The sequence below is a fragment of the Phascolarctos cinereus genome, unplaced genomic scaffold (assembly GCF_003287225.1).
Source record: "Phascolarctos cinereus isolate Bilbo 61053 unplaced genomic scaffold, phaCin_HiC Scaffold_4;HRSCAF=312, whole genome shotgun sequence".
Classification (NCBI taxonomy): domain Eukaryota; kingdom Metazoa; phylum Chordata; class Mammalia; order Diprotodontia; family Phascolarctidae; genus Phascolarctos; species Phascolarctos cinereus.
This window is the reverse complement of record NW_027555847.1, coordinates 9,758,844-10,047,201: the sequence shown is the minus strand read 5'-3', so window position 1 is coordinate 10,047,201 and position 288,358 is coordinate 9,758,844. Positions and strand designations below refer to the sequence as shown.

At 43.8% G+C, this 288,358-nt stretch overlaps 3 protein-coding genes and 3 long non-coding RNA genes across 11 annotated transcripts in view; 3 read left to right on the top strand and 3 right to left on the bottom strand.

The window, feature by feature from the left end:
* Positions 1 to 10,272, bottom strand: part of LOC110192982 (uncharacterized) — a 10,965-nt gene extending 693 nt beyond the window's left edge. Inside the window, exons 1-2 of the long non-coding RNA XR_002320333.2 lie at positions 10,151 to 10,272; positions 754 to 947 (exon numbers count right to left, since the gene is read on the bottom strand). This is a non-coding gene — a long non-coding RNA (uncharacterized LOC110192982). The remainder of the gene's footprint in view (positions 1 to 753; positions 948 to 10,150) is intronic.
* A 44,506-nt stretch (positions 10,273 to 54,778) lies between these two features.
* STARD3NL (STARD3 N-terminal like) lies at positions 54,779 to 110,009 on the top strand. 2 transcript variants are annotated; one of them, XM_020964416.2, is made up of 9 exons: positions 54,779 to 54,958; positions 80,086 to 80,371; positions 90,441 to 90,518; positions 93,411 to 93,488; positions 96,529 to 96,582; positions 96,677 to 96,794; positions 104,054 to 104,155; positions 108,424 to 108,499; positions 109,510 to 110,009. In XM_020964416.2, the coding sequence occupies exons 2-8, from the start codon at positions 80,147 to 80,149 to the stop codon at positions 108,474 to 108,476; spliced, it is 708 nt and encodes a 235-aa protein (XP_020820075.1). In that variant the 5' UTR covers positions 54,779 to 54,958; positions 80,086 to 80,146; the 3' UTR covers positions 108,477 to 108,499; positions 109,510 to 110,009. The 2 variants fall into 2 exon arrangements, with proteins under 2 accessions (XP_020820075.1, XP_020820076.1); XM_020964417.2 differs by lacking the exon at positions 54,779 to 54,958 and adding an exon at positions 61,449 to 61,859.
* Positions 110,010 to 116,323: 6,314 nt separating this feature from the next.
* On the bottom strand, positions 116,324 to 182,797 carry TARP (TCR gamma alternate reading frame protein). 2 transcript variants are annotated; one of them, XM_020964343.2, is made up of 6 exons: positions 182,607 to 182,775; positions 182,208 to 182,515; positions 130,908 to 130,953; positions 124,400 to 124,723; positions 119,704 to 119,760; positions 116,324 to 116,752 (listed from the first exon to the last, which is right to left on the bottom strand). In XM_020964343.2, exons 1-6 carry the CDS (start codon positions 182,650 to 182,652, stop codon positions 116,613 to 116,615), a joined length of 921 nt encoding a protein of 306 aa, XP_020820002.1. In that variant the 5' UTR covers positions 182,653 to 182,775; the 3' UTR covers positions 116,324 to 116,612. The 2 variants fall into 2 exon arrangements, with proteins under 2 accessions (XP_020820002.1, XP_078008175.1); XM_078152049.1 differs by lacking the exon at positions 116,324 to 116,752 and adding an exon at positions 117,438 to 119,341 and having other exon boundaries at positions 182,607 to 182,797.
* LOC110192908 (uncharacterized) lies at positions 156,443 to 180,659 on the top strand. Of its 2 annotated transcripts, none has more exons than XR_013485784.1 (4): positions 156,443 to 156,604; positions 167,160 to 173,151; positions 173,608 to 173,671; positions 180,214 to 180,659. It is a non-coding gene; the product is annotated as an uncharacterized LOC110192908 (long non-coding RNA). The 2 variants fall into 2 exon arrangements; XR_013485783.1 differs by having other exon boundaries at positions 166,111 to 173,151.
* Positions 182,798 to 200,726: 17,929 nt separating the features above from the next.
* Positions 200,727 to 288,358, bottom strand: part of AMPH (amphiphysin) — a 224,531-nt gene continuing 136,899 nt past the window's right edge. For 2 of the 3 annotated variants that reach the window (XM_020964329.2, XM_020964330.2), the window contains exons 6-23: positions 281,145 to 281,239; positions 275,684 to 275,779; positions 267,152 to 267,259; positions 266,395 to 266,480; positions 265,630 to 265,705; positions 264,807 to 264,889; positions 259,981 to 260,119; positions 255,931 to 256,059; positions 246,178 to 246,294; positions 242,204 to 242,227; positions 239,911 to 239,934; positions 236,810 to 236,842; positions 234,193 to 234,249; positions 233,010 to 233,120; positions 212,689 to 212,901; positions 209,870 to 210,130; positions 208,444 to 208,545; positions 200,727 to 202,129 (exon numbers count right to left, since the gene is read on the bottom strand). In XM_020964329.2, the coding sequence (XP_020819988.1) occupies positions 202,022 to 202,129; positions 208,444 to 208,545; positions 209,870 to 210,130; positions 212,689 to 212,901; positions 233,010 to 233,120; positions 234,193 to 234,249; positions 236,810 to 236,842; positions 239,911 to 239,934; positions 242,204 to 242,227; positions 246,178 to 246,294; positions 255,931 to 256,059; positions 259,981 to 260,119; positions 264,807 to 264,889; positions 265,630 to 265,705; positions 266,395 to 266,480; positions 267,152 to 267,259; positions 275,684 to 275,779; positions 281,145 to 281,239 (1,862 nt within the window). In that variant the 3' untranslated portion in view covers positions 200,727 to 202,021. The remainder of the gene's footprint in view (positions 202,130 to 208,443; positions 208,546 to 209,869; positions 210,131 to 212,688; positions 212,902 to 233,009; positions 233,121 to 234,192; positions 234,250 to 236,809; positions 236,843 to 239,910; positions 239,935 to 242,203; positions 242,228 to 246,177; positions 246,295 to 255,930; positions 256,060 to 259,980; positions 260,120 to 264,806; positions 264,890 to 265,629; positions 265,706 to 266,394; positions 266,481 to 267,151; positions 267,260 to 275,683; positions 275,780 to 281,144; positions 281,240 to 288,358) is intronic. The other variant, XM_078152048.1, reaches the window with a different exon arrangement.
* Positions 223,144 to 226,170, top strand: LOC144456736 (uncharacterized). Its single transcript, XR_013485782.1, has 2 exons — positions 223,144 to 223,389; positions 225,943 to 226,170. It is a non-coding gene; the product is annotated as an uncharacterized LOC144456736 (long non-coding RNA).

The following is a 288,358-nucleotide window of genomic DNA, read 5'->3' as shown; positions in this document are numbered from 1 at the left end:
GATGTTCTAAATTGATCTTGCCTTTGCCACTGCCTTTGATAAATTTCTTTTTTTCTTTCTTTCCTTAAGTGTGCAATCAGGATAATATATTACCTTGAATTTTATTCCATACATGTATAGTATGTGTGTGTTTGTATGTGTATGTGTGAATATTCATATTTCCTCCCCCCTAGAATGTAAGCTTCCTGAGGGTATAAACTATTCCACTTTTTCTTTAAAGGCAATTGGGGTTAAGTGACTTGCCCAGGGTCACACTGCTAGTGTCAAGTGTTTGGTCTGAGGCTGGATTTAGACTCGGGTCCTCCTGACTTCAGGGCCGGTGCTCTAGCCACTTCACCACCTAGCTGCCCCTGAACTATTCCACTTTTGTATTTGTATTCCTAGGAACTACAACAATGCCTGGCACACAGTAGGGACTTAATGACCTAATAAATGTTTGTTGGAATGAATTGAATTATAGTGCTGCCCTGCTTCCCAGAATGTGGTGGGGATTAACTAAAGATTAATATAGGGATAACAATTCATTTCCTTAGCTCCCTGGGCCTGCTCCCATGGGAATTTCACAGTCCAGCTCACTCAGGCAGCGTAGATGTCCACAAAAAGACCCCCCCCCCACTTATGCAAGACCTAAGCTAGACTAGGAGGATAGAGCTGGCCAGTTGCCCACTGCAGCCAGGCTTCTGCTGCAGGACCCACACATCTCCCATCCCCCTGGACAGCTGGATGGTGTGTCATCTTTCCCAGAAATCTCACCTCAAGACAGTTGGTTTCTTTCCTGGAATCCTCTTCAAACACTCATAAGCCTATTGGTGTCAGGGGGTGAGCCCTTGACAGGGAGCAAACGTATTTACGATGGGGATGATTGTGTATCTTGGATGGCGATTTGGCTGTGGGCTCTCCGGTCATCAAAATGTGAAGCAGAGAAGGAGGTGAGGGCTGCTCTGTATCTGTGGAAATGAAGAATGTTTCCTGAATAGGCACATCCAAAGGTTCTTCTTATGCCCCCTTCCCCAGGGGAAAAAGTAATTTCCTACCAACAACCTCTCACCCTTGGGTTCAGTTCATCAGTCATAAACCATCCCCAATCAGCTGGCTCCTTTCTGCCTCTTTGGGTCATCTTGAAAAGCCAAGGACATCAGAAGGAAATATGGCTTTATAATAGTTTTTATTTTACATTTCAGGAATATAAGATTACTGCGGTGCCTGGCAGCACTACTCTGGTTAGGGTTTCCGACACATAAACCCCTGAAGACTGGGGTTTAATGTTTTGCTGTTTTAATTCACAACAGGCTGAAACTTGGCATGCAAACACTGAAGACATTGCTTGGAGCTGGTGAGTAGCCTACAGGAAAGTGTTATTGTACAGGGGTGAACAGTAAACCCACCCTAGAAAAGGAAACAGCTTTAATTGGATTCCCCCGTAATGGACCATCCTGGCAAATATTCTGACTCCTTTGACTCAGTTATACTTCGATACTTCCACATTAAGGAATTTTCAGATGGAAGAGAAATAGGGATAAAATGAGGGTTTGCAGGTGGGAAAGTATAGAGGCAATATTTGAATTCCTTTTAAGAAACTCCTAGTTGTGTGACCTGAGTGAATCATTTAACCTTTCCAGGCCTTAGTTTCCTTATCTGCAAAATGAAAACGTTGGATTAGTTACCCTCTGGGGTCCCTTCCAGCTCTAAATCTGTGGTTCTATGATTCTTTAATTAACTAAATTAATTATTTAATTTAATTCTATAATTCTTTATGGGGAAAATGCCCAGTAGTGAGGGCATCTGGCTATGGAAAGAAGGATATTGCAATGGCGATATCCCACCCAGGGTCTTATGGAGGTAGGGTGGGGATTTCTACTTAAAATTTTTTTTCAGTGGCAGAAAATAGAGAATTGCTCCAATAATTGGTATGGGTGAGTGCAGGGAAGACAGAAATATGTCCTTTAAGTCATTAAAAGCCTAGAAACTGGAAGTGATCTCTTAAGTCCATGTAGTATTTATTTATTAAGCACATAGTATGTGCCTGGCCCTGTGCTAAGTGTTGGGGATTTAAAGAAAAGCAAAATTATGTTTCTTGCCCTCAAGGATCTTACATTCTAATAGGAGAAAGAACCATGTTTATACCTTTCTGTGTATTCCCAGCACTTACAGCAATGCTTGGCACATAGTAAACACTTAATAAATACTAATTGACTTCATTTGACCACCATTGCCTTACTCCTATGCCTTGTCTATCCCATCTGAGAACCCTGGGCCTTGACATTTGGACCTTTAGGACTTAAAGGCCTGGGCATGTGCCTGGCAGCTGAATGCCCTTGATGTGTTATCTCCTCCACTTAGAATGTAAGCTCTTTGAGGACAGCACTGTCTTTTTTTTTTTTTATCTCTGTATCCTTAGTGCTTAGCACAGTGCATAACACCAAATAGCTAATGAATTTTTTCCTGCATTCATTCAACAGAATTTCCACAGAGAACCTGTTCAACATACTAGAGACCTTTCTAGGTCATCATATGTTTCATGAATATCGTGGAAACATTTGGACTATTCACCTAATATTCCTCATTTTCAACACATGACAAATGCATTTCCTTGTTGATGTCCTTCATCCACTTCTTGCATGAAAGTCATAATTGGAAATATAGTGCAGCCTGTTTGCATCTACCATTTATGAATTCCTTGCTCTCTGAGTCATCTGATTTTTGATTCATTGGAGATTGCAGTGTTCCAAGAACTGTAGATACAAGGCATCCTTGGCAGAATATATGTATTAAAAAGATAGGGAGTTTTTTTGTTGCTTTTGTTTTGTATCAGAAACAACAGAATTGGAATTGAAAATGTTGAAAGTGGAATGCCATTTCCTACACTCCCCCATCTTCTTAGTGAATTCTGGGTCAAGCCCATTGTCCATCTTTTACTGCCTCTCCAGGCACTTCCCAGGCATATGTCCTGGTGGCCAGTAGGTCAGTGGAATGGTTATTTAACCACAAAACTGGAGGGTGTTTTTATCTATTTAGTTTAGACTGTGAGGCTGATCTTTATGCAAACTCATTGACCTCCCTGAAAAGGCCTTATATTGTCCTCAGAATTGATGCAATCAATTGATGCAATTGATACAATAGAATCCTCAAACTGGAAGAATTCACCCTGTACGAGGAAGCCACTTCTCATTGGGACCTTGTTCAAGACATTCTCCATGACAGTAATAAATAACTATAGTGAACACATGTCTCCTTAGTTTATGCTTTGCTTTGAAGTTAATTGACAAGCAACATGGTATGTGGATAAAGGTGGGGGTGGGGGAGAGAAAAGAGGAGCAAGTATTTATATAGCATCTACTGTGTGCCAGGCACTGTTTTGAGTGCTTTTTACAAATATGAACTCATTTGATTCTCATAACAACCCTGAGAGGTGGTAGGTGCTATTATTACCCCCATTTTACAGTTGAGAAAATTGAGGAAGACAGAGATTAAGTAACTTGGCTAGGGTCACACAGCTAGAAAGTATCTAAGGCTGGATTTGAACTCAGATCTTCCTGACTCCAGGCCCAGAGCCGCAACACCTAGCTGTCTCAAAAAGCTACTTACTTCATCAAGAGGTGTACTTGAAACCAGGAATACTTGGGTTTAAGTCCCAACTCTGACACATACTAGATGTGTGATTCTGGATAAGTCATTTAACTTCTTAGTACTGTAGGGACTCTCTAAAACTTCAAGTTGCAGAGAAGGTGCCTCCAGTGGTAGATAGAGAGAGATTCTTCACCAGTCTTTCCCTGTACTGATTAAATCCAAGATCTAGTTCCTGTTCTTCTCCCATGTTGTTAATAACCAGAAAGTCCTTGAATAGAGCTAGGATTTACTCTGTATTTATCAATAAATCCTATTCGAAAACTGTCTTTAAAATCTCTCTTCTTCTGTATTGAGACAAATAACTTTTTGTAATAAATAAACAGTAAACATGGTAGGATATTATCTTTTCTGTGTCTTTTAGTCCACTGTATAACTGTAAAGATGTGACCTGCTTCAGAAAATTATTTGCAGAAGCCGACCCTTTCCTTTCTCATATTTTCACCAATGATGCCCTCAATACACATAGAGATCATTTTCAAAGATTTATAAAGATGAACTAATGTGAAAATATGTGTAATAGGAATATATATGCATAGCCTATATCAGATTGCGCGATGTCTTGGGGAGGGAGCTCAGGAGTGAGGGGGAGAAAAATTCAGAACTCAAAAGCTTGTGGAAGTGATTGTTGATAATTCAAAATAAATTAATTAAAAAAAGATTTATAAAGATGAGAAAGTCAGTCTATGGATTGGTAGTTATTGATATTCTTAAATGTCTTTTTGGCATTCATTTTTGCATTTGGTTATAATATTCTCTATGTTTTTTCTTCATTCTTTTGATATCTTCTTCCTTGAGATGTCTTAGAAGAAATTCCTTGGTGTTTTTCAGTACTGAGGGAAAAAAAAACCAATTTCCTCAACATGTTCTTGTCTTGCCTACTGCTCTTCTTGATGCTGTCTTCTTACTTGCAATTTTAACTTTCTCATGTGACACACTAGGTATTAACCAGATGTTAATACACAGATCTGGTGGTTCTACTTTTGCTGACCATGAAAAAATGTCATCACAAAAGCACAGATATGTGTTCCACTTTCTGCTAATTTATTGTCCTCTGAATTTTTATCCTGAATATTCTCAGGATCACACAATTAAGTTGGTATCATGCCAAGAATTTTGCATGCTTGTTTGTTTTCCACTTGTTTTATTGTTGCTATTTTGAGACAACACTGTTTGTAATATTGTGCCACTCTCCTCTGTAGTACTATACAAATGAATTTGTACTCTAAAGCTACATACCCTTTGGCTATTCTATCGCTCCTCTTGGAAAGACATCAAGTGTTGGCTGAGAAGGTTTCGAGGCTCATTGCCTTCTTGATTGTGACAATCGCTTTTTATTAGTTATACTTGGACTAGAAATGATGAAAGTCAAGGTTGGTATCTTTGCCTTTTTCATACTTTAGCATCTAAACCTCCTTTGAAGAGGTCAGCGTGAAGCTATTGGAATTGTTCCCATTGTCTCTCTCTCCTCTGTCCTGTGTTCTCATTTGAAGTTTATTTTGACTCTTACTTGAGTCAAACCAGTGGTTTGGCTTGCACAGAAATATCTTTTTCTGATATAGTTCTCATGTCAGAAACCAATCAGTTTCTAGCTAAGATTTAGTCAATTTCACTTTTGGTGATGTTGTTCAGTGTTTACCATATCCAGTACCTTCTGACTCTCTTCATGATGAAAATATGCATGCTCTATAGGTGGGAGGCTCCTGAGTAGTCTACAGACATTTACTCTCTTATTTCTGTCTTAAGTCATATTTTACAACATGCTATCTGAAGTGTCCCTGTGCAAGACATTGTGACTGTGTCCCATGAAAGGTTATTTCTTGTTACCTTTGTGTATGCAATGGAAACCAGCTATTCCAATACCTTCTTCACCTCTCCAAGGAACCCATGAGCTAGCCTTGTATTTAGTTGAAACCTCATCATGTCTTTGCTTTAAGTTATCATGAGAATATCTATATAAATGTGGTTCAGTTCTTTCAGTAGAGTATCAAGGACCAAATAACAGACTCTCCAAGTTGGAAGGGAACCCAAAAGTCACCTAGTAATTATAAATTGCCTTTAAGACATAGTCTCCAAGACTTAATTCAAAAACTTCTGTTTTCAGTTGAGGGGATCTCCCATTACCATTCAAGGAAACCCACTCCATTTCTGAACAGTTTTGATTGCTAGACAGTCTTATCTTAAATCAAGTTGAAATCTGCCTTTTGGGGACCTCTGCCTAGTGTTTTACATTTAGCCAAGGACAAGTTGATTCTCATTTTCATGTTACAACCCTTCAAATACTTAAAGACTGACATCATGTCCATTCTATTCATTGCAACAATAATGTATGAAGCCCCTATAATGTGATAGGTACTGGAGATACAGGCATGGCAGGGGACACATATTATACAAAGGCACTGAGATAGGAAATAGAATATTATGTACAGGGGAAAGTAAGTAGACTGGCTGGACTACTCTGTGGAATGAGTGATGGGGATTAATGTGTGGTCAGTTTTGAAAAGATAGTTTGTGTAGGTCCATGAACACCAAACAGAGAAGTTTTTACCTTTTTTCTAGGGAAAATAAGAAGCCACTGAAACTCCTTGAGCAGGTGCATGCCGTTGTCAAACCTGTAATTTAGGAAATCTATCAACTTGTAGAGGATCAATTGGAGAGGGATGAGGCTGAATGCAAAAGGATGAATTGGAAGGCTATTCCAGTAGATGAGGTAAGAAGTGATGAGGACCTGAATTGGGGTTCTGGTGTGAATGGACAGAAGAGGACAGATAAAAGAGATGATGTGGAGGTAGAATGAACATGACTTCATAAATGATTGAATATGATGGGTGAACCAGAGTAAAGGATTAAGAATAGGTCCTAGGAATCATCATATAAATATCACTCTTATTATTGCTAATAAAATACAAATTTCTTCTTCTTCTTCTTGTTCTTCTTATTGGTGTTCTTGTTGTTCTAACACTACTACTACTACTACTACTACTACTACTACTACTACTACTACTACTGCTGCTGCTGCTGCTGCTGCTGCTGCTGCTGCTACTACTACTTACCACCACCACCACCACCACCACAAAGGGAATGTGGCCAAGGAATTGAAATAATTTCAAGAAATAGAAAATCATAACTATTCAGTTCACTGTAATAGGATTTGATCTGTAGCATAAATGTAAAAATCATAATGAATGCATTTATACTGTATGGGGCCAAAGACTCCACAGCTTGCTTGGAAATGTTGTCAATGCATATTTTTAATTGGAAGGATGTGGTTTGAGAATTCCCAGAAGACAAAATAAAGCATCCTTTACTACCCACAACTTAGGAGACATATCACTGCACACCACATCATCATCGTAGTTGAAGAGAGAGATTCTTTCTTAATTGTCATGAACTATACTGTAAGAGTATATTCAACATACAAACTCCCACAACGGAACTGCATTTAAGAGAAATATGGAAAGATGAATTTGGTCTCTGGGCCTTTGACAGTCTGTCTCATTTGGGGAAGGCTATTGCCTCGCTTACTTCAGAGATTTAAATTATACAGGTACATTAGTGAAAAGGCAGTGAGGATGTTCCCTAGAGTCACACATTTGGGGAGGGTCCTCCTGGAGAAAATAGGTTATATAAGATTATATGAAATGTTGCAGAAAATATTTCAAGATGCTGCAAGGAAATTCCTTTCCTAGGAGAAGGCTTTGGGAAAGTACTTCTCCTCAACAAGAAAACCCACACAGTACAGGGAGGCCATAAAGGTGACAGACTTTAGAGGAACATCTGTCAGAATATCTGTAAAGACAAAGGATTATGGAAATATAAGAAATGTAGGAATCTTTCCCATTAAAACACAGCTCATATTCAAATCAGAGAATTCCTAATGAAAAGAAACCTTGTACAGACAAGGAGTGTGAGACAGCCTTAAGACAGAGAACAAATATTTCTGAATATCATAAGTGTTCACACTGGAAGGAAACTCAATGAATGCAATGTATATGGAAAGGTCATTATTCAGAGGAAGACCTTGAATATTCCTAGAAATATGCTCTATAATATGAAAAACATTCAGTATAAAGGGGTTGGCGTATCTCATCAAACATCACAAACCCACTTTGGGCAGAAATCGTAAGTATACAGGGAATGTGGCATAGCCTTCAGTTAGAATTCTGCCCTATTTCCCCTTTAGTGAACTCATCCTGGAGGTGATTCTTACAAATGTTAAAATATGAGAAAGGAAATTTCATTTGTCCAAAATAGCAGAAATGTAAGGAATGTGGGAAGGCCAAATAAAATAAATGAACATAAAAGATAAAAAAGAAATCTTCTGAAAAAATTAATAGTCTGAAGTAATGAGTAATCTCCTCCACCCAAATATAGCAAATGGAAGATATACTATAGTAATAAAGAAAGAGAAGGGAATAAACTTTAAGAATAATTACAAGACACAAATAAATGTAAAAAAAATAGAACTACTGCAAGAACTCCCAGCATAGTTGAGAAACTTAATAAACCAATTAAATCAAGATATAAAGCAGGAAACTGGAGTTCTACAATTTGAAATGACAAAAGAATTGATAGTTTAGAACTAAAAAATACTTTACTAAGTCTCTGTTATTTCAAAAGAGGTTGTCAGAAAAGCAACACATAAAAGCTGAGATTCAACAAAAAATATTAGGCTGAAGTTCAAAGGTAGCAAAATTGGAAGAACAATTGAAAGAGATCTTTACAAACTAAAACAATTGACCTTGTATATGGAATTTAGTAAGATAATCTAAGAATCATTAGCATCCAAGAAAAAATATGATGAAACATAATTCAATATTTCAAGAGATCATGTAAGGAGATTTCCTGGAAGAACTGGAATCGGAAGACAAGTCATACACATCTCTAGCGTTTATTTCTCCTGATAATCCCCACTTTAACTCAGCCCAAAATGTAGTTGTTAATCTCCAGAGATTTGGAATTGAAGAATGAGTCCTACAACCTAGCAGGAAAAGGGTATTTCACATTTTATGGAACACCAGTTTGAATTATATAAGACTACTCATCAATGATTAAAACTGAGAGAAAAGAGTGGAATTAGATATAACAAAAACAAAGGAAAACAGCTTGTTCTGAAGTATAAGAGATAATGAAAAAAATTGAGTATATTTTTGTATATTTTTTATGCAGCAAAGATGGACTGTCAGCAAAAATCAATGATTCTAATTATTCCTCTTAAGAAAGCTAGAGCTGATCAAAGTATTTCAAATGCAAACAATAGACAAAAGAATCTAAAGTCCATACAGTGTGAAAAGGATAAGTAATGACTCATTGTTTATATATTATAACAATTATGCAAAAATACATACTTTTTTTAGATATTCCACTTTGTGCAACTGTCACTGAGGGAACAAAGAGAGAATAGTGATGGACTAGTCCCATGAAGGGTGATCAGACATGCATACTAGAGAAAGGAAAGGATGATGAGTTGATTTAGTATTTCTAGAAAGCTTAGTGTTACAGGTTAAGCCAATTCAAACAATTTGGTTGGATATTGGTATGGAAAAAAAGGGTCATACAACATATTTTTACTTGGGCAAGGCAAGGAAAATGTAACATAAAATTTTAACAGTAAAAGTAGAATCAAGGATTGTAGGCTGAGTATGAAGGGTCAAGGATTAATCTTTGTATAAAGATGGAGAATCAGAGTATTTCTAGCAAAACAAACTTTTTTTTGTATCTAATGCTACTTTTAAAAAGTAATACAAAAGATTTGATGGAGAAAAAAATCAAACTTAATTATAATCTTAAATGTTAATGATCTCTAACATCTGAAATTATAGAGATTTGATACAATTCTATAAGGTAAAGGAGACTTCCTCAAAACAAAATCAAAATACATGAAATTTTCAAAAGAAGAAATACAAAATATAAACTGTCACATATAAATGAAAAAAACTAATGATCAGATCATTTTAAATTGAAGCAGCCCTAAAGTATCTTTTCAAACCTATCAAATTAGCAAAGATGAGAAAATGTGAGAAAATTCTGCATAAAAGGAGTTATGGGAAAGCAAGTTGCTGATTTACTACCTGAAGTCATCATTTCAAACATACCCCTTAACTTAATGATATGGCAAAAGAAATAATAATATTGTAGATACTAATGTATCATAGAAATACATAAATAGTAAAATACGTAACGATATACGTATCAACCCACATCATGTGTTCCTACCAATGAATTAAATAACTACTGTGGAGAGTGGGCACAAACTTAAAGGAACCTGGCATGGAAATACATAAGAGAGGAAAACTCATGCGTGGGATAACTCACAACTCCTGGCAACTCAAGCTCCAGTATTATCGGTCTATTCAGGAAGAGCTGCAGCAGGTGAAACTGCTTCTCTGCTCAGTGCTTGACTCGGGATTTTCACTTCTTTTTAGCTGGGAAAATCTCTTCTCTTCTCAGGCTGCCAATTCTTCACTCACTCGGATACTCTGATGTCCAATTAGAATAGAGCACATAAAACAGGATTCCTGCTCACCTGTTTACCGAAGCAGTTGGAAAGCCCACTCTGCTCTTCCTTTCAAGGCAGGAATGGCAGCAGAGAACCATAATCCCTTATGATCCCGTTTCTCCGCCTTTAGGTGATCCTGAAGAGTAGTAACTGTCACTGCAGCTCTGGACCAATGAAATTAGTTTTTCTCCAGCCAATCAGGACTCACTCAGCTGAAATCGCTCAGCCTTGTCTCATATGACTGCTTCTACCGCAGCTCTAAGGAGTGGCTTTCCAGCCTCCCTGCTATGTCTCCAAGATTCCTCTTCCTCTCCTGTTGCTGCTTCCATGCATACCTCGGATGAAAGGCAAGAATCTCAAGCTTGACTCAAGACAAGATCTTCAGTCACTCAGTTTTTATTTAAAAGGCCACAACACCCCAAATTTTCAACATCAAATATAGTCCTTTTAAAATTATGCCTCAGTCTCTAAATGTTCACATGATTTCTTATTTCCTGAAGTTGTACCCTTTTGATCATAACATATGCACACGCAAACTAGCTCAGACACCCATCATACTTTTAGTTATGAAGTCTCCCAACAGATCCTCCATCATTTTGGTGCCCTTGAAACTCTTTCTTTGTGTTCATATTTCTCTATATTTTAATAAAGATTTCTCCTTGCTTCCTCATAATATTAAATTCTTCCCACTTAATCAAGGTATTATCCCTCCTCAAATCTAGACTAGAAATAATTTTCTCTCTAAAACAATAATCCTATCTAAAAGCTGGTTTTTTAGTATATATTTAATAGTTATTAAAAACAAAGTTTTCTCTGCTTATATTGTGTCAAAATATTCAGCCATAACAATGGCAATATCTTACATCATTTAACAATCAACAGTCTCTTCCTTTACACCAAATACCTTTTCTGCCCTTTTTCTCATTAACTGCTCATGAAAAAGGCTTTAGAGAAAGCACACTTTATCCTAGAAATATAGGGAATCATTGAAGATTTTTGAATGGGGAGTGAGATGGCTCAAACTGTTTTAGAAGTCTATTTAATGGCTCATAGGGTGGTTACAATCCGTGTTGAAAAAGGGAGTGGTCACAGTGATGAGATCACAGATCACTGAGGTACTGAGGAATTCATTTAACACCCAAAATGGGTACAGGCCCAAATGAAGCAGGGCTTAGATTGCCATGTTTATTATTCTGAGGGAGTTAAGTTGGCCATCACATCTATTTTTAGTGGGATATGAATCCATTCAGCTTAAGTAGTAATACTGACTTTTGTTTCCGTGACTCTGTTTTCATTGTCTTGTCTTGCTTGAATATTTTTTGGGCTATGAGCTACTTTCTAGAATGGGATTCACAGTGTCAGTTAAACTCAATGTTGACAAATTATCCCCCTAAATCCCAAAGTTCTCTCTCTGAACAAAGATCCAGACTGGTCCTGCTGAAGATCCACTGAGGACAGTCTCAAACCACAAATTTGAGGGAATTTAGTAAGAAATCAGAGTGAGTGTATGTGTACCTAGGAAGAGAAAAGTGATAATCATAGCATTATGCGAGCAAGTATTTTGAGCTACCATATGCTTTAGAAACTGTTTAGTCAAACCTCCTCATTTTACAAAAAAGGCCTGGAAGCCCTAGAGGTGAAGTGACTTACCTAATATCACACTGGCAGTAAGAAAAAGACCTACAATTTGAAGCCAAGTCCTTTGACTCCAAATCTAGGACTATTTCCACTGTACTGCTCAGGATAAATGTATTGAATCTTCTTTCCCTCCTTTCTCTCATCTTCAGACTACAGGTATTTTCCCTGGTCCCTTCCAAGAAGGTGAGAGAAGTATGAACCTAGATGGTCCTTTGCATTCAAGCCAAGTTGGGGCAGCTTTGTTTTGATGCTTAAAGAGGGTCTGCATGGTAATAACAGCCTCCACTCACACAAGATGGCTGGATGTGGACAAATAAAGTGGGTTGTTTCTGGGGATATTTATCCTTTTGGCAAATGAGCCATTCTGTGGAAACAAAATAGACTTTTGGCTCCATTTGTAATCCTACTAATTGTGGTAGGGATTATGATCTTAGTTTATCCCCTTCTGCTCAAGATTCCAGCAGTTGGGAAAAACTACTAAAGCTCTCACCAGACAGCCCTGCCAGCCCAAGGGTTCAGAAGATAAAGACAATTGACCTTTCCCAGCAGGAGCAGTGCTTGACCTCCCATTGGCTTTATAGACAGACTTTGTCACAGTGACAAGGTCTGTTATCCAAAAAAAGGTAGAAGAAGGTCAGACCTTTGAAATCAAAACCACTCAAGATTATCTTCCTGGAGAACCTGAAATTCAAGTGTCAGACAAAGTTGAAGATTCTTCTCTATTATTTGGTTTTGGCCTGATGGATCATGAGTTTTATAAAGTAGAACTGTGGCCAACATGTAATCATATTTGTAGGTTGCATTCATATTTATATTGCTAGGTGGTAAGCAACAGGTGCATCTTACAGAGTCTTATAACAATTGAGATAGTACAAAAAATCTTGAACCTCAAGCAAGAAGGCCACAATTTGTTCAAGGACAGGTGATTCTCAGCTCTGAGGCATGGAGTCTATGATGCCTTGGTATAGTACAGAGAATAACGAAGAGTCAAATGTCTTTAAAATATAGGATACTGAACTCTTGCCCAGGGATGGAGCCCACCAACAAAAACTGTCAAAACATTTCCTTAGAGTCCTGTGAATCTGATTAAACGTTTTCTTAGTCAGCTCAGCACTTTACAGATTTGCCTTCTTCTGAATCCTTGAGATCTTCAGAAGTTTGTGATCTTGTAAGTGGAATGGGCTGCTTTGAGAGATAGTGGGATCTCTCTCATTGGATATCTTCAAGCAGAAGCTGGAGATTTCCCTTTGGGTTGGAATAGTTGGATAGTAAGGTCCTGATTCTGAAAGTCTTAAAAGGAGCTAGGCCATTGATGGAGTGAGAGCAGCAAATACATGATAAATAGCTCTTAAGATGTATTGGTACTCATATATTGTCAAGTTACTTAGAGGAAGGCCCCCAAAATGTTAGCTAGACATGCTGTAAATTCAGGAGAGCATGTGGACAAGGATCACGCAGAATAAGAAGGCATGGATGGGTCATAGGATTAAAAGTACACACAGATCGGAGATCCAGTGAAGTTAGCTGGAAGCTGATTTAGCTTAGATTGTAGTACAGTAGTGTAAGAGAACAATTCAACTGCATTCATTACAAAGAAGAGTCTGGAACAATCTAAAGAATTGGACAGCTTAGACAATTTTACCTGAAGTCAAATACTATAAAGTCAAATATTGTTAAGTTAGTCTCTAAGCACTCAGTGGAAAAATATCTGGAAAAATTAACAGGCAGGGGACTTCCCGAGTGGTTATCAAAAGGTTTCATACTGTCTTGAGTTCTTTAAACCGGGGAATCCTACAGGATTGATTCACAAGTAACAGTATGTCACTTTCTTAAGAGAGATGCTCAAAAATAAATTGGAAAAAAATCAGTATTCCTAGTTCCACCTTCTTGGGCCAAGCAGAAAAAGTCTAATTGTACATGTCAGCCTGTCAAACACTTGAAAGCAGCTATCACTCTCCTACAAAGTGTTCTCTTTCCATGCTAAACATCCCTAGTTCCTTCAAGGAAACCCTCATGAGGCATGAAATCGTGGCTCTTCTCAATGCTGACTGTCATCCTTTGGAACTTACAGATTATCAGCGTTCTGCCTCTAGTATGGTATTTGCTCACACTGAACACCATAATCTATATGAAGTCCGAGCAGGGCAAAGTAATACTCTCACCCCTGGCCTTGACACTATGCTGTCTTAATAAAGCCTAATATCACACTCAGCTCTCTTAGGGACATAGCATATTGCTTATCATTGAGTTTACAATCCATAAAGTGTCCTGGATCCACTATCCACTTCTTCCCCACGTCATAAATGTAAAGTAGAGTTTTGGAACTCAGGATAAGGTTATCTTTGTTCCTTTTCCAGGACATTTGAAAGCACGAACTCTGGAGTCAAAAGACCAGAGTTCAATTCCTCCTTCTGGTATATGCTACTTGTGTGGCCCTGGGCAAGTCCATGAACTGCCTTGGGTCACCAAATGAAGGGTTTGCATTAATTTAATTATTGATTTTGTTCTTGCCAAAAGTTTGACAGAACTTGAAAAAAGTCAGATGGGTTTGAGGCCTAAGGTTCAGCTACTGTGCCAAAATTGTTAGTGCAGCCCTTGTCATTAGGGACAAAGGCACACACAGCACCCTGAACTCTTTCAATAGGCTTTTGCTCTGAAATATACATGATCCAGTCCCTTATCGGGAGGGACTTTTGACAATTGTCACTATCATGGCTCAGTCTACTAAGGCCTTGGAATGGAAAGCATTGTGAAAGGATTGAGAATTTGTTCATATGTATATGAAGGTTGCCAACCAATCTGTAATCACAGTGGAATTGGACAGAGAGCAGCTTCCTTCTCTTAGGAGGAATATGCCATAGTCTTCAAATGGCATGTTTGATGATGCCCTTTGTAGGTTTCTAGTCATCTGGGTGCACTTCAACACGTTTGTTTGTGAAATGGAAGGTCTAGATTAGCCACAGTATCCCATCCACAGAGCAGCCAACAGGAATCTTATTGATTTCCATTCCTGAGAAAATTCTAGATGGATCTTTAAAGAAATGGTCTGGAAAGGCCTGGCTTTGTCAACAACAGATTATGATAGAATAACTTCAGGATTATTAAACTAGTTGATGAGAGGAATGTTGTGGGTAGAGTCTACCTAAATTTTAATAAAGCTTTGAAAAAATATCTCATACTGGTTTTTTTTTTTTTTTTTTGCTTTTTGGTGAGGCCATCAGGGTTAAGTGACTTACCCAGGGTCACACAACTAGTAAGTGTTAAGTGTCTGAGGCCGGATTTGAACTTAGGTCCTCCTGACTCCAAGGCCAGAGCTCTATTCACTGGGCCACCTAGCAGCCCTAATGTCATACTATTCTTGTGGAGAAAAACTGACCATGTCCCTCTTCTGCTCAATGAACTCCAGTGGCTCTCTGTTCCTTCCAGGATCAAATAGAAAATCTGCTGCTTGGCATTTAAAGCTCCTCCTAACTTGATTCTTTACTATCTTTCCAGTCTCTTTATACTTTCCTCCCCTTAACGCACACTACGATCCAACAATGTGACGGAAGTAGGAGGAGCGTCACAGTGAGCGGGAGAAAATGCCTGATGTGATAGGCAAGGCAACCTGAGGGAGACAGGCAGTGGCATGTATCAGGTGAGTCAGATCGCCATTGCCACCATTGCTACCTCCCTGAAACACAAATGAAGCTGGCTCAGGGCCTTGAGCCAAAGAGCCTTAGGAATAGCAGTCCTTTCCAGAACACTGGCCCCATGTCCAGTCTAGTACCTACAGCCATCATTGGAAGAAGAAATCACAGTAGAGAAGAGCCCCACCCTCCTCACTCTCTAATACCAACTGTTGGCCAATGGCTGCCAATGCACAGGCAACCCCAAGAACCCCAAGACTGGCAACACCCCCAGATTATCAGTCCTTTCCTCCAAGTCCTTGGCACTGTCAAATGGCTCAACATTAGAAACGGATATGATTTTCCAGACATTAAACAGAGGCATTGCCCTCTGCTTTGTTATTGCACCCTAAGGACCGTGAAGTCTTTCCATCTGACTCACGGCTCAAACCTTGCATATGTGTTGTTTCCCCCATTAAAACGTAAGGTCGTTGAAAGCAAGAATTGCCTCTTTTTGTCTATTTTTATCTCCAGTGCTTAGCACAATGTGTTGTGCATATGACATGCTTAATAAATGCCATTTATTCAAGTTTACAGAAGCACCAATCACTCAAATTTCTTAAACTTTTCACCTTGATCACAGGATGTAATAATCTTTGTGTACACACAACAGTGAATCGAAGCGGGGGACCAAAGTATACAATGTAATTCCCTTTGTGATAGAAAAGGCTAATTTAGTCTTTGTTCCCATCAGTTATAGTAATCATAGCTTTGAAGTTACCTGGATGCCTAATTTTGACACTTCCTGCAGACATGCTGCTCTTTCCTCGAGTGGTAATGAGTTCTCCATCAGTGGAGACATACAAGCAGAGACTGGACCATTTGCTGGGTATGTAGAAAAAGAGGATTCTCATTTGGGTGCCAGCTATCCTTGATCACTTCTGAGGTTCCCCTGGCTCAGAAATTCTGTGATTCCATAATACATTATTGGACACTGGGGAAAACTATCAGATTTTTACATATTTGGTTGATTTACTAAGAGCATCTCCTTTGGAGATATGATATTGTTTTGGTGAGATCTTTCTTAGAGGAAAGGAATAGAATACATGACCTTTGAAGATCCTTTGCAAATGATAATTGAATGGCTAAATGTTGTATGAACAAGAGTAAATTGATTTCTCCCTTTGGTTTGAAGGGTTAAGAGCTTCAGAGGACGTGGTTGATCTCAGTAAAAAGCTTATTGTTAACAGCCAGTCACATGGCCTCTGGCAGGCCTAGTGGTAACATTAGCTTCCAGGAGAAAGGATGTTTTGGAAAATGAGAATGTATGAGAATATCTGTTCCAGTCTACCCTGTGTTGGCAGAGCCTCCTATCCTACTGTCTGTTTGCTTTTGGTTTGGTTTATCCTATTTTTCATTGTCAATTTTAGTTCTTTCTTGGACTCTGGGAAAGCAAATTCATTCTAGGATCATGTGAGCTTTTTTTATTACAAGATTGCAAACTGTATTAAATATTATTGATTGATTGTTCTGAAATGTGCCCGCTGACTTTCAGCACAAAATGAAGCACTCAAATCAAATCCAAGAGTGAAAATTTTCCTTAGAGTAGAGGTAGAAGAGTTTCCCTCCAAGAAAATGCCAAACCAAAAACATCTTGAAAATGATGCTGCAGGTTCACTTCAAGACCAAAGATGTTTCTACAGATGAGGCATCTTCAGGGAAAAAATCCTCACACAGTATTCTAGAAAACAAAATGTGGGATCTGTGGGCAAATGTGGTGATATTGATGATCGTGTTTATGACTGGACTTCCAACTTGCCCTTAGAGAGACAGGGTGGAGTTACAGAACCATCATCATTTCCGGGAATGCATCCAAAGCTGTCTCTGAAAGGCCTTCTCATCTCAGACTCAGCCCTTACTGGAATTCTTACCCCCTACAATTCAAGGGCAGGACGAGACACCCACGAAAGGGCCACGTAGATACATATGCTTGCCCAACTGCCTCTGCACAGGTCAGTCAAAAACAGGAAAAGACTCACATCAGGGTAATTTCCTACACAGAAACTCAGAAAACGCAGTGGTGCTTTTCTCAAACCTCAGGCTTACCTAATTCAGGTAAGCTTGGAGTATATAGCCTGCCAGAAGGGACAAAAGTGGACCAGCCTACTATCTACTCATCCAGCAACAGCCTTTCCTACTCCTTAAATATCTGTGGTAATGCCACGCCTAATGGCCACTGGGCACACGTAGCTTAGTTGTGGAGACTTGACCACTACCTGTCTTGGTCAGTACTGAACCTCTCCACTGTTCTTGGATTTGCCACAGCCACTGACCATGGTACTGAACAGAGGGCACTTTTCATCATCGTTTCCTGATGATGAAAATAAGCAGATTATGAGAAAAAGAAGTTAGAGGAACATCCATAAATAATGTATATATCCAACTTGTTCTATTAGTGGAATCGAATTGTCATTTCAGCCATTGTTGAAAGGGCCAAAAAGGGTATATGACAATGAGTATATTCTAATGAACACTAGTAGGGTTTCATACTGGCATACGTTTTGAAGACTTTTCGGTGGCTTCAAATCATCCTGGGATGATACTTTTCATCACTATCTCCTTTTATTTCCTTTCCCTTTTCATCCAATCATTTCCCTAGATGTTTATATATATATACATACATATATATGTATATGTATATATATGTATATGTATATGGAGAGTTAATGTCAAGGAAACATGAGGAATTTTAAGTGGTCATGAGATCAAATAAGATAACACATATAAAGTGCTTTCCAAGCCTTAACTCATTATGTGAATGCTGGCTAGGATGAGGATTAGGGTGAGGATTAAGATGAGAATGATCAGGACGAGGATGATGGTTACAGCTTGAGGTTAGAGAAGGGTTATGCAGTCCTTATTCTATTCTTCATGTTTCCTTTTTTTGTTTTTGCATGAATTGTTTACTTCCAATGGCATAATATTACTTGGGTAGATTTTAATGTGGTAAACTCTAAACTTGACATCAGTATTTGTACTTACCTGTCATTGATTTCTTCTATGACTTTGGGGGGAAAATGGTTTTCATTACAGTGGGCCAAGAGGTGAATTTGTTCTTGTATAATGGGATGATATCAGGGCAGGTAGGTGTCACAGTGGACGGAATGCTGGGCCTGGAGTCAGGAAGATGCATCTTCCTGAATTCAAATCTGGCCTCAGATGCTTACTGGCTATGTGACTCTGGCCAAGTCACTTAAACCTGTTTGCCAGTTTCCTCATCTATAAAATGAGCTGGAGAAGGAAAAGGCAAGCCACTCCAGTCTCTCTGTCAAGAAAACCCGAAATGGGGTCACAAAGAGTTGGACGTGACTGAAACAACTGACACCACCACCAACAAAAAGGATGATATTAGACCCTGTTTCAGTCATTATTACAAGCAACAGGAAGAGGCAAGCTCTTACAGTCAGCTCTTGTTTCCAGGTATACTGTCCCTGAGGCCTGGTTATTTTTTCTCTCTTACCTCAACCTATCAGGCTCCTTGGGACAGTAATCCCTTCCTTATGGATGAGTTAAGAGAAGCATAAATGCACATTTGTTATTCATTTCTTTTAACACTGTCTCTTGCATTGTGTCTCCAAGAGGCAATCCTTCCCAAGAATACATTCTAGCTGTTCACTGAAGTCTCTGTGAATGAGGAGATGTGGGTTTCCAGCTTACTGAATATTTTAAACTAATTTTGAAAGCTTAGGTTTGTGGTGACCCCTAAGAAGGAGAAACCCTGGATCTGTAAAATGGATGCATGAACAGGCCATTGGATTGGACACATTTACTGAGGCTTTACTCTTTGGGTAAGTATTCTGGTAGATGCCAGGGAGATTTAGTTTGTCCCACATCTCCTGTGTGGCACCATCTCCTCTCTTGGTGTCTGTCATGATACACAATCCTGGTTCTCCTCCTTAGGTCATCCATTTCCATCCTTGTAGCTGATTGTTCTTCTTTTCTCTCCCCACCCCCAAGGAGATCATGACCTTCTGGCCCCAGCTGTCTGTTCTTTCCTTACATCCTCTCTCTGCTCAGTCTCTCAGCCATTCTCATGGTTTCACCCATCACCAGACCATCACACATTGGAACCTAGATCTTCAGCTGGAAGCTACCTTAGAAGCCATCTAGAGGCCCCTTAAACTATAGATGTGGGAACTGAGGTCCATAGAGATTAAGTGACTTAACCAAAGTCACATGGGAAGCAAATGACAGCCAGGATTTGAACCCCAGTTCCTATGGCTCTAGAACCTTTGCTCTGTCCACTATACCGTGTCTAATGCCTTAGGTATCTAGGTGATGTAGTGAATAGAATGCTGGGCTTGGAGTTAGGAAGAGTTGAGTTCAAATTCTGACACAGACACTACTGATGTGACCCTGAACAAGTCATTAAACTTCTCTCACTCTCAATTTTCTCATTTGTAAAATAGGGATGATTATCGCGTCCACCACACAGAATTGCTGTAAAAGGGTCAAATAAACTAAAATATGTAAAGTCCTTTGCAAACTTTAAACAGCTAGATAGGGTATAATAAAAGTCTTGGAGACATTTTGGGTTAGTTTTTCAAGATAATAAAGCCTGAAACTGCACTAACACTTTCGGGACATTCTGCATGTTATTATTTTATTGGTGGGGAAACTGAGGCTGAGGGAAGTTTAGTAACTTGCCTAAGAGTATGCATACTGTGGGATGGGGAGGGGATATGAACCCAAGTCTTTTGACTCCAGAGCCTCATTTAATTGCATCATTCTGCCTTCTGCATCACTCTTACTCCTCCCCTAAGTTTTACCTACTAACTAACTGGGTATATTCTATTTGAATGGCTCACTACCTCCTCAAGCTTAATATATGTAAACCTAAAACAAAAACTGGCTCTTCCCTCTTTCTGAGTTTCCTATTTCATATAATTGTGGACTCTCCCCCTCTGCTAATATCCAACTTCATGGCTTAGGATGATGTAGAGATGACCCTGAAGGCTATGTCAGTAGAATGCAGGCTCTGACAGGTTCTGCCAAGATGGAAAGGCTTTGAGTATGGGTGTGGATAAGGTAGACAGTGCCCAGAGATTAGCAGTTGGCCTGCCATTCAAGGACCAGCATAATTAAATTTGGAGAGGCTTATCAGCAGGGGATTTCCCTAGGGTGATAAATTTGTTTGCCACAGCAACTCATGGTGATCACTAACCAAGACTTAGAAGGGTTGTAACCTATACCTAGCAATTAAATCAGGGATCCTTGAGTTATTTAAGCAAAAATACCTGAAATTGGAGAAAACAATTTGAAGTGCCTTCTTCATGGCTCCACCATTTTCCCAGTCACCCAGGCTTGAAATTTCCCAGCTGTCTTTGACTCTTCCATTTCCCTTTTTCCTCTTTTCCAATTGGTCACCAATTCTTTGAGAGTCTTCTTTTGTAGTGTGCCTGTTTTCTGCTTCTTCTAATCCCATTGTCGTCAAACTTATTTGTCGCAATATCCTCCCCATTAGTCTCAGTTTTCAGTCTCTCCCTACTCTAATTTATCTTGCACAAGACTGACATTGAGCTCAGTTCAAGTGCCACCTCCTGCCAGAAGCCTGTCTTGATCCACTCAGTTGCTGATGCCTTCTCCAATCAAATTGCTTTATACTTAATGTGTACATGCTTCATGTTTACTTCTGTACACACTGATTCTCCTCCAATATGCAAGATTCCAATATGCAAGGGCAGAGACAGTTTGGTTTTTGTTTTTTTATCCCTAGTGCCTGTCACAGAACTTACTAGAGGAGGCTCTTAATAAATGCTTGTGGAATAAGCCTACCAGGAACGCTATTGTAACTATGTAACCCTTGCTCAGAAACCTTCAAACTCTGTGCTGCTCACAGGATAGCCTGGCGGTGAAGTTCTCTACAATCTGCTCCCAACTCTGCTTTCTAACCTGTCTTCTCCAAGCTTCCTATCAATTAATTAATCAATAAGTATTTATTAAGTGTTTGCTGTGTTCCAGGCACTGTGCTAAGTGCTGGGAATATGAGAAAAAGACAGTCCCTGATTTCAAGAAACTTATAATCTAAAAGGGGAGACAATACACAAAAGGAAGTTGAAAAAGGTGTGAGGGGGGTATCAAGGGAGTACCTAGAGCAGGGGCATGATGATGGATGGAGAGTTGAAACCAAGTAAAGCATCCGGTGGCAAATGAAAAGATGCCTGGCATTTTGAGCCCTTTCTAAATGGAGGATATAGGAGGAGATTTTGGCTCCACCTTCTGATCCTCCAATCAGAGGGGCAGAAACAACTCGTGTGTGAGTACCAGAACAGAAGCAGTCTCCATGATGGAGAGTGTTTTGGTGATGGGCATATGCTGGAGGCTGGGGAATGATGATGATGATGATGATGATGATGATGATGATGATGTGATGATGGAAACCAGAAAAGGCCTCCTGAAGGAAGTGGATGAGCCTCAAAAGAAGCCAGGAATTGGCAGAGTCAGAAGCTGGGGCACATAACATGGCAAAGGAACAGCCAGTGCAAAGAACATGAATTGTGTTTGAAGGACAGCAATTAGGTGAGTATGGCTGGATGACAGGTCAGTGAGGGGAACAAAATGGAAGATTTTGGAAAAGTAGGAAGGAGCACTCTGATCCAGTCTGGTCTGCCTTCTGTTTCCAGACCACACAGAATCTCAGCCCCAAAAGCAGCCTCAGAGGCCATCCGGTCCAATCCATACCACAGGGACAATACATCACATATTGGAGAAGCTATTGTGTCCCATTCCTTTCCCTCAGTCTTCTCTTTTCCAGACTAAATGTCAACAATTCCTTCATATGACACGAATTTGAGGCCCTTCACCAGCCTTATCACTCCCCTTTGGACACTGCAGCTTAACTGAGAAAAGCATTTGTTAAGAGTGTATGATGTGGAAAGCACTATAATAAGTTCTGCATACATACGTAGAAGGCACAGCAGTCTTGACTCACAAGGTCCTGGGCTCTCTCCACCAGACATTAAGAAAATATGGTAATAAAGGTGGTGATGAGACGTTTGACTTGTCTAGCACTTGCTGCCTCCTGTTTCTTCCTCAGGGACCTTATCTGGAATGCCTTTCCCCTCCTATCCACTTTTCATCTATTCTTCAAGACCCAGGTCATAGCCACTTTCATAAATTCTTTATCACATCAACTGGGAGCAATGTTTCTTCTAAATTCTTATATAAGCCTCTTGTTTATACCACTCCTTGCCCTCAAAGAGCTTACAAACTATTTGGAGAGACAAGGAGTACACTTTAAAAAAGACAGCTGTGCCTTACATATCTCTGTAGCCCACCTCCCATCAGGACCTAACTGAGGAACTTGCACAGAGATTATAACAATCCACAATTATGCAACCCATTCCTGGACTTTTCAGTAACCATGCTATTTGTCTTTTCTTCCTAGTTCTCAGCTGGGCAGAACTTTGAACATATGGGGACATCTTTTCTTCCCTATGTTTTACCTCAACAAGGAAAATCCCTCAACCTCCCCAAATTGGGGTTGGGGGAAGTGCTTATCACTCACTCCTGGGTCACTAAGGAGGCCCGAGAGCCATTCCAAACAGCAAGTGCAGGAATTAAGAATGAGGTTTGAAACTGAAGGGAAGACTTCTCCTGTGTCTGCTTGCTGAAAACATCATCAATTACACAAACCTGAGGCGTGGTTCTGCTAAGCTGCTTCTCCCATCTCTATTCACAGTCCTAACTGACTTCAGAGGGCCTTTGTGGGTAGAAGAGAATGAGAGGAGTTTGAGAAAATGAGTGTTTCTTTTCAAGATGTACTACGAATTTTTAAAATGGTCTTAATGTTAGTACAGTCATATAGCTCTTAACTATGCTCTCCTTACTCCTTTCAGATTGGACATCCACTCCAATTGAAGTTAGCAGACCAAGGAATTCTTAGCCCAAATTTCCTTTTCTCCATAATAGAATAGGAGTAGGGCTGGATTCTCTAATTGGAATTTTAACCTTTCTTTGCATTTTGCTTTGTTTTTGTGACATTGAAGCTGTGACTATCCCTCTGTTCCTTTATACACCGAGAATCTTTGAAATGTTCTAGTTTCTGGTGGCTTATAAGAATTCCAATGGAATTGTGTACAAATAGACTGGGGAGAAAAAGTGCTTAAAAACCATGATTTTTTAATCTCCCTGGGTTGGTTCACTATTGACCTGCCCAATCTAGCATGTGTGATTTGCCAAAATGGCCACCATCCCACTTGGGGTTCTGAAAGAAAACTACAGAAATACATCAAAACACATTTGCTTGATTCCTGTGGTTTTGGGAGGAAAAAAAAGCCCTAAACTCTACATGAACCTAATGGGTGTGAGAGGCTGCAGACACAGAGGAATGAAGCCTTTGATTGGAACCACTGTGAGTCTAAACTGTTGGAATATGAACATTTCTTCCTCTGCATTTAGGAAATTAAAAACAAAGGAATGGGATCATTGCATAATTCATCTTAGTTAACAAAGTATATACATTTATATCATCATAAATTCATGACTAATTAATTCCCCTCTTCCTTAATTTGGGTACAGACCAGCATAATCAAAGGTTCCTTAGGCTAAGAGGTAGAGTTGGCAGATCATTTTTATATCTCCATGTGGCACACTTGAATTTTATCAAAATTCTAGCACATTTCTCCATACGTATAGCCTCCAAAGTGGTGAAAGCAGGCAGAAAAGGGGGCCATAAAACTGTGGCTAGCGTGTAACTATAGTCGACCCCTTCTTGTCTTGGGATGAGTGCAGATCCTCCTGTTCACTTTGGGTCAGCTCCTGTGGCTCAGCTTAATGCTACAACCTAGACACCAGTGCTGGAGACATAAGCCTGTACAGCCAGACAACTGGCAAGTGGGCAAGCAGGTGATTCTTTTGTCCTTTCCACCTGGTAGAGCTGATAGTTCTATTTTATATGTATTTGAACACTGGGTGGGCAATGTTCAGAGAAGGGAAAAATCAAAATTGGAAAATATGTTGTATGGCACTAATTAGATTTCTATTGTCAAGAATAATACCATTATTTTACGATACTTTATCTTGATCCAAACCACTATCGCCCATTAATAAATGAAAATGTGTTTGAATTTCTATAAATCTGAATTTCAAAAAACTGCATTTGACAACAGAGACCAAGGCTCAGGCAGAGGTGGTGAGGTGGCCAGTGGGTAAAAGTGCAGAATTTGGGGTCAGGAATTTGGAACCTTGCTTCAGACATTTACTAGCTTTGTGACTCTGGAAGAATCACTTTTGGCCTCAGTTTCCTAATTTATAAAATGGAGGTAATAATATCACCTACTTCACAGAGCTTTGGGGGGATCAAATGAAATAATATATGTAAAGTGCTTGGCAAACTTTAAAACAATATGTGAATGTTTATTATTATTATTACTATTATAACAACTAGAATCAATAAACAAAGTATTAATCATACCAGTGGCTATCCATTCCTAGAGAAACGTGAAGAGAAACCTTATTTGATTAGTGACTGATTTTTCTTTGGCCAGCTAGATGGCTCAGTGGATAGAATGCCCAGTCTAGCAGCAGAAAGACTTGAGTTCCAGTGCGCCCACAGACACTTACTAGCTCTGGCCAAGTCACTTAACTCTGTTTGCCTTGGTTTCTTCATCTGTAAAATGAACTGAAGGAGGAAATGGCAAACTACTCTAGTATCTTTGCCAAGAAAACTCCAAATGGAAGATGGTGGAGAAAAGGCAGGCATATGCCTGAGTTTTCCCCCAAACCCATACAAATACCTTTAAATAATGACTCTAAACAAATTCTAGAGTGGCAGAACCCACAAAAAGACAGAATGAAACAATTTTCCAGCCCAAGACAACTTAGAAGGTCAGTAGGAAAGGTCTGTTGCATTAGGGTAAGAAAGGATTGCAGTCTAGCACAGGCCGAGCCAGCATAGACTGGGCCCCAGCAACACAGGAGCAGGCCTCTGGATGACTGAGTCAGTGGCAACAGTGGCAGTTTCCATACCTCTCAATCCACAGATAGTAAGGGGATCAGACAACGGATCAGAAGGAGATTCACAGAGGCCCCTTTGCTGGCACCAGGAGTAAGACTCTGTTGCATTGCCTATACTTGGATCTGGGTCACAGTCCTGGGTCTTAGTCCCAGAGCAAGGAAGAGCACTAGTACAGCAGAGCTTGTGGAAGCAGGGGAGCAGAGACCCTCATCATAGTTCCAGGGTTAAAAAGAGTATGGTTATTCACAAACCAGTGCACGATATAGGAGAGTAGTAAACATGCCTCTCCTTAGATCATACTTTGAAAAAGCCAAAAACTTACAGGTCCCCAGAATTATCTCTGAAAACAGTTGTCAAAAAAACCTGAAGCTTGGGCCAGTGCCCCCTCCATTTGGGAAGCAGAGCCCATTTTTAGCACAGAGTTAAAAGTCAAGAAATAGGCTGGAAAATAAGCAATCAACAGAAAAACATTCTAACCATAGAAAGTTACTATGGTGACAAGGAGGATCAAAACACACACTCAGAAGAAGACAACAAAGTCAATATTCCTTGATCCAAAGCCTCAAAGAAAAATATAAATTTTTGGTCTGAGACCATAGAAGAGCTCGAAAAGGATTTTAAAAGTCAAGAGAGAGAGAAGAAAATTTGGGAAGAGAAATGAGAGTGATACAAGAAAATCATTAAAAAAGAGTCAACAGTTTAGTAAAGGAGGCATAAAAGATACTGAAGAAAATTACACCTTAAAAAACAGAATAGACCAAATGGCAAAAGATATACAAAAATCCCAATGAAGAGAAAAATTCCAGAGTTCCCAGGTCAAGGAGAAAAGACTGCAAGCAGCCAAAAAGAAATAATTCAAATATGAAGGAGGCACTGTCAGGATAACACAAGATGTAGCAGCTTCTACATTAAAGGATCAGAAGGCATGGAATATGATATTCCAGAGGGCAAAAGAGCTAGTATTGCAATCAAGAATCACCTACCCAGCAAAACTGGGTATAATCTTTCAGGGGGAAAATGGACCATTCAATGAAATAGAGAACTTTCAAGCATTCCTGAAGAAAAGACCAGAACTGAATAGAAAATTTGCTTTCAAACTGTAGATGCAAAAGCAGTACAAAAAGGTAAACAGGAAAGGGAAATTGCAAGGGATTCAATACGGTTAAACTGTTTCTATTCCTACATGGGAAAATTATATTTATAACTCCTAAAAAAATTCTCATTATTACTGCAGTTAGAAAGAGTGTACGTGGACAGAAAGCAGAAGGGTGAGTTGAATGTGATGGTATGATTACCTAAAAAAAAATAAAATTAAGGGATGTGAAAGAAGGATGCACTGGGAGAAGGGGAAAGGGAGAGGTAGAATGGGATAAATTATCTCACATAAAAGAGACCTGAAAGAGATTTTACAGAGGAGGGGGAAATGGGGGAAGGGGAGAGGGGAGCACATGAATCTTACTCTCATTGGAATTGGTTCAAGGAGAATAATATACATACTCGAGTGTAGAAATCTATCTTACCATACAGGAAAATAGGAAGGGAAAGGGATAAGAAAAGGGGGGAGCTGATAGAAGGGAGGGCAGTTTGGGGGAGGTAAAAGCCAGGAACAAGACACTTTTGAGAATGGACAAGGTAAAAGGAGAGAGAGAGTAGGATAAATAGGAAGAAAATAGGATGGGGGGAAATAAATAGTTGGTAATCGTTACTGTGAAAAGAAGTTTTTATAGTGAGTTTCTCCGATAAAGACTTCATTTCTCAAACATATAAAAAACTGAGTCAAGTTTATAGAAATAAGAGCGGATTCCTCAATTGATAAATGGTCAAAGGATATGAACAGACAGTTTTCAGACAAAGTAATCGAAGCTATCTATAGTCATATAAAAAAATGCTCTAAATCACTATTGATGAGAGAAATGCAAATTAAAACAACTCTGAGCTACTACCTCACAACTGTCAGATTGGCTAATATGACAGAAAAGGAAAATGACAAATGTTGGAGGGGATATGGGAAAATTTTAAAAATCCCTACTATACTATTGGTGAAGTTGTGTACTGATTCAACCATTCTAGAGAGCAATTTGGAACTATGCCCAAAGGGCCATAAAACCATGCATACCCTTTGACCCAGCAATACTACTACTAGGCCTGTATCCCAAAGAGATAAAAAACAAAAAGGAAAAAGACCTATGTGTACAAAAATATTTATAGCAGCTCTTTTAGTGATGACAAAGAATTGGAGATTGAAGGGATGTCCATTAACTGGGGAATGGCTGAATAAATTGTTGTACATGATTGTGATGGGATACTATGGTGCTTTAAGATATGATGAACAGAATGCTCTCAGAAAAACCCGGAAAGACTCACCTGAACTAATGCAAAGTAAAATGAGCAGAACCAGAGAACATGGTACACAGTAACAGAAATATTGTATGATGATCGACTATGTATAACTTAGCTATTCTTAGCAAAACAAAGACAATTCTATAGGAATTCTGATGAAAGTTGCTGTCCATCACCACAGAAAGATATGGTAGATCCTGCATGAAGATCAAAGATACTTTTTCTTTACTTTCTTTATTTTTCTTGTTGGTTTTTTTTTTGGTCTGTTTTCTTTCATAAAATGACTTAGATGGAAATGTGTTTTGCATGACTACACATGCATAACCTATTTCAAATGGCTTGCCTTCTCAATGGTGGGGGTGGGGGAGAGAAGGGAGGGAGAGAATTTAGAACTGAAAATTTTAAAAAAAGAATGATAAAATTGTTTTTACATATAATTGGGGAAAATATTAAATAAGAAAAAAAACCCAGTAGGGTCACAAACAACAATGACTAGAGGCACTAGCCAGTGCTCTTCAGTGATTAGTCGTATCACAACCTCAATATATGTTTGACAATCACAGAGATGTTCATCTGTCCCTTACTATGCTGTGAAACTATCCATAGGGAGCTTGGATCAGTAGCAAAATAGAAAATGTACAGAGTCTGAGTGAAAAAAGAATAAAACTGAGAAAGTCTAACATCTACATTTTAGGGGCATTCTGGGAAGATGGCAGAGTAGGTCAGAAATTTCCAGGCTCTCCAGATTTCTTCCACAGATAGAAAATTGCCATGAAGTGAATGTAGAGCAGCTAAAAATAAAGGAGTAAAGCTGTTGTTCTCCTAAGACAACTTGAGAGGACCCCAGAAAAGACAGGACCTCCAGGGGCTGAGGTTTAGCCTGAGTGAAGTGTAGACACCTCCAGGCTGACTGCACTGAATCAACAAACAGCAGGCCATGGAGCAGCTCTGTCACGAAGCAGACTAGGCCTTAAGAAATTCCACCTCAACTTTCAAATCTGCCCAGGTGGGTTAAAGGTTTAACTGTGTGGGCTTATATATTGGTCATAGCCCAGAGGCGGAAACACACCTTTTGGAGAAAATCCACCTTCAATGGGCCAATGCAGAAAAAAGTGTTCAGGGCTATTCATAATGGTGGCAACATCAAGCTCAATGCTATGACTTAAAGACAGCTTATCTGTGATGGAAATGTTAAGTTACAGTAAGAGCTGATGGTTAGATAGGACTTTTCAGTTTTCAAAGGGCTTTACATATGATATGAAGTGCTATGGTATGATATGGTATGGTATCATCACACCATACCATACCATATCATGCCATATTACACTGTATTATATTACATTATATTATGTTATAGTGTGTTATATCATGTTGTGTTATATTGCATTACATATTATATCATAATGTTATGATATATAATGTTATATTGTTATACCATATATTATATAACATTACATTATATTAGCATGTTAATTATATAAATTAATTATAATATCCTCACAACAACCTTATTAGCTAAGTACTATAGCTATTAACCCATTTTTCAAAGGCGGAAACTGAGGTCAAAGAGGTTAGGTGACTTTGAGAGGTAGGATGGAGTGATTGATCTAGTGCTGGACTCAGAACCCAGGACACTAAGGTTCAAAACCTGAATCAGACAAGATTACTCACTGTGTGACCCTGGGAAAGCACCTGATTTCTGTATCTGTTTCCTCTGTAAAATATTGGGGTTGGCCTCAGTGACCTCTAACATTCAGCTCTAGCTCTCTGAGTCTCTGAGATCCTTGTGTTCCTGGTCACATAATCGGTAAGTATCAGTGACATTATTCAAATCCAGGTTTTTCCTGACTCCAAGAGAGTACTCTGTCCATTTCATTACCACCACTAAGTTCCTAATATTTTTAAAGGTTGTTATTTTTTAATCATTGCTAACAGTCACAGTGCTAAGGATAGGCCATGTAAGCCTGATAAACAGCAATGAACCCCCTGGGAAGGGCCCCAAGAGGTACTTTGTGTTTCAAAGCCATGAAAACAATACCATGTGAAAGGAGCAGGTCAGAGACTCTCCCATCCCCTGGGAGTTTATTGCTCTGCTTTGAGCATCGTGGCTCTTTATCTTTGGAATCAAATGTCAGAGCTACCCTCCCTCGGGACTGTTTATGATTTTCAATGTTTCTCCTTATTGGGGTGGTCAGTTGGACCCATTTGCAAAGAACTCATTCTTGGGTCATTATAGTAACATCACAGTTAAGAAACTGATTCTGGACTTTAGCAATCCTATTTTTCTGTCTGATCCGCAAGTGTTCATGAGCATATGGGTATGAGGGGGAGTAATTTAATGGAAGTGAAGGACATTCATGGATGGAATCAGTGGCCTTGATGCATAGCCTGACTCTAGAGACTCAATCCCTACACTTTGCACAGTATTTTCTTTGCATTTTTTTTTTGAGTAAGAAGAATTCTTGTTAAGGGTCAAGCTCAGACACTAATTAAGCCTTTTGGGTGAGTGACTAAGGTATCTATTTATTCACTCATATTGACATTCAATTTCCAATAAGGTAACCTAGCAAATTGGCCTCATGTCTTTATGGAAGTCACAGTGGAGGGTGGGAGCAAATTCGTTATTCACAAAGCAAGTGGTTCTGGAAGACAGTGACAAGTCTCAGCCATTGGAGTCTACCTATTCAGGGCTCACTCCAGGCTAGGTTCCAGAACCTAAATAAATGTCCTAGGAATCAATGAGATCCTCTCTCACTCTCACACACCTGAACCAGAAAGGAGAATGCAAACTAAGGTTGAGTGCCATCTGGTGGTCATAGGAGAAAAAAGAACAACCTTAAAATGCTTTGTTTTTCTTCTCATTTCTCTCTTTACTCAAATCAATGTGTTTATTGGGTATTTGTGAGCCTAAAGCTCTTGGGATGTAACATCAAATGCTAAAAAGAAGGAAAATGGATACAAATCATAGCCTGGCATTATATCAAACTTGAAAGCCTTAGACTTCCACATTGAAAATCAAAGGGGTGGTCTCAGGCCTTTTCTCCAAATTCCTGCATTGGGGATTAATCACTGCTCACATTGATAAGATCACAGGATCATTGGAGCACTAAAGGAGTCAGCTGCATGCTTGTCATAAAAGTCACACATAACAGTGTCTATCTTAGGGGAGGAAATACATTTCAAAAATAGGTGCTAATGGAGAAAGAGTCCATGTGATTGAAATCAAGAATCCACTGAGATATTCAAGCAGTATGCATGTGTGCTTGTGTGCGTGTGTGTGTGTGTGTGTGTGTGTGTGTGTTGGGGAGAGGAAGGCTTAGTGAGTCAGTCTCCTTTTGCTAAGTAGGGATCACATCTGGTGCATGAGGATCTCAAGGCACCCACAGGACCCTGAAGGAATTAGGATCCTTGCAAAAGTATTGTGTACTATGGTCACTGCTTAGAGAGGGAGTGTGGCCTGGGGACAGAGTGCTAGGATGGGCAGTTAGGAAGATGTGGTTTGAGACCCTGCCTCTGACAGTGCCCGAATGTGAGACCTGGGCAAACCCCTCAGCCCTTCAGAGCCTCAGGCTCTTCTGGGCTGGAGCTCTTTAGTAAAGGACTCCACAGAACCCATTGTTCAAGGTGAAGAACAATGCCCCACTTTGGTCCTAAGGATGGAGCTCATCTGACTTGCTACTGGGCCAACTCCTTAGTGGGCAATTCCCTCCTCTGAAAAGTACTACTCAGAAGACCTGAGGTCAAATCTTCAATTACTAACTGTGTGACATCAAGTAACTTTACCCTCCATCAAATTAGACAGAGAAGAGTCATGATCTTCTAGGTCCCAGAGGGCAGAACCAGGAGTAAGGGATGGAAGTTGCCAAGAGACTAATTTAGGTTGGCTGTCAGGAAACCCTTCCAATTGGGACAATCCCCAACCAGAAAGGATGACCTAAGGAGGGAGCTCACCCCTCGCTGGAGATCCTTAGGTAAAGCCTGGAGAATCACTGGTTGGGTGCAATGTGGTGGGGGTTCCTTTTCAGGTATGGGTTGGACTGGCTCATTGCTGAGGGTCCTTCCAACTCACTGGACTGTTGGGCTTCCTCTCCCTCCTCACTTCTGGTTCCTAGGTTCCACAGACTCCTTTTAAGTCCCAGCTAAAACCTCACCTTCTGCAAGGTCTTTCTCCATCATCCATGATGCTAGCACCTTCCATCTCTTGATTACTTCTGATTTATCTTTTCTATAGCTTGTTTGTACATAATTGTTTGCATATTCTCTCCTGACTGTGAGCTCCTGGAGGGCAGTGTCTATCTTTTACCTTATTTCTATCTCCAGCACTTAGCACAGGGCCTGGGACATAGCAGATTCTTAATAAATGTTTACTGACTGCCTGAAATTCTGTAGAGGAGGAGGACTGGTCATGTAGGGGAAGTGAGGGATTGGACATTTGAACAACCTGCATTTTTCACTGGTATCCACAAAACATAGAAAGATTTAGAGAAAGGCCCCCATTGTTGAGCTTTGGGAGGGCATGGTGGACAAGAGGCACATAAGATGGGTGGTTAGTTTGCTTGCATTGTGGCTAAGTGGTCCTGTAGCTAACACATAGCACCTGACCTCATTTTAATGTTTTTTTTTTTGGGTGGGGGAAGAGCTTCATGTTTAAGGTAACCCTGAGACCTATGCTTCCTTTTGGTGTGAATCCATCTCTCTTTAGAATATAAGAAAAATCAGAAAAAACCTGGAAAGACTTACATGAACTGACGCATAGTGAATTGAACAGAACCAGGACAATGTTGTACACAGTAACAGCAATATTGTTCCATGAGGAACTGTGAATGACTTAGCTATTCTCAGCAATACAATGATCCAAGACAACCCAAAGGACTCACGATGAAGCATGCTATCCACATCCAGAGAAAGAATTGATATTGACTAAATACAGACGAAAGCATGCTGTTTTTCACTTTCTTTTGTTCAGCTTTTCTTTCAAGTCTTCTTGTACAAAAGGACTAATATAGAAATGTTTTACATAATTGTGCATGTATAACCCATATTTCATTGCTTACCATTTAAGGTGGGGGCAGGGATATTATTTGGAACTCAAAACTTTAAATAAAAATATTTAAAACCTTTTTAAAAAGAGAGAACCTAAGAAAATAGTGTACTCCTGAGAAGTTATTCATTTTCAAAGCAGGGTAGAGAAGGAAAGGAGGGTCAGAGAAAGAACAAATACCCTGACAGATCAGGGTAATCTAAATCTGTGAGTACAATGAATTTTAAAGCAGACAGGGATGAACTCTTATAGTACAAAGGAAAGAGTTCTGGATTTGGGAACAAGGTTGGAACCTGAGGCAGCTGGCTGGCACAGGAGATAGATCTTTAGACCCAGAGTCATAAAGACTGGGTTTGAATCTGGTCCCAGACACTTTATAGCTGTGTGACCCTGAGCAAGCTGCTTAGCATCTGTTTGCCTCAGTTTCCTCATTGTAAAATGAGGATAATCATAGCCCCCACCCCACCGGGTAAGGATCGAATGAGAAAATGTGCAAAGTGCTTTGTTCACTTAAAAGAGTGATCTAAACGCTAAATATTACCATACTAGGTTTGCCCCTTATTACACCTGTGACCTAGGCATAGGTAGACCCCACTCTTTCTGGACTTCAGTTTTCTTACCTGATAGAGCTGAGGGCAGGACAGGTAGGCTTCTCAGGCTTTGGCTGGTTTGAAATCTCCGATCTTGATGAATTTATTTTGTAGATAAAGGACTGTAACCAAGAGACTTAACCTTCCCACTCACAGAGCAGGTATGCCTCATAGCACCCCTGTCACAGGTTAGGAGCTACATGACTACTCAACAGCAGATTTGTGGAGAAAGCTCCGCTCTTCAGAGTCTCTCCAGGGTTCTTGCTATCACACCATCACATCTTGTAAGATGAAAAACTCAGGCTAATTCATCATCATGGGCTCTCCAGGCCCGCTCTTCTCAAGAGCCTGCTGTCCAGCTGGACGCTGGGACCTAAGCTATCTCTGGCAGCCTCCTAGCTCAGGATGGAAAGCCACTGGCATGGCCACTAGCCCTGTGTGGGTTGTAGCCAATCCCAATGCTGGTTGTGTTTTGTTATATTTCAATTCTTGGAGGAAGTGATGGGATCCCATATTACGGTATGTTGGAAATAAAAATAGAGAAGGCTGCTTTTAGAGGCTTGGGGATGACATGGGTTACACGCCCCTTCATCAGTTACTTGGGTCTCTCAACCCGAGACTTTATTACAAAGTGCAGCAAAGTGGAACAAAACCACAGGAGAAACCTTAGATGTCTTCCAATCCCCTCGCCAAATGACTTGTGAATGGACGGGGCTTTCCTAGGATAGAGTGTATGTGCCTCAGTGTTCACTTGTGGAAAATTCATTCAGTGACCCAGCCCATCAGTCAGGCAGTTGTCCTCCAACTGAGGCCTACTTAAGAGCTGGCAATGTGATTTCTAGGGCAGCCAGGTGGCTCAGTGGATAGAGTGCTGGGCCTGGAGTCAGGAAGATCTGAGCTCAAATCTGGCCTCAGACACTTACTAGCTGTGTGACCCTGGGCAAGTACTTAACCATGTTTACCTCAGTTTCCTTATCTGCAAAATGATCTAGAGAAGGAACTGGCAAACCACTCCAGCATCCTTGCCAAGAAAAAACAAATGGGGTCAGGAAGAATCAGACAACTGGGAATGACTCAACAACAGTGTGTTTTTAAAAGCATGTCTACACATTTCATCACACTGTGGTGTGGAAACTTCCCTGTTCTCAGTAGATACAAAGCCTATTCTTTGCAGGCCAAACTCTCATCAATGAGAAGGATCCAAGATAATTGGTGAAGGAGGGACTGATTGACTGCCCCTCTTCCTAATCCTCTCATTTCTCACGGTGCCTCCAAGCTGTGGGGCCTAGAAGGTAAGGAGAATAATGGTGGCACTGAAGGAAATGGGCAAGGGAAGTTTGCCTAGTTTGGGGAGGGGGAAGGTGATGAGATCAGTGATAGTCTTCTGGAGTTTGAGGTGATTGGTAGACACTTATTAACTCACTTGCTTGTTCATTCATTCATTTATTCATTCAGTCATTCATTCAGTAAGTCTTTATTGAGGTCCTACTATGTGCCAAGCATTGTACAAAGACAAAACAAAGACCATTCCTGCCTTATATTCATTTGTTCTTGCATTATATTCAATATTCATTCAAGGAGCTTATGTTCACTTGGAGGAAGTCCAAGTGGAGAAATCCTGCAAATTACTGGACTTAAGTAGGAGGTAGATCCCACCATCTCAGTGTTTAAGGAGCTCCAGAAACCTATTTCTCCCTTAGCCATTATTTGAGTCCCTTTTCTAACCCAAGGAAATGCAGGGTGGTGTGACGGAATGAGTCTTCTTCAGCATCATTGGCAATGCCCATTTTTGAATGCCTGTTATTTGTGCAGCATTGAGCTTAGAGTTGAGGACACAAAGATAAAACGGGAGCAGTGCTTGCCCTCAAGGCGCTTACATTCTATCCAGGGAAATAAGGTGCACAAAATAAATATGTAAACAATAAAACAGGGAGGCAGCAGGAAAGGCCTCCTATAGGAGGTGGTGGTTGAGATGAGCTAGGAAGGCAAATAGATATTCTGGGAGGTGGAAGTGAGGAAGGGCCCTTGTGTGATGGCATGAGGTGGAGATGGAATGTCGTATGTGAGGAACAGCAAGAAGGCCAGTTTAGTCAGGCCATGGAGCACATGAAGCAGAATGGGAGGTTTTGAGTTGGAATTCCAGCTCAGCTGCTCCCTATCTGTGGGGCCTTGGACAAATCACTTCATTTCTGTGGGCCTCGTGGGCTAGAGGACCTCTAAGGTCCCTTATAGATCTAAGAGCAGGATCTTATTAAGAGATTCCATTTATGTTGTGGTGGAACATTCGGAGCCCCTTCCCCATCTCCCACTCTCCTTTACCTCACTTCCCACTTAGCTACCAGGCTACAGGGCATGATGCTTCTAAAGAAGGAGGTAAAAGTGCTGTCATGAGGTGATGTCCACAATGCTGGGATGGCTCTTTGGTCTCACATTTGGCTGACTCAGCCTTCAGCTTGCCAGACTCCCAAGCACCTCAAGGCAAGCCACACTCATGTGCTTCTTGGCATTATTAAACATTTACATTGGGCTGGTCAATCAAGCCTTGTTTTTTCCTGAATGTATACTTCCCTGATTGGCTCACATAGTTTTATGCTTGAGGTTTTCAATAAATTACCAAGGCCATTGGAAAGCGATGAGTTGGGTGCCAAGCCAAGCCAATTTGCTGATTATCTAGACAACATAAGCACCAGAGCCAACCTCCTTGGTATCCTGAACACAGTTCTTACTGTGCTGGCTGACAATCTCAGAGTCTAGAGTCTAGCCATTACACAACACTGACTTGCACTCAATTTTCCATATGAATCAGCAAAAATTTACTGTGTCTAATTAGAGAAGTTGCCCAAACCTTCCACTTTTTCAAATCTGTCATATTACTTTGGAGCTAGATGGGAAGCCCCTGAGGGCAGGCACTATTTTCCCCAATGCCCCTCATGGCTTTTCTATACTCAAGAACCTCCAATGACTCGTTGTTGTCCCTAGTATAAAATTTGGACTGTCCATGCATCTGTCTGTTCATCTGTAATTTCAAGCTCCTCACAGTTTGACTCCAGGCTACATTCCCATGCTTATTATATATCATTTCCACTGTATGTTCTACATTTATATCAGACTGGTCCTCTTACTGTTCCCTGTATATAACATTTTATTTCTCATCTTGGGCTTTTTGTGCTGGTTGTCTCCCATTCTACTCCCTCTTCAGTTTGCCTCTTAGACTCCCTGACTCAATGCTTAATATGGAAAATGTATGCAACAATATAGGGCTATTGGCTGGTGGTTCTACCCCAATTGCAGGAAAAGCAATCCTTTGACAGTCAGTTCAAGTACTCCTTTCTACAGGGGTGGCCTGGCCTGATCCTCCAAGTTGCTGGTGTCTCATTCTCTCCTACCTCCATATCCAAATTCCTTTGGATTTATGTTATTTATTTATTTATCTGTGGGCATCTTGTCTCCACTTTCACATTTTCCTCTGCACCCTTGCAATGGAATTGTAGCATGGGTAGAAACAGCCGGCACATGTACATGTGTGTGTGTGTGGGGGGCCAACCCTGGAGCTATGCAGAAATATTCTCTGCCTAGTTTCATCCCAAGCAAAAATATTGTAGAAGCTTGACTCTATGTCTGGCCTTTTGTGACTAAAGGATTTGTAATGTATGGTGGCAAAGTTTTCTTCAAATTTCTTTGAGTTAGGGTTGCTGAGCTGGAACTGAACGGGTATATCAAGGGGGTACTCTGTTCCTTTCTGGTTCTCCTCTAAGGAGACAAGGCTACTTAGAACTGGTCTCAAGAGTTGAGTGACGTAGGAGCTAAGGTTATTACCTTATCTCTCACCTGACAACCATCCAAGTCAGAGCACATGGCTAATTCTGTCTGTTTATTTTTGTCTGATCTTAGGTGAATGAATGTTCTGAGATGGAAATGTCCAGATGACTTTGGGAGTTAGGGACATGCAATCACCCCACATGGATCCCATTAGTTGTTAGAGATAAATGGTAGTAGTAATAGCCCAAAACAGTGGAAGTGACTGTAGATGGAAGCAGAAAGATGGTTACCCATGGATGGCAGCTTCAGGGATGAAAACACACAATGAAAGGAAGGGTTGGCTGTGAGCTCAGCAAGGCACTAATTCTCAGAGCCTAGTAGAGCGTTTTACCTAAGATGATCTTCTTGAGGACTCCATGAAGGAAGAGAAGGATTTCCAGGGCTAAGAGGAAAAGTCACCCCTTTGCTGGAAGTGTTCTTCACACATGTAACTCACTCACTGACACTGTGCCCTAAGTTTGGCCTCACTATCTCCCACTCTCCATAGATGCTCTGTGTATTGGTGCGAAGTTTGGGGGGAATGTTGTGCACCAACTATTCTTACTATACCTCCTTACTTTTTGTAAAAGCTAATTAAACTTAACTGACTAATTGTCAATGGGAAGTACACTGGTAGGGGCTCATGAGTGGCAGAATTAGAAATCCAGACCCTTAGGATTACCCCTTGGACCCTGAAGGCAGAAATAGTAGTATGCACTCCTCTGGCAGCTATGGTGAATATATGTACTCCAAAGGGAGTGTTAACAAAGAATGTAACCGAGTGTGGAGACTTTTTTTTTCTTTATATACCCATCTTCTGGAATTTTGCCTCCAACAGTAGTTGCTTAATAAATACTTATTGAATTAAGTTGAATTACAATTCTTATTATTGTACTTCTTCAATCTAATCCTAGAGAATGTATTTGGAAACATAAAATTAAATTAAATATTACTAGGAATGGCAGAAGATTACATTGTTATCTTATATGGTGAGTTTACTTTATCTTCTTTAAGGGTAAAACTACCAGATATATGGAAGGGCTTTATTCTGTACTCTACATGTGATTCCACTTTGTAGTTGATTCTATTCTGTGATCTTATTCTATATTTGACATAAATCCCCAGCCTTTTTTTTGTCCCTGAGTGAAGAAAGCTCATGAGTGCAAAAGTTCAGTCTTCCTCTCTCACAGTTAGGTGCCAAAGTTTATTCTATCAATCACATTTCATTAAAGAAAATCTCTAAGCTAAGTTTAGAGGTTCAATACTCTCATAAAACATTTGAATCCTAAGGAAGTTGTTATCTCAGCACCGCCTGCAAATTATTTTGTGCCAAGGAAACTTATTATCCCTCATAATTTCATCTTCTGAAAACTCCATGATATTTGTATGCTATCCTTGAGAGCACACAAGCCAACCTGGTCCAATCTTTACTCATCCTTACCCAAATAAAGGTGGTCTGATTTTGTTCCCAGCACCAGTGAATCTACTATCTTGTCCACTATGAATAGCTTGGGATGCAGCTGGTTCTCATGAATCAGTGAAGCATTCCTCTAAGATGTAGAGGGGTGGTTGTGGTCCAACATATGTATGTAGGCTCCCTTTTCTTGGTGTAACCAATCATAATTCCTCACCCCTACGATACTGCTAATCCTATAACCAATTGTATTATTCATTTACCTACCCTGTTCTGTTCTTTGTTCTATGCTTATAAAAATGAGTTATATCTTCAGTTCTTTGTCATTGGCTTTAAACTGAGGCATCCATTGACCTGCTTTATTAATAGTTTTATTCCCTGTTAATAAACTATTATATTGCTCAAAGAAAATGTGTTTCAGTCTATCTTTGTTGAATTTAATTTGTGACACCTTGTTCCGGGGATCAAAACAAAGATTGACATTGATATGATCTTGTCATCAGGTCAAGACTAAGGAAAAGGTGGAAATTATAAAATGATGCTTCAGAATAAAGGAATTGATGGGGTGGTTTTGATTCTTTCTTCCCTGGTCTCATTTTCTTTTGTGAAAAGCAACTAATTCAGCATAACTCAGCAGCATCCAAGAATTTCGTGCCTCAAAGGGACTTCAGAGGCCCTCGTCCAGCCCACATATGAAAATAAATTCCCTCTATGCGTGCCCAACAAGCGGTCACCCAGCCACTATCCCCTCTTGTGAGGGGAGCCTATTACCTCCCAGGACAGGCTGATTCCACCTGTGAATCATGTTTACATGCAGTGTAGAACTCAAAAGGTTAATCAAAAAAATGGATGAAAGAGCCAGGATTCAAAAACGCCTTGATAGGTTCCACCAATTTGATGAATGATATGGGTATTGTTACCTGGTCCATTTAGGTAACATGAGGACAGCATATCAATCCTCTGTGCTGATGGCATTCAGGACCTGTATAACAACAGGAATGCATTAGCTTGGGCAAAGAAGCTGTTGTATTATAGTCACAGGAAGGAGGGATGGGGACAAGGATTGGGTTTGTGATTTAATTGGGAAGGGGGAGTCCTGGGTGAGTCAACTATGTCTACCAAGAGAAATCAGCAACTTTTTTCTGGAACAGATAGCTAAACCATTGGATAACACGATAAGCATCTAAAAAAATCCTGGTTGTCAGGGCACTGTGCCAAATCTATCAGTAGTTATTTCATAGGAATAAACATAAAATCCTCTGTCCAGGTTTCTAAAAATCACAATGAAGATAGTTGCTTAGGTAACAATGACTATAAAAAAGACTTGGGCTTTGAAGAACAGGATGAAACACTTTCCTCTTCTTGGTAGGGAGGTAGAGTCATATGTAGGTTATAACGCAAATTCCTTTTGTGTGGAGTCTGGACTAAATGGTGTTCCCCTCAAATAAAATTTTGTGATTCTCTGGCTAGAGGTGTGGAATATTGCATACAATGTCAGTTGTATTCCTTTTGATGAGAGTTTTTATTTCTTTCTTTACTGTGTTTGTTAAAAGGGAATAAATTATGGGAGGTTACAGTTTATTGGCAAGTAACAGGGTTAAAACAAAAAAATTTAGTAAAAAAATTAAAAAAAAAACTCAAGGCATTGCAAAAACAACAATGTGGGCTAAAAACCCCAACAAACCCAAATATGAATGAATAGAAGGATTCACAGTGTCCCTTGATCCCAACTCATACCAGTGGTTCTCCAACTTTTGGTCTCAGGATCCTTTTACAATCTTAAAATTATTGCCTTGGAGGCAGAGCCAATATGGTAGAGAAAAGGCAGGAACTTGTCTGAGCTCTCCCAAATTCCCCCCCAAACAACTTTAAATCATGTCTCAAAATGAATTTCTGGAGCAGCAGAACCCACGAAAGGATGGGGGTAAAACAATTTTCTAGCCCAAAATAACTTAGAAAGTTATTGCAGGAAATGCTTATCTTACTTGGGTAATAGGAGTAGCACAGCCTAGCACAGGCTGTGTCCAGGCAAGCCAGTAGGAGGCTTCTAGCTCCAGCACAGATCAACAACTCAGGCCCCATGGCCCCTGTACAGCACACCAGTGGCACGGCAGGCCAGCTGGGAGGCCTCCAAGCCCCTATACGGCAAACAAGTGGCCTAGCTTGGCAGCCTGGACCAGTAGACAAGCCACCCACCTCAGAGGCCCCATCACAGCAGGTGAGCATTCAGATCCAGAGACCTGTTGGAGCAGGCCAGCAGCCAGGCCACTGACCCCTGTGCAAGAAGCTTGGTGGAGTGCTCTTTTGCCCCAGGAGCAGAGCTCAACTTTAAAAGTAATGAAATAGGCTGGTAAATGAGCCAACAAACAAACAAGGATAACAAAAACAAACCGTGACCATAGAAAGCTACTATGTCAACAGGGAAAATAAAACCACAAATGCAGAAGAGGACAATAATGTCAAAAACACTTACATGTGAAGCCTCAAAGAGAAATATAAATTGGTCTCAGGCCTAAAAAGAGCTAGAAGGTCTCAAAAAAGGATTTTAAAAATAAAATAAGAGAGGTAGAAGAAAAATTGGGAAAAGAAATGACAGTTACGCAAGATAATCAGGAAAAAAGCCAACAGCTTGGTAAAGGAAGCACAAAAAATGGGAAAAAAAGATGTACAAAAATTCACTGAAGAAAACAGCTCCTTAAAAAGTAGATTGGCCAAATGGAAAAGGACGTACAAAAGTTCAATGAAGAAAATCACTCCTTAAAAATAAGAATTGAGCAAGTGGAAGCTGACTCCCATGAGACATCAAGAATCAATCAAACAAAATCAAAAGAATGAAAAAAAAGAAGAAAAGGTGAAATATCCCATTGGAAAAACAACTGATCTGGAAAACAGATCCAGGAGAGATAATTGAAAAATTATTGGACTACCTGAAAGCCATGATAAAAAGAAAGAGCCTAGACATCATCTTTCAAGAAATTATCAAGGAAAACTGCCCTGATATTCTAGAACTAGAGGGTAAAATAGAAATTGAAAGAATCAACCAATCTCCTCCTGAAAGAGATCCCCAAAGGAAAACTCCTAGAATATTGTAGCCAAATTCACAGAGTTCCCAGGTCAAGGAGAAAATATTGCAAGCAGCCAGAAAGAAACAATTCAAGTATTGTGGAAACCCATTCAGGATACTTCTAACTCTTAAGAACTGTCTCACTATTAAGGTAGTTAGAAAGAGTATACATAGAGAGTATGGATATAAATTGACTTTGATAGGATGATATAAAAATTAAGGGGTAAGAAAGAGGATTGCACCGGGAGAAGAGGGAAGGGAGAGGTAGAATGGGGTAAATAATCCCACATAAAGAGATGTAAAAGACTTACTACAATGGAGAGAAAGAAGAGAGGAGGTTGAGCATTGCTTGAGCCTTATTCCCATTAGATTTGACTCAAAGAGGGAAGGGTATGCATACTCAGTTGGGCATAGAAATCGATCTTATCTTATAGGTAAGTAGGAGGGGTGGGGGCAAGAAAAAGGGTGGGGCTGAGAGAAGGGAAAGCAGATTGAGGAAGGTGGTGGTCAGAAACAAAACACTGGTGAGGTGAGAGTGAAAGGACAGAGACAGAGAGAGAGAGACAGAGACAGAGACAGTAACAGAGACAGAGATAGAGAGAAGTATAAACAGGAGAAATAGCATGCAAAATACACAGTTAGTAATCATAACTGCGAATGTGAATGGGATGAACTCACCCATAAATGGAAGCAGATAATAGAGTGGATTAAAAAACAGAATTATACAATATGTTGTTTGCAAGAAACACAGTTGAAGCAGAGAGATATACACAGAGTAAAGGTAAGGGGCTGGAGCAGAATATATTGTGCTAAGTTAAAAAAAATGAGGATAACAATCATGATCTCAGACAAAGCAAAAGCAAAAATAGACCTAATTAAAAGAGATAAGGAAGGAAACTACATCTTCCCATAGACAAAGTACCATAGACAATGAAATAATATCAATATTAAATATATATACAACAAATGATATAGCATCCAAATTTTTTATTTGGATGAATTACAGGAGGAAATAGAAAGTAAAACTATTCTAGTAGGGAACCTCAGCTTTCTCCTCTCAGAAACTAGATAAATCTAATCACAAAACAAACAACAAAGAAATTAAGGAGGTGAATAGAATTTTAGAAAAGTTAGAGACAATAGACCTCTGGAGAAAATTGAATGGGGATAGGAAGGAATACACCTTTTTTCAATGGCACATGACACCTACACAATAATTGACCATGTCTTAGGACATACTACCCTCACATTTAAATGTAGAAAGGCAGAAATGTTAAATATATCCTTTTCAGATCATGATGCAATAAAAATTGTATTTAATAAAGAGCCATGGAAAGATAGACTAAAAATTAATTGGAAACTAAATAATATAATCCTAAAGAATGAGTGGGTCAAAGAACAAATCATAGGACCAATCAATAATTTCATCAAGAGAATGACAATAATGAGACAACATACCAAAATTCATGGGATGCAATCAAAGCAGCACTTAGGGAAAATTTATGCCTCTAAATGTTTACACCAATAAAATAGAGAAAGAACACATCAATGAATTGGGCATGTAACTAAAAAACCTAGTAAAGAACAAATTAAAATCCCTAACTAAACACTAAATTTGAAATCCTGAAAGCCAAAGGAGAGATTAATATAATTGAAAGAAAACCAGTGAACTGATAAGTAAAACTAAGAGCTGCTTTTATAAAAAAAAAACATTAAAAAGACAATTAAATTGACAAACCATTGGTCAATTTTAAAAAAGAAAGAAGGAAACTAAATTACTAGTATGAAAAATGAAAAGGGTGAATTCATTACTGATGAAAAGGAAATTAAAACAATAATTAGGAGCTATTTTGCCCAAAAGTATGCCAATAAATCTGACAATCTAAGTGAAATGGATAAATATTTTTTAAAAAGTATAAATTGCCCAGATTAACAGAAAAGGAAAGAGAATACTTAAAAAAAAATCTCCAGGGCTAGATGGATTCACAAGAGAATTCTACAAAATATTTCTACAAAATATTTTACAAAACAATTATTTCCAATACTATATAAATTATTTTGGAAAAAGAGGAAAAGAGGTCCTACCAAATTCCTTTTATGACACAAATATGGTGCTGATACCTAAACCAGGAAGAGCTAAAACAGATAAAGAAAATCATGGACCAAAAAACTTAAATAAAATGCTAGCAAGAAGATTAAAGCAACATAACACAAGGATCTTACACTATGACCAGGTGGGTTTTATACCAGGAACATAGGGCTGGCTCAATATTAGGAAAACTATCAGCATGGTTGGCTACATAAATAACAAACTTAACAGGAATCACATGATTATCTTAATAGATGCAGAAAAAGCTTTGGACAAAATATAGCACCCATTTCTATTAAATACACTAGAGAGCAGAGGAATAAATGGAGCTTTCTTTAAAATGATAAGTAATATTTATCTAAATCATTAGGAAACATTATCTATAACGTGGATGAGCTAAAAAAAAAACCTTCCTAATAAGGATCAAGGGTGAAGTAGGGATGCCCATTATCACCACTATTATTAAATACTGTACTAGAAATGTTAGCTATAGGAATAAGAGAAGAAAAAGAAATCGAAGGAATTAAAATAGGCAATGAGGAAACAAAAGTATCACTCTTTACAGATGATATAATGGTAAACTTAGAGAATCAACTAAAAAGTTACTTGAAATAATGAACAACTTTATCAAAGTTTCAGGATACAAAATAAACCCACATAAAGTATCAGCATTTCTGTATATTACCAACAAAGTTCAGCAGCAAGAAATAGAAAGAAAAATTCCTTTAAAAAATAACTGTAGACAACATGAAATATTTGAGAGTCTACCTTCCAAGACAAATCCAGGAACTACATAAACACAATGACAAAACAATTTTTACACAAATAAAAACTCATCTAAACAATTGGAAAAATATACATTGCTCATGGGTAGACCAAGTCAATATAATAAAGATGACAATTCTATCCAAATTAATTTATTTATTCAGTGCCATACCAATCAAACTATCAAAATAATATTTTATAGAGCTAGAAAAAAATTATAACAAAATTCTTCTGGAAGAACAAAAGGGAATTAATGAAAACAAATGTGAAGGAAGGTGGCCTAGCCATATCAGATCTGAAATTGTATTATACAGTGGTAATCATCAAAACTATCTGGTACTAGCTAGAAATAGAGTCATAGATCAGTGGAATAAATTAGGCACACAAGGCTCAGTAGTAAATGACCATGGTAATCTAGTGTTTGATAAACCCCAAGACCCCAGCTTTTGGGACAAGAACTCACTATTTGACAAAAGCTGCTGGGAAAACTGGAAAAAGTGTGTGGCAGAAACTAGGCATAGACCAACACATCGTATACCATATACCAAGATAATATCAAAATGGGTACATGCTATAAACATAAATGGTGATGCCATAAGCAAATTAGAAGAGCAAAGAATAGTGTATTTGTCATACCTATGGAGAAGGGAAGAATTTATGACTGAAGAGATAGAGAACATTATTCGACATAAAAGGGACAATTTTGGTTACATTAAATTAAAAAGGTTTTGCACAAACAAAACCAAATGCAACCAAGATTAGAAGAAAAGCAGAAAGTTGGGGAATAATTTTTATAGCAAGTATCTCTGATAAAGGCCTCATTTCTCAAATGTACAGAGAACTGAGTCAATTTTGTAAGACTATAAGTCATTCCCCAATTGATAAATGATGAAAGGATATGAACAGGCAGTTTTCAGATGAAGAAATCAGGGCTATCTACAGTCATATGAAAAAAAATGTTCTAAATCACTATTGATTAGAGAAATGCAGATTAAAACAACTCTGCGGTATTACCTCACACCTATCAGATTGGCTAATATGACAGAAAAAAATAATAAAGGTTGGAGGGGATGTGGAAAAATTAGGACAATAATACACTGCTGGTAGAGTTGTGAACTTGTCCAACTGTTCTGGAGAGCTATTTGAAGGTATGCCCAAAGAGCTATAAAACTTTGCATACTCTTTATCCAGCAATACCACTACTAGGTCTGTATCCCAAAGAGATTAAAAAAAAAGGAGTGTGTGTGTGTGTGTGTGTGTGGAGGGGGGAAGGACCTATTTGTACAAAAACATTTCTAGCAGCTCTTTTTGTCATGGCAAAGAATTGGAAACTGGAGGGATTCCCATCAATTAGGAAATAGCTGAACAAGTTTTGGTATATGATTGTAATGGAATATTACTGTGCTATAAGGAATGATGAGCAAGCATATTTCAGAAAAACCTGGAAAGACTTATGTGAACTGATGCAAAGTAAAGTGAGCAGAACCAGGAGAACATTGTACATAGTAACAGCAATATTGTAAGGGTGATTCACTATGAATGACTTAGCTCCGCTCAGCAATATAGTGATCCAAGACAATTCCATAAGATTCATCAGGAAAAATGCTATCCACACCCAGAGAAAGAATTGATGAAGGCTGAATGCAGATCAAAGAATACTATTTTTCACTTTCTATATTTTTTCTTTTTTTGTTTTGGGTCTGTGTCTTCTTTCATGTTTTATGCCATGTTAGTCATGGCAATATGTTTTGCATAACTGAACATGTATACCTATATCAAATTATTTACTGTCTCAGGAAGGGGGGCGGTGAGGGAGGGAGAGAGAAAATTTGGAACCAAATTGTCTTTATGTGTAACTGGGGGGAAAAATAAATATTAAAAACAATTATTGCCTCATACAAAATAACTGTGTGACCCTGGGTGAATAACTTAATCTCTTAGTGTCTTAAGCAGCTCTCTAAAATGACAGAAAATGAGTTTTCTTACTGATGAGTTTCCTTATTGATGAAATCACAGATCTGGACTGTTGCCCGCAACCAGATAGTACACCGAATGGAAAGGTGCGAAATAAAACGTGAAGACGTGGACCAGGCGGAGCAGCAAAACTGACTCAGTTTATTCTTCTGAGGGTACAGGATATATAGAGAAAATCCATCCTAACTTCAAATAGTCCTCCCCTTGAGACACTCCCCGAAACATCTACTAAGGATGTGATAACATACATTTCCTCCTTATCAGAGTTCCTAGATAGGGTTGTAAATTCCAAGGCTTTTTCCTGGTGCCTGTATAGAGGAGTGAATATGTAAACCTAAGGTTCAAAGAGTGAGAAGGAATGTCTCAGGAGCCTCCTAGCAGGGAGAGATTTGGAGAGTCCTGCTTCTTAATTATTGAGCCCTTTGGGTTAAAGCCTGGGCAAAGGTCAAACTCTGTCCTGGATCTTAAACCCATATCAGACTCTTAAGAGCGGCCCTCAACACTGGACCAAAATAAATTATACACCAAAGTCTCTCCATTGAAGAGTATCTAATTTAGGAAGACTAATGATTTAACACTGACCTTGAGTATTTGGTTCATCATCCTATAAATCATAATCCCCATGTTTTCATTTAGTAATCAAATAATAACAATAAATTCCATGTCTGCAAAATTCTTTGTACGTGTTATCTCACTTGGAAGAGAGAAAGTCCTTTATAGAGCAGAAACAAAAATAGACAGATGCCTTCAATTCACTACGATTTCTTCTCTGGGCCTTCCTTCATCATGGCTTTGTTCTAGGACACCAGTCTTCTCCATCAAGCTTAGCAAGCTGAGTCACTCACTCGCTGTCTGTTTTCTAGGAGCCCCAGACTCAAGGCTATAACATCACTTTTCAGAAGAGGGAGCTAGTTTTCTTTCACATGCAGCTATTTAGAAGAAATGCAGCTACTGCTGTTTTGAACATTTTTCATTTGTATTGCTTAGGTCACAGAAAAAAAAAAACAAGAAAACTACCAGCACCAATTTGTGCCTTTAGGAATAAGGTGTAGCCTGGCGGAATTTTCACTGCATTTCCTAACACCCAGAGAAAAGCAGTGAGATATAATGAATAGAGAGTGAGTCTCAGACTCAACAAGACTGAAGCTCAAATCCTATCTTAACACATTCTGGCTGTGTGAGCCTCAGTCTCAATAAACATTTATTAAGTGCCTACTATGTGCCAGGCAAGGTGCTAATTAGGTACTAGGGATATAAAAAAGATTCAAAAGACAGGCCCAGCCCTCAAGGAGTTCACAGTCTAATGGTGAAGACAATGAGCAAACACATAGTACAAATACATATTAGATAAATAGGAAATAATTCAACAGGGAAGTCACTAGAATTAAGAGGGATTAGGGAAGGATTCCTGTAGAAGATGACATTCTAGTTGGGACTTAAAGGAAGCTAGTGAAGTCTGGATTTCCCAGTAGGCAAGGATGAAGAGGCAGAATATTACAGAGATAGGGGACAGCCAGTGAAAATTACTGGAGCCAAGAGATGGCATGTCTTATTTATAGAATGGTCAGGAGGCCACCATCACTGGATTGAAGAATACCTCTGTGGGGTATGGTGTAAGAAGACTGGGAAGGCAGAAGGGGGCTAGATTATGAAGGACTTTGAATGCCAAAAAAAGAGCATTTTTTTATTTGATCTTGGAGATGATAAGGAGCCATTGAAGATTATAGAGTAGGAAGATGACATGGGTGGACCTGGGCTTTAGAAAAATCCCTTTGGTGGCTGAATGGAGGATGCATTGGAGTGGAGAGAGACATGAGGCAGACAGACCCACCTGCAGACTTTTGCAATAATCCAGGCACAGGGTGATAAGGGACTGCACCAGGGTGGTGGAAGCATCAGAGGAGAGAAGGGGGATTATTTGAGAGATGGTGCAAGGGTGAAATTGACAGACCTTGGTATTAGATTGCATATGGGAACTGAGGCATAGTGAAGAGTACAGGATGACTCCTAGGTTGTGAGCTTGAGAGACTGGGAGGATGGTGTTGCCATTTATAGTAATAGGGAAGGTAGCAAGTGAGGAGGAGTTAGAAAGAAAGATAATGAGTTCAATTTTGAATGTGTTGAGTTTAACATGTCTACTGGAATGCAGTTCAAGATGTCTGAAAGACAGCTGGAGATTTGAGATTGGAGGGCAATGGAGAGGTTAGGGCAGGATGAATAGACTTGAGAATCATCGACATAGAGATGGTAATTAAATCTACTGGTATTGATGACATCACCAAGTGAAGTAGTAGAGCATGAGAAGAGAAGAAGCCACAGGACAGAAGCCTGTGGGCCACATACAGTTAGAGGGCATGATTTAGATGAGGATCCAGCAAAGGAGACTGAGGAACAGCAGTCAGAGAGGCAGGAGGAGATCCAGGAGAGAGGGGTGTCCCAAAAACTTAGAGAGGAGAGTATCAAGGTGAAGAGAGTGATTGACGGTGTCAGAGGCCACAGAGAAGTCTAAGAGAATGAGGGCTGAGAAAAGCCCATTGGATTTGGCAACTAAGAGATCATCGGTAAGAGATCATTTGGAGAAAGCAGTTCTGGTGGAATGCTAAAGTCAGAAGCCAGATTGTAGGGGTTAAGCAGAGAGTGAGAGAAGAGAAAGTGGAGGCTCCTACTGTAGATAGCCTTTTCAAGGAGTTTAGCCACAAAGGACAGAAGAGATATAGGATAATGGTTATAAGGATCGGAAGGATCAAGTGAGGGTTTTTTGAGGATGGGGGAGACATGATTATGTTTATAGGCAGTAAAGAAAGAGCCAGTAGAGGGGGAGAGATTGAAAATAAGTGGTAAATTGGGGATGACTAAGGGGGGTTATCTGTTGAAGGTGACAGGACAGAATGTGATCACTTGTACAGATAGAGGAATTAGTCTTGGTAAGGAGTACGGCCATCTCTTCATGTGAGACAGGGATAAAGGATGAGAAGGTGTCAGAAGGCGTATGAGTGACATGACATAAGAAACAGGGGACAAGAGGGAACTTATTGGGAATGCCCTTAATTTTTTCAGTACAATATGAGCCAAGGTTCTCAGCTGAGAAGGGAGGGGGTAGGGAGAGCCAGGGGAAGTTTGAGAAGGGATGAAAAGGTTTGGGAGAGCTTCTGTGGAAATTGAGATAGTGAGCTGATAAGGGAGGTGGAGTGAGATTGTCTAGCAGCAGTGAGGACTTAGTTAAGGTAATATAATACTGTAGTGGACCTATTCAGAATGATTGCATGATTTTCTCCACCTATGTTCAGAAGCACACATTTAAGACTGAAGGTGATGAATGGCGATCCAAGGCTGAGGCTTGGCTGGGTGCAACTGGCAATATGATAAGGGAGTCTGCGACTCAATAGTGGCAGTGTAGAGTTGAACTGGTTCACCAAGGGGACAAGATGGGGAAAACAGGTAAGAGTGCTAAGTGCAGCTCAATTTTGGAATGACAAGTTTAAAATGTCTACTGGACATCCAAGTTTAAAATGTCTGAGCAACAATTGGAGATTTGAGATTGTGGATCAGTAGATGGCCTGAGAGAGAACTGGAGGTCACAATGTGGGATGAAGAGTAGAGATCTGTTAGGAAAGGCAAAGGAAGAAGGGAAAAACAAAATAGTTACGTGGTCAGATTAGGGGACCTGGGAATTTGTGAACAAGGAGGTAGTACATTTAGGGGCAATGCTAAGATTGAGGGTATGATCATCTTTGTGTGCGGCTAAGGTAGCATAGAGGAGTAGCTCATGGGGAGTGAATAGGTTGAGGAACTGAGTGGTTAGGATGTTTGAGGGAGAGCCAATATGTATTTTGAAATCTCTTAATGTGAGGGCCGGAATTGGGAAGGAGAGAAAAATTGTGAACCATGAACTTGTCGAGGAAGGAAAGGGAGTGGCCTGGATGTCTGTAGACAACAGATAGCAGGGTTTTGCTTGGGTGGTAGATATGAATTAAATGGACCTGGAAGCAGGAGAGGTTGCTGAGTGATGGAAGCAGGGGGAGAATTTGGAAGTGGCACCGGAAAGCAAGGAGTATTCTAACTCCTTCAGCTACACCAGCGAACTGAGGGGCACGAGTGGAGTTGTAGCCAGAACTGAAAGAAGTTCCCAGGGAGGCTGTGTTATCAAGGGGAAGACAGGTTTTCAATGAGAGCTAATAGAAGGAATGGGAAGGGAAGTATTTGGGAGAAAGGGAAGTTTGTTGCCTATGGAATGGGCATTCCAGAAGGCATGGCTGGCATTTGGTTGGAACTTTGGGATTGGAGAATTGAGAGGAATGGGGCTGAGAAATTGGGGGACAGGGAATGGGGTTGATGGGATGGGATTGGATGATAACCCACAGGGGCTCAGAATCACTGCGGTGTATGGGGTATTCAAACATTCATCACTGAGTAGAAGGTGCAACTCCTCTTGCCAGAGGAAACTAGACAAAGGGATAGACACAAGTGTCCTATGAGATGGAAGGCACACAGTTAACAATCAGATGAGAAGCCTGGTTTCAGTACATCAGTCTTTCAAGAATCAAAGTGGAGGAGGATACAAAGGACAATGGAGAGGTGTGTGGAGGCTGCCAGAATCTGCAACATGTGACAAATGAAAACTTACACCAGAGAGGCAGTGCAAAGGAAAGAATCAGAGAGATGTATGTGAGGACAAAAAGGAAGGCTGGCCAGGCAGCAAGAAGAAAGGACAGCAGATGGGCAGCCCGCATGCTGGGTTGGCATCCACATGATATTTGGTGACTCTCACGTGATTACTAGCACTTTGGGTGCACCCTGCTTTGGTGAGTCGATGAGAGAGTATTCATGGGAGGCCAGCCATTGTGCTCTTCAGAGTTAGAGGGGATGCCTACACTGATGAGCTTCCTCAGAGCACTGGCATATGGTGGATATTTCTCAACCAGGGTAACTCTCAAGGAATTTCAGCTGAGGCATAGTGGCTGCAATCTGTGTCAATGGAGGGGACAGCCACACCAGAATGTGAAGAAAAATAGAAAGAGTTGAATAAAACCATTCCTGTTACATTGTCTAACTTCTGTGGATGTGTGATAGGGAACAAGTCAGTCAGTCAATCAATAAACATTTATAAAGTGCCTTCTATATGCTAGGGTAACTAGGTAAAGCAGTGGATAGAGTGCGAGGTCTGGAGTCAGGAAGACTAATCTTTCTGAGTTCAAATCTGGCTTCAGACACTTACTAGCTGTGTGACCCTGGGCAAGTCACGGAACTGTTTGCCTCCGTTTTCTCATCTGTAAAATGAGCTAAAAAAGGAACTGGCAGACCACTCCAGTATCTCTGCCAAGAAAACCCTAAATTGGTTCATGAAGAGTCAAACACAACTGAAATGACTGAACAATAACAACTATATGCCAGGCACCGTGCTAAGTGCTGGGTATACAAAGAAAGGTAAAAGACAGTCGCTGTTCTTATGTAGCTCAGAGTGGAATGGGGGACATAATGGAGGCACTGAACCTCATGAGTCTTCTGTATTGCAACTTACTGTCACTTGATAACTTCTTTGTGGGCATCCTCTTTCGGTGGAATTGCAGCATCCCATGACAGGTAACCCAGGTGCCACAAGTATTCTCTTATAAAAATCCTTTGGCTGGAAAATGGTGAAAAAGCACAGTCTTAGCAGCAGTTCGGGATTTCCACCCTGATGTATCATACTATTCCATTTTTCTTTTGTTATATGATTGATTTTCTTGAGCTCTCGTTATTGGAAAAACCTCAGACATCCAATAGATACCTGGGTGTCACTTTCTTTGAAAGCAATTTACAATGGCGGCATCTCATCCCTTTATGTTTACACCCAGCCCCACAGGGATCTTGGGGGGAGGGAGGAAAAGCCTCCTACCAACATAAGCAATATGTGCAGCCTCTATAAACACAGCTGGGAAGAGTAAACCAATGACCCCTGCACGGCTCCTAAGCAGCCTGGTACAAGACTGTGGCATAACATCAGGGATACGTGGTTGGATTCAACATGGTTGATCTTGGCTCTACATTGAAGTCCAATGCAATGGCTCGGTGGCCTGGGTCACCAGCTCAGTCTCATGTGCAATGAGTCACAATGGGAGAGAGTTGATTCCTTACTGGTTATCCTGACTCATTCACTGGGGCAGCTATTGGGATCCTCAGCAGAGTTCTCGTCTCGTATTACCCGTAAGACCTCAATGAGCTAAGTAGCTTCCCCAAAGTGCAACCAAATATCCCACGCTGGTAAGGACAGGATGGAGACTGGGCTAGCTTGGCTTGGCCATGTGAGTGGCTGTCCTTAGCTCTGGGCTTTCAATGACCCAAGGTCGACTTCCGCCCTTACCTCCTTGATGCAAAGACCTGGGCAATATTGGCCCAGCCACTCAATATCTCAAACGTGACTTTCTCATCTTTAAAATGGGAATAATCAATATGCCCTCTCTACCTTACCAAGTTATTGTGAAAAGGAAATACAATAGTGTGATATTTGTGAGTCAATCAACAAGCATTTATGTAGTATAAAATATACATGATTACAAGTCAACTAACACTTATTAAGCACCTACTATGTGCCAGGCACTGTGCTAAGCGTGGGTATACAAAGAAAGGCAAAAAACATCCTTGGTGTTTACTTAGTACAGTGCTCAGGAAGTTCTTAATCAATTACTCCAGGGTTACTTTGTATATACTTTTTTATACCCATGTTGTATCCCCCACAGAATGGAACATTACAGGGAAGGATTTTCCTCTAATGGTCGGCTATGGGGTTACACAGATAATGAAGGAGCGTCATGAAGTAGATAGACCCTGGAAACGTCCTAAGTGTCAGGACTCTGCTGGGAAAGACAAGTGTGAAACGGGCTTGGCCTCCAGGATCTTTCTAAGGAGAGGACAACACGGACATCTCAAAGGAAATATAGCATATAGGCAAAATGCTAATGCTGTTATGCTTTAGGTTTGCAAAGTGATTTACTCATGTGATCCTCACAGCAGCCCTCCGAGGTGGGTGCTATGCTTATCTCCATCTGTCGTTGCTGCCAGTCATTTTTCAATAGTGTCCAACTCATCGGGACCCCATTTGGGATTTACTGTTACTTCCAGATTCTCTGTTTACCCTCACTGGGCAGTCTTTCCTCCTTTGAAGTTTACTCAATCAAAATTTTCTACCCAGCTCATTTACAGAGGCTGTATCGTGCTAACGCCCAGTCATCTTCCTCCTTTCTTAAGGAGTCCAGCATCTGGCTCGCTACCTCCGTCTCTCTGACTCTTGTCCCTACATTGACAAAGATGCCTCCTCAAACTCCCAGTTCCTCCAGCTCATTCGTTCCACCTCAGTCACACGCTAGTTCTCACGCCGATCCACAGGGCTTCCTCTTGCCTAACTTTGCTATCTCCTTTTTGACCACAACCTCCTCTCATTCCGCCTCTCCCTGTGCCCACGCAGTTTTCTCCACCCTCAGAGGGGGGTCTCCAGTCTGCACTGTAACCTCATGCCGGGAGTTATCATCCCAAAGCTCCGCTGTCCTCTGCTCCGGGATCCCTGGACCCTCGTGCCCAGTCTCAGCACCGGCTCAGTCCCAGCACGTGCCTCCCCCCCCCCTCCTTTGCCCAGTGAGTACATCACGAGGTGCTCTTAGATGACCTCGCCACGGCAGAACAGTCCTTCTCTTCCTCCCTAAACGATCCCCGTCCCTTCCTCCATAAAAGCCAGCCCAGTCTGCTCCCCTGTCGGGGCCTCGCACAGTTATCCCAATTATCTTTGCCTGACTTTGCTCAGAAAACGGACCCAATCTTCCACCATCCCGCGCATCTTCGAGCCCCTGCATCTCATCTCCCTAGCTGTTTCCTCCAGGCTTTAACACATAAAGAAACTGTTTGAGAGCCGTGTAGGTGACTTGCCCACAGTCACTGCAGGATTTGAACTCGACACGTTATGAAGGGTGAACGTTGGGGCTGACAGCTGGTCCCCGCCATGCTCACTTTACAAATGGGGACACTGAGGCTCAGAGGTCGAGCAGCTTGCGCCAAGATGCGCTGCTCAGTCAAGGCGAATCCCGGGGCCCAGGGAATTCCACCCACGCCCTACGCATCTGCCCAGCCAGCTCCGTATTGCCCCCTGTCGGCTCCCGGGTGGGTTTGGGCAGCTCCGCTCATCCCTCCCACACCACTTGCTTTCGCTTCTTTCATTGGTCACTTGAGATTGACCGATTGTCGAAGCAGCCACTCGCTTGGCTACGGTCCAGGTTCGCTCCGCCCCACGGCGGCATCACCCCTCTCCCCAGGGAGCCCGGCGTCGCGCTGACGTCACCGCGGACGGGTGACGTAATGGCGCACTGACGTCTCCCCCGGCTCGCGGAGAAGCCGGCTCCGGGCGCTGCTTGAGGCTGAGCTCGGGTCCCGGGGCCGCCCGCGCCGGAGGCAGAGGCCGCGTCCTGTCCGCCTGCCCGCCCCGGGCCCCGGCAGAGCGTCCGCAGGCCCTCCGGGAGACGGCCCGATGAGGTAGGGCGGGGGGGCGGGGGCGGGGCGGCGGCTCCATGCCCATTGCGCAGACCGGCACACTGAGTCTGGGGCTGGGGGCGGGGCGGGGCGCGGGGACTGCCACTCGCCGGGCCTCGGTGGCCTCCCCTGTAAAATGGGTTCAGGGTCCCGGCCCGATCCCCGCGGTGCCGCGGTCCGAGTGGAAGCGCCCTTGCCTCAGTTTCCCCACTCTGCTGCAGGTGGACCTTCCGAGCCCCCTGTGCCTCAGTTTCCCTAAGCTGTCCATCGCTTTCGGGGTGTGTGTGTGTGTGGGGGGGAAGAATTCTTTAATCCACCGCCGGGTGTTTGCCTCTTGCAGGCTTGATGCTTCTCTTGCCATCCCCAAGCTTCGGAGTCAGAGGACCTGCTTCACGTCCTGTCTCTTCCTGCCCCTGTGACCTCGGGCCGGTCCTTGCACCGCTCTGGGCCTCAGTTTTCCTCCCAGCTCTCTCTTAGCCTGGTGCGCCTTTGGTGGATGGACAGGGCAAAGACCCTTCCCTGGGTGATTCCAGCCGGTGAGGGCGTGACCCAGGACCTGGAGGCGCCCCTGCCCAGGCCCACCTGCTGCTCGCCTGGCCCTGGGGGGAGGGCGTGGGGGCGGCCCCAATCCATAGGTCAGTCCAAGTGTGGCTACTGTCCTTGTGTCTGTGTCCACCGTGGTGTCGGTCCAGGTGTGGTACGTCCAGTCACCACCAAGTGGGGTCTCCTGGAGACGCAGCCCCGGGTGGCTCTGCTGGAAGACGCCGACCTGCCTGTTGCTTACTGGACAGCTACTTATGTTTTGGAATCTTGGGTCTAAACCTAGACTCTTCTCTTGGTATCTCAGGTGAATTCCATGAGTTCTCCCAGAGGGCAGTGGTCCAGTTTTCCGCAGATCCTTCCTTCCTTTCTCTTTGTCTCTCGGTCTCTCCCTGTTTCTCCCCTTCCTTCCCCTCTTTTCTCTGTCTCTGTCTCTCTCTGTCTCTGTCTCTGTCTCTGTCTCTGTCTCTCTCTCTCTCTCTCTCTGTCTCTCTCTCTCTCTGTCTCTCTCTCTCTCTCTCTGTCTCTCTCTCTCTCTGTCTCTCTCCTCTCTCTCTCTCTCTCTCTCTCTCTCTCTCTCTCTCTCTCTCTCTCTCTCTGTCTCTCTCCCTCTCTCCCATAGACACAATCTCTCACACACTTTCTGAAATGTAACAAAGTCAGGTGGTGAAAATTGTTCATTTGGGCTCTTTATATAAATAAATGCTGGAAGGACAAGGTGTATTGATTGATACAAAGAGCTGAAATAAAAGTTTTTCTCTGACTTTCATCCTTCTATCTACCTATTTTACCTTATGGATAAAAAAAATGCCTTCTGTCAGTCGCCACAGCTTGGTCCTTTGAGATCTTCTTAAATGCTGGTCTTTCTTGTGCTAAAATATAAGGACCCCAGTGTCTGATTTATTCCAGTTACTAGATTTAGAATAAATAGTTTAGACTTTTTCTAGCAAAGATCTTTGTAAAATGCCCGAGCTAATCCCTTCTAAAATTGTCTTCTCCCCTCAACCTCGGGTCCCCACACCCTTGTTTCTTTACTTGGCTAACGCCTCCATGCTGTTCACCTCTTTCCCCCCACCCCTTGGACTCCCCTAACTGTCTGGCGCTTAGCTCCTAGGCAATGCTCACTGACATGGCTTCCCTCAGGCTCCTCTCCTTCTGGATTTCCTTTGGCCATTCTGCACTTTGCTTACAGTCCATCGGTGTCACCAAATCCAGCAGGCGCCATCTTTGAAGGTGAGAAGGTGAGGTAGAGCAGAGATTCCCACATCTCATCCCAGCAGCGAGCATCAGTCACACCCTCTTCATTTCATCTTGGGCTTCTCCTTCCATAAGTTGTTTGTCGGGTGTTCACCCAGCGTGTTGGGAAGCTCACGTTCTCAGTGGAGCCCGTGAGTTGCTTGTCCTTGGTGGGGTGGACGTGGTAAGACGTGGCACCTGCTTATCTCTTTTGGGTAAGGAGGGTGCAGAGGTGAGGCGGTGCTCCTGGGAGGCTCAGCGATGGTGGGGTGACTCGCTGTGTCCTGGACACGGAGGTTTTGAGATGTCTCGTGAACTGTCCAGGCAGCCAGTGGGAGAGCTGGGGTTCGTCTGCACAGCAGTGATGGGGATGACAGAACCCCTAGTTTTGGGGGAGAAAGGGGAGAGAAGGAACACCATCTCTTTTTCCAGCCCGCCTTTATTGCTTCCTCCTGGCACTTGCCTCCTTTGAACCCCTAGCATTGTCCTTCCGCCTCTCTTAGAGCCCTTCTTGTGTTTGCTTTGGCTCCCTCACTGGACCCTAAACCCTTGAGGTGAAGGAGGTGACTATGTCTCTGGCACAGCCCTCAGTCACCCCGCTGGTTCTGTGAGCATTCTACCTCAGGTGCTGATTCTGCCCCCTCCATGCATTTTTCATCCTGTGTGATGCCTGTCCTCCCCGGGGTGGGGTTCATTCACATTCTGGGGCTTTCCTCAGTGGGCCCCAGAATTCCATCCACCTCGAGTTCCTCATTCTGGCCTACTTCCCCTCCTTTGTGCTGTTCTTTAGTACGCTTTGGGGTACGCTTCCTTGTTGGTCATGTGCCCACTTACCAAGTGTCTCTTCCATTGCCCATCGAGTGGCCTTTGGGAGAACTTTGGATCTTTGGAGAACATGGTAGTTTATGACTTGTATCACTGGAAGAATATTGTGGTTAAAAGGCTGGACCTTGGTATTGGATAAGCACTCTGATTCAGTGACTTGCCCAGGGTCACACAGCTTGTCAGTTCTGGAGCTGGCATGCAAACTCAGGCCCTCTGACTTGAGTAGTTCTCAAAGTCACTTCAGGCCAGGTCCTGAATCACCTGAAGGGGTCACTTTATTCACATTTGCCCTCCATGATTTCTTTGGGCTGGAACCAATGACCGTGTTTGACATAATCCTAACGTTGGATTTGAATACATGTGACCACTTCACAGGATTCAGTTTGCACTGGTTGGGACCAGCTGTGGATAGCTCCAGTGATGATGGTCAGGACAGTGAAATTGCCGAGGGAATGGGGGATTTGTTCATTCAGTGATGAATGACAGAAATGTGGTCTTTTCACTAACAATCATCTTCCCAAAGTGACAAGATCTCATCCTGAAGGCCAGGAAGAAATTTACGATTTGAGACAAAGCGATTCTTGTTCTTTCCTCTCAGTGCTCGAGATGCTGACCTAGATTTGGTAACTGTTGTTTCTCAAGATTAGCAACATTCGGGAAGGCGGCAATGGATTCAGAGTGCTGGAGCTTGGAGGGACTTTTGACTTTATCTGGGCAAACCCTCAGTTCAGATGGATGAGGAAAGTGACTTCCCTAAAGCCCAGGAGCAGAGAACACCCTTTGCTTTCTCTTTCAGGCCCTTGCTCTCCTCTTTGAGAGGAGCCCTGTTCAACTTTGACACACATGACTACTTTTCTCTTCTCTTTCCAGTTAACCCTGTGACCAGGGGAGCAGAATGAAGATCTCGGGCCTGAAAGATGATAATTTTGGTGATTTTCCTTTTTTCTCTCCTTTTTGGATTGAATTTTCTGAACATGGGCCAGTTTTTACAGGCATTTTAGAAACAACAACTCAGCTTTATAAATTCTGTTTTTCTACATTTTCTATCTTGTTGATTTCTGGCCTTAACTCCATCTTGTTGTTGTTCAGTTGTTTTCCAGTCGTGTCCAGCTCTTCATGACCCCATTTGGGGTTTTCTTGGCAAAGATACTGGAGTGGTTTACCATTTCCTTCTCTTGCTCATTTTACAGATGAGGAAACTGAGGCAAACAGGGTAAAGTGATTTGCCCAGGGTCACACAGCTATTTGAACTCAGGAAGATGAGTCTTCCTGACTTCAGGCATGGCACTCTGTCTACTGTGCCCCCTAGCTGCCCCTAGCTCTTTTTAACTCTCCCTTATTTTTTCTTTCATTTTGATTCATATCTTTTATTTTTACATCAGTTTCATTTCTAAATGTATGTCTCCTCCCTCCTCTCCTCAATGGGCTATGTCTTGTTAAAAAAAATAAAAATAAAGAGAGGGAGAAAAATGGAGATCAGCTCGTCATGACTTACTGACATCGGCCATGTCTGACAGGATATGAAGTCAGCTCCTCCAGCTCTCCCATGAGAGGAGGGAGATGCATGTTTTCATCTTCGGGGAGGGGGGGAAGAGTAACTGGCTGGGTTATAACTAAATAGCATTGAGTTCTTTCCATTTATGTCTTTGTTATTTTGTGTATCGTTTGTGGATTTTATTTGCATCACCCTGCATCAGGTTCAGAAGAGAAATGGATTCCTTGGGGAGACTGGTTGCTCTTCTGTCTTATTAATAGAACTGCTCACTGTCACAAATTGGATCGCAACAGTTGCCTTGGTATTGTTATTCGCATTTTTAAATTTTTCCCAATATTTTAAACCCAATTATTTACTTGTCTTTGTTTCTTTATAACCTTTTTTTCATGTTATTGTCAAATATTATTACAGTTTAGTCTGAAATAATAAGTTTGATTTGTGCCTTATTAAATTTTTGTGAATTCTCTATTTGAAAAAAATATATTTCTTTCCTTTTTGATTCTGTTTTTCACACATTTCTTACAGCTTGCTAAGTAAGTCCATTTCTTTGTTGTTAATGTGTGTTTTTTCCAATTTCCCATGTTCTGATACTGTGGTATTAAAGTGTCTTATTTCATTTTTGCCGAGTACTTCTTATGTTATTCTTATTATTTTATCAATTAATAATTATTATAATAAATATAGATAATACATGTTATAAAAATTATTAATTTAATTGCTGAATTGTTTGGTGGAGATGTTTCATTTAATGTTTCTTGTAAGCATTATATGATTTCCTTGATAGGATATAATTACTACCACTTTGATTTGCATGGGATATTTTGGACCAGGCTCTTAGTTTTGAGTTATGTTCAGACATAGGCCATGTGTGGGAAAGACAAGGGATCCGTGGGAAAGGGTTAATCTGAAACATCTCTATGCCCTGTAGCAGGTAAAAATAGTGTGACTGGGTAACATCTGTTGTAGGAAGCAAAAGAAGAGGCTAATGAGTCATCAGAAGTCCTGCCTTTGTTCTGGGTTGTAGGAGACTGAAGCTGCTAAGTGACGCAGTGGTCAGTGTGTACCTGGGAGTCAGAAAGACTGGAGCAGAATCCTGCCATGTGACCCTGGGCATGTCTCATTTCCTCTTCACACAGTAGGGATGATGACAGCTTCCTCTCAGGGTTGCTGTAAGGGGCAGATGAGGTAATGTACGGTATATTCTTTTGCAATCCTTGAAGCATTTCGCCACTTCTGGTATCACGGTGCCGGCCCCTCTTGGTAGGGGGGTCAGAGCAGGCTTTCAGTAGAGAACAGTGAGGTTCCTTTCTGCTTGTCCTTAGAAAGTTGGGAGTCTTCATACCAGAGATATGCACTGGCGTAGCAGCGAGCGTGACTTCCTCGGCGAGGGAGCCGGGGCACCGAGCTGCACTTGGCCACGCGTGTAACGGCCTCATTTTGTAATGGGGAAGTGCTGCATGCTAGTTGGCAGCAGGGCCCAGAGAAGAAAACATCACCGGGGTTTCTGTTCCGTGAACTCATTCAGCATTTCCAGCACATGTTGGGGAGACTAGAGTTAGCCACAGGGCAGCTGGGTGGTACAGAGCGCTGGGCCAGAGTCAGGAAAACTCTGGCCTCAGACACATCCTAGCTGTGTGATCCCGGGCAAGTCACTTCACCGTTTGCCTCAGTTTCCTCATCTGTCTAATGAGCTGGAGAAGGAGATGGCAAGCCCATCCAGTGTCTCTGCCAAGAAAATCCCACACGGGGTCACGAAGAATCGGACACAAGTGAAAACCACTGAGCAAGCAATGCCAGCAGAGGGAGCCACGTTTAGCAACGATGACAAAAGGCATCTGGTGGCAGGGGTGGGAGCAGTGCCTGGCCAGGCTGAAATCCAAACCCAGTCCCTTCTCTGATTCCCACTTAGTGCTAGCACCTCCTCCGCTGATTTTCTCCACTTCCTCGTGTGTGTGTCGTGTTTGTCCATAGCTATTTGCATGTCTTAGCACAGTGCGTGGCACGTACTGGACCCTGGTGGACTTGACTCGTAAGCCTGTGTTTAGTCAGCAGGCACTCACTGAGTGCTTCTCGTGTGCCAGACGCTGTGCCAAGGGCTGGGAAACCTGCCCTTGAGTAGCTTCCATTCTGTTGGGGGCAGACAGCCCATAAAAGGAGTTGAGATTGGTGGGGGTGGGGTGGTGACTAGAGTTGAAGATCCTGGGCCTGGAGCTTTGAAGAGAAAGGCCAGGAGAGCTCTGAGGGTAGCCCAGCCAGAGAGGAGTGAAGCTGTGCCTGGCCCGGGCCTCTGGAGTCCTTCAGACGGAGCCAGCCAGCCCGAGCGGGAGGCCGTGGAGGTGGAGGAGCCACCTGGGAGGTCGGTCTCTCTTCTTTCACAGCGACGGCGACATTGCTCGCCCACCTGGAAAGGTTACTTTGTATAGACGCCGGTGTTGCTGCCCATCGTAAAGTGCTTGGGTCTACAAGAACACAGTATTACAAGTACAGATCTCTTGGGGGACGTGGCGGGAGTCAGTGTCATCAAGGCCGAGGGCAGTCTGCGTTCTGGCTCAGGGACAGTCAGGGCCCAAAGGCTCATGGGCCAGGGAGCTTGAGCAGGAGTTTCTTGCTGCCTGTTACCTTTGAGGATGGCCAGTGTGGTGAGCCCAGGAACTTGTAGCAGCTGAGCTTGAGTTCAGGCCTTCAGTCGGCTTATCAACAGGTGTTTATTAAGTGTCTGCTGTGGTGGGCCCTGCGGAGACAAAGAAGTGAAAAGGAGCCTCGCTTTTGAGAGATTGCACTCTCTCTGGGAAGATGTGGAGCCGCTAGGTAAATACAGAATGCACAGCATGAATTCAAGGTAGTTTTTAAGGTGGGCGTGGCAAAGGAGTTTAGTTTCAAAAGAAGCCAGATTCTAGGAAGCAGAAATAGGGATGGAGACCAGCTGGGCACAGGAGTGCGGGGGGGGTGAGTTTGGAGGAATGTCACGTATGAGGAATCCTAAGCAGGCACTCTTGGTTGGAAGGGGAGAAATGTGTGATAATCCTGGGAATGGCAGCAAACCCAAATGGTGAAGTGCTTTGTGTCCTTCTCCCCCCTGCTCCCCCCCCCAAAACAAAGTTGCATTTTATCTTAGAGGCAGAAGGAGCCACTGTGACTTTCCGAGTAGGACCTATGGTTATAGCATGTCCCATGCTCAGTTTTGTGGAGAGAAAGGGGTGACACTTGGGGCAGGGAGATGGATTGAGGAAGGGTTTGCCCCAGTCCAGCTGAGAGGTGCTGAGTGCCTGGACCATAGTGGTGATCTTTGTGAATGGAGATGAGGCGGGGGGGGGGGGGGGGGGAGAAGCATCGTGGTTACGCCTTGGAATGATCAAGGCTTGGCAGCTGATTGGACATGGGAGCAAGTGAGAGGAGGAGCTGAGCTTGTCACCAAGGTCTCAAGTCTTGGGACTGGGCAGGAATCCTTAAAGGAAAGAGGGAAAGGGCTTGGGCTCTGGGGAAGGTGATGGGCCTCCAGAGGAAAAGCAAACTTGAGGTACTTGGCTCCTACTGAGATTGGAAAACTGTCATTACTGTCTAGAGTGGAGAGGGGCTGACATGCCTCAAAGTCAATGTGCTATTGTCACCAATGCTTTTGTTGAAAAAAATCATATTCAGTAAAACATGTCATTATTTTTAACTTGCACAAAGCAGGCCTTTTCTAATCCAGGCCCCTCATTTTATTGCTGAGGAAATTGGAATCCAGGTTGCTTAAGTGCCTTGTCTGAGGTCACACATACATGTAAGTCTTTTGTCACTTCCATTTGGGAGCTCCTCTGGGCCTTAAAGACACCACTCCAGTGCCTCCTCCCACACTCCAATGGCCCCTTCCCCCTGGTCTTTGCCAGTCTCCTCCCCCTCTCCCAGCTGCTAGGGCTCACTCCCACTGTGACTTTGGGTTCTTTTGAATTTGATTCTGCACTTACTTCTATGTGCATGTGTTGTTTTACCCTGACAGAGGGCAGGCCCTCTCTAATTTTTCTGTCTTTGTAGCCCAGCACAGAGTAGGAGTTTAATTCGTGCTTGGTGAGTTGCATTGAATTTTGTGTGCGGTAGTATTCCTGTGCACATAGTACATCCAGATGGGATTTTCCATGCTAGGCTTTTTCCCAGAGACTTAGTGAGAATTTGGCAGAAGAAGAGCTTGTTGCCATGACTGTTATTTCACCAGAGGGTGGAAAGCAGATCAGAGAGGACAGGAAATGTTCTGCGGTGCAGCTGAAGACCTTTGGAGACCTGGCTGGCTCCCTGGATGTTGTTAGTGAAGAAGGCAAAGGGTCTTTTTCTGGCTCAGATGGATATGTTAGAAATGGTTACATAACCGATGGAGTAAGCTTGCACTTAGGACCTTTTGATAGGACAGAGTTTTTGACTTTGGAAATCTTTAACCTGAATTATGTAAGAATGCCTCATAGATTGACTAGCATGTGTGGTGTGGGGGTCTGTGGAAGAAAATGAGTATGTGCTGAAAAATCGCAGAGATGCTCATGGGAGAAATCTGGATGGGAGCTGTGTCTGTTCCCCTGCCTCTTCCTCCTCTCCTGCCCGTTTGTATGGAGCAAAGCATTTTGTTGTTGTGGTTCAGATTTCAGGCGTGTTGGACTCTTCGTGATGCCATGGGGGGGTTTTCTTGGCAGAGATACTAGAGGGGTTTGCCCTTTCCTTCTCCAGATGAGTAAATGGAGGCAAACAGGGTGAAGTGACTTGCCCAGGGACACACTGTAAGTGTCTTAGGCCAGATCTGAACTCAGGTTTTTCTGGCTCCAAGCCTGGTGCTCTATCCCCTGCACTACTTAGCCACCCAGTGAGCCATTTTAGACACAGGGATAAAAGTTGGGCTAGGGAGAAGTTAGCACTGCTCTCTTCATACCTTCACATGCCTTACTTACTTGTCTTTATCCTTGTTCCTGATAAAGCTATTCAAGATGACATGTTTATATCACAGGAGCTGAACTTTAACAGCCATGTGAGAATGATTTCCCTAGCTCTGGTTTACTTTGAGCTGATAGGAATGCCCGATAACCAGGAAGGAGCCAGTAAACAATGGTCAGTTGCAGCTTTTGTCGATGCACTTTGGGAAGACTGTCCACTTTGCTCCGGTAAACTCCACCCTTCAGTGAAGACCAGTGAGCTCTAGTGGCACAATTTATAAGGTGTATACATGCACACACACACACATACATGCAAACACACATGTGTATATATCTGTATATGTGTGTGTATATCTATATCTATATATCTCTATAGGGAGAAAGAGAGAGACAGAGAGAGAGAAAGGACGATGATAATGATAATAAGCTGTTTACCATAATGGATAAGACTCTGACCTTGGAGTCAGGAAGATCTGGGTTCAGATCCTGACTCTAGCACTTAGTGGCTGGATGTCTCTGGGTAAATTCCTTCACCTGCCTTAGTTTCCTCATCTGTACAATTGTAGTGGCCTTCTGTGGTCCCTGCCAGCTCTCTTTTATAATCCTATTGATTTTCTACTGCTGGAATGGAAAAGTAATGTGGCTTGGGCAGAGGGATGGGGGGGGGGACTGTTGTCTCCCAAGGGAAGAAGAAAGTCCATGAAAAATAGAAGGCACCAGTGACGATGCATTCCATTCCCTAGGTCTTGGGACAGTTCCAGTGGAGATTCTTTCTGGGTCTACATCTCCTTCTACTTTGGACAGTCAAGATATCTTAGGAACCTAAAACGTTTTGAGAGAATTTTAGAGATCCTGTCATGTCAAGGACTTTAGAGGTCAGTTGATCACAGAAGCAGAGAATTTCAGAAGAAGGGACTTTCATGGCTGTCAGAGTCCAGCTGATGCCCAAACTGACCCAGCTGTCAACTGTCTCTGAGACCAGCCGTTGCTTGTAGATTGCCAGCAGAGAGGAGCCCAGTACCTTGTAACGTGGCTGTTCCACTTTGGTATAGTCTTAAACTGTTAGGAAATTTTTCCTGAAGAAGCCTCCATCTTTCTCTTGGCAACTTCTCCCCTCTCAGGAGCAAACAGAAGATAGCTACCCCTTCTTCCTTGTAAGAGCCCTTCAGACGCTTAGAGGTAAGGCAGTGAGGATACAAATAAAAGGTTTTTAAGAAGATAGAGCTGAAAAGGGGCAGGCAGGTGGGGAGGTCCCCACCGGAGACACTGTGCTCACGTTGGGCAGTCAGAAGCATAGCCGCTCCAGCGGATCAGATACTCTGGCCGATGCTGCATTTGGCCAGCAAAGTCCTCCATATTCTAGGTCCCTCTTCCCTTTCCAGTCTTCTTATACCTTCTTCCCTACCGCATCTTCTTCAGTCTAGTGACCCTGGTCTTCTGCCTGTTCCATAAACAAACAAGACTTTTCATCTCTTGGCTCTGGGCATTTTCTCTGTCTGTCCCCCATGCCTGGAATGTTCTTTCTCCTCTGTTCTCGCTACTAACCTCCCTGGCTTCCTTTAAGTCCCAACTAAAATCCCACCTTGCGCAGGAAGTCTTTCCCAACCCCTCTTAATTCCAGTGCCTTCCTTACATTCATTATTATTTCTTGTTTATCCTGTATATAGCTTGCTTCGTATGTATTTATTTGCATGTTTTCTCCCCCATTAGATTGTAAACTCCTTGAGGGCAGAGACTTTCTTTTGCCTCTTTTTGTATCCCCAGCACTTTGCACAATGCCTGGCACATAGTAGGTGCTTAATAAATGTCGATTGCCTGATTGATGGCCAGGAAGGGAATGAAGGTTGACTGGCCTTAGTCTTTCCCTTAAGTGGGGGCAATGGAAGAGGGATATTCTGGTGTGAGAAAGCAGGAGGCCAGTTGGGATGCTCCAAAGGGAGGAGGTGTCAGGTGCTGAGGGAGGGCTATTAGGTTCCTACTGAGTCTCCTTTTCTTTAGGTTTTTCTTTGTATGCTCTGTACTTAACACAGTGCCTAGCATGTAGTGTTTCATAAATGGTTGGTGATTGGTTGATTGGCATCTCCAGTTCTCACTTAGTCCTCATATAACAGGGATTCTGGGCACATCATTATGTGGTCTCCCTCCTCTGCATACTGTTCAGCTTATTCTCGTCCTTTCTAAACTAGCGTTCCCAGAACTGAACACGGGGCTCCAGCTGAGATTTGACTGGGGCCAAGTATGGACGGCCTGTCGCTTCCTTATTTACAGGACTGTCCCATTCTCCTTCCTACAAGCTTTGCCTCTTAATGTGGCCCAAGGTCATACTACTTGTTTTGGCTACCATGTCCTGTTGACTCATTGAACCTGCAATCTGCTACAACCCTCAGATTTTTTTTTCAGAGATTCTCTATCTTGTCCTTGGGAAATACATTTTTTTTAATGCAAGAATAAGACTTTGCATTTACCCCTATTCATTTTCATCTGGTGACATTCAGCCCAGTACTGTGGCTTGTGAAGACGTGTCAAAATGGAGGTCTGGAGAAGTGATGTAATTGTTAACTAGTCAGAATGAGGAACAGAACTCAAGTCAAAATTTGTTTAATGCAATCTGGCATTATGAGCTGGAGGCAAAACTGTTTCTGCGGGAGAAAGGGTGACCCACTCTGAAAGTTAAGGCAAAGACCTAGCCTTGGCTACTACCAATCTGAGGAGCCAATCCAAGACTGGTTTACAGTGTGTTGCCACAATTTAGACGGATGCTTCCACGTGTAGGATCTGAGATTTCAGCTTGGATCTCTCATTCCCTTATTTGTCTAGGGATGTAGGTTTTCAGAGTTGCCGTTTGCCTCCATGTGGGGTGATCCTGAGCCATCATTTCCAGTGATGCTGTTTGATGATTTTGAAAAAGATTCTTGAACTGTTTCATATTTCTTGCGCGTGTTCCTTTGTTTAGTTTGAAAAACTGGACTTATTTGGGAGAACCTGGTGGATTAGGCTTTGTGATTGATGTATGATCAAATAGTAATCATTGCTGCCTTGAGGTTAGAGAGAGAATACCAGCTTTGTAATGCTTGGTTTTCTTGGTTTTAATTTGAATAATCTTTCATAGTTAACAAAAGTTTCCCAGCAATTTAATACTTCATATCTGTTCCATTAGACAAGGTAGAATTTTGACAAAGTGGCAAATTAGACTTAATTTCAGGTCCCCGCCCTCCAACTTTTATTAATTTTCCAAAACTCTATGTAACTTTTTTTTTAAGGGCCTATCATTCAATATATTTCACTGAATGAACGTATCAGGCGCTGACTGTGATGGACAAAGCCCAGTGGGGCTTTCACCAGCCCAGAAGGGGAGATGAGACCTGCCCACTGGCACACGGGAGAAATGCTTCAGGGGCAGAGTATCAGTTGTTGTCCTTCATTCTCGAAAGACCACCAAAATGACATCACTATGTTGGGGTCAAAGGGACAGTGCGTGTAACTGTGGCTGATCAGACCAGTGCGAGCCCAGAAGGCTCTAGCACAGATCAGGCACAAAGAGTCCGTATGAACATGTGAAGTGGAGATGTCTCTAAATTTGTGCATTTCACATTTCATTTGAACTGCTGCAATTCTGCTTTGCTTAGACAGTCTAGCACCTTCTTTGATGTGGGCACGCCATGTTGGACAGTCCTGTGTCCCTTGTCTCACAATCAATACCAGAGTTCTTAAGAGAAGGCTTGAGAGTGCCCGTGTATGGCACTCTCCTGACTTCCATGTGAGCGCCTGCTTTGTGTGAATTCTCTGTAAAATAGTGCTTTAGGCAAGCATACATCTGGCGTTTAAACAACGTGGCCAGCCCATCAGAGTTGCTTGGCAGGTCAGTTTGAGCAAGGACCTCAGTGTCTGGTACCTTATCCTGACAGGCGATCCTCAGAATCTTCCTAATACAACTCAAATGGAAGCGATTCAGTTTCCCGGCATGGTACTGGTAGACTGTCCAGTTTTGATAGTTATACAACAGTGAAGTTAGCATGACAGCTCTGCAGACGTTCAGTTTGGTAGTCAGTCTAAAACCTCTTTTCTCCTACACTTTCCTTTCGAGCCTCCCAAACACTGAGGTAGCTCTGGCAGTGTGTGTGTCAACCTCATCAACTATGTGGACATGCTTGGAAGGTATACTGCCAAGGTAAATGAACTTATCCACAGCGTTCAAAATGTCTCCATTTGCTGTCATTGATGGTGTGATGCTGGCTGGTGGAGAACCTGAACCTGTGTTTTCTTGGTGTTAATTGGGGATGACATTAATATGATATTAGGCCAAAATTAGCACAGGTAGCAGAGAATCATTCCATGCTTTGTTGCATTTCAGCCTTAGGAGTTCAGCCTCATCTGTGAACAAAAAGTCACATCCCAACTCTCCTTCCACTTTCATCTTGGCTTGTAGCCTTTTCAAGTTAAAAATTTGACTGTCAGTGAGGTAGCTGATCTTGATGACCGTTTCCTCCTCGTTGAGTTTCCAGTTAGTTTCATCTGACAACATCCCAGAAAACATGATGCTAAAAAGCATGGGAGCAAGGACACAGCCCTACTTCACTCATTGGTGCCTGGGAAAGCGTGAGACCGTTGTCCGCTATGCAGAACTTGTGCAAGTACGCCGTCACAAAACCGAGGTACAATATTGATGAACAAGTCTTGACAGGATCTTCCACAAGCCCTGATGACCAGGAGATCTACAGACGTGGTGTACAGACCTCCGTTTTGCTCCGGGCATTTCTCCTGGACTCGTCAAGCAGCAAACACCACATCAACTGTTCCTCAGCCCTTTCTGAGGCCACGCTGGCTCTAGGGCAGATGGCCATCTTCCTGGTGAAGGATCAGCCTCTTAAGGAGGATTCTGGCAAGAATCTTGCTAGCAGTGACTAAGAGAGAGACCCCCCACCCACCACCGTGATTGTCAGGGTGTTACCAGCATTCCAAGGGTGGAGAGATGATATCCAGCTGGTGGGGGTGGAATGAGGAATCAGTGGAGACTTCATGAAGGAAGGAGCTTTAAAGGATGAGTAGAGTTTCAGTAGTTGGTGCTGGAGGTCTTTCTGGGGAAAGGGAATGACATTAATATAGGCAGGAAAGCTGAAAAGCCTAGGTCTGGCAGACAGTGGAGTATAGAGAGGAAGGGAATGGTGGGAAGAGGGGTCTGTGGTGGGCATTGGGAAGCCGAAGCCATGGTGCAATTTAGAGAAGGGGAATGATGCAGTCAAAAGCTGTGTTTTGATCCCAGGATCCCAGAGCTAGAACTGGCAGTGACTTCAGAGGCCCTCCCAGGCCAAACCCCTGTAATTTAGAGGGGAAATACCTGCCCAAGGCCACACAGGCAGTCAAGGGAAAAATGCCAGGGTTCAGATTCCTGTGGTCTGGCCGCAGATGGGGCTCTTTCTCTTACCCTCTGCTGCTGGCTTCCGCTTCAGTGCCTTCTGGGTGGGAGATCAGAAGTTCAGGAGTTGTGTCTCTCTTCCTTTGGAACCTGTAGATACAGAGAAGCTCAGGCATTCTGGTATTTGGGCAGTTCTGTCTCTACCCTGTCCCACCCCTTCTCCACCCCCATTTATTTTTGTTTATATCTGTATATTGGAGGTCATGTGTAAGAATGGGAGCTTCTAAGCACTGTGCAGAAGGCTATGGAAATTTGTTTATTAACATTCTAGCTTTACTGTCAGATGAATGAAGGGCTCTGTAGTCCTCTGAACTTGATTCTTCTGAGCTCTAAGGCTCCACCAAGGGAAGGCGTCCTGAAAGTGTGTTGAAATGGCCATTCAGGCCAACTCCCAAGCTTGAGGGGATCCACATGTGTTTGTGAGAGAGTGTGATATAGTAGAAGAACACTTAGCTTGGGAGTCTGAGAACTTGGGTCTAGATCTCTTTACTTGGTGTGTGATCTGGGGCAGATGCTACGCTCCTCAAGTAAAATGAGGCATTTGGACAAGAGGACTTTACGCAGCGAGTCTCTAATCCCGTGCGATGCCAGTTAGATTGCCGGATGGTCATACCTTTTGGTGAATATCTGGATGCTCTTGAGGGTTCCCCGTGGTCCTGAAAGACCGAGAGAGTTCTGCGCAACACCAGGGAAGGCTGTGAGGAGCCTCTTGTAGGGTGTCCTGATGTTTCTCTTACAAGACTTTTCATTTGTCCTGCCGTGGACATTTAGCCTTTAAATGAGCCTTCTGCTTTACCTGCGGTCCAACTTCCATTTGAATTTATACCAAAGACGTGGGCAGCTGCTTTTAGGTAAGAGCTCTTGAACAAGTTATTTAGTTTAGTTATTACCTGGTAGTTTAACTTAGTAATTGTCTTGAGTGCAGATTTCTCTGTTTTTTCCCCATCGCGCATACTCAGAGTTGTGTTGGTTTTTAAAGGGACACAGCCAGAAGAAAATCCAGCCAAGTGGTTTTTAGAAGTGGCTTGAACTTAGGGTTGCTCATGCTTCTTAAACTTTGCGAACAGCAGGATTATTTTGTCAAATAAGGGCATGTATGCAATCTTGACTTTGTTTGATTTCCTGTAGTACTTATGTTGTCGATATTTCTCGGAGTTCAAGAATCTGGTGTATTGCTTCGTCCCACTTCTCTCTCCACTGCAGCCCTTCTTCTCAGTAATCATTGTTAAGCTTTGAAAAAGTCAGCAAAAACACCTAGCTTTCCCCACCCTTTGGGAGGTTGTTGGTGAAGTGTCTGCTCACGTGTTTGCAGCCAAAAAATGCTCCGCTCTATGTGATGGTGCTATGTTTTCATTTTCTTTTGTTTGAATTCTTGTCCACAAGTTTAACTTTAGATATTTTAAAAAATTTTGTGTGTCTCACACTCTGAGTTACAGATGAGCCGCTCATCCGAATTGGTGGACGTTCCCTATGCTAATAAAATCACGTATTTGTTCTCTATGAAAACAAATGTGTGCCTCATTTTAAATAAACAAAATGTTAATTTCCCACAATTTATAAATTGGGAAATGGATTGCAAATTTAATATCAGCAGAACTCAAAGTAATATTCCCTCCGTCACAGTGCCGTTGTCTTCCTTTTTCTTGTCCTCGGCTAATGCTAAATGCATATTGCCTCTAGAGTAAGGACCAAGCATGATGCTTCTCTTACAAATGTCCTTGTTTCCTACTTCATAATTTTGTTATTTGAATTTCTTCTTCTTCGTCCTTCATTCTGGAAGAGGACCAGTGATATCATAAAGGTGCCATCTTGTGCAGGAATTGATTGAAGTGATTCAGAGTTGCTGAAAGTCGTCAGCCTGCCTCCCTCTTCCAAAGTCATTTGGAAGTCTAGTTGCAAGGCAGAAATTAAGATGACTGGCAGTGGCCGGCATGCAGTGGACAGCCCTGACTTCTCCAATGTCTGACGAAGCTGTCAGTGCTCAGCAGCGCCTGCTTTAGGGGCCTTCATGGCTGTTGGAACAAATTGTTCTCATCCACCTGTTCTGCTGGGTGAAGTCTTCACATGTTTGGGGTAGACATTCCCCTGATTCACCAACAGGTTTGATGCCTGTCAGTTACTCTCAGCCTGGTGTAGCCTGTCTGCTAAGAGGATTTTAATGGGGTCTGGCTCCTAGGCATGGGACAGCTTCTTGGAGCTACAGGTGAGAGCTGAGTGGCAGGTGGACCCTAAAGGTGGATGAGCAGCCCTCATATCAGAGGGGTTAGACCCCTACTGAACATCCCACACACCCCAGGAAAATCGCTTTAATGACTGAATGGAGAATGGATTGGCATTGGGGGAGACCTTGAGGCAGGCAGACCCACCAGCAACTCCTGTGGTGGTCCAGGTGTGAGGTGATGAGGAAGTGTCCTAGAGTGGTGGCAGTGCCAGAGAAAAGAAGGGTGCGTATGGGAGAGATGCTTCAGAGGAAGCCTTGGCCACAGCTTGGCTATGGGGGGGTGTGAGAGAGGGAGAAGTCCGGGATGACTCCTGGGGTGGGAGCCTGAGGGCCTTGGAGGATGGTAACATCGTAATAGAGAAGGGAATTAGAGAGGAGGGCATAGGAGGAATGATAAGGAGTTGGGTTTTGGACGTGTCCGGTTTAAGGTGTCGACTGCACATCTAATTTGAGACTATCTGAAAGGCAGCTAGAAATGTAAGATTGGAGGTGGGCAGAAAAGTTAGGGCAGGAAAGGTAGATTTAAAATCATAAGAAATACACATAGAGGTGATAATGAAATGCTTGAGAGCTGATGACATGACCAAGTGAAGTAATACAGAGGGAGAAGAGTGGAAGCCTCAGGACTGTACTCAGAAGGATACTGTGGCTAGAGGGCATGATCCAGATGAGGACCCAGCAAAGGAAACTGAGAAGGAGCCTTCAGAGAGGAGAACCAGGAGAGGGGGGTGTCCTGAAAACCTAGAGAAGAGAGCATCAAGGAGGAGGCAGCGATTGACAGTGGCAGGGCATGGCTGCAGAGAGGCTGAGGAGAATGAGGATTGAGAAGAACATTGGATTTGGCATCTGAGAGATCCCTGGTACCTTTGGAGAGAGCACTTTCAGTGGAATGATGAGGTCAGGAGTCAGATTGTGAGAAGAGAGTGCAGGCAGCTCTTGTAGATGACTTTCTCAAGTTTAGCGACAAAGGGTGGAAGAGACGGGACTATAGTTATTGGGGATGAAGGGATTAAGGGAGGGTTTTTGGAGGACGTTCTCCATCCCGGGCACAGTTATAGGCAATAGAGAATGAGCCAGTGGACAGGGAGAGATTGAACGTAAGTGACTGAGGAGGGATAACAGGGGCTGGTCTGTTGGAGGATACTAGATGGAATGGGGTGATGGAACGGGATCACTTGAGTAGGTAGAAAGGCTATGAGCCTTCCAGCATTTTTGGAGAAACCATCTTGTTCAACATGGCAAGGAATTAAGCAGCCTGAGGGTGGCCTGGGCCTGGGGTTGGGGAGTCTGTCCAGCCCTAGTCTGTGACCCAGTGTGCCTGCAAGCAGAAGAGGGTTTATGTTTTCTTGCCAATCCTCTATAGAAGGGGAATAGTCATCTGGGATCCAAGGTGGGCCAAGGCAAGGAGGGGAAAGGCTGTATTCTCTGGTCCCGGTGCTGAGACCGACAGAGATAACACTGTGGGTCTGCTGTGAACCCTGCTGAGCTGACTGCAGATGTTCATGCACAAAGACCCCGATGCCAGTGTTCGCCCTTCCGATTATATATTGGAAGATACAGAGAGATCATCTAGGGAGCCAGCGTGCTGTATTCCAGACAAATAAGAATTAAAAGAAGAAGAGGGGCTGGTGTGGGCAAGACAACAACTTTTTCAATAGCTTTCCTGATAAATGGTCATTAAGCTCTGCCATCAGAGATGGGGAACTCACTACCTGGTCAAGACAGTCTATTCCACTTTAAAGTAATCTAACTGGTAGGAAACTTTTCTTTGTAGTAAACTGAAGTCCGACTCTCAGGACAGTCATGGCACAGAGAGGTTCTCCCGTAAGCTGGATACATCTTAGCATACCTGGTCTTAGGCACAAGGCAGGGCTTATCCAGTGGCTGCCATCTGCCTTTGGGGCTGAGGCTGGAGGTGCTTCTTGGGGACGAGGGAGACACTCAATACTCTGCTTGCCGAAAGGCTCTTTTGTTGGTCTCATGTGAGGAGAGTCTGTGTAGAGAGGTCGTCGAGGATCTCGTTCAGTGCCTTTGCTCTAGGACCTGGAGAAATTCAGTGTCATGCTAGAACATCTTATGTTTGAGCAGCACCTTGAGTTTTGCCTGGTGCTTTCCATGAGTGCTGTCTCCTCTTACCTTGACAACAGGTGTGTGAGGTAGGCAGTGAGAATGTAATCCTGAGATACCTTTTTCAGGAAGGTATCGCCCATTCATCCGTTAGAATCATCCACAGCTCTGAAGATTATAGCAATGTCAAGTCTTCTTGTACAAAATGACTAACATGGAAATGTTTTACCTAATTGCCCATGTATAACCTATATCAGATCGCTTATCATCTGAGGGAGGAGGGGCTGGACAGAATTTGGGGCTCAAAACTTTAAATAAAGATGTTTAAAAATTAAAAAAAATTCTAGTGATGTAAACAGCCTGCTTAGTCTCCATCAGATGTTGACTGGCAGGTGGGGCATAAACAAAGAGGTAGATGTGTTCTGGTCTGGGGTATTTGCCACGTTGCTGGAGAGGAGCCAGGGCCAAGCCCAGGGCCAAGTAGGCTTCCACAGACAGTCTGAGATCCTCCCAGTGCTTCCATTTGAGGGGGGCATGGTGCTGATTGAGCCCCCTCCAAACACTGCAGAGTCTGCTGGAAGAGATCGGTAATCATTTAAAGGTTTGGCCTGGCCATCCACACTGCTAGGCCAAGTGGATGAAGAATGGTGATTGTTCACATTACAGCAGGCGTTGGATAGAGCACTTACAGAATGTGTCTATTACTGTGCAAATTGGTATAGAAAATGCAGATCGGCTGTGAGTTGGGCCCATGTTTAACAAGAGGAGAGTGGCCTGGCTTGCTTTGGGGAGATTACTGTCACAAGAGTCTTAGGACCATTAAAGGAGCTTTTCCAAGACCCATCTTTTTAACACCAAGATTTGGCCAGCATTGTTGTTTGTCCGTGAAATGCAGAATACAACAATTAAAAGTGACTGTCCCATGGAGGGCAACGGAAAGGTCCATGGTAAGAGTGAGCTGGCTGGAGCTTCTTCAAAGACCAGAAATGGTCTGTGGTCATGTGATGAATCCAGAGAATCCAGTAGTCCTCTGCGGGTCCCCTCATGGTGTCAGGAGAAAGTGAGGAAGTTCCTGAACGTGCTGACCTTTGGGGAGGAAACGGGCAGGCATGGCTGGGTTTCCTTCTGAATTTTGGGAGAGAGCTTCCAGACTGATGAAATCACAGTTCCTTGTGAGCATTTTAAAGCACCAACATCTTTGTTAATTTAAAAAATTTCCCAATAGTTGACACTTTCTCACTGTTGATGGCATTTCTAGCACCTGTGCCTGGGAAAGCGTAATGTGTTCTAAGCCCCGAGTTTCAATGTGAAGAGCTGCTTGGAATAGCATTGTAATCCGGCCCTTTGGCCGGAGGGGCAGCCTCATCAGTGAGGGCTGCTCCTAGCTCTGCTTGCTTTTCTAATACGGAATGATAGTTTTATGTCACAAATTTGTGTTTGTGTTGTTTTAATTCAGCAAGTCCATCTGTGTGTCATAGTGGAGCATGACTCGCTAAATGCAAACATTTGTTCCCATCAAACATGCTCTTTGCACAGTGATTTCCTTTTGTTCCTAGTTAAGTCTCAGAGCTATGACATTTCTTTATTGTCTTGTGAACAACATTTGAGTGTTTCCACTGATTAACAAACAGTTTTGGGAAAAGAGCCCTGTCTGTGGAGGCAGAGAAACTGGGTTCAAACCCCACCCTTTCACTTATGACCTGTGGGGCCTTGGGCAAATTACTTTTCCTCTCAAGGCCTGAGTTTCCTCCTCTGTAAATTCTGCCTCAGATGGCCTCTCAGGCCTCCTTGTTCTAAAGGATGATAGATTCCGAGGTGGGAGGAACCTTTGACATTTTCTAGTTCATCCTCTCACCCTCCTTACGCAGATGAGGAAACTGAGGTTTAGGGCTGAGCAACTTCCTTCGAGACTCTGAGCTCAGGTGAATATCGGTAGAGGGGACCCTGCCAGCCCTGTGCTCGTTCTAAGACCGAGTGAAGCTTTCTGCTTGTATGCTGGCCTTAATGTGGCCACAGGTTAGAGACAGCTTTTTGAGGCCCAGAATGCTGTAGGCTGTAACTGGCTGTGATTTTTGTTTTAGCTCTGGGTCTTGGGCAAAGAACTGAAGTCAGCCCTTTCATTGAGTTGTACCTTTTGTGCTTTCTTCTGATTTCTCGTGTGCTTCAAAAGGATGCGCTTAATTTGCTGATACTGATGGTGAAAAACCGATGACATTGTTGCTATCATTTATTACCTGTCTGGCAAAGAGGGAGGGCAGAAGCCACGAATAGCATTTCTGGAATCAGTTGTAGTCAAGGCCTTGTTCCTCCTGAAGCTGAGTGGGAGAGGCAGGTCAGCAGTCCTGTGGATATGCACACACATTTATATGGAAATCATTCGTAAACGTTTTATACCTGGGAGGATGCAGAGATATATGTGAGTAAGTACTCCTACGCTGACCCCTTCCAGGCTAGCTGGGCTTTGTTTGTTTTAACTATGGCTCCTAGGGAGGACTGGAATGAGATTGTTATGTCTACTTGGAATGGTGAAACATGACTCTAGGAAACAGAGATACAAAGCTGAAAGGGATATTCGGGGTCATCTTCTTGAGCTTCCTCATGTCCCAGAGAAGGGAGCAGAAGGTCCAGAGAACTGAGGTGATTTACCTGAGGCCCCCCACATAGGGACAGGGTAGACCAAGTTATCCAGTCTACACGGGTATTTTTGCCTCCTACTTCCCAAACTTGCCCATGGAAGGCCCTTGGCATTTCCAAGCTGACAAGACATTTCAAAGAGAGAACATGAGTAGCAATCATCCATGGAAACTTTTGCAAAAACACTATCCTAATAGCCCCGAAACAAAGATTGTTTTGTCTCAGCAAATGAAACAAAACTGCTTCCTCTTGAAAAAAATTCCCCCAGGAAAGAGATTAGCAATTGTAATAATATTTTGGCTGGAAGATGCAATCCCTTGTCCAGTTCTTGACAGTCCCAGCCTCCACAAGAACTATGGTGCCTTATCATCTTCATTCTCTGGCTAGAGGGATTGACTGACTTTTGTTAATACTTCTGTTTACCAAATATGCCTTAAATTATTGGTGAGTACAAACAGAAGTTTGACTGGCAGAAATAAAGTAAAAGAGAATGGGGGGCAGGGTTGTTTCCGTTCATTGGAGAAGTTTCTTGAAGGGGAGTTCTAGCAAACATTTCACAGAACTGACCTGGAGCCCAGAGGCTGCTGAGTCACAGAAACGTTTGAGGTAAATAAACTGGATAAAATGTGATCATGGGAGAAATAAAAAAACCAACACAAACCATCTTTTTCATTAGTGACATATTCATTTCAAGGTGCTAAGTTCGTTTCCCCTTGTGTAGCTTAGAGGCGAGGTAGGTAGAGCATAGGGCCTGGAGTCAGAAAATTCAAATCCAGCCTCAGACCCTTAGCTTACTAACTGTGTGATCCTGGGTAAGTCACGTCACCTCTCTGTTTGCCTCTGTTTCCTCATCCATAGAATGGGGATAAGCATGGTACCAATCATGCAGGATTATTGTGAGGATCAAATAAGGTAGCAGTTGTAAAGCGCTTAGTGTATCACCTACGTAAATGTTAGCTATTATTATTAGCGCTGTCGTGCTTCCTTGAGATAATTAAATTAAAGATAGAGCATTTCCAGTTAGGGATTCTTTTGAGAAAACATACCAGACATGAACCTTGGTCAGGATACCAGTCAGTCAGAAAGGAGCTTTCTTTTTCAGAGCAGGTAGGTTTCCCATGGCCACACCCTCTGAGCCCAGCTGTCTTTCATCCCATTCTTGCCACGGCACGTTCTTGCTGGCTGTCCGTGGAGGGAGGAGATAACAGATAGAGACTCTTGGTATAGTTCTTGGTAGCCAGCATGGGGAGCTCTGTGTGCTCCATCTCCATCCGAATCCAGGTTCTAGAGGAACTCCAAGCTGCTGCTTATCTGAGGAGGGGAGGCCAACCCTAGCCTGAGCCCTGTCAGGAAGTCCTCTGGTATAGCATAGGAGAGTTGAGGTAGCAAGCCTAAACTATCTTTCTAGGCAGTTAGTTGATTGCATTACATCTCAAGCACACTTAAAACTAGGATGGGGGAGTGATGACTCCCCCTGCATGCTTGTTTTCTGGTGTTTCCTGGTGTGGTGGAAAACGCTTGCTGATGTTTTGGATTGATAAACAACCGACATTTCTTTTTCATTCCGAGTAAATGGCTTTCTCCAGATGATTGCCCACCTGGTGACTTTCCTTTGTCTACATAGTGGAGCCAGTCACTAAGCATGTACAGCTCACTGGTCCGATCAGAAATTCTGGGCTTTTGGCTTGATCATTGTCTAGTTGTCTTTGCCTGGAGTTATCTGAGAGCTCGCTGAACGTTGTGGTATACCTGGGCAGGTGTCTTTTTTGCTCCCAGGTATGGTCAGTCTTTGCTGATGCAGACATTGGTGGGGGGGATCAGAGAAAGAGCTAAAGTCAAGACTTGTTTGTAAATCAGAACAAATCCAATTGGTTCTGTTGATGGGACAGTTCTACTTGTCTGGGAAACTAGGCTTTTGTAGAGGAAGGGAAAATACTGTTTTGCTAGGGTATCTCTGTCTTGGACCCCCTAGACTTTGTGTGTACAACAGGTTTTTGTATAACCTTCATTTCTGCTCTCTCCCCAGTCAAACCATCCTGCAAACCAGCCTCATTACAAAGAACAAAAAAGAAAGAGGGGAAAAAAGTAGTTCTGCAAAAGCCACCACTAAAGCAACCATGTCTAATAACATGTGCCTTCAATATTTCAGACTCATGGTCCCCACATCTCCATAAATAAGGTTCATTTCCTTAGGATTTTTTTTTTGTAGGCAATGGGGTTAAGTGACTTAGTGCCCAGGGCCACACGGCTAGTAAGTGTCAAGTGTCTGAGGCCAGATTTGAACTCAGGTCCTCCTGACTCCAGAGCCAGTGCTCTATCCAGTGTGCCACCTAGCTGCCCTTCCTTAAGTTGCCAGTACAATTATAGAGCATTCAGCTTACTTTTGTTCTTTTAGTTTGCATTGTTATAATGTGGTTTTTTTTTGGGGGGGAAGGGGGTCTGCTTACTTTATTCTGAATCAGTTCATGTAAATCTTCCTGAGTTCTCCGAATTCTTCCTAAATGTCATTTCTTAGAGTGCAGTAATAACCCATTCTATTCATTTACTACAATTTCTCCCCTAGTAAAGTATTGACCTACTTTATTTCCCATTCTTTGTTGCCATAAAAAGTCAGCATTATATCATGGAATTTAACTTCTAGAATGTTATGAGTTCAGAGGCCCAGGGAGATTAAAGGATTTGTTCAGTATCCCATACTAGAATTAGCTTTGGGGTGTTATATTGCACAGAACACTGGGCCTAGAGTCAGGAAGACCTGAGTTCAAATCCAGCCTCAGACACTTAGTTACTGTGCAGCCTTGGGCAAATTGGCCTCAGTTTCTTTAACTATAAAATGGGGATGATAATAGCACCTACTTCCCAGACTTGTTATGAGGATCACATGAGATAGTTTTTGTCAGCTGCCTAGCACAGTGTCTGGCACAGAGCAAGTGCTCAGTAAATGTATGTGTCCTTCATTTCTTCTTTCTTGACTTTGCTTAATGTTTCTTCCACCACAGCACTGCGTCTGCCTGCATCAATAGGGCAAGAGTGGAGGAGTCTGGGGCCGCTTCTCTGTAGGTTGTGCTCAATGCTTAGAGTCTGCCTTTCCCTAGGGCGAGGGTGATGGTGGGGGAGCTTCTGAGTGGGGAACTGGAGTGTAAAGTTAGGCCGTAAGGTAAAATCCGTAGTACCAAAGACCCTCACAAATCCCCTACAGTCACCCAGAAGTATCTTTAAGTAGCTGCAGTTGGAAAGGGCTTGGGATCTTTTTAAAAGTTGAAGCTCCTTAAGTTGTTATTTTTTTTTCCCTTCCCCTTCCCCATGGATAGAGTTGAATTGGTTCGTAAGTTAAATATGAGTATGACATGCCCCGGATGTATTTAGAAGTTCTGTGGGCCAGGGTGTCTCACTGCCCCAGACTATGTCATTGGTAGATGTAATTCTCATACCAGGAAGTGTCCTAGTTACCATACAGTTATGGGATGCTGTTCATATCCTATGTTGTCTGTCTGTCTGTCTGTCTCTCTCTCTCTCCATTTTTTTTTTTTTACAGATTCATGGTTCTTTTTTGACAACATATTATAATCATATTTGAGTAATTAAGAAAACTAAAATCAGAAGTTCTTTCTTTTCCATTTTCTGTTGCCTCAAGCCTTTGGCCTGGCCTTGAATTTCCGAGTGAGACCTTCGTGTTGTGTCTTGTTAGTAGACCTCCTTCCCCAAGGTTTCCTGTCACCAGATTTTGGAAACAGCTACACAGTGAAAGGCAGTTTGACAAAGTGCTTCAAGCAAACTAACTGTGTTTCCATTTCTTTTACTCTAAAGATCATTCCTGAATGCTAGTGATGGTGAAGCTGGGAAGAGGTTCCTTTAAACCACCACCAGGATGAATCATCTGCCAGATGATCTGGAAAATGCCCTCAGCGGAAGTCAGGGCTCCCATGCTTCTCTGCTCAACGTCCACTCCATCAACCCCACCCAGCTGTTGGCCAGGATCGAGTCCTACGAAGGGCGGGAGAAGAAAGGCATCTCTGACGTCAGAAGGACTTTCTGTTTGTTTGTCACCTTTGACCTCTTGTTTGTTACTCTGCTGTGGATAATAGAGTTAAATGTGAGTGTTACTCTTCCATTCGTTTTAGCTTTTCAGTTTCCAAAAATCAAAGTGGTTTCACATTTTCTTCAACTACTGTTTCCTCCCCATGTAATTCTATTTAAATAGGGTGTCAGTCTAAACATGATGTTTCTGAGCTGATGAGATATGCAGTGGCTTAAACATTTAAGGTTCCTTATTTTGTTGATATTTTAAAATTTAAACTAATAATCTTTCTACTCTTGTTTGTGCCCTAAGCCTTCTCTTCCTCAGTCTTATCATCCTTTGTTCTCTCTCGATGGAGCTTGGCTCTGCAATGAGGCACCAAGTATTTCAGATCCGATCTGACTGGGGCAGAGTAGAACATGGCTGTCACCTCCCTTTCCCTGGACATAATGTCTTATTGCTCAGAGCTATATTTCTATAAAAGTGCTTTGCAATTATTATCTCATCTAATCCTCATGACAGCCCTGGGAGGGAGATGCCATTATTATCTCCATTTTACAGATGAGGAAACTGAGGTGTAGACAGGTTAAGGGATGTGCCCAGAGTAACTTAGTTTGTAAGTGTCTGAGGCAGGTTTTGAACTTGATTCTTACTGGCCTGAAGTCTGCTATTCTGTGCTCTGCTACCACCTCCTTGCTGTCTGGGATCAAAGCAGCTTTTGGCTGCCAAGTCACACTGATGAGTGGCTTGGCTTGAATTGGAAGTTCATTAAACCTCAGTTCTTTTTCCCAAGGTACTGTTATACAGCACCGCCTACTTCATCCTTTACTTTTGAAGCTGATTTTTTGAACCAAAGTGTGTAGCCATTCATTTATCCCTTTTAAATAATAGGTTAGATCTGGCTTATTGGCACAGCACAGGGGCTCTTAGCCTGGAGTCTGGGAACTCTGAAACAAATATTTTGATAAGTGCATCTGAATATAATTACTTTCCTCTTTCACTTCGTGCATTTAAAAACATTGTGATTCTCGGACAATCTAATACAATCTGAGTTGATCCGCAGGTTTTACCGGACATCCAAAGGGATCCATGACCCAGGAACTCTTCAGAAGCCCTTCTCTAGAGTGTCGCTCTTTGGGGATCTTGATGTTCGGTGTGTTCGCTAACCCTCCCCACTAAGTCAGTCTGTAAGTTAGACAAGCATCCTCATATGCCCTAGCCATTATTGTAAATGAGGTCAGCATAGGACCCAGTGACAGAGTCTGGGGGCCCTCTCCTGATAATCTAAAACATTGACACAGACGCTTTAGTGACTGTTCCTTGAGTCTAGTCCTGTGATAAGTTCCTAGTCCAGTTGACTCTTGTCACTGACCCCATCGCTGCCTGCCTTTTCAGGAAGATAAGGTGAATGGCTCAGATGCTTTACTAAAATCTCTCCATGAAGCGTGGCCACAGTATTGTCGGGGGAGGAGACGAGGCTAGTCTTCAGTGTCAGGGTCTCGAGGAAGCCGTGCTGGCCTGTACTTCCCTTTCTGAGGCTCCCTCTTTGTCTTCTCCCTCACTCAAGTTCTCCCTCCCTTTCCTTTTCCTTTGGGCTCTCTGCTGCCACTTGTTCGCCTCCTTTCCTCTGGCCCAAAGGCCCCTGAGATTTGCTTTAGATCTCCCGAGTTCTCGGGCCTTCCTCTCATTTGGAGCACTCGCTGCCTCCTGCATTGGGAAGGATTTCTTCTTAGCCAGAGACTGGGCTTCCTGTAATCAACGGCAATGCGTTCGTTTTCAGGGAAGGATTATTAGCAAATGGAACAGAGAACTTGCAGGAGTAGGGGGGCCAGTTTTAATTGGAACTAGTTTTTAGTGGGACCCATTTGGTTTCTGAAGAAGAAAGCTGAATGCCCCGAAAAGAACTGCTGATCACAGTTTGAAATGCGTTCTGTCCATAACTTCAGCCTTGCAGAGTAGCTGGAGTTTTATAAGTTCCTTAGAATTTCATTTATTTCCAACCTGGGTCGGCTTCTAGCTTCATTTCCACTTCTTTAAAGCCTCTCTCTATGTAGCGCTGTCCCATTCAAATGATGAATATTGTCAAAGGAAGCTGGTTATTAACTAGGTTGTTTGGTGGAGGAATCTGCCTTTTCAGAACTGTCTTTTAGTGTAGATAGTGAGAGTGCAGAGGTGTTTACAAGCCAAACATCTCGCTTCTTCACAGTGGGCACCAACAGGTTTAAAGTCAAGTAGGAATGGAAGAGGACATAGTGGCCCCAGCTTCCTCAGAGCCTACTTTACACTTCTTGCCCCTGCCAGCTTCCAGCAGTCTCTCCTTCCTCCGACACCTCAGATCTTTAGCTACACCTCTCTCTCTGTCTCTCTCTCTCTCTCTCTCTCTCTATGTCTCTCTCTCTCTCTCTCTGTGTCTCTCTCTCTCTCTCTCTCTCTCTCTGTCTCTCTCTGTCTCTCTCTCTCTCTCTCTCTCTCTCTCTCTCTCTCTCTCTCTCTCTCTCTCTCTCTCTCTCTCTCCCTCTCTACCTCTCTGCCTCTCTCCCTAATAGCCCTTTAGATCCTGGAGATCAGGTTCTGGGCCATATTGGGCTGAGTACAGTGGTCAGAACATTAGGTGATTTAAATGGAAACAACTGTGTGTTCACAGCTATGTATTCTAATTGGTGCTGTTGCAATGGAAATGAATTGTGCATAATATTGAAATGATATTTTATTTAGAATGTTAGGATAATCTCCTGAGGTGTTAAAGGGTGCTGCCTGGAAGCCAAAGTCCAGGGAGGTTGTGACTTCCCCCAGGTGACAGTCAGCATCAGGTGAAGGCTTTGAGCCAAGGCTGTCTGCCTCTTGTCTCCTGAAATAGAAGTGCCTGGTGCCTGGTGGACGCAGTGCTTGGTGTCAGCCCAGCCAAGTTCAGGCTGTTATGCCCAGGCCGGCTGCAGGAGGGGGACTCTTTCAACTACCATGCCTCACAGAGCTGATCTGCTGCACTAAACAGTGTGGTCATTTCATCCTTTCAAACACATTTCTGCTTTGTGTGAGTTCAGAATTTGGACGTGCGTGTCCTTCGTTTACTAGTGATAAATGTTTCCATTGTCATCCTCTGTTGCTATCATTTGATATTCATCCAATTGGCATGTTATTAAAGTTAAAATTTAATAGGCCATTGGGCATTCAGATTTGTACATTGACTGTGCATTGGTTTTATTTTGGCATCTAGAACATTTCAGGTAGAAGATTCAGCTGAAAAAAGGGTGACTGTGTTAGGAGAGCAGAGAACAGCCAAAGTCCAGCCTTTCAGTCGGCGTTCCTATTAGGGGATCAATAGCAGATCGGTGAAAACCTCTGTTGAATGCCTCCGTGTTATGAGGCTTCAGAAGTAGAGTGAGAGTGTGGCCTAGTCTTCTGGAAGACTGACAATATGCCCAGAGCAATGGAATGTGGCATCCATGGCAGTAGAATTTCAGGAAAAGGGGGAGATTGTTAGAAGTGGCAAAGGCAAGACTTCGTGGGAGTGAGGGGGCTTGAGCTGAGGCTTGAAGGTGGAGTGGAGGCAGAAGGGGGTGGGAGCAAAGGGCTCAGTGTGAGCAAAGTCACAGATGTGGGAATGGGCAGCGGAGGAGGGATGGTGAAGAATGGGAGAAGATGCATCTTTTGTGTGTCTTGGAAGTCACAAAGTATTAGGGTGGAAAGTGAGGTGGGATCCAATTGTAGAACCCCTTGAGAAGTGGGCAGAGAAAGTTGAGCTTTAGTGTAGTAGAGAATAGAGAGGTGATGCAGGTGCTTGAGGGAAGCTAGGGGGTGCCATAGTGCACAGACCACTGGGCTTGCTTCCTGAGTTCAAATCTGGCCTCAGACACTTCCTAACTGTGGGACCCTGGGCAATTCACTTAACCCTCTTTGCCTCAGTTTCCTCATCTGTAAAATGAGCTGCAAAAGGAAAAGGCGAGTCACTCTAGTATCTTTGCCAAGAAGACTCCAAATGGGGAGTCACGAGAGTCAGACACGACTGAAATGAGTGAACGACAACATGGGTGCTTGAGCAGGGGAGGACGGTTTTAGGCAAGGTCACCTGTTACCTGGACATTTAGAGCTAGGAGGGACTTTACGGATCATTTGGTCCAGTTCCCTCATTTGACAGATGAGGAAACAGAGGCCCAGAGAGTTTTGTTGCCTCACCCCAAGGCCACCCAGCTGGTCCGTGGCATAGCTAGTGCTCAAGCATGGGAGTCCTGAGATCAGAGTCCCCATGCACAGCCTTTCCATGTAGGGAGAGACCAGGAGGCTCCCCAGGATGCTGTGCTGCTGTGGCCCTGCACACCTGTGGGGAGCAGCAGTGAGTATGGAGAGAGGAGAGCAGTGTTTCTGAGGAAGATCAGTCAGCCAGGGAATGGACTGGAGACAGGGGATGTAGGGGAGGGAGGCGTTAGAGAGGCCACTAAGGAAAAGAGATAAAAGGTAGTCATTTGGGCAGAAATGGGTGATTTGGAATCAGATCTGGTAAGGGGAGGAAGATGATTTCAGTTTATGTTTTGTCGAAGTGACAGTGGAGGAGAGGTGTGATTTAGGCATTGGGGTGGGAAAAGGGGCTGGGTTTGTGATTACATTGGTATAGGGAATTCCTCTGTGAGGAAACTCGCTCTTCTGATGTACATTGGCACGTAGAGTGACTTTCCCAGGGTCCTGCAGCCAGGATGTGCCAGAGACAGAGCTTCAACCGGAGCCTTCCTAATTCTGAGGCCAATTCTCTGTTGTGCTATTTGGAAATATGGGAAAGGAGCGTAGGACGAGGCTGGGTGGGAATGTCGCCTTTGAGCCCCCTGCAAAGAGCGACAGCTAAGTGCACGCCTTCAGTAGAAACAGACTCTAGAGGAGGAGCTTTTTAGGCAGTCTTGTTCATTGTTTGGAATTCTGTATGGGCTAAACAAAGCCAAGAGTGGCCCTGCTTGGTCTGTGGGCTGAGCGGCTGCTGTCGGCATCCTTTTCTCTCAATTGGGGAGGCACGAGGTGCGGCATCACCAAACCTGCTTGGTATTTAGGACTGGCTTGTCTTGGTTGTTTGTGCTTCTTTCCCAGCTCTCTGGCTTCTGGCCTCTTAAAGTAAATGAAAGCCTGGCCAGATGCTCTTCTTCTCTGAGGTCAATAGGTATGTGAGCCGAGAGTTCTTCAGTGACTTATTTTTCCCGTGTCTGAACTTCAGGTTAGTGCCTTAAGCCCTCTTTCCCTTTAGCGGGTACATGTGAGATTTGGAATTTACCAAGAACACGTGTCATGCTTATTTGCTTCAGGTCATGATCCTAACATAGGGCCCCATCCTAATTCTGTCACTGAGGCTGTCAGCTTCTTTTCTTGCTTTCACGTGTCCTGCAGATTTGATAAGCCAGCCATCTGTGCCTTCGTTCAAGTTATTAGTAAAAAGTCTTGAATGGAACAGGGCAGAGGACAAACCACTTTGTGCCACTCCCTTGACATCCTCCTTCATTTGGCCAGGCTCCATGAACATTCTGGGGGTCTCAAGACTCAGTTGATGGACATCCTAAGACAGGGATGAATGTTGGGTTCAGATGCCACACTGGAGGACCTCAAGGGCCACACGTGGCCTCGAGGCCACAGGTTCCCCACGCCTGTGGGACATTTTGGAGCTTGGCACTAAGAGTATTAGGCAGGGAGTGAGACAGGTTTGCAGCTGGTATAAATGTTAGGTGAGAACTTTAGGATCAAGGAGAATGCACAGCACTAATGAAGCTGCTTAGCATTGACAGGGCTGTTCCGGAACCACACAGGTTATTCACCTCTACATAGGTGGTTTGGTTTTTCCATGTAAATTTTGTTGGGAAAAATACAGAGTCACAGAATTCTATGAGTTGAGGAGGAGCACAGTGGAGATCCAGTCCCAGCTTCCACACTGTGGAACCCCCAGCAGACCAGCGATCTGCCAGCCTGCTCTTGAAAAAGAACCAACTTACAAGAGGGGAAGGGCCAGGCCACCTTGGAATGGGGCTAATTGTCAGTAGCCTTCTTTGGCCACCATGTCCCAGTACTGAGGTCCAGACCCTTTTCAGAAAAGCTGCTGTCTCAATGTGCTTCCTTTGTCTTAGCCTTTTGAAATCAGTTTCTCAAAGCCTATGGTTAAACACTAAATTTCCTCATTTGAGATTTAGCCATCATGCTGATCTGTGAGGGTTTTGGGGGATCCTGACTCATCATCTAGTTTGTTAGCTGTCTCTCCTAGCTTTGGGTCATTGCCACCTTTGAAATGTAGGCCCTCTGCACGATTATCTGAGTTAGGGAAAAAACCAAACATGAAACCACATTGGGACCAGAGGTCCCAGGTGTGCTCCTCCGGGACCTCCTTCCATGTGGAGACGGAAACGGCAGCAGCTTGACTGAGTCTGCATCTCCCGAGCGAGGCACGTTATCGATGTTGCCTTCTTGTCCCCGGGAAGAACACGCAGCATCAGACCCTTGGCTCAGTCTAGACACTCCCGCATACTGGCGGATCGCCTTATTGCCTGCACCAGTTACACGATCCCATCCAGAAAGACACGTGGTGGGCCTGCCGACCGATTCTTGGGGCAGCTCCATGCTCTGTGAGCGCATCCTAAACGGTCACTTACTGTTACTTGCACATTTGTTCTAGATTGATTTTGGCGGTCAATGCCCCGGTCACCGTTGACCTGTAATTTTTAGATTGTGTTGTCTTTCCTTCTGTGAAAGCCATCGTCCTCTTGTCAGTCCTGAGGCACTTTGTCTTCCCAGTCTTCCTCACAGTGGTGCGTCAGTCCTATCCACTCGTTCTTTCAGTAGCTAAGGATGCAGGTTAGTTGACTCCATCAAGGGGAGCTGGTTAGGGGCTCTCTTACTTATCTTGGGTATCAACGCCCTAGACGACATCTTTGATCTTTTATTTCTGGTGCGAAGGTCATTCTCTGTGGCCTAAAAATGGAGAAGCAAAAATGAGGATTCAGGATCCCTGTGTCCTCTCGGTTGTTGGCTGGCATCGCCCCTTCCCCCCCGAGCAGCGGTCCTAGCCTTTCATTGGTTCTTTCTCTTCCTCACTGTACCTGCCCTCTCCTAGCCCTCCCCTCCTATTGTCCTTCTTTTGCCTTGCCAACCTTAGCTCATGGTGACCTTTGGTACTCTTGCCATCCTTTTTCAACAGGGCCGTGCTATGCTTTTGTCTTCATCCTCCCTTGCCTGCCCTCGCTTCCACCGTGTGCATGTCTTCTAGATACTCTCATAGGTGAGCTTTCTGTGCATCTATGTGGGGCCTTTCAGGTGCTGAAATGACATTCTTCAGTGTCACATCCTGCTGGGCTGATGTCCTCTGTGGACTTTGAGTCTGTGGGATATGACCTCTCCTCCCTCTGACATCTGGAATCTCTTCTCAAAAGTCTAGGTGAGATGTTGGATGATTCCCAGCCTTTGTCTCCTCTGTTACAGACTCTGAGGGAGAGCTCCCTTCCTTTCCTTCTCCTCTTCCCAGGCTTCCCATCAGTTTTCCCTAGTAAGTCCCTCATTAAATGGGCGCACCAGCGGTTGAGGGTCAGAATGCTGTCTGCAGGAGACTGCTTATCAAGCATTTAAAATAACAGACACACAGAAATATAAAGTAAGCATTTTATAGTGAGGTCCACAAAGCAGTAACCAACAGATGCTGAAAACAGGGAATCCCAGGTCTTTCTGGGGCATCACATTTCTGCTCTGTTGATCAGTTTTTCTGGGTAAAGTAGAGAACCTTCCTTCTTCAGCATGCTCTTTTCTTTCCGTTGCCGACTGCTCTTCTGCCCTTTAGCTCCCCTGTAAGTGTGCGGTCTCTTTGACCATAAGTGGGCATGGAATGCATAAACATTTTTGTGACCAGCAGTCTCCAGGGCGGGGAATGCTTTGATGTTCATCTGACTTTGGGCCAGAGGCTCCTTGACTCAAGAGCTCTCGTGGTGATTTTACAAAGACCTGCCTCATACACACAGGCTCCAGAAAGCCCCGGGATCTTCCAGGGGGCTTCATGGAAATCTTGCTGTATCTTGGGAAATCAAAAATAACTCTGTCTTTGGTTCAGATGATTGAAAAACTAATTGCTGTTTGTTATTCCTATGCTCAAGTTGAAGAAACTCTAAAAATTGATGCACTTGCAAGGTCCACTTGTTGGATTTTTGTGTTTTTTCTCTACCATTTCTTTTTTAAATGAAAGTAAAGATAGAGCTCTGGACTCAGAGTCAGGCAACCCCGGATTCAAACAATGCCTCCAACCTAACCTTGCAGGGCCTCATTTTCCTCTACTGTGAAATGCTGAATGTCTGGCCTGGGGGCCTCTGAAGTTCTTACGGCTCTAGATCTAGACAGTGAAGCAGCACGGAGGGAGCCCTGGCTTGGGAACTGGAGGTAGCTTTCAAATACTCACTCTACTGCTTCGTTCCTCTGGGATCACAGGCGAGTGCTTTGACCCCTAGACTTCAGTCACCCCATCTCTGAAATGAAAGGGTTTTGCCGTATGATCTCTTAAGGGCCAAATCCTACAGTCCATCAGTTCCGCTAATTGAGAGCCTACCTAACTGTATTTATTTACTCTCTATCCCAATCTCTGTGTTACCTTTTTTTTTTTTCTTTAGAGACTGGGTCTCTCTGTCTTATCCAGACTGGAAGTGTGGGGGCCACTCGTGAACTGATCCCACAAAGCATGGGAGAATTGACCTTCTCTGTTTCCGGCTTGGGCTGGTTTGTGCCTCTTAGGCAACCTAGTGGCTGACCCCTCACTCCTGGGGGTGCACCATATTGAAGCTGAATTTAGGGCTGCCATCCAGTGGGCAGAACCCACTGTAGTCTCAGAGTCTTGAGATTAAGCCATCCCCCAGCCTGAGCGTCTTGGTAGCGGGGGCTGTGTGTGCCCCCAAGCCCAGCCCTCTGTGTTATCCTTCACAGTGCAGTAGGAGGCTTGATCAGATGCCTTCCTGAAGTCCAGGCAGACAGACCCACCCACATTCCCCAGCTTGGCCAGGCTGTTCCCCTGTCTGCAGGGGCAGAGGTCGGTCTAGTATGGTTTGGTAGTGTGTGTTGGCATTTGCTGTTTTGAAAATATTCTCTCATTTCTCGCCTGTTTGAGGAAAGCTGTGAGTGGGAGAAGGAGAAGCTGTCACCAGGGAGCAGGAGAGGATACAATCTGTCTCAAGTCTGCAGCACAGCTCCTGGCACAGAGCTTGGTGGGGTCAGCCCAGAGCTAGGAGGACAACAGGGGAGCTGTCCTTTGTCCAGGAAGAGCGAGAGGCAACAAGTCAGGCCTGCAGTGGGGGGAGGATTCTAGTTTGGCTCATGTTTTATGAGTAATTTTTTTTTTGGCTAAGCAGTGGGGTTAAGTGACTTGCCCAGGGTCACACAACTAGTAAGTGTCAAGTATCTGAGGCTGGATTTGAACTCAGGTCCTCCTGAATATAAAGCCGGTGCTCTATCTGCGCCACCTAGTTGCCCCTAGGAGTAATTTTTAAAATGATATTTTTTCCCCTAAGTGAGATTTGTAAATCCTAAAATGCCCTCTCCTTGTGAGTTGTTATTATCACAGCTTTCCTTCTTACAGAAATGCATGGCATTGTCACCCCAGCAGTTTGTGACAGCAAGACCCCTCATTGGTCAGCTGGGCATGTACTCCTAGCCTTAGCATGATGTCTTCTTGCAGGAGGGGGAGAGAAGAGTTACATTTGACTGACTCATCCGCTCCCTGTGGCCCTCTGAGTGACCCCGGGGAAGTCGCTGTGTTGAGCCGGATGGTCTGGGGGATCCCTTCTGGATCAAGGTCCTTGGTGTTCTCGCCGTACTCATCTTCAATGAATGGATTGACTGAATATTTAAATTGAGTTGAACTGGATAATTTTCCACAGTGTCACAGAGTTACAGACAAAAGAGGCCTTAGTCAAGCTTCCCCAATACAGTCATTCCCATCCCTTCCTCCTGCCCCATTAGTAACTGAGTAAACTGAGACCCAGAGAGAAGTGAGATCCTCACGGACACTTTGCCAGGAGGCAGGAGATCCTGGACTCAAACGGAAAGACTTTGCTCTGCCGTGTTCCGGGATTCCCATGGTCTGAGGAGGTGGGCAGGGACGTGCGTATTCCTAACTCCAGCCTTTCTCTCTCCACTTTTCTTCTTTCCCTTCTAGGTGAACGGCGGCATTGAGAACACCCTGGAGAAGGAGGTGTTGCAATATGACTACTATTCGTCTTACTTTGACATATTTGTGAGTATTTCCCACGTCCCCAGGGCTGGTGCTGGCAGGAGGCTCACATCTTTCCATGCTGACACTTCCTTTCTGCCCTTCACCCTGGCGGAGCTAGTTCTTCTCTTTCTTGAAACCCCAGCAGCACCTCCGCACTGCCCTCTGACCTCCGTGCTTTGCGCTGTGCCCCGGGCGGCAATCTTCTTTGACACGTTACTGCTCGTCCATTAAGCCAGCTAGAAAGCCAGCGGAGGGCATATTTACCTACAGGCCAGTCTGTGTCTTTTCAGGGGAATAAGCCTTTATGTGGAACTTATTATTTGCCAGGCACTGTGCAAGTATTATCTTGTTTGATTCTCACCACAGTCCTTTAGGGTAGGTGAGGAAATTGAGGCAAGCAGGAGTAAAGTGACTTGCTAGTTAATATCCAAGGCTGGATTTGAACTCAGGTCTTCCCGACCCCAGGCCTGGCACTCTCTGCACCACCCCACTGAGCTGCCCCATGTTAATATCTCATATCTGGGCATTAATTTTTTCACGAGAGGTTTTAAGGACAATACGTCTTTAAACATAAGTTATCTTCAAGCTGGGGCCCTTAGACCTAAATACAGCAGCTGTGCCTGAGGTGCACAGCAGACAAAACCCAAGTCCAAGTAGCAGAGCAAGAGCTCAAAAGCGATTTGAGGAAGCTGAGTCCTTTACTGTGTAGGTCTCTACTGTGTAAAACAGACTTACAGGAAACAAGCTTCACATATGAGCTTCAGAAATACAAACACTGCTCTCAGAGCCCAGAGAAAATCAGCTGGTTCCCTTTGTCTGCTGTGGAAGATGAGCATGTGAATGGGGCCAGGTTCATCGCCTTCTCTGGGCCTCAGTCTTCTCATCTGTACTGTCCAAGTCCTTCTCAGCTCTGTCTGGGAGTCTACCGGGAGCTCCATTTCTTCTCCTCAGTGGAGAAGAGCACATTGTCTAGCCAGGGCATTTCCATTAAGGTGAAGGGAGGGAGATCATGATTCATAAATATCTGTTGTTTGGCCATTTCAGTTGTGTCTGACTCTTTGTAACTCTATTTGGGGCTTTCTTGGCAAAGACACTGCGGTGGTCGGCCATTTCCTTCTCCAGCTCATTTTGCAGGTGAGGAAACTGAGGCAAACAGGGATAAGTGACTTGCCCAGGGTCACACAGCTAGTAAGTGTCTGAGGCCAGATTTGAACTCAGGAAGATGAGTCTTCCTGACTCGAGGCCCGGCCATTCTATCCGCTGCATTGTCTAGCTGCCCCATAATTATTCATAAATGTTGAATACAACTAAAATCATTCCAAATCCAAATTAGACACAATAGATCAGAGACGCAGAGCCGCTGGTGCTGCTCACACAAGTATGCTGTTCTCTTTTTGTCAAGAAGAAGAGGGGGAGGGAGTGGAGAGTTGGAATTCATTTATCAGGTTCAGCATGTAGTCAGGGACCCAGCTTGAAGGCCCGTGACTCCCTGCCCGGGCACCTGCGGAGGCTCAGCTTGGGCTTATCTCTGAGCTGCTGGGGCTGCCTACACCTGAGCCGGGGCTGGGGGGTCCCCGGATGATCTTGTTGATGGCTGTCCTTGCCTTTGCTTTCCCTCCTCCCCGTCCATTCTCCCATTTCTTGAGAGATGCGGACATCTCAGCAAGGTGAGGACATAGACACCTGGCCTAACCCCATTCCTGCCTGTATGCGTTCCAAAGTTTGTGTTTGCACATGAAGTGAGGAAGGAACATTCCAGAAGCTCTTTGCCTCCTGTCTTCTAAAAGGAGATGGATGACAGCATCCTACAATGAATGGATTGACTGAATATTTAAATTGAGTTGAACAGGATAGTTTTCCACAGTGTCACAGAGTTACAGACAAAAGAGGCCTTAGTCAAGCTTCCCCAATACAGTCATTCCCATCCCTTCCTCCTGCCCCATTAGTAACTGAGTAAACTGAGACCCAGAGAGAAGTGAGATCCTCACGGACACTTTGCCAGGAGGCAGGAGATCCTGGACTCAAACGGAAAGACTTTGCTCTGCCGTGTTCCGGGATTCCCATGGTCTGAGGAGGTGGGCAGGGACGTGCGTATTCCTAACTCCAGCCTTTCTCTCTCCTGGCACTCTCTGTACCGCCCTACTGGGCTGCCCCATGTTAATATCTCATATCTGGGCATTAATTTTTTCACGAGAGGTTTTAAGGACAATACGTCTTTAAACATAAGTTATCTTCAAGCTGGGGCCCTTAGGCCTAAATACAGCAGCTGTGCCTGAGGTGCACAGCAGACAAAACCCAAGTCCAAGTAGCAGAGCAAGAGCTCAAAAGCGATTTGAGGAAGCTGAGTCCTTTACTGTGTAGGTAGCTGTCAGCTACCTACACAGCTGTGTACTAGCTGTCAGCAGACTGAGAGGACTTTAATCCTGTGTTCCCTTTAAGGCTGAGCAGGTCTGTGAGAGGTGGCCTTGGTTTTTTTCCTACATCACCTCTGCTCCCTCCTGCTTCCTTTCTCCCAGGCTGTTTGACTGTCAGTCCTATTGTATGGGGCTGTCTTTTCTTTCTTTTTGGCCCAGTCCTTTGTTCTCCTCTGTCCCTTCACACGTCAGGCTTTGTCCGGCTCTGTGTGACAGGCGGGCTAGCCAGGTGCTGACCAGGGAGCCAGGAAGACCTGGCTTTGAGTCTCTCCTCTGACACTCCCTGTCTGTGTGGCCAGGGACAAGTCACATCACCCCTCACTGCCTCAGTTTCCTCATTAGTAAAAGGAGGGGATTGGCCTAGCTGGTCTTTAAGATTCCTCGTCGCTCTAGAGTTAGGAGCCATAGTCCTGATTACTGGCCTTTGAATAAGTCATAGGCACTGGGTTTTGACCTTTAAAATGAGGACATGCTTTTTCTTCCCTCTCTTTTGAAACAGCTCCTGGCCGTTTTTCGGTTCAAAGTGTTAATCCTCGCATATGCCGTGTGCAGGCTTCGCCACTGGTGGGCGGTAGCGGTGAGTATGCCCCTCCTCCCCTCTGAAAGTGACGGGTGAGCCTGGCTGGGTGCCGAGACCCCTGGAATTTCCTCTTCGCCCCTCAGATCTCTTGTTTGAGGTGACGAGGCCCAGGTAGGCTTTCAATAGAACGCTGGCATCCATGTGCCAACCCCTGTGTGCAGGCACTCGAGCACACCCAGGCTTGCTTTAGGCCTCGAGGGGCTTCCTTCACCTGTTAATGAGAAAATACTTGGGTTTGTCCTGTGGATGGCAAGGCCAAATAGGTCACTGACAAGGGGACACCCCCTCCCCAACCTCATGCTGAACCGGATGGGACCCAGGGACGGCATCTCTGTGCCGTGAGATTGTTCTGCTAGTGAAGTGCTTGAGGACCCCGGGGTTAGAACTGCTTCGACTTGCAGCTGGTTACCTAAATCGAGAGGTGAGGGAAATGAGAAAAAATGAGAGGAGGAACTGAAGGCTTGGATTTGGTCGACCCACCTCCTCTTGGGGCAGCAGCTTTACGTGTAATAAATACAGGGAAGAGAAAGGGGAATCTTGAATTTATGAAAGGGAAAACAAATTGGCTCCAGGCCTGTGGGCAGGTAAACTATTCTGGACCTCAATTTCTCCTCTATAAAAGGAGATGCCCTGGTCCTTTCTAAGCCTTCAGTGAGATCATCTTTGTAAGGCAGAGTTCTGGGCACACGGTTAGTGACATATAAATATTTGCTGTTATCATCATTAACATTCTTCTGTGACATCTTCCCATCTCTTTATTTTCCATTTATTTCTTGGTGTATTTCTGAGGCTCTCTTGGGGCTAGGCTTATCCCAATTGGTGTCTCATCTGAGGAAGAAACTGCTATGAGGCCCTGGGCCTTTAGCGCTCCTGGACCCAGCCGTGGACAGCTCTGTACCTCCTGCTGTTTGTGTTGGCCTAGCCGGGAGGAAGCGTAATGCCTGTGGGCAGGGACTTTCCTTGCTGTGAATGAGAGTGATGCTGTCACTTTCCTAGGAAAACCCTGGGTGTCTGTGGTCACATCTACCCCCGCAGTGCTGCTTTGGGGGGTAGGATTGGGCTGATCCAGGGACTGGATCGCTGAGAGTGTCATTGACAGGCACGGAGCAGGGGATCTCCCTCCCTAAACACCGGTCCTCTTTGGGCCCTCGCTGCATCTGTCTCTTGGCTTTTGGGTTACTGCCTTCTGTCTTGTGAGATGCTCTCATTCCGGGGTTACGCGCACACGCCTGCGCCTGGGATGTTCTCCTCCCCATCTCTCCCTCCTGCCTTCCCCGGCTTCCTTCAGCTCCCAGCCAACGTTCCCCCTTCTTTCCCCTGAGCCCAGCCCCGGTCCATCGTGTCTGCGGCCTCTCTGCCCTCAGCACAGTGCCGGGCACGTAAATGCCGTGTGCTTGACGTCAGCAGCCGTCCCTAGCAGGCGGCACACGGTGGCAGCTCAGCTCTGCGTGGGCTCCTGACCTTTAAGACCAGCAGAGTGCTCTGCAGATGCTGTCTCATTCAGCCCTCACAGCCACCCTGTAAGGCGGTCACATGCTCTTACCATGCCATTCTTACAGATGATAAAATAGACGCTCAGAATCCTTCCCTAGACCCTCTGTGGTGGTGGCCATGGGCAAGCCGCATCACCGCTAACCCAGATTCCTGAGTCCGGGCTTAGCTCTCCGGTATTCATTCAACAAATACTTACCCAGTGGCTGCTAGGAGCAAAGAATTGCATGTACAAAAGTAGGTATGATCAAAGCCTTGCCCTCAGAGAGCTTTTAGTCTCTTATGGGGCTTTGAGGACGAGGATGAAGGACGGGGGGGGCAGGGGCCCAGGCAGGCCGCTGTGGCCGTAGCAGGGGGAGGAAGGCGCAATTGCCTTCCCGGGGCGGAGGACGCTGTGTCAGAAACGTGCCCTTGGAGCTGACAGCCCCTTTCCCACATGCCCACCGAGCAGCTGCAGTGCCGTCTGGAGTCCTGGCACAGCTCCAGCCTCTGGGCCGAGTGTGGGGAGCTGACCCACAGGGAGGGCCTTTGGAGGACCTCACTCACAGCAACTTTGGAAAGCGGGGCCCGTCGCTGCCCCCACTTTACAGATGAGAGAATTGAGGCTCAGGTGAATGACTTGCTCATGGTCACAGGACTAGCCAGCATCTGAGGCAGGATTTGAACGTGGGTCTTCTGGAATCCAAGTTGGGCGCTTGGTCCCCTCTGCCGTCGGTGACCGCCAGCCGCCCTTCTAGCTCTGATCTAGGATCCTGTGGTCCTGACCCTCAGTAAGTGACTTTACCTCCCTGGTCATCAGTTTCCCCAGCTGTAAAACAAAACGATTGGTTTAGGGGATCTCTATAATGTCATCCATCTGAATTCTTTGGTTTGGTAGAGAAATAGAGAGATCGAGCAGTTATTAAGCCCTTACTGTACGCTAGGGGTTCAAATACAAGAAAACAAGATGGTCTGTCTTCTCCTTCTTGTGGGGAGACTCAAGAAAGCCAGAGAGGAAGGGGGGGCAGCGTCTGCAGGTGGACAGGGCCTGGGAGGGGCGTCCAGAGAGTGGACAACACTCAGGGTAGTGGCTGTCCTTGTGGGTGGAGCTGCACACTCACTGTTCAGGGTAAGTCACGTGAATAAGGGGCACTCTGATGGGCCTTCACCCACCTTTGCCCATATTCAAATAGTTGACGAGAATGAGAGTGGAGAGGGGTCGGGCCCTTCCCTGGGCTGGCTCTGTGGCCTGCTCTCCTCCCCCCATGCAGCAACAGTTCTCTGACTCCCCAGGTGGTGGGAGGGTTGGATTTTGTGTCTGGGGACCCAGACACGATCAGGGCGTCACTTCCCAGCACGCACGTGGATGCCTAGCGAGTGAGAGGAACAGGCCCGGGGGGCTCCAGTCTGGCCCGGGGGCCCCGTGGGGGCCTCTCTTCCCTCTCTGTGGAGCTGGAGTGGCCGTGGTGGGCATCTCCCCTCTCGCAGAACTTGGGCCTGTGACAAGACTATTGTCAGAATTCATGGTTTCAGGCATCTGCCCTGAACTCGACTCTTTGTTTTGCAGTTGACAACAGCTGTGACGAGTGCCTTCTTATTAGTCAAAGTCATCCTGTCCAAGGTAAGAGCCCCCTTCCCTCCCCAGGCGCATCTCCCCGAAGGCTCCAGCAGCTGACCACCAAAGGTCAACCCTGCCCTCCTCCTTCGTTTTCCAGCTCTTCTCTCAGGGGGCTTTTGGATATGTGCTGCCCATCATTTCATTCATCCTGGCGTGGATCGAAACCTGGTTCCTGGATTTCAAAGTGTTGCCTCAAGAAGCAGAGGAAGACAACAGTAAGCTTACCTTTCACAGCTCTAGGGGTTGGTTTGTGTGTGGGGAGGGCCCTGTGCTGCCCGAGCCCCAGGAAGGTGCCAGGGAGGCTGCGGGGGGGGCACATCTGCTTTGCAGGAACGTGGCTCACGTTCATCAGTTCATTTGGCCATCCTGTGCCTTCAAAGGGAAGAGCCCTGTGCCAGGTGCTCCAGGATGTGCCAAGATCGATAAAGCGTGGCCCCCGCATTCTCAGAGCTCGTCACACAGTAGGAATGACAGGACGTGCATCCATATATATATATATATATATGTATATATAAAATGTGATAGACATTAGAGAAATAAATTTATGATGTTTTTTATATGATAGATCATTCGTTAATAACTAAGGCACCAATTTAATCAATTAGATATTATATAACATAAAAATAAATAGCAAATGATAAGTAACATAAGAAAATAAATTAATTTTAATTTAACTTAATAGATTTATAATAAAAATGATATTAAAATATAATTTTAATGAAATCTAGGATTGTGGGGTTTTGATGTTACACACACACACACACACACACACACACACACACACACACACACGAATATGAGAACTGCATAGGGGAAGTATAAGATAGGACTTGCTCTGGGGTCAGATAGGAGCCTGCTTCAGTTCACAGATGCTCACGGAGTATTTGCCCTGCGCCAGGCTAACGTAGTGTGAAGGGCAGGGGACCGGAAGGAACAATAGCAGGCTAATGCGGGGTTACGATACACCCCTCCCCCCTAAATACATAAGCTACAGAGTGTAATGAAGACGGAGCAGAGGTCTTCTGGGAGGGAGGAGAAGGTTGATGGAGGAGGAGGCACTTTCACAGGGCCCTGATGAAAGAGAAGGATTTCCCAGGGCTGAGAGGAGGCCAGAGTGTTTTTGGCATGGGTGGAGTAGATTGTATGTAAGGGGTTGGAATGGTGTACTGGATTCTGATTTACCAGATGACCTTAGGCAAGTCACTTAACCTCTGCCTGCCTCATTTTTGTCTTCTGCAAAATGGGGCTAATGTGAGTACCTCACTTCCAGGGTTTAGGTAAGGACCTTAACGCACTATGTCCTAAGTGCTTATCTGTTAGGTAGAATAGGGTGAGCACACAGAAGATCCGGCTGTGCACTGGGGCTGGAACTTAGGTTGGGAGAGACGTCTTATGAGATAGGCTGGAAAGATAAGTTGGAACCCCACTGTGGAAAGCCCTGAATGCTGGGCCAGAGAGGGTGTGTTTTACCCAGTAGGCAGTGAGGAGTTGAGCAGGGGGCGTCACAGGGGTAGGGCAGCTCTTTGGAAGCTGGGAGTGGGGAGGACAGGAAGGCCTGGCATGGAGGAGTGGCCCCATGAGGGGAGGGGATGGATTCAAGGATGCTGTGGAGAGAGAATCAGCAAGACTGGCGATTGACCGGATGTTGGGAGAAGGGAAGAGGCAGAGGTGACTGGGTCATTCAAGCCTGGTGAGCAGCATGATGGTGGTGCCATTGATGGAGTTTGGGCTGAGAGGAGAGGGTGCGGTGGGGAAGGTGAGGCGCTGCGTCCCCTCCGAGCTGCCCACAGGACGTCCGGGGAGGTGGGTAGACAGACAGACACAGAGGCTGGGGAGAGACCATTTGCGCAGAGGCATTGTCTCATCTGCTCCCATCTCCACTTTTAAGCGTCAGGCTTGTGTTTCCTTCCATTTGTGACTTATCTCATTTTTGTTTTTCTGAATCAGGACTTTCTGTCTCCTGGTTCCTCCTTCTCTCTAAAGGCAGGACTTCATTTCTTCAGTTCCTTTTGCTTCATCTCTTCTAAGGGGCTTCTCCCCACCAGCCCCTGCCCCTCTCCACTTCCTAGTTCTGTTTAGCTGTTCATTGCCTTTTGTCCAGCTCTCTACTTCCTCCCCTGCTTTTTCTCTCAGCTCCGCAGCCAATTAAAAGCCCCCTTCCTCTTCTGCCTTTCTGCTTGTCTTGTTTGTTGTTGTATTTTAAAGTTCTCTGCCCCCTTTTCTAAACAGGATTTCTTTTTCTTGGTTTTTCTTTTTTTAAAGTTTTCTTCCCTTTCTGTCTATCCTTGACTTTTATTTACAGCCCTGAGCTTTATCTTAAACCTTCTTCAGGCTCTGTGTTCCCTAAGGAATTAAAGCTCTAAGGTTCTTATCTAGAGTTCCCTCTCTGTTCTTTCTTTGCAGATCTTGCCCTTTCCTCCTTTTTTCTCTGTTGTGCCTCTTAGAGACGTCAGTTCCTAGAGGAGATAAAGAGGATAGAAGTGTTTTCTGCCCTATGGTAGAAATGTTCACGGTTCCTCAGTTCTGCCATTCATCTCTACCGCCTGCCCTCAGTGGTCATGTTTTCTCATTTGCCATGAAATCTGCTCTCTGGGTCCACGCACTCCCACCCTTTGGGACGTCACTTGCCCCGAGGAGCTCTGGTGCCTCTTCTGAGGTGGAGGCTGTCCATGGAGGCACCAGTCTCTCAAAGATGGCAGTGTCTCTAGGCCCCGAAACTCTGCAGGTGGGGCCCATGAGGTCCCTTTTTTCCCCTTCTAGGACCCTGTCTCCCATCCTAGAACATCTCTCTGCCCAGATGGGTAGCAGTCTTCAGTGGGCTCCCTTTCCACCAGTGGAGAGATTTCCCTCTTTCTTTCCTCTCATCCATTCTTTTGTAGGGAGATTATGGAAGTTATTTGGGAGTTATTTCCCCTTCATTGTTTATCATTGCCTTGATGAGGGCACATCATGCCTTCCCCTCCACCTTCTTCCTCTCCTTTCCCCAATTCCACAGTTTGGTCACACTCCTGGAGCCATGTGGCAGCAAATTAATCTCAGGAGTTTCAGTCTCATTGTTCCATTTTTGTCCCTCTGTTACCTTTATCTCCTTGGCTACTTAAAAAAAAAAGCCCCTTTTCTTTAGGCTGTGGCCGAGGACTCCCTGCCAGCCTATACCTCCTCCTCCTCCTCCTCAGAGGGGGGACTGGGGCAGAGAGCAGGGGAAGGCCACATCTATGGTCACTTTCCTCGTTGCCTCTAATGCTTATTTTGGAGAGGTTTGAGAGGTGGTAGGGACTGGGTCAGATATGTCGTCCTCCATCCTGTTGGTGGCATGACCTGGAAGACCCAGGTGAGGTGGTCAGAGAGAAAGGAGCTGACAAAAGTGCCCTGTGGGACACCCGACCTTGACAATAGACAAAGGGCCAGTGACAGGTTCAGAAGAGGACTCCTCAGTCAGGCCAGAAGAGGAGGACAATGGCCAGGAGTTGCTGAGTATTGTTTTGTTATCTGATTTGATCCTCACAACAGCCTGGGGATGTAAGTGCCATTCTTGTCTGCCTTTTACAACTGAGGAAACTGAGGCCGAGAGAGAGGCTAAAATGACTTGCCCAGGGTCACATGGTCTCATTCAAGTCAGGTCTTCCCGGCACGAGGTCCAGCAGTCCCTCCACTGCTGCTCCTCATGGCCTTCACCAGGAGAATTAGAAGCCATAGGCACCAAGGGAGGAGGGCGCCTGGGGCAGTCAGTGGTGTCCAGTGCGAGGACGGACGGAGAAAACGCCATTGGAATTGCCTGTTAAGGGGACTTTGGCTTTGGAGAGCAGAGGGGAGACAGAAGCCACATGGTGAGGCCATGGGGTGAAGGCAGTGAGGACACTGAGGTGACTTCTCTGATCCCTAAGTTCTTACAAACTGATGGTTTGAGGAGGTGGCTTCTTGTTGTTTTAAGGATGTTGGAGACCTGTGTGTATCTGTAGACAGAGAGAAAGGAGCCTGTGGAGAGGGAAATATTGAAGATACACAAAGGGGGCCAGGGAGGGGGTGGCTGATGGATGGAGCCACACCCTGGGGTAGATGGGAGCAGGTGGGGCTGAGGTCAGAAGTGGATAGGTTAGCCTCTAAGGAAGGAGAAGAGGGACGGGGACAGAGAAGGTGCTATCCCTCTACTTTACTGAGGAGAGTGAGGCCCCCCATTGTGAATTTCCTCAGAGATAGACTGAGGGCCAGGGGGGTTGGCTTGGGAGCAGCCCTTTGGGGCCCAGGATTGTGAGTCCATCAGACATGGAGCAGAGGGTGGCTGGGCACTGCGAAGGATCCAAGAGTCAGGAGAGGTCCGGGCAGCGGCACTTCACAGTTTCCTCCAGCAGGGTCAGCAGCTGCAGAACAGTTAGAGGGAAGGCCGGCATGGTGGAGGCAAAGGCCAAGATTAGCTGGCCAGGGGCAGCAGAGCGGCGAGGACCAAGCCGTTGGAGGGGCTGAGTTGGGTTCATTTGTGAAGGGAAGGGCACAAAGGCTGGGAGAGGAGAGCGGTTGGGAGGGGGGGAAGTCACAGAGAGGAAGGGCAGGCCGGGGCGGGAGGTGGCGTGGACAAAAGCCTGAGTGCTGGGAGCCGAAAGTGCGTCATGAGGAGGAGAGCGATAGGACAGTGACCTGGGAAGGAGGCAGACCCGAGGGGCTTTTCACCCAGCAGACACTTGGAGGAGTTAGGTTTGACCTAAAATCCTCTTATGAAGGGGATTTGTTCTGTGAAGTTTGGATTCAGTCAAAGGGCTGCACTTGAGGACCTAGAGGGCCACACGTAGCTTCGAGGCCGCAGGTTCCCCCCTTGGGTGGAAAACAGGAGGTTGCAGTTTGCTATCCTGGGGTCAGGGGAGCATACCAGGTGGGCCGAAGTCTTTGTTGAAGATCTCAGCGTGGTGGAGCCAGTGCGGAGCCTGTCTGGACTGCAGCAGGGAAGGCCAGAGGTTAGCGAGGCCCAGAGGGCCTGGGAGCTTCCCTGATCCTGTTGTCTGCGGATCCTGCAGAGGGGGGCCCAAGGTGGGGTTGTGTTTATCCTTCTATTTTCAAAGAGTTATTGTGCTTTAGGCCCAAGACCTCCAAGTGCAGTTGGGAAAGCAGGATTCTTTTTCAAAATGAGGTACAATTTCAGGTGACTATGTCAGTATATTGAATTTCATTGTCTTTACTTTTCTATCTAAGGACTTCTTAGAGTAAGGCCAAATTGGTTTGAAAAATGCATTAACTAATAAAGTTTTTGTGTTTATATACAAAACTGTCACGTTGGGGAATTTTTCTATAAATGCCTTTTTGGCATTTAAAGCCCTTCATGATCTGGCCTTGGCCTACCCTTCCAGCCTTATCCCCATGATCCCCCTGCGTATACCCAGTGTCCTGCAGACTGCCCTTCTTCCTCATCCATGAGGCCCCATCTCCCATCCCAGGCCACTCCTGTGACAAATGTACTTCCTTCTCACCTCCCCCCTCTTAACATCCCTGTTTTCCTTCAGGGCTTCCTTCAGGTACTGCCTCCTCCATCAAGATTCTCTGCTGCTGGAGCCTCCTCACAAAATGATCTTGTCTCTTTTGTGTGTTTTCTCTCTACCTGCCTAGGTACATTCTGCCCCTGCCCGGGTAGTAAGCTCCCTGAGGGCAGGGCCCCGTCCACATTTCTCTTTGTATCCCCAGCCCCCAGGATAGTGCCAGCATATTGTAGGTGCTTAATAAATACTACTTGGTGATTGATGATAAATCAGAGAAAATAAAGTAAAATCCGTTTTGGGGTAAGATGCAGTAGAAAGAGCAGCTCTGGAGGAAAGTGAATGTTACTCCTGATCCTTCTGACAAAGAGACCTCTCTTTCTGTAACCTGTGACCCCCGATGCCAGCAGGACCAAACTGATAATAACTGCTCACAAGGGTGCACTAGTCATACCCAACATTCCCTTTCATAGGCCTCTTGGGCCCAGAACTGGAACCTGGCCCGTTGGGCTCCCAGTCTGTCTTCTGTCCCTTCTCTGGCATCTCAGGGCTGTTTTAGAACTGGTGGCTTTGGAATGGCCTGCAGGCAGCCCTGCTCCTGTGTCTGGGCTCCTTTTCTGTGTGACCCGGATCTTGCTGGTTGTGCCCTGAGAGCAGAGTCTAGAGGGAAGGGGACTGAGCCTGACTGACACAAGAACAGTACCTTTCAGAACTTAGAGGGGGACCACAAGGTCATGAGGTCCCTCGTGCCTGAGGCCTGGTGTGTATCAGAGTCACGAGTCACATCACAGCCACCGTTCTTTGACCCATTGGCCTTGTGGCTGTCTTTGCAGGTCATGGCTTTGAGTGGAAGCCCAAATGATTCATGGAACCAAAGATTAGATATTGAACTGTTCTTCCTGACGTCATTCATGTAAACTTTAGACGTCCTTTTCCCTGCTCACTCTTGCCCCATAGTCCAAAACTAGCATGTCCCAGGCAGTAGGAAGGCGTGCCATTTCTACCTGTCTGGTATCCTTTGGTCTCCTCTTGGGTCAGCTCTCATTAAGTGCTTATGAAGTGCCTGGGACCTGCAAATCACCCTGCCCAGGGCCTAGGCACATAAAAGTACAGGCACTAATTATTAGAAGCACTTCTTGGGTTTACATATTCTCTGATCCAGCCCAGAGCTAAATGTTTCTATAACATACGGAAAAAATGGGAGGGCGGATTCCTAGGGAAGTCTTTGCACGCAGCTTTGTTTCTCTGTACCCATTTTCAGGGAATTTTAAACTAAGAGAATGGAATTAAAATATAAGGAAAGCCTTAGCATATGAGTGAATCCATTGGAAAAGAAGCCACGCATTGGGCACACCTCATTCCTGTGGCTGTTCTGTCGGTCCGGTCCATGAGTCAGTCTGGACACACCTCAGCAGTTTGTTTTCAGCCAGTCAGATGAGGGAGAGGCCAGGAGGAACAAGACTGTGGCCGAGAGTCAGAGAAACAGAGAATCAGAGTGCTCGGCACGCCCTGGACATCAGAGCACATAGCTGACCAGATGAGGACAGGCCGTCGGCGGAGAGCGGTTAGCCTGGCACTTAGCGATACCCTTCCTGGTGCCGGGGGTGTTTCCAAGGCTCCCAAAGAGCCGGAGCATCACCGTGAGCTCCAGGCAGATGCTGTCATCATTTTGATGGCACCATCGAGGTACCAGGTGTAGCTGCTTCAAATGCCTTCTCTTTCAGGCACGCTATGTGTCTTTCATCTGCTGCTATGAGCCATTTGTTTGTTGAAGGGGACAGGACATTGTCAAGGGACTGAGGGGTGGAAAAGTCCAGTGGGACCCTGGTACCTGCCTTGCGTCCCCAATTGGGGTTGAGGGTGGGAAGAGGGGCATTGCTAGTCGTGGCCTTCCGGAGCTTTCCACAGTCTCCCCTTCACCGCCACACGTGTGGTCGACAAGCATTTTTAAGTGGCGGGCCCTCTGTCCCACTGTGGCAGACTGATGCCTGGGCTCTCCATCCCTTCTCTTCCAGGACTTCTGCTGGTTCAGGACGCTTCAGAGAGGGCGGCCCTCATCCAGCCGCCTGGGGGTCTCTCGGATGGGCAGTTTTATTCTCCGCCTGAGTCGGAAGCAGGTAAAGGGCTTTGGGCGTGCCTTGGGCTCCCCTGTGTAGTGGAAAGCTCCCTGGCTTGGGCCTTCTGCCCTCCTGCTGCTGTTCTGTGGCCCCCAGAGGAAGCAAGGAGCCTGGTCTGCACCCACACAGACTCTTGGTGCCTCTGCTGGGCCCGATCCCAGAGTTCCAGGGCACTGCCCCAGAAGGGAGAAACGGTAGGATTCAGCCTGGCCTTGGGGAGCCCTTGGGCTGGCTCCGCTGTGCTCATGGTGCCACCTGGTGGATCTGGGGAGCATCGGTGGCACTGTAGCCTGGCAGCCTGGCGGGGTGTGGGGAGGGGAGGTGGGGCCAGGCCAGTATGTCCCACATTTCTTTGGCCTCACCACATCTTGAGTTTCCAGTCCAGGAAACACATTGGAATGTAAATGTTCCCCAGAATCAAAAGGAATTGGATGGTCTCCTTTGCACATCCAGAAAGGCTGTAGCTTGTGTGTGTGTGTGTGTGCGCGCGTGCGTGCACATGCACACAGAGACACACACATACATATAACACACATATACACATATGTACACACATGTACACACATACACACACATACACACACACACATAAACTTCAGGTGCCCTCCCCTGCCCCCCAAGGGACTGATTCAAGACAGTCCTGGGGAGGTGAAGCAGACCCAAGCCCAGGAGGTGGCACTGTTAGAAAGGGAACTTGATTTTTCACAAAGCTGCAGATGCCTTTTCTGATGCCTCCACGTGATGTGGAGAGATTGGCAGGTGGTGGAGGGAACGACCTTAGCTGACATGATCCCAGACCTTGAACACTGAAGTAGAGGTAGAGCCGCGGGGCGGGGGGTGGATAACGTGCCAGAGTCACCCAGCTAATGAGTGTCTAAGGCAGGATCAGAGCCCAGGTCTTGCTGATTACAAGTCCAGCACCCTGTTATCCACAGTGGCGTGTTGCTTATGGTTGTGTGTGTGGCCATCTTCATTTGGAGGTGTGATGTGGGGGTGTTTGATCATTCTGTTCGGTGGGAAAAGGTGAACAGACCTTTGGCACTGGGTTGCAGAAATTGTGTGAAGATTTCTCTCTTGAGAGACCCATGGTATGGGTGAAGAAACGTTGCCTTAGTCATTACCCAAGACTGCATGGATACAGATCAGAGTTGGGGGTGTAATGTGAAGTGGTCTGAGAGCTGTGAGACACCAGCTAATGGCCCGGTGCATGGCTTTAGTCCCTCCGTTGCCATGGCTCCTCCTTCCCTCTGCCATGGAAACGTGAATTCGCCATTTCCCCACCGGCCTCTCTGTGTTGAGCCTCCCTGTGCTGAGCTGGGCTGGTCCTGGGAAAGCCAAAGCTGGCACAGAAGTCTTTGTGCCTCTTGGTGCAGACCCGCCTGAGTGAGCTCGAGCACTGGGGGGGCGGCCTTGGAGTTGGGCCACGGTAGGGGGAGGGGACCGTTCTCCTTCAGCTGAGACCCACCTGGCCACATTGTGGAGAGAGCAGAAAGGCTTCAGAATGGCGCCAGCTTAAGGGCGCTTGTCAAAAGCCAGATGAGGCTCTGGGTGCCGAATGAGCCTGAGGGACTGGTGGTGTCACCTTAAAAGCCAGCGTCCAGAGAAGAAAGCAGCTAAACCACACCAGAGATCGTGTATGATTTGTGATCAGACTGCCGAGAAGCAAAACTTCCTGCTCGTTGAGTGCTGGGGGGGATTTTTTTAAACCACTAATTTTACATCAAAGACACAGTTTCTGAGCTGAGGCACAAACCATGGCTGGGGTGAAAGTGTGGGGCGGAACTGTGCTCCAGGTTCTCAGCCAGCCTTTCTCCTTCTTGGCCAAAGCCCCCCACCCCCAGCAACTGTAACTGGGAAGCAGGCTTCCCGGAGGGCTCCCTCTCACAGTGGAGAAGGCAGCTCCCTGGGGGGAGTTGGGGGGTGCGGCCTAGTATGCAGCCCCATCTAACCTGCCTGCTGGGGGCAGTCTGTGGGGCCAGTGCAAGTCATCAGTTAACATAGAGGAATGTAGACGCATGTGCCTGTGTCTGCACAGATGTGTACGTCTGTGTGTGTCGGTTCGAGTGTGTATACTGCAAGTGAGAATGAGAGAGAGGAGTCAGGAATAAATGTGCATTATAAAGGCTTGGCCCACGCAGATCCTTCTGGTTTTCCCTGGTGTATCCCACTCTGTATAAGGCTGGGATTTCTATTTTGATTTGATTTTTCCATGACATTTTAATAAATGTTTAATTTTTATTGCTACCTTTTGCTTTTACCTCATTTCTCTCTCCCCCTCCACCGCCCCATGGGCCATCCCTTGTCACAAAGAATAAAAAGAAAGAGGAAGAAGAAGGCAGTTTAGCAAACCCAGGCTGTGTCCCGCCTGAATGTGTGCAGTGTGCCGTCCCCATTGCCCCTAGCCTCCCAGCCTCCCAGCCTCCATCATCTCCACTCGTGGAGAGTTGTTGTGATCACGGCTTCTCCTTCTGCTGGCCTGATTGCAAATGTTGTCCTCCTCACCCTTCTTCACTCTCCGTTCATCTCAGTCTGCCCAGGCTTCGGAAGCCTCCACGGGCACCCGATAGCCCCTCGCATGGCTTGTTTGGCCACCCAGCCTCCAGGCAGCAGGCGTCTACCTGGGCTTGATGAGTGAGAGCCCCTGGCAGGTCCGGCTGTGTGCGAAACCTCCTTTTTGTGTTCGCCCTTCTTGAGTTCTGTGCCTGGCAGTGAGAGGGATAAACATGAGAGTTACTTTTCAGGCCTAATTCCAGATTGCTTTGTGGTGGTCATGGCTTCCCTCTGATATCACTTGAAGGCAACAGGCATGCTGGTGAGATGGGCAGCTTATAATCCAGCCACAGAGATGTTGGTGAGCTCAAATCCGACCTCGACACTTTCTAGCTGTGTGACCCTGAGCAAGTCACTTCTCTGTCTGCCTCGGTTTCCTCATCTGTAAAACAGAGATCATCATAAGTAGTGCCTCCTTCCCAGGGCTGTGGTGAGGATCAGTATTTGTAAAGTGCTTAGCTCGGTGTCTGGTACATAGATGTGGCTTGGGGGGAGAAAGGCACATAATAGATAGTTCCCTTCCATCCTCAAGTCCTGTCTGCCACATACTGACCACGTGACCGTGGGCAAGTCACACCCGGTTGATGCTGCAGATAGCTCTCCGTTGGCAATGGAATTTCCACACTAGGAAGGCTCTACCTTGATGAATGGGATTCTAGTTCAGAGGTGGGGCTGCCCAAAGGAAAGAGCTCTGGACCTCAGAGACAGGAGATTGAGATTTGATTCCCTGTCTGGACGCTAACTGTCTTGGTGAGTGTGGCCGAGTCAGGGGTCCCCGGAGCCTTTTCTTTGTGGATTCCGGGATTACTTGGTTACTGATGAGAATTGAATTCTCCGAAGATGGTGTTGGTGGCAGTGCGGTGAAGTGCATAGAACCCCAGCCCGGCCATCCCTTGCTCGCGGGCACACATCTCACTTCTGGCTCTTCCTACCTGGCATTCTCCTCAAGTCACAGAGTCATGGAACCCAAAGGCTCCAGAGGGCCTGCCCCAGGACCAGGACAGCTCAGAGGAGAGAAGGAGGTGCAGTGAAAGACTCTGCAGAGGTGTCAGAATGCTTAAAAAAAAAAAAACGAAAAAGTGAGCTCTGCCTGCCTCCTTGGGAAGCCCAGGCCTGGAGCTGGCCAGCAATGCTCGGGTCCTGACCATCCACTGATGTCTGCATTCTCCCGTCTGTAAACTCTCTAACCAGACCATCTCTTCCTCCTTGGCCCAAGTTCAAGAAGATGCTAAGCAGCCTGAGGCCCAGGCCAGATCCCTGGGCCACACCACTGAAGACTGGCTGAGCTACTATGAAACAATTAAGGACTGTTCCTAGTTCCAGCCACATCCACTGAATCGTATTATCATCTGACCCACTTTTCTCCATCCCTTTTCTTCCTTGTAAGCATAGTATGAGACGCTCCCTTAAAAGTTTTGCCGAGCTCTAGTCAAACTATATCCACAGCGTTCACTGGGTCCCTTATGTTAGTAACCTGCCGCAGATGGAGAACAAGGTGACGTCGCGCAGAGTCCTAACCACCACATCTTGTCTAGGCACTTCAACTTCTAAACCTCTGTTTTTGCATCTGTAAAGTGGGCATAATCTTCTCACCTGCCTCGCAGGGGTGTTGGGAGGACCCAGAGAGATCATGTCTGTAGAGGACAGAGCACAATGCCCGGTACATAGTAGGCACTTTACAAACGCTTGTTTCCTTCCTGTTCTTTTCTCCCACATAGGTTCTGATGAAGACCCTGAAGGAAAGCAGGATAGTGAAAAGCCAGTCCTGTAGCTGCGAAAGTTGTTTTGATGGAAGTGAGTGTTTGAAGATGAAATGGAGAGCCCCGAAGTACACGTATTATCTGTCTGGGAGGGTGGATGGCCTAGGGGTGACCAGTGCAGCCCTACCTAGATGCGTCCTTTAGTCAGTCAGCAAATCGCCTTGATATTCAGGGAGTGAAACATCTTCATGTTTGTGTGTGTGTGTGTGTGCTTGGAGAGCATGGTGGGTGGAAATCCATGGGAGCCTGTGAGGTCCTGATCACACGAGGGGAGCTGAATTTGTAACCATCATCATCAGGTGTCCTGATACGTGGCTATCATCTGCTGGCATAGGAATCTCCATTTTTGCCCAGTCTTTGGGTGGCGAGGCAGGTGGGGCAGTGGGGAAGTGAGCCATGCTGATTGGAAGCATGGCATCCTGGGGTCTGTGCCAGGCTTGCCTGCCAAGCATATGCCTTGGGCAATTCACTTTCTTTTGCCCCAAGCTCTCCACCTGTAAAGTGGGGCTGGTCTCTCTGCCTCGTATGTTCCCTAGTGCCACGATCATTAGATCATGGACGTGGGAATTTCCAGGATGGAAGACCAGGCATTGTTTCAAAGCCCTGGCTCTGCTCTGGGTATCCCTGATAGGTAGGCGAGGCCAGGCCCTTTCAGAGCCCCCTGGAAGTCCACACAGAAGGAGGAGGCAGAGTCGGTGTTACTGACTCCAACGTTGCTCACTTTACAAAGTCAGAATGACCACAGGCTTCATTCTTAGCCAGCCCCTCCAATGTCCTCACTCTTCCATTGTGTTTTGTTTGATAAGTTCTGATATGGCGATGTATGCAACGACTGCCCGTGCATAACCTGTATTGGATGCTTACTGACTCAGGGAGGGGGGAGGTGAGGAAGGGAGGGATAGAAGTTGGAACCCCAAAATTAAGAGAAATGTTAAAAATTGTTGTAACATGAAATTGAGGGAAGGGTAAAATCTTACCAAAAAAGTGTGGGAAATGACAGGAATGATGAGTGTTGAACCCCTCAACTTCTTGTGACCTCCTCAGACCGTCCCATCTGTGAATCCTCTGTGTCCATCCGCATTTGGAGTGTGAAAGCCCCCAGCATAGCCGGGCTCTCCCTGGGAAGCCGTGTCCACCTGCTAATCAAGGATTTATTTATTGTGATACCTCACAGAAGATTGTCCCCCCCCTCCCACACACACACGTGTATGTTTGCCCGCCTGGGGCTGGTGAGACAATGGCGCAGAACGGCCCGTGCTGTCGTCTGCTATTGAAACCATCTCCTCATGCGTAGGGAGTTCTGGGAAAGTCTTGTGCTGTATTCCTAATCAATAGATGCCATAGTATAGCAACCTAACACATCTTCTGTAACACAAAAGTCCATGGATTTTTTTTCTGACTCACAAAATGGAATTGTTTTATTTATCTCATAGATTTATTTTATATTTCTTTTTTAAAAAATAACATGTCCTTGTATGTTTTTTAATTCATGCACATGAGCTCTTTGTACAGTTTAAAAATGTTAATAAAAGGCAACATCCCAACTTTGGCTCTGACCTTTTCCTCCTGTGGGCCCATGAGCTGGGCAGTGTGTGCTCAACAGCACCATCACTGCCTTTTCATCCAGGCCATCTCTTGTCCAAGGAGGGCAGGGACACTGACTGGAGCGCTGATTTCACCGGAGTAGAGAGCTCCCGGGTGAGTACAGTTGGTCTGCCAATACTCGTCGTCATCTTCTCTGCCACTTGTAGTCTTAGGTCTGAGAGGTTCAGTGACTTGTTCAGGGTCCCATGGCCAGCATGTGTCAGAGGCAGGACCTGAACCCAGGTCTTTCTGATTCCCAAACCAGCTCCCACTCTGCCTCTCTTCTTGGCCATATCCCTGCCCAGACCCTCCCTTGAGAATTTCCCTGCATAGCTCTCTGCAGGCCTTCCTCTGCCCTTTACGTAGCAGGGGGAGTGGGAGTCCCCCAGAACCATTTCTGTCTCTTTTCTCTTTCTTCTTTGTCCACCCCATTGCCTGCCCTTTCCAGGGGCAAGGCCTTCCTGGTCCTGTTTATTTAAATTTCTAAGTCTGAAGTCTCAGACTCATTTACATTTGTTAAAAAAGTCACCAGTCTTGTTCCTTTTCTAGGCCAACACAAAAAGACAGTTCCTTTGGAACTCGAAGGGAATTCAGGTTCATCAACACTGCTGGTCATTGCTGCTAAGTCAGTGCTGGTCAGAGAATGTTTTCAGTGTCCTGATTCTGTTAATGCCCCAGTAACTAGCCACATCCTGTCTGAGTGCAGATGTCAGCTGGGAATACTCTGCAGAGAGGGTATCAGCCTTAGGTAGACTCAGCCTGCATGTGTTAGCGTAGCCTGGAGTGTGTGTGTGTGCGTGCGCACACACGTGTGTCTGCATGTATGTGTAATGTGTGTATGAGTCTATATATTTGTATATGTGAGTGTGTGTGATGAATGTGAGTGTGTGTATATATGTGTATGTGTGTGATGAGTGTGAGTGTGTATATGTGAGTATGTGTGTGTCTATGTGTAAATATTGGTATATGTGTGATGAGTGAGTCTGTGTGTGTATATGTGAATGTGTGTATGTACGTGTGATGAGTGAGTGTATGTATGTATATATGAGTGTGTGTGATGAGTGCCTGTGTTTATATTTTTAAGTGTGTGTAGGAAGGGTATGTGTATTTGTGAGTGTGTGTGTGAGTGCACATATGTGTGTATTGGGGTGGAGGTAGAAGGGGAGAGACAGGGCCCACGAACTGCAGCATCTTAAAAACTTAGTCCAGTTTTGAAGTGGACGGCCCCCGTGACAGATGTGAACAGCGCCACCGAGGTGGCTGTCAGAGAAGTGTGTGTGTGTGTGGGGGGGGGGGGGGTCCTAAATGGCCGTGGGGCCTGAGAGGAGGGAGGGAGAGCAGAGCGGGGAGGAGGAGGAGGAGGAGGAGGAGGAGGAGGAGAGGAGGAGGAGGAGGAGGGAGCGGCCGCGGTGTGCCGGCCCCGGGGTGGCAGGTGTCATTCTGGAGGGCGCCGCAGTTGGGCAGGCACAGATCCCCGGCGTATTAAGGCCAGGCGGGGCCGCCTGCTCAGCGGTCCAGCTTCCTCCTCAGTGCCTTTGCACGTCGTCCCCCTTGCCTGCTCCCGACTCCCCACTCTTTTCCTCCAAGGATGCCCGCGGGCCCCTCCTCACGGAACGGAGCCCTTCCTTCGCCGGCTGCCAGTTCCGAATGCCCTGTTTCCTGGCGCTTCCTGACTGGCACATGTTTTCTCCTGCCTGTAGAACTTGAGCTCTTTGGCTGGAGAGGTTTTATCTTTGCGTCCTCCTCAGTGTCCTAGGATGGCCTTGCACATTCTGGGGGAAGGGTTCGGTTCTGTGATTATACAAGCGCCTCAGGGGCGGGAGACGGGGCATTTTTAGGGAGGAAACTCCCAATACCACTAGCGACCAGCGCCTCCACGGTAGCTCCTCATTTCGGAGGAGCCCAGAACACGGGAAGGGGCAAGAGCTTTGCTCGAAGTCACCCAGCCCATATGTATCAGAGGCTGCACTTGAACCCAGGCCGTCCTGACAGAGGCCGCCTCTCTGCCCTCTAACTCTGTGCAAATAGAATGTGTTGAATGTTGAAATGAATTAAGATAAACATTTGCTGTAGGTGAAGAAAACCAGAATCCAAGAGAACTCACTGGGCTGGTGCCCAACGATGGATCAGACTGGAATGCATAGTGTAAGCCAAAAGACTGGACATTGTCGTGGATTTAATATTCGTTCAACGAACCCTGGATACACAGAGCCTTGTAAGCTCTATCGTGTCACAGTGTTACATTGAAGGGTGGAAAGGCTTCCTGCAGGGCCCACTGATCTATGTGCATCGTTTCTGTTCTTAGCATGCCTCGGAGGTACGATGGAGAGCTAGCTCATTGTGCAAGGCCGGAGGAGGCCAGCCGCACCCCCCCCCCCCCCCCCCCCGTGCGCGGCCCCTTGACACAGGCTGCTTTTTATCTGTGCTAGCTGTGGCCCTCGAGAAGGTGCAGGCTTGGCTGTGGTTTAACTGCTCTTATTTTTGTCACACAGCCCCCCCACCCCTCCTTCAGTCACACGTCCCCCACTGGAAGAGGCTCGTTTGATTCAGCCATTTTCCACCCAGCCACCACACTGCAAAGACAAAGCAAAGTGTTAGGAGCCCGCGATCCACACATCCGCTGCTGCAGCCCTCACCCCTTCGCAAGCCTGAACCAAACCCCAGTAAGAGTTTAGGGCAGGAAGGGGTGTGGGAAAGGGGACTCACTGGTTGACTCTCCTTTCGCCTACCCCAGCTTTTATAATCAACCCCAAGAAAATGCTGTTAATTTGTGTGCTTAGCACAGTGCTTGACGCATAGCAAGTACTTAATAACTATTTATTGCATTGAAAATGTTCATCCATCTCATTGCTCATTTGTCACCAATAAGCAAATGAGAAATGGATGGGAATATCTGGGCACCCTTGGGAACATAAGCTAGCAGCTCTAAAAATCTGAAATAAAAAATGATTTTTTTTCCTTTTCTACTCTGCTTATTCTCCCCCTGCCCCTTTAAGAACAAGTGGGAACTTTTAGAGGGTTCCATGGGAGGCTCTTCTATACCTCTGGAATGCCATGCTAGTTTGGTGTCGTTTGCTCCAAAGTGCTTTCTTCTGATTCCTCCTTCCCTCTTTCCCTTTTCCCTTCTTCCTCTTATCCTGATAATAAATATATAATGTATAGATTCTATATGATTCCTCACTTAAATACCCACAATGTGTTAGCTACTGCCTTGCAAAATTTACAAATGTGGGGCCAGGTATATTTGTTCCTAAAAGCCTGTTGGTGGCAAGGAGACCAGCAAAGAAGTTATTGTGCCAGCATGTGAATTATGTGATGGTGGGAATCTCGTGATGGCTGACTAGCTTAGAGACAGGGAAGGAGAATGTGAACATGTGACCCACACTCACTCATGAGCTTTAATTAAGCATTATTGCTCAATATGGTGTGGATGAGAATTTTCAAAAGTATTTTCCAAGGACATTCCAATTCATCTCTACTAGATGGTCTTTGAACCCAGAGAGAGAATTAATAGGAAAGTAAGCCAGTAACAGATGGAAGAGTGTGGGCTTTTTCTCTTTGTCCTCAAGAGCCTGAGAGAGAGTGTTCTCACTTTGCTTGCACCCTAGACCCCAAGATTTCTGATGGTTTCTGCATGTACATGTAGCACAAGCATTCTCTACCACCTTTAAGGCTATTTGCTTCTTTTACCCTTCATTAGGATAGTAATCATGTAATGTTAGGGCAGGGAAGGACCTTAGCTATCAAGTCCACTTTCATACAGAGAAGGAAGCTAAGGTCAAAGGACTGGAAAACTTGAATCCCTGGCCTTATCACTGGCCTTGTGACCAAGGGAAGTAATTTCATTTGTGTAATAAGGATGGACTAGATGAGAGTAATGAGCTCCACCAGCTCTAGATACATGACTGACTGAGTCATAGAGCTAGTTGCTGACCAAACCAGGACTTCTGTCTCTTAGCAGTTGTGTGACCTGGGGCAAATCACTCCCACCTCTGGGTCTTGGTTCCCTCATCTGTAAAGCAAGGGGGTTCAGCTGAGAAGTCTGAGGCTCCTTCCAGCTCTGAATCTGTGATCCCATGATTTGCTATGCCCAGCCACTGAACAGTGCTCATACCCAACACTTCATGGTCCCTACCTCAATGTGAGTGTGACTCAACTTCCCCCAAAGTATGTGGAGATGCTGGCAGGAAGTCATTGGCTTAAATGGACCATGGAAAATTCTCTCCAAGCTTCTATGCCCTTATGAGAGTGAAAGGAAAAGCAATTTCAGGACTCAGAAATTTGTACAGAAATTTAACTTTCTGTACAATGCTGCAGGAACTTCAGCTCCACCTGTGATTTTCTTATGTCTTGGGAGCAAAATGTCTATTGGCAAGGTTGCATTTCCCCCTAAAAATAGAGGGATCCTGGGAATGGGGAATGACTGACTCTAGTCTGTTTGGCTTTGTGTGTTATTTCCAAGCCACCAGAATCTTGAAAGCACCAGCCTCCTAATTAACTGCTCTGGATTTTATCTAAGGATCTCTGTCTCAATGCTGCGCACATTAACAATGAATAGATCTTCATTTAATATTGAATGATCCACCCATCTTAAAACTTCATATCACTAAATAATACGAGTATGGTGGGCTTGTCACTTCAGAGCCAGAAGAGCTATTGGTGACGTATTGGTCCAAGCACCTCCCCTATTTGGCGATTGAGAAACCTGAGGCCCAGCCAGTTAAAATAACTTATAGGATCATGATATGATCAATTTGCAGCCAGAAGGAACCTTAGAAGTTGCCTTGTCTAACTCTCTCACTTTGTAGACCTGCTTTAGAGCTGGAAGGGGTCTAGGAAGCTGTCTGGTCCCGTGCTCATTTTAGAGATAATAAATCAGAGAAAGCAGAGTGACCTTCCCCAGGTCAGACAGATAGTAGGCAGCAGAGCCCATTTGACTCAGTTCCAAAGAAGGCGCCATTTTGGAAGGAAGACAATACTCGTTGTAATTTCCTGTCATGCATTTAAAAAAATTCAACTAGCAGCCTCCATTCATGAGGGAGGGAACCTGTATCCTAAATCATCAATGAAATAAGCCACCAGTGGGGCTCAGCAGCTAGGTGGCATAGTGAATAGAGTGCTAGACCTGGAAGAAGGAAGACCACAGTTCAAATCCCACCTGAGAAACTTAGTGTGACTCTGGGCAAGTCACCCACTTTCTGCCTCAGTTTCCTATTCGTAAAATAGAGATGATAAGAATAGCACCTGCTTTCCAGGGTTGCTAGGATAAAATGAGATTATGCATATTCACTATTCTTACTCTTATTAGCTGCTTCAGGACTTGGGTCGCTTGTGATGCTGCAATCAGGCTGGCTGAAGACCAGCTTGCCCAGACTTGGAGTGCCCCTTCTCCCCCATATATTCTGCAATCCAGTGACAGTGGCCCCCTGACTGCTCCTTATACACGACATTCCATCTCTAGACTGGGCATTTTCCCTAGCCACGCCCCCTCTCTAGAATACTGTCCTTCCATTGCTGCCTTTTGCCTTTGATTCAAGTTCCAGCTGAAGTCCCACCTTCTATGAGAAGCCTCCTGATCTGTCTTAACTCTGATTTATCCTGTTTATTTCCTGTTTGGCAGTCTTCCCCAGTGGAATGTGAGCTCCTCAAGGAGAGGACCTGGTTTGGGTTTTTCCCCACCTTTCTTTATAGCCCCAGCACTTAGCACAATGCCTGGCACATAGTAGGCACTTAATAAATGTTTGATGACTGTATGACTCACTCATTCAATACTGGTTTTCTAGCGGGTGACCTTCAGAAACCCACAGGGAAAGCCCCTCCTTCATTCCCCTGGCAGTGCCCAGAGGAGACTAAGTCATCAGGAACCAAATGAATGGGCACCCTGATTGATACAGATGAGCAAGAGGAAGAAGCCTCATTGTGACAGGCCATTCCAGCCAGTTCTCAGCTCCAGTTTCATATGAAGCATAGTACAGGAAAGAATGGTAGATTGGGAGATAGGAAGACAAGATCAAACTCTGCCCCCATCACTTGCTAGCTGTGTGACTGTGAGTGAGTCATTGATGCTCTGGGAGCCTTAGTTTCTTCATCTGTAAATTGGGGTGAACTAGACCCATAAGGCCTTGATCATGGGGCTATTGTGAAACTCCAAGGCAATAATGTATGTCAAGTGCTTTACACACCTGAAAGTGTTCCATAGAGGTGGGACTTCATCATCTCATCACTGGGAAGCATCTGACTAGGTCACACTTACAGAGCTGGCACAGAAAGGAGAGAGCTTTAGTGGTTTTTATTGGGGGAAGGTCTATCATAAGGAGGTACATAGCTATCTAGAGCAAAGCACCCAAAATAACATATTTCTTACAACCTAAAGTTTCCTGTTTGTCCAACAGATTAAAAGAAACCAACTTGCGTTTTCCAAGTTACAACAAAGATGCGTTGCTAAGCACAAGGGAAATAATGGGAATCAACAATATGGGCACTGGCCACCTCCTGCAGAAGACGAAATGGAGCATGCAGACAAACCCTCCCCTCTCTGAGAGCTGAAGGGAGTCTCAGCATGCCTACTTTGTCTCTTGGCTCCCAGCCGCTCTCTTTTGGTACAGGAAGAAGAGGGTGATGGTGAAGTAGATGGCACTCTTTGTAAGTAAGATGGTATAGGTATAAAAAGCCGACGTGTTGGCAAAATGCAACTCCTGGAGCCCTAAAATGAGAAGGCCTGGTTAGTGCTGCGTAGTCCTTTAAGAGATATAGGAGCAAACACATTGGGGACAGAAGCCAGAGAAACTGGGCTCTGGCAGGGACAGCACCGAAAATGAAGACTGGAGAAAGCAGGATACTCTAGACCACTGTGTGCTTGTATATGCACTCAGAACATTTCTGTAGGATAGTGTTTCTTGGATTCTCTCTTCCTCACTGGGTCTAATTCAGAAGCATACAACAGCATAATAATAAAAAATAAACATTTATATCACATTTTATAAACCTTAAAGTACTATATAAATGGTAGCTATTATTATTATTATTATTATTAATAAAAATAATTACTAAATGGAGTCATACTTCCAGATCTCCTAGACATTTCTAGTGTCAGATATGGAAGGGGTCTCAGGGGCCACCTAGGGTAATACTTGAAAGGGGATCCATAAGATATTGGACTTCTTAATTTAGAGGCCATGAACTTAGGTTTGTTTTTTTTTTAATTGATAACATCATTCCAATAAAATTGGTTTCCCTTGTAACCCAGCCTCATATACTTACTAGCTGTGTGATCATGGGCAAGTCACTTAACCTCTGTCTATCTCAATTTCTCATCTATAAAATGGGGATAACAGTAGTACCTGCCTCCTAGAGTGGTTGTGAGGATTGGCTGAGATAATAATTGTCAAATGCTTAGCACAATGCCTGGCACATAGTTAGCTATTATTTATTAATTACCTTATGCTTTTAAAAACATGCTGCTGAGCTGGGGTCCAAAGGTTTTACCAGCCTGCCCAAGGAGACCGGGACACAAAAGTGGTTAAGAACCTTGATCTGCATCATTCCCACCAGAAGGTAATCCAGCCTTTGCCTGAAGATCCCCAGCAAAGGTGAACCCACTGGCCTCAAGGGTAAACACTCCAGACAATCTACGCTTTCACCAGCCAGAGCCCATGAATCAGGAGCTGAGGCACAGGAAAGGGCCCTGATCCAGAGTGTGAAGGCCCCAAACTTGGAAAGGCTTGGCCCTTCCTCGCTTTATGACGCTGGCCAGCTCCACCTCTTCTGAACCTTGGCTTCTGCATCTCTAAAAAAGGAATAATGATACCTGTGCTTCTCACCTCATTGGATTATTGCAAGGAAAGCACATTGTGTATCTGAAATATACCAAGCACATGGAAATGTGAGTTATTCTCTTCAGACACAATAGGAAGTTGCATATATCCACATAAGACAGATCTGTCCGGAGTTGGCAAAGGGTTATGTCATTCCAAGGGACTGCCGCTGAAATCCTATGGAATTTCTTATAGCATGACCACACGGTGTGGGAGTGGGCTTCTTTTCTGAATGAAAGAAATGCACAATGCTATGGTCTAGGGTGGAGAGGTCAAACCTGTGGCCTGTAGCCCACAGCACTCCTTGGTGCCTCCTAAACAAATCAGTTTAAAATGTAATTGGGAAATATTTAACAAAGCAAATAAAAATTCGGTAAAACTGAGATAATGTTACATCTTAAAACTGAGTCAAGATGAAATCCTTAGGTGTGGGTGAGTAGCCCCCTGTTTCTATTTGAGTTAGAAACCACAAGTCTGGGGTGAAGAAGACAGTGCTACAAGTGAGAAGCTTTTGTTTCCAGTGATGGTCCCATCAGGTGAGGAGCTGGGGACCACCCCCAGCTGCTGAACCTGACAGGGCTTTGGCAGACGTCCCCCTCATCTCTCCTCTGGGGCTGTCTTGTTGCCCAGATGGGACTATTGTGAGGACCAATCCAGACGAAAGCTCTGAAAACCCATTGGGAAGTTAGAAGTACAGTACCAATGGTAGGCATTGTTACCGTTACCAGCATCCATCGGGCCTAGATCGGACACTTGCAGTCTGACCCTCCAAGAGCTAAGCAAGGCCCTCCCACCCCCAGAGACAGCCCACACTGGCCAAACGCTTTTGTTGAGCCTCAGCCTGAGTTTCTGTGGAAACTTTCATTCTGCGATGTTGCTGTGTGACTAAGTCACTTCTTGTCTCTGGGCCTGTGTCTTTAACCGTGAAGTGAGGGTTTGGGCCTGGATGACCCCTGAATCCCTTCCCACTCCGATGGTCTGTGACTCCATGTGACTCACCTGATGTGACAGAGTTGGTTAGTGGTGGAGGGGAGGGGACGCCTTCCAACACCACCCTGTAAATGAGTGCTTGAAAGCAAATAGAGCCTGATGTTGTTCATTAGATTTAGATCTGGAAGAGATCTGAGATATCACACAGTTCACCTTCTCCCCCATTTTACTACGAGGAAATGGAGGCCCAGGCAAAGGAGGTGACCTAATCAATGTCACACAGAGAGCAAATAAGGTTTATAAAATGCTTTCCCAAAAACAGCCCTGTGAGACCAGGTATCCTTGTCCCCATTGTACAGATGGGGAAACTGAGACTCAGAGAATCTAAGCAACCTGACAAGCACCAAGCATCAAGCAGATAGTGGGCATCCAGGACATGAACGCACATGTTCCTGACCATGATCCTGACATTTTCTCCATTAAGAAGCTGAGACCCAGAGAGCTTCAGTGACTCAGCCATATTCACATGCTCCTAGTCAGCGCTGCACCTGGGAAACAAGGTCTTTAATTCAGTCTTGTTGCCCCGGGCTTGACCAGGACCTTGGGTGATTCTCAGGCAGAGGTCTAGGACTTTTTCCTTCCTGGGCCAGCTGCTTCCCAGGCTCCCACCAGTCAAAAACTTCCAAGCTTTCTGGCCCCCTAGATATCAGGTCTTGTACAGTCAGATTATGCCAAGGAGGATGTGCCCTTACACAGACAAGCCAGCCATCCTCATTTCCCTGCCATAGTGGGTGTCTTGTTCTGGACCCAGGAAGCTTCCATTCCTCCCCCAATCACCAGGAGTAAAAAGTTGAGTTGACGGTGATAAAAACTCCTGTTGGCCTAGAAAACAAGCTAATGTGAAGCTTACCTTTATCCTTGACTTCAGTTTTCTCACAGGAATCTGAAGGGTGACTTCTATTGAAAACTAGAAAAAGGGGGAAAACCAGAAAAAATTCCATTTAGTTAGCTACACACATATATTTATGCCAACAGAAAGACATCCATCCAGAGAAAACCACAGGATTCTGGCAAGATTCTTATCAGATAATGTGTTCTTTCTGTTCTCATTCATTCATTCATTGTACTCAGTTCCATTGTTGGGTTTTGACACATGGTGGTACTGATGTGCCAAGCAGGAAATATTTTATCACAGACAAATTGGTATCTTATTCAGGGACCTTGTGTTATTAGTTGTACGCATGGATGGTCTGATTGCTTGGACCAAAGAAACTTCATTTATTCAGGGAATGGCAGAGTCAGCCAATCAATAAACATTTATTAAGTGCCTACTATGTGCTAGGCACTGTGCTATGCATAGGGTTGGAAAAGGGTTTGGAGATCACTTAGCCCAGCCAGAACAACAGATCGCTTGTATCCTGGGTAAACAGAATTTCTGCTAGATGCTAGGACACCATGCCTGGGTGCCTTCCTTCAAGGACTGGACTCGGCAATTAAGACAATTGATTTCTTGAATGGAAAGTCACTGCCTCTGGTTCAGTTAATGTGGGCTCCATGATACTGACACAATGAATCTTCTCTTTGAAGCGATTTTGCATAGTGTTCTATGTCCCTTGCATCGACTCCTCTGTGTACATAGCTCCCGTGGAATGCAGGGATTGTTCAGTCTTTGTGCCCACAATCCCTGATCAAATCACTCTTGGAAGTCTTGCAGGGAGCAAACCTATGGGTACCTTCTCTCAGTCTTAATGATCACTAAATGACTTTTTTTTCTTAAAAATTAACCTACCAACCTAATTTAACAATAAAATCAAATTAACAAATATTCATTGCCTTGTTACATTGTCACTGCTTGGGTGCTGAGTGGCACTGAAGCTGACATTTCATTGGGAAAATGTTGGAGCATGCTTCCTTCACTGGAGTGATCCTTCGTTATTTGGCCAGTATACTCCACCAAACTGTCTGAGTCACTTGCAGTCAAGGGCTTTGGAGGTGAGAGAAGCTTAACATTCATCTAGAACAGGAGTCCACCGTGAACTTGTTTTGTAACATAAGTCTATTTCAACACTGTTGCTTTCCTCTGTAATCCTATACATTTCAGGCATTTAACAACATAATTTTGAGAAGGGGTCCAAAGGCTTCACTAGGTTGCCAAAGGGCTCCATGAATCAAAAAAAATTAGAATCCTAGTAACCCAACCCATTTATTTTATAGACAAGGAAACCAAGGCCCAGACAAGTGAAGCAATTTGTCACAGAAGTGACAAGAGTCAGGATTTGAACCTGGGTCCTCTGATAGCAAACCTGGCATCCTTCCCATTATGCCTTCCTGTGTGCTGGGTGCTCATGTGGAATTTTGTGTCTCTATTCTTGGGAAGCAGAGAAGAACAGAGTGACAAGAATGAAAGTCAAATGACAAATGGAAGAAATTGTCCTGGTACAAATCGGATTAAAAATATTAAAATCAAATCTGATTCTGAAGCCATTCATTTACCGAGAATGGTCTGGCAGAATCGTTGCCCTTGACCAACTTCAACCAAACACGATTTTCTACTAAATTTCTGTTTGTTAGGAAGTTTCTCATGACCTTTTCATCAGCCAGTTCATTGAAGTGACAAATGATATGCATTAAAAACAACCTGTCTGGGAATTCTTATGTATGTTTTCATTACAAGCAGCTACCTGGCATAAGGGGCGCTCAGGGTTGGTTTCCTTGTTGGTTTTGAAAGTCACATCTAAGCGAAAAAATGGACACCTATGAACACCAAAGCAGTCAATAAATACATTTGAAAGACTGAGTCACTGGAACCCAAAGGAGAGTCGCAATTCTGGGCCAGCATTCAGGGAAACAGCCAGCACTGCCCCTCTCCTTTCCTCAGCTCTTCTATAACTCCTTCTACCTCTGGGGCTCGTAGGCTGTGTCTCCCTCTTTCTCTACCCCCTGTCTCCAGTCTGTCTCTCTCTGTCTCTCCTTCTGTCTCTCAGTCTCTGTGTCTCTGTCTTTATCTGTCTAATCTTCTTTATTAGAATATAAACTCTTTGAAGGCAAGGGGTCTTTTTATTTTTAATTTGTAACTGAAGTGCTTAGTAGCTCTTGGCATGCTATATTTAATACATAATTGTTGATTGACTTTGGGAGGCTGGGCAGGACTTTTACTGACAGTGAGGCCAATTCTTGAGAAAGCCAATGGATTCATTTTATTGACTAGTCAGTAACCAGACAAAATTGGACCATGTAGTAGTGTAGACATTGCCTAAAACTCAGTTTAAAGTAATACAATGAAGACCAGACATGAAACTATCATTCAGGCAAAAAGTCAAAACCCAACAAGATGGTAAAAAAATCCCAACCAAGGATGCAATCAACTGAGGTCAAAGGCCTCGAGCAGCTGGAGTGATCGATGTGGGCCTGAAATACCTAAATTTCCTCCCTTAATTTTGCATCCAGGCAAACATAACATGAGACGGCATCATAGGGAGAATATAGGAAATTCTTCTTTTAAAAATAAGGTTTTGGATACAGAGCATGGATTTTGAACTAGAAGGGACCTCACACTCCCATTTTACAGATGAGAAAACTGAGGTTCAGAGACAAGAAGCCACTTGGATTAAATAACCCAAGTAGTGACAGAGTTAGGATTCAAGCTCAGGTCCTCTGACCTCAGACCCAATGGACTTCCCACCACATTATTACCCTTTGGAAGAATGCACAGACTCAGCAAACAGTTTCTAGTCCTTCTTCCCCTCCACACCTGGAGACTTTTCCCCTAAGACATTTGTCCACATTTGACAAAAGCCAGTAAGACTCCATCTATCTGCTATGATTAAGCTATTGTTGCATCCATTTAGGGGAGGAGACTGTGATACAATGGGAATTTGGGAAACCATCTGCACTCTCTGGATGTCTCCAACATAGGACGGACTTCCAGTGTGGGTTAGTTTAATACTTTCCTCTCTGGTGGGAAGAGGAGCCACCAAGCATTTATAAAGCATCTATTCTCTGCCAGTCACTGTGCTAGGCACCAGAGATATAGAGACAGAAGGGAAATCAGGCCCTGCCCTCAGTGAGCTCATCATTTAGCTGAAAAGAAACATTTAAAGCTTTTCTTTTGTATATGCTCCCGAATACCCAGTTTGACAGATCTCACACCAGGGAACTAACCAGTTAAAATTTGCTGGTGATAATGTATGTGCCACAACACCACTAGTTTTGGGGGTTTGTTACTGAGAATTGTAGGAGTTTTGTGACCAGAAGAGATTGAAACCAGTATAAGGATGGGGATTGGACCTGTGGTATTATCGATAGGAAACTGCCCAGGGTAGGAAATTCCCCCTACCAAAGCAGGTTGGCTCCCCTCTAAACTGAGAATCTTAGGAAGTTCACGACATCCTTCGAAGTTAAATGTTGCTGGATCCACAGCTGTTTGGCCTCCTATAGTCTGCCTCTTCTTGTATTTCCAGCTCTTAGAACAGTATCTGGCACATAAGAAGTGCTTAATAAATGTTGATTTTTTTTAACCAACAAATTGATATTAATAATAAAATGACTCACATGTTGGGGTCCTGAAGAATTTGACATTACAAAGAGCCCTTTGTTCCTTGAAAAGGTAGGGATGATAGCACCTCTCCCCATGATTTGCAGATGAGGATATTAAGGTCTAGACAGGAGCATGCAATGAGTTAAGTGCTAGAGCTGGGTGCTGAGCCCAGGTCCCCTGATTCTCTGCCTTTTGGTCTTTCTATGGAGCCATTTTGTGGATGAAGTTCTCTCCCCCAGAATTTACTGAAACCCAATGGGAGAACGGAATCCTGGCCCCACTGGTTTGATGTAGGAACATTTGATGTGAGTTCTTTGTGTTGAGCTCACATACCACATGATAGGATTTAATCCAAAGTTGTGCAAACCTTAGATGTCTCTGCCTTTCTCTTAGTGGTTTGGCTGGATGGAAGATGAAGAGTAATGTTAGCAAAAAAAGCATTAGATATGTTCACAGACTAAAAGCAAAGAAGACTTATCAAAAGTCACTATTTTTTAAGAGAAACAAAATAACTTACTTTGATATAGCCCTCCATGGTCCATTTGTGTCTTTTGATGTAACTGTCCCAATTCTGTCTGGTCCATTCAGTCTCATTATTGACCAGACAATTCAGTCCTAATGATCAGGTGGCTTATCTGTATATTTGTTTTATTCTCTCTCTCTCTCTCTCTCTCTCTCTCTCTCTCTCTCTCTCTCTCTCTCTCTCTCTCTCTGTCTTTCTCTGTCTCTCTCTCCCCCCCCATCTCCTGTCTCTGTCTCTCTCCCTCTCTCTTTCTTTCTCTCAGTCTCTGTGTCTCTGTCTCTATCTGTCTAATATCCCCCATCAGAATATAAACTCTTTGAAAGCAAGGACTCTTTTTATTTTTAATTTGTAACCAAAGTGCTTAGTAGCTCTTGGCATACTGTATTTAATACATAATTGTTGATTGACTTTGGGAGGCTGGGCAGGACTTTTACTGACAGCGAGGTCAATTCTTGATCCTGCTGATGGAAAGCCCTTGGAGAGAGAGAAGCCAATATGGAGAAATGTGGAGCTTTGTTTTCCCCCTTGTGAGATCTGGGTGCTTACCTTCCCAAACTGAAGGAAGAGGAACTGCCATAGGTTCTATGCCCACATCCTCATGCTGGTAGAAGTAGGTGAAGTTTTTAGGCAAGTTGTCTTCTTGTACAGTCAGCCAGCTGACCTGTGAATACGAACCATTGGTCCTAGTGATAGGTCCAAGCTGTGCATTCAGAGGGCTTGAGTTCTCATTTTCTTTCCAATATGTTTTAACAACATTGGGGAAAAAATCCTCCAACAGGCAAATGTAGGTCCCAGATTTTTTTTGCTTCACCTCCTCCAACGTAGGGAGAAAAAATATGGGCTTTGGTGGTTTCTTTTTGATAACAGAATCTACAGAGAAAACCAAAGAACATAAAGGTAATTATTGGGAAAACTGAAAGGCTAATATTCATGCCATCTGATGCAGGTCAAAGAAAATCTTGAACCTTAATACTGTCTGGGACAAGGAGAGATGCCCTTTAGGCCTCCTGGGGCACCATTCTTTTTAGACTCACAGAATTTCAAAGTTGAAAAGGACCATAGTGGTCACCTAGTCCTACCCAAAACTGAAAAAAATGTTCCCTATATGCTATACCCAAGTGGTCGTCCAGGTGAGGCAGCCACTACTTCAGAAGCCAGCTCCATCCACTTTTGGATGGCTTGAATTGTTAGAGAGATCTTCCTTATATCAGGTAGAAATTTGCCTCTTTCCAACTCAGTTCTGCCCTTGTGAGTCAAGCAGTAAAACAGGGTGAAGCCCTCTTCCAGATGATAACCCCTTAAATACTTTTAACACATTATTTCTGCATGTTCAACAGTTTTGGTGATGCAGTATGTTGCATAGGAAATATGGCTTTTGGGATGGGACATGATATTAAAAAGGGCCATTCTTGTGAACTGGCTGGCTTTTGAATTTCTTTTAGAATTAAACCAGATATTTTTTTCCTAGGTAATACTAAAGAACCATTTTTTCTCTATATAGACTTAATTCTAATGTCACCTGATTTATTTGATTTTATACAGGATCAAATACTTGGGAAAGTTTTAACAAAGCACATTATGTTGTTGCCAAAGAGAATTTCACATCAGTATTCTATGGCAATAAATCAGAATCCAACTTTTGAACATGAATATGGAGCTTTCAAATTCTCAAAGATTTTATTTATAGCAGCTCTTTTTATGGTGGCAAAGAATTGGACATTGAGGGGATGCCCATCAATTGGGAAATGGCCGAACAAGTTGTGGCACCATTGTAATGGAATGTTATTGTACTATAAGAAGTGACAAATAGGATGATTTCAGAAAAACTTGGAAAAGCTTACATGAACTGAAACAAAGTCAAGTGAGCAGAACCAGGAGAACATTATACATAGAAAGAGTATTGTGTGATGAAGAACTGTGAATGACTTGCCTATTCTCAGCAGTACAATGAACCAAGGCAATCCCAAAGGACTCATGATGAAAAATGCTATCCACCTCCCAAGAAATAACTGATGTTATCTGAATAAAAAGCAAAGCATACTATTTTCACTTTCTTTTTCTTTTGTTCAAATTTTCTTACCCAAAATGATTACTATGGAAATATTTTAGATAGTTGCACATGTATAACCTATATTAGATTGCTTACTGTCTCAGGGAGGGGGGGAGAAAGGAAGGGAGGGTTAGAATTTGGAATACAAAACTTAAAGAAATGTTAAAAAATGTTTTTACATGTAATAAGATATTTTTAAAATTTCTGCTCAGTTTCTAAGTTTACATTTTTTCTTAATTTTTCCACAAGAAAATCATTAGGTTACTCAAGAGTATATTATTTCATACTCCTTCTAAAAGTATCAATTATATCCTAAGTTTGAGAAGCCAAGCAGTGCATGAAAAAAATCATTCTAAACTTTCAAAATTGCTTTCTGTTGATAAAGGATGCTCTTTCCCCACAGTAATTGTTTTCCAGAAGAGGGATTGACTTTATTTCCATATCATTATCTTGTATATCCGTATATACATTTACCAGTAACAATGCATTGTGCCTTGTCCAAAACATTTCATAGAAATGATTCTATTGGTGTTTTCAAAATGACCTTTGCCTTCTGAAGTTTTATGTGAGTTTAAAACGTTATTGAAGACTCCCATTGGGAAAATTCTAACTGATTTTTCATGCCTTTTCCTAGGTTGAATTTACCCAATAATTGGGAATTTTCTGGGTATCTCAGCATCTTTCAAATACAGATACATTTAATCACTTGATTTCCCCCAAAGTGTTTTGTTGGTCCAATTGGCAACGGCATTGCTCCAGATCCCTTCTAATTATAACTTACATTAGGACCATGAAGAGGCTGATGGATCTGATTCCCTGAAGCCTTCTTGTGAGAACTGACTATATCATTAAGACTGAATGTGAAATCTTAATGGAGCTGCTGCCGGAGGGCTGGAAATAGCCAGCGAATTCAATGTTTCGTTAAATTCTTCCATTGGGAGCCTCCTCATGTCCTGGGAGGGATCTGGCTCCTTAAAGTTAATGCCAATGGATCCTAAGCTCCGATTTGTTCCTCTAAGATAGGCACCAAGCTGTGTGTCCACCATCCCGAAACCAGCCAAGCTATGCTTGGTGGAGCTCCTCATAAGTTGACGATTTGGTGCTGAGGGGGGGGTGAAGACTTTGGAAGCTGAGGAGCGAGTGCAACCTATGTCTGAGAGGCCAATGCACACTAATGAAATTAACAGAATCCATGAAGTACTGAAGAATGACTGCACAGCAATGAGTAAACCATAGTATTAGATTGACAAGAGAAATATAATTTGTAGACTAAATGATCTGATAAGTTGTAGAAGAATGATCAACATCTTTGGAGAATTACTTACAATTCTTTCCGTTTGAACTCCAAATGTATAATAAGGCAGACACCTGGTACAGACGTGTCAAAATCACCATTGGAAAACTCCCCCGTATGGGCCAAACCAGATGAAAATGTAATTGGGAAATATTTTACAAAATAAATAAAGATATAACACAACACAAATAATGTTAATTTGTAGTTTTCTAAGTCAATATGTGGCTCTCCATGGATCCAGACTATGTGGTGTTTTCTTTTTTGTTTAATTATCAGGCAGTGTTCGTGACTGAAGGGGGAATTTTTTTGGTCGAATCAGCAGAGGAAGATAATGATTGTTATCTTAGACCTTGTTAATCAGGATTCTAGATTTAGAGCTGTCAGGGACCTTAGCCTAATCATTAACCTTAACCATTTAGCCTAAGCCTGTGATTTTATAGATGAGGAAACTGAGGTTTAACAAGGGGAAATTAGTTGCCCAAGGTCACACAGTATGTGGCAGAAACAGAATTCAAGGTCTTCTGACTCCAAATTAAGGCTTAGCTTGAGATGTACACAAAAACAGCAAAGCACTTACTGCTAATCCTGAATCTGATCCAGTGAAGTTATTATAATCACATCTTGAGCAGTCACCTGCAAAATGTGATAAATTTATCTCCCCTCAATGCTGTTTTAAACGCTCATGAAATTTTAATTGATTTAAGGCTACAACAACAACAATGAAACCTACCCATTTCTCCCACCTTCCCTTAACATCATAGAGTCACATACATTGTAAAGCCATAGCAGAGTCAAAGGGACTGGAGGAATCAGTTAATTAAATGTGAGGTTTGATTTTCACCTTAGTCAGTTTTTTTTTTATCCAGAGGAGTTTATTGGTTTCATTTCCCAATATTCTAACGTAACGAGAAGTAGCACCAGCTCTTTCTCTAGAGCCGTGTCCTTTAGTGTGTGCACCCACCCCTTCCAGAACAAAATGATTTCCCCATTCCCACTAATTCCAGCTGTATCTTCACAGCCATCCCTACTGGGAAATAGCCCACTTAACTCATAGACATTCAATGGCTGTGGTTTTTTTGCTTTCCCAAATGGACCAAACCTCATTTTATACCTGGGATGCCTAGAAACTGATGGAAGTATGACTGAACCACTTACTTGTCACAATGAGCTTTGTCCCTTCACCAAAGACTTTAACAGGTCCCACTGTGGGGCAGCCAGACACAAAAACCGTTTGAGGAGCTCCCCCACAGCCAGGGACAGAATCAAGGCATATTGTGGGGCCAAAGGGTTTGTCTCTGGGGTATTTTTTCTTGTCTGTATATTCTCTATAAATTTGCCAAACCTCAGCCAAGTTTTCAATGAACCTTAGTTCTCCAACCTAAACATTTGCATTGAATCCTGATAAATTCTCCCTTATTTCTTTTCTTCTCCTTTCCCCTTTTATTTGCTCATTCCTCCTCTAAAAATACTCATTCCAGTTTCACAAAAATACATTGACCAAATCTCAGCCATGTTTTCAATTAACATTAATTCTCCAACTTCCACATTAGGGTTGATTCTCTGTAAATTTCTTTCCTTCCCTTTTTACCTTCATTCCTCTCATTACTCCTCTCAAAATACTCCTCTTGGTTTTGTGGCAGTTTTTTCTAATTTATTTGATTAGTTAGAGAGCATGCCCTCTTTTGCAAAGATTGAAAAACCTCAGAAAGAAACCAAATGTCAGTCACAGTAAATGTTCTACCCTTTCTTTCTGGGGGGGAAGAAAACATCAGTGACACCTTGGGTCCATAGAAAAATTCATAGTCACTTTCCAAGTGGTCAAATCATCTCCGGAGTGACTGTGAGCAGGGGGACTTTTTTTTTTTGCACTTCCCCATTTGAAGTTAGGTTGTCCCTGAATTCCCCTCTGGGGAATTCCTGCTGTGTAACATGACAGTTAGTGTGGTAGAGATGGAAAAGAGTTTGGGACCTGCACTGGAGATTCAGGTTCAAATTCTGCTTTTGACACTAAGTGCGTGACTTTGGGCAAGTCACTTGATTGTGACTTGTAAGGATGAAATGAGTTAACAGGTATAAAGTGCTTTTAGAAACTAGAAGCTTTTACCTATATAAAAGTCAGCTTTCTTTTTATTATCATGGAATTTAGACCTGGAAAGGATCGTAGTAATTGTCTAGACCAGTATTTCTTAACTTTTTTGTGTGTTTTTGTGTTCTGGATCCCTTTGACAGCAGTTTGGTGAAGTCTATGGGCCCCTTCTCAGGATAACGCTTTTAAATACGTGAAATAAAATGCACAGGAATACAAAGCAACTAAGTTCATTGAAATATAATGATAACTATACACACAGAGACATATGTGTGGAGATATATATATATATATATATATATATATAGATAGATAGATAGATATAGATATAGATATATATATATATATATGAAACTACACACACAGATGATAGATAGATAGATAGACAGATCGATGTATGCATGTATAAAGTTCACAGTGCCTAGAACCCCTGGCTCTAAAATTCATCCATTTTATAGATGCGTTAGCAGAGGTGCCGAGAGGTTATGACTTACTCAAAATCATGCAAGGAGGGAACCCAGGTCCCCTGACTCCCAGCAATTTTTAAAAGATATTCAAGAGACTTCTGTTAACAGATCACACCTGACTGCCAAACTATGCAGTTCAACTTTTACACTGAAGTCATTGTCAGAGTCACTGATCCCTAGAATTTTCTAGCTTAAAGGGACCTTGATGACTATTCAGCTTGAGGTCGGCAAACTGTGGCTCCTGCCCACCACCCTTACCTGTTTTTGTACGGTCTGTGAGCTAAGAATGGTTTTTATATTTATGTCAAATTTAGACTAACCCATGCCCCCCCCCCCAGAATTCCCACTAGAATAGAACGGTCAAGTGACCATACAGCTTTTCTTTGAAGACGTCTGGGGAAGGGGAGCTCACTTCCGACTAGTTCCCATTAGGGCAGTTCTCAGGAGGAAGTTCTTCCCAACCTCCAGCCCAAGCTGGCCTCTTTGCAAGCAACTTCTTCCATTGCTTCCAGCTTTGCCCCTGGGGCCAAGCAGAACACATCTGATCCCTCTTGAACAGTCATAGACATGACAGGAATTTATGGATATGGTATTTTATGAATGATCTTTTAAATAAAAGAAAACCTTAAATCATAAAAAGTCATAGGTAAAAATGTGATACATTTAGTTCCATGCAGTCCTGTTTTTACTATTAATGAGATTTTAATAAATGTTAACATTTCCCTAACTTTTTCTTCATATGGTAGAATCTTATGCAATCAGTATGAAGCCACAGTGAAGTCAGAGGCATAAGAGGAATCACAGGCATAACAATGAGAAGGCTGGTTTGCTCCATAGACAGTTTTTACGCAGAGAATTTTATCAGGCACATTTACAAAACTAAAGTAGAATGACAACAGCAATGCCACAGAAAAAAATCATTCGAAGTAGCCTAGCATCTCCCCTGAGCCTTGGTCCCTTGCACCCATTCTCTCCGGAACAAAATTTCCCCACCACCGCTAACTTCAGGCAGGGACTCACAGCTTTCCCACTGGAAAGTAACCCATTTAACTTGCAGATATTCAGTGGCTGTGGTGCTTTGCTTCCCCAAAGGGATTGAGCCTTACTTTTTACCTGGGATTACTGGAAACTAATGGAAACGTAATTGAACCACTTACTTGTCACAATGAGCTTTGTCCCTTCACCAAAGACTTTAGCTGGTCCCACTGTGGGGCAGCCAGCTACAAAAACCACCTGTGGAGCTCCCCCACAACCAGAGACAGAATCAAGGCACATTGTGGGGCCAAAAGGTTTGTCTCTGGGGTATTTTTTCTTGTCTGCATAATTATGTCTCCATAAGTTTACCAAACCTCAGCCAAGTTTTCAATGAACCTCAGTTCTCCAACCTAACAATTGCATTGAATCCTTATAAATTCTTCCCTTATTTCTTTTCTTCTCCTTTTCCCCTTTATTGTCTCATTCCACCTCTACAAATACTCATTCCAGCTCCACAAAAGTTTTTTTTTCTAATTTATCTGATTACTTATTGAGCATAATTGTAAATTAGGAAAAATTCCCCCCCCTTTTTTTTGAAGTGTGAAAAACCTTGGAGGGAAGTTGAATTTCTATCACAGTAACTGTTCACACCTTCACCTTTTTGTGTCAAGAAAATACCCAAGGCGGCAGACGTTAGAGAAAAAAAAAATCAAGCTACATTGTCCTTCCAGCCATTCCCTTGTGTGACAGGGATCTGGGTGGCCAATGCTTAGCACCAAATTTCATGCCTGTAAAATGATTCTCCATTGGAGCATTTAGGCTGTTCCCTAATGTTCCAGAGAATTCCTGGAGTGTAAACATTAACTTGTATCCAGGAGAGGGAGGGTGATGTCAATTAGAAAAAGCTCTGGACCCGGAGTTAGGAGAGACCCAGATTCAAACCCTGCCTGCAAGATATACTAACTATATGACTGTGGGCAAGCTACTTTGCCCTTCCAAGACTCAGTTTCCTTATCTGAACAATGGAAATGGTAGTAACTATTGCAGTGTTGCAACCAGCAAATGCAATGTTGTATTTAAAATGTTTCACACAGCTCTTAAATGTTTTCCCCACAAATGTCAGTATTTTCACAGAATTCAGACCTGGAAGGGATTATCTGGTCCAGTTCCCTTATTTTATAGGTGATACAACTGAGATACAGAGAGCGGTTAAGTGACTCGCCCAAGTCACCCAAGGATCCAAAGGGTAGCAGAGCTGGCATCTGGATACAGGTTCTCTGAGCATAAACTCCTTTTGATAAGATTGGGTTCAGAATCCCCACACTGGGTCCTGTCTAACCATCAGCATCCAAAGCCCAGTGACCTGGTAGTCATGGAACATACCTGCCACAATGAGTTTTGTTCCAGAGCCAAATACTTTGATGTATGGATAATCTGGCACAATGTCTGAGCCCTTTACAGAATCTCCACATCTAGACCTTGGATCAGTCACCCCACCTCCTTAAGCCTCAGTTCTCTCATCTGTAAAATGGGGATAATAATATCTCTCTTGCCTCTTTCATTGTGGTGGGATGCAGCTCAAATAAGATGATGACTCTAAAGCACTTTGTAACCATACAATGTTATCACGATCATTGTTATTAGCGAAACAGTACAACATACTGAATAGAGAGCTGGCTTCAGAGACAGGAGGACCTGGGTTCGAGTCCCACCTCTGACACTGCTGGCTGTGTGATTCTGGACAACTCGCTGAACCTCTCAGTGGGCCAGACAAGTGTCTAAGACTATTGATAGGTACCCTTGGGTGCCTCCCATTCATGTATAAACATGTCACTATATATCCATAGGCATGCATAGAATAGCATGCCCACTCTATGCATTCCTATGAATACAGGAGACAAAGCTGGGACTTAAGTCCAGGCTCCCAGTCTCTAAATCCAGAGCTTTTCCATTATATCGCATGCTTGTCTCCCACAGGTAGTGTCAGAGCCATAATTTTGAACCCAGGTCTTCTGATCCCAAACTATTTTTGAAAGACAAGGCACAATTTCCCAATACAGGAGTCACATCTTACTGCCAAAATATTACGTGCACACTACAGATTTAAGTCATGGTGAGTGCTCTTCCAGAGCTGAATACTTGGATATAGAAAATTATCCCAGAAACATTGTGTTATGACATCTAAGCCCCTTAGAAAATTCCCTGCCTTTATTCCCCAACTGATAAATGGTCAAAGGAAATGAACAGGCAGTTTTCAGATGAAGAAATTAAAGCTATCTATAGTCATATGAAAAAATGCTCTAAACCACTATTGATTAGAGAAATGCAAATTAAAACAACTTTGAGGTACCACGTCACATGTTCCAGGTTGGCTAACATGACAAAACAGGAAAATGATAAATGTTGGAGATGTGGGAAAATTGGAACATTAATACATTTGTTGGTGGAATTGTGAACTGATCCAACCATTTTGGAGAGCAATTTAGAAATATGCCCAAAGGGCTATAAAAATGCTTATACCCTTTGGCCCAGCAATAGCACTTCTAAGGCTGTATCCCAAAGAGATCATAGAAATGGGAAAAGGACCCATATGTACAAAAATATTTATAGCAGCTCTTTCTGTGGTGGCAAAGAATTGGAATTAAGGGGATGCCCATCAATTGGAGAATGGCTGAACAAGTTGTGATATATGAATGTAATGGAATACTATTGTTCTATAAGAAATGATGAACAGGCAGACTTCAGAAAAACCTGGAAAGACTTGTATGGTCTGTTGCTGAGTGAAGTGAGCAGAACCACAGTAACAGCCACGCTGTGTGGTGACTAACGTTGATAGACTTAGATCTTCTCAGCAATGCAAGGATCTAAGACATTTCCAAAGGCCTCATGATGGAAAATGCTATCCACATCCAAAGAAAGAACTGTGGAGTTTTGAATGCAGATTGAAGAAGACTATTTGCTCTTTTTTTCTTCAGTTTTGTTTTGTTTCCTCTTTCTGGTGGTTCCCTCTATTGGTCCTATTTCTTCCTTACAACATGACTAATGTGAAAATATGTTTAATAGGAAGGTATATGTAGAGCCTATATCAGATTGAGTGCCGTCTTGAGGAGGAAAGTGGGGAGGGAGGGGGAGAAAATTTAAAACTCAAAAGCTTATGGAAGTAAATGTTAAAAACTAAAAATAAATTAGTAAAAAATAGTATAGAGAAAAAAATCTACAAATTTGTTTAAACTTCTTATAGCATTAAAAATCAATAAACAAAAATGTGAATCTGCAAAAAAAAAAAAGAAAATGGACTACCTTAGAATTCTCCTAAAGAGGCCCCTAAAGATAGCCTAGGATGGAGGGCTGGATCTGTTCCCATCCCCCCTCCTCCTCCTCTTCCTGTGAATCAATGGGACATGCTTTTGAATGAGGACAATAGTCTCTTTTCACTATGCTATGCTACATGGCAGTGATGCATCATGCCTCTAGACTGATGCTCATTCAGCAACCCTCTGGGCTCACTGTCCCAACCCCACTACTTGCATCAGTTAGTCCCCCCCCCCATACACTTGTATGTGTATAGAATGACATCTTTCATTTCTAGAGCAATTTAAGGATTATCGAGAGCTTCCCTCACAGCAACTCTGGAAGCAAGGTCATATAAATATTATTACTCCCATTTTACAGGGGAAAAAACTGAGACTCTGAACTTTACTTCGTGGGCAGTTGAGAGCTACTGAGGATTCTTGTACATTCAGTGGACTGACATCTAAGCCTTAGGAAGGAGTTGTCTGGCAGCCATGTGAAGGGTGGATTGGATGTGGGGAAAGAAGGAAAGTGGATCACCCACTAGGAAGCCATTAATGATTATCCAGGCTGTAAAAAAAGTTTCCAATAGGATGGCCACCATGGGGAGAAGAAGTTATGGATGGAAGACATAATGAAATAATTTGGACACACAATTCTTCTGGTTGTGTTAAGTGAATTGATGAGCTAAAAGTCAGTTTGCTAAATATTTTCTCCACTAAACTGTTTGTTAGATTGAATCAACCCATTAAAAAATTAACTGGCTAGTTCAATCAAAGTGGCCAAAACAATTTTGAGCACACACAGGATCATAAATTGAGAGCTGGAAGTAACCTTACCAGTCATGGAGCCCCAATCCCCTCATTATACATATGAGGAAACTGAGGCACAAAAATATAATTTGCCCAGAGTCATACAACTCATATGCTCCCTTTCTTCCTGCATTATTCCCCACCTTATAGCCCCCTAAACTCTGACAAGCTCCTGATTCCCTGAGAGTGCACCCAACTTTCCTGAGGGCCCCTTTCGTCACCTAGTTGCTAATTAGCTTAGACTTAGAGTACTTGTCATAGAGCCCATCTGATCCCATCTTTCAAAGGGTGGATTAGTTAAAGTCCATCTACATGGACGTGTCATCGTCAAAGATGCTGCCACATCTGTTACTCCCCCTCATGTGGCCATCTTCATGAGCCTTGACTATACAGCCCAAGGCAGAATTTGAGTAGGTTATTCCTGCTGTCATCTATGAGCATTCACCCATATTTTCTGTTGGATTCTTATCCATGTTTATGTGTATTCTACACTTGCAAGTGTCTGCCATGGATAAAGGGCACTACGGGTGATACAAATAGGACAGATACAGCCTTAGCCCTGGCAAATCTTACTCATTATCATCTACGTAAAAGTCCCTAAATTCAAAATGATTAGCTCAGTGCCATTACTAAATCATTTGTTATCATTAAAAAGCTATCTTCTTCTCATTCCCAGGTTTGTCTGCCTTACCCTATTTTATATACCATGTGAACATATTATTCAAAAACATCACTTCCCTTGGGATTAATCCAGTTTCTTTGGAATTACCAAGATGTGTATTGGTACAGTGGAAAGGGTACTGCTTGTGGAGTCAGAAGACCTGGGTTTGAGCATTCATTTTTTAGCTGACTACGGATAAAACCTCTGAACCTCAATTTCCTCACTTATCAAATGAAGGCATGAGACTACATGTCCTCTGGGTTCCTTTTTAGCTTTAAATGCTATGATTGAATTATCTGAGGATGATTCCTGTGGAATTGTTGGCCTGGGTGGACAGGTGAGGGATCGCGAGAGGAAGGCTTTGTCAGTCCTGCAGCCCAGCAGAGAAGGCAGCTGATGCTATTGTTTCTGTGAGAAGTCTCTTAATCAGTTTATGAAGCGAACGATTACCTGTCTAGGGACCTGGTCTGCCCCCACCAAACTCTTTGGATCTTATGCCTTATGGGCTCCCTCCGTTCATATATTGCAGTTGGGATTCCAACTGTGGATTATGGGCAAGAACCAGGGAGGCATGTGTGTGTGTGTGTGTGTGTGTGTGTGTGTGTGTGTGTGTGTGTGTGTGTGTGTAAATCAGTCTATTTCAGGTGAAGGTCTTTCTTCTGAAAAGTATTTTAAAAGTTCAGAGCTGGCAGGGCTTTCAGAAGTCACTTAAACCCACCCTCTTATTTTATATAGGAGGAAACTGAGGCTTGAAGAGCCTTTTCTTGTCTAAAATCACCCAATGGTAAATTGCAAAGCCAAGATTCAAACCCCCCTCCTGGCTCAGTGTTGGCACATAGTAGGTGCTTCATGGAGCACATTGGATTGACTTGAATTACCCCGATGTGGATAAGAAAGAAGAAAAAAGCACTCACCTCTCTCAAGAACAATAAGTTGGGTTCCTTCTGCAAAGATTTTGATCCAGCCTGAGCTATCACACTGATCACCTGCTAAACAAAAACATCATGGCCACCACAAGGCTCATCCTGGGACATGAATAGAGGCAACATTTCATCCAAGAACAATAACAAGTAAGAACTCCCAAGCATCTTCACACTTGTCATGTGGCTGTTTGATTATGGGGCAAGTCCAGAGATTTACTGTTCCTTGGAGTCTTCATGATGGGAAGAAAGTCTTCCTGAGAAGGATCTAATAGACTGCACACTTCTCAATAAATGAGCAAGGTCACAGTGTCCTCATGTGATCCACAGTAAGGGCATTCACTCAATGGGGTCCTTAGGGATGAAGGAGATAATCAAAGAAAGAATAAATTCTGAATAAAGTAGAAACTGAATAAAATATGAAAATGAAATGGACTACAGATCCTAGGATGTCTAAGGAAGAATCATAATAAAGCAGCTGGTCATTTCACAAGGAGGAAACTGAGGCCCAGAAGTGAATTTATATAGATAATGAGTGGCAGAGCCAGGATAAGAGCTCTCTAAATGACACTGAATCTTCACCTTGGCAATGTACCAGCAGAGCCACTTATAAATGAACACTAAGGATGTGTGTGTGTGTGTGTGTGTGTGAGTGTGTGTGTGTGTGTGTGTGTGTGTGTGGTGCGAAGAGAGAGAGAGAGAAACCACAAAGAATCTCAGAGAAGAGAAAAGGAGAGGAGAGGAAAGGAGAGGAGAGGAGAGGAGAGGAGAGGAGAGGAGAGGAGAGGAGAGGAGAGGAGAGAGAGAGAGAGAGGAGAGGAGAGGAGAGGAGAGGGGAGGGGAGGGGAGAGGCAAAGAAGAGAAGACCACATCTGCTCTTAGCAACAGCCAACATGGAGGATGGTCATATAGAAAGCAGAAGGTACTTGGAGGATGGAAAAAGATGACATGGTCATTGTCGACTTCAATACTACTATTCCTCTCCTCAGTGCATGGCCAAATGGGAAGCTCTACCTGCAGCCACGGTTAATTTTTTCATTCTGTTTAGTTGACAGTTTAACAGGAAGTGTGCTGTTCATTGCTCTCTGGGAGCAGACTTTACTACCTCCGCTCTCACATCTAATCAGTTACCAAGTTGGACTTATTCCAGTTCCATGATTTCTCCTCTATCCATCTACTCCTTCCTCCACCTTCCCATCACCACAAGCCTTGTCTGGGCTCTTGAGCATCTTCAATGGACAGTTGCCTCATTACAGGTCTTCCCATCTTTACTCTTCCCAAAAGGACCTTTTTCACATTTTGCACATGTAGGTTACCCATTTGAGTGTGAATCCACAGTCACAAGGCTGACCACACATAGAAAATTCACTTCTCTTTAAAAGAAATCTTTTGGCAACAGATTTGAGACCTGGAATTTGTACCTGTTCCAGATAAAGAAAAGAAAATGTTGCTTCATAGAAACTGGTATTCTAACAATTTCTATGAAGCCTAAGGTAGCATAAAGGAAAACATAATGCAAAAACATCAGAATTCTGATCAATGTCATTACCAATCATGACTTTAGAAGACTGATGGTTAAAGCATGCCTCCTACCTCTCACTTGAGAGGTGGTGGAATTCTGGTGCAGACTGAGGCATACACTGCCAAACTAATCCAATTTTTCTTAACTGTACCTTTTGTAAAAAAAAAGTCAGTTCTTTTTGAAGAGGAAGAGTCATTGGAAAGTATTAGTGATGTCAAAAGCAGAGCATTAGCAAAACATTTTTAAGAAATGAGGACTCTGGGGGCAGCTAGGTGGCGCAGTGGATAGAGCACCGGCCCTGGATTCAGGAGGACCTGAGTTCAAATCTGGCCTCAGACACATAACACTTACTAGCTGTGTGACCCTGGGCAAGTCACTTAACCCCACTGCCTAAGCAAAAAAAAAAAAAAGAAATGAGGACTCAACAAATCAAGTCAGTCGATAAGCGTGATCCATGCACTGGGCTAAGTGCTAGGGATATTTACAAAATCATCATCCTGACTCTCAAGGAGCTTACAATATTCAAATAGCTACATACATACAGCATACATATAGTGTAAGTTGAAGGTTGCATAAGAGGGAAAACATTTGCAGTGTGTGTTGGGGAAACCAGTCAGTGACTGAATGATTAGATTTATTAGGGATCTAGGGCATCAAGGTGGCACATAGCGCATAGAGTATTGGGCCTGAAGTCAGGAAGACTCTTCTTCCTGAGTTCAAATCCTGCCTGAGACACTCACGGGCTGTGTGACCCTGCACAAATCACTTCACCCTGTTGGCCTCAGTTTCCTCATCTGTAAAATGAGCTAGAGAAGGAAATAGCAAGCCACTCCAATATCTTTGCCAAGAAAACCTCAAATGGGCTCATGAAGAGTGGGACATGACTGGAAATGACTGAACAGCAAAGCACCTACTGTATGCCAGGAACTGTGCTAAGCAAATAACTATGTACATACATGCTTTAACAGGGTAAATAAGAAATGACCAACAGACGGAAGGCACTAAAATTAAGAGAGGTTGGTGATGGGTTGGTAGAAGGTGGCATTTCGGCTGGCACATGAAGGAAAGCAGGGAAGCTAAGAAGGGAATATGAGGAGGAAGAGTATTCCAGACATGGGGAAGGCAGCCAGAGAAAATATCCAGAGTGGGGATTTGGAGTGCCTTGTTGCAGGCACATCAAGGAGACCAATGGTGTTCCCAAAATACAGTTGTGACCATGTTAAGCCCACCTTAAAGAGCTGCAGTGCCTCCTTGTTACTGCTAAGATAAAATTAAAATGCCTATTTGGCATGTAAAACCCATCATGGCCTGAGCTTAGCCTGATTTTGCAGATATATCACATATGAAAGTATTTGTCTTCATGCATTTGAAAGTCCCAGGCAAAGTGGCCTCCTTACTGGTCTTCTTCACACAGAAAACCCATCTCCTACCTCCATGCCTTTATACTAACTATACTCCATGACAGGACAACTTATCCAAAAACCTCCTTCTTTAGGCATTCCTAGGCTTCTTCAAAGATCCAGGCCAACCGTATTGTCCTACAGAGGGGCTTTCATGAATTCCCTCCTACTACCAGGGCTCCCCACACCCCTAAATTAGATTATATTTCCTTTTTATGAGAGGCAGCAGAGTAAGAGATAGAGAACTGTCCCCAAAATCATAAGGGCCCAAGTTCAAGTCATGTCTCTGACATATGTGACCCTGGGCAATTAATTGAAGCTCCCAGTTACCCAGGCAAGTCTCTAAGTTAAGAGGAGGCTCTGGCCTCTATTGATAGAAAGAGTTTCCTCACCTGGGAGTTCTGGATAGGACTGAACCCAAAGGTCTAGTTCCCATCTCATGTTTTGGACAAATTTTTGACTTTCTCAGGTGTATGGACATGTTGCTTTACCCATAAATCATATAGTCCTTGAGGAGAGAGGAGCTTTCAATTTTGCTCTTGTATCCCTAGGACCTACATAATGCCTGGAAGGCACTTTTTTTTTACTGGACCTGTGAGGTCATTGTTGTAGGGATCTCCCAGTGAGGAAGATCCTCAACCAATGTAGATGAACACATTCTGAAATTTATGATATTAGAGAGTTACCTGGCACATGGAAAGGATAAGAGACTTTGCACAGAAGATGACTAACAAATGCTTGTTGGTAGATGGAAATAGTGTGAGTTTTTAATATTAGAGAAATGCTTTTGAAAAGAACAGATGATCATTTTGGGAGCCTCGTTTCCCACAGAGAATACTAACAGAATATTTTCTCAAGGAAGTTCCTTAATCTTTATTGTTTCAATTGCATTTGTTGTACAAATAGGGGAGAATTTATAGAATTCTCATCACTTTTTTTTGTAACTGGCTCCTGAAATCACTCATTTTGCTTAGATTTCCCTCCATGAAGCACTCTCCATCCCCCACCCCTAGTCCCCATGACCACATATCTCCTCTGTGACTGCCCTCACTTCAGGCCTTGCTCACCTAAAGCAAGGCTTCTTAAATTTTTTCTACTCGTGACCCCTTTTTGCCTGAGAAATTTTTATGCCACTCCAGGTATATAGATATACAAAATAGGTATACAAATCAAACATTTACTGAAAATAAATCATAAAAACATTTATTCTAAAACAATTCTTTGGTATATATACATATATGTATATATATATATATAATATATATATATACACACATACATACTTTCCCTATTTATTAAAGACAAAAGCAAATTTGCATTCTAATGAGATGGACGTGCTTATTTATTTTTACATAATGAATTAAATCTTGGTGGGGTATTTGATACTGCAGGATGTAGAGAATCTTCAGCATTTTTCAGAGTTGATCGATATTTTGACTTTCTAGTCATCAGTGCTGAGAATGCTGCTGAGCAGAGATATTTAGTCTAAAATGACAGAAATATGTCTAGGGCCATTTCAGAAATTATTGGAAATTCTGTCCTAATGCCAAGCCCACATGCATTTACTGGGCTTTTAGGAAGCTCAAGCTTTAAACCTGTGTCTCCTGAGAACTTGGCCAGTTGCTGTTGCTCAGGACTAAGGCTGTAGTGAGGTTGTGCGATGCAACACAGCAAAGTGTTGCCAGAAACGCCTCAGATTCCTTATGCATTTGATTCTGAACTAATTTTTGGTCATTGCATGTTCAGAAACCTTTTACTGCTGCCAAATGTTTGCGACCCTCTCCACATTCATTTATGTGACCCTATATGGGGTCATAACCCATAGCTTAAGAAGTGCTATCTATAGACACAGGTTCTCTTTCACTGCTGGTCATAGCATTCCCCCAAGGCTAAGGACAGTTTGTTGAAGGGAACCCTGTCTCGGACTCCTTTCGTCTTCCCCACAGCACTGGGCACACTCCACCTGAATCAACACTTGCTGACTAACAAAGATAATGAACCATCACAACGATAAGCAATGAGGAGAAATAGCATCTCTGTGTTGGCAGGCACTTCCCTGGTCACTTAGTCTAAATTCTACCTGAAAATGTATTTGGGTTGGTTCGGAGATCTAAGGAATTAAGAGAGGATATTCATGTTTTCCTTCTTCATGTTTCTTTTAATTTCTCCTGAGGAATAATGGATCCAAGTGCCAGCTTTGGTGCATGAACTTTGGACAGGGGGCAAGACATGGAGTCAGGAATATCTGGGTTCAAAATCTTCCTTAGACAGGTGATGCTGGGATGGAAAGAGAACCTATTCCATAGTGTGGTGAAGAGGATGACACAATACAATATGATGTAAGGCTCTCTGCCGAAAAGCAGAATGACAGAATTTGAGAACTGAAAAGGACCTCTGAAGCTGTCTAGCCCAGCTCATAAAACAAATGGAAATCTTAGAGCCCTGTAGAGATGTGAACGGTTATGATGGTGATGGAGGGAGTTTGGAACCTGTGTGAGTTGGAGCAGGAATGTGGTATGGTATAGACATGGGCCACATGGTCTCGGTAAGAAATGCAGGAAGTGTTATGGGCAGACCAACTGGGATGGGAGCCAGAAATGAGGAGGCGGCCCCCAGGGAAGAGGATGTGGGGAGGGACGCGAGGAGGGCAGGATTCTTGTAGGTGTTGTCAGTGAGGGCTGACTGCTGTGGTCTTCCCAGCATGCACAATAGTAGGTGACCTCATCTTCACGTGTTATGCTGCTTATTGTTAGGATCGAGGTTCCCTTGTCTTTATTCTTTTCTGCCACAAATTTCTTCCGTATCTCATGTAAGGATTTTTGGCTGGGGATGCTGGTTGACTGGACAGAGAGCAGATGTTGTAAAGGCTGGCTTGGCTTCTGCTGGTACCAGTGTATGTATTTGCTCTCAAAGGTCTGACTGCTAGACACTTGACAAGTCACACGTGCTGTTGTGCTCAGGTCTTTAGTGAGGGAGACTTGAGGCTGCTTCAGTTCTAGAGCTTCATGTCCAACTAGAAATAAAAGAAGAGAACACGGAGATGTGAAGAGATCCTTTTGAGAATTTCTTCTGCTTCTTACCTTACATGAAGAGAGGGAGAAGCTAACTCACAGGCCCAGAGGGTGGCCACGGCAAGCATTTGGCAGAGGCTCATTCTGGCTGTGCCGGTTGTTGGGCTGAGGAGAACCCAAGGAAGCAAGGAGCCTGAAGGATAGAGATCAGCTCAGAGTGGCCCGAGGGGGCCTGTTGGGGTGTCAGCAGAGATGATGAGCTGCTCGATCCGGGCCTAATGTTCATTGTGCATCCGGCCTTTCTAAGAGGAGCAGACCAGAGCTCTCTCCATGGGTGGGGGCCAGGCATGCTGATGTCAATGCTGATTGACCTTCCTGCTTCCTTTGCCCAAAGATGGAGCTATGGCAGTGTGGCCTTGACTTCCTTCTGACCCTCTCCCCCCTGAAAACCCTGAGGATGTCTGCCAGTGGCTCCTCAGACACCATCCTCTAAATCAGAATATCTGTTATTTATTTAAAGCTTTATTCTCATTGAGAGGTAACATGGAGAATGGACAGAGAGGGAGCCTCAGGGTCAAGAAGAACTGGATCCAAGTCCTGGGGCTCTTTAACCCTAGGTAAGTCAGAACCTTTCAATTTTCTTCTTCTTTTCTTTCTGCAGGATTTTAAAAAATGAAAGGAAAATATTTGTTTTGTTTTGTTTTGTTTTTCTGTACTTAAGAAGAATAGAAAAAGTAAAATAGAAAAAGAGAGCACTGCACATGAAACTGCAAATCTACCTACAGACAGCTGCCATTAGACATAAATTTATATATATATGTATATATATGTATATATATATATACATATATATATATATATATATAATATATATATATATATATATACACACACATATATGGAAATCCATCCTATACTTACCTCTGTTTATCAGTTCTTTCCTGAATGCAGGTAACATATTCCCTCATAAGTCTTTTGTAGTGAATTTGGGTATTTATAATGGTGAAAATGACTTGGTCACCCAAAGTTATTCTTAAGATGATATTGCTATCATTGTATGCAAACATTCTCTTAGATCTGCTCATTCCACTCTTCATTATTTCATGCAAGTCTTTCCATGTTTTTCTAAGATCATCAAGCTCATCGTTACTTACGTTACTTACACAATCATATACCACATCTTGTTCAGCCATTCCCCAACTGATGGGCATCTCCACAGTTTCCTGTCCTTTGCCACCACAGAGCCGCTATCAGTCTTTAGAACATGGAGGTTCTTTGCCTTTTCTCTTGATCATTTTGGGAGACAGAGCTCGTAGTGGAATTGCTGGGTCAAAGGGGATAAACAGTTTTATAACTTTTGGGGCATAGCTGCTGATTGCTCTCCAGACCTCTTAATCTTCTTGACAACTCTCCAAGCCTGTAGGTTGTAGAGAAGGAGGCAGCTTGCATTGGCAGAGGGACATTCCTCAACTATACTAATGAAGCACAAGGTCCATCCCCATCGTCCTCCTCCCAATAACCATGTGGGTCATCAGTGGAAGGATTCTATTCCACATTGCCTAGATTAACCCCCTACTATGTGCCATGCACTAGAAGCACAGGAAATAGTGCTTCACTTTCAACCCAAGTCTCTCTGACTTCCAGTCCAGTGTCTTCCCTGCTGACTCCAGGCTACTCCCAAGAACAAGCCAGTCTCCCTCTGGTGATGGGATGGCGATGATTTTTTATTTTGTTGTCCTCCATTCGGACTGTTTCTATAGGGCCTTTGGCAAAGAGAAACAAACGAGCTCTGGCATTGATCTGCTGTCCTGCTGTTCCAATCACTTAGGAAGATTTCATCCAGAAAGAACCTGGAGGATCATAGTTCCTGCTGCAGCTTGTCTTTCCACACATTTGTTGTACACACACACACACACACACACACACAGATACACACACATTCCTGTGTGACCTTGGGCCTTTACTTGCTTTATCAGGTCCCAGTTCCTCAGTGGTCAATTACACAATTGAGTTAGCGGACCTCTGACATCTCTTCCAGCTCTGTATCAATTATGTCAACTTATCTGTGTAATGGTAATATCCCTCAGTAGGATTTAAACTCCTCAAGGTCAAGGGCTGCCTTGGGGTGGGGGCATTTCTTTGTGTTCCTTGTGTCCACCAGAACAGTCTGGCTCATAGTGGAGACTTAATATATCCTTGTTAAATGAACAAATACATTTGTATATTGAGTGATTCAAATTGGCAGTCATTGTCATATATAATTTGGGAAGAGGACGTGTGAAAATGGCTAGATATCCTTGCCATTGGCAGAATTCATTACAGTGAGCTGACTCTTTTGGGGTGCAAGAGGGTTGGCTCACATGCACAGATTTGTGTAATTTGCAGGGTGTTGCCAGGAAACACACTTCCTCCTTTCCTTTGGCCTCAGGCAGGAATAATATAGCCTAGAAAAGGAATCCTCTTGTGGACCTTTGATGGACTCTCAGTTTTGTTGTTGTTGTTTGTTTTTGTGTGTGTGTGTGTGTGTGTGTGTGTGTGTGGTTTTTTTGGCTAGGCAATGGGATTAAGCGACTTGCCCAGGGTCACACAGCTAGTGAGTGTTAGGTGTCTGAGGCCACATTTGAACTCAGGCCCTCCTGACTCCAGGGCTGGTGCTCTAGCCACTGTGCCACCCAGCTGCCCCTGGACTCTTACTCTGGATGGACTCTCAAATCACATCTCTTTAAGAGAGTCTACAGCTATTCTTGGTTATAGAAAAGCCCTGGGTCCTGAAAGATCCAAGAGGTATGTAGGGGCAGTCCTCCAGAGAGCCACACAGTCTTGTGCTGAACCACAGCATCTCCCTCAGGAAGCATCTAGTCTACCCCATTCCGGATCACAAATCCCCTCTGGGCCATGTTCAATGGGTGGTTGGCCAGTCTTTTCTTGTGGGTGCCCCCTGGCCCCCTAAGCCTGCCCCTTCCACTCTGGGCCTGCTCTGATCATCCTGAAGCTTTGCCAGACATCAAGCTGGAATGTGCCTCTTTGCAACTGAGTAGCGATGAAACAATGGCTTTTAAAAAAAAAATTCAATCCTAAGAAGGAACCACCTTTTTAGAATAAGAAGAGATGACAAGTGTGTTGTTTTTCAAGGGAATTTCTGCAGACAATAAAGCAGTTAGAGAAAACCTCACAGAGGCCATTGGACTACTTTTTCTTTCTTTTCAAAGCAACTCACTGCCACTGGGCTATTGATTCATATATTTCACTTTCCTTGCATTGCATAAATTTTTTTAAGGCAGTTGGGTTTAAATGACTTGCCCAGGGTCACACAGCTAGTAAGTGTCAAGTGTTTGGTCTGAGGTCAAATTTGAACTCAGGTCCTCCTGACTTCAAGGCTGATGCTCTATATACTGCGCCACCCAGCTGCCCCCACATTTCATAAATTTTTATCAACAAAATGGGCCATTTGCCTTATGTCCTGTTACTTCAATCCACACTGATCTCAGCCTTTTCTGCCCACTTTTATTCTGTGTTACCTAATTTATCCTTGAATTGTAGACCACGCTCTGCTTTTCTACAACAATTTCATGCTTATCACTCTTGGCTCCTCAACCAGACTGAGCTCCTTGAGGGCAGAGACTCTCTCAAAATTTGTTGTTGTTGATTGAAAAGTGTATATTCCAAAGGTCTGATGGAGTTGATTCATCTCTTGTCTTTACATGTTTCCTCTGTTGGCATCATTGCGTCGGGTTATTGCTTTAGGTCCTCTGAACCATGTTTAGGGGCAATCTTCCTCTCTAGGGAAGAATATAGGCATTGCTGTCATATTTTGTATTTAGGTAAAAGTTGGACTCAATTCTCATTAGTAAGTTTCCTGCCTGGTTCTGGCCTACACATCCTCTCTGTATTTTTAATTTCTTTTGGTATCAAATTATTCAATGGATTTCTTTTGAAATGATAATAACAACCAACATTTACTAAGTACTTCAGAGCTTACGAAGTGGTTTATCTGGATTCTTTATTGGATCTCACAATGACCAAATTGGTAGGTTTTATTATGGTTTATACGTCACAGCAGTTGAGAGAAATTAAGTGACTTTTCCAGAGTCACACAGCTGGTGATGGTCAGAACCCCTGGACTTGGAGTCAGAAAGACCTAAGTTTGAATTCAATTTCACATGTTGAGTAACTGCTCTGTGACCCTGGGTAAAGCACTTCAACTTTCAGCCTCAGTTTCCTCATCTGTAAAATGGAGATGGTAATAGCACCTACCTCTCATGGTTGTTAGTGATGTTCAAATGAGTTAACATGTGTAAATCCTTTTATAAACCTTAAGGTATTACATAAATGTTATTTTATTATTATATTTGTAAAGTAGTTTGTGAAACTAAAAGTGATAGATATATACATATATGTTCATATATACATATACATATGTGTGTGTGTGTGTGTGTATATATATATATATATATATATATACACACACATATATATCTGCTAGTTATTGTTGGTGATGGTGGTGTTGGTGCTGTTAACTCAATAATCTCAGGAGAAACAAGATGTCAGGGCATCCAAACGGCCTTGGAGAGATGCCCAGTAGACACAAATAATAACAACCCCACCTTTAGGTAGCTTTTTATGGTTAGCCAGATGCTTACTTCATGACTACCCTGAAAGCATTATTCTTCCCATTTTTTACAAATGAGAAAACTGAGGATCAGAGAGCAGAAATGTGTTGCGCAGCGGTAACAGTTCTAAATCCAATTGATCCAGACACATTATCAAGGAAGACATAGCAAGAAGGTGCTTGAAAGACCTGCTCATGCATATGGACGGCCGGAAAAGGAAGCAGGCTACCCAGGAGCCAAGAGGCAAGGATGGCAGGTGGACACTCCATGCACTGCACTGGCAGCCACGGGATAGCCCACGACCCAGAGAAAGGGTCTCCCATCTCTTGGCTGAATGCCCTAAGGAGTAGGTGTGGAAGGACACAGATAAATGCTGTGGGAGCTGAAAAGGCAAGAAGGGGCCATGATCTACCTCAGGAAAGTGAGAGGATCATGTATCCGCCTGTGAGAATATCCCAGAGCTCAGAGAGGAAGCTGTAGGAGCCAAAAAGCTCAAGAGAGAGACCCCAACTTTTCTTTTTACTGAATTAGAATAAAACAATAACCAAATTCATTTGGAAGAACAAGAAGTCAAGACTTTCAAAGGAACTAATAAAGAAATGTAAAGGAAGGAGGTTTAGCAATACCGGAGCTTTAAGTGTATTATAAGGCAATAAATATCAAAACCAGCTGGTAGGGCTAAGAAATAGAAAGGTAGATCAGTGGAACAGAGTAGACTTACAATTCACATTGTATTCAATGAGTGTAAAGACAGGTTTTGGGGATAAAAATTCAGAATTTGGTAAAAATTACTAGGAAAACTGAAAAGCAGTATGGCAGAAATTGGGCATAGGCCAACATCTTACTCCGTTTAACAAGATAAGGTCAAAATAGATACATGACCTATATATACAGAGAGATATGAGGACATTTTTAGAACATGGAACATATTACCTATCAGATTTATGGATAGGCTAACAATCTATGAATAAACAAGAAGCAGAGAGCAGTGTGAGGTGCAAAATGGATAATTTCAATTACATTACATTAAATTTTTTTGTACAAATAAAACAAATGTAGCTAAGATCAGAAGGAAAGCATAAAACTGGGGAAACTATTTATAGACACTTTGTCAGATAAAGGTCTCATATGTCAAATATATAAAGAACTTTGTCCAATCTACAAGAAAATGAATCATTCCCCAATTAATAAATGTCCAAAGGATATGAAGAGACAGTTTTTAGATAAAGAAATCAAAACAATTTATAGTCATATGAAAATTGCTCTAAATCATTATTGATTAGGGAAAGGCAAGTTAAAACAATCTGGAGGTATCATTTTACACCTATCATATTGGCCAAAACGATTGAAGGGGAAAGCGACAAATGTTGGAGGTGATGTGGAAAAATTGGGAAACTAATTCACTGTTGGTGGAACTGTGAATTGATCCAACCATTTTGGAGGGCAATCTGGAATTATTCCCAAAGAGTTATTAAAATGCCTATACCCTTTGACCCAGTAATACCACTATTAGGTCTACTTCCAAAGATGATTGTGGTAAAAAGGAAAAGAAACTATATGTTCTAAATGATTTATAGCAGCTCTCTTTGTGGTGGGAAAGAACTGGAAATGGGGGGGGGTGTACATCAATTGGAGAATAGCTGAACAAGTTGTGGTATGTGATTGTGATGGAATACTATTGTGCTATAAGAAATGATGAGCTGGATGACCTTAGAAAAAACACCAGTAGACTTACAGGAGATAATGAAGAGCAAAATTAACAGAACCACGAGCACCTTGTGAATATTAACAGCAATATTGTTTCAAGAACAACTTTGAGTGACTAAGTCATTTTGACTACTATAAATACCCAAATTAATTATAAAGGATATATGAAGGAAGATGCTATCAGCATCCAGAGAAAGAACTGATAAATAAAAGTATTAGACACATTTGTGTCTAATGGTGGCCACCTCTAGGTTGGGGGTTGGGGGAGGAATGGAAGAAAAAAAGGATAAAAATAAATTTAGATGACTTTATTACATATTAAAAGAAATAGCAAGTTTTACGCAATAGATGTTCAGTTTCATGTACAATCTTCTGGGGTTTTTTTTCCTATTCTACTATGTTATGGAAATGCTTGTTTTATTTCTCAAGTTCAGAATAAAATGAGTAGAATTAAAAAAAAGGTCTCACAATCCAGGGACCCCATCCTTCCCTCTTTACCCGGAAGTTGGTGAACAAACCTTGGAAAATGCCTTTTCCTGTTATCTGGGGAAATTCTAGCACTTCACGACATCAGAATGGGAACGGATGACCTGCCCCAACCCCCCATGCCATGTGCACAGATCCTCTCTGGAAATCTTGAATCAGGATTCTGCGATTTAGCAGGTCCTGGCTGGCCCTTCATCTTTCAAGGAGGAAAATGCGTGGGTGAGCAGTGGTTCCAGTCCTGCCTCTGACACCTGCTACCTGTGTGACCTTAGACAAGTCACTTGACTTCCATGGTGAAGTTTTCTCATCTGCAATGAAGGGGCTGCACTAGATTGATGCTAAAGAGCCTTTCAGGTAAACCTAGCATCCTATATGTAACCGCTCAGGACCTCAGTCTCCTCCTCTGTAAACTAAGGGTCTTGGGCCAGACACCTCCAGAGGTCCTTTCTACCTCCAAGTCTGTGATCATGTTAATTTTAAAACAGATAATGTTCCCCTCTAACGGAACATCCAAGGCCCAACTAATGACTTTTTGTGGGACTTGGCTGAGTAACATGACCCTGTCATCCACTGACCGATGCTTCCTCTGGTTGGTGAGCCTGAGTTGGAGCCGAGACACTTCCCAAGAACCTGGGCGGCTGTGGGAGAAGAGGAAGGAAGTTGAAGCAAACCTCACAGGTGGGCCAAGAGACCCAGGGCCAGGTCTGAGACTTCCCATCCCAACTTTGAGTAGAGCACATGCAACAGCAAGATTTCCTGTGCTGACTCCTGTGCAGCCACCATGTGTGGTATTTAGATGTGGGACCCGGCGCAGACAGTGAGCGTTCCCCAGGTGCATGAATATGTAGTGTGAGAGTTTTTGTTCAGTGTCTCTGTGGGTTTGACTTATAGTGCGCATCCCAGCAGGCACAATAGTATAGCCCTCCATCTGCCTCTGTGACTTGGTGGATTCTGAGGCTCGCCGAGAAGTCGCTCTCCCGTTTCTTGGCCTCGTACCTCTCCTCACTGACCCCATCTTCATGAACGACATTGTCATTGGATGAGAGATAAAGAATCCGTTCCAGGTGCCCACCAGGCTTCTGGTGGTACCAGTGAATGTAAGTGTGCCCAAAAGAAGTCACGTTCACTCGGCATACAAAAAAGGCGGTGCTACCACTTCTCTTAGTGTTGGACGGTATGAGTTGGGTCACTATGGGTTCCATGCTTGCACCTACAAGAGAAAAGAATCTATCCTGAACCTCCAGATACCCAAGAACTCTGGTGTCCAAAAAAAAAAATCAAAATATATAGCCCATCAATTTGGGCTGGAGTTGGACTTTGCTAGGTGGATAGTTGAAGTTTGGGGAAGAAGACAAAGTGATGAAATGAGTCTTTATAATGATCTTATAATAAGCTCTCAGAAATATCTACTGACGAACGGTCCAAAAATTCTTGTGAAGTAGTTATTAAGTACTTTAATCAATCATGCATACAATAATCACTGGGCTAATGATAGCTGTATTCTTTATTAAGTGTACTCCCTCGGCTTTTTTTTTTAGGGTTAAAGGAATTTTTATTTTTTTAATTTTAATTTTTAATTTGTGGAATAAAACAAGCATTTGCATGGCATAGCACAGTCATTGTTTGAATGAATACAGGATTTTGTTAGGCTAGTTTGACTTCTTGTATCTACTTAGAAAATGAAACAGAGATACCGACTTTCCAGCTAAGAGGGAGCTGAAAGGGCTGTGGATGTTTCTGTCTCTGTCTTTATACTCAACTCAAAATTTTAGACTTAAGCCTAACCAAATGCATTTATCCATTCAGATGGAGGCTTGGCAACACCTTTCAGGGAGTCTTTAGTATAGCCAGTGCTCTTATGGTAGAGATTGCAGCCTCACGACCTTTGCCAGGTCACCCATTTGGGTAAGTGACCTCAGGTAGGACTCCAGCCCAAGGTCACTACAACATGCTGCGTCTCTCAGAGGAAGAGATGTGGTGTTGCCTTAAAAAGAAACCTCAGATTCAGTCTTTTATCCCACAGTTCAGGCTGCCCGTCTTTGCAAAGAAAGTGTGTTTTTTGCCCTCACCCATTTCTTGGCCCCTCCACAAATGGATTCCAAACAAATGACAAAAGAAAGAACTCACAAATCCCAAGAAAAGCCAGGATCAGAAAGCGAACCAGTACCACTCTGGTGGTCCCCATAATAGATAGGGAGCGGGCCAGAAGTCGTTCATCAGAAGGGAAGCGATGCCTGTGTTGGAGAGGAAGGAAATGACTCTAAGCAGAAACAGACAAACTCTTTTTGGCCACAGATACACAGCCACCCACAAGGGAAAAGGGGTCTTGCTTAATTCACTGGCAATATGCCATTGAATTCCATCCTTTAGCTGTTTACAAGCAGCACCCTTGCCCTTCATTAGAAAAGGGGGTTCTTATAAAGAAAGTGAGCTTCTTGTAATGGTCCCTTTGGTTTTCACTGGAAATTGTGAACACGGGTATAACATCTGCCTTGGAATACGGCGCATCTGGAGCACAGCTCTGATGTATGTGGGCTGCTCGTTTTCTCATAACACATGGCAAGTGCCCACATGCTCCCCCCAAATTGCACCCCCACCCACTGCACTGGAACATATCTCTTAAATGTTACCAATGATATATCTCTGCTGTGAAATCCAGGGTTTTCTTCGCAGTCCTCAATCTCATTGGTCGCTCTTCAGAATTTAACTCAGTTGACCACACTCTCCTTAGATGCAGGGTTAAATAGAGCAAAGATGGATCAACAAGGAGCATAAGGCAAACACTAAGCTCTCAAGAGCCTAAAGATTTCGTGGGAATTTAAATAACGTGCAGAAAAGCGGTAGGCAGGGCTGCCCTGACAATCAGAGAAATAAACCTCTTGATGCCATATTAGTGAATTACTCTATTTTGTGGGTGAGACTAACAATGTGGGAGATCACTTGGATGGGGAGAGGGGAGAAGAGAGACAAAGGGAAGCAGCTGATGGGCTCCCACCAAGTCCATGGGGGAACAGTGAAGGGTTAGCCATTCTTCCAGGCTCTGAACAGCAGTGAAAGCAATGGGAAAATAGGCTCAAAAATTGAGTGGAGGGACTGGGCTGGCGCCTCGAGGTGGAGGGATCCCCTAAGAAGTGGCTCTTTGTTGGTACCACTAAATCACATTTCAATGGGAGAAGAGGTTTATGTCTGTGTTAAGACACAGAGACCTTCTGGTGGGTGAGGAAGCTAGGTGGCACAGGGGAGATTCTAGGCTGGACCTGGAATCAGGAAGATTTGTATTTAAATCTGGTCTCAGACACTTCTTAGCTGTGTGACCTTTGCCAAGTCACTTAACCCTGTTTGCCTCAGTTTCTTCAACTGTAAAATGAGGATAATAGTAGCATTCATCTCTTAGCATTATTGTGAGGAACAAACAAGATCTATGTAAAGTGCTTAGCACAGTGCTGGGCACACAGTAGGTATTATATAAATACAAGCTATTATTATTATTATTATTTTTATTATGCTGTATGGATTCTCTAAAGGCAGCCAGCTCCCTGAATGTTTTGGAACAGGGGGAGTTATACAATCAGAGACTGGCTAAGACTGTCTTAAAAACAGCAAGGCAAAGTCAGGGAGCAGGAACAGGACTCTGGATTTCAAGCAGCAAAAGAGGCCCACCACACACATCTGCTTCCATTTGACACTGATATTTTTAATGGGGCAAAGCAGACAATGAGGAGGATGAGCTAAAAGCTACAAAATCAGCACCATGGAGATGGCTGGAAGGAACTGAAATGTGACAGTTCAGAAGCTTTAGCTTCATGAGACACAGAAACTGTAAAGAAGGAATAAGTCAAAATAGTCAATAAATGTTAGTTGTTCAATTGTTTTCAGTCACATCTGACTTTATGTGACCCCATTTGGGATTTTCTTGGTAGAGATACTGCAGTGGTTTGCCATTTCCTTCCCCAGCTCATTTTACAGATGAGGAAACTGAGGCAAACAGAGTGAAGTGACTTACCCAGGGTCACACAACTAGTAAGTGTCTGAGGTCAGATTTGAAAAACGAATCTTCCTGACTCCAGGCCTGGTACTCTATCCACCACAATACTTAGTTGCCCCAAACATTTATTGAACACCTACTATGTTTTAGGCATTTCTGCCAAGTGCTGGGGTTATAAAGAAATGCCCTCCCCCCAAAAAACAAACAAACAAAAGAACAAAAACAACCCAGTCCCTGCTCTCAAGGAGCTCACAGTGTAATGGGGGAGATAACAGGCAAACAATGTGCAAAGTTTAGCCAAGATCAGTTGGAAATATCTAAAAGAGGAAAGTCTTCTCATTATTCAGTGGAATCAGGAAAAAGCTTCAAGTACAAAATGAGATTTCAGCTGAGATTTGGAGGAAGCTAGGGAAGCCAGAATGCAGAGATGAAGAGAGTCCTAAACACAGGGCACAGCCAGTGACAGTGCCTTGATCACAGTGTGTGTGTGTGTGTGTGTGTGTGTGTATGTTTTTGTGTATGTCTCTGTGTGTAGGTATCTTTGTGTGTGTGCTTGTGTGATTCTGTGTGAAGCACAGTGGAAGGTAGAAGATGGCTGGCATGGCAGGAAGGGGCCAGGTTATCAAGACTTTGAACACCAACCAAAGGATTTTCTATTTGACCCTGGAGGTGTCCGCCATGACAGGACAACTCCCCCCTCCTCCTCCTCTGGGAATTCCTAGCCTTCTTTAATGATCTAGGCCAGTTATATTGTCCTACAGAAGAGCCTTCATGAATTCCCTCTCACTACCAGTCCCTGCCCCGACACACACTTAAATTAGGTGGTATTTCCTTTTTATGAGAGGCAGCTTGGAGTAAGGGATAGAGAGCTGTTCTCAAAATCAGGAAGGCCCAAGTTCAAGTCACATCTTTGACAAAGGTGACCCTGGGAAATTAATCAAAACTCCCAGTAACACAAGAAAACCTCTAAGGCTCTAAGTTGAGAAAAGGCTCTGGCCTCTATTGATAGAAGAAATTTCCTCACCTGGAAGTTTTTGGTCCAGTCCCCATCTCATGTTTTGGACTAATTTTTGACTTTCTTATATATGCATCCATGTTACTTCCTCATAAAACATACAGTCATTGAGGGGAGAGAAGTTTTTATTTTTGCATCTTTAGGACCCACACAATGCCTGGAAGGCACATTTTATTATTATTATTATTTTGGACCTATGATTTCATTGAGGTAGGGAACTCCCAGTAAGGAAGATCCTCAACCAATGTAGATGAACACATTCTGAAACTTATCTTACCAGAGAGTTACCTGGCATGTGGAAAAGGTGAGCTACTTTGTACAGAAGGTACCTAATAAATGCTTGCTGATAGACGGCAACTGTGAGTTTTCAATAGTAGAGAAACACTTTTGAAAACACAGATGATTATTCTGGGAGCCTTGTTTCCCACAGAGGATAGTAATAGAACATTTTCTCAAGGAATTTCCTTAATTCTTTATTGTTTCAATTGCATCTGTTGTACAAAAAGGGGCGAGTTTCTAGAATTCTCATCACTTTGTTTTTTTAGCTTTGGCTCCTGAAATCATTCATTTTGCTTGGCTTTCCTCCCATAAAGCACTCTCAGTGTCCCATCCCCAGCTTCCATGGCCACAGATCTCCTTCCCTCCCTGCCTCCACTTCCAGCCTTGGCCATCTATAGACACAGGTTCTCTTTCACTGCTGGTCATAGCATTCCCCCAAGGCTAAGGACAGTTTGTTGAAGGGAACCCTGTCTCGGACTCCTTTCGTCTTCCCCACAGCACTGGGCACACTCCACCTGAATCAACACTTGCTGACTAACAAAGATAATGAACCATCACAACGATAAGCAATGAGGAGAAATAGCATCTCTGTGTTGGCAGGCACTTCCCTGGTCACTTAGTCTAAATTCTACCTGAAAATGTATTTGGGTTGGTTCGGAGATCTAAGGAATTAAGAGAGGATATTCATGTTTTCCTTCTTCATGTTTCTTTTAATTTCTCCTGAGGAATAATGGATCCAAGTGCCAGCTTTGGTGCATGAACTTTGGACAGGGGGCAAGACATGGAGTCAGGAATATCTGGGTTCAAAATCTTCCTTAGACAGGTGATGCTGGGATGGAAAGAGAACCTATTCCATAGTGTGGTGAAGAGGATGACACAATACAATATGATGTAAGGCTCTCTGCCGAAAAGCAGAATGACAGAATTTGAGAACTGAAAAGGACCTCTGAAGCTGTCTAGCCCAGCTCATAAAACAAATGGAAATCTTAGAGCCCTGTAGAGATGTGAACGGTTATGATGGTGATGGAGGGAGTTTGGAACCTGTGTGAGTTGGAGCAGGAATGTGGTATGGTATAGACATGGGCCACATGGTCTCGGTAAGAAATGCAGGAAGTGTTATGGGCAGACCAACTGGGATGGGAGCCAGAAATGAGGAGGCGGCCCCCAGGGAAGAGGATGTGGGGAGGGACGCGAGGAGGGCAGGATTCTTGTAGGTGTTGTCAGTGAGGGCTGACTGCTGTGGTCTTCCCAGCATGCACAATAGTAGGTGGCTTCATCTTCACGTGTTATACTGCTTATTGTTAGGATCGAGGTTCCCTTGTCTTTATTCTTTTCTGCCACAAATTTCTTCTGTATCTCATGTAAGGATTTTTGGCTGGGGATGCTGGTTGACTGGACAGAGAGCAGATGTTGTAAAGGCTGGCTTGGCTTCTGCTGGTACCAGTGTATGTATTTGCTCTCAAAGGTCTGACTGCTAGACACTTGACAAGTCACACGTGCTGTTGTGCTCAGGTCTTTAGTGAGGGAGACTTGAGGCTGCTTCAGTTCTAGAGCTTCATGTCCAACTAGAAATAAAAGAAGAGAACACGGAGATGTGAAGAGATCCTTTTGAGAATTTCTTCTGCTTCTTACCTTACATGAAGAGAGGGAGAAACTAACTCACAGGCCCAGAGGGTGGCCATGGCAAGCATTTGGCAGAGGCTCATTCTGGCTGTGCCGATTGTTGGGCTGAGGAGAACCCAAGGAGGCAAGGAGCCTGATGGATAGAGATCAGCTCAGAGTGGCCCGAGGGGGCCTGTTGGGGTGTCAGCAGAGATGATGAGCTGCTCGATCCTGGCCTAACGTTCATTGTGCATCCGGCCTTTCTAAGAGGAGCAGACCAGAGCTCTCTCCATGGGTGGGGGCCAGGCATGCTGATGTCAATGCTGATTGACCTTCCTGCTTCCTTTGCCCAAAGATGGAGCTATGGCAGTGTGGCCTTGACTTCCTTCTGACCCTCTCCCCCCTGAAAACCCTGAGGATGTCTGCCAGTGGCTCCTCAGACACCATCCTCTAAATCAGAATATCTGTTATTTATTTAAAGCTTTATTCTCATTGAGAGGTAACATGGAGAATGGACAGAGAGGGAGCCTCAGGGTTAAGAAGAACTGGATCCAAGTCCTGGGGCTCTTTAACCCTAGGTAAGTCAGAACCTTTCAATTTTCTTCTTCTTTTCTTTCTGCAGGATTTTAAAAAATGAAAGGAAAATATTTGTTTTGTTTTGTTTTGTTTTTCTGTACTTAAGAAGAATAGAAAAAGTAAAATAGAAAAAGAGAGCACTGCACATGAAACCACAAATCTATCATGGTCAACTTGCTTTTCCTTTTAAATGTAAATACATAATCATTTCATTTTCTTTTTTCCCTCCAACCCTACAGATAGCTACCATTAGACATAAATTTATACATATATGCATATATATGTATATATATAGTGTGTGTATATATGTGTGTGTGTATATATATATACATATATATACATATATATACATATATATACATATATGTATATATATATACATATATATACATATATATGTATGTATGTATGTATGTATGTATGTATGTAAATCCATTCTATACTTACTTCTGTTTATCAGTTCTTTCCTGAATGCAGGTAACATATTCCCTCATAAGTCTTTTGTAGTGAATTTGGGTATTTATAATGGTCAAAACGACTTGGTCACCCAAAGTTATTCTTAAGATGATATTGCTATCATTGTATGCAAACATTCTCCTAGATCTGCTCATTCCACTCTTCATTATTTCATGCAAGTCTTTCCATGTTTTTCTAAGATCATCGAGCTCATCGTTACTTACGTTACTTACACAATCATATACCACATCTTGTTCAGCCATTCCCCAACTGATGGGCATCTCCACAGTTTCCTGTCCTTTGCCACCACAGAGCCGCTATCAGTCTTTAGAACATGGAGGTTCTTTGCCTTTTCTCTTGATCATTTTGGGAGACAGAGCTCGTAGTGGAATTGCTGGGTCAAAGGGGATAAACAGTTTTATAACTTTTGGGGCATAGCTGCTGATTGCTCTCCAGACCTCTTAATCTTCTTGACAACTCTCCAAGCCTGTAGGTTGTAGAGAAAGAGGCAGCTTGCATTGGCAGAGGGACATTCCTCAACTATACTAATGAAGCACAGGGTCCATCCCCATTGTCTTCCTCCCAATAACCATGTGGGTCATCAGTGGAAGGATTCTATTCCACATTGCCTAGATTAACTCCCTACTATGTGCCATGCACTAGAAGCATAGGAAATAGTGCTTCACTTTCAACCCAAGTCTCTCTGACTTCCCGTCTAGTGTCTTCCCTGCTGACTCCAGGCTACTCCCAAGAACAAGCCAGTCTCCCTCTGGTGAAGGGATGACAATGATCTTTCATTTGTTGTCCTTCACTCAGACTGTTTCTATTGGGCCTTCAAATGTGTCTTTACCTTTGGCAAAGAGAAACAAATGAGCTCTGGCATTGATCTGCTGTCCTGCTGTTCCAATCCCCCCAGCAAAATGGGTGTTTGGAGAGTTAATTTTCCAATCACTTTTGAAGGTTTCAGACAGATAGAGCATGGAAGGATCATAGTCCCTGCTGCAAGCTTGACTTTTTATGCCTCTGTTGCATGCACGCATGCGCGTGCACATGTGCACGCACACACACGCACACACGTGCACACACATGTATATGCACACACGCACACATGCACACACGTGTGCACGTACACGCGAGTGCACGCGTGCGCACACGCACACACACACACACACACTCCTGTGTGACTTTTGCCTAGTTAATTGCCCTCCATGGGTCCCTGTTCCTCAACGGTCAATCAGACAATTGAATTAGCTGACCTCTGACATCTCTTCCAGTTCTAAATCAATTATGTCAACTTATCTGTGTAATGCTAATATCCTCAGTAGGATGTAAAGTCCTCAAGCTCAGGGGCTGCCTTGGGGTGGGGGCATTTCTTTGTGTTCCTCATGTCTCCCAGAAGTGGCTGGCTCATAGTGGAGGCTTAATAAATGCTTGTTAAATGAACAAATGAAGTATTATATGGAGTGATTCAAATGAGCAGTCGTTGCCATGTATAATTTGGGAAGAGGGCATGTGAAAATGATGAGAGATTGCTGCCAGTGGGCTGGCTGTTTTGGGGGTGCAGGAGAGTTGGCTCCCATGCCCAGACTTGTTGGGACCACACTTTCATTCTTTGTTTTGGCCTCATGTAGGAATGATGTAGCCTAGGAAAAAATCCCCTTTGTGTGCTTTTGATGAACTCTCAAAATCACATCCTTTTAAGAGAGTCTACAGCTATTCTTGGTTATAGAAAAGCCCTGGGTCCTGAAAGATCCAAGAGGTATGTAGGGGCAGTCCTCCAGAGAGCCACACAGTCTTGTACTGAACCACAGCATCTCCCAGCAGTCCAGGCCCTCAGGAGACATCCAGTCTATCCCATTCCTGATTATAGATCCCCTCTGGGCCATGCTCAGTGGGTGGTTGGCCAATCTTTTCTTGAAGACCTCTCCATTGTGGGTGCCCCTTGGCCCCTCAACTAGCCCACTCTTGACCTGCTCTGATCATCCTGAAGCTTTGACAGACATCAAGCTGGAATGTGCCTCTTTGCAGCTGAGTAGTGATGAACCAATGGCTTTAAAAACATTCAGTCCTGAGAAGGAACCACATATTTTAGAATAAGAAGAGATGACAAGTGTGTTGTCTTTTCAGGAGAATTTCTGCAGATAATAAAGCAATTAGAGAAAACCTCAGAGGTCTCAGAGGTCATTGGGCTACTTTTACTTTCTTCTTATTTCTTTGAAGCAATCCACTGCCACTGGGGTATCAGTTTATTCTTTTTTCTTTCCTTTACATTGAAAAAAGTTCTTAATCAAGAAAAGTCAGATAAAGCAGCAAATAAGAGGTTAGATGACCTGGCTCCTCTCATTGGGGCTTGGTGAGTAGAAGAAACTGGTATGAAATCAATGGTCAAGAGGTCCTTAATAAAAGAATTCATTCTGTAAAATTTGGATTCAGTCAAAATGCCATACTTAAGAACCTAGAAAGCCACATATGGCCTTAAGGCCACAGGTTCCCCACCCCTGGGCAGGGGCATGGTGAGCAAAGACACAGGGGCCAGAAGGCCTAGGGCTCCCCAGGAAGTAATGAGCTGTTCAGTGTGTCTGGTGTATGGAGCACATGGAAAGGCATTGAGGAGATGAACCTGGAAAAGTAGAGAAGGTACCAGATTTTGGAGAATCTTGAAATGCCAAGTTCAGGAGTCTGAATTTCAGTAGAAAATAGGGAGCCATTGCAAGATTTTGAATAGAAGAATAGCGTGACCAAATCTCTACCTAAAGAAGACCTAGCACGAGAAAGAAGTCATTATCTCCACCTTCTCCCCAGGAGCCACCTGGGCTCCACTCAAGTGCTCTGCGCTCTGCTAAGAGAACTTTCATATTATCTTGCCCTGAATGAGCGCCTTCCAGTGTCCTGTCCCGTGTCTCTATTTGCCCTGCTCCCCTCTAATGCTTCCCTTCTGACTTACTTTTGTACATCGTCTTCTCCCAATAGAATGCAAGAGCCTGGAAGTTAAGGGATTTCTTGGTGCCTTGTGGGGTGTGTATCCACAGCATTTAATACAATGCCTGGTGGTGGTAGACATTTAATAAATATTTTGTGCATCTACATATCTATCGATGTATTTAGATGTATCTCTATATATAGAAGTATATGTCTTTGTATCTATGCATCTATGTATCTATGCTTTCTATGTATCTCTCTACATATGTATCTACCTCTATGCATCTATTAACAATGTATCTTGCTATCTTAAGGTCTTGCTATCCAGATGCCTTTGTACATATGTATCTATCTCCATCTCTCTATGCATTTATGTATTTATCTATTATCAATGTATCTCTGTATGTAGCTTTCTTTCTCTCTACCTCTATCCATATTTCGTTTCCCCTCCCTCACCCTTGTTCCGCATTTTATCTTCTGGATGCTGACCTGGGGCTTTGAATCATAGAATCCCAGTGACTGGGTAGTGCCTGTGTGATGAGGCAGGAGAGTGCCCATGCGCATCTCGGGCTTGGCATGAAGGCTTCACTGTCCTGTTCACTGGTGTTTTCTAGGTGAACATCCTAGGCACCAGCCCAGCACCCTAAGGGATGGTGTCTGGGGTGGTTTCCTCCATCCCTGCAGCCATGAGATCCCTACCTGCCTTCAGGGATCAATTGAGGTGCCACCTCCTCCAGGCCCTTCATCATTTCCTGTTGTTAGTGCTTTCCCGATGCCTCAAATGATTCTGAACATATTTTATGTCTCCTCATCTGGTCATGTTTTGTTGGCAGCATTTGGAGTCAGAAGTCTGAAATCCCATTTTTGACCCTTACTTCTTGGTGACATTGGAAAAGTCACTTATTCACTCCTAGCCTCCCTCAGTTTCTTCATCTGTAAAATCAGGGATGAACTCCAAGGTCCCTTCCAGTTCTTAAATTCTCTGGCAGAAATTGTTTTGCTCTTCTCACTGTAGTCTTCAAGCCTAACATAGTACGTGGTCATCAAGCAACAGCAATCGTTTATTAAAACCATCCTGTGTATTAGGAAATGTGCTGAATGCTGGGGATACACAGAAAGGCAAAAAAAAAAATGGTCTCTGCCCTCAAGAAGCTCACATTCCCATGGGAGAGAAAACACATAAATAACTAGGTGAATATGAGGTATATACAGAGTAGTTGTAAGGTAATTTTAGAGGAAGAGCATTGGGAGGGGGCAGGAAAGGCCTCCTGTAGAAGATGGGATTTGAGCTAAGTTTTGAAGAAAGTTAGGAAATCTGGGAGGCAGGCAAGGATGGACACCATTCTGGGCATGGGGGCAGCTAGTGAAGAGGGAAGGACTTCGAGAAATCACTAGGAGGTCAGTGTCATCGGGTCTCAAGTATGTAGAGAAGAGCAAAGTGTAAGAAGATTGGAAAAGTTAGGTACAATATCTATCTATCTGTCTATCTATCTATCTATCTATCTATCTATCTATCTATCTATCTATCTACTATCTATTCATCCAATCAGCTATCTATGTATCTATCTGTGTATCTATGTGTCTATCATCTACTCATCCATCCAGCTATCTATCTGAGAAGCTAGGTGGCACAACAGAGTGCTGGGCCTGAAGTTAGGGAGACCCATCTTCCTGAGTTCAAATCTGGCCTCAGATACTTACTAGCTGGGTGATGCTGGCCAAGTCACCTAACTCTGTTTGCCTCAGTTTCCTCATCTGTAAAATAAGTCGGAGAAGGCAATGGCAAAGCTCTCCACTATCTTTGCCAAGAAAGCCCCAAATGGGGTCATGGAGAGTCAGACACAACTGAATAACAACAAAACAAAATCTATCTATCTAATCTCTATCATCTGTTTGTCTGTCTATCCACCCATCTGTCTGTGTCTGTTTGTCTATCTATCCACCCATCTGTCTGTGTCTGTTTGTCTATCTATCCACCCAACTGTCTGTGTCTGTTTGTCTATCTATCTATCATCCTACATATGTAAGTATTACATATAAAATGAAACTTACAAAGGTTATATGTTCATTGATTTAGAGGTGGAAGAGACATCAGAGATCATTTAGTCCAAATCCTTCACTGAACAGGTGAGGAAACTGAGGGCCAGGGAGGGGAAGGGATTTGCCCAAGGTCACAAAAAACAAATGCCAGAGCTGCAGTTGGAATCCATGCCAGGCAGTAACCTCAGGGCATGTGAGTGCTGGCCAGGAAGTCTGAACTTTACCTCCCAGGTAATGGAAAGAGTTACACCATCCTGTGTGTGTGTGATTGCTCTGCTCCCTGGAAATCCAAGAAGCTTGGGAGAATGAGATGCTTGAGGTCGAAGCCTTCTATTCCAAGAGCACCTGCTCAGCTTCCTGTTAGATGGGAAGGAGAAGCAGCACATCCTGTGCTGTTAGAAACAGGATGTTGGTGGCTTGGGGTGGTGGGAGCAGGATCGAGGGATCCTGATAAAAATCTTACTTGCCTCAGCCTATTTTAACCACCTACTCTACTTCTGGGGGCAGAATTGCATTATTAATACTACATCAAGGGCAGAGATGCCTGATAAGAATGCTAACCAGCCACTGTCTATAACTCCCACCTCTTCCCCTGAGATCATCAGGTCGTCCTGCTCCTCTTCTTTTCTTATTTGGGAATGTGGGCAGAATCACCCAAGGCTGGACAGCCAACTTGCCCAGCTTGCTCAGGCTCAGCTTGGAGGCTCTGCGAGTGGTTCACTACAGCTGGGCTCCCTGTACTGCGGTTGGAAAGGTAAAGGCCCTCCTGTGTCTTCAGCAGAGGTGCACAGGACAAGGCAGATGTCAGGGGCCCTTCCCCCTCTCCTTGCCTTGTTGGTGGATGCTTTGAACGGAGGAGTAAGATCAGCCATGAAAATCTTCTGCTCCAGGTCTTGGCTTTGTCAACACTTTGAACTGCTGAACTCTTGAGCACAAGGTCTTTGTGTCGCGCGGAGGAGGAGGTAGAACTCTCCAGGCACAGAATTCCAGAGCTGGAAAATTCTTTGGAAGCCACTGAGTCCAGCCCATAGCTGAGCTGCTACATACCGTCCCTGCTATGACATCCCTAACAAGTTACTGTCCAGTCTCTCTCTGAAGAACTCCAAGGAGGGAAAGGTCACCACCTCCTGCGACAGCCTAGTCAACTTTGATATTAGTGGGAAGATTTCCCCAGCATCCAGCCTGGACTTAAAACAGTTACCCTCTCCCTTTTCCTCTTGGCTCTGCCCTGTGATGTCATGACAAGTGGAATCCTTCCACATCCTTAGGCTATCCAAAGATGGTTATTAAGTCCCATACCCCCAAGTCTTCTCTTCTGCAAAAGCAACTCAATGAAACTCAAATCAAGTCAGCAAATCAACAAGTGTTTATTAAGCAACCTAGGAGTCAGCCAGGATTCCCCACTGTCTCTCATACCACATGCCCCAGGTATGGCCGAGGATGGTCAATTTCCCCTCTGCAGCGTCTCTTGAATATACCCCCTCCTGTCCTCTGACATTCGCTCCACCCTGGGGCAGACCCTCATGACCTCACACCTGGATCATTGTAACGGCCTGCTGGTGGGTCTGCCTTGGATCTCCCTGCACTCGGATCCCTTCTCCCTTCAGCCACGAAAGTAATTTTCCTAAAGTGCAGGTCTGATTGTGTGAGACTCAGTAAACTCCAGGGGCTCCTTACTGCTTCCAAAAGCAAACACAAAATGCTCGGCCTGGCATTCAAAGCCCTTCATAACCTGCCTCCAGTCTTCTTACATCTTACTCCCCGACACGCACTCTTTGATCCAGTGACACTGGCCTCCTGATCCATGAACAGGACACTCCCCCTCTCTAGGCATTCTTTCTGGCTGTCCTACGCTCCTGGAACAACCCTCTATCTCCACTTTGACTGCTGACCTCTCTGATTTTAAGTCCCAACTAAAATCCCACTTTCTACAGGAAGCTTTCCCAAACCTCTCTTAATTCTAGTTCCTTTCCTCTGTTCATTATTTCCTACTTATCCTGCTTGTATATATTTGTTTGCATGTTGTCTACCCAATTAGACAGTAAACTCCTTGAGGGCAGTGGCTGTCTTTTGCCTCTTTTTATATCCCCAGTGCTTAGCACAGTGCCTGACACATAATAGGCATTTAACAAATGTTTATCGATTGATTGATTAATAGTTAACATGTGCAAGGCACTGTGCTGAGCCTAATAATGCAAATAAAATTAGAAAGGGAGACAGTTTCTGCTCTCAAGGAGCTTGCATTCTCATGAGGGAAGAAGGAAGGGTATACCAGGGCAGGTACATGGTAGAGAAAATCCAAAGTTATGACTGAGGTCTGGAGGGAAATGAAGGCATGGCTGGCCTGAGCATGCTTTTTAAAATGGAGGTTCTGGGAGGAATCAGCCAGAGAAGGAGGACATGAGGCAAACGGTACTTCTAGTGCAAGATGTCTAGGGGTGAAATGAACTTCCAAGCCTAAGAGGTTTCTCTAACATCATAGAGAAAGTCTGAAGAGTCAGAAATGCAGCCTGGAGAGGATGGAAGATAGAATTCAGTTCAATTTAGAATTTAATTCAATTGAACAAATGTTTATTAATACCCCCAGTGTGCCAATATGTACATGCTAGGGGCTGAAGATACAAAACCAAACCAAACCAAATAGCCCCTCCCCCTGGGGAACTCTCATTCTTCATCCAATGGCTTGTAATTACTCTTTGGGTTTTACAAGCATTCATTTCTGATTCTACCTAAGTAACATCAGTCAACTTATCATTCAATCAGAGAACACATATTTCTTAAGACTCTCCTCTGTGTCAGGCACTGTACTAGGCATTGAGAATGACAAAGACAGACAAAAAGACAGAGAATTTCTATTCACGAGGACTTGCATTCTAATGGGGAAGATGTCAAAGAGATATAGTGAGATAGATCAATATATATATATATATATATATATATATACATATATATATATATATATATATATATATATATATATATATATATATATATATATATCTCCATATCTATCTGTATCTATATATTCTAAGCTTAAAACTGCTCTGAGATATTTGGGCAGCCTATATTTAGAGAATAAATAAATTGTGGAAAATCATGTAGACAGATTCTCAGATAAAGGTCTCATATCTCAAACATATAAAGAGCTTTGTCAAATATATAAGAATATGAGTCATTCCCCAGTTGATAAATGGTCAAAGGATATTGAACAGGCAGTTTTCTAATGAAGCAACCAAAACAATTTATAGTCATATAAAAAATGCTCTAAACTGTTAGTAATTAGAGAAATGCAAATTAAGGCAACCTTAAAATATCATTTTACACCTGTCAGATTGGCTAAAATGTCTGAAGGGAAAAGCAACAAATATTGGAGAATATGTGGAGAAACAGGGACGCTAACTCACTGTTGGTGGCATTGTGAACTAATCCAATCATTTTGGAGAGCAATCTGGAATTATGCCTTTGACCTAGCAATGCTACTACTGGGTCTATTTCCAAAGATGATTATGGAAAAAGAAAAAGAACCTGTATCTTCTAAATGATTTATAGCAGCTCTCTGCTACTTTGGTGGCAAAGAACTGGAAATTGCAGGGGTGCCCATCAGTTGAGGCTTGTGATATATGATTGTGATGGGATACTATTATGTATTAAAAAATGATGAGCTCAATGATCTTAGAAAAAGATGGAAAGACTTGCAAGAAATAATAAAGAGTGAAGTAAACAGAACCAAGAGAACATTGTAGACAGTAACAGCAATATTGTTTAAAGGATGACTTTGAGTGACCAAGTCATTTTGACTATTATAAATATCCAAATTAACTACAAAGGACATATGAAAGAAGATACTATCTGCATCTAGAGAAAGAACTGATAAATAGAAGTATGTATAGAATAATTTGGGGGAAGGGAAGAAAAAAAGGAGGAAAAAGGATAAAAAAGAAATTTACCTAATAACTTCATCATATATTTTAAAGAAACAACAAGTTGTACATAATGGATTTGCAGTTTCATGTGCAATCATCTTTTTATCATACTATGCTATGGAAATGCTTGTTATATTCCTCAAATTAAAAATTAATTAATTTTTAAAAAGGAGAATAAATGGAAATCTATGTGGAAGATGGTGCTTCAGTTGCAGCTCTCCTTCTCGTCCTCGACAAGAGCATCCTGGTTACCCTCCTCTGGAGATTGCCCTGTGTTTACCAGATTTTCATTTGAGGCCGATTGGGAAGGTGGCAACAGCTAAGAAAGATGGTGCTGTCCTTCTAACTTAACTGGAAGCAGTTAAGCCCAGGCCAGAGATTTCCTTTATCAAATTGGATGTTAGCTTGATTTGGGATGAAAATCACTTGGGGCAGACAGCCCCTATAAGTGCAATTTCCAGTGCTGCAGATACCCACTGGAATTGTCCCTCAGGGTCTGCTGACAAATATAGGAGGAGGTTGAATGCCCACACCCCAAGAGCAATGTAGACACTAGTGCACAGATTCCCTTAAAGGACCTGGGGCTTTCCTCATACCCCTGTCTTCTAGGAGGAAGGGAACTGGGCACATGGATCCTTTCTCTTAGTTCTGCCACTTAACAGCTGTGTGACCCTAGATAAGTCATCTCTCCTCCAAGGATCTTGGTCTCTCCAGCTTTGGCTTGGATTAGATGACCTCTGAAGCCCCTCCCAGGTCTCAATTTGTGATCCTACAATTCAGTGGAGGGTCCTATAATGATTTCTGGATTCACATCCAAGTCTAGTGGCCTGTCTTCTACAAGATCCAGTTGTTTCCAGCAAATCTATATGGGAGATGGTACTCCTTCAGCAGCTGATGGGGAATGAGATGCGGCTAAGTAACCTGACTGCTGCCAGCCCTACGGAAGAGGGTTATTTGTGACAGGCAAGCTAAGGCTAGAAAACAGCTTCAGAATTTGTTTGGATTGAATGGATGGAAGGTGTCATTATGGGTGGAAGACCAAGAAGGAAGCATTTTTCTTCTTTTTTAAAAATACTGAGGGATTGTTGTTTAACAGAACCCCTCCTCTGGCTATTTGCCCCTATGAGATACCAACAGTGCTATCATAGGTGGCCTCACTTGCTTTTGTGATATTGTTTATGGTTACGGTGGAAAGGCTCTTCCTTTTCTCTGCCTCCAGTCAGAGTCCTTGGTGGCCAACTCTTGGGCAGCTTTGGAGGAGATGCACAGGACACATTGGACACACAAGCAGTTGCCTGACTTCCTGGAGATACCATTGCATGACAAGGTGATGTTGAAGGTAGAGGACAGATGGAATGCAGAATATCTTCATGGTTTTCTGGGGTGCACAGGTGAAAGAGGGCAGGCAGAGCAATGTTATTGTTATGTTAATATTAATGTTATTGATGCCTCTCTATCTGAAAAGTAAGGGAGAGAGTCACAGAGTGGAGCTGGGAAAATTTGGGGTGGGTAGCTGTTTTACAATTAGAGGAGAGAGCAGAGCTAGCCCAGATTCAATCCATGCTTGAGGAAACACTCACAGAGCTGCCACTGACACTGACTCGATTAAGGAACGGGGGTTACATCTAGAGCTAGGAGAAACCCAAACGCACCATTATGGTACCCCGGCGTGCTTGGGGTAGGACCCAGCCATTCATAGGTTTTCTCATCACCAGTAACAGCCATGCAGGATCGTAAGTGCTCAACAAAAGGCAAAAGTTATACACTGAAGAAGATTTGAGGATGTCACTCTTCTAAAAACTTAGTGTTCATCCTGAGGTGGAGCTCATCTATTTTTTTCCAGACTCCTCTCAGGATCAGGCAGGAAGTTCTACAAGTTGGCTTTGTATTGGGTGTTCCTCTGCTGCATGAAGGACTTAATAAATGATTTTGGAATTTAATTGAATTGAGTGAATTTATCCCTGTTCTCTATCATTTTGAAAGTTTCACCCTGTCCAGTTTCTTCATCTGCAAAATAGGGACAATAATATTTGTGCTACCAAAGTCACAGAGAGGCTGTCAGGAAGGAATAAATGAAAGGAAATAAATGAGTGAATATGTCAGGTACTTTGCTAAGTGCTGGCTGGGGTATACAAATACAAACAAATGAGACAGTCCTTGCCCTCCAAGAAATCACATGTGAATGGGGTAGAGACAGTGCTGTGTTGCAGCCAGCTGTTTCCTGACCCACCAGAACTGATCTAAATTTGCAGTGCGAATATTTACCCTTCTAGGCAAATGCTAAGAGTCAGGGCTTGATTTATTGCATTGGTGACTGGCTAGTCTTAAGGACATGATAGAGAAGATGTTAATAATGCAAATTAAACTGAAAGTGTGTTGTGTATACTTTTTTTTTGGAGACCTGGTTGTTAAACATTTACCAGTGTACCACAGAGTAGAAATCACATCTAGCAGAGAACTGCCCAGGGAAGGGAATTAGGGTTTGGAGAGGTTTCCTTACCTGTAAAACATGTTAGAAATGCATGTTTGAGCTCTTATTAGTGTCCTCATTAGTAAAAGTAGGGAGGTCGAAAAGATGACCTCCTAGTTCATTCTTCCATTTTAAGATTTATCTATAATCTATCTATCTATCTATCTATCTATCTATCTATCTATCTATCTATCTATCTATCTATCTATCTATCTATCTACCTATCTAACTGTCTGTCTGTCTGTCTGTCTATCTATCTATCTGTCTGTTTATCTATCTATCTATCTATCTATCTATCTATCTATCTATCTATCTATCTATCTATCTATCTGTCTGTCTATCTATCTGTTTATTCATTTATCCATTTCTTTGTTTGACTTTTCATCAGCTCTAGCAACTCTTACGCAGACAGCAATTCTGCCAGTTTCTTGTGTAGACATATGCATGCTGACTTTGCATGTACCTTCCCCAATATCTTACAATTAATTTCATATGCAGGTTGTAAAAAATACCAAGAAAAAGTCTAGAGGCCAAAATGAATATTTCTATGAGTATTCCTTCATAATGAGATGACTTTACATACTGGTGGGTTTACTTAGTTTTAGGCTGTGTCCACAGTCCCAAAGTAAGAAATTTAGTACCATCTTCATGTTGGATGAAGAATGTAGGTGAGTGTGTGTGGGGGGGAGTGGGGGGAGGCTTGAGAACCATAATTCTGCACAGACCATATTGCTAAGCTAATGGGATGAGCCACTGCTACTTATGAAAAAGTGTGTGTGGGGGGAATTAGAGGCAGCATCAATTCCAGCACCATGGAGAGCTCAGCACTCTCCCTGGAGCATTCTTTGCTATTGGGTGCCTTGGACCATTTGCTGCTGACCATAAACTATAAGGCCATGTCACAGAATCCCAGAATATCAGAGATGGACACAGAGACTCTGAAAAGAGGGATCGGCCTCCTCAATTTTTTTCTAGAGAATATTCTCTGGAGCTCTTCTCTGCCATATTACCTTGTGCTGTACAGGTCACATCCCCTCATCTCCAGTAGACTGGGGGCCCCTTAAGGACTGGTCTATTTCATCTCTGTGTGGCCCATGCTGAGCACCTATATAGTAGGCACTTAAGGAATACTTAAAGCAATGATTTTAGAATGAGAGATTTAGAACTAGAAGAGAGATGGAGAGGTGGGGGGGGGAGAGAGAGAGAGAGAGAGAGAGAGAGAGAGAGAGAGAGAGAGAGAGAGAGAGAGAGAGAGAGAGAGAGTATGCAATGGAGGCCCAGACAAGTGCAATATCTAATCCCTGTTGCCATAAATCCTAAGTATCCCAAGCAGGAGTTGAATTCAGCTCCTCTGATCCCAAAGCCAGTGTTCACAATGATTCTTTAGTAAATGGCAGCACTGGGATTTGAACTCAGGCCTTCTGACATCTAGTTAGATGTTAGCACTCTTTCCACTAGGCAACACTGCCTTATGGCCTTTTAAGCTGTGTCAGGTGAGCTGAAGATAGAAGATGCTGGTTTCTTGTTGTCCACCTCAGACTTATTCTGAACCATCCATTATTCTTAGCAACCCATCCACATCGTTCCCTTGGGGAAGTAATCTTGAAATCCTTTGGTCTGTTTCCCAGCATTTGCACCTGATGATGAGATTCAACAGATATTTATTAGGCTGCTCTTCTGTGCCTGGCACATGTGCTCAGTCCTGGGGATATGAAGGTAAAAAGGGACAGTACCTGCCTCAAAAGAGTTTACATTTTTCTGAGGGGGAAGCATCAAATACACAGAGAAGCAAACATGGGGAATTTAAGGAGCGAGGGGCCACTGATAATTAGGGGGATCAGGGAAAGGTTCTCTTTAGAGCTAAGCTTGGGGGGAGAAGGCAAGGTTACTAAGGCAGTCATGGGGAATGTATGACAGTCATGGGGCACAGTTTGTACAGACAGAGATGCAGCAAGAGGACTCATTGGACAGGAACATGAACTGCATAAAGCGGAGTTGCAGAAAATCTCTGGAAAAGCGGGATGGAACCAGTCTGCAAAGGGCTTGAAATGTCAAGCCGAACGATTTGTGTTTTATCTCAGAGCCAACATTAAGAAATCACTGGAAGTTCTTGGACAGAGGGTGACATAGTCAGACCTGGGCTTGAAGAAGATTGTTTTTATTTTTGTATGGAAGATGGATTGAAAAAGGAAGGACCTGGAATCAAGGAAACCAATTGGGAGCCATTGCAATTGTCCCAGTGAAAGGTGATGAAGTCTTTCCTCCCTCCAGACTCATGCAAAGAGAAGTGACCAGGGAAGGGAATTAGTCTTTGGGAAGGCTTTGTAAACTGCAAAGCATGATAGAAATGTGCACTTGTGCTCTTATTCTGCATCCTCAGCAGTGAAAGAAGAGATGGTCTTGAATAATCCTTCTAGCTCTGCCATTTTAGGATCCCCCCTCCCCCATTTTCACCAGCTCCAACTGCTCTGAAGCCAACATCAATTTTGCCAGTTTTTTTTGAATGGTCAGATTCATACTGACTTTGTTGTGGCTTCTCTGCTTTGCTCCTGACTCTCCAGGCTTCTCCACTGTGGTCTCACTTTGTATGATGTACCATTGCTGCCTTCCACCATCTACTTTCCAAGATTAATTGTAGAAGTGGACCCGACTTTGGGAGGAAATGAGTTTCCAGAGTCCACATAGTTCTCACTCGCTAGTGCCCTCTTGTGGTAGACTGAAGCACTAGTCAGCCTAGACTACAAGTTAACCCCTAGGGGTGTGTGTGTGTGTGTGTGTGTGTGTGTGTGTGTGTTGGGAGGGGGAAGCAATTGGAGTTACCTTAAACAGGCAATTCTTGTTTCACATAGATTGGTCGATTCATTTCAGCTCAAGAAAAAATATTGATCTGAGTTGAACAAAATGAAATTTAATAAGGATAAATGTGAAGATAGAACCACAGAATTTCAGAGTTGGATGGGTTTGCAGCAGCCTCTAGTCTAACACACACAAAGTACTCTACAAATGGTTGTCCAGGCTCTGCTTGAAGACCTCCAGGAAGGAGGACCTGCCTCCCCGTTAGGTAGCCCATTCCACTTTGGGTGAATGTTCATTGGCAGGAAGCTTTTCCTCTGATTTTCTCCTCTACCTGCTGCATTTCTGACTCTCCAGTCTTCTCTACTTTGGCATCACTTTACATGAAGCACCATCTCCCTCACCTTCCATCTCCTTTCCAGTTTAACTGTCCATGTGGGCCTGGCTCTGGGATGAAATGAGTTTTCAGAGTCCACAGATTAAATGGTGTCATAATGCAAAGGGTGCTAGACATACAGTCGGGAGAAACAGGGATCAAATCCTTCTTCTGATACTCAGGAGCTGTGGGAACACAGGCTAATCCACTTCAATGAGCCTCAGTTCCTCCTCTATAAAACCAGGCATACTGATAGCACCTGCCCCATCTTGCTCAGTTGTTATGAATCTTAGAAGAGTTCATCTGTGTAAAGGGTTCTGTAACCCTTAAAGCCCTGTAGACATACCAGCTACTATCATTTCTCAAAAAGAAGATCTAAAGCAAGGAGAAAGAAAGCAAAAGCCTGCCTATGGGGGTGGGGTTCAGCTGTAGCTGGGCCTGCCTTGTCCACTGGGACACAGCAAAAGCATCTCAGGAGAAGATACAGCAACACTGACTGAAATCCTGAAAAGGGAAAAAGTCAGGATGGAAGCCAATGCCAGAGGAGAGGGTCACAGGAATCTGGAGTCAGGGGACCTGGGTGCAGGGCTTTGCTCTGCCCTTTGCTGCTCATATGAGCTTGAGTGAGCCACTGCCCCTTTGTGCTTTTGATTCCCAAGTCAGTGTGGGCAGAGAAGCCAAAGGGGATTCTGGTGATAAGGTCACTGTCTAGCTGTTAGAAGCCAGGTAATTGCTTCCAGGTTTTCTAGGAGTTCAATAATTTTTTTTTATATCAGGAGAGAAATTGTTATATATTTTTACTACTACTATACTACTACTACTACTACTACTACTACTACTACTACTACTACTACTACTACTACCATGACTACTGCTACTACTACTACTTGTTCAGTCAAGTCCAACTGTCCATGACCCCGTTTGGAGTTTTCTAGGCAAAGATACCAGAGTGATCTGTCCTTATCTTCTCCAATTCATTTTACAGATGAGGAAACTGAAGTAAATAAGGTTAAGTGGTCACACAACTAGTAAGTTTCTGAGGCCATATTTGAACTCAGGAAGATGAGTCTTCCTGACTTCAGGCCCAGCACTCTATCCACTGAGCCATCTAGCTCCACAACAACAACAACAACAACTACTACTACTACTACTACTACTACTACTACTACTACTACTACTACTACTATTACTACTACTACTACTACTACTACTACTACTATTACTACTACTATTACTACTACTACTACTACTACTACTACTACTGCTGCTGCTGCTGCTGCTACTACTACTACAGCTAGCTAGAGTTTATATAGTACTTTAAGGTTTGCAAAGCACTTAACAATTATGTCTCCTTTTATCCTCACATCAAGCCAGGAGGAGGAAGTAGGTGTTATTATTATCCCCCATTTTACAGCCGAGGAAACTGAAGCAAACAGAGGCTAAGCGACTTGTCCAGGGTCACCCACCTAGGAAGTATCTGGGGAAGGATTTGGAGTTTGGTCTGCCTGTCTACATGTCCAGTGCTCTGGTCTGATCAAGAATCTCAGTTGCTTCCCTGCTGCTTCTGTGATGGTAAAGATTCCTGGCTCCAAGCTGCCTGTCCAGATTCAGTGCCCATCACTTCCCTTCATGCATTTTAGGTTCCAAAAAATTGGCCTTTTGCCTACAGCTGCACAAAGTTGTCATTTCCTCTCCTGCCTCTGGCATTTGTATGCCTTGTGCCCAGAGTTCTCTCCCTCTTCACCTACATCTCTTAGATCCTGGTCTTATTCAAGGCTGCAGTCACCTCCTAAGACACAGCATTTCTCCTCCCCCTGGTTGTTAATGGTCTCTCCTCCCCTAAATGATCCTAAGTTTCTTATGTATTCCTTCCCCCCCCCCATAGAACGGAAGTCCCTTGAGGGAAAGAACTGAATTAGCTTTGTCTTCCTAGCACCCGTCCCAGGGCCAACACACAACAAGCACTTAATAAATGCTTGCTTAATTGGACCAGAATTGATTACTTCCATTATCTCCGTTTGGTCCTAGTTCCTGAAGAACATTGCTGACAGAGTCCCAGTTGGCTTTGAACCTCTGCTTGGGCTCCGTGTGGGTAAGCCTTCCTCAATGTATAGATCATTGTGCCCTTTGCCTACATGGGATTGGGGGATGCTCACTTTTCTTTTTCTATTTGGACCTGAGTGAGAAAAAGGAGATAAAGCAGCAAACAAGTGGTCAGATGACCTGATTTCTCTCACTGGGGCTGGGTGGGGCAGAAGAAACTGGTCCGAAATCAACTGTCAAGTGAAAGAGACATCACAGGAGTCACCTGAAGCAGGAGCATTCTGGCCAAGCTGCTGATGAAGAATGAATGGACCAAGAGTGACAGTTCTGGGTCAAGAAAAGCAAGACCCAGAAAAAGATAGCCAGAGACACATCCTCATTGGATACATCTCAGACTGGATTTCCTGTAGACATCTTAAAATAATCATGACCCAAACTTAACTCTTTGTCATTCCCCCCAAATCCTCTCTTCCCAGCTTCCTGTTGGGGGCATGTTGGCTTGGACACCCTCCCAGTTATCCAAGCTCCTAACCTCTGTGTCATCCCAGACCCAGTGCTCACATTCATTCCTAATGGCCAATCTGATTCCAGTTCTACAGTTTCTGTCTTTACAACATCTCTTATATATGTCCCCTTGTCTCCTCTAACATGCCTGCCACACTGGTGCAAGCTTTCCTCCTCTCCAGCTTGCATCACTGCAGTAGCCTTCTGGTTGGTCTCCCTGCCTCAAGTCTCTCCCTATTCCAGTTCGTTCTCCATTTGGAGGTCAAATTGATCTTCTTAAAGCATAAGTATGACCATGGGCAGGTACAGTAGTGGATAGACCACTGGAATCAAAAAGACTCAAATTCAAATCCAGCCTTAGATAACCTACTAGTTACATGATTCCAAGCAAGCCACTTAACCTCTGTCTGCCTCAATTTCCTCATCTGTAAAATGGGCATAATAATAGCACCTACCTTCCAGGGTTGTATTTGTAGAGTGCTTTGCAAACCTTAATATGCTACATAATATTAGTTGTTATTGTTGTTGCTGTGATCATTGTTTAATAATCTCCAGTGACCCCCTAGTGCCTGCAAGATAGGAAGTGGGGAGTGGGAGGGAGGATATTCTAAACAGAGTGAATAATATAACTAAAGCGTGGAGGTGGGGAAGTGTAGGACCCATTAGGGGGACAGAAAATGGTCCAGTGTGTAGATGGAAAGTAGTAATGTAAAATAAGGCTTGGGAATGGTGTCATATTGTGGAAAGATTTGAATGCCAGACTTAAGAGTTTAAATGCTAGTCAGTAGGTAATAGGGTGTTGTTGAGGACTTAAGAGTTGAGGAGGAAAATGAACAGATCTACGCACCTGAAAAAGTGTGCTGGGAGGGGGGGGCAAAGCTATGTGGTGCAGTGGATGGCACATAGGCCTTTGAATCAGAAGGACCTGAGTTCACATCTGGCCTCAGACACTTATTAGCTGTGTGGTTCTAGGCAATTTACTTAAACCCCGATTGCTTTAAAAAAAAATTATCCACATCAGGAGAAAGAACTTTGGAGAATGGACTGGAATAGAGAGAGACTTGAGGTAGGGGGGCCCAACCAGAACCTACTACCATAATGCCATCTGGAGAGGAGGAAAGCCTGCACCAGGCGGCAGGCATGCTGGAGAGACAAGGGGACGTACGTTACTGTTCATCCTAGCCGGGAAGTAAACATACGAAAGAGCCAAGGGAAGAATGTCTCAATCTTTTTGTGTGCAAACGTGGTTCAGAACCTCAGCATACCTTGTATAACCCACCAGAGAAAGGAAATCTAAGCTTTCTCCAAGGATTCTGACTTCATTGGCCAATCTTCTCATTACATTAGGATCTTTAAATTTACCTAAGGGAGTTGTCCAAGCATAAAAATTGTGTGCTTATGAATTGTAACTCAATTAACCCCAGGGAATTTTAAGATGGACTTATGTGCTCTCGGCTAATTTTCTCAGGGTGTGGGCTAGGTGTTTAGTGGAGGGTGGCAGGCTCTGTTGGGCTGAAGGAGGGGTTTTCCTCATCCTGGAGGGAAGATTAGCTAAGTCCCTGCACACGTTGAAGTGAGCAAGGGCAGGGTAGGATTGAAGAAGAAACTTGCCCTACTGTGTTGAGTACCAGCTGCTCCAAGCTGCTCAAGACAGCAGGGCATTTTGTGTGGAGAGGAGATACCTCCTGGGGCACTGTGGTTGTCCCAGACAGCACAGTAATACATGCCAGTGTCACTCACAGCCAGCTTCTTGTTTAGCAAGGCACTATTCCCATCATTAAATGCATCCTTATGGGCCTGGAATTTATTATCATCAAAACCCCTATCAAACTTGGCTGTGCCTAGGTGCAAGGAAAAGTAGAGAAAGCGCCCTGGGGGCCTTCCATCCTGGAGCCGGTACCAGGGCACCACAGTGGAAATAGAATCAAAGAGTTGACGGGTGAGGATGGCAGAGCCTCCCTGAATGCCCATGACAGAGACCTCCTGCTCCAGGCGGGCGCTGGACAGATGAGCTGGAATGAAAATAAAACCAGCGGGAGAGAAGAGGATGAAGGAGCCTTGGATTGTCCCCCTCCCCCAGGACAAGGGTGCCGTGACCACAACACACTCACCAGGAATCAGGGAAAGCAAAAGCAAGAAAAAGGTTCCCCCCATGTTCCCAGCTGCAAAGAGACCTTTCTTTTCAGTTACACGTCTGGGGAGATTTAGAGGAGAGGAGTTGGGAGGCTGGGACCACCCAGCAGAACGGCCTCTCCCAACACTGATCTTCTCGAGGCACTTCTTTTTGGGCTGGGGGTGGGGAGGGAGGCAGGTGCTATGGTCTAGTAACCTCTACTGAACACAGACAGAGTGCCAGCAGAAGAGATCAAAGAGAGAAACCAAAAGGAGGTAAGCCTCCAGGAGGCTCAATGGACAGGAAGGTAAAGACATCACTCTGCTCTCCATTAAGGGAAATAATAACGGATTGGTTTTCCAAAGTGAGTCTAACGAGAATGAACGCCTATTAATTTACAAAGGAAACCGGCTTCTGTCTAATCTTATTTAGTGCATATTCAACCCAAACTTTATGATTCCCAAGCCTTCTCATTCCCATTTTCTCCATCCTTTCTCCCTAAACTCATTGCCCTTTTGTAAGCATCCTATTATGTACCAGGCACTATAATTTGTCCTTTTAAATGTATCCATTATTGGGCAGTACTGGGCTTGCTCATAGTCTTCTGAAGGCACCTCAGGGTACTAGAATGTTAAAGCTAGAAGGGACCTTAGGCATCATTGAATCCAACCTCTCATTTTATAGACCCAGGAAATGAGACACAAAGTTATGCCTAATGTCACACAGTGAGTCAACAACAGAACACTACAGACCATTCAGGCCAATGTCTGTCCCCTACACAAAGCCCCCCGTGTGAACCTGGATGCACAACATCCTTCCAAAACTCAAGAGTGCAGAAATGGCTCTCATTGGGGCTTTCTAGTTTGAGGGATGTGGGGAGACTTTACCAAGGGCCCAGTGGACTCTCTGAGTATTCTCATCTATGAAACAGGGATAATAATGCCAATAGTGCCTACCACATGGGACAATTTTGTAAGGGTCAAACTGGATAATGGTCAAAACACACTTAGCAAATACCTTTTCTATGTCTCCATATCCTATGTGCTTAGCTCAGTGTATTGCTCATAATGAGCTCTTCATAAATGATGGTATTTTATGTCATTGTTGTTTATTGTTATTGTTGCTAAAATGATTTATGGGGTGAAAATAATTGCAAATGATTACTCCATCTTAGAGTTTGTGATATAGAAAAAAAGGAAAACCAGGCATAGTATATTGTGTGCCCTAGATATTGGGAGAGAAGACTTCAAGGACTAAAAAATATGTAGAACGGTTCCAGGTCCCAGAATTCTGGGATGGTTATGTAGAAGAAATAGGAAACTCCTTAGAGTGAAGATTTGAAGACACAAGGAGAAAATATTCCAGTGAGGAGGTAAAATGGTAGTTGTTGAAAGAGACCAATGTGGATACACAGGGAACTCATTAACCAAACTAGATTTTTGTTAGACGTGCACAGAGGACAAAAGCAAGTGTAGATAATAGAAAATTAATGAAAGAAATGTGGCATGATCTTTTAGAAAATGCTTTGAGGTGCTAAAGCTGAGAATGGAGCAAGACTGTTAAGTAAAGAAAGATAAGGATTACAGATCAATTTTTAAAGGAGCTATAATGGGGAAAAGAGGAAGATCAAAGAATAAATAAGAACCCCATTTAGAGTGACTTACTTGTATGATAATAACTGATGAAGTTGAAGGCAGAGTTGTACAATTGTTATTTTCTTTGTGTTTTCTCTGCCAGTGAGAATGAACCTGGAGCAGAAAAGGAGACAACACAAAGGAATAATAGGGGATTGCTTCCATCGAGAAGTAGGAAGATAGTAAAAGACACCTAGCTATTCTAGCTGAATCTGTCACCTCTCTTAGAGGAGCAGTATCCCTGGGTACTGAAAGCACTGTCACATATGATGGAGTAGTCACTGACAGTGATCTTTGAAAAAATCATGGAGAATAGGAAAAGTCCTACTAAATCAGAGAAGGGCAAAGGTGGTGCCAATTAAAAAAAATAACCCAGAATGTGATCTATAGACTATTGGCCAGTGCTCTTTACTTCAATTACTGATAAAATTCTAGAATGTCTTATTAAAGCTGTGGTAAACAGGCACCTAGGAAAGGAAATGATGATTAAAAGAAGCCAGCCAGCTCCAGACATTGCATTTCTATAACTCTCCAAGGTGGTCAAAGCACTCTACATGTGTTATCTCATCTGTTACTCACCACAATCTGATGAGGTAGGAGCCATTCTTAACTCACATTTTCAGATGAGGAAACTGGGGCTGGAAGAAGCTAAATTACTTGCCTACGGTCATACAGCCTGTAAATTTAAGATGCAAGATTTGCACTCAGATCATCTTGCTTGACTCCAAACCCAGCAGTCTATCCACAGGACCACCTCAATGCCTCATCAAGAATGGATCATGACAAATAAACTTTATCCCCATTTATGACAAGATTACTAAATGGGTTCATCAAGGCCATTCTGTAGCTATAATTTACCCAGATTTTTAGAAATTGTTTGGTAAAAGATTTCATACTATTCTTGTAGGTAAGATGGGGAGCTGTAGACTAGACTATTGAACATTCAGATGTACTATATACACAGATGGATTCAACACTAGTTGAATGGTCAGGGACAAAGAGTAGTCACTAACCACTCAATGGTACCTTGGAAGAAAGTCATCAGTGGAGTTCCCTAGGGCCTTGTATACGGCTCAGTGCTGTTTAACATTTTTATCAATGACATATAAAAGCATAAATGATTTACTGATTAAGTCTAAAGATGACACAGAGTGTGAAGGAAGAGCTAACACACTGAGGACAGGATCAGGATTTAATAACCTCTTGGGAGGCTAACATGTTGGGCTTAATTGAATATGATGAAACTGAATGGAGATAAACAAATTATTATGCTTGGGTATAAACAATAAACTTCACAAGTGTAAAAACTATGGGGAGATAGCTGTTTGTCTGGAAATGGTTTGGGACTTTTAGTGTCCAAAGGTCCACTGAATATGAGTTAATATGGTAGCCAAAAAAGGTCATTTGGACTTACTCAGCATTGAGGGAGAAATAGAATCCACCAATAAGAAGGGAAAGGCTCTGTCTTCTTCTGCCTCCTCCAGTCCTTAGCACAATGAACAGTAAATGCTTTCTGTATGTGTCTCTCTGTGTGTCTCCCTGTATGTCTCCAGTATCTCTGTGGATATTTTCATGACTTGGTGTCACTCCTATGTCCTCCCTCTCTCCTTTCCTTCCCTCCCTCCTCTCTCTCTCTCTCTCTCTCTCTCTCTCTCTCTCTCTCTCTCTCTCTCTCTCTCCCACACACACACACACACACACACACACACACACACACACACACACACTCCACTTATTTCCCTTAGAATAATAATCAAATTGGCACTAATATTCCTAGAAACTTCATGCCTGTCAGTTGATCTATGACACCTCTCACCATCTCCATGATTCCTAGTCAAAAACACACCTCCCTGTCTACTACTTCCTTATGTGTTGTCTTCTCCTTTTAGAATTCAAGTGCCATGAGTTTGAGAATAGGGACTGTTTTGACTTTTATGTTTATTTCCCCTGTGCTTAGCACAGTGCCTGACACATAGAAAACTCTTCATAAATGTATTTTTATTCATTCATAAGTTCATTCATTCATAGACCACTTTGGAGGTATTGCATTCAGTTTTGGATGCCACTTTTTAGAAGGACAAGTGTATTGCCCCTCTCCACACACACACACCTACTTCAGCCTTAAAAGATGATCAGTTAGGTGCCTAGAAGCTTGGGCTGGGTCTGCTTCCCAAGTGCACGATTCAGAAACTCTTCTTCCAACTTAGAGCAGTCATAGATATCCTCTGACTTCTTCCTGTTAGCCATGATGGGATTCATATTGTGTGGTGATAAAAGGTATTTTAATTGGCTATGTTATAGAACCCTGGATATACTAAAAGCGTGATTCCTGCCCTTCAGGTCTGTCCTTCTTGAAGGCCTTGAAGTACAAGGATGACGCTCCGAGCTCTCTGGAGGGTCGCTGGGGGTGGGGTGTTTTTAAATAAAGAGTGTGGAAGAGTCCACTCTTCTCATGAGGAGGATGCAGCATGCTTCTCTTGGAGATGACACTCAGTGGAGTTGCAGCTGGTGAAGACAATGGGTCTAGCAGGAATCAAATCCAGTGGGAGCCATGTGATGACACCATCAGAAGATAACAGTGACTTTGCAGTCTTGGAGGCACAGGAAGCCATGATTGTGCCCTGGCTCCACATAGTGTTCCTGGGTCACGTATGTTCCCTGTGTGGTCTTCTCTCTTCCCACTAACAGTATATGCATTTGTGGCATACAGTGCCCAAGAATATTTTGGGGGGAATTTTTTATTGTAATTTCCTCATGATATTTCATTAAATGTCCTTTCCTTTGAACTAATTTTGTCCTGTGGCTAATCACTAAAGGCATTGGTGGGGGATCAGAAGCCATATTGTTGAGTGGCTTTGGACCCAAATAATGGGAAAGGGTGTTAGCACCCCATTCTGTGAGGTGTAGATGTTGTCTCCAGGAACATGTAGCCATAGTCTTCTACACATAAATAACTGTAACTTATCACATTATATGCCAAGTGAATTTGAGAGGTGCAGAGCAATGTGCCATGTGAGTCAGGGGAAGATCATTACTTATAGGAGGGATCAGGAGAACATAATGGAAAAGGTGGCATGTGAACTAGGCTTCAAAAGCACTTAGTACTTAGCAGTTAGTGGGAAAATGAGAGGAAAAAGGGTCTCTGCAGAAATGATTTCCACCTTGAACTTCTAGTGCCCATGTACCACTGAACAGAGTCAAGTGAACTCTCTCAATGTGGATGGTGAACAAGTCATCTTTCAGCATTGGATCTAACCAGGGAGAGACAACATAGAAAAAGACATATCTCAAATAATAGCCCCTCCCTGATCTCCTCTTTGGAGAAGTGCAAGATCACAGGATCTGAGTTTCAGAGTTGGAAGGGACCCCAGAACTCATCTGGGACAGCTAGACTTTAAGTCAGGAAAACCTGAGTTCAAATCCTGACCTAGATACTCACTAGTTCTGTGACCCTGTGTGCAAATCACTTAACTTATCTCTACTCCAGACAGAATAGGGCTAATTATAGCACAAACCTCCTAGGCATATTATGAGGATGTAATGAGATAATATGTTAGAAACATCACATAAATATTTGATAATATTATTTTTTTCTAGTTTCAACCTTCTCCTTTCATACAGGAGGAAACAGAGACCCAGGGAGGTTGGTAACTTAGAGTCACAGGATCTAGAGCTAGAGAAAACCTCAAAGGCCATCTAGCACAATCTCCCATTTTACAGATGAGGAAACAGAGTGCCGAGGAGGTTACGTGATGCTTAATGATTAATATTTATGTAGCACCTACTATGTGCCAGGCACTGTGCTAAGCACTTTGCAATTATTATCTAATTTGATCCTCACAACAACCTGGGAGGGAGGTGCTATTATTATCCCCATTTTAGGAAGGTGAGGCAAACACAGGTTAAGTGACTTTTCCAGGATAACACAGCTAGGAAGTGTCTGAGGCCAGATTTGAACTCAGGTCTTCCTGACTCCAGGCCTAGCACTCCATCCACTGGACCACCTGCCTGCTTCCTTTACACAGGGAGTGAGTATTAGAGGCTAGATTTGAACCCACGTGCTCTGATTCAGAGCCAGTGCTGTGTCTGTTCTCGGCAGAGGAAAGAGTGGGGTTCTACTGACCTCTGAAAGATTTATGTTCTCAAACATCTTGGCCAAAGTTCCTGGGCTTGGGGTTCAGAGTTGAGGAAATTTCTGGGGTTTAGGATTATCTTAGTCCAAGTGAAGGTATTCAGCTGTCCTGAAGTAGGGCTCTTGCTCCTGAGGAAAACCTCAGCTGCTCCAGGTGACATGTTTTGCTCAGGAGCTGCGGCAGCCTATACCACTGTGGTCCGTCCCAGCTGGCACAGTGATACATTCCAGAGTCACTCATTTGTAGATTACTCAGTATTAGTCTGCAGCTGTTGTCCTTGCCCTTATAAGCCCTGATTTTGTCGGGGCTGAATCCCGGGTCCAGTACAGACTCAGACTTTTTCATGGAGTAGCGCAGCAGGCGTTCTGGGGCCCTCCCCTCCTGGTAATGGTACCAGTGGATATTGTCAAATGTGGGGCTGAAAATCTCGCAGATCAAGATGGCAGACCCTCCTACGTTTCGGATCATGGAGATAACCCTCTGCTCCAGGATCATGGCAGTCTGGCCAGCTGCAGGGAGGGCAGAAAGAAGTTGGTGACAAGCCAGAAGCCAGGGGCAGTTCTTCCCCAACTTCCCAGAGCACCAGGGCAGACAACTTACCAGGAACCAGGGCAGCAGCTAAGAGGAGAGCAAGGTACCCAGACATCTCTGCCTTTTGGGCTGAGGCCTTGGGATGAGAAGGAACCAGAGGAAAGACCCTGGAGGAGATGGGTGTGGAGCTCCTGCTGTGCACTTAGAGTTCACTTTTGCTGAAGTGGGGCTGAGGGAGGTGCTTGTGTGTGACTGTGGGGAATCTTCAGAAAGCCCGCAGTGGGGGCTGGCTGCAGATGTTGCCTTGGCAGGGGGGTCTACTGTCCCTCCGCTTGTTCAATGTCCCAGCGCAAAGGTCCAGGTGCACTGTCAGTATGGGAATACAAGACCAAGTGAGACAAATCCTGGCCTCCAGGGGCAGCCACTTTTGGAGCGTGGGGGTACAAATCAATCAACTGACAACCATCTGTTAGGTGTCTATCATGTGCAGATACTGTGCTGGGCACGAAGATAAAAATGACACAGGCCCTGACCTCAAAGAGCTTATGATCTAGTTGGACCAGAGGGGTTACCACACATGAAGATTAAGGATGAACAGTTTGGCTCTGTTCTGTTTTTCTGGGCTGAGCCTCTGTTGTACATGCTGTGTTGTCTCAGCAAAAGGTCATCTTTACAAGGGCATGGACTGTTTCACCCTTGTCTTTGGATGTCTGGTACCTAGCACAATGCTTTAATTAAATAAGCATTTATTAAGCATCTACTAGGTGTCAGGTAGTACGCATGGTTGGGAAGGGGGGCATGGGACCTGTAATTCTGCCCCACATCATCCCATGAACCCACAGTCATTGATCTTCGGCTCTCTTAGCACTCCCTCCCCGACCTCCCACATTACTGGATGCATTAGCAGACCCAAGAACCCAACAGGCTTTCAAGAAAATCTACTCCCACACCCAGGTCCTTCCTCCCTCTTTCTAGCACCATAGAGACCCTGTCTCTAGGCTACAGAAATTTGCTTTGGCTGCAGTAGATAGCTATGTGACTGTAGTCTCTCAGGAGCCCAGGGAGGTTGAGTATCTCAAAGTCATAGGATCTAGAACTAGAGAAAACCTCAGAGGCCATCTAATACAATCTCTTCATTTTACAGATGACAAAACAGAGTACCAGGGAGGTTAGGTGATGATTAATATGTATATAGCCCTACTGTGTGCCAGGCACTGGAGAGCTCTGAACTGCTTCTACCAAGGACAACAGTCCTGTAACAGCAGAAGAGCAGGGCTGGTGCAGACAACCCTGTGGCAACAGTGGTGGGAAGCTTTGGATTGCCAATTCTGTCAAGAACTAACAAGGAGAGAGAGAGGTAGAGGATACTAGGACAGTGTCCTGTGGGGTGGGGGAGGAGAAGGGTGTTCAGCACTCCTCTGAACCTGAAGAAGAAAGCACAGCATTCAGTGGGAAGCCAGTTCTGACCTAAGTCACCGGGGGCACAGACGGGTGAACTGTGAATTTCTCAGTATGAAGGGAGGCTGAGATGCTTTGAGATCCAGCTCTTAAGGAAATCACAACCAGAAAGGAGGGAGTCAAAAAGTGCATGATAGCGAAATAAGGGGAAAGGGGAGGACTGAAATTACTAAAGATTTCAGGAAGAAAAAAACTCAAAGATTTTGAATATAAACAGATAAATCAACAGGAAAAACAGTAACAGCTGAAGGAAATATGGCTTCCAGATCTAGTAAACAAGTTCAAACATCTATGGATAACTATTGCAAAACAAAAGAAAATGATCCAACACTTGATGAGACAGAGGATTCTGTGGAACTTGAGGAGAACATGGAACCTGCTGTTCCTCAGTGATGCAAAAGAGAAATGAGAATTACAAGAGCAGAATTTATGGCCTGCACAGCAAAAATGATGGACAGAATAGAAAAACTTGAATTTGTGAAAGTGATCTCACCAAAGAAACAAAAGAGAGAACAATAGACTGGGAGTGCAAATACACAAAAACGAATGATAACAGTAAAAGAAAATATACTTAATCTGTAAGCAAAACATATTGATCTTGAAAAAAGGTTGTTTGGAGATAACTTAAGGATTGTAACTGAGATAACTCAGAAGCTCATGACAAGACAAAAAGTTTAACATAGTAAATGAAGGAAACCAAAAGAATTCAATTTAGAAACAATGAAGTCAGCAAGTGATCAGGAGAAAGACTTTAAAATACAAAGGAAAGGGCATTTGAATAATGCAAGACTATTCTGCACTCACTAGAAAAGGTAGATGGGAATGGAATAATGTGTTCCAAAGAGCAGTGGATCTAAGCACACAACTCAGGGAGACCTCTCCTTCAAATCTGAGCTTAACCATACAGGAAAGAAGATGGATGTTCAATAATAACAATGAAATTGCAACTTTTTTTAGCAAGAAAAACAGAACTGAAGAGGCTATTTGATTCTCAGCACTTTGAACAACAGAGATGCAGGCATTGTAAATAAATTCAACAAACAAGGACAACAATAGCAACAGAAGTGAGAGCAGAGACCAGTAAGAGACAGCTTTTTAAACGTACACAATGAGACAGAGGTGAAACAGGATACAGAAGCTACAGATGAATCAGCGGCCTTTTTTTTGGGGGGAGGCGTTACATTACAACACGGGAGGGTACATGAAGTGAGAGAAGGGGAAAAGCATCCAAGAGCATCCAAAAAAAGCAAGGCTTGAAATCATGCTATTTGACCAAGCAAAAACAAACACTGAAAAAATAAAAAGGGACAAACAAGGAAACTATATTATACTGAAAGGAACTATAGAGAACAAACCAATATCAATAATAAACTTTTAAGCTTCAAATGCCTTAGAATCCAAATTCATAAAGGAAACATCATCTTAGCTTCAAAAAGAAATAGACAGTAACACAATAATGACAAGAGGCTTCTCAGTTTTGGATAAGTCTAACAGAAAGATAAACAAAAGAGAAAATATGGAACTGAATGAATCGCTGGAGAAACTACAGTGAAAAAAATTATCATGCCTTTTAAATGGTACAGTAAAATATACATATTTCTCAGCACCACATGAAACTTCTGGAAAAACTCTCATTAATATTATTTGACTTAGCTCTGAAAATGTTAGCAACAGCAATAAGATAAGAGGAAAAAAACTGAAAGAATAAAGATATGTAAAGAGGAGATCTTAAACTGTCTCGATCTGCTGATGATATGTTGGTTTACTTTGAAAATCCTAGGGAATCAGTAAAAACACAAATTGATACAATAGCTTTGGCAGTTTAAAGCTACAAAATGAATCCTTAAAAATCAACAGAAATTCTATAGAATCATGATGAAACACAAGAAACAATAATAGAAAGGGAAGTCCTATTCCAAATAAATATGCATAGACTATCTAGGGATTGACCTCCTAAAGTATGCAAAAGACTCATACAGATTCACTTATAAAGTGTTCCTTAAGAAATAAAGGACAGATTAAAAAGCTGGAGGAACATTCAGTGATAATTGGCTGTGCCAATATAATAAAAATGATGATGTTGCCAAAATTAATTTCCACTCTTAATTCTATACCAACCAAATTGCCAAAGGGATACTTTGTAAAAGTGGATAAAGTAGTAACAAAATTCATTTGGAAAAACAAAAGATCTAGAATATCCAGGAAAATTGATGAAAAGAACTAGAGACAAAGGGAAATAGCACTTACAGCCCTCAAACTGTATTATGAAGCTGCAGTCATCAAAACTAGCTGGTCTTGGTTAAAAAATAAAGAGGTAGATCAATTGAACAGACTAGACAAGGAAGGAGAAGAAATGATGAAATTCAATAACTCAACTGGTTGGTAAAGTGGAAAACATGTTACCTAAGAAAAACTCCCTATGTAATAAAAACTGCTGGGAAAACTGGAAAGCAGTCCTGTAGAGATCAGACTTAGATCAACATTTTACAACCCATTTCATACTACATTCTAAATGGATATGTAACCTTAATATTAAAGATCATACTATTAAAACATTAGAAATTAAACATAGCTATGGGTAAGAGATGTATTATTAACCAAATAAGAGACTGAGGAAATTACAAATAACTTTGAGTTCTTGAAACTGAAAGGCTTCTGAACAGATAACGACAATAGCTAACATTTATATAGTGCTTACCATGTGCCAAGTACTGTACTAAGTGCTCATCCTTACAACAACCCTGGAAGGTACATGCTGTTATTATTATTCTCATTTTATATATGAAAAAACTAAGGCAAACGAGGTTGTGGCACTAGTAGTGTTTGAGGTTGACTTTGAACTCAAGTCATCCTGACTCTAAGCCGGCACTTTATCCACTATGCCACCTAACAACATTTATGCATCTAAATTAAGAAGGGAAGTGGGTGAATGGGAAGAAAATCTTTGTATCAAATTTCTCTGATAAGGATTTGGTATTCCAGGTATATATACCATTAATAATATATACAACTAATAGCCATTCCCCAATAGAGAAATGGTCAAAGAATATAAACAAAGAATTCTTAAAAGAAGAATTGAAAAATATTCATAACCTCATGAAAGGATGCTCCAAATCATTAATAATAAAATAAACACAAATTAAAGCAACCCTGAGGTTTTACCTCATACCCTGCAAATTGGGAAAAAAGAGAAAAGATGGCAACAATCAATGTTGAAAGGGTTATGAAAGAATACATACACTAATATATTGTGGGTGGAACTGTGAAACGGTACCACTATTTTGGAAAGCAATTCAGAATTATGCAAATAAAATAACTAAAATATCCATACCCCTTGAACTAGAGACTCCATTACTGGACTTAATACCATAAGGAAGCCATCAACAAGAAAAAGTCCTCATATGCTCCAAAATATTTATAGACACACTTTTTGTGATAGCTAAGCATTAGAAACAAATTAGATGTTTATCAACTGGGGAATGGCTGAACAAATTGTAGTACATGAATGTAAGAGACTGGAATTTTTAATTGTTGAGAGATTATGTATGTAATGAGCACAGAGAAATAGGGAAAGATCTACATGAACCGATGCAGAATGAAGTAGACATCACCATGAAAACAATACATACAGTAACTACAATAACACAAATGGAAAGGACAGCCATATACTAAAAAAAATCAAGAGTAAATGTAACAAAATTATAAAGATCAAGCAAGACTTGAATGAAGAGATGAGAAGATACTCTCAACCCACCCTTTAGTAGAGGTGGGAGGTGCACAGATGTTACACATGGCATATGTTTTCAGATTCTTACAATGTATCAATCAATTGTGGGGACTTTTCTTTTTTCTTTTTCTTTTTCTTTTTCCGTATATGAAAAAGTACTATTTGGCATATAAGATGGTTCTCTGGGAGGTGGAAGGGGAGGGTTACTTGGCATAACTATGATGATGCAAGAAAAAGAAAATGTTAATAAAAACTTTTTAAAAAATGATTGCAAGGCAGGGACTATCTTAACACAAACATTGTTGCTAGGTGATACAGTGGATTGAGTACTGAACTCAGAGTCAGGAAGAGCTAAGATCAAATTCTGCTTCATACTAGCTATGGGATCCTGGTCAAGTCACTTAATTTTCTCAGTCTCAGTTTCCTCGTTTATAAAGCAGGGATAATAGTAGCACCTACCTCCCAGGGTGAGATAATAAATGTAAAGAGTTTCACAAACCTTAAGGCACTATGTAAATGTGAGTTAATAATAACAAAAATTATAATGATAACAATCATTATAATGACATCGATAATAACCTGCCATGTGCCAGGCACTGGTAGCACTTAGGCCACAAAGATCAAAAGCAATCCTTGCCCTTGAGGAGCTTACATTCGAATGGCCAGGGCACTGGACTGGAAGGAAGGAGAACTTGGTTTCCAAATTTGTCTTTTATACTTTCAGCAAGCTTCTTCTCTTTTCTGGGTCTCTATTTCCCCACTGGGCCATGACGTAGGGCTGCCAGGAGGTTCAAAGGAGAGGATGTGTGCGAGGTGTTTGTAAACATTCATGTGCTATAGAAATGTAAGTGAGGAATCCTGTACTAGCAAAGATATTGAAATGGGATCTGCCTACTGGGTCTCACCACCTTCTTTTCAATCTTGCAAATCCCATGCCTTGGATCATCGAACTCTTATTTCTCCACATCTCCTTCTGAACCCTGACTGAACTCCTCTATCCATTAACTGGATCCTGGATTTTCCAAGAGGCTACCATGTGCTGGGTAAATGTGTTTAGGACTATTCATCCTGCCTTAAGTGTGCTGCTTTCTTTCCCACATCTGTTACTTTGCTTGGATACCCTACAGCAATGGTCTTCTTCAATCTTTCTGCCTGTTGCAATTCTCATCATCCTACAAAGCTCAGCTTTGGGAGGCAGCTAGCTGGCATGGTGGATAGAGGGCTGCACCTGAGGTTCATATCTTGCTTTAGGTACTCATTAGCTGTGTAATGCTAAGCAAATCACAACCTGTCTGCCTCAGTTTCCTCATTTGTAAAATGCGGATAATAATAGAACCTGCTTTGCAGGGTTGTTATGAGGATGAAATGAGATAATCTTTATAAAACACTTAGCATAGAGCCTGGCACATAGTAGGTGCTTAATTAATGCTTGTTCCCTTCCCTTGCTCCCCTTTCCTCAGCTACAAGGACATTTCTTTCATGAAGCCCATCTCATTCCCTTGTCAGAACGGATCTGGCCTCTTCTGCCCTCTCCTGGTACTTTTGGGTACTTCTTTTGTGGGGCACTTATCTCTTTGTAAGTCACATTAGACTTATTTGAATACATGCTTTCTTTCCCCTCCTAGATTGGAAGCTTCTTGAAGGTAGGGACAGGGTCTTCCTTCTCTTTGGGTCTCACTCTGTCTGTGGCACAGGGTGGGGTACATGGCACCCATTCAGAGGCAAGACAATCAGCAGGCCACATTTCAACAAATCTTTTCTGTTGCTTACTTCTGAGATTTCCTGTCCATTCTCCACCATTGAGGATCAAGCTTATGACAAGAGGCCCAGAGCCTTGGATTTCTCTACCACATCTCTCAAACAGCCCAGAGATTACATGAATAACTGGCATTTCCCTAGCATCTTAATTAAAGTTTACAAAGTACATTATTCATCGCTATCTTGAGAGGCAGGTAGAGCACAAACATTCTCATTTTACAGATGAGGAAACTGAGGTCCAGAGAGGCGAATAGAAAGACACACAGGCAGTATTAGAACAGGCTTCAAGTACTCTGGGCTTCTTGGCTGAGAGGGTGGCTCTCTATCCCGTGCATCGAGATGACTATCAATAGGGGGTGATGATGTTTATGAAAAGAGTGGCCATCTCTATTGCAAGTAGGCTTCCACCAATTTTTTTTTTTGCCTACTACAGCAGCTAGGCGGCACCATAGTGCAGGTCTGGAGTCAGGAAGACTCCTCTTCCTGAGTTCAAATCCAGCCGCAGACACTTACTAGCTGTGTGATCTTGGGCAAGTCACATAAACCTGTTTGTCTCAGTTTCCTCATCTATTAAATGAGCTGGAGAAAGAAATGGTTAACCACTCCAGTACCTTTGCCAAGAAAACCCCACATGGGGTCCCAAAGCATCAGCCATGACTGGAAATGACTAAACAACAGCGATAACAACAATATGGTGGGATTTGTGACTCTTGATGGCTGGAGAAAATGCTACGTCCCTGCACAAGGGATTTATTAGGTTGATGTCACAGCTGACAGGCATCAGTGCTTTTCCTTCTACACTCAGACTCGTCTCCCTAGACCAGAGATACTGAGGCACTGCTCCCTTTTTGGAGATGGGAGAAAAGAGTGCCCAGCCTCAGTGGTGCTCCCAGGGCCTTTCTGCCCAGCATGCCAATGGCTCAGGCAGAGTTCTTGGCTCCCCTCCTCCTCTGCTAAGAGGAGGCCTCAGATCGCATGTATGCATGCCACCCACAAGCCTTGCCTATACATCCAGACCTCCCATGTGGACACACTCCAAAGCACCACAGAAACATTATCTCATCTGAGCCTGACCATAGCCCTGCAAGGCAGGTACAGCCTCACCCTCGGTGATCTCTGACGCTTGTCTGTAATCTGCAGGGACATTTGCTGTCACTTACTAGACTAGCTGGCTATGTCCAGTGGAGACAGAAATGAGGGACGAATGGAAGTGAATGGCTGGCAGTTGGTTGGTTTCTGTGCTGGTCAGACGTTAGTGCACACTCTGTGTCTGGCAGAACTTTAAGAACAAATTACCTGGTGGTCAGTTTCCTGCATGGGGGTGTGGTCCATTGTCTTCTCCTGCCACCCCTCCAGCCCAGATCCTATTGGTCTCAGGGCTTGGGAACGTGGTTGGGGGTTGAGAGGGAGCCTGCACAAACTCTTCTGCAGTCTGTCAAATGTCTCACACAGCGGGCATGTGATGAGTTCTGGGGGCCTAGTATTTGTCTGTTAAATTCTCGCCCTCTCAAACACATCAGCTTTCCCACTGGCCTCTTCTTTGGCACAGATCGTCAGAGAGGGCCTTTGGGTTGTTCTGGGATTTGGAGGCACTCATAATAAGAAAACTCAAATGTGACTTATACACTGCCCATCTTTTCTCTTAGCTTTCTTTCTACTGACTTAGGCTTCCAGAGCGTGTGGGCCAGTCAGTTCAGATTTTCTCAGTCACTACAGGTCTGAGGTGGAAACTGTGATAATGTGGCCAATCCCAATTTGGAAAGGTGGTCTTCGACCTGCCCTGTATGACAAATTGGCCAACAGGGGCCTAAATGACTGCTTGAGGGTGCTCTGTGGGTAATTAAGCATGTGATAATGCAGCCTCTGGGGCGGAGGGCTGGTTCAGCAATTCCTGTTTCTGTGGGACACTGGGCAGATCAATTCACCTCTATTGGCCTTAGTTTCTCCCTTTTAAAATGAGAGAAAGTAGACACGGTGAATTTTAAGACCCCTTCCAGCTCTAAATCTAGATTGTCCTTTGTTTTAAATGAGTTGAGTTAGAGTTTAGGGGGAGACGGGTCAGGACATAAGGAAAGTGGCTGTAAAATCTCACAGGTTGTGTCAGAACACTGGGCCCTTTGTTTGAAGACAGCGAGGCACTATATTTCTAAGCGATTCTTCAGAGTGTGTGGGGTTTCCTAAGTCATCATATTGCAAGGGAAAGAGGTGACAGCTTGCCAACATAGACTTCCAGCAGTGGGGACAGTGCTGGGTGGGGCTTGGAGCCTGTCCCTAGATGTCACTAACAAAGGACAGGAGGAAGAGATTGTGTATAGTCTTTATAGCCAAGGAAATAGCAAAGCGAAGGAAGCTGGTGACACTAACCTTTGGAAAACTCATCCAGTATAGTCAGAAGGTGACCCCATTCTACCTTCTTATTTGGTTACTCAGATATTCAAATGGAGCTGTCATCTCCCTCTGCAGCTCTTCCCTGTTTGACCACCTTGGGCAGCTCTAGGTTATGGTCTCACATAAATTCTCCATGGGATAGGAGTAGGAACCCAGCATGTGGACGGTCTTCCTCACTTTGCTTTGACATTGGGAAGATCCTCCTGGAGCATGTGAACTGTCCAAAAGTCAGTTACCCACCTACCCAGTGAAACTGAGGATAATCCTTCCGGGGAAAAAATGGTCATTCCATGAAATAGGGGGCTTTCAAGTATTCCTGAGGAAAAGACCAGAGCTGAATAGAAAATTTAACTTTCAAATACAAGACTCAAGTGAAACATGGAAGAGGTAAACAGGAAAGAGAAATCATAAGAGACTTATTAAGGTTGAACTGTTTACATTCTGCATGGAAAGATGATATTTGTAACTCATGAGTCCTTTGTCAGTATTAGGGTAGCAGGAGGGAAAAAAATTATATGTATGTATAGATAGATCGATAGAAGGCACAGGGTGAGTTGAAGATGAAGGGGTGATATCTGGAGAATAAAATTAAGGGGTGAGAGAAGATTATACTGGGAGAAGGAAAAAGGGACAAGTAGAATGGGGTAAATTATATCACTTGAAACAGACAAGAAAAGGCTTTTACAGTGGAGGGGAAATGGGGGAAGATGAGAGAGAATGAGTGAATCTTATTCTTACAGGATTTGGCTTAAGGAGGGAATAACGTACACATTCAATTGGGTGTGGAAATCTATCTTACCCTACAGGAAAATAAACACAGAAGGGGAGAAGAGAGCAGGAGGTTGATAGAGGGGAGGGAATAATCAGAAACAAACACTTCTGAGGAGGGACAGGGTCAAAAGAGAGAATAGAATAAAAGGGGGATAGGATAGGATGAAGGGAAATATATTAGTTTTTCACAACACGACTACTATGGAAGTGCTTTGCATGACTACACATCTATAGCCTGTATTGAGATGCTTGCCTTCTTAATGAGAGTGGGTGGGGAGGGAGGAAGACAGAAAATTTGTAACCCAAAGTTTTAAAAACACATGTTAAAAATTTAAAAAATATATAAAAAACCCCCAAAGTCAGTTACTTTTCAATTTTAACAGATGACAACGCTGTCTTCTTTTTTGATCAAATCACAGTGCTCATTCATCAGTATAAATAAATACATGCACACATACATGCGTATATCTATTATTGTTGTGGAGTCATTTCAATCGTATCTGACTCTTCATGACCCTATTTGGGGTTTTCTTGGCAAAGATGTTGGATGACTTGCCATTTCCTCTTCTAGCTCATTTTACAAATGAGGAAACTGAGGCAAACAGGGTGAAGTGACTTATCCAGGTCACACAACTACTAAGTATCTGAGGCTTGGTTTGAACTCAGGTCTTCCTGACTCCAGACCTGGCACTTTATCCACTGGGCTGCCTACCTGCCTCATATATCTATATCTATAATCTATCTATCTATCTATCTATCTATCTATCTATCTATCTATCTGTCTGTCTGTCTATCTACATACATATGTTTGAGTTTACATCTAGGTAGCTCTGCTATAACATTCATTTTGAAAATATGTTTGTTCCAATGCAATTGATATGTTAGGGAAACATTTGAACATAATGAGAAATGTGTTTATGTGCCATTTCCTCCATAAGAAACATCAACAAAGCAGAAAACTTTATTCTTTCACAATAGCTCACAACTGCAATCCTTCTGACACTTACTTCCATAAACAAACATCAGGTCTTTTTCAAGGTAAAGTGCCATATTTATTTTATGTTCTGGTGCCATAGGAGCCATGGGCAGGTTGCCACTCCCTCCTACCATGGCCACCCTTCAGCCCTTAGCTAGTGACTTTGCCAGCCTGGAGTCCCCTGGGAACTAAGGTCCAAGCAGAAAAGCACTCAGAGATGACAGATGCCACCACTATTCCACTATTTATCTTCATTTTTAGGTATTTCTCATCCATTTACCAGGTATCAAACCATTCTACCATTTTTATTAAGTTTTTGTGTGCATGTGTCTGATAAAGTTTTTGAGTTTTGTGCTCCTAAAAAGTCCTGGGGTTTTTATTGCTCTATTTTGCACATCTCAATGCTTTTTTGAGAATACATATGTCATGTTATAGCAGAACTGACTGTACATGAAAGTTTCATATGTCATTTTATGTACATATATATGTCTATATATAGACATATCTTACTAATTCAGGAAAATGGATGTTTTCTGACAATAAGCAACATCTAAACAGACATCTCTTTATTTTGAAAGTTCTCTTACCTTGTTAACCATCAAGGAATACACACACACACACACACACACACACACACACACACACACACATAACCCATAATTGTATAATAATTTCTAAAAAATAAGATTGGAGATTTTTGAAATAGGATTGTAGCTCTCTATTATATTTGCCCATACACATGTGTGTGTGTGTCTCTGTGTGTGTCTGTGTGTGTATGTATTGATATGACAGCTGTGTTTTCTCCCACTAGAACATAAGCTTGTTGAGGGCAGGGACAGTCTCTCTGCTTATATTTATATTCCCTGCTCTTAAAACAGTGCTGGGAACATAGTACATGTTTAATCAGTAATTATGACTTGCTTTGACTTGAGGAGGACCTGAGCCCAGAGTTAAACAGGAAGAAAGCAGGCTTTTTGGAAAACAAAAACTGCAGTCCTCCTTTGAATGATCCAGATTTCTCCCTGAAGCCAGATCTCTATATTTAAGCCAAATAGCCTCCTTGTGCTGTGTGGCTGTGAGTCAGGAACCATTCTGGACTTCAAAGAATTGGAAAGGTGGCTCAGCCAATGGGCAGTGGTAGGTTTGAGCTAAAACCCACCCAGGCTGTAAACCAAGGATAATAAGGAAAAGTGGAATAAATCATCTTTCTGATGGTTCCTCCTATTGGTTTTAATTTTTACTTACAACTTCACTAATGTGAAAATATGTTTAATGGGTATGTAAATGCAAAGCCTATATCAGATTGTGCGCCGTCTTGGGGAGGGTGGGAGGGAGGAAGGGGGAGAAAAATTTTCAACTCAAAAGCATATGGAAGTGATTGTTGATAAATCAAAATAAATTAATAAAAAAAAGACTGAAAAAAAAGAAAAGTGGAATGAAAGGTAAAAAGGGGGTGTATTAGTGAAAAAGAAGATGGGCTGGTCACATGTTATGAAGGAGTCAGTGTGTTCCACCAAGATCCTAACAGTGTTAAGAGAAAATAGGGAAGACAATTAGCACATTGGATGGATTCTCTATGGTGAAATTACGGGAGGCCACAGACCAGAGTCACAGGGGGCAATTAGGAATTGCTGAGTTGCATGAATAGCATTGGAAGGAACATTCATTTTGATGAGGACTAAGGTCTGTCTGGGTGTTTGAGGATCTTCAGGGCCCAGCACTGCGCCTTACACATAGTAGGGTCTTGATACAGTCTAGTTGGATAGTACTGACATCATCCCTAATTCTGTGTAGTGGCCCAGTAATGTAAAGGTGGGAGGTTGGAGGTGAACAAGGATAGACTGGGTGAGACCTTTCCTTGTTGGGAAAAGCCCTTTGTTTCATCCTCACCTTTCACTAGTGTTTGTGAAAATCACCACCTGGACTCTAAAAGTGGCCAGCCAGACCTTGGGACCTCTGAGGACTCCAGGGAAAGGGATTTCAAGGCCCTCTCTGGACAGTAATATCACAGCCTCAGATGGCTTAGCATTGGCCACGCCTACAGAAGACTCTAGAAAAGCTTTGCTATCCTAGCTAATTTTTCTTTTTTCTCTTTTGATATTTTATTTTTCCCAGTTACATGTAAAAACCTTTTAACATTCTTTTTTTTTCAAATTTTGAGTTCCAAATTCTCTCCCTGCCCCCCTGCTCCCCTTGTGGAGAAGGTAAGCAATCTGACATAGATTATACAGCTACAGTCATGCAAAATGCATTTCTATGTAAGTCATTCTGTTAAAGAAAAACAGACAAAAAGACCCAAGAAAAATAAAAGAAGTAAAGAAAAAGTATCTGTGATCTGCATTCAGTCTATACCAGTTCTTTCTGTGGAGATGGCCAGCACCTTTCATAGGTCCTACAGAATTGTCTTGGATCATTCTATTGTTGAGAATAGCTACGTTATTCACAGCAGCTCATCATACAACACTGATGTTACTGTGTGCCATGCTCTCCTGATTCTGGTCATTTCACTTTGCATAAGTTCACATAAGTCTTTCCATGTTTTTCTGAGAGCATCCTGCTCATAATTCCTTTAAAGCACAATAGTATTCAGTCAGAATCATATAGAAGAACTTGTTCAGTCATCCCCCAATTAATGGACATCCCCTTAATTTCCAATTTTTTGCCACCACAAAAAGAACTGCTCTAAATATTTTTGTACACATAGGTCCATTTCCTTTTTTTTTTTATTTCTTTGGGATAAAGTCCTAGTTGTGGTATTGCTTGGCCAAAGGTTTTATGCATGGTTTTATAGCCCTTTGGGCAAAGTTCCATGGTTATTCTCCAGAATAGTTGAATCATTATACAACTTCACCAACAGTATATTAATATTTTGATTTTCCCATATCCCCTCCAACATTTGCTATTTTCCTTTTCTGTCATATTAGCCAATCTGACAGATGTGAGGTAGTAGCTCAGAGCTGTTTTAATCTGCATTTGTCTAATCAATAGAGATTTAGAGCATTTTTTTGTATGATTGTAGATAGCTTTGATTACTTTTGTGAAAACTGCCTGTTCATATCTATCTTTGACCATTTATCAATTGAAGAATGGATCTTATTTCTATAAAGATGCCTCAGTTTTCTATATGTTTGAGAAATGAAGTCTTTATCAGAGAAACTCACTGTAAAAACTTTTTTCCCACAGTAATGATTACCAACTATGCATTTCCCTCCATCCTATTTTCTTCCTGGTAATTCTACTCTTTTTCTTTTTATCTTGTCCATTTTTGAAAGTGTTTTGGTTCTGATTTTTACCTCTCCCAAACTGCCCACCCTTCTATCAGCTCCCCCCTTCTATTATCTTCCTCTCCTCCTTCTTTCCTGTATTTTAAGATAGATTTCTACACCCAACTGAGCACGTATATTATTCTGTCTTTGAGCCAATTCCAATGAGAGTAAGGTTCATGTATTCCCCTCCCCTCTTCCCTCATTTTCCCCTCCGCACTCGTTTAGGCTTCTTTTATGTAAGATAATTTATCTCATTCTACCTCTCCCTTTCCCCTTCTCCTAGTGCATTCTTCTTTCTCATCACTTAATTTTATTTTTTTAGATAATCATATACCACATTCAACTCACACCTCTGCTTTCTATGTATAGTCCTCCTAACTGCCCTAATAATGAGAAAGTTTTTTAAGAGTTATAAATATCACTTTCCCAGGTAGGAATATAAACAGTTTAACCTTATCTAATCTCTTATGATTTCCCTTTCCTGTTTACCTTTTTATGCTTCTCTTGAGTCTTGTGTTTCAAAGTCAAATTTTCTATTCAGTTCTGGTTTTTTCATCAGGAATGTTTGAAAGTCCTCTATTTCTTTGAATATCCATTTTTCCCCTGAAGGATTTTACTCAGTTTTGCTGGGTAGGTGATTTTTGATTGCAAGCCTAGCTCTTTTGCCCTCTGGAATATCATATTCCAAGCCCTCTCATTCTTTAATGTAGAAGCTGTTAAATCTTGTGTTATCCTGACTGAGGATCCATGATATTTGAAATGTTTCTTTTTGGCTACTTGCCGTGTTTTCTCCTTGACTTGGGAGGTCTGGAATTTGGTTATAATATTCCTGGTAATTTTGCTTTAGGGATCTCTTTCAGGAGGTGATTGGTGGATTCTTTTGATTTCTATTTTACCCCCACTGGTTCTAGAATATCAGGATAGTTTTCCTTGATAATTTCTCTTTCTTTCTTTCTTTCTCTTCTTTCTTTCTTTCTTTCTTTCTTTCTTTCTTTCTTTCTTTCTTTCTTTCTTTCTTTCTTTCTTTCTTTCTTTCTCTTTCTCCTTTCTTTCTGGCAATTGGGGTTAAGTGACTTGCCCAGGGTCACACACCTAGTAAGTGTCAAGTGTCTGGTCTGAGAATGCATTTGAACTCATGTCCTCCTGACTCCAGGGCTGGTACTCTATCCACTGAGCCACCTAGCTGCCCCTCCTTGATAATTTCTTGAAAGATGATGTGTAGGCTGGATCATGACTTTCAGGTGATCCAATCATTCTTAAATTATTTATCCTGGATCTATTTTCTAGGTCAGTTGTTTTTCTAATGATATATTTCACATTTTCTTTTTTTTCATTCTTTTTTTTTCCATTCTTTTGATTTGATTTTATTGTTTCTTGATGTCTCATAAAGTCATTAGCTTCCACTTGTCCAGTTCTAACTTTTAAGGAATTATTTTCTTCAGTGAGCTTTTGTACCTCCTTTTCCAATTGGCCAATTCTACTTTTTAAGGAGTTATTCTCCTCAGTGAATTTTTGTATATCTTTTCCCATTTGGACAATTTCCATTTGGCTTTTCAAGACGTTCTTTTCTTCATTGGATTTTTATGCCTCTTTTACCATTTGACCTATTCTGTTTTTTAAGGTGTTATTTTCTTCAGCATTTTTTTGTGTGTCTCCTTTACCAAGCTGTTGACTTTTTTTCATGATTTTCTTGCATCACTCTCCTTTCCCCGCCCAGTTTTCTTCTACCTATCTTATTTGATTTTTAAAATCTTTTTCAAGCTCTTTCATGGTCTAAGACTAAATGCATATTTGTGTTTGAAGCTTTGGATGCAGGAGTTTTTACTTTGTTGTCTTCTTCTGAATGTGTTTTGATCTTCCTTGTCACTATGGTAACCTTCTATGGTCAGAATTTTTTCCTGTTGTTTACTCATTTCCTCTCCTGTTTATTGATTTTTAACTCTATGCTGAAGTGAAGCTTTGTTTCCAAAGTGGAGGGGGCACTGTCCCAAGCTTCAGGCTTTTTGTGCAGCTGTTTTCAGACGTAATTATGGGTATTTTCCAAGGTGCTGTGGTCTAAGGAGACATGTGTGTACTACTCTCCTGTACTGTGCACTGGTTTGTGAGCGACCACAAGCGCTCTTTTCAATTCTGGAATTATGACCAGGGGCCCTGCTCCCCTGGGGCCACAAACTCTGCTGTGCTGGTGCTCCTCGTCACACTGGCACTAAGACCCAGCACTGCGGCTCAGATCCAAGTATAGACAATGCCACAGAGTCCTGCCCCGGGTGCAAGCAAAGGGACCCCTGTAAATCTCCTTCTGACCTATTTTCTGATCCCCTTTCCATCTGTGGGCCGAGAGGTCTGGAAACTGCCAGAGCTGTCAGGTATTTGGTTGCCCTGAGGCCTGCTCCTGGTCTGCTGGGGCCAGGTCTGTGCTGGCACTGCCTGGGCTGGACTGCACTCCACTCTCATCCAGGTGTAATAGACCTTTCCTTCTGACCTTCTAAGTTGTCTTGGGCTGAATTTTTTTTTCACTCTGTCATTTTGTGGGTTCTGCCACTCTAGAATTTGTTTAGAGCTATTATTTAAAGGTACTTGGAGATGTTTGGGGAAGAACTCAGGCAAGTCCCTGCCTTTACTCTGTCATCTTGGCTCTGCCTCCCCCTGGTTAATTTTTCAATGTTGTCTTTTAATACTCACAGCGCATTGCCAAAAAGATGAAGTAAGACTATGGACCCTAAATCTTCCTTAATTCCATTTTATGCGGAAGAAATTATGTTGTTATGTGGGGCATGTTATTATCCTTCTTGTCATATGTGATGCCCTGGCTCTATTATAATTTAGTTCTAGGGAAAAAAATCGACCCTAATAATAGCTATTTCCTTGCACCCCATAAAGTATTGAAGTTGGTAACTTTGCACGGGGAGTTCTAACCATGAATCACGAGCAAATACATAGGAAACATGTGGCGAATGCAAAGCCTTGGTCACCATATATCCTGGAGAGAGTGCTGGGAGATTAATAGATACTCAATCACCAGAAAGTCCTTTTGCTTGTGTGAAGAATTATCTTCCACAGACAATGGACCCACTAACTGACTTTCCTATTTCCCTTGATCTATTCATCTATAGGCACAGTGACATAAAAATGCCAGGAAGAAATGTGGCCCTGAATGAGACTGCAGTGAAAAGGAATTGCTGATTATGAAGGCAGTAAACCCAGATTGGCCAATGATATCCAGGCTTGGTGCTCATGAGTGGTATCTTGGAGAGGGCCCTTCCTCTGTGGCTGTCGCCTCACTGCTGTAACGGCTGTTAGTCAGGAAGGAGAGAGTGGGTCTAGGTATCTGTTAACCACAACCTGATCTGGGCTCTCATTTTTGTGCTGTGTGCCCTAGGGAAAAGAATTGAGAGCCCTCTCTGTCTGATGTTTACCAGATCCTAAAGCTAAATCTATAGATTTAGAACTGGAAGGGACCTCAGGGGCAATCTACTGCAACCTCTTCATTTGACAGATGAGGAAACTGAGGCTCAAGGTCACACAAGAGGCAGAAGAAGAATCCAAGCTAGGTCCTCTGATTCCAAATTCACCCCCCCCCCTTTTCCTCTGTCCCACACTTCAGATAATCCTGCAGAAACCAGGAGGCCAGAATTCTGGCTCTGGTGCTATCATTAACTTTGGGCAAGTCATTTACCTTCTGGACCTGGAGTCAGACATATATTACCCTAGGCAAGTCCCTTAACCTCTCTGAGTCTCAACACCTGAATTTGTAAAATGGAAATTTTCCACTTCTCACATGCTCTGACTTCAGGACCAAACCAAACTTTCAGATACACCACTCCTCCAGAGGAACTCAGCTCATATGTGGAGGATCAACGATTTATTTGGAATGACACAACACTGAAAAACATAATCGTTACAGATGACTTCTGGATACACAATACATTACTGATTTTTTTTAAAGGATCTGTGAAGGTGAGCTGCGTAAATATAAGGAGTGAAAGTAAATGGGAAATTTCTTTTTCATGGAGGTGTGTTTGGGGATAGGTTCTTTCCCCCATCTTTCAGCCAATCTCATACAAAAGTATACTCTTTAATGTCACATTAGTGAGAGGAAACATTTTAGGTGCTTAACCAAGACTCACACGTCCCTAGAGACAGAAGTCACTGCCATCAGATTCTTTTGCAGCTTCAAAATCACCATTCATCATCTCACTGTGAAAAGTGCATGTTCCACACACACACAGACAGTGTCTAATGCTTTGGCAATGGGGCAGCTGATTTTGCTCAGGAAACAAAACCATGTACTATAATGCCAGACAGTTTAAGAGCGATACACGTCCCCATGACACACCGAGGTAAAGAGCCAAAGGAAAGGCTGGGCACATGGCAGGGGTGCCTATGTGGCTGGATGTGGGCACAGAGGGTCAGGAATCTTAGGCTGCATTGGAGGGCTGGATGGGATTGGAGATAGATGAGATATAGAGATATGGCAGGAAAGAACATTGAAAATGTTTGCAGCAGTTAAGGTTTAAACTGTCTAGAAAGACAGAGGAGAGAGAGAGAGAGAGAGAGAGAGAGAGAGAGAGAGAGAGAGAGAGAGAGAGAGAGAGAGAGAGAGAGAGAGAGAGAGAGAGAGAGAGAGAGAGAAGGGGGAGGAGGAAGAGGAAGCAAGGGGAAGAAGGACAGGGCAGGGAAGGAGGAGGACCATGACTGCCTCACTATAGGATTATTCGTCAAACCTTCCGCAGCACAGCAGCTCAATACAATACACTTGGTGCAGAGAAATTAAGGTTCTGGTCTTGAGGAAGCTAATTTAGACTTTATGGGGTAGGGATCGAGTACAGGATTCACCATAGCTCAGAGAAAGCACAAACAAACCTGTTGTCACAAACAGAAGGACAAAGGAGGACGTGTTCCTTTGCCGCTTCGGAGGAGTTCACTTTACTTTTTAAAACGTTACTTAATTTAACTTTTTTTTCAACACATGCTCCTTGAATATGTCTCCCCCGGCTTTGCCGGCCATCAGTCTGTAAAGCGTTAGCAGCGTCGCTCCCCAAGTGGGCTCCTCGTTTTCCCGTCGGTTCGGAACGCTGCTGCCCAAGCTTCACTGTAGAACAGCTTCACCTCGCCCCGTGGAGTGTCGGGGGAGAGGGGACTAATCCAGGCGGTGGGTGAAGTTCTCTGGGAAGAGGCCCTTGTAGGCGTCCAGGTCTCTGTACTGAAGCCAGTCTGATTCCTTCACGCCTATGAGCCAGCCCGCATCCTGCAAGGGAAAGGACAAGCCTCTCAGGGTCATTGTGCTGAATGCTGGAGGGGAGGAAGAAGGAAACAGAGATCTAGATCTGGGAGGGACCCCAGAAACCAGCTAGTACCCCCCCCTTCCCTTTATTCTAAGGTTAACTAGGAGCTAGGGAGGTTCAGTAAGCTTCGAAGGCAAGGTCTCTGACTTCAGGCAGGGCTCTTTCCACCGCACATAGTGAAAGATGGTGATGCTGAGGGGGAGGGGAGAAGTTGCACGGGATGGTAGGCATTATCCAGTTCAATCTCCTCATGTTACAGAGAAACAACCCCAGAAATGTAAAGGGACTTGCCCAAGGTCACACATCAGGTATGTGGAAGAGCTGGGACTCAGCTTTTCTGATGCCAAATCCTGAGCTATTTCCATTAGAACGAACATGGGTGGGGGGAGGGGAGCAGGAGCAGGAACAGAAGGAAGAGGAGGGGGCAGAGGAAGATTCCCCAGCAAGGAAATGGTAGCTTTATATTAGCACATTAATCAAGCAAGCATTTCCAGGCTCCTTTTATGTGCCAGGTCCCGCACTAGGCTCTGGGGATGCCAAGGGAAATAAAAGCACCCCTGCTCTTGTGGAACTTGCATTCTTCTAGGAGAAAACAGCTCCTGTGCGTTTAAGTAAAGACGGCCTATCCCAAAGCCTGTTCTTATGGACTCCCAGCAAGGTAGACGGTGTAGCGTCAAACTTCACCTCTGGGCCTGGCACATAAGTAGGTGACTAATACATTCCTGCTGACTTGATTCATCATAAAGTGCTATTTCACAAACTAATTGGCTCTCTCATAAGACTGAGAGATCTATCCCCAAACAGATCATCTTTCCTTGCATTAGAAAAAAAACCCAAAAAACTCTGCCAGGTAAGGCCAAGAGAACTGCCCTGGGAATCATGGGAGCTGGGTCCTAGTTCAGGATTTTCTTGGGTGACCATGGGAAAAGCACTTAAGCTCCCTGGGCCTCAGTTTCCTCATCTGTGAAAAGAGTAGTTGGATTATAAGAGTTCTAAAATCCTCTAAATTAGCTGCCCCTATATAGAAGTAAATGACTCCAGTAACCTAGTGTTTGGAAAAACCCAAAGATCCAAGGTCTGGGGGCAAGAACTCACTATTCAACAAAAACTGCTGGGAAAATTGGAAAGCAGGCTCGCATAAATGAGGTATAGATTTCACGCCATGTACCAAGATAAGCTCAAAGTGGGTACATAAGTCAGACATGAAAGGTTATATAAGCAAATTAGAGGAGCATGCAAAAAATGGCCTGTCAGATTTATGGATAAGGGAAGAGTTTATGACCAAACAAGAGATGGAAAGGGTCACAGGAAGAAAAATGGATAATTTTGATTACATTAAATAAAAATGTTTTTGCACAAAGCCAATGTAGCCAAAATTAGAAGAAAAGCGGGAAACTAGGAAAAATGTATAGCACCTTTCTCAGAAAAAGGACTCATTTCTCAAAGAGATATGCAACTGAGGCAAATTTATGAAAAAATAAGAGCCATTCGCCAATCAATAAATGGTCAAAGAATATGAACAGGCAGTTTTCAGAAGAAGAAATTAAAGTTATCAATAGTCATATGAAAAAAAATGCTCTAAATCACTGACAATAAGAGAAATGCAAGATAAAAAAAAAACCAACTTTGAGGTACCACCTCAAACAAATTGGTTAACATGATAGAAAAGGAAATGATGGATGTTGGAGGAGATGTGGGAAAATTGGGACACTAATTCATTGTTGGTAGAGTTATCAACTGATCCAATCATTCTGGAGAGCAATCTAGAACTATGCCCATAAGCAAGTGTAGAATCATGAGATGGGATGGCTTGTTGAATAGCATTACAAGTAGGTTTGGGCCTCCTTGCATTTGGTTAGGTAAGGTTTCATAAAGAAAAAAGCTGAATGTGACCTGGGCTTATGGAGAGTATACTGTCATCCCAATAAAGCCATTTCATTAAACAAATATGCAATACTAATTAAGATAATTAATAACTTCATTACCATTTCAGGTTACACTCAAAAATAACTGCATTTCTATATAATAATGACAAAACACAAGGAGCAACAAGAGAAAGGGAAATCTCACTCCAAATAACTACGAAAGGAATAACATATCTGGGGATCAGCCTACCAAAGCACAGAAGAGATTTGGATAAATTCAATTATAAAATTTTTAATAAAGAAATAATAACTTACATAGCTAAAAAATGTTCAGTGTTCATGGCTAGGCAGTACCAACATAATAAAAATGGCAATACTACCAAAGTTTTATACTATATCGATATATACTACACTTTTATACTATATAAACCATATCACCAAAGGGATATTTTGTAGAACTTGATAAAATAATAACAAAATTCTTTTGGAAAAGCAAAAGCTCTAGAATATCAAGGAAAATTATGAAAAGAGATAATGGAGATAAAGGAGGAAGAGTACTTCCAGACTTCAAACTATATTATGAAGCAGCAGTTGTCAAAACCTTCTGGTCTTGGTTAGAAAATAGAGGTAGCTCTGTGGACCAGACCAGACAAGAGAGAGTCAGAATGAAGGGGTTGGACAGATGACCTTAATGGTCCCTTCTGCTTCTAAACTCTACAGTGGAGTATGGCTTTTTGGAAAAACTCCTGGATATGGCTTCAAAGGACTTTGAGGGGCTGAGAATGATTTAGTCTGTGGAAGATGAAAGTGAGCCTGTTAGGAGAGATTTATCTCTTGGGCAATGTTGATCCCCCATTAATCCTCAAAGGAAGGTGATCCATTTTGGGGTAGTGGAGGAGGGGATTTAATCTAAGCCTGTGCTCCACACAGCCCAAGCACATTAGAGTGAGCACACACAAAGCTTCATTCATTTGCATTCTTAGTGTTAGGGGGATATAAATAGATGCCACCCAGCAGACCAGAAATATAAGCCTTTAAACAGGTGAGTTTTGAGGAAGGGGGAAAGGAAGCATGGAGATAAAAAGACCCAATAAAATAACTGTTAATATCCTAGTTGGTGAGAAGAACAACCTTCTGGAAATTATGATGTTATCTATACAAAGGACAAATATGCGCCTTGAATAATGGATGAGTGGGGAATGCATTCTGACCACTTCTCCCAAGCATATAAAAGGTCCATTTTTCTCTTCCATGCCCATGTCGAATTCCACCAATGCTCATGGGAAGGACAAACTACAACCTAGGATACGGAAAAGGAATAACAAACAAAAGAAGGTGGCCAAGGCTAAGGATTTTTTGTAAAGGACCCAAATGAGGAAAAGTCAGGTGGCAAAGTTCCTGGGTCATTTAGTACAATTAGACACAGCTCTTTACCCATGTTATTGAATGTGTTTCTTTTAAAAGCACCCAAAACACTTTGAGAATGTTCTTTCTCTTGAATCATTCTCAAGATTTTTGAGAGCCAGGATGTTTTTGTCCATTTTCTTTGAATCCCCAGCACCCAGACCAGGATCTGGGACTCAGTTAAGGCTTCATAAATATTTTAATTGAATTATTATGATTAGAACCTGGCATAGGGACTGGTAAACAGTAGGTGCTTAATAACTGCTTATTGATTGGTTGAGTGATGCAAGGAAGCTGGCAATAGAGCACTGAACTCCCAGAGAATATTACTTTTTAAAAAATGGAATCTTGGGCTCATCTTGGAGCATCATAGCAGGGCAAATGAGTAAAGGCAGATTTTTATTAAGAAACTTTCAGGGTTATTTTGAAGTCTAAAAAGTTCACAATTCAAAATCAAAGATGTTCCTGGCCTGATGGGTGTTCACACCAAAACTGGGCTTGGGAGTTAAAATGAAGAAGAAGGGAAATTGGAATGTTTCGTCTTTGGATTCTGAGTCTCTGGTCTGAAGCCAGAATCAGACCCTAGAACATGGGACATATGGTGGGATAGGTGTGTCAAGCCAAGTCCCTTCCACCCCTCACCACTGCCCAACTCACTGCTCCTTGGAAGAAGACTGACAGAAAGAAAGACAGCAGGACAGAGAAGAGAAGAGGGGGAACAGGGATCATGAGAAGGGGACCAAACAGTGTTCTTCCTTTTTTGACCTGTCTTTGGAGACCTCAGACTGACTGGTAGGGGCTGAGACAGAAGGGGACCTGGCAGACCCTGGGAATTCTTCATGGACAATGTCTGCTTATTAGAATGTTCTATTACAGAGAAGATCCACATGGTCTGAAAGAACAGGACCCAGTAGAATGTGAGCTCCTTGAGGGCAGGGGCTATGTTTTTTTTCAAAGGATCATAAATAAATTTAAAAGTAGAAGGGACCTTCAAGGTCACCTAACCCTCTCATTTTAGAGATGAGAAAACTGAAGCCAAAGAGAGAGAATCATTGATCTGTCCAAGCTCACCCTGCTAACAAGCAGCACAGCTGGGACCTCTGCACTCTAAGTGCCTAGCACAGTGCCTTGCGCCCATCAGATACTTGAAGCATGTGTTGTTCAGTCCTTCAGTCATGTCTGACTCTTCGTGACTCCATGGGTCATAGCTTTCTAGGCCTTCTGTCCTCCACTGTCTCTCAAAGTCTGTCCAAGTTCGTGTTCATTGCTTCCATGACACTATTTAGCCAGCTCATCCTCTGCCATCCCCTTTTCCTTTTGCCTTTAATCTTGCCCAATATCAGGGTCTTTTCCAGTGAACCCCATCTTCTCATTTTGTGGCCAAAGTATTTAAGCATCAACCTCCAGTGAATAGCCTGAATTAATTTCTTTAGGTCCTGATTAATTTGATCTCTTTGCTGTAGAAGGGACTCTCAAAAGTCTCCTCCGACACCACAATTGGAAAGCATCAGTTCTGTGGCGCTCCACTTTCCTTATAGTCCAACTCTCACAGCCATACATCGCTACCGGAAAAATCCATGGCTTTAACTCTATGGACCTTTGTCAGCAAGGTGATTTCTCTGCGTTTTAGTCTGCTGTCCAGATTTGTTTTAGATTTCCTTCCAGGGAGCAAGTGTCTTTTAATTTCATGGCTACAGTCGCTGTCTGCAGGGCTCTTAGAGTCCAAGCATATAAAATCTGACACTGCTTCCATTTCTTCTCCCTCTATTTGCCAGGAAATGATTGGACCAGTTGCCAAGGTCTTAGGTTTTTTTTTTTTTAATTATTGTTAAGCTTCAAGCCAGCTTTTACACTCTCCTCTTTCACCCTCATCAAGAGGCTTCTTAATTCTTCACTTTCTGCTACCAGAGTGCTATCATCTTCATATCTGAGATTGTTGATGTTTCTCCCAGCTGCCTTAATTCTGGCATGCTTACTAATTCAAAAAGTTGAGGTCTATAATACATCAGAGACAGGCACAGGTTAGAGAACTGAGAAACCAGTTCAGAGGAAGCAAAGGGAGCTTCTGAAAAAGAGCAATTTCTAAGAGACGGGGGAGGCAATGAAAGAGGGCTGTGTCTGGAATCAGAGGATCTGGGTTCAAATCCTGGCTCCCTCACTTACTAGCCAAGTGATCTAAGCCAAATTACATCATTTCTTGGGGCCTCAGTTTCCTCAACTTTAATATGAGGGACTTGGTCTGGCTGGTGTCTGAAGTCCCTTTGGAAGCTAAGTCTATGAGTTTAGGACCCCCAGCAGTCACTTAATGCAGCAAACACAAGTCAAAACGGTCACGTATAGAATCCCAGGATTTCTAAGCAGGAAGGGTTCTCTAAGGTCAGCCAATATCTGAGCAGGCTCTTCTGTAGGATTCCTGAAATATGGCCATCCAGTCTCCACTGAAAGACTTCCCATGATGAGGCCACTCACTCCTTCCTAAGAAGTCCTTTCTACTTCTGGACAGTCTTAATGAGGAGGAAGGTCGTTCTTGTGTAGGGGAGCTGGGGCCAGGATTTCTGTCATGTCTACCCACTGTTCCCAATTCCACCCTCTGAAGCCTAGCAAGAGTAGCGTCTTCTTGGAACACAAGAAAGAGACTTTCCGAGGTCTCTCATTCAGCAGCCCACTGTCTTCCAGAGGACAAATAGATGAACTTTCCAGGACAGGGAGACATCCAATCCTTAGGTTTGGGGCCGCTAAGTGGCACAGTGGATAGAGCACCGGCCCTGGAGTCAGGAAGACCTGAGTTCAAATCTGGCCTCAAACACTTGACACTTACTAGCTGTGTGACCCTAGGCAAATCACTTAACTCCATTACCTAGCAAAAACAAAACAAAACAAAACAAAACACCACCCCATAAATAAATAAATAAATAAGAACATATCCAGGGATGGAAAAGAGCTGTAACCACAGAAGAAGGATTGGAAAACTGGAAAAAGGCACCAAGGTGTCCAGCCCCAGGCTTTACCTGCTCAGCCTCTGCTTCTGCTGGGATCACCAGGACCACATCACCCCTCTTCAGGTTAAGCTCATCAGAATTAGCTGCCTCAAAATCATGTAGTGCTTCCACCTGAAAAGATGACACAAAAAATGAGCAGGCTATCTCAGAAAGGAAAACCTGAAAAGTAAAACCAAACCCTCCTGAATGTATTCTCTGGGTCTGCGAAATCCGCAGCAACTGAAGGCTTGGCTTCCAATCCTGCCTCTGACACTTGGGAGCTGTGTGATCCTGGGCAAATCACTGAGCCTCAGTCTCTTCATTTATAAAATGGGTATAGTAATACATATAGTACCTTCTTTACTGAGTCTCTGCAATCCACATAGCTTCAAAGGGCTGTTTAAAACAAACACAGAGTTGAAGACCGTCCCACAATGAAGTGTAGTCATAGAGTAGAGAGCCAACAAAGCACTGGTCCTCAGTTGGGACAGTTTGAGTGATCAGGGTTTGTTGACTGCTTAAAGGTCACTTCAGCTTTATGGCACCATGTGCTTCATTATCAAAGCCACGTTCCTGAAAATCATCATTCAAGTCACCATCTTTCAGTCAGTGATTGCCATTATATAATCCAAGAAACCTCACCTTCATATACTAGATTAGAAGCTGCATGAGGGCAGGGGCTTTGATTTAATTCTACTCTCTTTCAATCCTAGTACATAATGAGTATTTGCAAAACAAACACCTACTTAATTTGGAGTGTTAGAGACCCTGCCTTTGAAGCCCCTGTCTGTTCTCTGGCCTCGGGCAAGCTGATTTCCGGGCTGGACTCACTTATCTCACGTGTAAGAAGAAAGGGTTCAGCTATCTGGTTAGGGAGCTAGGTGATGCAGTGGCAAGATCACTGGGATGTGAATTCAAACCCTGCCTCCAGATACTATTTAGCTTTGTAGCCCTCGGCAAGACAGCCTTACTCTCCTCATCTGTAAAATGAAAGAGTTAGACTAACGGACTCTAAGATCCTTTTAAGCTCTGGATCCTAAGATTATCTCTGAAGGCGTTCATTCCTTCATTCCTTCATTCATTCAGTTAGGCACTGTAGATTCAGAAAGACCCTGACCTCAAGAAGGTCACATTCTATAGGTAGAAATAATATGCATAGAAATGATTAAGTATAAAATATATAGGAAGAACATTTAAAATAATTTTGGGGGCAGTGTGTAAAAGAGGGCAGCTTAGCTGAGCCTTGAAGGAAGTCAGAAATTTTGAGAGACAAAAGAGGCAAGGAAGGAAGGAACCCTAGGCCCAAGGACCACCCACATCACTCCTGAGATGAGGTGGGTGGGAGCAGGTGCTGAGAACCAGGGTGATGCTCCTGTTGGCCCTGGGCCCTTAGAGGAGAAAGCTGCAAGTGGATCCCACTCAGAATGGTTGTACGTTGGGGAGGCGGCCACCCTACCTTGTAGAGGAAGCCTGGAGGGACTTGGGCAGCTTGGCTGCTGGGTGGGAGGGGAGAGGCCCCACCAGGAGCTGCAGGTTGAACACCCTGCAGTGTCTTCTGGTCGCTGGCCAGCACCGATGTCTCACTGGAATCACCCTGGACAGACATGTCTTCTCTTGTCTGTCTGACCTCTCCAGCCATCCCAAGCTCAGATTCCTGCTCATCCTCCCCCTCATGGTTGGATGCCGGCTCAATGACAACTGAGGGGATGACTTTCTCCTGAAGAAGAAAAAATACTTAGAAACTCCCAAACCTTCATTTAACTAGAAAAAAATCAGTTCAACAAACATTTATAGCAGAATCTCCAGGATTTAAGGAGGAGCCTCAGAGACCACTGATTTTACCTTTACTCTAAGCTAGAATTCCCTTGTCATTGTCCTAAAATGAGGTCTTCACCTGAAGACCTCCAGGGAGGGGGAGCCACAACCTCCAAAGAAGGTCCATTCCACTCAGGGAGAGCCACACTCACTGTGATTTTTCTTTCTTTCACAGAACTGAAATCAACCTCTACAACTTCTTATAGTTCTGCCCTAGACTAAGAAGAATAAATTCAATCCCTCTTCCAAATGATAGACTCTCAAATTCTTAATGTCAGTTATCATGGCCAGCTTAAGTCTCCCCTTCTTTTCTGAAGAAGGAAAGTAATTGGTTTAGATCGAGGGTGAGTGAAGGTAGCACCTTCCTTCCTTCCCTCCTTCCTCCCTCCCTCCCTCCCTTCCTTCCTTCCTTCCTTCCTTCCTTCCTTCCTTCCTTCCTTCCTTCCTTCCTTCCTTCCTTCCTTCCTTCCTTTCTTCCTAGTAGCTAGAGTGCTGCCTGGAGTTAGAAAGATCTGAGTTCAAAACTACCCTCAGACACTTACTAGCTCTGTGACTTTGGGCAGGTCACTTGGCCTCTGTCTCATTTTTTCATCTGTAAAATGAGGATATAACAGAACCTATCTCCCAAGGTTGTAAATGAGAAAATATTTGTTAAAAGTTTATCACAATGCCTGGCACATAGCAGGTTAAATATAAATGCTAGCTATCATCATCATCATCATCATCATCATCATCATCATCATTATTATTATTATTATTATTATTATTATTATTATTATTATTATTATTTTCATTCACTCATCCACCAAGTACTTATAAATACCTCCTATGTAGTACCAGAGAAGAGAGGCAATGTGAGCTAATGGGCAGAAAACTGATTTCAGAGACAGGAGGGCTTAGGTTCAAATTCTGGCTCTGATACATATTGGTTGAGTGACCCTGGGCAAGGTATCAGCCTCTTGGTACTCCTAGACTGCCATGGAAGACCAGAAGTTGCAGAGAAGACCCTTATCTATAGGGCTAGAAGGACTTTCTTTCCAGGAGCTCCCTATACTCCCTGAAGGTAAAAAGAATAATGACAGCAAAAAAATTAGAAACCAAGAAAACACTGAGACAGTCTCTGCCTTCCAAGAGTTGACATTTTGCTGGGAGAAAAGAGCATGTTCCCACAGCAAATTAAATATGAAAACCCTGCAGAATGCCAGAACTAGAGGTGGAAGTACCTCAGAGGACCAAACTCTGCTCACATATGAAAGGAATCTCCCTCCCAACATGCCGGGCAGTGGGCACCCAGCCTCTGCTTCCATGTGTAGGGGGCAGCCGGGGCACTTTGGGGCAGCTCTCCTACTGAGGACTGTCTAACTGATGTCCTCAATTGTTCTTTTTGCACTCTGTAGCCCATTGTTTCTCCTGCCTTCTGGTCCTAGACGGAACAGATCCCTCCTCTCATGACAGCCTTTCAAATACTCAGACATCTATCACATTCCTCTCTCTCCCCCTTCCCCTTCTCTTCTCCATGCTAAGAATTCTCAGTCCCTTTCATCAATCCTCATGTGATGTGGGCTCCAGACCTTCATCATCCAGGTGGCCCTCTTCCAGACACTCTGGCTTATCAACGTCCTTCTTTAACTATGGTGCCCAGAACTGACCACAGTGGTCCAGAAGAGGTTGGACCAGGGAAGAGTACAGTGAGAATCTCATCACTTTATTATTATAAATATTTATTCATCTAAGGCAGTCCACAATTACATTAGCTTTTTTTTTTGTTGGCTCCCATACTACTGACTCATATTGATCTTGGAGTCCACTAAAAGCCCCAGATCTTTTTCAGAACAACTATAGTACACCATGTTTCCCTTGTATTATACTTGTGAAGTTGATTTTTTTTGTATCTAAGCACAAGACTGTACAATGATCTCTACTGATTTTCAGCTCAATGCTCTAGCACATGGGTCAGCAAAATACTGTCCATGAACCAAATCTGCTCTGCTGCCTTTTTTTGGGGGGGGGGTACAATCCTTGAGCTATGAATGTTTTTTACATTTTTAAATATAATTATTTTAAAACAAAACAGGCAGCAGGCTGAAATTGGCCACAGGCCAATTGCTGACCCTTGCTCTATCCTGCTAAGACAATTTTGGATCCTGACTTTGTCACCCACTGTGTTAATTATGCCTTCCAGCTTTGGATCATCTGAAAATTTGATGAGCATTCCATCTATGGCTTCATCCAAATCACTAATAAAATGTCAAGCAGTACAGGGCCAAGCCAGGTCTCGGATAATGCACCACCAGGCTGACATCAGATCATCAGCAGCCACTCTTTGAGTCTGGCTCTCCAGGCAATATATCCTGGAACGGAAACACACCTATTTAACATCAGCAAGTGTTCTCACCATTTTCCAACACACACCACTTTGTCCGACCTCACAGGGCTGCCATTTTCTACCAGGGCCTTTACCTGGATTCCAGCTGCTTCCATGTCTTCTGTCCCAGTTCTATCACTCTCAGTGGCCTCCCCGGTCTCTGTAACAGCTTGGGTCTCAACAAGGCTCACTCCTTCGCCCAAGGGGAGGGCTTCACCTTCTACGACAGCCTCTGGGGCCCCCTCAGCAGCCCCCACTGGGGCTCCAGCAGCTGCAGGGATGGTGTCAGCATCCTCTACTGTCACCACCTACAAATAAGATGCCCAAAGAAGTCAGATCTGGCCATTTGTGTGGGTGCAAACTCAAATTTGGCCAACATCTGCTTCATATTTTTAATTCTACTTCTTCAGAGAATTCCTTGAGGCACTGAAATTCACTGGACCCCAGTGTCCAGCTGAGAACTGAAGGGATCTACATTAAAGTAAGAAACAGGCAAAGTTGTAACTAGCAATGGCTTTGGGGCTGGCTAGATGACACAGCAGAGAGAGTGCTAGGCCTGGAATCAGAAAGACTCATCTTCCTGAGTTCAAATCTAGATTCAGATATTTACTAGCTGTGTGACTGTGGATAAGTCACTTATCCCTGATTACCTTAATTTCCTCATTTGTAGAAAACTAGAGAAAGAAAGGGCAAACCACTCCAGTATCTTTGCCAAGAAAACCCCAAATGGGGGCTATGATGAGTTGGACATGACTGAATAACATCAAAAATTGGGGCTAGCTCCCATGGAGTGTAGGCACTCCTGGGTGCAGCTTAGGCCTTTTAAACTTCTTGGCTACAACAGGCCTCTAGATCAAGGCCACCACCATTGGTAAAGCAGCCAAGGGATGAGCTGGAAGTGGGGAAGCACAGCCTTGAAGGGAGCTGTTTGTTTCTCCTTAATTTACCATCACAGGCAAAGGTCTAGAGGCCCTGCCCTTGTTATAGCTTTGAAATTAGGTCCTTTAGGTACTCATAAATCAACTCTTAAAACAACTTTGATGTTAAATTGTCTTCCTTGGTGCTTAACAAAGTGACTTGTATGCTGCAAGTACTTTAATAAATGTTCATTGAATGACTGAATGGAGGGTTACATAAAATAATGATTTATTAACATATTTGTTGCACTCTGAAAAATTTAAGGCCTATATAAATATTAGCCATCACCATCATCATCATTAGCAGCAGCATCACCATCATCACCATCACCATCATCATCATCATCACCATCATCAGCATCATCAGCATCATCACCATCACCTTCATCATCACCATCATCATCATCACCATCACCATCATCATCATCACCATCATCACCATCATCATCACCACCATCATCACCATCATCACCATCATCATCATCACCATCATCATCATCACCATCATCATCATCACCATCATCATCACCATCATCATCACCATCATCACCATCATCATCATCATCATCACCACCACCACTATCATCATCATTTCTGGTGCCCCCAGGTATTCAGAAGCTCTCATTGCCAATACTCAACTTCACATTCTCTTGAAGGATTAAAGGGAAGAAAGCTTTTGGCTCCCACGAGCTGCACTTTTAGCTACTAACCCTCTATCTATGCAGTCAAAGTTTCACCAGTAAAAAGACCCAATTAGAGGCAAGGGTATTTATCTCTTAATTAGAACAAGAACAAGAAAGAAGAAACAGGAGAATTTACTTTGGAGGACCAGTAACTCATATTGTTGTTAGTGTGTTCACTTAAACTACAGTTCTATTACCTCATTATAGCAAAACACCAACTATTTAGAAGAACTTTTGGGAGAGGAGAGGTTCTGGAGAGAAAAGTTTTCTGGATAGCTGAGAGTTTATTCCTTTAAACTTTTTGGGCAAATGATCTCTTTAAAATAACTCAGATTTGTGCTGGAGAGGCTTTGGGAAGATAGGTAAACTAAGGTACATGTTGATGCAACTCTGAATTGATTTTATTCTGGGAACAAAATTGAAATTATGTGAAAAAAGTCACTAAGCTGTTCATCCCCTTTGAATTAGGTGTCTCACTACTAAGCAGATACCCCCCAAGACAGAAAAAGAGGCCCTATAGGTCCTAGAATATTCACAGAAGCATTTTTTAAAAAAGAAAAACTGGATAAAAAGGGGTTGGTCATTGACTGGGGATTGGTTGAACCAACTTTATTACATGAATGTAATTATATGACTAAACCATAGGAAATGAGAAATCTAAGGAATTCAGAGAAGCAGAGGAAGACCTGCATGAACTGATGCAGAGTGAAGAAAGAAGCAGAAGAACAAAATGCGCAATGTCCCCACCAACATAAACAAGCCCAGCACTGGAAGGCATCCACTATCTGACAGTGTCATGACCACGTTGACCCGGGAGAACAGAACATGGACCACATGTTCCTTCTCTTCGGGGAACGATACGGGAGGGATGAAGATGTAGGTCATGCATCCCCTGGCAGATACGATTACCAAGATGTCAGGTTTGGTTTAATTCTTTCTTTTCTTTTCTGTTTCAAGGGATGATTCAATGGGGGTATGGTAGCCCATGTTGGGAAAGAATTGTAATAGAAAAACAAAAAAAACCCATCAGTACAACTTTTTAAAGTAAATTAACTCTTTAACTTGGGAAATATACTATTTGAAACCTCCACACACACCTTTTTTTGTTGGTGCAGAGTTATCATGAACATCTATGAACTTCTATTTTTGTCATGGTCTACTGGGCTGTGACCCTACACTAAACACTGGACTCTGAACTGCACATCACTTTTCTTTGCCTCTTGTTTTTTTTAAAGACTAGATCTCCCTGTCTCACCCGGGCTGTAAGTGCAGTAGCCACAAGGGAACTTTGATCTCTCTGCTTCCAACCTGGTTGGGTTCACTTCTTCTTATTAGGCAACATGGTGGGCCCTCCCTCACCACCCCCCCCGGAAACTCCTCTCCTTTCTTTTAATGGTCTGTTCCCAATCTGTTGTGATTCAAGAAGTCAAATTTGTTGTTATTGTATGTAAAGTAGGAGCAAATCAGCTCTGGTCGGGTGAGGACCCTCTTGCTTCTTATGAATAAAGTGTATGAACTTCCATTTTTCAGATTAGTGCCTGCAGTTTGACTGCAGGACTTTTTTTGTTTACTATCTGAATTCCGGATAATTAATAGCAATATATAATATAAATAAATAACGAATATATAATTAACATATCTAATTAATATTAACTAATATATATTATTTAGTAGAATTAATAAATAGCCCTAATATAATACTCTAAGGTTTGCAAAGTGCCTTACCTTCACTGCCCCTGTGAAGTAGGTACTGTACTTATTTTTACCCTCATTTTATAGATGAAGAAACTGAGCTCGGCGAAGTTAAGTGATGTACCTACCATCACATAGATACTGAGTGTCAGAGGGAGGATTTGAACCCAGGTCTTCTTGACTCTGAATTCATCTTTTTACTATTGGTGACCTGTTTTCCTCTCAGCCTGTATGTACAAAGAATATTTGTTCTAGTGAGTGGGGTTTCCCAAACTCCTGGTCCTAACAACAGGGACCAGGGTTGGACAGGTTGACCAATGGCTCAGCTAAGTGGCCAGAGCTGGGGGTTTAAGGAGGAGGACTCAATTATCTCCAAGTTTTTTAGAGGTCCAGTCACTCAAATAATCAATTTCTAATTCTTGATTGCTAACTTTTTTTTTTGAGAAATAGTGGTCAATGGTCATTTGGTGGGTTCGCAGAAGTCTATATTCATTGAATCTCAAGAAGAATTATCATATTTTCAGGGAAAGTAACCTCTATATGTAGCTTGGCTTTTTATTTTATTAGATTGTGTGTGTGTGTGTGTGTGTGTGTGTGTGTGTGTGTGTGTGTGTGTGTGTGTGCGTTTTAAGCATGGGCCTCCTGATCTCTCCCAGGCTGGAAGGGCAAGGTCTAGGCTCAATCCCACTCTGATTGGCACAGAAGCTTTGACCTGTTCCATTTCTGACCTGGGCCTCTTTGCCTTTCCTTAGGCAATCTACTGGCCCTCTGATCTTGGGGTCTCACCATATCAATCCCAGATTGAGTGTGGACATCTGTTAGGCTTAGCCCACTGCAACCAAGAACTCCTAAGCTCAAGAGATCTGTTAGCCTCAGCCTGTCTTGCAGCATATTACAGGCAGGAGACACCATGTCCTGGGCTGCACCTGTGATTTCAATGAAATAAGGAACTTCTGTTAAGCAAATTCCCTCTAACAACACAGATCGCCACCTATTTTGGGATCTTAGTGAGATAAAGTGACCAGGGTCACACAGCTAGGGTGAATCTTCCTGAGTCTGAAGCTGGGGCTCCCAATCCCCTAGACCTGAAACTTAATACTTACCCAAATTAAAGAAAATCGGTCTCATGGGAGAAGCCCTGGCCTTGAAGACTGAGGACCTGGCTTTGGGTCTCTTTACATCTCTGGGATGCCTCAGTTTCTTCTCCATAAAATGAGGCCAGCTGCACTAGAGGATTTCCCGGGTCCCTCCAGCCTAGCACATTCAAAACTCTGGCCAGTTAGTGCTTGTCATTATGAAGTCAGCAGGCCAGCAGAGGGAGTCCGTGTCATAGAACTTTGGGCTCTTAGCTGGGCTGGGGTCTGGAGAGCAGGACCCTCTGGGCCCTGCAGGGATGGGAAGGCCCAAGAAATGGGATGCAGCATCTATAATAAGGCTGTGGGGGATGAAGGGCTCAAGGAAGCAAATGCCAACATTCTGGAGAAGGCAAACACGGAAGGCTATGTTCACAGTGCATCTTTTCCCATTTGCCTGGAGGCTGCTGCTCCTTTGGGGTTCTGACAGCCTCTGTGGGCTAGCTCCTCTTTATGAGAGGCGGTGTGGCCCAGGGACTAGGGACCTGGGCTTGGGATCAGGAAGATGTGGACGCGACTCTTGTGGTTCTATAGTCTGCGCTTAACCTCTCGGTGCTCAATCGCTTGCACGGCTTGTGTATGGAAGCCAAGAAGGGCACCTGTTTATTACAGTCTTAATTTTGTCAAAAGGACTGGGGGAAAATGTGAGCAACCTTTCCTAGATCACCCTTAATCTGGGGTCAAATGATGCTAATAACACCAGCCTACACTGATTTCGTAGATATGAGAATTTACATTTATAGTTATAACCCATATATGTAAAATAGTACACACACACACACACACACACACACACACACACACACACACTCAGACCTCTTATATACATTAACTGGACTTAGAATCAGAAAGGTCTGGGTTAAAATCCTTCCCCAATCCAGACTAGAGCTATAACCATTAGCAAGTCACTTAGCATCTGTGAGACTCTTTCCTCTGCTGTAAAATGAGAATAGAGCTAGCAGTGCCTAGCACACAGTGTTCTTTAGAGGTTAAAATGAGGTGCCCATCAAATGCCTCGTGCACTTCAAAAACATGACACAAACATAGGCATCATTACTTCAAAACATAAAGACCTTGGAGAGGTTTATCATCAAGTTGTTGGGTGAAGAAGACAATCTCAGAATATTAGACCTGACGGCAGGGGCACATTTGTTTAGACTCCCATGATTAGGATCCTGTCTAGAGCTCCCCTTATTTTGCTGTTGTTGTTCAGTTGTTTCAGTCATGTCTGACTCTCCATGACCCGGTTTGGGGTTTTCTTGGCAAAGATGCTGGAGTAGTTTGCCATTTCTTTCTCCAGCTTACAGGTGAGGAAACTGAGGTAAACAGAGTTAAGTGACTCTCCTAGGGTCACACAGCTACTAAGTGTCTGAGGCCAAATTTGAACACAGGTTTTCCTGACTCCAAGCCTGGTGCTCTGGGCACTATGGTGCCACCTAGCTGCCCCTTCAACCCCTCATTTTACAGATAAGTAAATTGAGGCATGGGAAGGTTAAGTTATTGGCTCAAGGTTGTGGAATGGATGGTTTTTATCTCATGGATAAAACCACAAAGAGTTTTACAGAATCTTTTCAAGTTGATTATTAAAGTAAGAGGTTACTCCTAAATGTATTGTAATTGTCCTCACCATTACTATTATTCCCATTATTCATACTACTCTTTTATGCTCTGGGTCTGCTGCTTAAGGGAAGAATGCTGCTTTCTAGTCCCTGCCTGCTGCAGGAGGTGGTTGCTACTACTAGAAATAATCCTAACTGAAAGATGGATATTAGTTATTTTAAAGAGCAAATAAATGAATCTGCTGAACACACTTCAGCCTTTGGGAAGCCACATTGCCATATTTTTCTCTTTATGTTAAAATCAATAGAAGCAATGCTTCCTGCCTTTAACTGTGCTGTTCAGGGCTCTGAGGGATTTGGGAACTCTGGGAACTCCAGTATCAAGGAGATTCCAAACTGGGCCCACACTGGATGCAGAGGGGGTCTACCAGGAAGACCCCTAAAGGTTCCAGAGTTCATCCAGCAAGCTCCTTAGAGGCTTCCACGCTAATTCCCAGAGCCCTCCCTCTCTCAAGGTGTGAAGTTCCAGCACTTTCACTCCCTCTCTAAGGACATGCAGCTGCCTCCCTCTTCCTAACAGCCTCCTCCACGGAAAGGAAATATGAGACAATAGCATTCACTGTGGGGTCCTTAAAGTGCTGCAGTAGTCATGAGCAAAACTTAATGAAGGCAGGAGGAAATGAGTGTGTGGAACAGGAGGAGAAGGAGCTCTGTTGCAAGAAGAAGGGCCAAGCAAATCAGCACTTCTCACAGGTTGTGTTGTAAAAGCACGTTGGCTGTGACCAAGCCCCCCAATTATGAGTGGTAATAGGCTCCAGGGGCATTCCTCATCTCCAGATTTCATTTTTATTGCTGCCGTGTGCCCACAGCAAGCTCTTGGCCACTGTGCGGTTGGCCTTTGGGAACTGGGCGATCTCATATTGCGATCAGAGTTTGGGTTCACTTATCCCCTCTCTTCTTCATTCCCGTCAAGTTTATTTTTTCTTTTATTTTTTAAGTTTAAGATAATTTCCTGACAATGCTTTTGGGGCACATATTCCAAAAGATAAACAAAGAAAATGAGAACGTCAATCCTTGCGAATGGAATTCCGGCCAGAGGGAGGCATACTCTTCTTAGCGTCTGACATATTTCATTCCTCTTTCTAATAAGTGCAGTGGCTTCCTGTGGCCTCTACAATCAAATACACAACCTGGGTCCACGTTACCTTTCCAGCTGCCTTACAAGGACTTCTCCTTCATGCATTCTACGATCTAGCCAAACCGGCCTTTTTGCTGTTTCTCACACACAGCACTCCACCTTTTTGCCTCGGCAGAGTCTGAACCCTGTGCCTAAAATGTGCTCACCCCTCACCTCTGCCCCTTAGAATTCCTAGCTGACTCTACCATCATTTTCAAATGAAGCCTGTTCTAATCCTCACAGCTGCTAGTTTCTATCCCCCAAATTACCTAGAACGTGTCTGGTACAAAGTAAATGCTTAATAAATGCTGTTAATTAATCAAAGGACAGACTTCATATCAAAAATCTGTGACCTCATCAAAGTGGGAATATCTTATGATACAGAGAGTAGCCCCTCTGCCCTTCAGTACCCAGACTACAGGAATGATTGTGGCTAAAAGCCCATCTCATTATGGAGCCAGCCTGGTGAAGAGCCATGAACTCCGCCAGGCTGTTTCTCAAATTCCTGACACGCCAGCTGTCACAGGACTTGTATTCTAGAACAATACAATGTGAGCACTGAAAGGAGCCTTGCAGATCATTTAGCCCAGCTCCCTCATTTTGCAGATGGGGAAATGGAGGCAGTGCTCTCTAGTGGTAGGAACACTGAGTGAAGAGCCCAGAGGCCTGGGTTCTAGTCCTGTCTGACACCACAGCGTATGGCCTCCCTTCTCAGTGTGAGCTTCGGACATCGCCTGTCACTGGTAGAAGGGGACCTGCTAATTAAGATTATTATTCCTGTCCTGGGGAAGAAGCATTTTGACTCCTTTTCTCGATCCTGGATACTCTGGTGCCAAATAATATCGACTTGCCTACACCGAATAACACAAATAAACATTTACAGTTAAATACTTATTGAACACCTAGGATTTCTAAGAACATTAGACATGAGCACAGGTGTGGGCACTGGAGATGAGGTCAAGAAAGCTCTAGTTCAGATCCTGCCCCTGACACTTACCAGGTAGGTGACCTTGGGCAAGTCACTTCACCCAAATCCCAGCTTCCTCATCTGTAAACTGAGGATAAGATAGGCACTACACCTACCTCACAGGGTTGTCCTGAAGATCAAATGAGAGAATATATGCAAAGAGCTCTGTAAACTTTAAAGTGCTAGGTCGATGTTGACTTTTATTGATGTGGTTTTATGTAATTATTCTAATAGCCCTGTGAGGCAGATAGTAAAAGCATTATTGAAAGATAGCTAGAAAAAAAAGGAAAAAAAAGAAAGATAGCCTGGCATTATGGAAAGCAAGACCTGAGTTCAAATCCTTCTTCTGACATATTTACCTGTGCAACCCTGGACAAGTCACATGTCCTCCCTCAGCCTCAGTTTCCTGATTTGCAAAATGGGACTAATCATTTCAATACTACTGACTTCGGAGAGTTGTTTTGGGGATCAAACGAGATCCTGGAGGTAATGCTTAAACAGCTCTCCCAAGCCAGCTCTATTATAGCCACCGTTTCTTCATTTTTATGCAGAAACAGAGAATTTAGATCCCTTGGTCAACATCCCAGAGCTAGCAGGTAGCAGGGTTGGGACTCATGCCTTAGCACTCTGCTTTCAAATCCAAGGTGTTTCTCCTATCATAAATCCAATCTGAAGTTTCCTCCCGAGCTTGCAAGCTCTGGTAGGTCCAGAGTCAAAGCCACTTGAGCCCTGCAGACAGACCAGTCAATTGACAAGCATCTATTAATTGCTTTTTGTGTGCCACGGGAAAACAAGGTTCAGGTCAGTAGAGCCTGAAAGCCCAAGGAATAGCCCGGGGTAACTGGATTATTTTTTTCAGTTCCTACCTAGAAATATCCAATAGGCCAGCACCATGTGGGGGTGGTGGAGAGCTGAAAAGAATATTCGCTGTTTCCTCCTTCATGTTATCTAGACTTAAAACACTCAGAACTCTCCTTCCAGGTAATTCATCAAGGTAAATTCCTCTGAGAGTTTCTGCTCTTGAACTCAGTGCATCTTTCCAAAGGGGAGGGAGGCTGTCCCTTCCCAGTTCATTGGGCCCTCCCTTCCCCCCCATGCCTGGAAGCATATCTGAGTTTCTTTTCTAATAAAAGGATATTGGGAATGTTTGGACTTCACAGGCAATCCTCTCTGCATTTTAATCTTCTGGGGTTCCATCATAAACCCTGTGTCTGGCCAGGTGCATGCACATCTCTGTTGAGGGCAGCACAGTTGCCATAGCAACTCCTAATAGCTCCATGCAGTGAAAATGACAGCGTTTCAGAATCGTCTCTGTAGAAATGGATGGATTCTTCTGTAGATGCGCCAAAGCACAGCACCCAGAATAATATCCAGAGGTAGACAGGGAGGGGCTGCTGGGAACATCAGAGGCCAGAGCAGGCAAATGGAAACTCCCAGGACGCAGAGGGTTCCCTGGGAGGGAACGAGGGAGAGAAGTTGCAGCAGAAGGCGCCTGTGGTTCAGTGTGTCCGCCCGCTCCTATCCGAGGACGTCTGCAGTCAAAAGAAGACTTTAGGGAGAGGCAATGCTTGATCTCCTGCCCTGCCCCAAGTGGCTGATGCCAGCCCCTGCTTGAGAATAGGAACTTTCACTTTCACTTAGGCATCCTCCGTGCCTAGCACCGTTCTTGGCACACAGGAATTGCTTCAGAAATATTTGCTAGTTAACTGAGAATCACTAAGTATTTAGAAAATGTCTGTCTACTGTGTGCTGAGCAATAGGGAGTAGACGAGAAGGGTAAGACGTGGCCATACCCACAAGAAACACGCACTCCAACTGATGAGTGCCATGGAAACAAATGGATTTTGTTCAATAATAGGAAGCAATCCCTTATTAAATCCTATCTCAGGAGGCCCAGGAAAGCTTGATTTCCAGTGCTCCAATTCAGAGAAGCAGACTGATTTATGGAGAGCTGATGACCCTTTGATTAAACGTTTAAAATGGGGAACTGAATCTAGAAGGGGAGGTAATGTGGTGGATGAAAGAGCTAGGACTCCGAAGTATCTCAATAAGCTAGAGTGGTGAGCTGAACCCAAGAAGGAAAAAATGATAGGGATAAACCCACAGTCTTAAAGTTGGCTCAAAATTCAGAGGTCTCAGCGCAGAATGGGGAAAGCATGGTTCGATTTAAAAAACAAAAACAAAAAATAAGTTTAAACAAATTTAAAATAAATTTAAAAAAATCAAACACGCGGGGTTTCAGTGATTAAAAAAAGCCAACGAGAGTCACCAACGTGACATGGGAGGCAAGAAAACCAAAGGGAACTTTGGCTTTGTTCATGGCAGCCTAGTGCCCAAGACAGGGTGCTTCTGTTGGTGCCTCTGCACGCTGGCCCAGACAGGCCCCACCTGGGAAATTGTAGTCAATCCTGTGTGACCCGCTAGGAAGAGCATTGACAAGTTGGAGCAGGTCCAAAGGAAGTTGACCAGGATGGTCAGGATGCTTGGGATGCTTGAAAATCAAGTTACAGAAGGGAGGTTGAAGGAACTGGTTGCTTCCTTTGGTCTAACTGCTCTGTTTATCTCTGTTTTTATCAGAAGACAAAGAATGGGGAAAAAGCTACAGAAAATCAGATGACAGCTCTGACTGGAAAATTCAAAAATATTGTTTAAGCCTTGGACACTTCAGGTAAAAAACTAATTTACTAAAACAAAATGGAAACCACTTTAGGGATGATCTATTATTTTGGCAAAGGGTGATGTGTTTTCAAAATGAATGTGCATAATTTGCTTGTTTTATTTTTCTATTCTTTACTATGAATCTTTGGATTTTTCCACTGAAATAAATATTGGAATGACTCACCCCCTTTAGAGAAAATTAGTTTCCCCTCCAGGGCCAGATTTATAGTGGATCTATACCATGCATTATTGAAACCCACATAGTTTGCTTTTCATTTCCCACAGGACTTACTCTTATGCAAATAAGTAAAGACAATGTTGGTGGTGCAGAAAAGGAAATTAAATCAAAGATGGCAAATGGAGACTGCCTGGTCTTCACATCAGTCCCAATGCTCTCTATGGACTTCTCTTTCTTTCTTTCTTTCTTTCTTTCTTTCTTTCTTTTCTTTTTTCTTTCTTTCTTTCTTCCTTCCTTGTTTCTTTCTTTCTTTCTTTCTTTCTTTTTCTTTCTTTCTTTCTTTCTTTCTCTCTTTCTTTCTTTCTTTTCCTTTCTTCCTTCCTTCCTTCCTTCCTTCCTTCCTTCTTCCTTCCTTCCTTCCTTCCTTCCTTCCTTCCTTCCTTCCACAATTTCATTTGTCTGCCCTTTTCATAACAACATTGTAATTTTGGCTTCATTCTTTTGGAAGAAAATCTACAATACTTTGGTAGTGACACTCAGGTGCTAAGGATGGTTTCTGGAAGAGGGCAGGTCAGCCCTGCTGGCTACTGCTGACATCTGTGGCAGTGGTTAATTAGTGTTTCAAAGACGAAAGAGATTTGTATGTTCTTTTCTAAATAGTTCAACATTAGCCTAGGAATGGGCTTGTGGATTTTTCTTTTGAGAAAAGAATTCCAGGGTGGTTTTCTCAGATATCTTGGCCAGAAAGGAGAAACAAAGACCATGCCTATGTGGTGGAGGGGAAATATTTATTGTGTTTGTATCCCCAGTGCCTGGTACACTGCCTGGCACACATTTTGTTTAGTTATTTCAGTTGTGTCCTACTCTTTGTGACCCCATTTTGGGATTTTCTTGGCAAAGATACTGGAATAATTTGCAATTTCCTTCTCCAGCTCATTTTACCAATAAGGAAACTGAGGCAAACAGGGTTAAGTGACTTTCCCAGAGTCACACAGCTAGTAAATGTCTGAGACCAGATTTGAACTCAGAAGATGCATCTTCCTCACTCCAGGCCTGGTACACTGTCCACCGCAGTGCCACCTAGCTGCTCTGGTACATAATTGGTCCTTAATGATGGCTTGTTGATTGACTGAAGAAGATAAGATTGGATTTAATTCAGTTTTAAATTTTAGATTTAAATACTGATTTTTTCCCACTGATTACCTATGTGACCTTGAATGTCACCTTTGCTCTTTTGAGCCTCAGTTTTCTCATATGTTAAATGAAGGAGTTGGATTAGACCACCTCTGAGGTCCCTTTGGACTCTATTCTATAAGTTTATGATCTCATGTACATACAATGAAGGAACTGGACAGGATGGGCTTCCATCTTGGGCCACCACTATCCTAAGTAGCATTTGGGATCCTTAAGTGGAAAAGAATGTTATACTGTGCCCTCATGGAGGATAGACCCAGGGAGAGAACTGATGTGATGCCTGGTTGTCAACTTTAGCAACCTGGATGTTTGGTAAATACAAAATGTGGGATGAAATTGAGCTCGGCATGATGAGCACATCTTCCTAACATGCCAGCTGTTATTTACAGTCTGTGTGAGAATGAGAGAGAGAGCAAAAGGAAAAGCAGTTTAAATTCCACAAACTGTAGATGCTGCTGAATGTTCCTCCTGGACCAAGGCACCATCCATAGGTTACCACCCTTCACTCATCTCTGGGACTGCTTGGGGCAGCAAGGAACACTGTGACTATGAGGCTCCTGCCAATTGCCATCATGGGCTTATATAGGAGAAATCTCTTTTGAACAGGACATGGAAATAACATAAGAGGAAAGAATACCAACAAACAAAACTGAAAGCTATGTAATTCTGAAGCTCAAGCTTGCCCCTAAAGAAGAGATGAGAAAATAGACCTCTCTCCCTTCTTTGTGCAGAGGTGGGGGACTACGGATAGGAAACATGATGTATACTGTCAGACTTGGCTGGTGTGCTCCCTGCTCCCCCCACTTTCTTTTAAAATTTCTTGTTACAAGGGAAGACAGATTGGGTTGGGGGAAGAGAGATATTTAGAAATGAAAATGATGTAAAAATAAGCTGTATTTATGAATATAATGTTTGGAAGAAATTAGCATGCAATGGGGGCCATGGTGCGAATTGCCCCCACCGTTAATAAATGCTTCAGGGCTATGCTGATTAGCCCACATGCCCTGGCATGAATGCCACCTCACCAGAGATAGGCAGGTGTGAGTCAAGAATTTAGGATGTGGTTTCCAGAGAAATTCATGTAAGGGCCCAGACTGAAACATGGGGGAGAAGGGTGAGGAAGAAGGGGCACACAGACAAGGAGGCCACACCTTGCCTCAGACTAAACCTTACTTCTGCTACTATTAACAGGAGTTTTTTGGGCCGTGCTGGCATTGGATTTGGGGAACATTTATGTGGGGGCCCTCAGAAGACCTCAAGGCTTCACTCACATCCATGAAGGATCCTGACGTCCAGAGCTGAGAGACACAGCCAGTCCCAAATATCACAATTTTGACATTCTTTCACCAAGAAAGCCCTTCCACTCTCTTTTCTCTTGCTTGCAACTCAGAGTAAAGAAGGGATTTGGGACTGAAAGAATTCAGGAATCTTTTCTTCCCCAAAAAAACCAATGGTGTGGGGGCTGTCCTTTGGATGATGAAGGGAGGATCTGTGGCTTCAGTTTTATTCCTTATTATTAACTGTGCCTTCCTTTTTGAAATTAATTGCTTATTTTTACCGTAACTGTGGTCATATAATTGAAAGTAAAACATCTTGATCTTTTGGGGGAAGAAATTCGGGAGGATTGTAGACTTGTAAGCATTAATTTGAGTAAATTGAAGCCCAAAGAGGCTTTAAACACTTGAAAGTAGGGGTGAGTGGGGGGTAGAAGGAGGCTGCAGATAGAAATGATTGTTCCTCTAAATGTCACACAGTTGGTCCCAGGAGACACTAGGCCTTCAGAAGGGCTCTGCCTCCTGTGGTTTAAGGCATGGTCCTTAAGAAAGAAATCTAGCCCAAATCATTCTGGCTCTCATTGGTTGGCTAACAATAGGTCCCAGCCCAAGCCTCACTTAGTCATTGTTTGGGCCCCAAAGGCTCAGAGTGTGTGTAAATAGCAATTGTTTCCGTTTTGGCCAGAAACCCTGAGGGTCCTCCCCTCCCAGATTCCCCTCCCTGATTTTGTTTTCAATTAGGTAAAAGAGGCCATTCTTTGCATCATTTCTTACCTATCCTTAATCACTGAATGAATGTTACCTCAGACAAGCTGAAACCTGGGAAAGACCTTAGCTTAAAAAGGCCAACGTCCCCCACTGCATCTGGAGCCGTCTCCAGTCCTCCTGATCGATATCTGGCCACTGGACCCAAATGGTTCTGGAGGACTTTGCACAGCCTTGCCTCACTTATAGCATCATTTCCCCGATGTCATGGCCCTCTTTGAGAAGGAAGGACAAACAACAACAGCTTCCTGTTGTGGTGGGTAGAGTGAGGGGGTGCCAGGTTCAAATCCTGTTTCAGATACTACTCTAACCATGTGGCCATGAACAAGTCATGTACCCTCTCAGAGCCTCAGTTTCTCCATCTCTAAAATGCAAGGATTGTGCTAGATGGCATCTAAGATTCGTTTCAGCTTTCCATCTTTGATCCCATGTTTGACATTGGAATCAATTGTGGGCATGCAAAGCTGATGGGTGCACATGTATCTCTCTTAACTCCTAAGCAAACCATTCACTTAGAAGAGGGAGAGGCCTTCTCCTTGAGTTTCTCTTCTTTCCTTTCTCTAACTCCCACATCTCTTTTGGGGTAGGACCTCTGTTTTACTGCGATCCAGAGGAAAGAGCACTGACTGTGTCTTCATAAGACATAGGTTCAAATCCTATCCCTGACATCTACTGTTTTTTTTCTTTTTGTTTTTTGGTGAAGCAATTGGGATTAAGTGACTTGCCCAGGGTCACACAGCTAGGAAGTGTCAAATGTCTGAGGCTGGATTTGAACTCAGATCCTCCTGACTCCAAGGCTAGAGCTCTATCCACTGTACCATCTAGCTGCCCCTGACACCTACTGTTTGATCTTGGCAAGTCACTTAACCAACAGGGGCCTCAGTTTCCTCATCTGTAAAAAAATGAGGGAGTTTGACTAGATGACATCTGAGGTCCCTTACAGATCTAGATTTAACATTCTATGATATAGTTCTCAAATAAGGGGCCAGTGGTGCTATACTTTTGGATAAAGTTTGGGTTTATTTGTAAAAATCACAGAATAGCATATCTCCCCTAAGTCAATGTTTTTCTGTCCTTGGGTCACTACCTACAAGGAGTTCTAGTGAGATTCTAAAAAGGTCCTGGACATGATGCTGAATGCAGATTATTGAACAGCTCACCTATGGCCATGTCTATCCCTTCCTTTCTCTCCTCTGTATCTTCAGTCCCTTTATTATACTCCTTTCTCTATTTATTCTACAAACATATATTATATAATAAAATGTGATATATATTTATGCAAGGCACTGCCCTGACTATGGGGATAGAAAGAAACAGTTCTTTCCCTCAGGGTGGTTGCATCCCAAAGCAGGAAAAAAGAATGTGCTTCCAGTGGAAGTATAATGGCTCGGGAGTGTGAGAACCTCAGTTCAAATGTAAGTGCCACCATTTACTACCACTGTAACTGGGTAATGATAAGAACTAACATTCATGTAGTGTTTGGCATTATCTCTGCAAGGCGAGGTATCCACTGGAATGAAAGCTCCTTCTAAGGTTGGTGTGGGGTTTTTTTTTTGCTTTTCTTTGTAACTGCTGGGCTTAGTACTGTGATCCAGCATGGAGTAAGTGCTTAATACGTGATTGCTGACTGACTACTTGGTTGTTATCCTCATTTGACACACACGTATACTCTACATTTCACCATTATCTATACACTTTGTATATAGATTATAGGGACCTTTCTTGAGAGTAGGGACCACTTTATGTGCTTGTATTCTCCAACACCTAGCTGGGTACATAGTAGGAACACAATAAATGCTTCTTGGTTGACTGATTCCACAGATGAGAAGCCTGAAGCTGAGAGCACTTTTGTGACTTTCTCAGAGTCACACAGGTGGTAATTATTTCAGAAGAGACTCAAACCAAGTCTTTTTGACTGTGAGGTGAACAGATCCTGTAAGTTCTGTGGCCTAACTTTCATCTACAAAATAAGATTAGATATAATATTAGATATAAAGTTGAAAAACTACACCAGGGGTAAATAAGATCAGGGTAAAGGAAGGATGCCTGATATCACCACTATTACTTGGTATAGTGCTAGAAATGCCAACCGTAGTCATAAGGCAAGAAAAAGAAATTGAGGGAATAAATATAGACAAAGAAGAAACAAAAGTATCAACTTTTGTAGATGATGTAATGGTCTACTTAGAGAACCCCATAGAGTCAAAAAAAAATCACTGAAACAATAATTTCAGCAAAGTAACAAGACATAAATTTTGTTGTTGAAGATGATTATTAGTTATGTCTGATTCTTTGTGACCCCATTTGGGATTTTCTTGGGAAAGATACTGGAGTGATTTGCCATTTCCTTCTCCAGCTTATTTTATAGATGAAGAAACTGAGGCAAACAGGGTTTGTGACTTGCCCAGGGTCACACAGCTAGTAAGTATCTAAGGCTGGATTTGAACTCAGGTCCTCCTGACTCCAGGCCCAGCACACTATCCACTGTGCCACCTATCTGCTCCCAGGATACAAAATAAGCCCACATAAATCTTCAATCTTTGTATTACTATCTCAAAAACTATTGATATTTTAAGTTGCTTTGGCGAAATGGCTGTCCCATCTTGCTCTACTATTCTAGTGGGTTGTGAATGATATTCTACTGGCCTTGGTGGTGGTATTTCTGCAGATTTATCAGGCCCAGGGAGAGGCTTAGAGCAAGGAGTTTTGTGAATTGCAAACCTCACTGAACCACAGAACCATAGAATCTCAGACCTGGAAGGGAGTTCTGAGTCCATGTAATTTAACTCAACTGTATAAGAATCCTTTTAATAGCATGCTTCCTACAACAATTGCCCCCCTCCAACTATCACCTTTCCTTCAGAACCTAATGGAGACTCCTGAATCCAAGAGGCCTTGGAATGGAAGTGCTGCCTCTGGCCTTAATAATAAACCTTGAGGTTGCTTGAACCACTGATCAACCAGAACCAGTGGATAGGTAAGCCAGGAGTTGAACCACTCCCTCCCATCTACCCCCTGCCCACATCACTGGCATTGTTTCCAGCCCAACCGTAATTCCAGCAGACAATCCTTGTGGAGATGTGACCTGGAAACTGCCTCCATAGGTGTTGAAGCCCCTGTCTCCTCAACAACCACAGTTACTGAAGACCTTCAAAAGCAAGTCCTCAACACCAATGTCCTTGGCATTGTCAGATGGCGCAGCATCAGAAACAGATGTGATTTTATCAGTGGCAATGACACGAAAGAAGAGACTTGACCTGACTTTGCCCCTGCACACTAAGGATCATGGGCTTTTCTCAAAGGACTTGCTGTTAAAACCTATTACATGTTTTACACTAGAATGTGAGCTCCTTGACAACAGGGACCATCTCTGCCTTACTATTTCTACCCCCAGTGCTTAAGGCATAGTACACTGTAAGCACCTAATAAATGCTTTTTTATTCATTCATTCAAGGATTGGGGAAAAAGGAGATCCACTGATAAAAACAAAGCCCCCACAGAGGGCAGACATTAACAAAGTAGAGGATAAGGGCAGGACCACCAGCAACAGAAGCACTTTTCTTTAAAACTCTATCACATTTGACACAGAGATAACACTTACTGCCCTCTTGTTTGTATAAGAAATTTCATGATGAATCCTATGATCAGTCACATTTTTTTTATTGTATCTTTCTTTTTATTAAATCTGTAATGAGGGGCAGCTAGGTGGCACAGTGGGTACAGCACTGGCCCTGAAGTCAGGAAGACATGAGTTCAAATCTGGCCTCAGACCAAACACTTGACATTTACTAGCTGTGTGACCCTGGGCAAGTCACTTAACCCCAGTTGCCTTGCAAAAAAAAAAAATTTGTAAAAAGAAAAGTCTATAATGAACTTGTAAAATGAGCTTTGATTGACAAGGAAGTGTCCTAGTGACATGTAATGAAGCCTATCCCCTCCAATAAGGCCAGATAAAGCCTTCTGATAAGGCAATCAGAAAAGTATCAAGTCAGAGGACATTGAGGCTGCTAAAGAAGATGGAAGCAATCACTAGAGAGAGATAGATGGCGAAAGCTGTCAGCTTCCTAGATCTCTAGCATCACAGTCCCTCAGTGTTGGAAGGGAGCTAAGAGACTATCTGGGCCAACCCAAACCTGAAGTCAAGAACTTAGGTTCAAACCCTAGCTCTCCTTCTTATCACTTTTTGACCTTGGGCAAGAGACTTCAGTTTCCTCACGTCTCTAGGCTTCAGTTTCCTTATCTGTCAAATGAAGAGGTTGGGTTAGATGATCTTTAGGGTCAATCCCAGCTCCAAGTCTATGATCCTATAATGTTACAATCCCCGTTAAAGGCTCATGCAACCTCTGCTTGCAGAGCTCCTCCACTGAGGGAGAACCTGCCATCTTGAAGGCAGTCCATTGAATTTTGGGAAGTTCTTCCTGACATCAAACTTAAACCGGCTTATTGGATCTTGCACTCAGTGCTGTCCTTTGGGACCAAGCAGAACAAGGAAAAGGGCAACATTTTCAAACAGATCTTGTGGACTTTGTTGTCTTCCCAACCAGCACAGGGTCCAGTGCAAATGATTCAGACAAAAATAGGACAGATCCACTCTGCTTTTCTCTATCCAGTCTTTCTACTATCACTTCATTATTTACATGACATTATCCTTCTAGTCTATTAATAAATGGCAGATCTGAAAGATGGTCTACATACCTTACCATAAAGATAACTCAAGGCAAGTGCAAGCATAAGCTTTCAATTCTAGTTATCTAATATCAAAAATGTTATTTTGGGTTACAAGGATATTGTTTTTTCCTATTTGTATGACTTCTTGTGGAAGCCTGTATTGAATGGCAGACTGACTGAAATTCTTTAGAGACCTTTCACTGTATTCCAGGGGCAGACTGGTCTTCACTCCCTATTGTATCTTTATGTCAATTTCCCTTAATCTCCCTCCCTGACTTTCATGTGTGTTGCACTGTCATGTTCATCTGTGTTCAGCATCTACCCTTCCACTTCCCACCATGTTTCACAGCTGTTTTTCACACCAGCCAATGTGGACAAACTGGACTTGCACTGAGAGCAGGTAACGGCCCAGACTCGTGCATGTGTTCGTAATTCACTATTTTAAATACTAATTGGACGCTTGCCAATCCAAGAAGGCAAAGCTGCAACCCCAAGCAGATCATTCTTTTCATTACTATATTGTGGTTGGTTTCTCAATGAATTCTATCAAGTTTCCTATTCATACTTTGTACTTTGATGTCAAAGACATTTCTGTACTCACAATATGTCATTCTTGACATGGCCCTCTAGAAAATGTTCACCAGGAGTGGGGATATAGATTGTGTGTGGAACCTTAGTGTTACTGAATAGAGAGCCAGCTTTGGAGTCAAGAAGACCTGGGTTCAAGTCATGTCTCTGACTTGAGGCAAATCATTGACCATCTCAGTGCTCTGGGAAGCTCTCTAAGATTAGAAATAGCAGGTGCTGACCTGCATTGGCTTAGAAAGTTTTTTCATCCAGAAGTTCCTATCCCAGTGAAATCACAGGTTCAATTTCTATCCCAATCCTTACAGAATTGTCTACATATAGGAGTTCTTGCCCTGATATCTATGAACTTTTTTAAAAAAACTTTTTGATAACTGTATTTCAACATAATTGATTTCTTTTGTAATCCTATGCATTTTATTTTATACATTAAAAACATAACTCTGAGAAGCTTTATCAGAATTCTTCTACTAAAGGGGTTGTCCATCTCTCTCTCTCTCTCTCTCTCTCTCTCTCTCTCTCTCTCTCTCTCTCTCACACACACACACACACACACACACACACACACACACACACACACCCCTTAAGAACCATTTGACCACAAGGCACATCTGGTCTGGTAAAAAAGGGTCAATGGCACAGTGTGCTTTATCCAAGCAGTCAGTCCTATAGCTGCTTGAACAGAACTGCTATCTTCTAGTAGTCGGAGCACCTTTACTTGAAAAGCAGGGCCATCAGTCAGTGAATGAACGAGGGATGTGAAATGGAAGGGAGTTCAAAGGTCAAGGGTGCAACAAAACCTACTTGAACCCTCTCTCAGCTGGGATGTTCACGGTGGAAGCTGGTGCCCAGTGGCGTGTAAAGCAGAAGAATTGCATGGGAGCTGAATGGATGAATGAAGAGATGACTCTGGTGGTGGGGAGGTGAAGATGGCATGGATGGGTGGGAGCTGAAGCTGACACTCACCTCAGCCTCCTCTGCTGCCTCACTAGGCTGGATGTCTTGGCCCTCAGCAGGAGCTCCAGCCAAAGCCTCCTCAGCTTTGGGTTCTGTGGGGGGCACTTCTTCCGACTCAGCCTTTGTTTGATTTTATTTTGAGGGTGGGTCAGGAGAAAGAGAACATATGAAAAGTGAACCCAAGTCACCAAGGCATGTTTGGCAGTTAAGACTAATGGTAACGTCCATCTGACCGGTTTTGGTGAATCTTCCAAACTTGACAACCATTGAACTTTACTGTATGTCCCTGATAAGTGGACTGATGACACCAAGGCTTTGGGTTCCTTTGAGCTTCCATAAATAGTCATTTGGTGAACATTGTGATAACCTGGGAACATGCTACAAAAAAAGGCCCTCTTTCTGTGATTTTGCTGAGGGTGAAGGGCACATATTTCCAGAAAGGATTAATTTACAAAGAAAGCAGCATGTGGGAAACCTGCTTTGAGACCTCCCAGCTCTGAATGACCAAAAGCAGAATGAGTGCTATGGGGGAACAGTTTAGAAGTCCAAATGCTGAAATAGGTGAAGATGGGATGTCCTCATGGAAAAACAATATCTTCAACTGAAAACAACAGATAAAATATATCCAGTGCTCCATATAAATAGGACAGTGTGTATGGGACAGGAAAGATAATCAGACAGGCTGCTGAGTGGCCCAGGGGGTACAGTAATGGGCTTGGAGTCAGGAAGACCTATGTTTTGGTCCTACCTCCTACACAATCTAGCTGTGGATGTCCCTGTGCAAGTCACTTGGCCCTGGTCAAATCAGAGGCTTGGATTCGGTGGCCTCTGGAGATTCCTACAGCATTAATTTATGTCAATACAGAATCTATATAGAAGAACGGTTTGAAGTACATCAAATAAAATGCATAGGATTATCAAGGGCCCCAATTATAAGGAAATAAAGATGGACATTTTTTCCCATCCAAGTTCACAGACCCAGGTTCAGAATCTTTGTTCTACAGGTGGCTAGGGCCAAGCTGAGAAGTCAGAGAAGCAACATTTCCCAGCTCTCCCAGCTGTTTGTGTGGAAGAGAGGTACCTGGGCATCCAACATGATGAATCTCTATCCCTCAGAGAATGAGTTGTCAGAAGAAGTAGGGAAGAAAGAAAATGCTCATCTTCCCCTTATCTACAAACCAGAACTACTTACCGAGGTTTCTATCACAGTCTGACTGGCGGGCACGGTGAAGAGAGAAGTGTCCTGAGGCTGGGCATTGGGAAGAAAAGGAGCTATTAAATTGCCAGCATTTTTTAAACTCCCCAAGATAACACTGAAACAATGTCACCTTAATGGCTATGATTAGAAGCCTTCTAAATTTACATAAAAAGTCTAACTGAAAAAAAAACCAAACAAACAGATTCAGCCACAATCTTTTATGTGTTTGCACTGAATATGCATCTTGGTTTGAAGAAACAACATAATGAGAAGAAAAAGATTCCTAAAAATACATTCTCTTCAGGGCTGGTTTGCTGCCAGCCTTATTCGGCACACCTGCTGAGATCCAACTTGGTGCCTTGTGGGATCCAAAATGATGCATCTACTAGAAACTAGTGAGGTTGTAGACCCTAGACTCTGATAGGGGCTGACACATTGTGTCTGTACCTGTGTGCTGAGTATCTTGTGAAAGGGTCGATGAGATTGACAGCCTACTAGCCTTAGAGACCAGGAGGGCTCAGGCTGAGCACTCCTTTGTCCCTATCCTCTCCTCAGTCAAAGTCCAGAATCCCATCTGAGGCCATCCTCTTCTTAATAGTTGTCAATCACAAGAACTAGGTCCTAACCTGGAAATCAGGCTTGCTCTGATCACATAAAACCTGGATCATTCATTCAGTTCAAGGCACAATCTAAGAGGGAAACAAATAACCTAGAGATGGTCCAACCAAGGACCAAGGGATGGTCAAGGGTTTTGGGTCCATGTCACATCCACATCTATTGAAGGAACTGAGGATGTTTAGTTTGGAGAAGACTCAGGGGAACATGATAGCTATCTTCAGGCATCCACATGGCTGTCACCATAGAGGAAGGATTAGACTGTGTTCATCTTAGTTTCAGAAGACAGAACTAGGAAAAGTGGGGAGAAAAGGGGTAAATTTGGACTTGGTGTCGAGGAAAACTTCCTAACAGAGCTAACCACAAAGACGAGGGGCTACCTGGGGGGGGGTGTAGAAGTTTGGCCCTCACCAGAGGCCTTCGGGAAGAAGATGGCAGACCACCAGTTGGGTCTATCATGGAAGATTCATTTTGGGTCTGAGTTGGGTTGAATCTGTTTTTTTTTCAGTGTTTTAGTTAGATTGGAGTCCAGTTGGGTCTAGAGTCTATGAACTTGGCTTTTAAGAAATAAAGAATATTTCAACATAGTTGGTCTCCTTTGTAATCTGATATATTTTGTCTTTTGCATTTAAAAACATAACTCTGGGAAGGGTCTGTGGGCTTTACCAGATTGCCAGAGGAGTTCATGACAGAAAAAAGGGTAAGGGCTAGATGGTCACTCAGGTCCCTTCCCAATCTGGGATTCTAGGACTGCTGCTATCATGCTTCCTGTCTCAACGGCTTCTTAAAAAGCCACAGGCAAAGATCACATTTTCAAATGGCCCATCTCCCTTAAAAGGACTGAGTATCCTTGGGTGCTCATGTGTGCTCACTCTTTGCTGGTGATAACTATCTCTGCACTTAGTATGACTGAACCTCACCAATGAACATTGGCAGCACCACCATCCTGACATCCTCTTCAGGTTGGGGGGGGCGGTCTGTACAATCCTGAGATTGTAAGATAGCCTCCACCCCACACCAGTGGAGCCAGACTAAGACATTGGTGGCACTAGAAACCGATTTGTAGGGAGGAATTCCAGAACCCTGGAGTTGGAAAGGATTTCAGCAGCCATCTACTCCAACCCCTATCTGACAAAACATCCCCACCACCGCCCTGTCTGATAAGTTGTCATTTGGCCTCTGTTTACCAATAGCCCATTTCACTGTTGCAGGGGCAGCTCTAATCATTTCTGTCTTGATATTACACCTACATTTACTGCTTTGTGGCTCATGCTCATGGTTCTCATTCTGCCTCTGGAGTCAAGAAGCCCAAGTCTGCTCCCCCTTTCATGAGGCATCCAGACTAATACCTGAGGTGCCCCCTTTTTCCACTAAATCTAGGCTATTCCAGGTTAAATAATCCCAGTTCCTTCAACTGATATTCACATGACATGGATTTGAAGTCCTCCACTTCCCAGTTTCTCAGTGTCCTTCCTAATATATACAGTTCTCCACTCTGGTCTGAGCAGGGCAGAGAACAGTTGCACCATCACGTCTCTCGATACATTATGGCTTTCATTATGATTATTTTGTTTCCATACTTCTATATTGGGCTTCAGGGAGGAATTTCTTCAGAAACTTTGTGAGTGCCTTACTCAAAATTTATCCTCCCTTTTATCTCCCTCCCCCAGCCACCCAATAGCAGCCCCATGTCTCTCTTTGGAGAGCAGAACCTGGTGAGTCTTGAAGCCTAAGGGATCATTTTGTGTACTCATTCCCTATATGACCGCAAGCAAGTCACAACTTTCCTGGGCCTCTTGTATTCTCATCTACAGATGTGGGAGTTGGACTCTACGGCATCCAAAGACCCATCAAGCTTCCAGTCTTATGAATCTACCATTTATGATCTATGTCCGACTTGAAGACGAAGCATCTGATCTGCTCACTTGGAGACCCATCTATGCATAGTTCAATCATTGCTAGCCCAGAGTCACTCTCAGACTCACTTATTTCTTACCTGGGTGAATCCATTGAAGGTGCCACTGGATGCCTAAGTGGAAGTGGAGACCAGTATGTATTAATAGTTAAGTCTTTATAGCCTTTGTTAATAGGCACATAGTTTTATGTGTGGACATGGAAAAGACAATGACACATCACCAATGAAGCCAAAATGGAGAGAAAGGGGAAAGGCCATGAGTGAGAGTACTTATGAGATGGAGGAGGGCACAAGGGAGCACATTCAATAGGCTGCTGACAAAAAAAAGGCCAATGCTCTTTCCAGTAATTTCTGGTGGCTGTTTCATTATTCTTAAAGACTCTCTCTTTCAGTAGTGGTAGGACGAAGCCTAAGGGGTGAGCTCCCAAGGTGTGCCTTGGGGTCTCTCGCCTGTCAGGCAATGACCATCACTGTCCTAGTCATTGTCAGAAGATATTTCCCTGGGTTTTCTAAACAACAATTTTAGAATTTTACCCAGAACAAGATTTTCCCAATGTGTGTGTGTGTGTGTGTGTGTGTGTGTGTGTGTGTGTGTGTGTAAATGTAAGTTATTCATGCATTCCTTATCTGTAGGCTCTTTGAGGGCACCAACTATAGTGCACAGACAAAAGCAGTGGGTTGAGAACCTGGATTGAATATCTGGGTTCAAACCCAAGCTCTGCCTCTATACCTGTGTGACCTCAGGCAAGCTACTTATCCTCTCTGTCTCAGTTACCTCCTCTGTCAAAAGAAGAGTTTGGAGGAGAGGACAGCTACGGTCCTATTCTAAATCATGTCCCTATGAATCGTGTCTGCTCTGTCCATAGTATGGCAGCTTGAAAGGCAAACATTCAGTCATCTCCACACTTGGCACCTGGGATGGGGGCACAGACCAGGACTGTTTAGAATGATCACCTTTTTTTGGTCAACCTATTTGTATGGTCAGGCTGCACAGAGTTCAGAGGATTGGGGTAGTTTGTCAAGGAGGTCAGCGAGGGCTCACTCGGAGAAGGAAGGCATGGATCATGGATGTGTAGAAAACATGAGGTAACAGAGCCTACGGGGATCTGGGGCTAGGCTAGGCTACACACCGGGGTAGGTACCTCTTCTTTCTCAGCCTCTACTTCTCGGTACAACACTCCATATCTCCGATTAGCAATCTCATCTTCAGATAAGTCTGAGCTGTTGGTCTCACTGTCTTTAGGACTATTTGAACTCTCGGTGCTAGCATTTGGGGAGCTGCCCACGTGGAACAGAACCATGGGTCTTGCTAAATCCTGGCTTTGCTGATAGACACTCATGCTGGCCTGTTCCCCAGATAACCCTGCTTTCAAATGAGCCTCCAATGTCCTCTTGTTGGCATCTAGGCCTGCATCTTCCCAGCAACTACTGGAGCCTCCCATGTCTTGGGTGGGCCACTGATTAACAAATTCAGGCCAATTATCCAAGCCATTCTTTGGGCCATCTGGTAGACCACTGAAGTCCCAGGAATCCTCATTATTCACAGTAGGGTCCCAGTTGGGTAGCCAAATCTGATTTGCGTCTATCCCCCAAGGATCTGCCTCTGAGCCTTCTGGCTTACTAATGCTATTTCCTCTGTCTTGGAGGACTGTAGTTTCAGTCCCTTCTCCCAGTGAATCTTCTGCTTGACCTGCGCACAGGTTATTGCTACATTTGGCCACAGTACTGTCAGAAGAGGCAGACTCAGCTCTGACTGGTAGGGCCATTTCATCCTGGATGGGGATGAAGGCAGCTTTAGGGTCATCGACTCTAGCTACATTTTGGAGTGTGCTGACACTGCCATCTTCAAGTTCATGAGCAACCTCCTCTGTACTGCTCAGGCCAGAATCACCATGACTGTCTGCCAGACCCATAGGGTCTTGCCCTGAGTGATCTACCATCTCTAAGTCAGGAGGAACTGCAGAAATGACTATTCCTTCCTCCATAGCAAAAGTCTGTCCTACAGTGCTAGTACCCTCAATATTTGCCACGTGCTGTGTTTGGTGCTCTTGACTCCAGATGTCTAAGGCATTCTCAAGTTCAATTTCAAGGCCCTTGACAATTTCACACTGATTGATTGTTGGTGGCACCTCAGTATCTAACCCTTGGACCTTATCTCTAAATGCACCTGGAGGATCTACTCCTGCTAATTCTTTGCCTCTGTGTTCCCTTTCCTCAAAAGAAGCTACCCCTAAGGAGACCCCCATCACACAAATAACCTTCTCCTCTGTGATTCTGAATGTTTCCTGGCCTCCCTCTCCTTCTGTCTTAGGCTGCTGTGGGTCTCTGCTTCCTCGGCTTTCCCAAGCTTCCTCTTCATACTCCTCTGCACCTTCTATCCCTTGGGTGCTAACATTGCTGGTGTCTACCTTTTCACATGTCTCCAAGCTTCCCCACATTGATTCTTCCATCTTTTCTTCTTCCTCCTTTGTTTTTTCCACACTTGAGTGGATTTTTTCTTGAAGGCCTCCAGTTTCCACAACTGGCGTCTCAGAGTCTAGTGAGTATTCAGAAGGCTGCTCCATCTCTGGACTCAGACCCATGGCAAATCTAGCTTCTGGTTCAGCCTCTAGGGAAATCAATGAGTTTTCTTCTGTGACAGCTGGCCCTGCCTGATGGTCACTCTCCGTGATGGCAGGAGGCAATGCTTCAGTGGGTAATGCTGCGTTCAGCTCTGCCACAGGCTCAGGTATGGATTTCTCTCCAGAATCACCTGCTGTAACCTCCTGGCTGACACTGTCTGTGCTAACATCTAGGCCCCAGACGAATGACCCTAGGTCACTTTGGGGGTCAGGAATGTCTTCGGCTGACCCAAGGTCTGGAGTTTCCTCCATGATCAGGTTACACAAGGAAAGGCTTTTTGAAGCATCAGCCTTTAAAGCAGGCAGAAGAGCAAAGGGGGAAAAAAACAAAGTAAGATGAATTTGGTCATGGCAAGAGTGGGTGAGAAAACACAGAGGTCAATGTCTGCGCGGTCACATCAAGGCCAAGGAGAAGCTAGTGAGGGCCTTGGGTAAAGTGCCTCAGACTAGGGGGGCACCCAGCAAGGTCATGAGAAAAGCTCCTAATCTTTGGAAGGGACAAGAACATAAGCACTGCACACTCACCACTACAAAGTGAGAAATTTCAGAAAGTCAACCTACCGGCTGGACCAGGTCACTGCTTGTCTGTGGGGAGGAAAATCAGATGCATGAGGCAAGAGCAAGACATGGCAAAGACAAGAGCTGGGCACGACAAATTCAAGGCAGCAAAGATTTAAGGGCCTTCTGTGTACCAACCACCATGCTGGGCTCTGGGGATGCAAAGACAAAGGTGAAAATCCCTGCCTTCTGGGAGCTTACATTCTAATGAAGGGAAACAACACATTTGCAGGTCAAAATAAAGAAAATACAAATTAATTTTGAGAAGGAGAGAGAGCTAACAAGGCTGAGGAGGGGATGGGGGGTGGTCAGAAAAGGTCTCATGTGGGAGGTGACACCATAGCCTTGCTTAGATGGAAACTAGATAGTTAGTCATCTGGACCCATGGTGCCTTCGGGTTTTGTTCCATCCCTTTGCCTGATGAAGAGGGACACAGTTATAACTTTTAAAGCCAGTACCGACTTCATGAGGGTGGCTTACCAACATGTACACAATCTTTAAGGGGAGAAACGATAAGCAATACGGCCTCACTGTGAAGGCGCATCTCCATTTCTGGAATTATCAACCACTCATTTTGAGTTTGGCCCTGGCTGAAAAAGTAGTTCTCACTTGTGAATCTTACTGGGAGGGCTGACTGAGCTGGACAGCAGATCTACGATACATAACCACCCACCTGACAAGCCTGTGAAGCACAGTCACCATTATGCCCCTGTGCAGGTGAGGTTCAGAGAGATTAAATGACCTTGTGGCCCATGATCATACAGCAAATGAGAAGCAGAGGTGGAGATTTGGACCTAGGTCTGATCCAAAATCCGGAGAGACACTGCTCTGCTGCCCTTCCTTGGATGACCATGCAGAGGCCAGCAGGAAATGACCTTCACTATGAGCTGTCTTGGCACTGATGGCCATCTCCCTAACAACCTTACATCAACAAGCTGGGAGGCATTAGCCTTGTAGATGATCCCAGGCTTTAGTTATAATGTCCCTTCTCCATTTCTAAATGCCAGGCAGGAAGATGCACACATCCTATGGGGGAACATTAAGATGTGCCCAGGACATGAGGTCTTACCCTGAGGTCTCTGAATTTATTTTTAGTATTTTTGTCACTGTATTTCAATAGAAGTGGTTTCTTTTGCAAATCTATGTATTTTATGGATTTTAAAGAAAACATTACCTAAGAAGGGAAGAATCTAGCTTTACCAGACTGCTGTCAAAGGCAGCAGGACACACAAAAAGGTGAAGAACCCCTGGCTCTAGAAGATAATTAGACATCAGCTGTTTCAGATGCAAAGCAATCTACATTTTAAACATTTTTTCCATCCTCATTCTGAAGCCTCTCATCTCACTCTATCACTCCCAGATGATACTATGTCAACTGGAGTCATGGCAAGAGACACAAACACTTAGGTGTCCAGGCTCTAATCCCTGTGTTCTAGAAACAGCCAGATTTGGAGTCAGGGCAATCCGAGTTTAAATGCTGCCTGAGATACTTCCTAGCTATGTGACCCTTGGAAAATCATTCATTATCTCTCAGCCTGACTTCCCAATGTGTAAAAAGGGATGATAATAGCATCTGCCTCACAGGGCTATTGTGAGGGCCAAATGAGATAATATATGTAAAGTGCTTTGGAAACCTGGAAGGGCTACGTAAAGGGTAGTAGTAATAGTAGTAGTCGTAGTAGTAGTTAGGATTAACCCTAATCCTGTTATTATATTATCAATATCATCATCATCATTATTAATTGTTGTTACTATGTCTTGTGAACCCTTGGTTTTCTATTCTTCTCATCTTCCTGATCATCTGTGAATCTTCCGACCCAAGACCATAGCATTAAGAGCTAAGCTTGGGCCACTTAAGGCTGAGATCCAGGGTGGTAGAGTGGGTAGGGAGCTGATGTTCAAGTCAGGAAGTCCTGCCTCTGACACACACTACAAGACAACTCTCAGTGCCTTAGCTCCCAAAGGCTATGAGCTAAGATGAGCTGTTGGTATGTTTCAGGGGAAGGATTTTCCACACTGGGAATCACCCTACCCACACTGGTAAAATCACAGATCCAGATCCCAAACAAGCAAGCAAACAAACTTAAGTTGGCCAATGGTTTGAGTGAATGGCAGACCTCCAGAAATACAGTGTATCTTCAGCAGTCTGGTAATGGCTCTAGGGAGATCAGATTGTCAACTAATAACATAATTTTAGCTTTCCTTGCACAAAAGTTTGGATGAAGAATTTCAAGTATTATAGATTCTCTGGTGACCCAGAGGTATCAGCATATACAATCCTTAGTAAAAGTCTTACCGTCCACAAATCCCAGGGCAATGTCTGAAAAGGAAAAAAAAAATATTGTCATTCCACTTAAATGAGAATCTGTGGGAATGGCTGGTTCAGTGGGCTCCTGGTCAAGCACCCACTTGGCTTCTCCCAAGGGGTGGGGTTGGGGGGATTGCTTTACTCAAAGTACTATATCAAATATTGAAAGTAAGAAAGGAGTATGGATAATGAAGCCTAAAATGCCTGCCCTGAGGAAGAACAAATCTTGTTGAATTCAATACGACAAACCTTCCTTATTCTGCATTAGGTACTCGGGGTATAAAGCTGAAATAGGCACATTCTGAGTTTCCAGTCTAGTAGAAGGGAGAGTACATGTGTGCAATCACTCAAACACAAGTATTTATGAAATGCTTATTATATGCCAGCCACTATGCTAACTGCTGGGAATAGAAGACAGAAATGATCTTGTCCCTTCCCCCAAGGAGCTTACAATTGGCCACAAAAAAAGCTAAAACATACGTGCATGAAGAAGGTCAAACAGCCTGATGTGGAGAGGCAGGGAGGGGGGACTCTCTAGGTGGGAGAGTCAGGGAAGGTTTCATGGAGGAGGTAATATCTAGGTGAGCCTGAAGGAAGCAATCAGTGCTGAGAGACAGATGGAAGGGCTCTGTTCCTCAAAGTAGAGAAGCAGGAGATGGAAGGAATGGTGGGCACTCCTGTTGGCCTGGAACACCTAGTGCCATAGAATAAGATTGAAAACTAGCTTGGAGTCAGATTGTGGGGGGCATTGAATTACAATTTAGATTTGATGGAAAATGGGGAGCCATGAAAGATTTTTGAGTGGGGAGAACAGAGTGACATTGTGGAAGAAAAACTCTTCTTAATGAAAATTAGAGCAAGTGGAAATGGGCTACTTGGAAAGGACATGAGTCTGCCCAGACTGGAGGTCTTTGACCGCTTGCCAGCTTTTTGGCAGAAGAAAGGATGGACAAGGTGACCCTTGAGACCCCTTTCAACATTGTTTTCTATTGTGTGCATTAGGAAGGTGACTCAGCAGAGGATGAAGGAAGGGTTCAGATGACTATAGGGCTGTCAGCACGAGCCAGTCTCCATTAGATGAAGCTCAGGGCACTGTTCTTTGTCCAACATTTCCAAGGAAACTGCATTTTCCAATTCTACCTTCTACCTCAAGTGACACTCAGCTCTAGTAATCAACTGGTAATTAGTGGAATTTCCCTACAAGACTTCATTGTACATCATCTTAACTGACATCTAATACCTTAATCATAAAGTGTCAATCCAGAATTTCACCTCTCACTTTGGGTGGGGAGCAGAGGGATTGGGGAACTGTGGAAGGGGTGGGTCTCTCTACGCATCACACATCTGAGGCTCAATACCAATCACCACATCCCCATCTGGGCCTGCTGGTGGCACTGGCACAGATTCCTTGTGTTCATAATGAAATGCTAAAGTCAAAGAGCAGAGGAGAAAATGCAGTACTAAGCTTAGTCCTCCATTAATTTAGTGCCATCATTTGGAAATGCCAAGATTAACAATTTCGCCTTGGAGAGACAATGTGGCACAGTGCAGACAGCACTGTGCCTGGGTTCAGCAGCACCTGGATTTGAATCCCACTATAGACACTTACTAGGTCTGTGACTTAACTTCTCCGGGCCTCAGTTTCCTCAGCTGTAAGATGAGGAATATAGACTCATTGGTCTCTATGGTCCTTTCCAGCACTGGATCTCTGAGTCTAAGGTGAAAATTCCAGGGATTTGGTTCTGGCACACTTCCATTCCCCAATCCCTGTCACACTGGAGCTGGGTAGGATGTCCCAGCCTTTGCAATTTCTCACATTTTAACACCTCTGCCCCTTTCTGAAGACATCAGCATGGACTGGGGCTATTTCAAATTCCATTTAATTAAAAATGGCTGTCTGAATGAGGCACCATCTACCAAACACAAGGATTGTTTCTATTTCCCTAGGACACGATGCCTTAATATTTACACAGCATAGGAGCTCACACACTAAGCTGACAAGACTCACCATCTTCTCTAGAGAAAAGGGCCGTTTGATACTATCAGTCCTCAGGATCATTAAAGGATGGGCTTACTGTTGGAGGCAGCTAGCCAAGATCCAAACATGGAGAGCACTATTAGTCGGAATATTGATCCCAAACCCTGAAGGGAAGGGGTGGGGGTGGGGTCTATTTTAGATGGAAAGGAAATCATGCTAGGATAATGAAGATAACAGGACAGTGTCATGGGACTACAAAGCTTCATTCTTTCCTGAAAGTCAGAAAAGGTGAATGTCTGCCTAGAGCTCAACTACTGAGATAGGAAAAAGGCTCTGCAGCACAGGCTACAGGTCTATTATCTGAAAACATGATGGAGGTCCTTAAATCCAGTTCTAGCAGGCAGGAGATAAAAGGACAAGATGAGTTCTATGGTTACTCTGTCCTTCTCTTCTTTCATAACGTAACCTCTTTTATTGCTTATTCAGACCAATTGGGATTGGGGTAGGAGAATCAGCAGAGGGCACCCACTTATAGAAAAAATATTTATGAAAGCCCTAGTTTGTGGAAAACCCCTAGTCTGTGGCCTGTTCCAACTAGGGTTTGATAGAAAAAAGAGGTGACTCCCTTGGTCCAAGTGGTCCAACAAAAGTGCTATGAAAATGGCCCATGTGGTATCTCAGCACCCATCCTGAAATGTTTCTGTGGTCCCTGGCTCAAGACAGGTTTAGATAGGGGGAAAGCCTGAGGAGGTATTATGCCTTTTGCAGATAATCTCTACTGAAAAAAAAAAAAGAGTTTCCTGAATAGGAAAGGCATGAGTGATATGCCAAGTCAACTCCCAACTCTGTTTGGGCATCCCAGCCAATACTGCTTTACTACAGTATTTGCTCCATTGGTGTCTTAGACTCTATCCATTCTTCCTTTGCATTGAGCAAGGAAATGCTTGAAAGCTCACGTGGGATGTCACCGTTTAGGCCAATACCGAGAGACCATCTATAGCTGCAAGGAAAAGCTAAGAAGGCTTGAATATGTTCTCTTCAAATACAGCTTGAGGCCAAACACATTAAAAATGTTTATTAATTTGCATGAACCAGCCCTCCATGTCTTTCTCTTCATTCTGATAGCTAGGAAGGGGAGGGGAAGGGGGCAATTGCCCTCAGATACCCTAGGAAACCATCATGAAGCAAAAATCAAGGCTGATCCTCTGTGCCAGAGGGGCCTATTGGAGCCTTAAAGGCAGACTAAATCCACCATGGTTAAATTAGAAAGATGACTAAGGGATGAAGAAAACAGTGAGAAAAGTAAGTGGGTCACAGCTCTCTTGTAGAAAGCTTCCTTTTAGGTGGATAAAGGGGAAAACAATGGCTTGTGGAAAGGGTGAGTCAAGTCACTAGGGCCAAAGGTATTAATTCTCAAACACGGCTTTGTCTCTGAACTGTGTCCTAGTTGGATCACTTATATCATCCCTGAGAAGTCAGGAATAGGAGAGATTAAGTTAGGGACAAGGATAGGATTTGCGACTTTATTGGTAGAGATAACTCCCAGGGAAGAAAATTCCCTCTACCAATAAAGGTCATCAACTTTTCAGCAACTTGCCACAGTCTTAGAGAATTGCTTAGGTCCCTGAGAGGTTAAGTTACACAGCCTATATGTGTCAAAATCAGGACCTGAACCCAGGTCTTTCTGGCATGTGAGCCAGCTCTCTATCCACTATACCACATTTTCAATTCAAAGGAACTTTCACAGAATGAGAAAACTAACAGAATGGAAAGGTTTGGGGGCATGTAGAAGGCATCAGTTTGCTTATCTTCTCTTAGGACGAAGGGATCCCCTGAGGGGGAAAGTGGTTGATGAGATATGGAAAGGACCAAGTCCATCTCATAAATTGACCAGCCGTGTTCCTTGTTAGCAAAGAAGTGAGAAATGTGTGTCTCAACTTGCCAACTCCCCATGTTCCTCCCCACCCAAAAAACCACCCCCTACCTGAGACATGGGCGAGTGGGTGATCCCTGCTGATCCCGCTGGTGTAACATCCGGCTTGAAAGGATCAAAGTCCAGATCGAGCAAAGACTCTTCTTTCTTTGCCTCAGGAACTTCATTCTGTTAAGGAAGAGGGCAGTGACTTGACATTGTTGTCAGGAGTTGGCCTGGCCCAGGCTTCCCTGCTCACACGGTCAAGCCTAGAGCTTGAGTGAGGGATGGATATCAGCCCGAGGGCTCCTCCAGTATCTGTGCTGTATTAAATGTCACAAGACCCAAGTTGCAAGTTCCAGGGCAGGGGTAGGAGGAAGGGAAATAAAAAAGAAATGTACAAAATAACTATTAGATATTTACAAGGAATAGCAAGTTGTACATAATAGATATACAGCTTCACATGCAATTATCTTTTTTTTATTATACTGTGTTTTGTGAATATGTCAACGAAAAAATAGCCGCTAATTTTGGCCTATTCCTCACACCCACATGTCAGTTTTAAGGGCAATTATGAAGTCCACCCCCACCCCATCACCCTTCACTCATTGGCTCTGACTTGAATGCTGCTTTGCAATTGCTGAGCTGGAAGGAGTTATCTGAACTGTGATTCAGATTTAGGCTCAAGGTGAGGGAAGCCCCCAAAGATCAGGGATGTCCCAAAGTGCAATATCATTAGTTCCCCATCGTTAAAATGTTTCAGGCAGAAGCTCAGGACTCATTGATTGGGGATGTTTGAGTAGTCTGCCTTCTTCCTGTTCTGATGTGTCCTCATGGCATGGAGCTGACCCTGGGCTCTCAAAGGCTTCCAGCACAGACAAACTCGTGGGCCATGGCACGGCATGCTGTTGGGACATGCCTGGTTCAAGGAGGTTCCCCAGCAGGTCATCCACAGTTTGATGCCCATTTGGGGCCACGCTAATTCTCAAAGAGCATCTGCTAATTCACAGAGAGGCTATAATCTAAGTCAGTGGAAGGCATAAATTTGCTAATGAAATTATGGATACTTAGGACTTCCAAGCAAGAAGGAAGCATCTTGGTGCAGTAGAGAGCATGTCGGACATGGAGTCAGATTTGAGTTCAGACAACCTGGCCACTCGCTACCTGGGTAATTCTGGGCAAGCCAATTCCTCTCTGAGTCTGAGTGTTCTTGTCTGTAAAATAAGGGAGTGGGACCTGATCAGAGCATCTTAGCCTTTTTGTATGTCATGGATGCCTTTGGCAGCAGACTGGTGAAGTCCATGGCTCCCCTCCCAGAATAATATCTTTAAAAGTATAAAATAAAATACAGCAGCATTATAGAGAAAACTAATTCTACTAAAATAATTTTGAAAATATTTTTAAAAAAATCAACACATTCCAGGTGGAGAAGCCCTGGATTAGATGATCTTTTGAGATTCTACCTGTCTTGAAAACTAAGATCTTCAAAAGAACAGAGGAGATTCCTGTCCAGGTATGTATTGAACTCAGTGGTCTTCTCTGACTGGATAGAGACAACTTCAGAGACTGTAAAGCCAAACCCCTTCCTTTTCTAAACAAAGGCTCTTGGTGTCACAGTGGAATAATTTCTTCACAAGAAAACCCCAATTAGATTGGTGGTCTATGTGATGATTCCAGGGCAGCAATTTCCTGAGATGAGGACATGGAGTACAGCATTAATGTCTCAAAGAAAGAGTCCACCGATACCACCAACTGGCATTTGTAATACCCTCATAATTTGAGAAAATGTCAACATAAATTTTGTAGGATCACAGAATGTTTAAATCTTGGGGACCTTGATCTGACTCTGTCATTGTACAAGACCTAGCCAATAATGAGTGACTTGCCTAAGCTAGTAAGTAGTTGAGATAAGATTTGAGCCCAGATCTTCTGGATCTCAGCTTCTATATAAAGATGGTCCTTTTGATCTATCAATAGGGCATGAATTTAGGATATTATTATGATTATTGTTGTTGTTGTTGTTATTGTTATTTCGTAGAGGATGGATCTGGTTGCCCTTTTCCCCAATCACATGAATTGTGGCCAGGAGTTGATGGGATGGATTGGAGGCTCTAGCTTGCGATTATGACAAAAAGCAGAACCAAGTGCCCCATGACACAAATGTCATGAACACTGTGTGTCCACAACAGACTTGTTTCAACACCACTGAAATGACTTTTCAGGCAAAAATCTCTTCCACTCCAAAAGCACGCTGGTTACACCGATGCAGGTACGCCCCCCAGTTGGGCAAAGCCCAACCTATCCCTTCCTGTCTTTCCTCTGAGACACTCATCCACGCGCACCCATAGCAGCTCCTCCATAGTGGCTCTTCCCAATGTGATGTACACCTTCCTTGGCTTTCTTTGACAACATAAGGTTGCCAATGGAACATCCCAACTGTCCACAGGTTATGCCATGCTCTTGTTTCACTAAATGTTAAAGTGACTTAGACGATCCCCTAAAAATCCTGGGGTAGGTAGGACATGGTCACACTAGCAATATCCTCTCAACATTTACTAAACACACAGTATGTGGAATGCACTATGAGGCCACTAGATGGCACAGGGGATAGAACACTGGACTTGGTGTCAGAATGGCCTCAGTGTGAATCCAGTCTCAGGAACTTTCTAGGTATGTGACCCTGGGCAAGTCATTTAATGTCTCGGAGCCTCATCCTTATCTGTGAGATAAGATAGTGATACCCTACCAGGTGCATAGGATTGTTGTAAGTAAAGCATGGTAAAATGTGACATTATAACAAGATAGTTTCTGCTCTCAGTAACTTCCAGTCCAGTTTCCTAACAAAAATTTGCTGGGGTTCATTATATAACAGAAAAGTATGGCTTCAGAACAACATTGTATCTTCAGAGCAGACATATCAGAAACTGAACTAGAAATGTATGGCAACAGAATCTCATGGACATGACAGCTTCCCACATCACTCTCCATGTAGGGGAGACATCTTGCATCCCCAGTGTGAGAATGGGGAGGGAGGGTTGGGAGTAGAATGGGGAGTAGATGGTCAGCCTTCTTCAGGCTCCACTTTCGAGAAGTTTTTGGGAGCTGACCTGTATCCAGATTGAAGCAGGCAGTGAGCTGCTGATCAGAATGTTCGTCATGCTCGTCAGTCTCACCTGACAAACATTTTCCTCATGAGGGACTCATCCTTGTAAATGTTAGAACTGTCAGCAAAGACCATCACTCTGGGCATAGAGATCACCCAGGCAAGCCAAGACAAGAGCAAGTGTTCTGGAATGTTTCCATTTTTCATTTTGTTTGCATTCATCATGCAGCAAGAAGTGGTTGCTCTAGGAAAACCCTGAAATGTTGAAGTCTATTCAATTCTTAAAGCCTGGGCCCTAATTTAAAAGATTCTTATCTCTCTTGCACCTTAGGGAAAGGACATGGTGACAAAGTCTCTCAGGCTGTGCTTGCAAGGTGAGAGGATGGGGGCTGGATGATAATCCAGTCTGGTGGAGTGAGACCCAGCTAAATTACTGAACCCAAACAGTCATCATTCATCGAACAGTGTCAACAGGGAGGAAGGTTGGCTGTCTAGACTATCTGATGGGGTGAAGAATTGAACTGGGAAGTGTCTGCTAACCAGACAAGGGGTGATGTAAAAAGATGCTATCTAAGAATTAAGAAAGGGGAAAGCAGCTAATTCACACAATTTACAGCATTGGGCCACTTAGAAAGGACCGTGTTGGAGATATGTTAGGGAAGGAATAAAAGTGAATGGATCAATTACTCATTAAATATCCAATCTTCTCTTGCCTCATCCTGCTATAAACAAAAGAAGAGTGAAGGTCAGGCCTAGAATAGATCACTAGGGGGATGGGGGAGTTGAAGAGAGGATCACAGAAACATAGATAAAGAGCTAGAAAGTACGTCGGATCCATATATTCTAACCCCCTAATTTTACAGAGGAGGAAACTGAGACCTACGGAGGTTAAGTGACTTTTCCAAGGTCACAAAGGGGGTGTCAAAGGCAGGATTTGAATCCAAGTCCTTAAACTCTAGAACCAGTGCTCTTTCCATTCACTTTACAAAGGAATGAGCTCTCTGTCACTGGAAAAGTTCCAAGAGATGTTAGATGGGCACTTGCTGGGAATTTGGGGGGAGGTTCATCTACTGGCAAGGAAGTGATCTCCATAACTTTCAATGTCTCCTCTAACTTGAGCATCCTAGGAGAGTGGCATTAGACAGAGGGGAGAAGGAGGCACAGTCGCTGAGGAGACACAACACTTCAGTCTGTCATATTCATCTATGCGTGCCTGTCTAATTATTATTAGCTTAGAAGAGCTGCTGCTTCTGTTTAAATACGCCACACTGGCAGATCCGTTCCTGGTGTCTTTTAAAAAGAATGATGCCAGGAATGAAAGCAAAGGCAGGGAGTTATTTTCATTCTGGCTTATTAGAGAGCAGAGTAAAGGGAAAGACTGGCTCATTACCTCTCAGGTGGAGACCCAGAACAGCCAGGAGATGGTGAAACCAGGAGATCTCTTTTTCTTCTAGGTCCTACCCACCCATAATGCCATCCTTCCAGACACTCAGGACCCTAACCTCCTCAGCCTGCTATTGAACACTCTCTATATCCCAGCCTCCACCTAGATTCCCAGACTTGTTTCATTACCTTTCCTGGCCTCAGTTTCCTGGTTTGTAAAGTTTGGACCTGATGACCTCCATGATTCTTTCCAGAGTTAAGTCAATGACTTTACTGCCCTTCATTGACTCTGAACCAGTCCGATGGGCTTACTAGCTGCTCCCTGAACTCAATACACCTCCCACCACCAGGGACTTGTCCCTCTTGGCCTTCTTCACCTCTGCCTCCCAGAATCTCCAGCCTCTTTTAAGACTTAGGCAGCATGATGCCCTGGAAAGAAGGCTGAACCTGAAGGAACAGAACCTGAGTTCAAATATCAGCTGCCCTACTTCCTTCCAGCATGACCCAGGACAAGATATCACTCTCCACTCCTTTCCTCACCTGTAAAACAAGGGCATTACACTAGATAACGTCTACATTCTCCTCTACTTAGTTCTCCAGTTCTGGGACCTAAATGGCCATCTCCTATAGGAAGCTTCCTCGGTCCCCTCTCACGTGTTAGAGTTCTCTCCCTACTCAAGTTACCTTGTATTTCCTTATCTCTGTACTTGTGGCTTCCCTTCAGTAAAATGTAAGTTTCTTGGGGGCAGGAGGTATTTCCTTTTTGACTCTGTATCAGCACCTAACATAGTATCTAGGCTTTAATAAATGTTTGTTAAAATGAAATAAAAATAAAATCTCTAAGAGACTGAGGGTCTATGAAATAGTTCATTATCTTGACAATGAGATAAGATTCCTCCTTCTAACCCCCTTATTTTGAAGATAAAGAAACGGAGGCTGACAGGTTGAGTAACTTTCCTGGGGTCACAGAGCATGTAAATGTCTAAGGCAGGATATGGATGACTCAGGGTCTCCCTGACGCCAAGTCTGGAGTTCTACCCACTAGATGCCCTGGGAAGGCTCTTCCAGTTGGAACCCTCTGGTCCCACACCTTCTGCAAAACAAACCTATCTTTTGTATTCAGAGAAGAGGCCCATTTGGGGAGAAACCATTTAAAGAACTGATAGAAACTTAATTTAAATAGGACACCCTGTGTAAACATACATACAAAACATGTTTTTCAGGGAAGAAAAGCCCGTTCAGCTCCACGCCAATGCTCTAATTCCAGTATCCTGTTTCCCCACAGCTGTGTTCATATCTTCTCTTTGTAATTTTGCTTATTTTCTCTTATCTATTCATCTGTGCTCTGCTAAAAATAAATAACAGCTCCTCATGATGCCTCGACCCACTCAATCCTCACGTGTCACAGTTCTGCATGTGCATCTGCCAACTTTCCCAGACCATGTTTAATACGAGTGCCCTTGAGTCCAGCAACTTCACTAGAGAAGTGCCCAGTGATGCCAGTTATGAAGAGAAGGGATCTGACTGCATGTCAGTAGGATGTAGGTCATAGGACCAGAGACATGGAGCCAGGAGGGACCTTGAAGGTTGTCAAGGCTGTTCTGGTAGTCATAGACATAAAGAATGATGGCACCTTTGGAAAAAAGATGGACCAACCTGCTGCTTGTCTACCACCTCCCCACATCTGATCTCTTACAACCCAGAGGGCTTTGTTAATGCTCTCAGCCTTGTGTGAGAGCCAAGAGAACTGACAGAACTCTCCATCAATCATGAGTTGTTAGCTACCCTATGTCTATACATTCAGGGAGTGGGAAGGGGTGCAAGAAAATGATAATAATTATAATAATGATGACAGAAACTGCCATTTCTATAGCAAGTGGAAGCCTGCAAAGCACTTTATCTCCATGAACAACAATGCCCCTGTGAGGGAGGGACTACCACTATTTTTATTCCCATCTTACAGATGAGGAAACTGAGGCTCTGAGAGGTGTCCAAGGGTACATGATAGGCTCATGGGATCATAAGTTTAGAAACAGAAGACAGTTAAAAGGTCATCTAGTCCAATACTCAGTTGTTTGATAATGGTTTTTATGAAATGTGCAATAATTCTCACCTCTAAAAGGGACTGATGGATACTAGTTACCCTAAAGCTGGTGCCTTCTGTATCCATTTTTCAAACCAAGGAACTTAACCCTCACATCAATATCCTCATGGACAGCAAGAGGCTTCTGTAGAAGGATAAGAGATTTAAATCTGGAAGAGATCTTAGGGGTCTTCTTGTCCAATCCTCTCAGAGGCCAAAAGGAACAAAATTTGCTCAAGGTCACACAAGTATTAAGCGGTTAAGTTCTGATTCAAACCCAGATCATCTGACTTGAAAACCAATGGAATTTCCACTTCACCAACAATTCAAACAAAAAAAATGTTTCTAGATATTTTAAATCAAAGTGATTTTTCTGGCATGAGTTATCCAGCTGGGCTGCTTTCTCAATCCCTCACTTTGCACATGAAAATAATATCAGATATAATTAGGAGAAATGCTTTAACTCATGTGATCTAATCCATCTGCTGCTAGATTTATCTTATTCTTAGATTAAGAAAAATAATAAAAATTCCAAACTGAGGAAAATATTAAAAAGTAAAGGAAACAAGGCAAAAAGGGCAACAGTAGCCAGTTTAGAACCATGAAATTGCAGAGTTGGGAGGGTCCTCAGGGGGCATCTAGTCTAACCTGGAGCCCAGCAAGAATTCCCTCAACAACTCAACCCAGTAGCCTTGGCTTGAAGCCTTCCAGTGAGGAGGGACCCACTGCCCCCCAGGCAGGCCCTCTCCACAGTGGGAGAGCTGTAAATTTAGGAAATTTCCCCAGACATCACCCTTAAATCCAGCTCCCTACAACTGCACTTGTCACACCTAGCACTGTCCCCTGGGGCCAAAGAGGGCAGGCCTGTGCCTCATCCAAATGTCAGAACTTCAGATACTTGGATGCAACTGTCACGGCTCCCCTGAGTCTTTTCTGCTCTAGGCTTGGAGTCCTCAGTCCCTTCTATTGATCCTGAGGAACTTCAGACCCTTCCTTGGAGTCACCAACTTACTACTGCTGCTACTACTGTTACTGCTGCTGCTGCTGCTGCTGCTACTACTACAACTACCACCAACAATAACAACAACTAGCATTTCATAGTGATCTAAGGTTTGCAAAGTGCTTCACATAAGTTCTTTCTCATCTGATCCTCCCAACAACCCTATGAGGTAAAATTCTCATTTTAGAGATAAGGATGCTTGTGTTTGTCCTTAGTTCTCAAAGAGGACCGTGACATCAGGGAGGTGATGACATGACTTGCAATTGACTTTGATTTGAGGGAGGGAGGGCTGTGCAAGGTCACCAGTTTCACTTTCTCCTCCAGAGCCATCTGGGTCCAGTGGCCAGATATTCATCATGCTGACTGGAGAAGGCTCAGCTAGAGATGAGGAAACTGAGGCCCAGAAAAGTGAAGGGATTTCCCCAGGATCCCACAAGGACTGTCTGAGGCAGGTTTTCTTCTTGACTCTAAGTCTGGAACTCCAGCCACTTGATCATCCTGCCTACATACATAAAGTGGAAGAGGCCTGATGAGATTGCTGTTTCACGCAGGCCTGGTCATGACATCGGTCATGTCACTGATGAAGCACCTCCCCTTTCCCCTTTCCCCTATGGTTACTTTTAATGGCCACGTGCCTGCCATTGGCCTGGCTTGGGTTCAGATCTGGACCTGCTGCCCTGGGGCTTCACTGTCCTCCTTGCCCAGTGAGTCCGGCTCCAACCATGTCTCACGTCACTTTCCGCTTCTGGATCCATAATTACATCAATGTAGCCTCTTCTACTGGGAAGGCTGTGTCAGCCCATGACTATATGGTTCTACCTGGGGCAGCTAAGCAGCAAAGTGCACAGAGCACTGGGCCCGGAGTCAGGAAGATTCATCTTCCCGAATTCAAATCTGGCCTCAAGCAGTACTAGCTGTATGACCCTGGGCAAATCATTTAATCTTTTTTGCTTCAGTTTCCTCACTGTAAAATGAGCTGGAGAAGGAAATGGCACACCACTCCAGTATCTCTGCCAAGAAAACCCCAAACAAACAGGAACATGAAGACGTGGACATGACTGAAAATGACCCAACAGCATCAACAAATGGTCCTCCTCACCATTCCTAGAATGTTCCAAACCAAAAGATCTATACCTGGCCATTATTGCCCTATATGTATTGTTTCTTCTATTAGAATAGAGGCTCCTTGGGGGTAAAGGCTGCCTTCACTTTTACATCTGCATCCCTGATGCTTAGTCTTAGTGCTTGGAACATGGCAAGTACTTGATAAATGCTTTACCACTCATACATGCATCCATCCATCCATCCATGCATCCATGCATCCATCCATCCATCCATCCATCCATCCATGCATCCACCCATCCATGCATCCATCCATCCATCCATCCATGAATCCATCCATTCCATTCATTCATCCACGCATTCATCCATCCATTTCTCCATACGTATGTTCATCTGTCCATCCATCCATGCATTCATTCCATCCATCCATTCATCCATCCATCCATCCATCCATCCATCCATCCATCCATCCATCCATGCATCCATCCATCCATTTTTCCGTACGTATGTTCATCTGTCCATCCATGCATTCATTCATTCATTCATTCATTCATTCATTCATTCATTCATCCATTCATTCATTCATTCTTACTACAGTACCGTTGCCATTATTGATGTGCTCCCGGATGGCTGAGTGGCATGAGTAGTTGCTACAAATAATTATTGCAAAAGAGTGAGAAAGAGCTGTGGCCACTTGGGTTCTGAGGGGAATTTATGGGCTCTGCCCTTAGCCTCTGAGTGGATGAAGAGCAGAAACATTAGCAGGAGCCCAGACCATTGAATCCTGTTCTTCAGCCCATAACCATGCCTGGATGAATTAGACCTGAATCTAATTAGACCTCAACCTAAAACAGGGATGGCTTTCTGGAGATGCTAGAGCTGCCTCTGGACTGTCCAGAATCAGCAGCAGCCTCCACACAAGCCACTCACTTTCCATTTTCTCTTGAAATCCAAACCTTCTGGATGAAAGAGGCAGTCATTCCAGCAGCTCTGCCCCTTCTCCTTGGTCTTTTCCTTTGTACATGGGCACGTGCAGTTATCCTGTCCTGGCTTGTGCCGCGTGCATGCACACACATGCACACACATGCACACACACATGCATACACGTGTGTGTGCAGACGCCACTCACCCTCCCCCCCAAGCATTGGGGAACCCGCCCTGCCCCACGGCCCCCCCCCCCACTATACCACTCACCTGAGAAGCAGTTGTCACATTGATTTCTGGGACAAAGTTGTCCTCAAAGAGGCTAATGATGTTCTCTTGTTGCAGTTCCCTTGTGGGAGTGACTTTGGGCAGAGGTGGGACCGGAGGCCCTTTCCGCAACTAGTAGAAAAGGATGACAATGGTGAATTTGTGCAGCCAAGGCCTGCAGAAATGGCCTGCCTGGGCTAAGTCCTCCTACAGGGTGCCATGCCTTTCTACTGGGAGGCTGCTCCCCAGGCTGGGGCAGAACGTGACCTCCACTCAAGAAGGTGCCAGGGCGCAGTGGAAAAATCTGGCCTCAGGAACCAGAGGACCTTCATTCAAATCCTGCCTACCCACCTGTGTGGCCCTGGGTCAGCCACTTGGACTTGCTCCTCTGTGAGGTTCCCTGCCCCCCGCCCAGCTCCAGATCAAGGACCCTCTGAACTTCCTGGTTGACCTTGGAGAGCAGCTATGATCAGAGGCTTGTAGTTCAGATCAGGAAGGAACCTTACAGGCCACTGAGTCCAACCCTCTCATTTTACTGGTGGGGAAACTGAGGCCTGAAGATGCTAAATGGCTTTCCCAAGATCACAAATTCAATTGTCCAGAGAGGATCATGGGATGCCAGGTCTCTAGCTGAAGTCTCAGAGGTCATCTAGTCCAATGCATTCATTTTACAAATAAGGAAACCAAGGCACATAATTTGCCTGAGGTGGCATGTGTGACTATCCAGACATGAACATGAGACCAAAGAATCACAGATTTAGAAAGCTAATCTATTCCAATCCTCTAATCTTACAGATGAGGAAACAGTCCTAGGGAAGTAGAATGACTTTCCCAAAGTCACGTAGTTAGTGAGGGACTGGAACCCAAGTCCTCTGGTTTCTGGCCTTCTCGAATGGATGTAAAATCAGAAAAAAGCAATGTGGAGACCCTGCTTGTTACGTGTGTTAAAATAATGATGATTTTAAAATACAGAGGCCTGTTGGAGGACATCGGCATCAGAGGGGAAGGGTCAAGGCAAGTGACAGCCCTGCCATTCTGGAGGCTGCCAGAGGGTCCCATGGCCGTTCTCAGGGAGCGGACCGAGCAAGGCCATGTTTCTATGGAAGGCTTTATCCAGCTGCACCAACCCGTCATTTCATGCCCCAGACTGCTGAATATTAAATACACAGAAGAGCAACAGGAGAAAGATTTGGCCAGGATGATTTGATGAACCCCATCAAAAAAATGAGAAGAAAGAAAGCATGCTAGTCACAGCAAGAATTCCTATTTGGAGAAGGCGCAAGGCTGGCAGCAGCCTGAGGAGGGAGGTCACGTTATGCCCTGCGCCCCTTCTTTCTCTAAATCAATGATCCTAGAATCCATTTTACAGATGAGGAAACTGAGTCTTGTAGCAGTGAAGTAATTTGCCATAGATGGAGGCAGTAGGCAGGTCTGTTCCAATGGTTCCTTTTGGGCAGTCAAACATCGTGTGGGGCATGTTTATCACAGACAGAGAAATTTAGTGATTCCAACATGACTAATAAGGAAATATGCTTTGCATGATCATATATGTAGGTTATAACCTACATCAAATTGCTTACCATCTCAGGGAAGGGGGAGGAGAAGAGGGAAGGAGGGAATTTGGAATTCAAAATTTTAAAAAATGAACATCAAAAATTGTTATTACATGTAATTGGAGAAAATAAAATATTAAAAAAAAACCAAAAGAGGTTTAGTGACTCAGAATGAGGTCTTGGTTAGAGGGGAAAGCCTACTAAAAATCCTCTTTGCAAGCCTGAAAAGGTTGTATTTGACTTTTTAAAGTTCTCTGGCCCTGCTTAAAGTGTTCTGGTTTAGGTGGGAGGATGGATTGATCCATCCCTAATGGAGATGTCTGAGAAGCAGAGCCCAGCACACCTCCAAAGAAGGCAGGAGGGGCCTGGGAGGACACTGGATTTAAAGAGGCCTCTTCCTGGGCTCTCTCAGACATACCAGGAGGGCCTGGCTGGAGGCTCCTGCCCTGGCTCAGGGTCCCTTTCTTATGTCACTCTGCAGGCTGGTCCAGACCAAGAAAGTCCCCAAGCCATGGGCTTTTTCTTGTGTTGCCATTGTTTTTGGGGAAGGTGGAGATGCTGGGAAGGGGCACACACCAAGCCACCAGAACTGCAGAGCTGCCTGGATTAATTTCACAAACATATGAATGAAAAAAAATAACCTCATTCCAGTTGATCTAAAGGAAAGGATGGCTTAATTTTTTTAAAATATGGACCTAAACTTTCATTGGCCTTGGGATCTCTCACAGTGGAAATTCCCTCCACTTATGTGAACTGCAACTAGTCTCTAGCCTGTCAATCAATCATTGGATAAGCATTTATTAACTACCTCCTGTGGCAGCAAAAATAACAGAATCCCTGCCCTCAATGAGCTTTCATTCTATGTTTCAGAGGCAAAGAATTCAAAGTATAGAATAAAACAAAATATTGTCTGGGACAATGAGATGTGACGCGACCTGCTGTGGGTGACACAGCTTGGACATGTCAGTGGCAGGCTTTGGATGCTAGGCTTCCTGGCTCCAAGGCTGAGATGCCCTCCAGGACACCGCAAAAAATAGCCCTTTCAAATAATCCCATGCTGTAGACAGGAGGAAGGAAGCAACAAGGTGCCTTGGATCTGGAGTTAGATAGAGCCAGGTTCAGATCTTGACTCAGAAAGCTGTATGATGCTGGGTGATTCTCTGAGCGCCAGGCTCCTCATCTGTCAGTCCTGATGGCTTCAGAGGTCCCTTTTGGCTCTAAATCTGGGCTCCTGCAACATCTCAACTCTCCCTGAAATACTTTCAGAGTGAAATTGCCTTATTTCATATCTCAAGGATGCAGAGGAAACAGCTTTTCCTTCCGAAAGAGGTTTTTGGGCTCCTCTTTCCCCACTATTGGCCTGTAGTTCTCCAGAATTACTGGAGGGTACACAGCTCGGCTCGAAGCCAGGAAAATCTGAGTTCTAGATCTGCCTCAGACACATGTTGGCTGGGTGACCCTGGTAGGTGACTTAGCCTCTTAGATCTGGGCAAATCTCTAAGACAATAAGGTACAAATGAGCATCAGGCCCGAATCAATGGAAGGAATTTCTACGCTGAATATTTGTAAACCAGTGACTCACAGGTCTGGACCAAATTAAACAAAAAGGCAATTGGAGAGAGCTCTGGTAGTTGGCTCCCAACTCTGCCCAAAACAGGGATTGTTTTATCAGTTCACTGACTTCCACCCAATAATTCTTAAGGATATATTTGGTGCAAAATACCTTGTTAGTTGCTATAGATGGTACAAGGTTGTGAAAAATGGCATCACTACCATCAAAGTCAAGGGCAGCTAGGTGGCACCATAGTGGATACAGCACTGGGCCTGGAGTTGGGAAGACTTATCTTTATGCATTTAGATCTGGCCTCAAATACATACTAGCTGTGTGACCCTGGGCTAGTCACTTAACTCTATTTGCCTCAGTTTTCCCATCTGTAAAATAAGCTAGAGAAGAAAATGGCAAAACACTTCAGTATCTCTGCCAAGAAAATCCCAAATGGGGTCATAAAGGAGTCAGACATGACTGAAAATGACTGAACAGCAGCTACCATCAAGATCATAGGGGAGGGAACCAATTAAGGGAGGTAAGCAACAGGCACAGAGAACTCACATGCTACACCCTGTAGGTGATATACACAGAGTATTTGGGAAGTTCAGAGGAGGTACTATTTAAGCTGAGTCTCGAAGGATGGGTTGGGTTTTGGTGAATGAAAATCAACATAGTAAGTAGAAGGAATTTCCTGAGCAAAGTTGTAGACATGGAAGAGAGCTGAGATATCTGGGATGACTGACCATTTTCATTTTTATTAGGCTGTAGAATCTCCTTAGGGCATTAGAGGGAGATCAGGCTTTGCAGATAGGTCATTCTCTTAACACTGGTCTTTCCTGATGTTCTGTGGGATGTCACTAGTCCTAAGGCTGTGACAGAGGCATCCAATGGGCAGCTTCTCTAACCTTGCCACCAGCACACCCCTCCTGGCTCTCCCCTTGTCCCTCCTACCTGTGAAGGCGACTTTGGCCGGGCTGGTGCAGGAGAGGCAGGTGCCAGAGTGTGATTCGGACTAGCTACTGGGCTAGGCAGGGGGGAAGGCTCCTCTGGTGGTGATGGTGTCTTTGCGATGCGGAGAGGACCAGAGTCACTAGATAGAAACAGAGAAGTGAGCATGCCACAGCCTGAGCAGGAGCTGGGATTTTTTTTCTCTCTTTTTAAGCAAATACCAAAAATCAACCTTCATGAATCATGGTGATATAACTCACTTTCTTGTAGCCCTTTTAGGCTGTCCAAAGCACTTTCTTTCACAATAATCCTGAGAGGCTAGCAGTATAATCATTATCCTCAGTTTTCAGATGAGGAAACTGAGGCTCAAGAGCTTATACAATTAGCAAATATCATGGTTGAGTCCAGACCTCTAGGCTCCAAGTCTGGTGATTATTCCAATAGAGTCTAGTAATTCTTAACCAGGGGTCTGTGAATTTGTTATACGTGTGTGTGTGTGTGTGTGTGTGTGTGTACATATATATTTGATAGCTATATTTCAAGATAATCGGCTCCCTTTGTAATCCAATGCTTTATTTTATGCATTTAAAACACAATGCTGAGAAGGGGCCCAGGCGTTCTCCAGACTGTTGCCCAAGGAGACCAGGACAAAAAAAATATTTAGAAGTCCTGACCTAAAACATGGCGCCAGACACTTTAAACCATATTAAATGTAGCATCTCCTTTATCCTCATCTCTGAATTAAATTGAGGCTTTAGACCATAATACTTGACATCTTACAGGGCTCTGAGGTTTGCAAAGTGCTTTCATATTATCCCAAGGAAATCCCACAAAGCCCTTGTAAGGGAAATATGTTTTATTGCTATCACCTGTATATTAGAAGTGAAGAAATGGAGGCTTAGACAGGCAAAAACAATTTTCTTATAGTAATAAGTAAATGTTAGTGATGGGATTTGAACTCGGGTCTTCTGGACTCCTAGTTCAGTTCTCCCACCACTTCCTGCACTCACTTATTCCCTAAGTAGCACACATCACAAATTAGTAAAGATTTTGCCTTCCCAGTGTTTGGCCAGCTGTTGTTGGGTGAATGATGAAATGCCATAGTCAGATGGGCCACAGAAGTGTTGGGAAGTGACCATTCTCCTTAATTCTTCCTGTCTTCAGACTAGGGGGTTATGGGTCAAACCCAGTGGTCTGAAGTGCTCAGACTTCAAAGACATCACCCACTGACAAAGCTACTAAGAATGGTAGGCAGTTATCTACTAATGGCTATCACTAACAAGGACGCTGGGGGGCGCCCTTGGCTCTCTAGGGGTTTCTACGGATTTCACCTTAAGGGAAAAGCAGCTTTTTTGACCTAAGACAAAAGCACGTGTACGGTGCAGGAGTTAGTACAGACTCAGCAGGCTGAGGAAACTGAGTCTTCGTGACTTCAGGGAAAGCAAGCAAACACTGCCCATGATTGGGGATGCTAGCCATCAACCATGGCTGCTACAAGCCAAGCCCAAACGGATGCTTTGAGAAGGGTTTCTCAGAGCGCACTCACCACCTCTCTCTGGGGAGACATTGGGAAAATGAAAGAAGCATATGTCAGTAATGAGGGCTGACCCCTCCACGTTCTTCCACCCCTGAAATCAGCTTTTATTTGTTTCGCATATTTTTGTATTTATTTATCTGCATCCATGTGGTTTTTCCTTATAGAACGTAAACTCCCTGTGGACAGGGACTATTTCACTTTTGTCTTTGTAATCTCAGCACCCAGCCAGTGCCTGGCACACAGTAGGCACTTCATCAATACTTGCTAATGGATTTGTATCCCTACTACCAAGAGAATATAAGCTCCTTCAGGGCAGGACTGCTTCCATGTCATCTTTATATGCCCAAGGACTTACAGGCTTGGCACACAGTAGGCACTTAAATGCTTGTTGATTGATCTAATCTCAGTCAGCACAATGCTTGAGAAATGTGAACTGAATGAATGAATACAGGCTCTTTGAGGGCAGAGATTGCTTTATTTTAGCTTTTGTACCCCTAGTACACAGTAGGTACTTAAATGCTTAGCGATTGATTTCATGTAATTTGATAATATTTAAGTTTAAAAAGTAACAAGTTTTTGATCCCTTCTGTTTCTGGCGGGAAAAAAAAAGCAAGCTGTTGTGGATTTCCTCCCACCCTTCACTGGATACAATAATAATTGATATTAATGCTGGAGGGATTGTGGGAAGATAGATCCATTAATGCATTGTTTGTGGAGCTGTGAATGATTACAATCATTCTGGAAAACAATACGGAATCATGCGAATGAAGCCCAGGATTGATAAGAAGCAAAGTCCCTATAAACACCAAAATAGTAATAGGAACACTTTTTGTGGTAGCAAAGAATTAGAAACAAAGTAGATGCTCATTGATGGGGAATGATTAAGCAAACCATGGTAGAGGAATGTAATAGAAGATTATTGTGTGGTAAGAAACAATGAGTAATGAACACAGAGAATTATGGATTTATATGTACTGATGCAGAGTGAAGTCAGCAGAACCAAGGAAACAACACACACAGGAACAAAAAAAAAAAACGTACATGGAAAGAGCCACACCCAAACACCAAAAGTGAATGTCGCAAAATTACAAAGAACAAACACGACTCCAAATTGGGGGGGGGGATCCTCCAACTTCACCCACTCCTTTGCAGAGAGGGGGCTATGGGTGAGAAGCATTGCCCATGTTTCCAGGCTTTTTAGATGTATTGATTAGTTTTGCTAATTAAAAAAATCTTTGAAAAATATTTTTATATGGAATAGCTCTCTGAGGGAGATGGCACATTGGTCATCTGTTGATTCTCTCCAGTTTATCCTTTCCATATCTTATTTGTCCATAGCTGTCTGCATGTACTCTCCTCAATTAGACTATGAGTTCCATGACAGCAAAGACTTTTTGCCTTTCTTTGCATCCCTAGCATTTAGCACAGTGTCTGACATACAGTAGGTGCTTAATCAGTGCTTGTTGACTGACTCAGGATTGTAGCTTGTGGATCATATATCACAGAGAAAGACTAAGGAAACATTTCAGTCCAGCTCCCTCATCACCGAAAGGGCTTCAGTGGTGTGCTCAACATCACCCAGGTAGCCATGTCTGAAGTAGGATTTGAATCCGGATCCTCTTAGCTCAGATTCAGTGCTCTTGTTGTTTTTGCCTGAACCCTGTGACACAGGAAGGGACAGATGCCATCTTCAGAAGATGGGGACATTGTCATTATGGGCAGATGCTGCCTGTCCCTGCTGTATGGCGGACAGCTCTCTCTAGAACTGTCCTTAGTTCTGGAAGAGCTAAGGCATCGGTGGCAGAGGTGCTGATGTTTCACAGGGGCATTGTAGGTGAGAAAGGCTGCTGGTACATAACTGGGGGAGGCAGACTGGGTGCCATTTGGGCAGCAAAGTAGATACGCAGAAAGCGTGTTCGTTAGCCTGAGTACATGACTGGAGGTTAGCCAAGTCAAGCTCACTTGCTTTGACCTCGACCCTATGCCTTCCTATCTCCTCACGTTCACTAGCACTCCTTTTAAATCTCTTCCCCCTCTACTGGTGTCTTCCATACCATTTACAAAAATGGACAGAGCTCTCCCATCTTTAGAAACCTTCATATGAGCACAGCTTCCCTGACACATCAAACTCAAATGAGATATTTGTAAAGTACCTAGCCCAGGGCCTGGCACACAATAGGGGCTTCAGAAGTGCTTATTCCCCCCTCCCTCTTGTCATTTCCAAAGTGCTCCTCATTTTCATGGCCTAGACCCACTCATCTATTCTTGGGGTATCTACTTCCTCACTGTCATTTAGTTTTCAAGCCTGTGTAATATGGCTTGAACCCTACCCTTCGACTGAAAGGGCTCTTTCCAGGGTCACTAAGGCTCTCTTAACTGCCTAATCCAATGTCCTCTCACTCCTCAAATTTCCTGACCTCTTGGAAGCTTCTGACACTGCTGACTACCATGATCCTGCATCCTCTCTGTTCCCTTGTACCTCGACTCCCTGCTTTCTCTTGATCCCCCCCTTTACCTATCTGACTTCTCCTTCCCAGTCGTCTTCGCAGGGATGGAGGGAAGGCCTACCTTCCTGTCCAACCTGGGGAACATCTGGAGGGCCCAGCAGAAGCAGGCACAACAGGAAACCCTTCTCTCTCAAATTTCTTGCCAATCCTCCTTCCCTTTTTCCTGTCCTGTTTGCACACTGACTTCACATCCCCAGACCTGAAGAGGGAACCCAAAGATCTTGCACCATGCTAGTGGTGGGCCAGGCTCCCCTTGCTCTCCACTACTTGTTGAGTGGACACGGCTGTTCATGCCATTTTGTTATCAGTAACTACCATCTCTAGCAAGGCTTGCCAGGATTTAACCTGACATTGCATCCTTCAGATCCCCTGGCATCGTCATCTGACAATGCACCCCGAGTACCCCTGGGGCTTATTGTATGCCCTGTCACTGCAACTGCAGCACCACCAGACCCTATCATATCCCCTGCCAGGACCACCAGTCTCTATCATATACTCTGCTACTGGACCCTCCCTCAATTAGAATGGGAATTCCTTGAGAGGAGGAACTGTGTTGTATTCTTATTTCTATCCCCAAGTGCTAAGTGTGCACAGTAAGCCCTCCACGCATGCTTCCATTCACTCATTCACTCATCTGTTTATTCCTTCCTTCCTGTAATTTATGGTACCTCTATGGGATGTGATGTGAGAAAGAGACTTTCTAAATGGAGGAATAGTGTGAGCTCCATGAACTCTTGGTGTGGGGAAGCCCACAAGAATGTTCATGCCTTTCAACAAACACTTACCTAGGGGCTCCTTGGATGGTGAAGGCCTTGTCTGCGTGCTGCTCCCCCAGCTTGGTCATCACCTCATAAAGCTTGTGGCAGAGCTGAGGAGACAGAAGGTTCTTGTCCATTGGATGCAAATTATTCCCATCCTAACTTTAAAATCCTCATGTTTTCCTTTGAAAGCTAATGATTGAGGAACTACGCCTGGAGCACAGAACCAGCCTTTTTGCCTGGGGCCAGGCAGGTGGACATGGTTGCAAGATGATGGCACTGAGGCAGATCTAAAGCTGGGTATATAATGTGACTGGCACATAAGTTCTTGATAATAATTTTAAAAATTGAGCAATCAATGGATGTGGGTGCCCGAGCAATGGTGGCAGAGCAGTCTTCCTTGTGAAACTCATCTGCAGTGATGTGAGGGCCTCTGAGGGCTACTGAGGCAGCCAGAAGGGGGATGCTTGAAGCTAGTGCCCAGCATTCTTAATCTACTTTCTCATATATGAAATGAAGGGTTGGGAGAGGAGGCTTACCAAGGTCCCTCCAGCTCTATATCTAGATCTGTAAATCAGTGTAAAGCACAGTCCCCAATATATTTCTTTAGGAAACAGATGAGGAAGTTCTAAGAGGGGACCCAAATGCAGCGACGGGCTCGCTATATTAGGCACATCCTCTAAGTCTTCCAGGCAGAGAGCACTAATTAAGATGTATGCCCCCAATGCAAACATGCTTCAGTTAGAACAATGAAGAATTTCACCCAGTTAACAGAAAGACACATGATCCCAGGCACAGAAGATGCCTGTCCACCATGCATTTCACATGTGGAATGATCAATGTCACTTACCAGAGCGATTTCCTTATGGAACTTGGCCTCGAGGCTGGACACATTCTTGAAAGTATTGACATAAAAACCCACCCGCCTATGGGGAGGCAGGAAAGAGAGAAGAGAGAAGGTCTGAGAGAAGGGCCATTCATTAACCAGGGCACTTGTAAGGATTAAGGAAACATCTCAGTTACTCCATCTCCATCCAGGTTTTGGAAGAAAGCAAGGGACAAAATGAGGCTTTATGTTTCTGGATGTTTCTAATTTATTTTTAATGAAGCTCTTTTAAAAATGTTACATTAAAAGATTAATGTTGAATATCAATACAACCAGCTAAATTTACCTTACATATGGTATGTACATATATACATACATTTGTTTGATCTGTCTCTTCACAGACATAAAGAACTTCCAGTGAGAAAACCCCCTCCACCTTTGCAGATTTGTCTAGATAACTGAGAACTGAATTCTTTCCTATAATCACATTCTCAGGAGGGGCTATATTAATCTTTTAGCCTTGATTGGCTGAAAGATAACTAAGGCACAAAGAGCAGGGAATTTCAGTAGATACCTATTTGTAGAAATAGGGAGTTTTTGCAAACCCCCCTAAAGGGCATAGATTACTTTCTCTGAAAATCAATTAATTAATCATCAATTGATCAAAATGACAATATTAATTATTACGTATCAAGCATTGCATTAGACCCTGGGGATTCAAAGACAGAAGTCTCTGCCTTCTTGCCACTGACATTCTATCTGGGGCAACATGCAGACAAATGACTTTACCTAGACCACAAAGAAGGAAGCTCTTCTTGTAAATCAATGTTGAACTCTTCAAACACTTTCTGGGCTTTCTGAAACTCTTCTTCTGCCTAGAAGGAACAAAAGACTCTTTATTTCCACCTATTTAAAAGTGATGTAACCATGTTGATATAAAATAGCATCACCGGATAGGAGAGATTTGGGCTAGAGCTGTGTGCCATCCTGAATGCTTTTGGACAAAGTAGTGGGCTTACTAGTTTATCTGCTTCCTGAGATGCTAAAATTGTTTTTACAAAACTCATCATAAGTTAGGTTGGCTGGTTAGGTGGGGTAGCCTTCTTTGGCATCCTTGCTCCCCTGCTTTCCATGTGCCAGCTAGCCCATCAGATCAGAAAGTAAAGGATCTAACCAGAGGAGGCCTGACAGGAAACTGAAGAAAGAGCAAATTAAATTCAGTAAGTGCTTAAAATTGGCCCCTATTGTACATATCCCAGCCCCAAACTTGGTGTCCCCTCAATGCTAGATTAGTATATCAGACATTTTCACAGCTGAATAATGTCCTTCAACAGCTTAGTGATGGATACTCTAAATGTCTCAACCCAAAAATGTGTTGTAATGTGAGGAATAGGCTCATTTTCCACCAATGTGTTAGAAATGAGGTAAAGGTAAACCCAGCCTGGATTCTGCCTTGATTCCAAACAGATCTCTGTGGCTTTGTTCCCAACCACAATGCCATTCAGGTCTCAAGGGAAGCTGCCTGGGACCTCCCAGCACATCTTACCTTTGTGATGCGACTTTCATCTCGTCTTTTGGAGCTCTGCAGAGCTTCTAGGTGATGACGGGCACTGTCATAATCCACCAGCTTTCTGCTCCTCTTGGCGATGCGCATCTGCCAACAGAAGGAATTGTGGCCTTTACTGAAGCAATCAAGCCCCAGCAAAATGACAGACCCGGCCAACTCCTCTGTCTTCCAGGAGAAGCTGATGACCAGGGATGAGGGGGAGGAAGAGGCTGCAGGTTCCTTGAGGACTAAGGCTGCTTCATCTTTTGTCTTTGTATTTCCAGGGTAGACCATAGTGGTGTACTTAGTAAGTTCTCAGTAAAGGCTTGTGGGAGTGCATTGGATTGAAGGAGATGGAAAGGCAAGGCCATGGGCTTCAGTATCAGAGAACCAGAGAGTCAGAATGCTACAGAGGCTCCTCATTCAGCCCACAGAGGACCAAGAATGCCTTCTACCATACACCAGCCAATGGAACATCCAACCTTTGCTAGAAGACCTCCTCCAGTGAAGCAGAAGAAGCTGCTGCCTTCCAAGGCAGCTCATTGAATATTTCAATGGTTCTAAGTGTTGGGAAGATTTTCCTTCACTGTTGTTTCTAGTTCAGGGTCTGCTTGACCCAAGAACCTGAAGACAGTGACCATGTCTGCTCTAGGTCTGTTCTGGGCTAAACATCTATAAGTCTTTCAATGAACCCTTGTACAGAATGAACTCAAGATGACTTCCTCCTCTAGGATGCCCTCAAGTCAGCCAAAGTCCTTCCTGAAGCTTGATGCCTAGCCTCTAAACCCAGGCTTCAGCTGTGGACTGACCAGGGAGCCAGACAGCTGGTCCCCTTAGCCCCAGGCACTATACTTCTCTCAGACTAACATAGCATAAGATATTTTGGCTGTCATATGACATCATTGACTCATACTGAATTTGTAGTGCACCAGGACCCCCAGATCCTCTTCAGATACCCTTTTGCCTTGCTATGCCTTCCATATATCATCCCTGTGAAGTTGATTTTTTTTGGACCCAAGTACTCTGAAGCAGTATGACTTTAAGTGACAGGAAATGACCCCTACAAGACTGGAAATCATAATGACTTTCCACATTGATCTTTGTGCAGTACAGGAAGCTCTCTGAGGGCAGGACATATTACTTTGGCCTTCATATCCCCATTTCTTAGCACAATGCTTGGTACCTAAAGATAGTAAGCATTTAGCAAATGTTTAATAATTTGAATAGATGAAGCATCTGGAGGCATTTGTTTTTCACACTGAGATCTGGTTTGAGAAAAGCAAGGTAGTAACTGGATATTCCAATTCTAGTCACCTCCAGCATGTGCCTCTTATACACACATTAAGCCATATCCATTGAGAAATGGTTGCCTTTCCATAACATATGAAGGCAAGATATGATCTATGACCATGACCTAAGATTGGCTAGGGCAGAGAGACTGACAATAAGTTGATGGATGGTAATGAGCAAACCTCCACCCATCCACATTTTCCTGCAGTATTTTCCTGTTGAGGGCCAATCCTAAGAGTCTGATAAGGGTTTAAGATCGAAGGCAGAGTTTGACCTCTGCCCAAGCTTTTACCCAAAAGGGCTCACTGATTAAGTGGTATGGCTGTCCAATCCCTTCCTGGTTAGGAGGTCCCTGAGACATTCCTTCTCACTCTTTGAACCTTAGATTTACACATTCACTCCTCTATGCAGGTGGCACCAAGGCGCCTGGGAAAACCTAGGAAAATACAACCCAATCTAAGAACCCTGATAATGAGGAAATTTATGCTGTCACATCCTCAGCAGATGTTCTGGGGAGTATCTGACGGGGAGGACTCTTTGAAGTTAGGCTAGATTTTTTCTATATATCCTGTACCCTCAGATGAATAAACTGAGTCAGTAATTCTACTCTGCCTGGCCCATGTCATAAGTTATTTCACACCTCTCCGTTCGGTGTACAATCTGGTTGCGGGCAACATTTTCCTACAGACACTGCTCAACCTACCCAGACCCCCCTGCCCCACTTCCTGCTACTCTTATTTTCTGTCCTTTCTTTTCTCTTCCCACCTCCTAAGCACACCCAACCAGGGCTAATGGTGCAGAGCTTTGTGCCACAAGATCACAGATGCAAAGCAGGAAGGGACCTTAAAATTCATCTAGTTTGACATTTACAAAAGAGGAAACAAGCCTAGGGAGGGAAAGTGATTTTTCTAGGGTCACACAGGCAGGAAGGAGCAGGACAGGAATTTGAATCTAGAACCTATGCCTCCAAATCTAGTGTACTTCCCCAGCTTCATCCATAAACACTGCTCACACTTCATGACTATACCCAAATATAAGACATGGTGTTAAACAGGGTCTGAAAATGCTAGAAACTACTTAAAACCCAAAGCAGGAGGGGCAGCTAAGGCAGAATGAGACTCATGTTTAGTAACATGTCTACTGGGGCTTCAAGGGATCTAAATGGTCTTCGTCCCCTGCAAAGCAGCCCCCTCAGTTGGCCCTCAGCAGCAATAAGCCAGTGAGAATGCCATTTCTGAAAAGACCTTCAAAACCCTCCTGAACCTGCAGGATGTTCCTTCAAGCATCCCGAGAGGTGACCCACTTTCATTCTTCGAGGGAGGATTTGATTTTTGGAAGTAGCTGAAAAGGACTGGAGCCAAGTCTGATGAAGGCAGTGGGAGATCACACCAGGGTCTATTGTTTATGAGTAAAAAACAAAATGCGCCTGGGAAATAATCTTTTGGCTTGGTTTGCAAAGCAGCTGTAAAGTCCATTTGCAAAGGAGAGCTGCACACACTGTGAGGGGTAACATCAATGGAATAAGTCCGAGGTTCACAGGTTCAACAGATAAAGAGCTGGAGGAGCGCAAGAGGATATCTAGTCCAACCCCATCACTGTGCAAGTGGGGAAACTGAGACCCAGGGAAGTTAAGGGACTTGCTCAAGGTCACAGGGCTACAGTATTCAAATCCAGGATCTCTGACTCTAAATGTCTTGATTCTATTGCACTTAGCTGCCTCCTCCTCTTAGCAGAAGTAAATCCTTTTAGAGTTGGAAAGGACTTCAGCACCCATCTTGTCTAATCTGTACTTGGAAAAATATTCCTCCTGTGAGACACTCAATTCATGCTTGCTTAGTCTTTCCTTAAAGATCTCCAGTAAAGACAAATTCACCACCTCTCAACATGGGCCATTCCCCATTGTACGTATAGTTTGAATTATTAAGGACTTTTCCCTCTTAGAGAAAAAAATGCCTCAAGAGAGAGTGGGCAGCCCTTCCTTGGAACTCTGCAAGCAGTAGCTGGACCTCCACTTAGGGGAATGTCATTATGGGAGGTTAGCTTTCTGTATGGCTCAGACTAGCTAGACAATGATCTCACACTCCGTCTCACATTCTGGGAGTCTGTGAATGCACAAAAGCACAGAAGGCTGGGAAATTAACCTTTTTGCAACTTCCACCCACTATTCCAAGTTCTGACCTCTAGGGCCAAACAAAATGTTCCATATAACAGGCCTGCAAAAACTGGAAAGAAGCTGTCCTGACCTTTGTCTTCTCAACTTCTGGCTAAACATGGAAGTTTCTTCAACTGACCCTTGTGTGTCATTGACTCAAGGCCCTTCCTGGCTGCCCTCTTCTGATCCTCTCCAATTTCCCAATGTCCTCCTTCCACATCAGCACCTAGCACTGAGCATAATATCCGTGAGTGGTCTGACTGGGCCAGAGGACAAAGGCCCCATCACCTCCTTCTTTCTGGATTCTCTGCTTCTCTTAATGTCATCCACAATGGTCTCAGCTGAGTTGGTGGCCACATCTTACTGATAATTCACAATGAGTCATGCATTAGAGCCCTCCAATTATTTTCAGAAATAAGGCCATCTATCCATTCCTTCTCTGTCTTATCCTTGGGATGGTGATCATTTTTAAATCAAACATAAAACTTGACATTTATCTTAATGCATTTCCCCTCATTTGGACTTCTAAACTCTACTTCATTTGTTCCTAAAATCTGTTTCATAGGTTCTGCTTCCCATCTTGGACTCTAGGGCTTTCTTCAAAGCATCTGCCATCTAGGGCAGAGGCCAGGAAATGTTATCTTATTTTTTTACAAGAAGCACTCAGCTTTTTCCTTCAGTTAAGCTCAATTAAAACTTCTTGGCATTTCCATCTGCTCAGTAGCCTTCTGCCCAAAGAACACAAATGAGCCTGTTTAAAAGGGAACCACCATAGCTGCCCATTGGAAGAGTGTGTCTTGGCACGCCCCCACCAAAACATCTTTAGTGGCTGGTGCCCAGGAGCCAAGACAGGCTCACAGAGACCTTTGCCAAGAAGTGCTCCTGGCTTCCCTGGCTGAACCAGGCTGTTGACAAGTCTGTTCCATTTGAAAATACGGATTTGGTTGCCGGTTGCCTTATCCTGCAGAGCTGAGCTGGCTGCTCCACCCATCCCATCTGGCAAAACAAGGCAAAGCAGCAACCCCTGAGGAGCCCTGAGTCACCGTCCTTACCAATGCCCTGGAATAAATATTTTGAAAGTTGCCTGAGGTTTCAGCAGCATGTTCCCCGTTGACTGCAATGGGAATCACGGTGTTGGGTTTTGAAAAATCTCCACTCAAGATCTTAAGTCATAATTCTGTGCCACACCTCCAACCCACTCATTCAGTCACTGTGGAATAAGTGAGACTTGGGCCTGGGGTGCAGAAGCGCTGATCAGTATACTTACTGCATTATTTCAGACAATGCACCATTTCAGCTATGTGCTCTCCCTCTGCTGATACAAATAGAGGCCCCTCCAGTGATACCAACTGGCTTCATGAATGACTGAAGCTGACAGAAACTATTGCTTGGCAGCCAGGGTCTGGGTGGCAGACCTCTACATGCTCAGATAGGTTGGTGGAGGAGTTAAACAGATTCAGGGCAGGGTCCATGAGACCTGGGAAGGCCCAAGGAGTTGAACACGAAACTCTTCCACGGTATTTCCCATGGTCAGCTTTCTTCTAAGAATCTATTGTTACAGAGACAGCTTGGCTTACAGACAGGAAGATCTGGGTTCAGGTCCTGCCTCTGACACATCTTGTCTGTGTGACCCTAGATAAGTCACCTAATGTCTCCATGCTCTAGGTAACTTTAAGAATCTAAGTCACAGATCAGTTCAGCTCTTGATCTGCATTGAGAGAAGTTTCCCTGCTGGGAAGTCCTCATATTAATGAGATCAAACAAAAACTATTTTGGAAAACAAAGCAAGCATCCCTAGGATACAGGATGGGAAGAGGTACGGTTCTTGAGGAATCTCTCTCACGGCATGGAGAAAGTGTGGGCCACTGGAGAGAATAAAGGATTTGGACTCAGACAAGTGAAATCCCAGCTGGGCCACTTCCTATCTGTGTGACCTTGGGCAAGTCAGTCAGTCCCCTTACCTCTTGGCTGCAGGAGGGAAAGAGGGGATTAAGCTCTATGACCTCATCTGACTTATAAAAACTGCTTTGTGATCGATGAGCTTGGCCAAAAGCCCATAGGATGCTATCACAGGGGCAAAGAGTCCAGTGAGGAGCAGGTGAATGCAGAGCCAGCAGAGACCCCATCAAGGCACCCAGAGGATATACAGAGTCACTGCTCTGAAAGCACAGCAAGGTTGTTATGGAGGTGACATATCATCTCTAGCTCAGCTGCAGTAAATAACAACAGCCTGATGTGTGTGTGTGTGACATTTGAAGAGAGGAAAGGAAGTGAGATGCGGGGAGGGAGGGAAGGAGGAAGGGATGAGAGGCAGGAATGAATAATGAATGAAAGCATAAAGATTTACTCAGCTCTTACTATATTCCATGTGCTGTGCTAAGTTCTAGAAGCACATAGAAAAATTAGATAGTCCCTGTCTTCAGGGAGCTTATGTTCTAACAGGGGAAGAGCAGGATATGAAATCGTCAACGTGTGGTGCTCTGTCTACCAGGGGAGGATATGCACATGCAAATGGTCCAGCCCTACGGCTCTAAGCAGGAGCTTCCCAGGCTGGTGTCCTTCCTAGGACAAGGGTTACCTCTGAGGTTCTGGAAAACCCTCTTTGCTGTGTGTCGTCTACATTTCCCACCTCAGGGGCATTTCTAACACAGCTGCTTAACCTGTATGGACAAGGCTGGGTTTCACCGCCCTCCTCCCCCCAGGCTCTGGGGCTCCCTCTGGTGGGGATGTTTGTTGAGAGGTAGCAAATGTCCAGAAAGGAAGTCAGTCACAGATTTACAGCCAGGAGGAGCCTCAGAGGCTATTTCAGCCAAGCCCCTCACTTTATAGAAGAAGAAACTGAGAGCCAATGAGATTAAGTGATCTACCCAAGGTCTCAGAGGCAGGAAGAAGCAGAGCCAGGTTTTGAATCCAAGGCCTCTGATTTTAAGTCCAGTGCTCTTTCTGTGGAGAAGTATTGAGGAGAATACGTAATTCATCCTCTAGACGATTATCCTGCTGAACTACCAAGGCTTAGTGCTTAGCATACTGCAGGTGTTTAATACATGCTTATTGACTGATTTATTGGTACCCCACAAATTGGCTGCGTTGATCTTCAAGCGATCTATCCAGAGCCAGGAATAATGAGCATGGAATCAAATGGAGGGTGGGAAATCCTCCACTAAAGCCTTCTCCTGATGCCTCACCATGGAGTGGAACTGACTGTGGATTCTCAAGAGCCATCCCCCAGAAATTCAAGATCTGGTGGGATCTACCAGCCTAGAAAAGCTTTAAGAATGGACTTATAGATGGCCTGAATGTTGGCTACCATATGGATCATTCCAGCTAAGTTATCATAAGGAGGAAGTTGGGTGGCTCCATGGATAGAGCCCTGGGCCTGGAGTCAGGAAGACCTGAGTTAAAATCTGGCTCAGATGCATACTAGCTGTGTGACCCTGGGCAAGTCACTTAACCTCTGTTTGCCTTAATTCACTGGAGAAGGAAATGGCAAACCATTCCAGTATCTTTGCCAAGAAAGCCCCATGGACAGTATGGTCCATGGGGTCATGAGGAGCTGGATGTGACTGAAGAACAACAAATTAGCAGAGGCTCATCACTGATCCATTGATACTGGCCTCCTGACCAGTCTATGGAAGAAGACCCTCCACCTCCTGGCTCAAGACATTCTCTCTGGCTATCCCCCATGCCTGGAAAGTCCACCCTCCTCTTCTCCAAGTACTGACCTCCATGGCTTCCTTTAAGTCCCAACTAAAAGCCTACCTTCTACAGGAAGTCTTCTCCAATTTCTAGTACCTTCCTGTTGGTAATTGTTGCCTATTTTATATGGCTTGCTTTGTATATATTTGTTTGTATCTTGTCTCCCCTACTGGATTGTAAGCTCCTTGAAGCCAAGGATTATCTTTTTCCTCTTTTTGTATTCCCAGTGCTTATCAAAGTGCCAAGCACACAGTAGGCACTTAATAAATGTTTATTGATTGATTGAAGACTTTGGTCACTGGAGAATAAATCTTTTAGCCACAGCAACCAGTGAAATTTTCTACTAAGGAACCGTGGTGGTTGGAATATGGAGGGTGGAGACTATACTAAGATGTGTTTTAGAGAAGGGAGTAGCCACACTGAGAAGACTCCAGCTTCCTGAAGTCTAAGTGCTTGTGGGCCATCCTGGTTTCCTTTTACTGTCTGTATGGGCAGCATGCACCTGTGCCTGTCAACGGCATCTATCCAAGATGGCAGAATTCTGGAGGGGAAGGTCAGTGTCCATGGGACTTCCTTTGGGCCACTCCCCAGCAATTTGCTGCATAACAAACAGATGAAGACACCAAGGTAGAGAAGTCTCGTACTGGTTGCCCAGACCTGAAGACACTCAGCTTCTTCGCCTCCTCAGCTCCAATTACTTTCAATCTACTTACCATTTTTGTGTAGCAACTCTCAGGGCAAACAGAGCATTAACACAATTGAAAAGATAATTATTGGGAGGTCACGTTATGGATGCTGTGACTGGCCTAATCACAAGCTCAGTTCTAGAGCTGGAAGGGACCTCAGAGGCCATTTAGGCTAACTACCTTATTTTATAGAGGGAGAAACTGAGGCTTAGATGAGGGGATTGCCCGAGGTCAGACTGGCAGTGAGACAAAGCCAGGATGTGAACTCACGTGCTCTAAGTCTAAATCCAGCCCTCTTCCCATGGAGAAGAGGGAAAGAGGAACATAAATAATTCATAAGAGTGGTAACAATCCTGCTGAATTATAGGCACTTAATAGCAAGGCAGTGTGGTGTAGTGGGTAAGGCTCTGGCTTGGTCTATGGCTTTATGTTTCTGAGCTCAAAAAGCCTCCTCACAAGCAGCTGAAGCTCCAGGGGATGAAATGAAGGAGAAAATGAGATTTCTTGAGCCACAGTGCATGGTAAGCTGTCACCGGGCAGGGGACCCAGGCTGGAGGCAATTCCTGCTTTTTCTGTTTTGCCTCTGAGGACATGGTCTATTTCTTCCCCTTCTGTCCCCTCCACCTACCCCACCCCATCATGCTTCTCTCCCCTGGGATCAGGAGCCATTTCGTTCCTCCTCCCCCTTAGGAAAACAGGGTACAGTACTTTGATGTCAGGAAACTGGCCCAGGTATGTATCCAGAGTGAGTAAGGACCCATCCACTAGTTTTTGATGGAAGTCTTCCCAGAGCACATCACATTTCTGAAAGAGAGAAGAAGAGAGAGGTCACAGTCAGATTGTTCTAACTGGATTCCTCTCCCAAAACTGAGAATCAAGGGAAACATCTGAAAGAACCTGGAAAAATAGCTACTTAAGCATGACTTCCCTAGATGCCAGGATGCTGCACCTTAAAAAAGATATGGATGATTTAATACTGCAATTAATTTTAAACATGTTTTGGCTACCAGTTCCCATGCATAATTCAATCCATCTAATTTGTCAGTTACAGAAAGGGGGCTTATAAGCTTTGGAATTCCTAAATAACTTGTTGGTTTATAAAGTAATTCCCTCACTTTCTTCACGCTAGTCCTGTCAGGCTTGTAGTGTACAATTACTGTGCCCATTTTTTAGATGAAGAAGAGGAGACTTAGAGGGGTCAAGTGACTTGTTCAAGGTGAGTGGCAGAGCTGTGATTCTGACTTAGGTCTTCTGACTTCCCGGTGCCTTTGCCATGGCCCCACACTGCTTTTCTTTCTTTTCAAATCACATTTCATCTGATGTACAAACACCAGAGGCCTCAGAAAGGGTCTGGATCATGCAACATGGCTTTTCTGGTAGGGAAGATAGCAAATGAAAACAGCTCAGCAGCTCCTCTCAAAGAGTTCTTGGCAGTCAGTCACAGCCGCCTCAGCCAACAGAGAGGCAGCCCTTTGTAGAGGATGGTATGGAGGATCAGAGCTAAGCTGGGAGGAAGATATACATGTATGGGGGGAGTGGAAGGGGCAGGGCTTGCTGATTGAATTGATCAGGGTCTTTCATGAGCTCATTTTGAAAGATGAGGCTGCAGGATGGTCCTCAGACATACTTAGATCCCCACATACCAACAAAAGGACAGCTCCCTTTAATATTCTATAACTGATTGGAAGCTCATGCAGAGACGAATGGGTTGAGTGTTGGACTGGAAGCCAGAAAGACCTGGGTTCAAATCCAACCTCCAGACACTGGTGGTTGTATGACCTTGGACTAGTCACTTATATTAACTGGGCCTCAGTTTCACCATCTGTAAAATGGGAGGGAGGGACTCAATGACCTTTAAGTTCCCTTTAAGTGCTAGAACACAGATTCTTAACCAGAAATGAATACACTTTTTTTTGTGTGTGTGTGAGGCAATAGGGGTTAAGTAGCTTGCCTAGGGTCACACAGCTAGTGTCAAGTATCTGAGGCTACATTTGAACTCAGGTCCTCCTGACTCCAGGGCCGATGCTCTATCCACTGCGCCACCTAGCTGCCCCAAATCAATACACTTTTTAAAAGATATATTTTGATAGCTGTATTTCAGTAGAATTGGTTTTCAATGTATTTTTTCACTGAAAAACATCGTTCTGAGAAGAGGTCCATGCGTACCACCACCCCGCCAGAGGGGTCCATGGCACAATAGCTGGAATTTAAAGAGCACTTTAATATTTAGAAAGCACTTTACAAATGTGATCACATTTGGTCCTCGCAACAACCTTGTGAAGTAGATGCTGTTACGATCTTCATTTTCTAGATGAAGACACTAAGGCAGGTAGAGGTTAAGTGACTTGCCCAGCGTCACACAGCAATTAAGTGTCTGAGGCCAGATTTGAACTTAGGTCTTCCTGACTCTAGGTCTGCTGTGCCACGTAGGCACCTAACACAAAAAATGATCAAGACCCCCTGCTCTAGACCTATGAGTCTCTCAATTTCTACTCCCACCCATGCGGCACAGTACAGGATGCAGACCTAGGCTAAATCAGAACCCTCTGGAGATAGTGACACATCTGTGGAGAGATGAGGAGTGTTTTCATTCCATGTGCCTTCACAGTAGCTGATCTTCAGAGTTGTAGAGACCCAAGGTCCAGAAGGGGCTCAGACCTCATTTCCAGAGGTGCGTCTTTCTCATGGAAATCTGAGTATACTTACTCAGCCGGGTCTAACATCATAGCATCTCTGGAGATGAGAACTTGCTCCATTCTTTCTTTTAAAGGGCAAATCTCATTCTTGCTAATGATGCCTTGCCTTTATCACAGCCTCCCAAAGAAGCTGCTGTGCCAGCGGGTTCTTAAACCACCCACATCAGCCAGGGAGCTCAGGCAAGAACGAAAGGTATTTAACAACTGAATTTGCAAACGCTGTGTGTCTGGAGACCAGCTTTTGCCAAATGCATACCCTGGAATTTTCCACAAGCTGGAATGGAGCCCGAAAGCTCTTGCCACAGTCATGAGTTTCTCATTTCATTGCCTCTGTCAACCTTTCCTGAGGATCAAGGTCATCTAGATTGCAGGATTTCAAAGGAAGCCAGACCATTGACAGCAGATCTTTCAGCTCCGTCTCTTACACTGCCCCTAGAGCTCTGGCTGCTTAAAAATGCTTTAGGGTGGCCATCTCACATGAGGCAAAGAAGATGACAGTTGTCAGAGGCCTCCCCTGATGTTATTAGAACCCTGGATTTGAGGCCTCCTTTTCACTTCCCTTTGACAAATGCTTCCTCCATGCCTAACGTTGGTGATGGTGGGGCAAAGAGAAAGGAGAGTTGATTAAGCCTTCACTTACAATCTAGAAAAAAGGGTAAGATATGAAGACACATGACTGATAGCAGGAACTTGGAAGGTACAAGAAAGAGCAGAAGAGAGAACATTTCCACCAGGAAGGGGTCAGGGACTCAGACAGGGCTTTGTGGAGAAGGGATCACTAGAACCAACCACTGAGGCATCATGGATCCCAAATCTGGAATGGACCTTTGAGGCCATGCCCATCAAGGTTAAGTGACTTGCCCAAGATCACACAGATAGTAAGTGTCGAAGGTGAGATTTGAACCTAGGTCCTCTGGCTCCAGAACCAAGGCTTTTTTTTTTCACTGTAGAATGATGCCTTCCTTGTTCAGGAGATAATAGAGGTCTGAAATAGGACAGTAGCAATGTGACCAGAAGGAAGAAAATAATTGCAGGGTATCTCAGAGCCAGAACAGATAGGATTTGGTGACTCAGTGGGTATGCAAAGTTTTAAAGATGGAATTGAAGATGCCTTGAAGTATCAAGCTAAATGACTCGGAGGATGGTGCCACCTTTACCAGGCAAGGAAGATGCTGGCCTCATGGAAGATGGTGAGAATTCCTTCTTAATGTGTTGAGTTAGAGGTTCCAGGGGACATCAAGGTAGAGACGCTGGGCAGGTGCTTGGAAAGGTGGGTCTGGAGCTTAGAATTGATGCCAAGTTTGGAAATACAACATTGTGAGTTATCCACATCCAAGTTGGAACTGAATCCATGGAAGTGGCTGAGATGACCATGGAGGAGACACAGAGAGGGATGAGTTAAATGGCCAAGATGGAACCTGGGAGAATGTTTGCATTTAGTGGGAGGAGAAGGCAGAGGAAGGAAGTCAGCAAAGCAGCCAAGTCTCGCTGCCCTTTTTCTAGACGTCCTTCGGGGCTGGCCTGACTCACTGGGGGAGGAGACAGCTGTCTCTGTGGCACAGTTTGGGGATCCAGGAAATGAACAGACCAGCAAATAAACACATATATCTTCAACTACTAGCTGATGTATGAAATTCCCCTAAATACTGAGAACATCTTTTATTCCATTAGGCCCTGGGAGGGATGACATGGACTGAAATTCACAACAAGCATAAATGACTAGAATCAGACTCTTTCCATTTTGATGGGTGTATGGAGGGAATACAGAGAGTTTGTGAAGTCTAAGGACTGGAGAAGGAAACATATGGAGAGAAAAGTCCAAAGGAAGGCTATGCTAGGACAAAGAGCACATGCAGAAATGTTTAATAAAAGGGATGTGGAGTCAGGTGGTGTAGGTTTAAATCCTTCTTTTGACACCTAATAGCTGTGTGTTCTCTGAGCTTCAGTCAGTTGACTACCATTGATTAAGCACCCACTATGTACCAGGCACTGGGTTAAGCACTGGGGGTACAAAGAGAGGTGAAAGGTAGTCCCTGCTCTCAAAGAGCTCACAGTCTAATGGGGAGGCAACCTGAAAGCAGCTAGGCAGAAACAGGTTACATAACAGGGTAAACTGGAGATAATCTCAGAGGGAAGGCACCAGGATTAAGGGGATTTGGGACAAACAAAACAGTCCCTGCCCTAAAGAAATTTATGTTTTACAAGGGAGTAGTGTTGAGGTCTGGGGATACAACATACATACAGGTAAATAAAAAGTCCAGACAGGGAATACAAAGTCATTTCAAGGAGACAGCATGAAGGCCTGGGAGAAATCCATCAATACCTGGGTGTGAGCAGGCACCTGAGTTGCTCTGAAGGGAGAAAATGATTGTTCACAGGGAGATGAAGAGGGAATGAGGACACAAGGGCCACCTATGCAAAGGCATGGGGGGAGGGGCGAACGCACTGCTGTGCATGAGGAACAGCCAGCAGCCCAGCTTGACTGGAACAGAGGGAAGTAATGGGAGCTAAGGCCAGAGAGGTAGGCGGGAGACAGGCTGTGGAAGGCTTTCGATGCCAGGCTGAGGGTCTTGTATCTCAGGCTGAAGCCAACAGTGCCAGCTTTTGAGCTACATTTGGTAGCTATGTGGAAGATGGAGGGAGGAGGGTTTGGGAGGAGGGACCAATTAAGAAGCTATTGCAATAGTCCAAGCAAAAGGTGATGGGGTGGGGATGGGTGAGGGAAGGGAACAATCGTTTGTATGGCACCTACTATGTTTGAGGCACTGTGCTAAAAGTTTTACAAATATTATCTCATCTGGACCTCACAACAACCCTTCAAGGTTGGTGCGATTATTATCTCTGTTTTACAGATGAGGAAATGAAGGCAGATAGAGGTTAAGTGCCCAGGGTCACATAGCCAGTAAGTGTCTGGGGCCCATTTGAACTCGAGTGCACCACCTAATTGGCTGCTAAGTAGGGCTTCAACAGGGACCGTGGATGGATGCTGAAGGTATTGGCACTTGACTGGCTATGGAGAGTGGGAACAGGTGGCTTTGAGGTTGCAGACTTGGAAGGACGGTGCTCCTCCAGTGGAGATAGGAAGCTGGGAGGATGGATGAGTTTTGTGGGAGGAGACATAACAAATTCCCTTTGGGATGCATTGAGTTTGAGATGCCCGCAACCAGGCAGAGCTGTCCCAAACTTCAGAGAATAGCATAAGGTAGAAAAAAGAATGTCCTTTATTCTGAAGATGAAAAATGACGCGGAAGCTCCAGTTTCCCTCCAAAGCCACTTGAGAATCATCTTCAAGTCTCCCAGAAAGTTGGGAATGGTCCAGATTGAATTCACCTGCCCTGCCTTCTAGGTATATTGTTTCACATTATCATTAAAGCCCCAGAATGGTCAGAGTAGGATGGGGTCCTCATCCTGCACTCATAGCTTGTGAGGTTCATAGGCGGTGTTTCCCTGGGCTCCCCCTCCACAGCTCTCACCTCGCCCACCATCTTCACATCCTCACGTCCATACCAGTCTGGCTCATAGACTTCGTGGAGGGACTCTGTCAGTTTCATTGAAGCCTCTTGCATGCCTGTTGGGTGAAAAAAAAGGACAAATGTTTTCAAAGAAAGTCCAGACTGATTCTTCCTTACCAGGTCTGCCTACCCTGAGTTTTAGGAAATCAGATAAAAATCCCAAAGAGTTGCTGATTCCTTAAATAAGCATCATTCTGAAAGAATCCTGATACTATTCCAAGGGGATGGGAGTGAGGTGGCATAAAGGTTAGGATGCTGTACTTGAAGTCAGAAAGACCTGGGTTCAAATCCTCCCTCAGACACTTCTCAGCTGTGAGACCTTGGGCACTTCATTTAACTTCTCTGAGACTCATTTTCCTTCTCTGTAAAATGAGGACAATAATAGGGCCAACTTCTCATGCTGTTGTGAGGATTAATGACGTTGCTCATGTAAAACGATCTGCTCACTTCCGAGATCTCTGCATACTTCAGCTTCTTTGGTTTCTCTGACAGGCTCTAAGGGCTCATTTACATTTCTTAATGCTATTCTGAGTTAAGGTCTCTTTTGCAGCCAAAGATAACTAACTAACTCGATTCTCTATTCACCAAACTCAGAGAATTTAGAGCTGGGGAGGACCTTAGGGATCATCTGGCTCAGGCCCCTTATTTTACAAAACAGGAAACTGAGGCTAGGAGCAGTGGTGTGACTCACTCAATGTGAGCAGCAGAGGAAGCATTTGAACCCAGGTTCTCCAACTCTACTGTGTGACATTGACTCAAGCCATCTTTGGGTGCAAGGCTGGGGCCAATGATTCACTCCTACTCGTCATCTTCATCGATCTCAGGGGGTACACTGGTGTTGTCAAAAAGCCCTCAAAACAAAGTTAATTCTGATTTGCTTTAATTATAACAATAAACCGTGCATCAGTTTTAAGAAGAGGGGTGACAAAACCAAGCCCACACAAAGACTCTGCAGAGCTGGGATGCTTTGTGCTAAAATAAATAGGCGAAAAGAAAGGACTGGAGTGTCATCACTTCAGACAGAGGAAGCTTAGAGGCTGTCTAAGGCAACATCCTCATTCCAGAAATGAGGAAACTGAAGCCCAGAGACCGTGAATGACTTGCCCAAAGTCACACGGGCAGTGATGGTGAAGCCCGGATTTGAACCCAGAGCATAGGATTATAGATTCAAAGTTGGAGGAGATTGGAACCCAGGCTCTCTGCCTCTAAATCCAGACCCTTTTCTAACTTGCCTCGATGCTTCAGAGTACCATTTTATTTTATTTCAACAGAAACCATGAGAATCATGTATTGCTGTTCAGAGAGCTGGAGCTCTCCAATCCCTGTTGAAGGGTTGAGAACTTTTGCTGGGCTCACCTCAAGCAGGGGCTGCATGGCCCCTTGCCTGCTAGGTTGTAGATGGGAAATAGAAGAAGCAGCAGGAAAGGGACCTGAAATTTCAGTGAGGAGGCACAGCAGCTCATGAGGCTGAGCCTGACAACAGCTTGACAGTGGGCTGCAAACCGAGCAGCCTACTAAAGAACGTAAGAAAATCTTGGAAAACTGTCATCTGTCCTTGGGCTGAGCAAATAGGACTGGAGTACAGGTTTGAAGCCTGAAAAAAACACATTGTCTATCTATTTATCTATCTGTCTATCTATCATTCTCTCTGTAGATAGATAGATAGATAGATAAATATAGTTTAGTCATTTTCAGTTGAGTCTAAGTCTTCGTGACCACATTTGAGGTTTTCTTGCCAAAGATACTGGAGTGTTTTGCCATCTTCTTCTCCAGCTTATTTGACAGATGAGGAAACTGAGGCAAACAGGGTTAGGTGACTTACCTAGGGTCACACAGCTAGTTGTCTGAGGCTGGATTTGAACTCAGGTCTTCTTGACTATAGGCCCAGTTCTCTATCCACTATACTACCTAGGTGCCCCTCACTGGGTATATCAGGGCTATTTTTATTTGAGGAAAGTATTATCTCTTTCAAGCTGCAGAGATAGTGGGGAAAAAAGCACGACTGCACACATAAATCCAGAATTTATTTCTCCTTTGAGTTTGTCACTTTGGTAATTTGTTTGGGGAGGATAAAGTTTTCACTGACTTCCCTTCTCATGCCTGGCCAGGGTGGGATGATCAGTTTTCATGCAGCATTCGATGTGGTCAGGGGCTCAGTTTGGGCAGAAGGCACCAGTCTGCCCATGTGAAACAATCTCTCTCCATGTGCGGAGCGAAGGGATGTGAGAAGCAGAGGCTCAGATGGAAAGACGGCTCCCCAGAAGTCATCAGTTCTGATCTTCTTAGGCTTGCATTTGGTTCTATCAGCGGCCATTCTTTGCGGGCACAATTGTTCAACTTGGATTTAGTCGAAGGATCACAAATTATAGTGGGATGGAAACACATTTCATATGTTCCTAATTAGACCTATTTTATCATGTGGGGACTTACTGACTATTCAGAGACTATTAGATGGATCATCATTGACACGGAAAAGGAATTCTACCCAAGTAGAGCCAGTACAGATTGAATTTAAGGCCACCAGGTGGTGCAGCAGACAGCCAGGAGGCTTGGAGTCAGAAAGATCTGAATTCAAAATGGCAGCAGACACCACTAGCTGCAAGATCCTGGGCAAGTCACTTAACCTCTTGGCCTCAATTTCATCATTGGTCAAATGGGAAAAACAACATCTACCTCACAAAGTTGTTATGGGGATCAAAAAACTGACAGCTATCATTACTATTCCAGGCAGTTAGGTAGTGCAGTACAGAGAGGAACCTGAAGTCAGGAAGACGAGTTCAAATCTGGCCTCAGATGCTTACTGGCTATGTGACCCTAGGCAAGTCACTTAACCTCAGTTTGCCTTAATCCACTGGAGAAGGAAATGGCAAACCCCTCCAGTGTCCCTGCCAAGAAAACCCCACAGACAGTATTGACATGCTGTGGTCCATGGCATCACGAAATCGGACATGACTTAACAACATATGCATATGTGAATCTATGAACTTTACATTTATGCCATAGATATTTTAAAGGTATTGTCTTCCCAATTAGAAAACAAGTTCTTCATTGGTGAAGGTGAGAACGTAGCATTCATCAAGTATCTGCTATGTGCCAGGCACTGTGCTAAGAACAGTACAGATGTCATTTCAGCTGTTCCTTAAAACAACTTGTGAGGGAGGTGCTATTATGACCTCCCTTTCATAAATCAGGAAACTGAGGCAGACAGTGGTTAAATGACTTGCCCCGGGTTACAGAGCTAGTAAGTGTCAGAGGCTGGAAGTAAACTTACTGGACAACTAATAGCCGATCCCCTCACTTTGCCGATGAGGAAACTGAGGCAGACGGTAATTAGGTGACTTGTCTACAGCCATGCAGCTAATAAATGTCTGAGGTTGGATTTAAACTCAGGTCTTCCTGACTCCAGGCCCAGCATTTTATCCACTGAGCCACCTAGCTGCCTCCATATTATATATATAAAGTAATTAAATACAAGGTAGTTTGGGAAGGGGCACTAGCCTTTGGGGGGATCAAGAAAGAGTTCATGAAGCTGCTGCTGCTTAGTAGCATCTTAGAGGAAGGACAGACTCTACAAGAATCTATGTTCCAGAGTAAGGGATATGGGCATGGAATAGCTATTCTAGATGGGTGATCTGGACAATTATATCCAGAATATTATGGAATTTAGGGTGGGAATGGTTAAGAACAGAATTACAGAAGAGTCGGAAGGGACCCCAAAGTTCACCTGCTCCATCCTGTGCCTGAACAAGAATCCTATATATAGCCAAACCAAGTGGGCATCACCTTTGTTTGAGGACATCCAGTGAGGAGTGGAAACTCAGAAATGGCTTCCCTTCTCAAAAGATAGGACCCCTGTCTGGTCTTTAATATGGGTGTAGTCTCAATGACAACCTCTCCCTGTCCTTTGGATAACTATATTTTTTTCTAAAATGTATACTTTCCTCTATACTTCAGCAGTGAGTTAGTAAATATTTAATACTTCCAGAGAGTTGTGATTTCAGCAATGGAGACCACCTTACATCGGTGGAGATCACAACTTTGCAAGCCTTCAGGTGCTGGATCTTTGTGGGCTGCTATGGCCCAAATATCTCTCACCTGGAGACTGCCTTTCTGAGACTGAGCAGGTCTACGTGTCAGTGGGCGAGTTGGCAGACAGGGCATTCCTGGGTCCCTCCTCAAAGCCTTCCTAGCTTGGTGGGACGTGGCAGTGCAGCTTCCTAATGCCTCCTCCATGTCACAATGAGTGGGCCATAGACTCAATTCAGATAAAAGAGCACCCTGGATATTGGGTCAGAGGGGCCGCATTCAAATCCTGGTTCAGCCACCTGTGTGACCTCAGGCAACTGCTTCACCTCTCCTGGCTTGCTGCCTCCTCTAAATGAGCATGTGGGACTAGATAGTGTCTAAGGGCCCTTCCAGCCCTCAATTTGTGATTCTATCACTTCTGTGACTTCTCTGGGCCTCGGCTTCCTCATCTGTTCAATGAAAGGGTCACAAAGGTCTAAAGTCCCTTCCAGCTTTCTAGGGTCCTTTGAAGACAGTAGCAACAACAGAAAAAAGCCCATTTTTAAAGGTTGGAATGAACATGGATGCTATCTAAGGCATTCATTGGGGCTTCTAAGGTGACTGATACCTCTACCCTCAACCCCCAATCACATCTTCAGCCTATCAAGGCTCTGAAGCTACAGATTTCATTTTCTCCCTCATTGTCTTATACTTCTGGATTTCAGAGAAAAAAACAGATTGTATATGTGTGGGGTGGGGGTGGGGAGGGAGTTTTGGTATATAAAAGGAGCTGGGATAAAGTAGTACAGGGGAGAGTTGGCTAGCCTAGAGGCCCAACAAAGAGATCATCGCCTCTACCCCAGCAGCATGAGGCACCTGCAGGTGAGCAGAGCTGATCTGAGGCTGATTGTGGGGCCTGTGGCCCCAGTGTCTTCTCCCACATATCCAAGATGCTGCCATGTCCAGCTGAGAGGGACAAAGCTTAGAAAACAGTGCAAGATAGAGAATCTAAGAGCCTCAGAACTTAATCTTCTCTTCCTGAGCGGGACACCAGCCCAGGGGAGGAAGGCATTAAGGGATGAGCCCTGTCCTGCCCCAGAAGTGACCAGAGCTCCTGGCTGGACAATCATTTAGATCAGTGTTGTAGAATCATGGAAAGTCAAAGCAAGAAGCCATTTTGGGACAATCCAGGCCGACATATTCACTTTATGGGTGAGGATATGGAGGCCACAACAAAAACATGCTCAAAGGGTGTGTTGGGTATACCAGTACATGGGCATCAGCTGATGCCACAGAGACATTAAGTGCCTTCTCTCCAGTTGGATGACTACTGAAGGGGAGAATGAGGCAAACGTGTGGCCTTAGGATTCACAGTATCAGAGTGAGATGGGTCCCTGGAGGCCGTCAACTCTAACACCGCCCCCCCCATTTTACATATGAGGAAACTGAGACTGAGAGATGTTAAATGACTGGCCCAGATTCACACACTTAGTGTAGGCAGGATTTGAACTCATGCTCCCTGACTCCAAGTCCCACGCTATATCCATGGCCCCGCCTATCTGCCTCAAGTCCAGTCCAGTTGTCTGTCCACAACAATCAATTAGTAAATAATCATTAATGGTGGCAGTTACTATGGGCCAGGCACCATCTTAAAACAAACACTCTTAAAACCAAAGAAATAAATCAAAACAAAAATAAATCCCACACCTGGCTATTTCCAGCGCACTGAGGATCTGTGATAATAACTGCTGCCATTTACTGAGGGTTTGAGAGCTCTCCTCATAACAACCCAGTAGCCTAGACATTAACAATACTATGATCCTTAATTTGCATATGAGGAAATTGAGGCTGGGGGAGGGGAGGGAGGTGTTCGTGCCACACAGCTCAGAAATGGAATTTGAACTTAGGCCCCCTGACTCCAGGTCACTTCCCACTATGCCAATAGAAGTCAATCACTCTTTTTTCTTGGTCAAATAAACAATTAGTATATTGAAAAGAAAATTGGATTCACTAGTCCTTTTCTTGATGAATGAACCCCATGGCCCATACTTATCATATCACATCATAAGATTGTTTTGAAAAAGGAATCCATAGAAGAGCCTGGCTCAAAGGCAATCTTTTTTTTTCTTTCAGGTTTGACATTTTTATAATGTTTGAACAATTAGAGCATCCAAAAGTGAACAGCAGATCCCCAAGAAAAAGCTGGCTGACCCCTGGCAGGGGAGTCTAGGGAGGTGGTGCAGTTGTGCTACATGGCATTTGAGGGCCCCTCCTGCTGGAACAGTTCAGGTTGTGGGAGGATAAACTTGCATTAGGAAAATGACCACACAGCTGAAATCACTCACTTCTAATGGAGATTAGGGCTTGCATGTGACCCTACTGTGAGATAATAGAGGGGGAAACTCTTTGAAAAATTCAATTTGCTTTATCAGCAAGGTGTTATTACTACCAATAGAAAGAGAGGGAGTGAGGGAAGGAGAAGGAAAGAAGGAAGGAAGGAAGAAAGGAAGGAGGGAAGGAAGGAAAGGAGGAAGGAAGGAAGGGAGGAAAGAAGGAAAGAAGGGATGGAGGAAGGAAGGAAAGGGGGGGAGGAAGGAAGGGAGGGAGGGAGGAAGGGAGAAAAAAAGAATCTGACCATTTGAAGCTGGTTTCAAACTGGCCACAGACAAGTTACTTTCTGAGTCTCAGTTTCCTAATCTGCACTACTGGAGGAATAATCCACGTATCACCTTCCCCAGAGGGCTGCTGTGAAGCTCAGTGAGATCATTCAGGTAAAGCTTTAGCTGGGCCCTTATTAGTAGAGTGGCCTGGTGTGCTGCGTTCTGGGCCACTGGAGGCCCTCCCACCCCACCAAAATCTTGTATTAAATTGGAGTTGGTGAGCGACCTCGTGGGAAGGGGGGTGGGACGCAGGGGCTCCCTAGGGAGATCTACAGGAATGTTTGCTCCACTGCTGGTTCTCAGTTGTCATTTCTCATTGCTCTCACTGTGTCTGAGTCCTGGGAAAACAGTTACCCCAACTGGTTGTAATTGTGTCTACAGCAAGAATAGCTGGACTCTGGCTGGGCCCTGCAGAATCGCCCATGAGTAAAGCGGCTGCCTGGGCTCCCCAGGGGCCCTTTCCCAGGTCTGCTCTTGGCTGAGTCCTGCAGAGCCGAGGCCATCAGACAG

Excerpts from the sequence above, each read along its gene's own strand:
- STARD3NL (XM_020964416.2), top strand. The coding sequence starts at position 80,147 with ATGAATCATCTGCCAGATGATCTGGAAAATGCCCTCAGCGGAAGTCAG. Across the intron at positions 93,489-96,528 it reads GCCACTGGTGGGCGGTAGCG|TTGACAACAGCTGTGACGAG; the intron begins GTGAGTATGCCC and ends TTTGTTTTGCAG. Across the intron at positions 96,795-104,053 it reads AGAAGCAGAGGAAGACAACA|GACTTCTGCTGGTTCAGGAC; the intron begins GTAAGCTTACCT and ends CTTCTCTTCCAG.
- TARP (XM_020964343.2), bottom strand. The coding sequence starts at position 182,652 with ATGTCTGGGTACCTTGCTCTCCTCTTAGCTGCTGCCCTGGTTCCTG. Across the intron at positions 182,516-182,606 it reads AGCTGCTGCCCTGGTTCCTG|CTGGCCAGACTGCCATGATC; the intron begins GTAAGTTGTCTG and ends CCCTCCCTGCAG. Across the intron at positions 119,761-124,399 it reads TCTTCCTTCAGTTTGGGAAG|TTTTCAATAGAAGTCACCCT; the intron begins GTAAGCACCCAG and ends CCCTTTTTCTAG.